At 45.0% G+C, this 224,899-nt stretch overlaps 4 protein-coding genes and 1 long non-coding RNA gene across 14 annotated transcripts; 3 read left to right on the top strand and 2 right to left on the bottom strand.

The window, feature by feature from the left end:
* Window positions 1-57,394: 57,394 nt before the first annotated feature.
* Window positions 57,395-102,715, top strand: LOC143835896 (chemokine-like protein TAFA-5). Of its 2 annotated transcripts, XR_013230394.1 has the most exons (5): window positions 57,395-58,862; window positions 70,766-70,918; window positions 73,425-73,552; window positions 90,130-90,253; window positions 93,061-102,715. XR_013230394.1 is itself a non-coding variant. In XM_077334317.1 (4 exons), the coding sequence occupies exons 1-4, from the start codon at window positions 58,766-58,768 to the stop codon at window positions 93,067-93,069; spliced, it is 387 nt and encodes a 128-aa protein (XP_077190432.1). In that variant the 5' UTR covers window positions 57,400-58,765; the 3' UTR covers window positions 93,070-102,715. The 2 variants fall into 2 exon arrangements, 1 of the variants encoding a protein (XP_077190432.1); XM_077334317.1 differs by lacking the exon at window positions 90,130-90,253 and having other exon boundaries at window positions 57,400-58,862.
* Window positions 64,490-171,526, bottom strand: LOC143835897 (uncharacterized). 4 transcript variants are annotated; one of them, XR_013230395.1, is made up of 7 exons: window positions 171,429-171,526; window positions 129,520-129,608; window positions 127,949-128,162; window positions 123,893-124,069; window positions 96,234-96,348; window positions 64,985-65,159; window positions 64,490-64,864 (listed from the first exon to the last, which is right to left on the bottom strand). It is a non-coding gene; the product is annotated as an uncharacterized LOC143835897 (long non-coding RNA). The 4 variants fall into 4 exon arrangements; XR_013230397.1 differs by having other exon boundaries at window positions 123,893-123,990; XR_013230398.1 differs by lacking the exon at window positions 123,893-124,069.
* LOC143835893 (uncharacterized) lies at window positions 152,114-156,097 on the top strand. Its single transcript, XM_077334309.1, has 4 exons — window positions 152,114-154,034; window positions 154,584-154,667; window positions 154,847-154,930; window positions 155,210-156,097. Exons 1-4 carry the CDS (start codon window positions 153,413-153,415, stop codon window positions 155,737-155,739), a joined length of 1,320 nt encoding a protein of 439 aa, XP_077190424.1. The 5' UTR covers window positions 152,114-153,412; the 3' UTR covers window positions 155,740-156,097.
* A 38-nt stretch (window positions 171,527-171,564) lies between the features above and the next one.
* Window positions 171,565-181,170, top strand: ARMC12 (armadillo repeat containing 12). 2 transcript variants are annotated; one of them, XM_077334316.1, is made up of 6 exons: window positions 171,565-171,765; window positions 172,699-172,853; window positions 174,005-174,139; window positions 178,979-179,152; window positions 179,268-179,339; window positions 180,782-181,170. In XM_077334316.1, the coding sequence occupies exons 1-6, from the start codon at window positions 171,627-171,629 to the stop codon at window positions 181,121-181,123; spliced, it is 1,017 nt and encodes a 338-aa protein (XP_077190431.1). In that variant the 5' UTR covers window positions 171,565-171,626; the 3' UTR covers window positions 181,124-181,170. The 2 variants fall into 2 exon arrangements, with proteins under 2 accessions (XP_077190431.1, XP_077190430.1); XM_077334315.1 differs by having other exon boundaries at window positions 180,743-181,170.
* Window positions 181,171-182,590: 1,420 nt separating this feature from the next.
* Window positions 182,591-223,258, bottom strand: BRPF3 (bromodomain and PHD finger containing 3). Of its 5 annotated transcripts, none has more exons than XM_077334310.1 (13): window positions 222,977-223,258; window positions 212,590-213,956; window positions 211,633-211,789; window positions 210,579-210,710; window positions 209,933-210,061; window positions 209,251-209,563; window positions 208,577-208,846; window positions 199,489-199,992; window positions 192,288-192,381; window positions 191,330-191,427; window positions 190,658-190,755; window positions 187,217-187,371; window positions 182,591-185,044 (listed from the first exon to the last, which is right to left on the bottom strand). In XM_077334310.1, exons 2-13 carry the CDS (start codon window positions 213,936-213,938, stop codon window positions 184,861-184,863), a joined length of 3,483 nt encoding a protein of 1,160 aa, XP_077190425.1. In that variant the 5' UTR covers window positions 213,939-213,956; window positions 222,977-223,258; the 3' UTR covers window positions 182,591-184,860. The 5 variants fall into 5 exon arrangements, with proteins under 5 accessions (XP_077190425.1, XP_077190427.1, XP_077190428.1 ...); XM_077334312.1 differs by having other exon boundaries at window positions 192,288-192,378; XM_077334313.1 differs by having other exon boundaries at window positions 199,576-199,992.
* Between the last annotated feature and the right edge of the window lie 1,641 nt (window positions 223,259-224,899).

Below are 224,899 nucleotides of genomic sequence, written 5' to 3'. Positions count from 1 at the left end.
AGACAATACTGAGCTTAATGGTTCAGTAAAAGGCAGCTTCATATGTGTTCATATTGGCCCAAACTATATCACTCTACAAAAGAACTTGGACTGTGATTTATCTGATGCCTAATGAAGTGTGCACATTTAAATGCATGTATAAATACTAGGGGCCAAGCCCATTGCATTTAGTAATACAACGGGTGCTAGATTGAGGGTGTGTGTGGAAGAACTCTGCGGACGGCCTCTCACTCCCCCCAGGACCTAGAAAGGCTGCAGGCAGCTGTTAAGGAACTCACTGGCAGGGACAGCTCTTACATGACAGGAATCTGCAGCCTCTGAGCCTCAGAGGAAGGAGAAGGGGGGTGGTCAGGGGTGGGGGACGGAAGGCGATTGGCTGGCTACTGGACAGACAGGCAAGCTGGTTGGAGGAGGTACTCGGGTGGGACAGCTGCCCTGGGTGGGTGTAAAGTGCTGAGTGGCACTTAAGCCATGAGACATGCTCCTCCTCCAAGCCCTTACCAGAAATATATTATGTGGAACAGATATGTGACCCAGTCACGACCATTCTCTCTTTCTCACTCCTTTGTGGTAGCTGTTCAGCTGTTCTAAACAATTTTCTTCTGCATACATTGCTGAAGTTAACATAGATTTCCAGAAGGTTTTTTGATGGACCAAATCCAGATACTGAGTGGGACTTGCTTTCTTCCATGTCAAGGAGTAACTAACAAATTACTTCGCATAGAGCTGCCTAAATGGAACAGCTACCTCTTTCTCTAGGATTCCTTCCAACCTCAGATGAGAAGAACCATTCACAGAAGGTCAAGTTCTTTTTGGATTGAAATCTGTGACTAAGATATGCTAAAAGCAGGGCTTAAATAGGGGTCCTTGTAACTTCATGGAAGTCAAAGATCTCTAGTCTGGTAACTGGAGAATAAGCAAAAAATAGAAATGCAACCTTTCTGGTATCTTGTCAGAATGATTTGAAAAGGGTGGTTTCTTTAGGGAACTAGCATATAGCTTTTTGTAGCTCAGCATGGAAAGTGGCAACAAGGTATGGGCTTGAGTAACAGATCCTACTGCCTGGGGCTTCCAAGGAGCATCCACCTGGCCAGGCTACATGGCCTTGTCAGACCATCTTGGACCCAAGCCATATTGGCAATGTGTAAGAGCAAAAGACCAAGAAGCTCCTTAGGCAGACATGAGAAATGGGTACAACATATCAGTGTTTTGGCCTTGACAGGTCTGCATTCATGGCTGGATCTGACCAGCCACAATATGTGCAACAAGTCATTGCTCCCAGGCAAATCCTTCTAGTATAGCCCCTTTTAAAAATAAGATTCATTTGGGATGCCCCACTTTCATCCACAAGGTAGGATTTAGAAGAAGAAGAAATACAAAAGAGCCAACAACTAAAACTGGACATCCTTCCATTTTTCATGCAGACTGGGCTGAGCACAGCAGGTCACTCAAACTTTTTTCTCCCCACCCTAAGTTAATTACTATTAAAATAAAAAGTTCAGCGGAGTGGAACAAACATAATTACTTTTCGGGAGCCTAATTATCTGCATTTATTGCCAGTGCTTTGTTGTAATTGATTGCTAATGGCCTGCTTCGCTCTGGAATTATCTAATTAATGCCCCCACAGAAGAAACCAGACTCCACTCTCAAATGGTGGCATTTCTGCCATCCTGATTGCAATTGTCTACATTCCGGTGCCTCTGTTGGGCTTTCTTTGTTTATACCAGGATGAATCCTTGGAGTGTGTTGAGTTCCAAAGGCTGGCTACTTTGCCAGGCTCATGTTCATCATGCTCTATTTGCTCAGGCAAACTAGAGCATTCGTACTGCACAGGGCAACTCTTGAAGATGCTTTTGATCATGGTGGGGCAACTTTGGCCCACTTCACCCTCTGGCTTCCCTCAGTCCGTCAGCTTTCATCTGTGCTCCCCTTGACTGCCTCTCTAGGCTGTGTTGCCAAGGCCATTTTGTTCCATGTTACAGCCAGTCTTCCAAAGCATACCACTTTTCTGATAGAAGTTAGGAAGGGGAAACAGAAGAATGTGCTTTGATATTAATCCTGCTCAATTTTTGAATCCCCTCCCCCCCCAGTTTTGGTTTTGACAACTCAGAATGGCAAGAAGACAGGATTTTATCCACTGCAGGGGTTGTCTTTGCACAGCCTCATTTCTATCCTATTCCCATATGGTGTGTATAAAATTAGATAATTCTCTAAAGATCACCTTTTAGGTGAGCAAGAGTCCTTGTGTCGATAGTTTAGTGAGCAAACTGGGAGACTGATCCACATTAGCGAATTGGTAAAAAGGGAGTGCAAGTGGCATAGATCTAGGCAGGAAGAGTCATGTGATTCTTGTGGCACACCTGTGTTTGGATCTAGCTCATGAGTCATCACACAGGCTGGCAGTCTCTCTACAAAAAGAGGTATTGTGAAATAACAGCTGTCTTCAGCTTATTAGATTTTAGCGTTTCTCCCAAAGAAACCAGAGAAGTCCAAAACACACAGTTACAGCTTTGTTTTGTAATGCGACTCAGAAAGGGCCAAAGCTTAATAGGACAGGATCCATTTTATACACCAAAGGTCCCAGATTCAATGTCTTGCACCTCCTAAAAATATCAGGTGAAAGATCTCATGAGACCCTCCTCTGCATGTTCAATTATACTGACAATAGATCAAGAATCTGACATGTTATAAGGCAACTTTGTGTGAAGAGCATTTTCATAAATACAGATTTCATACAAGGTTCCACATGGTGAGAAGCCTCCAGTTGACTAGTGATTCCAACAATTGCTTCAGTCACATGGGATGACCCCCCTCTTATCTTCTCACTGGTGAGGTGGTCAATCTCTACACATCCCAGCTTCTGTTTCGCTCAGTATTCTCTGCTAAGCTGATTTAAAAACAGCATCAGGGATCTCCCAGACATCTTTGTTTTTAACACATAGGTAGCCCTTGAAGTTTCTTAGGATTGTGCTCCTGTATCCCATGAAGCAATCAGACAATCACTTCACCACATGCTAAATCGTCTTTAAATCCATGCAATGTGAATGTTCAGCACACCAATCAGCTTCTGTGATTTGACTGTCACGTTGCTTACTGCCAAGGCAAAGGAAGAAATCCAGCCTGCTAGGACAGCAGAACATTTTGTCAGTGAAGTAATTGATCCATGTCTTCCAAAAGGTGCCAACAGGTACAGCCTTGCCAATAGTATACCTTCCTGCCATCTCCTTGAGCTTGCCCTGCCATTCATTATCATAAAGGGGGGAGGGAAGGCACATTAATGCAAGAGATATATTTAAACACCAAGTAGTTATGAACCTTCATCTGGAATAAACAAACAAAACAGATTCAGGGCAAGTAGCTATCATCCTCCAGGCCAGGTAAATATAAATGTAAATCACGCATTCCAAGCAGCTGTCAGCGAGAATTGCCAGGAGGTTGTGTAGTCACCCTTTCAACAGTGTCTCCCTCAGCTCGCCTGCCCACTAGGTATGATATTAATCTCTGCACCTGCTGCCCGACCGTGGCTCTAACTCTTGATGCTCTCTGTCTTTGCTTAAGTAAGACTGAGGTTTCAGGTCAGATAATCTGTCCCTGTTACAATTGAGGTCAAACAAGTTACTCTCCTGCATCATCGAAGCTATTTTCATATCAAAAGTAAGATGACCTTATACGATCAACCATGGATGGATGGGATATTTGTCCTGGGATGCTAATTAGTTCCCATTATTTATATCCTATTATTGTATAATTTTTCAGTCATGCTAGTCGCTTTGCCAGGCCCAAATGGCTGATAGAACCACCACTTGGGGGGGTCTGCCTTAAGAGGAAGCAGACAGTAATAGAGCAAGGAAGCAAAATGGGAGTCTTGACAGATTCAGGAAGATGTTATGGCAGAAGGAGAAGAGAGAATGGTCTTCATATAAAGGGCCTAATGCAAGACCACCACTCAAACCACAGATGTGATTCATTAGACGGGAGCTTTTTAAGACCAACACTGGCAGCTGTGTAAAGAAGCTGCAACAAATCCCAGTTGAAGGACACCCAACAATTATATTTTATAACCGTACTAGAAAGAAAGCCCATTGCAAGCAGGAATGAAATGGGCACTAGGACCCAGGGGACACCGGGAGGGGCAGATTTCTCTGTGTCTCTCACTCTCCCTCATGCTGCCTGTGTGCCTCACAGCAGGAGGAAGAGCAGGTAATTAGGGCTCATTCTTAGGAGGGAAGCAGGGCTGGTGTGCAGTTTGGGGCAACCCTTTCTGTCTGTTGCAGCAGGGGTGGCTCTCTCTGCGTCTCTGTCCGCAGCATGGGACAGCTCCCTCTGTGTCTCTCTGCCTCCCTCACAGGAGGAGTGATAGGACGGAATGAGGGCTCATGTTCGGTCTGGCAGGGCTCTATGTGTATCTCTCTGTCTCCAGTGCGTCTGAGAGGAACATGGCTAGCATCCACGGAGGGAGGGAACTGGAGGGGCAGGGCCAATCAGGGTGCAGCCAACGTTGCTGGCTTGCTCCCTGATTGGCCCTATTCCAACTTGGACAGCCGGACATGTCTCCCCCCTCCCCCCAGGCTGTTTCACAAATATATAGAGGAATCATGGATGGATGGATAAGGATAAAAAGATTTAAAGGGAGGCAGTGTACAAAGATACTGTATTATTTTTATTCCTGATAATCTATGCAAATAACAGTAGTGGCTTTTCAGTTTACATAATTAGAGAAAATTTCAAACAAGATGAAATATTTTTCCCTTTCACATGTGACTACATTGAGGTGTGCATGTACCCACATTAATGAGCTGAGTGTAAGCCTTACAACTTTCCTTTGTTCTGCGTGCTCCACATCAATGATATCAGTTCCATAAGAAAGAGTTTCATCTAGTATACTTCTTCCCATGGCTTCTTTGTTCCCTTATGAAACTCTGATTTCAAAGACAGTCTAAGATATTACCTAATGTACGTGTACTTTTGTGAAGGGGAATCTATGGAATTCTGGTTAACTGAGACAGATACCAGTAAAGTAATGTATGAATGTCATGGAATTCAGTCATATATAGATTAGTGGTTGTAAATAATTCACATTATTTCATCATAATGTACAATTTGGTTTGTGGATTTTTCATTGGTATTTGCTGTCCATACCTCCAGAAGACAAAGACGTTCCTTTTGTAATATGCTTGAAATATTAATAGACTAAAATTTAAGCCCGTGTAGCCAAAACAGGCGCTAGCAGGCAGTGGGTACGTGCGGGAAGCCCCTCCACCAGCCTGGGCTCCCCCTCCCCCCAGCCCCCTGAGGCCCACGCAGAAGCTTGCCCTGGCCACCCCCATCCGCTCCCCTCCCCCCCCCGAGTTTGGGACGTCTGGGATGGGCCAAGGGGCCAATCGGGAACCACGCACTGCTGACACTCAGAGGGGCCAACCGATTAGCCCCTTTGAGTTTTTATCCTGGACTCACCCCACCCCTTTCTCCTCCCACTTACCCCTTACTGCTTTATTTTTACCGCTCCCGCAGAGCATTTTACAGATAAGGTTTTGAGAGGAGAAAATCTGATCTGTACTTGTTGAAAACAACTCATGTGATTAGTAGGCTCAGGTGGGTAGCTGTATTGGTTTGAAGCAGCAGAACAAAAATTTGAGTCCAGAGACACCTTTACGACCAACAAAGTTTTATTCAAGGTATAAGCTTTTGTGTGCACGCACATTTGACCAGATGTGTATCTGCTAAAGTTGCATGCACATGAAAGTTTATACCTTGAATAAAACGTTGTTGGTCTTAAAGGTGCCTAGACTCAAACTTTGTCGTAATGTGATTGGTGTCTGTGTGAGCTGTCTGAAAAGTAAGTGGCAGTGGGCTGGATACTACTGTTCTCCTACCCCTCGACTGAGAAAAGTCTGAAACCTTCCTCCATCCTAAGGAGCCTTCCTCCACCTTCAATGGCTCACCAGCTGGAGGAAGATCCTCTTAAGCTGCAGGAAGTTTTCTTAGGATGGATAAAGGCTCCTTGAAGGATGGTTGATTTTTCCTTGGAAAAATTATTGTATAAGTACCCTTCCCAATCACTTCCTTTTGTGGATAGAATGATGCCTAGAGAGCTTGGCTCAATAAGCCACTGGCACCCACTTGATTATAAATATATATATATTAAATTGCTTTTCATTGCTTACTCTGCTGCTTTTGCTCTCAAGGCCAGCAGGACATTTCAGGACCTAAATTTTGCTTTCATGTGAATGTTAGACAAGTCTGCTGATGAGATTCTCTCCAGTACAGCTTAAACCTCTCTGTACGTATGTGTTTATTTGAATTTCCATTCCACCCTATCACAATGTCTCAGCAGGTGTCACAGCCCTTGAGACATATCAGGCTCCTCCACACATTCCCTGCATGACATAACTGGCCATGAATTTGCCAACAGCTCCTCTGTAGCTGGAACAAGCCAGCCATCTCTCTGATAAATTCCCTTGCCAGAAAGATTCCCTTGCTTGCATATGAAAAAGCAAATACTTTGCCAGCTTCTGAGACAGATAGTGATGGATATCCCACTGCCAAGGGGAGAAAGACAAACTGAGCTACTTTGGGTAGGCCATGGCAGCAAAATCAGATAATAGACACCAACTTGCAATGCAAGCCCATGGAAGGGGTGGGAAGAACTCAGAAGTTTTGGGGTAAAGGCATGACCTTAGATTAGACTGGCTTTCATCTCACAATAGGACCAGGATGGGTACTTCAGGTCATGATCACCTATGGTTGTGTTAGAATGCACAAGAAGTCATCTTGGTATATACTTGTAAAGTAGTATGAGCATGGGTATTAAAGGGATAGAATGTTCTTGAAAACAGGAAGCATGGAGATAACACCATTTTACTGGACTTTTGGTCACAGAGACTGAAAGATATAAAATGGAAACTGAGCTGACGTACATGCAAGCACACTGGTCTCTTGCATGTCCTCAGGTACCTTGAGATGCTCAGAGTTACAGTGGCAGAGGAGCATGGAATACTGTAGACTTATTGTATTGCTGCATGTCCTATTGAGAGGCTGCAATTGCAAGTGGCTTCTCAGTAGTGCATGCATTTCAGGTGTCCATGCAATAATGATCTTATCTCTGATTGGAACACATGGAAATGTAGGTATAGATGTTTGTTTCTTATGCAGAAGCGCTTTATATATGGAAAATCAGGCATATGTCTGAGAACCCTGGGGTATATTACTATTATCTTGAGCTATCCATCCCGTTTATCTACAGGACTTGCAAGCTCTGCAGGGCAGACCTAGCCATTTAGTTTTAAAAGTTGCTTGGATTGAATCAAGAATAAACAATTCAGGAGAAGCCTATTCATTTCAAATGAAATGTTGAGCCCTGGGAGAGCTATCCTAGAGTGGTTGGAATTGCAGCCTATTTACATGACACAAACATATTAGTATAGCCAAAGCCTACTGTGGGAGTGAATGCTCAACTTCGGGGTTGCAGAGATGAATCCATTCTGGAGTCTGCAGGTGTCTGGAGTTTTATTCTCCATTCCTGCAGCATCACATTGTCATTTCAGTATGCATCTACCCTGTCTGCACTTAGTCAAGCAGACCTGATGTCTTTTGACATGTGAAAAATGTCAGCATTCATTGCTCTCTATTAAAGGTCAGATCCTGATGGGTGGATTTCCAAATGCCATCGTTTCCATCATATGCCCATGTTTTCAGGAAGTGATGCAACATTCGTAGGATCATCAGGATGCTAACGGGTTGGGTGAGAGGGTGATTCTCACTCCCTAAAAAGCACAGCAGGGAAGCATGATGATGATGTTATCTATTCAGTTGTGTCCGACCCTCAGCAATTCTATAGGAAAGTTTTTGCCATGCGCTTCTGTCAATGACTGCTTCTTTTAGTCGGTTCATGGTCATCCCTGTATCAGCTTTGATCATGTCTAGCCAGCAGATCCTTTGGCGATCACGTTTCCTTTTGCTGCTGACCATGCCAAGCATTAATGATTTTTCTAGCGAGTTTGATCGCATGATGTGTCCAAAGCAAGTGAGCTTTCACCGTAATATCTTGCCTTCTAATGTCATAGTTGGTTTGCTCCTCTCTAAAACTATCTTGTTGGTAACTTTGGCTGTCCATGGTATTCGCAGCATTTGTCTCCAACACCATAATTCAAAAGCATCTATTCTCCTCCTGTCTTCCTTCTTCAGGGTCCAGCTTTCACACCCATAGGTTGTTATGGGGAAGACAACGGTGTTGACTAGCTGGCACTTTGTATTAAGGCTGATATCCTTACTCTTCCATATTTGGTTCATGTCTAACATTGCGTTCCGGCCCAGTGTTATTCGCCGTCTGATTTCATGGCAGCATCCACCACTTTGATTGATCATAGAGCCAAGAAAGATGAACATCAATACATTCAATGTTCTCATTGTCAATTGTGACTTTGGTGCTATTGCCAGTAATTCTCATGGTCTTTTTGATATTTAGGTATAGTCCCATCTTTTCACTTCCTTCTTTTAGTCTCTTTATCAGGGTCTTCAAATCACGCTCTGATTCAGCAAGGAGTTAATATAATCTGCACAGCGGAGATTATTGATGTTACGACCTCCAATTTTGACTCCGATCATAGATTCTTCCAGATTAAGATTCACCCTTATCTCACTCCTTGGCTGGCCTTGAACCAATCAGTGTCTCCATATATTGTTCGTACTGTGGCCTCCTGATTGATGTACAATGAACTGATGAGGTGGGTTAAGTGGGGCGACACTCCCAATTCATTTAAGGCATCCCATAGTTTCTTGTGATCAACACAGTCAAATGCTTTAGAATAATCGATAAAGTATAGATAGATGGCCTTTTAATTTTAACGGGTTTTTTCAAGAATTCAGAACAAATTTGCAATGTGGTCGAAAACCAGCCTGGACATCTGGTAGCTGAATATCAATGGTTACTTTGAGATCGTTCTGGATGATCTTCAAAAAGATTTTACTTGCGTGGGAGATCAGGGCTATAGTTCGATACACTCCTCTTCCGGTTGCTTGCATCATTGCTTCCAATACGCTTCCTTATCTTGTCTGGCAGCACGTTGAAAATCTGCATTTAGCATATATACTTTTAATTCTGCTCACACCTGCCTATACCCATACTCCCAGTGGTCGACACTCACTGGGTTCTTTTTCAGTGTCCTTCTTTGCATATTTATTTATTTGTTTGTTTGTTTGTTTATTTATTTATTTATTTATTATCCATCTCTCTCACTAAGAGTCAAGGAAGATTATACAATTAAATTAAGTTACTTAGAATAGTGTACATACAATGGGGCTACAGATATAGAGCAGCGCACTTGACAGTTATAAAAATATAGCCAACAATGAAACAGTACAGGATTACAAAATGAAAGAAAGAGTAGATCAGCATGGTGTATACAATGAACAAAGCAATGAAATCTAGCTAACATTTCACAGATGTTACTCATGACCCTCCTGAGCAATGAAAGAAACAGCAACTGTAGAATATATAAATTAAAGAAAACAGAGAACTACCTGAAATGCCTGTCTTGAATTGTGGCTACTTTTTTTTTAGTATGGAGAGTAGTGTTGGAAAAAAACAGTACAAATGTAATGATGAGGACAAGCATCTTTTAAATTCCAGATCTATGCGTTGCCTTGGCTGTAGCCCAATCTTGCCAAAGTTAAACACATTGATTTTATTGGGAAAGTTAAGTATTTGCTCTCCCTTGGAGAGGACATGCGTGGTTTCCTTGTCCAAAACCCAGTTCTTGTACCACCCACTCCATAGTGCCCCAGGACAATCACACCGCTGTACACTGAAGCCAAGCTGCACCCAAAAACAATTTTTGGACCACCCCAAACAACACATCCCCAAACTCAGGAGACTGTCCCCTGCAAGCAGACATAAGGTAGTGCCTAGTCCAAACATTGGTTCTGATGCTGGAGCACTTTTTCAGACCCCCTCCAAGAGGTCTGTATTAAAAGGGAGCTTTGAATAAGAAAATGCCTTCTGCACCCCAAAAGAGGCTTGGACCACCACATGTCATGCACCCCCACACTCAGGGAGCTTCTCCCTTCAAGAGGATTGTTTGTGTAATGATTTCCCAGATAAGAATGAATAAGGAATAGGGAATAAGGAATAAGTAACCAACTTCAACCTCCTCCCTGTGAGCAACCTGGGCCCATGGCTCTCAGCCATAACTCTGGCTGGTGAGAGGGCACTATCCTAAATAGATCAGAAGCCTTAAAAATCATAGTATTTTCTGGATAACAACCATCCTCTTCTCCACATCTTTCCCCCTTCCAGCTCACAGGCTGTGCTATAACAGTTTCCTATTAAGGTTTGATGTAGGTTCATGTGCTGGAATTCCTAGGTGTACATAAACCTGACTAGGGTCAAGACTGCTGTGCACAGAGACCTCCTCTTGTGGTTGCCAGCTTCCAAGTGAGGCACTAAACCCACACCAAACCATGAGCTAGTGCCCGTTGTACTACAGAATGCAATGGGCCTTACTACTGGTAATATATATAGAAAACATCTTAGTCATTGGCCATTTCTGGGCTTGTCTATGAGAAACCATTGACAATGGTGTGCATATATGTGTGTGTCATGATTGGCAAAACTAGTAGTGTTGCCATGGGAACCCCATGGGTGTTTACATCTCCCCACTCTGCAACTTCTTCAGGGCAATGGCAAGCCATTCAATCCCTATGGGCAGGGGGGTCAGATGGCTTCATTAGTTCTTGTGCCACCATGTTAAGTGGTGCCAAAGGTACTGAGAAGCAGGGAGGATTTTGTGGGGAGCCAAGTCCAGTCAATTATTCCTGAAAGAGACAGGCTGAGAAAATAACTGTTCACACCTATTAATCCCCTCTCCCACCCCTCTGCGCAGAGTCCGACCCTGTCAAGTAGGGGATCGAGCTCTAGCCTGGGAGCTGTGCCAATGTGTGTTTTACAGTCACTGCATCAGAGTCAGGCTGTGTTATGCTCGAAGCAGCACTGCAGATTAAGTGTTTGGTCAGCACAAATTAGTGTAACGGCACAGAGCTGGGTGGTGTGCCTGCCGCAGAGAGCTCCCAGACTGGTGGCTGCAGCTTGTTAATGAGAGAAGGGGGCAGGATTGACATTCATACCTTAATTTTTTGTAAGATGTTCTTAGTCATTTCCTGCCCTTGTGAGAATATTTTACCTCATTGACTTCCTGAAGGCCATTGTGTCTCCAGGTTCCCTTTTCTCTTGCTAGCAGCCGGAATGATCGAGTGTGTAGTATGTGAGAGAGATCCATCTGGCAACAGGGTGACGCGTGTAATCCTTTTCACGTCTCTATTTTGGGTGCAAGCAGCGATCCACGGTTGTTCTTTCTTCGCTGGGACTGTAAACAAATGATAACTTTTGTTGCCCCAGAATGTTGGATGTACTTCAAAAGAGAGTTTTTCTGCTGATGAATACAATCATCTCCCTCCCACACAGACCCCTTTTTAAAACCTGTTTAATCAGAGACTGTAGGATAGTGGGACAAATGAGAAATGTGTATAAACGAGGGAAAACAATAATTCCTGTGAACCATTTCAGCTCTTCTGAAAACTTAGTAAATGAATTTATACATTTAGAGGTGTCATTCCAAAATGTGTGTTCATTTTGGCTGTATTATTTATCACACTCATTTTCTTTTCCATTGGCTTTAATAGACATGTTCCCAGCTGTAACTTCTTTGCTTGCCACTAATTTTCTGCTGAAATTCTCTAAACTCATACCCTTTGCTAACAAGATAATATCTGCCAAGTCTCTGAAAGGTAATTTTAAGTCTCTTGTTGCTAAACGATTAGAGAGAGAGATTTGGCACCCTAAGAATGCAGGCAAGGTTAAGCAGTGGGCAGTGTCTTGAATTTGGCACCTGAAGAAAGCCAGACAGAGATTTACAGTTGGCAGAGTTCGTATTTTTACCCCGAAGCAGCTAGGCCAAATTACAGAATGTGCAAAGATTTTTTTTACTTGCACCGGAGGAAGGCAGTAATACAACAGGGCAGGCAAAGCTGACATTTGGCACTCCTGGAGATATCAATGATTTATTCTGGAATTCTAGCCAAATGTTGTTAAAGCTGATCCTGTTGCATATCTCCTCCTCTGCAGTTGACTTTTTTGTTATAGGACACGGGTACTCCTATAGGTAATAAGGCAATGCCCTGCAGCTTTGAACTCACTTTGATTCACCTCACATCCCCTTCACAAAGGGCCCAGTGGAGAAAAAACAACAACAACCCAGAGAACTCAATGGGGCTTAAGATAGCCCTAACTATCTTGGCCCATTGATTTCAACAGATATTAAAGATGACCAACTTTCCGTAGACAGGGGTCAGAAGGTGCTGGGGACCGCCACCATCTGAGTGTGAAGGCGGAAATAGTTGGTTTGTGCATGACAGATGCCACATTCAGGCAAGACTGACCCAGCCTGCAAGAGCCATTCCATCTAGTGTATTACCTGTGATAGGTTTTCCCCACACCTTTTGACTGCCCGCTTATCTATGTAAATTCCAGCTGACAAACTAACACAATGACGAGGCATTTTGTTCAAATGCATCCCTTCCCCCAAATCTGTTGTTCTTAGTCCTGTTCATGATGGTCACCATGGGAATTAAGATGACTAGATCTTAATTATAATGTATCTTAGATGGCAAAGGACTGTATCTAATTCTACCTAAACGGGAGATGTACTTGTTTGATCTTCAACTCACGTTACAGGGAGAAGAGTGATAATATGAAGGTCACAGAACTGACAAATCTCATGGAAGGCTGATTGACCTACAACAGAAATCTTCATGAATTCTAACAACATGGTTGACAGCATCTCCTATCCACCTTGTAAATCAGGTGGACCCCCATATGCATCCGTTTGTTTGTTTGTTTGTTTGTTTGTTTGTTTGTTTGTTTGTTCATTCACTCACTTATTTGAGTGGGGCATTTGATTCACTCTCTCATGCTACTCCCCTTATCTATTGTCACTCTCATCTGGTAGCAATTTTATTTTGTTTTATGGTCATCTGACACAATTCTTGCCTGAGTTGTCATGGAAACTAACTTGTTTGCTTTGTTATATTCTGAAGGAAACTTAACTAACTCTGACACAGTCACTAAGATAGATACAGGTGGGGTAGCCCTGTTGGTCTGAAGCAGCAGAACATAGTTTGAGTCCAGGGGCACCTTTAAGAGCAACAAAGTTTTATTCAAGAGGTGAGCTTTCAGTGTGTGGCCCCCTTGGATAGGAAATGTTCTGCTGGCCACTTTTGCTCTGCTGTTGGGCATGCCACAGGGCTTCACTGCAAGCAAAAGCATTGACTGCTGAAGGCATCACTAAATTTCCACTGGCTCCAGGGCTTTTGGAGAAGGCATAGATCCAAGGACTATGGCTGCTTATTCTGATAGGCCCCCAATAAAGAATAGGAAGTGCTGTGAATTTTACCTTCCACCTAACAGCTGGTGGTGGTTCTGAATATTGTCATCAGAAGTGCTTCAGAGTATTCCAGTCCTCTTCCTCACTGACATTTCCTAAACAATACATGCTTCACTCTTCCCCAAATGGTGGGAAGTTTCAAGGGCAACACTTGGGTTGCAGAGTGCTGGTTCCTTTGTAACATTTGCTTTATTACTGAATATGCCCAGAGAACCTAGTAAAGGCCTAGTAAAGGCCTAGTAAAGGCCTAGTAAACATGTCTGTAGTAATGACAACAAAACCCACATTAGATACCCAGATCATAAGTTGTCTGCACACACACACCTCTCAGTCTGCACTTTTGTTTTTAGCTAACCTTAGGTAGAGAACTCTTGGTTTCCTTTATCAGTTTCCTTCAACCCAGATTCAAACACCAAAAATGCTGTTACTTTTCTCTCAAATATGTCTGCTAAGCACTTCTTAGAGACCCCATCCCTGCAGAAGAGTTGCATGTTCAGGGAACAATCTATATCGAGTCATTAGGAAATAGTAACATTCTTTTAACAATAAAATCAGAGTCTAGTTGCACCTTTAAGACCAACAAATATTTATTTAAGGCATGAGCTTTCGAGTGCAAGCACCAAGTGCTTGCATTCGAAAGCTCACGCCCTGAATAAATCTTTGTTGGTCTTAAAGGTGCAATTGGACTCTGATTTTATTGTGCTACTTCAGACCAACACAGCTATCCATTTGAATCTATTCTTTTATCAAGTCCTTTATCATTCATTCAGAGGGATCAAGCCAGCCAAACTCAAAACAATACTAGGGGCAGTTAAGATCTATAAAATAAAATTAAACCTATCACATCTTCCCAGATACTTTATGCTTACACTTCCCAGCCTTTTCACAGAGGCTCCCAAGCTGGTCATACAGCAGATGGGCAAAGTAAGAAAGTCTGGGTCAAAAGTTTCCCCATAGTCCATAAAAGGTTAGGGATTCCCATAAAATAGTCTGTGTCTATATACTTGTGTTTTGGTGTTTGCATGGTTGTTTATGTTTTGCTTGTTTTATATGTGTGCATTTTACAATTCGTTAATCTATTGACTAGAGGACCCAGGGGAACTGAACTGGATGGAAAGGCAGCATTAAAATGTTTTAAATGAATGAATAAAATAAGTGGCATGGGCATAGGTCAGATCTGAACATGCCAAAATGACAGCTTCCAAGAGAAGTCATAGATGGGTTGACAGAGAGCTGGAGTCTGGAATGTTGCTTAAGACAAATTATGGCACAATGTGTGGATAAACACAGAACTGCAACAAGTAAAAGGAAAGAACTGTCCACCTGAAGTCTAAAAATCTGAGCAAAGATTTACTTCTCATAGACGTTCCAGGGTTCATAGCTGCATCATTAGTATAACATGCCTCTAGGGAGGAAGAAGCATGATGCTCCAGCATTTGACCCACTGGTGTGGAGGGAAGAAGCAGATGGATTCACAACAGGGAGCAGGTGTATGTCTCACACACATACTGCAAAACTGAGGTTTTGCTTCAGTATAAGAAACTGTACAGAATTTTATAAATATGCATCTATACACATGCCCTTAGGGGCACTCCATGTGTGACTTTTTGTATGAAAACTTTTAAATGTAGGAATTAAACTGTGTACTTCATCATATGTGAACCTAATCTGGGAAGCTGATATTGGCTGCACTATCCTAACCTGTGTAGAAATAATTCCCACACCTTATAATGTCCATGTTGCTTTCAGATGTGCTCTTACATGGACTATTTTGCAATGTGAGAAGAAGCTTGGGAGAGTCGTGCCACTGGGTTAATTGGTGCTAGGGGCTTAGTTTGTGCCCCAGATATGCCCTGATCTGTAAACAGAAGGTAATGAGGCTGACCTCCTTACACTGAATGGATCATTGACTACAACGTGCTGTGGGAAGAAAGATGAAAAGTTACAGAAATGTTGTATCTAGTTGGGTTTTAAATAGAGGCACCAGTACCCACAAGTGTCTGGGTCAAGCATTCTGCTTAGCAGGCAAAATCAGTGAGATCTTGCTATTCAGTGAACATCTCAATTCCAGCCCCTGCTTTGATTCCTTTTGATTCATGTAAAGGTTAATTATTGCCATGTGCCACTGCATCTGCTTCAGAAGCTGCATCCATATGGTCTCGCAGGACCTCAAACATCTTTTTTCCTTTGCCTGATCTTTCTGCAAGACTCTCAGATATAACATTACCTAGCTACAAAGGAAAGGCTATTAGATGAAAGGAGGATGTGACCTCCTTTCAATGGAATTGCACTGCTATTGTTCCCACCATTTAACCTGGGGCCAGATAATAACAATACATTGACCATAATCCCTGACCAGCCTCTCTTTCCAAAGCCACATGGCAGTGGCAAGGAGCTCAGTTCCCCAAGGGCCACAGAGCCCAATTCAAAGTAAGATCAAGGGGCCAAGGAAGAGGGTGGGCTCCAGATTGTTTCCCTGCTGTCTCGCCAAGTAGAAACAGCCCCAGGGATGTACTTTTTATATTACAATCAAGGGCATGAAATTCACAAGATCTTCTTTTCTTTCTGTCCATGGAGGAACATGGTGCAATGCTGGAGGGAAAAGATGAGCAGCACGTGCAAAATGTAGTAAGAGTCTGCCGTAAGCGTTTTCTTTGTTTCTTCTTAATATATGTTACTGACCTTTTCAAAACACACACACACATACAAATGAGACTCTGGGGAAGAAGAGGGAAAGCAGCAGTGCATGTAAAAGGAAGAAAGAGACTGATTTGGAGTTGGGCTATATGCTGATTTAAAAACGTGTGTTAGAGTCTTTCGTATCAGGGATAAACCTGCTTCATAGGGAATCTGTCTGATAATCCTTTCCACTGGTTGTCATTAGAAGAATGTTTCCAAGTGTAGAGGGAAGAAGGCACATCTTCTGACCCCAGTGGGGCTGGAATTCTCAGAACTCCCACTCATCCCCTTGGGTCACCCCTGGTCCTGCCTGCCCACAGCTTCTGTGTCTCAGCCGCCATGCCCCACATCTGCCCTGCCACTCTGCTACCAGGTACCAGCAAAGCACATACTCTGTTCCAGATAATGGAATCACTCAGGCAACATGAACATGCTTATGCAGAATGAAAAGTAGAAACCATGAGCACAAAAAGGCCAGTGGGGACAATCCTGTTCCTGATTCCCCTGTTAGATAATATTCCTGATGCGATGCAGTCTCTCTTTGCTGACCTTCCCACACCCCACTGCCTGGAAAAATGAACACAGAAAGCAAGAAGACAGAATAAGCCCTCAGCTTCTGACTGCTTCCATATAGCAGAAAGGTCATACATGATTTCCTCAGATGAAGAAGAGCTTTTTTGAATACTCCACTTTTCAGTACCCTAAGGGGTCTCAAAGCAGCATCTCTACCCACAACAAACACCCTGTGAGGTAGGTGAGGCCAAGAGAACTCTGAGAAAACTGATTGGTCCAAGATCACGCAGCTGGCTGCATGTGGAGGAGGAGTGGGAGATCAAGCCCAGTTCAACCGATTAGCATTTGCCACTCTTAGCCCCTACACTAGGCTGGCTCTCTCAGATAAGAGGATTGCCAGTATAGACAAATGGATGTTGTTTGGTTCAGATCTCCTTCCCCTTCCCCAGGTCAGCTTTCACGCACTCGGTCTTGCCGACAAGCCAGCCCCTGCTGTCTCCAGCCTCCCAGACAACACCCACCTCCTGCATCCATGTCCCATCTGCTCACTTCCCCTTTCTTCCTCTGCTCCCTACCTCCCGACTGGCTTCCTGCATGAGGCAAGAGAGCGTGCCTGGCAATGGTGTGAGTCTTTCAGCCTCTGCTCCAGCCGCCCTGTACAAGGCAAGAATGGGGCCACAGGAGTCCATCACTCATCCCTGGACCCCATCATACAGAAAGCGGCAAGCTTTGTGGTGAACACATTAGGCAAGGGATCGCACAGTGCTTGATGGATCACGAGCTGAGGCTCGGAGCCTCTTGCCTTTCCACTCTCCAACCCGCACAGAAGCTAAACAGCTTTGCAGTTGTGATAGTGGCATTTCATTTCATTCTGCCTTGCACACCCTTTTGCTTCAGTGGAATCAATTGATTCTCCCCAGGATGGATAGGACAGGTAAAAAAGAGCTGGTGGTAGGGGGTGGCAAGAACTCTGATAAGCCTGTATGAAAATGCGAGGGCATGAAATAACTTTGCTGACTGAAATGAGCGCAAAATGGAAAGCCTTTTTCGAAACCAATATTGCTTATTCTATCCATTGGCTGACGGCCGGGTTTGCTCATTGTCTTTGGCACCATTGGCTGCTGGTGGGTGTGCAGCAATGACCGCTTTGCAGATGCAGGGGGAAAGGGGGTCTCTCACTGTGCTGTGTCAAACCCCACATGCATGAAATGCTGCTGGCGGAGCTGTGCTGTTTTAATAGGCAAAAAGTAACCTGATGAACAGGCTTAAGCTGCTTATAAACAGCTGAATACCCTGCCAAAAAGCCAGCTCCCTGTTCATGACTTCCAAACAGAATGTGAGCCCAACTTGGGGGTATTCAAGCAGCTGCTTGTGGGTGCTACTCAAAAGGACCCCCCCCCCATGTCAACCCCATGAACCTGCTTTCTGCTGAGTCAGAACTTTGGTCCCCTTATTTTATTTATTTATTTATTAGCTCAGCACGGGCTGCTCTGAGTGCCAGTGGCCCTTCAAGAGCTCAGGCAGAAGAAGAAGAAGAAGAAGAAGAGTTGGCTTTTATATGCCCCACTTTTCACTGCCCAAAGGAGTCCCAAAGAGGCTTACAAAAACCTTTCTCTTCCACAACAGACACCCTGTGAGGGAGGTGGGACAGAGCTCAGAGAAAAGTGCTCTGTGAGAACAGCTCTAAGAGAACTGTGACTGGCCCAAGGTAACCCAGCTGGCTGCCTGTGGAGGAGTGGGGGCATCAACCCCGGCTCTCCAGATTAGAGGCTGCTGCGCGTAACCAGGACACCCCCTTGGCTCTCAGAGGCAGGGAGAGTTCTTTCTCAACACATGCATCCTTTTGGCTAGAGATGCCTAGTGCTGGGGTCTTGCTGATGTGGCCCATAATGCTTGCACCAGCACATTCCCCACAGCACTCACTGTTTGCAACTGAGACATATTGTGGTTGAAAGCTGGGGGGAAAGCAGTTTCCCCCCAAAGCATAGCCTAGAGCAAATTCCCAGCAATCACCTTTGGACAATACTGCAAATGTGGTGTTCAAAAGCACCTGGAAGTGCCCCTAGGCAACAAAGACAGCTCGCCATCTTTTTAGGTGAGTCTACAGAAACTGCTCTTCATGCTGAACAGGTCTTTGCAGTGTTGATTTATTTCAGGCAATAACCAATGCTTTGCTGCCTTGAGAGATGTGAAAACCTGCTGCATTGTTGCTCTTGTCCATGTGTCTCTTATGCCAGTTGGAAAAGGTCAGCCCTAAAGCCTCCAAGATTCACCTGTCAATAAGCAAGCAACTGAAGGAAGGTGTGTGCTGGTGTGCGCATGTGTATGTGCCTGCGTGTTCAAGACTAGAAACAGAGAGTTCTTTGGTGCAGGAAAATGTCAGCCTGTCCTCACAAATGGAGATAAGAAAAGAGAGGCTGTTGCTCAATTTCCTGGAAAAGAAGCAGCAAGACTTTGGGGCAGCTACAGTAATCTAACGGCAGCTCATAGGCTGTCCGGGGATACCTGTGAGGCAGCTGTGCAAGGGCATGTCAATCACTTATTTCATTGTGAGGAACAAAAGGAAGAGTATGTTTGATTCCACAACTCTGGTTAGCACAAAAAGGAGGTGTAACATTTAAAAGAGACAATTATCAGTAGCATCACAGGGTCTGCTTTCCTTGCACATCCCCTGGCATCTGGGCACTAATTGCCTACAGTCTCACCTTATTTAAATGTCAAATCTGCCCTATCATGAGGGATAGGAGCAATAATATCTCTCTATCTCTCCATCCATCATCTGTCTGTCTGTCTGATCACTTCTGCATGATAATTTATTTAAATCTTTGTACCATTTAGATTACCCATTGTATTAACAAAGGAAATCCACTTCTCCCCAAATACAGAAAAAATCTAATTATGAAGAAAATTAGAAATCAATGAGATGATAACTCTCTTATTCTCTACCACACATGCTTTTAATTTTTTCATAGAGGATTCAGTTAACTCATATTAAAAGGACCTCACATGGCATCTGTAGAGGCAGGAAGGCCACAATGTGTCCATGCAGTTAAGAGGCCCTTCATCAGCAGTCTTAGGAAAAATACAGGAAAAATTTAGTTTTTAAACTGGTCTGATCAATTTCCTAATTCTTCTGTTTGGGTCTGAGTATACTGGTCTAATGGGTCAAATGTGCCTCCTGGACTTAGGAACAGTAATAGCCTATCCAGGTTTCTAGGTGGCACCAAATTCTGGGGTAACTGTCACCATGTGCGCGTGTATTTAACATCCCTAAATAGAGACTCAAACTAGTAAGATCTAGCTATTTATTTTCTTATTTAATACTGTGTATTTCCAAATTCATTCCTAAAAATAAATATATCACATGATCTAGAATCAAAGCAGAAGAGTCTTACGTGTGCTTAACTAAATTCCCAACCAAATGCCTAAATAGACTTGGACAAGGAAGCTTTAGTTAAGGAAACAGAAGAAAGCCTTTAAAATTGGCATTGAAGAAAATAAATGTGAAATGAAATGCTAAATAAACTCCCAATAAGTTTTTTAATGGTTCTTTCTTTCCAAGAAGGTTTGCAAGCACTAATGGCTCTTTTGGACCACCAAAGATGGGTGGCAATTTTGAAACAGTTGGGAACTCATCTATGTTGATTTTTCAGGCTACTTCCGCTGCCTGTGGCTTAGCGCAACCATCTCTTCTTGCTTTGTGCTCAGGGAGTGAAGACAGCAGTGAGCAAACAGCTGCTGAATTCCCCTTTCCTTAAAAAAAAACATCCTCATTCAACATGCCTGGGAAGTGGCAGGTTGAAGTATGAATCTGAAATCAGAGACAGGAATAAAAAAGAATCTCCCAATCACAACTGACAGCCCAACTTCCCAAAGTAATGACTATAGCATGTCTTTCCCTTTAGACTGTCCCTTATCCCTTTGGCTTGATTTAAAGCAGACACGTCCAACATAAGGCCTGGGGATGACAATCAGCCTCTCCAGGACTCTTATTCAGCAACTGGAGGGCAGCCAGCCCGAAGGTGGACTGGAAGGGTATATGAGGTCCCTCCCTTCTCCAAAAGTGGGCCCTCTCCATGGCCTTCCCTCAAATCTCCAGGGATTGTTCAGTCTATAGACTGTTCCATGTATTGTTTATAAGTTTAATGTAAACCGCCCTGAGCCTCCGGGGAGGGCGGTATAGAAATATAATTAATAAATAAATAAATAAATAAATAAATAAATAAATAAATAAATAGTTGGCAACCATAAGGGGCAAGGAGGGCTGGTTTGACCTCGAATGTGCACAACTAGTTTCCTTGGGGCCTGCCCACTGCCTCTGGCGGGGGAACTGAGCTGGGTGTGCTGCCTTCCACCTCCACCTCCTCCTTTGGCCAGAGCACATTGGGCTCCTTCCTGTGCTCCCTGTACTGCTGAAAAGATGACTGGCTCTTCATGCGTAGCAGGCAGAATCTCTTTGGCTCCATCTCCCGCAGTGCAGCTGAGTGGCTTCCCACTTGCAGGTAGCACAGAGAAGGTGCCTGAAGGCACAGACACCTGTGGAAAGCTGCTGGCTAATTTGACAAACGTACCTGCCTATGTAAGGGTGTGAATGAAGCCACTGGCTGAGCTGGGCACACCAGACACCAGGCCTGGGTGAGAGAGAAAAGGCCTGCCAAAGTGGGTGAGCCAGAGCCTGCTAACTTACTGACCAAGACTCTGTGCTCCTCTCCTGCCTCCCTCCCTTGGCTGTGCAGGGAGGATTAAATAACGGGTGAAGGCCAAATGCATGTATGCTACCTGAGCTCCCTGTGTACAAGATTTGTCTTATGTGACAGTCTGAATGGAAGGAGGCACGGGAAGGCCAGGGCCAGCAGCAGGCATTCAGAAAAGCTTGCTGGGTTTGCACATGGCTGTTCCCAGAATGCCCTCATAGAATCATAGGGCCATTTCCCACGGCGATCTTTGTTGCAAATTGTTTGCGGAATGAAAAATCGCCATTTAAAATAGTGGAATTCGTCGTTTTGCACACCTGGCTTTGTAGTGGAATCAGTTGCGTTTTTTAGCGTTTCCCACAGGCTTCCGGTCTCGGCAGAAATCGCTAGAAAGGAAGCGCTATTGCCAAGCTTGTCCCGCCCCTGGCCGTCAAGCAGCCAATGGGCAGCCGTTAGCATGCTCCCAAACAGCCCCTTTCCCTTTAAGAAAGCTTTTTTAAAAAAAAAAACAGACCCATAGCAACGAATCTACGTAGATTCCTTGCACTGGAGAGACCCATCCAGCTGCCTAATGTGATCTATCGTTTGATTGTATGATCGTTGGCACGCTGGCTCGAGTGATAAAAAAAAATTCCCCCCCCCCTTCTCACGGGCTCGATTTTCGGCTGAATTTATGTGTAAAAAATAAAGGGACTTTATTTCAGCAAACGGGCTTTTATGTGGTTTGTGCTTAGTGACTAAAGGTGAAGGACTGAAGCCAGGGAAGCCTCTAAACAGAAAGAGGCTCGCCGGTGCGTTTATCCCCGCTCGCTCCGAGAAAAAAAAATGGCGATCGCTTCGCCGGAAGTTTGGAGGAGAGATCCAGGGGGAGGGACTTTGAAGAACCAGCTACAATGGTAACGCACAGGTCTTTAGCGCTACTGTTGCAGATTGGTTGCAGGAGTGTATCGCTATCCGGAGGGTGAATCCAGTTTTCTGGATTCCCCTGAAAGCGCCACAACGAAGCGCTTATTGCTGATCGGTTTCAGGATTGTTGCAGATTGTTGACGACGTCGTGCGTTATGGCAAATTAGTAGCGTTTTCAATCGGCAACCATTGTGCTATTTTTAAGCCGTGGGAAATGCCCCATAGAGTTGGAAGGGGCCATACAGGCCATCTAGTCCAACCCCCTGCTCAACGCAGGATCAGCCCTAACCATCCTAAAGCATCCAAGAAAAGTGTGTATCCAGTCTTTGCTTGAAGACTGCCACCCTCCTCCTGGGTGTCTTTTTTTCATGGAGTGGGGTGTGTGCAAAACCAGCTTCTGTTTCATGGTAGGGCAGAAGCTCAGCTACTTAGTGCATTGTACAAATATAACTTCCAAATATTAGAATATTCAGATTGAATAGGCATACACCAATCTATATAGTTAATTTCCATGTGTGCCTCCTGTCAGCAGATATCTAAATCTACAGATAAGGGGCACATTTGCCCTAAACAGATTTTTCCACAAACCTGGGGGATTCCCTTGGTTTGCAGAAACATCTAACAATTTTAAAAATAACACATGGGGAGGGGTAAAAATCTCCCCCAAAACAAGCACTGTGTGTGCATATGCAGACAATGTACTTATTTTAACAGTCCTGGCAGCTTCTGCCGGAAACTGTGCCAGGTGATCCCCCAAATGGAAAGGAGGGCCCTTGGTGAGCCCCTTGGAGTAGGTGAGCTGCCAAGAGAGGTTGGGGCAAGACTCCTGGCTTGCCTGGAGCTGCTCAGGGTAAGCCACTGAAAGGCAGAGGAGAGGGAAAAGCCTGTTGGGGAGAGGAGAAGAAACAGAGGGGGAAATGCCCCCTCCCTGCAATACAGTCAGGAGGGCAGGATTCTGCCAGCCAAGCATATGTGTTTGGAAGATATCATTAGATGCGAAATAGGTGACCTATGTGATCAGAGGCATGGTGAGCTATTTTAAATTTTGTTTTAAATGCTTTATTGTAGCAAATCTGAAATATGCTAAATAAAAATAGTTGGCTATAGAAACACAACAATTGAACAAATGTATTTCCATTGTAGAGAGCTTCTTGTGGCACAGAGTGGTAAGGCAGCAGACATGCAGTCTCAAAGCTCTGCCCATGAGACTGGGAGTTCGATCCCAGCAGCGGGCTCAAGGTCGACTCAGCCTTCCATCCTTCCGAGGTCGGTAAAATGAGTACCCAGTTTGCTGGGGGGTAAACGGTTATGACTGGGGAAGGCACTGGCAAACCACCCCGTATTGAGTCTCCCATGAAAACGCTAGAGGGTGTCACCCCAAGAGTCAGACATGACTTGGTGTTTGCACAGGGGATAACTTTACCTTTACCTTTATTTCCATTGTATTCCTTGAGAAAAAAATATGGATAGTCAATTTTATAATATTGGATGGGATTATTCTGCTAGCAGAGTGGTCCATTGCATAGAGCAATCCCCAATGTGGCACCCGTAGTGCTGCCAATGTATTTTCTTCACCACAGCATCTCTTCCTCAAATCCAAGAGCCAATCCTGCACTTCCTTTGAAGAAGCAACAGACATCATAGCAGGAGGACATTTGTTTTGCAACTTTTCTACATGTTGTGATTTACCCCAGTTATGCCTAGCCGCCATTTTCTGTCCAGACCTGACCTTCAATGGCAGTCATTTTATGGTGGGGCTCATTCCTTGTTTTCAAAATTCTAAAAGTGCCCACAAGCTCAAGAAGACTGGAAACCTCTGGGTTAGGATTATTGTTCAAGGACTGAGACTACTGAGATGGATTCCCCGCTCTGCCGTGGATGTCTCCTGGATTACCTTGGACCCATCAAAATCTCTCAGCCTAATTTTCCTCACAAGGTCATTGCTCTAAGGAAAGGTGGAGGAGGAAAGATCAGGGAGAAAAGCAGGTTATAAATAAAAAGCATAAAAATAAGCATAAAAGCACTTCCCCTGATAGAGAAGGGGAGTTTTGCCTTCCACATTCTCACTGAAGACCAACTCTGTACCTGATCCAGTCCTTTCCCAGAGACTCCCCTCAATCCCACAGGTAGCAGTGGAAAGCAGGAGGCAGGAACCTCTTCTCGAAGTGCTTGGGACCATCCCCTTGACATCAACAATTTAAGTTGCAATTTATTTATATTCAGATCATTTACAATTTGTCCTATGCAAAATTATGTATCGCCATAATTTCCCCCGTCCTAGATGTGATTGTGGCTGTTAGTTTACTCATTACAATCACATTCCACGTTTTTCTCAATCAATGCTTTCAATTTTCAGCTATTAACTGTTCAGCAGCTGATCATAAATTGTCAGCCAATCTCTTGTATTTCTTAAAAGCAGTTTCTTAGACCTTTTAATAACATTACCTGAACAATAAACGTAAGTGCATCACTGGTAATTTCTTGAACAGGGTTCCCATGCATGCAGATGAACTTATATGCATGTAGAGAGAGAATGTATATTAGTTGGAACATGGCCTGCCATTGAGGTTCCCCACATATGCATATGTATGTTCAGTCTTATCTAGGCTGAACTGCAAACGGTGGTGATTTATATGAACTGGGCATCTGTAGATTAACAATATCAACTTCAACCTGGCATAGAAATATATTTTTTCTTTATTCTTGTTGGAACGTAGGACCACTAAAACAGCACCTTATACATCTTCTCCATCATCACAACATTGTGTTACAAAGCAAGGTCCCATCACACATATGTCTCCACTGTTCTGTACTTGTCTCGTTTAATACATCATGTTCCCACTGCAGGCAATATGTATCATCCCTGAAAACTATTGCCATCAAAATGTAATGCATTTTTGAAAGCAATCCCTTTCATATGTTTACATTCAACAAGAGTTGCTGCTCACAATGAGTTAGATTTCTAAGTCCTCTGCTTTTTGGCAACCAGATTTCTTATCTTTATATAATGAAGCAACCTTGGCAAGTGCTCCTGCATTTCATTTCTTATCTCATTACATGTCAAAAACAGATGTTTACGTTTTCTAGATATAAAAGAAGCATGGTTGCAAGGTTTGGATTACACATTCTTGCCTTGGAGACAAGAACCACAGTCTTCTAATATTTTGGCCTGCACACATCTGCTCTCTACAGTACTGCATCTCAGGCATTACATTTTCTCCATCTCTCCATGGCTGTAAGTCCCAAGAGAACAATAATGTCTTTTGCAGGCTCCAGCTGTCCCTGATATCTCAGTGCAAGCTCCTTTGTGATGCACTTTAAATACGAGAATAGTCAGCCTATGACTACAATGCTGCCCATAAGGACTGTCCGTTTCCAGATGTTAAGGCAGAGTGTGATGCACACTTTTTGTGACACATGGGGTTGCTTGCCAGAGATTTGTCTATTGTACTGTGAACGTGAAGCCAAGGAGCTTCCTTTTCCCCAAAGGTGCTGTCCTCCAGTAGATGCATTTGGAAAGCTAATTATTTGGGGGAGGGTCCCATGCCAGTCTCCAGAAGATGCAACCAAAAATCCTCAGTCAATAGAAGGTTTCCTGCCCAGCAGTTTCTGTGTTTGTTGTGAGGAAGTGGCTGCTTAAGCCTTCAATTTTCTCTGCTGCTTTATTTACAACAGTGTGGTGCAAGAGAAAAATCCCACGGGAAGTGTGCCATATGTTCCTATCCAAAACGTGCCCTCCCCAGATGTAGCTGCATATCGAGAGAGAGCTCTGCTGTCAGAACCGAATGTGAATATTTATTAGCACCTTTAGACCTTTTCTCTAAATAACTTCATGGCTGCCTATTGCCATTCAAATGTGCTATAAAGCAAATATGAATTTCACCCAGTGTGGCCTGACTTTAGCAGCTAAAGCTCATTTTCACAAGAAATACTTGTTTTTTAAATTTTCCTCAGTGTGTTGTATGACATAAAACTGAACCACAGTATGCGAGTTTAAATAGTGGCATTTTGTCTTCTTAGATATGCCTACTCCTGGCCAGAACCCACTGCATGGACAGCTGTGTCCCAAAATGAACGCTCAGATGCCATATTTCTCTGAGGCAAAGATGCCCTTTCAGACCACATTCAAAGCTCATGAATGAAATAAGTATATTTCTAGAAAATCCCACTGAAAGCCAGCATGGTGTAGAGAGGTTTGAGTGTTGAACTGCAGCTTTGAGAATCCAGGTTTAAGCTCCATTCAGTTATGAAACTCAGTGGTCCCCAATCTTTTTATCACCGGGGACCGGTCAACGCTTGACAATTTTACTGAGGCCCAGGGGGGGGGGTAGACTTTTGACGAGGGATTTCGCCGCTGCCTGAGCCCCTGCTCCATTTGCTTTCCCACTGGCATCCCTGACTTCCTGCCGCCCACTGGGGGCGCTGCTAGAGAACATGAAAGGTGAGCCAGCGGCAGAGTGTCAGGGCAGCCCCCGAGGCAGCAGCTAGGGAGGAGGACGAGGAGGAGCCGCAGCCCAGTACTGACTGATACATGGACCGGTACCTGTCTCCGGACCGGCGTTTGGGGATCACTGATGAAACTCACTGTACCTATCACCTTCTGTTAGCCTAATGGGCAGGATTCTTTTGTGCGGGCATAATGGAGGGGGGAAAGAGCCATGGATACCATCCTGAGGAAGGGTAGGGAAAATGCAACAGGTAGATTTCAGTTTAGAACATCTCCTCTTCACATATATCAAGGAGACTCAAAGGTCTCTATAGCATTATTTGTGAAAGTGATGTTGGGCTACTGTAAAAGGAAAGCGGGTTAGTGTGAAGAACAGCATGGACAGGGCTATAATGGAGGGGGGAAAGAGCCATGGATACCATCCTGAGGAAGGGTAGGGAAAATGCAACAGGTAGATTTCAGTTTAGAACATCTCCTCTTCACATATATCAAGGAGACTCAAAGGTCTCTATAGCATTATTTGTGAAAGTGATGTTGGGCTACTGTAAAAGGAAAGCGGGTTAGTGTGAAGAACAGCATGGACAGGGCTATGAATCCCTTGTGTTTGCCATTAGAATTTGCTAGCAGCATGGAAAACAACACGAGCCACATGGAACTATGTTGTTTATGACACAGAAACACCAAACATGTACCTATACACTCATCTCCCTCTGAGCCTCAGTCTGGCAGACCATTAGGTACCCTGGAATTGATGACTGTCCTTCTCAGGAAATGGCTCCTTTCATGGATGCTGATGCTGATGAAAAATTCTGTGATAGTCAAACATTAACTGAGTAGGAGTAACAAATCATTCCTGCTTTCCCTAGCTTGACATAACCTCAATTTCAGGAGGCGATAGAACGACAAGGGTGGTTGCGCATACTTAGTGTAGGATATACACCTGGATGAACTGTACCTTTTCCATTGGTTACATTTCTTCTGAAGCTGTGTTTTCAAGAGACGCATGTCTTTGATTATTTATTTATCTGGTAATGGTCTCATGAGATGCCCCAGCATAGCTCTGCTGTGGATAAACAGTGCTCCATGTGTTGCCTACCAGACATCTCCAGGTCTCATTGGCCTATTACTTCTCTGTGCAGACTTATTAGGAGGCCGAGGCTTCGGAGTAGGGTTGTGCACTTTGGCCACCAAAGCAGCCGTTCCAGCCTGAAGCAGCTAGAGCCACGGCGGGGGGGGGGGGGAGAGAAGCAATGCTGGTGCGTCAGTCAGTGCATGCAGGAGCCACCCCTCCCCCCCTGCACCGTGGCGCTGGCTGTTTGGGCTGGAATGGCTGTTTCGGGGGCCAAAGCACACAATCCTACTTGGGAGCCTCACAGAACTGATTTGGGAGCAGTGTTGTATTTTATAAAGAGCAATATTTCTTCCTTGCAATGGCTGAGCATATAAACATGTGCTGGAACGTATTGTTATTATTTATTAAAGCATTTATATACCTCCTTTCCCCAGGGCTCAAAGTGGCTTACAAGATATTGTTAAAAACATCTAAGTAACAGGAACACCCCAATTCATGTCCAGCCTAATAATTTGTCTGCAGCCTACAGTCCACTCAAAGCTTATAGTGCTTCCTGAAAGTGCACAACATTCACAGATCCACTGAAAATTTTTCACAGTCAGAGTAGTTCAGCAGTGGAATAGGCTGCCTAAGGAGGTGGTGAGCTCCCCCTCACTGGCAGTCTTCAAGCAAAGGTTGGATACACACTTTTCTTGGATGCTCTAGGATGCTTTGGGCTGATCCTGCATTGAGCAGGGGGTTGGACTAGATGGCCTGTATGGCCCATTCCAACTCTATGATTCTATGATTCTATGAATTAGGAGGAACTGGCAGAGGCTGCTGTTCCCACCCCCCACCCCTTGCCTGCTTCTCCACCTCCCCAGCCGCCCCAAGGAGTCAGAACACTTAAGGCTTCTTCCTTCTGCACAGGAAGTGATGGTGGGGGTGAGACCAGACAGTGGCAGTTGCTGCTCCTCAAAAATCTGTCTCCAGAGGCTGCAGACTCCCTTGCCTGGTTGTAGTGCCATCCAGGGATATTCAAGCTCACTTGTAAATTAAGTCATTTCTCGTTGTCGAGGCTCATTCACATGACCCTAAGGTTAGGAGGGTGTCAATGACAACAGCATCGTGTGTTTCTGAAGCAGACTGCTCCATGGGCAGTTCTTTTTGATCAGTCCTCATTCAAGTATGCTCACGCAAACACCAGCTGCCTGACTACTCTGTCGCAGACACAGCTGCAGATGGTAGGCTGAGTGGAGCACCCTACACGAGAGGGACTGAAATGGACTTGCTGGCAGGAGTTGCCTCCTAGTTTACAATCCGTGCCCATGAAGACTGCATTTGAATCGAGCCTGGTGGGAAAAGGTCAGTGAAGTAAAACATATGCAAGAGGTCATGCATCAGGGTGCTGTCACCAGAACTGCTGCATAGGCATCCATTCACTGGAATCTCAGAGTCTTCAAAAGGCATTTGTTTCCTGGGAAGCAGGGGAGTTGTCCAGTGAGAATCAGATTTTTCTTCAAATATTCCCAATGTGTTTTGTCTGAGCCAAGAACAGATGCTCAGCATCCTCTCTCCCAGTCCTTCCTTAGTAGCTACTTAGGATAGCACTCCGTGGATGCACATGGCATCGCTGCCTGCCTTTCCTCAGCCTGCTTAGCTGAGGCAAACAGAAGCATTATTGTGCCATCAGCGACTACAAAATCAGGTGAGTTTTCTTTTTTAGTTTGTTGCCACTTTTTCTCTTCTCTGATGTGCTTTTTGCCATCATATTGCAGTAAAATCCACAGAGAGGGAAGTTTGGTGAAAATATCCTACACGCAGCAAGTTCCCATGGTACATCTGGCAAAACTCAAGAATGGTCCATGTGGATAAATGATATCTGAGGAGGTCAATATCACACTACAAACTTTTAAGCTGGTCACTTCAGCAGTCCTTTCATATCAGTTCAATCTGCAAAAAATCAGCTTCCCCTAGATATTTTAGTGACCAAATTTTAATTGATTCTAGATCAGCAAATATTCTTTTGTTAGCTTTTTCAGACCATGAGAGTATGGGCAGGCTGTAACGAGGCATCTTATCTAATATGGTACTGCCTGTCCTTGAGGATAATAGTAATAGTAATAGTAATAGTAATAGTAATAGTAATAGTAATAGTAATAGTAATAGTAATAGTAATAGTAATAGTAATAGTAATAATATATTTTTAGTCCACCCTTCCATGTTGCTCAGGGTGGGTAACAACACTGTAAAACATCATACAAGCTAAACAAATGCCCCCAACTAAAGTTCCAGACAGGGGAGTTTGGGTGTCAGAAACTGGTATTTCCATCTCTCCCCTCCTCCCCAGTGGTGGGGCCAGCATCTTTGGTGAATGTTATTTTGGGACCCCGACAATATAGGCCTTGCGGAATAGCTCTGTCTTGCAGGCCCTGTGGAACTGGCCAGGGCTCTGATCTCCCTCAGGAGTGCATTCTACCCTGGTCCACTGGTCAAGGCCAGTTTCACCTCTTTTAGCCAGGGATCCTGAGCAGATATTGGTTTGGAGATCTTAATGCTCTTGCGGGAATATAAGGGAAAAGACGGTCCTACAGATATGCCAGTCCCAGACCATTTATGGCCATAAAGATTAGTGCCAACACTTTGAACCTGATTCAGTCTCTAATCTGGAGCGACTGCAGTTTGAAGAGCACTGGTGTTATATGTACCTTTCATTGAGTCCCAGTCAGGACTCAAGCTGCTGCATTTTGGACCAGTTGGAGTTTCTATGGCAGTCTCAAGAGTAGCCTTGTGTAGAGTGAATTGCAGAAGTCTAGTCTAGAACTGACTGTTGAATGGATCTTTATACTTCATGCTCTGTCACTTCCAACTGGCTTGTGATGCCTGGCTCCAAGGAAGCACACTTAGAACTTTCTCTGTCCTGGCCTCCACCTGGTAGAATGAGCTCCCAAAAGAGATCAGGGCCCTGCCAGGGTCTGCAAAATGGAGCTCTTCTGCCAGGCATTTGGTTGAGGTCAACCGAATCAACACCATCTACTGGGCCCCCCAGACTTCCCCACACCCCCTGAACTCAATCCTGAACTGACCAACCTTATATTAGTTATGTCAGTTATGAATTATTATGCAACCACTGTTACTACTGTTATTCATTTGATGTTCTGAATTATAATGTATTATTATCTTCATGTTTTCCTATGTTCTACGTAAACCACCCTGAGCCACAAGGAGTATATAAATATAATAAATAAATAATAAATAAATCACTCTGGCTATGTCTGGCTTTGAGAGGTAAGGTGTCAGCTGCCTTGCCTGGTGCAGATGGAATAATGCCAGGCAGGCTGTCTTCAAGATTTGGGCCTCCATTGATAAGGAGGGATCCAGAATCATGCCCAAACTCTTGATGGAAGGCCATGAGCTCTAATTCTTCTTTTCTGCCACCTATTACTAATTGGAATTGATTAACACTATGCAAGACCTGTAGGTTGGAGGAGTAGACAAAGAAAGATTCATGCCATAAGAAGCACTAACTACTCATTCCCCTTCCCCAAAACTATGTTACAGGACACGACCCCCCCCCCCGTCCAGTAGGCAATCTCAACATCTGTTACACCCATACACAAGGGCTGGTCAGATAAGATTTGTCGTCAATAGGTGACTTCAAAAATTGCTTCATGGACTGAAAACAGCAGACTCTTAAAAACCGTTATGGCATAACTGAAATCCTACGCAGGAAACAGAAGAAATGCTTGTGTGGATCTGACCAATGCTGTGCTTTGGTACTTTGCTGCTGCAACAATTTGTAAATGCTGCACTTGAAAACCATATGGCTTCACATAATGGATTTGCATGAGACCTAGCCAGTGATGTTCCTGCAAGGGCCTGTTTCAGTTATGCAAGAACTCAATCACATTCATGGGATTTGGGGGGTTTGTGATGCCCCTTCTGTGCTCAGGAGCTCCTAGCAGGGCTCCCCATAGCTCTCAGAACTTGAAGGGGAGACTGTGGTACATCATTTGATTCCAGCTTTTCTGGGATAGCAGTTGTCAGCAACCTGGAAATATCTGATCTCCATCTTCCTTGGTCTGGGTACTCGCCCCACCACCCACTGCCAGCTCTGGGTTGGGAACTACCTGGAGACTTTGTGGGTGGAGCCAGGAGTGGTTAAGATTTGTAGCAGGGAAGGCCCTCAGTGTTGTATAATGCAATAGAATCCACCCTCCAAAGCAGTCATTTTCTCCAGGGGAACTGATCTCTTTAGTCTAGAGATGACCTGTAATTCTAGGGGATCCTCCAGTCTCACTTGAGAACTGGCATACCTATGCCCACATCTTCTCAATGCATGGTCCCAGAATCCTCTGGCCAATGAGATACAATCCCCTCCCATTCCTGGGGCTCAGTCTCCTCCTCCCTGTTCCCCAGCCCCTCAGGGCCTTGTGGAAAGTTCTTCTATTGATCCAACCTTCCTTGGTCCTGCCAGCTGGATATACTGTTGATAATCAGCTGGTGGCTGTGTGGAGTCCCTGTTGTCAGTCCTCTGTCAGCTGAGTCAGCCATTGTTTGCTGGATCAGGCCTAAGTGGGCCAGATATCCGTGAGGCTGGTGCCTCCAGAATCAGCTTGGAAAACAAGGAACAGCAAGAAAATCGTCTAGGGCTTCCGGGGTTAGACAGGGGAAGGTTAGATAATTGGCACTTCCTCAAAAACAGTACAAAGGTCCTTGGTTCAGCTCTAGTTCTTGACCTGGACAATGCTGTTTTAGTTGCATTGGTACAAGCCTACTGTTGCTACACTATTGTACACGAGGAGGCTCAAAGTTGAAATAGGGCATAGGGTGAAAAATGAATATAATTCTAAGTAGAAACTTATTGAGATGGTCTTACAACCATGCAGGGAGCTGGTCATGTACAGGCCCTTACAGTAAGAAAAACCTAAAGGTAAAGGTAAAGGTATCCCCTGTGTAAGCACCAGGTCATGTCTGACCCTTGGGGTGACGCCCTCTAGCGTTTTCATGGCAGACTCAATATGGGGTGGTTTGCCAGTGCCTTCCCCAGTCATTACTGTTTACCCCCCAGCAAGCTGGGGTACTCATTTTACCGACCTTGGAAGGATGGAAGGCTGAGTCAACCTTGAGGCGGTTGCTGGGATCGAACTCCCAGCCTCATGGGCAGAGCTTTCAGACTGCATGTCTGCTGCCTTTCCACTTTGCACCACAAGAGGCTCAAGAAAAGCCTACAAGGTAAGAAAAACCTTAAGAAAAAATATGTTCATGGTCCGCCTCTAAAGAGATCATACTGGCCTCAACCAGAGCCAGGGCTTTTCCCCTTGCCCTGGCCTGGTGGGATGTTCTGCCAGATGAAATCAGAGCCCTGGGGACCTTCAACAGTTCCACAGGGCCCAGAAGACAGAGCAGTTCTGCCAGGCTGATGGTGGAGTCCAGAAGTAACATCTAAAACTGTTGGCCTCTCTGTCTGTCTTCACCAGGCTGAAACCCGTACGGTAGTTTCTGAATGACATCCCCTCCCCATGCCCAAGAGAGAAAACACCACAGCCAGTTTTAATATTTAATATTTGAATGTAATACAGAAATTTGGCATTTGGCATTTGGCATAGTTGATCTTAAATTTGTATACAGGGATTCTATTTGCATTGTACAATTTTGTAATCCACCCTGAGTTTCAGAAGAGTGGGCAGAATATAAATCCCTAAATAAATTAATATGTGCCTCAAGCACTTCTATTTTACCTGTTTTCTGACTGACTGGGTATTAATGTGTGGCAAATTCTCCTAGTTGCCTAGATGGATGCTCCAAAAGGATTGCATTCCCTTAGGGCCATGTGTTGGCACCTTGGAACATTATTACTTGGTAAGAGGTTGTCTGTTTTCCGCCATAATCCCAAGGATAATAGATTCAGGATTTAAACCCCTCTCTTTATCTCATTTCTTTGTTGTATCCAGAGCTCAAAGGTCTGCTGAAAACAGCATTACTCTCTCTCACAATTCAAGAGAGTTTATGAAGAGTTTATAACACCCAGCGCTTCATCTGAGTCTAGAGCTTTGAAGAGGATGCAGGTTCACATCAGGGCAGGGTTCCAGCCAGGCCACTTCACTCTTTCCAACTGCCCCTTCAGTCATTTAAAGCTCATGCTAGCAAGTTCAGCTCAATCATTCTCATCAAGGGCACTTCACAATACTCCCCCCCCCTCCCAAGCTACCCACAATTATTTTTAATGGCTTCCCATGCAGTCTTCTAGAAAGTGCTTATGAACGCTAATGGTGTTGGAGAATTCTCAGGCTGCCCCTTAGCCCTGCTGTTGTTGAATCAAGTCTTATGTTTCAAAGAATGGCTGGAGTTCTATGAGTGTCTGTTTTGCAATAGTGCCATTATAATCTTATCACTGTAACTATGCTTAGGATGACGCTGTAAAATCTTTCCAAGTGAAGTTGTTTGGGTCATTATTTTGGCTTTGGCTGCTGGACTGCTTTGTCCTGTATACCTGCAGTAATTGCTTGATAACAAAGCAACAAAACATTTTTTTGGAAAACAAGGTTTCTTTTATTTGTTATTGATCCCTCATATTTTAGAAGTAAACATTCATATGCATGAATATGTATATGTATACTTACATGATTTAAAAATTACCATTCATGCACAATTAAAATTTTTGTTCTGGATACACATTAAAGGTAAAGGTAAAGGTATCCCCTGTGCAAGCACCGAGTCATGTCTGACCCTTGGGGTGACGCCCTCTAGCGTTTTCATGGCAGACTCAATATGGGGTGGTTTGCCAGTGCCTTCCCCAGTCATTACTGTTTACCCCCCAGCAAGCTGGGTACTCATTTTACCGACCTCGGAAGGATAGAAGGCTGAGTCAACCTTGAGGCAGCTGCTGGGATTGAACTCCCAGCCTCATGGGCAGACAGCTTCAGACAGCATATCACTGCCTTACCACTCTGCGCCACAAGAGGCTCTTTGGATACACATTAGTGTATCCACAATTAAGAGACACATCAGATTACATCTAGCAGCGAGAAACACATTAAAGACAACCTGCAGAAACCAATAAAGAGCGACAACAATTCAGATAAGGAATAAGAGCAACCACACAGATGTAAAAATCCAGCCTCAAAACTTATTAACTAAAAAGTTAGCTGGAAGACAATTTTTAAAACTGTCCACTTAAAAATCATTAGGGGATGGAGGAGGACATCGGTCATAGGAGAGGAAATCCACAGTCTCAGTTCTGCCTTCAACAAAGCCCTGTGGAATGTAGCAAACTACTGCAAGTTTACAGAATCTGGAGTAGAAAGTCTGGAAGAGAGAATTGCAAATTGTTCCCCCTTCCCATAAATCATCATAGGCTCACAAACTGATTTTTTTAAAAATGTGTGTCAGAAAAGGAGATGGAGAGCTGTTGTTTTATGCCCTGCCTCTCACTACCTGAAGGAGGCCCCAAGAGGCTTACAAACATCTTTTCTTTCCTCTCTCCACAACAGATGTCCTGTGAGGTAGGTGAGGCTGAGAGAGCTCTGAAAGAACTGCTCTGTGAGGACAACCCTTAGAGCTGTGACTAGCCTAAGGCCACCCAGCTGGCTGCATGTGGAGGAGCAGAGAATCAAACCCAGATTACTCCAGATTGCTTGCTGATTGCTTTAACCACTGCACCACCCCAGCTTTAGCTCATCTGTTCCACTATTTATTTCTGGTAAGGCTTGGAGGCGGAGCTGGTCTCATGGCTTAAGTGCCACTCAGCACTTAACACCCACTCAGGGCAGCTGCCTGCCTTCTCCTCCTCCTCCAACCGGCTTGCCTGTTTGCCTAGCAGTCAGCCAATTGTGAGCCTGTGATCATTTATGGGAAAGGGGAACAATTTGCAATTCTCCCTTCCAGACTTTCTACTCCAGATTCTGTAAACTTGCAAGTAGGCTACAAAATATCCCTCCTTTTATTTGTTTGTTTGTTTATATACCGCCCTCCCTGGAGGCTCAGGGCAGTTTACATAAGAACAAAGAACAATACATAAAACTGGCTTTCAGCTTTAGGTTTATTTACAATATGGAACAAACAGGAATGTATTCAGTCGTTTCTCAGACAAATCAGTTATGGTTGTCTCCTGCCACTCTGCAGAGTTAAGGACCAGACAGTGTATTAGCACAAGGCACATTCAGTTGTGCAAAAGAGATCTCATGTGTCAATGGAGCATGCTGTACTTCACTGAGTAGGGTAGTAGTAGGTAAGCCACTAAGTTTGGCCTGAACCTTCATGTTGAAGCAAAAACATTTATAAAGTTTCTCAGGGCAGTCCATATAATTTTTATCCATTATATCAAATTATTTTTCTTGCCTATGTATAGATAATGTGTTTTATATATGATTTTAAATAGAAGTATGTTTGTATATATTATGCTGTTTGAAGCTTTCTGCCCATGAGGCTGGGAATTCAATCCCAGCAGCCGGCTTAAGGTGGACTCAGCCTTCCATCCTTCCGAGGTCGGTAAAATGAGTACCCAGCTTGCTGGGGGGTAAAACGGTAAGACTGGGGAAGGCACTGGCAAGGCCACCCTATATTGAGTATACACACACACACACACTCACAAACACACACGACTTTCCTTGTGATTATGCTAACCAGTACTATGTACTGGCACCTTTTTCCAGGGCCAACAAATCAACAGTAGAAAAGTTTAATTCACATCTGGAAAGGTGAGTAGAAGTGAAATCAGAATGGTTTTCAGATCCATTCTCACCACTGTTTCAAACTCAGAGGTGGCCTCTGGCTAGGCAAGCAGGAGCATTTCAGTCTCAGACCACTGTTGTGACCCTGGAGATAACACTACTGATCTGCCTTAGGGGGTCGCTGTAAGGATTACTGAATAATGGCCTGGATTCAACCATACCATTAAGAAAAAGAAGTACCCTTTTCTTAAGAGAAGGCAGGAACCATGCCGCAGCTCACTGAGCCCTCTGAAATGTTGTTCCTGTTGGTTAATGGACCATCATAAACAGAAGGAGGGGGAAACTGGTGAAAATTGATACAAGCTCATATATGAGTACTGGAAAATTTTAAACATAAAAGCATTGTGCTTTGTGGGAAAGGGAGAGACATAGAGAGAGTCCACAGGGGGGGAATCCAGGAAATGGAATCTTGGGCTACTTAAGTCACACAGGATAAATCATTCCAGCCCCTGAGGAAAGATACCTTCTCACCCAGGAGCTTCTTCTCAGCTAGGGGTTAAATGTCAGCATGTTCACCTGGAAACAGAACTGTGGCTCATCTGAAATGGAATTATTGTGCTTTGATAGGAATTGTGATGGAACACTGAAGATTGTGCACTGTTCCTTTTGAAGAAGAGGAGGATCCAAGGTGCTATTAATTCTTTCCCTGTAGAGCTAAGGTCTGGGGGTGGATGGAAAAGAGTTGGCCAAAAGACAGAACAGCTGTAGAGCAAAGCCTGCAAATGACATAAAGGCACAGCATCTGCACCAGTCCTCCCTACTGCACCCATGGCTTCCAATTCAGTCAGTTGCAGGGATAGATATGAATGGGGAAAATATGGTTCATTTCTTGGTTCATTGCATGTCTGGAGCACAAAGCACCATGAACCATTAAGAACCAAAAGAACTGGTTTGGCTTGTGAAAGTTGTGGCACAGTATAACAGCTCCCATGATGTGCTAGACATACATTGCAGGCAGTCTCTAGCTGACTATCCTCTAGATGCCCTTCAAGTATGGTGAGGATTTGATTTATGGGGTCCAAGTTATGGCTCCCCAAACAAGGTACCCCCAAGAAAGTGGTTTCTGAGGAAATGACAGCTGACAGATCATCATTTTAACAGGTGCACATTCAGGAAGTTTTCTACATGCCCTCCAGGTTTGGTGGGGATTGAATCTACAGGGTCCAAGTTTCAGTCCTCTCAAAGAAGGGTCTCCATCCTCCATTGTTTCCAATGGAGGGGGGAAACCAGCAAATAAGCAAAAGCAATAGAAGCCCAGCAGAACAGAATCAAAGTCCCAGATTATCTCCACAATAGAAACTGAAGGTGGGCACTTTTTGCGAACCCAGCAGAACAATAAAATGTACTAGTGCCCAGCAGAATCCAGTGTCAATGTGACAATGCCAATTAAATCACAATCCAAGTAAGAAAAGTCATTTTACAGCTCCAGCAAAACCAGTACAATGTACATATTGCCCAGCAGTACCTGTGCAATCACAGACTGCCCAGCAGAACCACTAGCTTTACAAGCTTAAAAGAACTCTTATCCAAGCAAAAGAAGTGGGATTTTGAAAGCTGTGCAAAAAATGGGAAGAAAATACAAAGGAAGGTCCAGCAAGGGAGGGAACCTCTTAAAACCGACATGAGTAGTTTGAAACTGACAACAGGGTCTCCAAGGTTGGAGAATTCTGCAGGCTGTGTGGCTTTGAAGTTTGGCAAGCATTTTGTTTGAATGGAGATTGTCTGGAAGTGTATCCATTCAAAACTCACACAAAGCTCCATGAACTGCTTGAAAGCTTGTGGAAAATTCATGCTAGTTTACCTGCCATGAGTGTCACTTTACAAACCACAAACTGGCCAAAATTCAACACAAATTTTTATTTGTGAGCTTGGTTTGTGCCTATCCCAGTCAGCTGATCAGTGATCAGGAGACTTTCCCCTCCTATTGTTTGTGATGAGGACACCCGAACAAGAAACATCTCTCCTCAGGGATTGGAATAATTTGTCCTTTATGATTTCCTTGAGATTGTATAAGTGGTTTTGTTTCAGCATGAAAGTTTTGGACAGATGGTTGACAACTTAGTATTCAGCACAACTAAAGACATTATGGCCCACTGGCATAACATATATTCCAATGATGTATACAGATATATTTTCACTGTATTTTGGAAGTGATTTATTATGGACATTATGAAATCATTTTATACATTTGTAATGTTTATGTTTTCATGTGGTAGTACCATTTTTTGTTGTGGTTTCTATGGAGGGAACCTTTTTTGTACAACAACAGCTGAGGTGCCTGGGAGCAGCAAAAAAAACATTCTGCTTGCGGACTGGTAACTGGAATTCTGGCAGCAGTACCCTCAAAGGTCCACCATCAGCCACTGCCCATAAGGAAAAGTCTATGGCTGATCTCACTGAGGTCATCAACCTATGTCCAGATTGTGTCACTTCCGATTAGGGATGCCACAAATTTTTCAGCAATCACGATCAACAGTCAAACATATCCTTAATGGCTGTGAGTCGAATATCAGATCTGTTCACATGTCCACCAACCACCTTGAATAATGGTTTAACAGCTTTGCACAGCAGCTGTCATGGTTGGGCTTTATAACCCCACAGTCATAAAATTTCAGTTCCTTGACTTTCAGAGGCTCTTGCATCTATACAATAGGTAAAATTGCTTCTGCCATTCTCTGGTCCCTGCTCTCAACTGATGGTCAACTTGACCTGTTTTGAACACCTCTAGAAGTAGTGGATGAGCCAACACACATTGTTGGTGCTGCTGACTTGGTCTGAGCTAAGTGGTCCTGCAGCATTGCCAGAGCTACTGGGTCCTGAATCTGCTTGTTCCTGCCTGCATGTGACTCTCCAGGGCTGATGTACTCCAGGAACTTTCCTTGTAAGTTAGATGACCTGGCTCACCTGTCTGAAGGCTCCTACAGGTACAAAAAATCCCCCCCCCACTTACAAAATGATTGTCAGGGAGAAGGATTTTAGCCTTTCACCCCCACAATCTATCTTTTCCATGTGGAACAATTTTGCTGTTGCTTGGAAGAACATTCAATCAAGGAATCTCCTCCTTGCAGACTAAATTGAATTCAGGCAAGCCACCTCAGTGAGAGCTATGCCTTGGTGCAACTCATGTTTTATACTTTTAAATGAGGATGACATTCTGTCACAGGAGTGGGATTCTGCTCTATGTTTAGAAATGATTAGTGGCTGGGGATTCTGAAGATGGGAACAGCAATTTATTTAGGTTCCAACTTGCAATGTCAGGAAGGCCCCACATGGTTCTGTAAACAACAAAAAGCTATTCAGAAGAAGCCTTTTTGAAGGATAGACAGGCATCCTGAGGGCTACACTGGTTGATCAAGAAAGATGTTTGACTGATTATGCATATCTATGTGTATATCCTGGCTCTCTTTCTTTCTTTTGCTTTTGTCTGGTTTATTTTGATTTGCATTTGTGATTCCCAACATGCAGCCATTGGTGCCACAGTGCCTCCAGATGCATTTGCCTACTTCCTTCTTCTCCAAAGCAAAGATCCAGTCCTGGCTTCCTCGTTGGGTTAGGGAGCACTAAAGAAGAGCCCACAAGGCATAATTTGTAAAGAGCTTAATGCAGAATTTCCCAGTATTATATCTCCCTGCAGCATTTGTTTCGCGGTTCACTATGCCTATGGCAGCATTTCTGTGGTGTTCACAGCATTTCAGAAGTGTCTCCACACTCAACAGGGTTGGAGACTAGGGCTACCTGGTGGCCTGGTAACCAGCAGAAGACAAGGGAGTGGGGGGGCACAGGAGGGCAGCTGTCATCCAGAAGTGACATCACATCTTCTTAGGAATTGCTTACAGTTGCTTAACTAAAATTAAATAAGATATTCAGTAGATCTCATTCTCTGAATGCCTTCCACATAGACAGCTGATTTGACATGATCCCAGAAGGAAGGTAAGCCTCTGTTCCATCTGCGAGCAGAGCAAATGAATAAAACCTGAAGATTTCTCCCTATCTACCTGCAATGAGCACAGTCCCAGATAACAAGAGCACAGTCAAATACAAGCCTTTGAGAAATCTGATTCTGAGGCTGATTCTGTGAAAGCTTAAGGAGGTGGCAGGTTACAGTGGATGAGCGATAGGGTTGTGGGTGTCCTGCATAGTGCAGGGGTTGGACTAGATGACACAGGAGGTCCCTTCCAACTATTCTATGATTCTATGAGATGGGGAAGAAATGGAGGTAGTGACAGATTTTATTTTCCTGGGCTCCAAGATCACTGCAGATGGGGACCGCAGCAAAGAAATTAAAAGATGCTTGTTCCTGGGGAGGAAAGCTATGGCAAATCAGCATCCTAAAAAAGCAGAGACATTACCCTGCCAACAAAAGTGCATCTAGTCAAGGCTATGGTCTTCCCAGTTGCAATGTACGGCTGTGAAAGCTGGACCATAAGGAAGGCTGAGTGTCAAAGAATTGAGGCTTTTGAACTCTGGTGCTGGAGAAGACTCTTGCGAGTCCCTTGGACTGCAAGGCGAACAAACCAGTCAGTCCTAGAGGAGATCAGCCCTGACTGCTCCTTAGAAGGCCAGATCCTGAAGATGAAACTCAAATACTTTGGCCATCTCATGAGAAGGAAGGACTGCCTGGAGAAGAGCTTAATGCTGGGAGCGGGCAAAAGAAGAAGGGGATGACGGAGAATGAGGTGGCTGGATGGAGTCACTGAAGCAGTCAGTGTGAACTTAAACGGACACCGGGGAATGGTAGAGGGCAGGAAGGCCTGGAGGACCACAATTAACGACAACAACATCTAGTTAAATCTAGAAGGATTTTCTCTACCTTGCTTTCTGAAATTCTTTACCTGGAGAATAGTTTCAGTGATGAAAACGCTGGAGGGCGTCACCCCAAGGGTCAGACATGACTCGGTGCTTGCACAGGGGATACCTTTACCTTTACCTTTAGTTTCAGTGAATAGCCATATTGGTCTGCTGTAGAAAAGCTAGATTCTGATCTAGTATTACCTGAGAGACCAACACGATGATCTCTAAAGTGCTACTGGGCTGGATTCTAGCTGTTTAGCTGAAGAAGCAAATGCAAAATATATACCCTGTCAGCTTGGTGTAGTAGTTAAGAGCAGCAGCCTCTGATCTGGGGAACCAGGTTTGATACCCTGCTCTCCCTCATGCAGCTAGCATGAGGTGGCTGGATGGAGTCACTGAAGTAGTCGGTGCAAACTTAAATGGAATCTGAGGAATGGTAGAGGACAGGAAAGCCTGGAGGATCATTGTCCATGGGGTCGCGATGGGTCGGACACGACTTCGCACCTAACAACAACAACAACAACAACAACAACAACATGAAATCCCCTAAGTCACCAATAACTGGGGGAAAGGCTTGATGTGCACAGCACTGTCAATCAGGATAATCCCACTTGGTCAAAATATGGCTAAATATCCTGGTTGGGTGAGTTACTTGACAAGCACATATCTGCTGAGTCATTCTGTCCCCATCACCACCCTGAGGAAATAGAATGGACAGAGAAGTACTGCATTAAAATGTGGCCCGTTTGGAGCCTTAGCAATAGTCAGAATTACCTTTGTTCAGTTTAGTTACTCTTCCAGAGTTAATGAACAAAGCATGTTCTGATCAGATTTTGATTAGCCAAGTTCAGGGGGCACATCTCTTCTTACCATAAGACTTAGTCCAGCATCCAAGGTTTCTATTACTTGTGGTTAGAATAAAATGGCCCACTTCCAAAATTTAAGTGCAAAGCCTGAACCCAAAAAGTGCTGATGATATTCTACGCATAGTGCCAGGATCTGAGGCTCTTCTGCAGCATGGATCAGAACTACAAAGGCATTTCAGTAAGAGTCCCTTTTATGTCATTAACAGCAAAGCAGCCGCAGTGTTGGACCCTGCTGCTGATTAGAGCCAATGGGTTAACAGGGATCAATTTAATCCTTCCCCTCAGCACATGACTGTAATTGTTGATCTATTAGAAACTTAATTGTACTGGGCGAGTGCCAGCCTTAAGAAAGCAATTCATGTTATCAGCCAGATTTGAAAAGGAAGAGAACATCTTTGCCCCCGCTACACATATCATTACATCTGACTGTAGAGTGTGAACACAGAACCTCTAGAAAAGAACAAAAGCTCTGTGGTCTCTGGCACTGGCTGCTTTTAGATACTCTCCTTCTAATTAAGTAGAAATACAGTAGAGTACAATATAAATAGGTGTGTGGAGAGAAACGAGATCTTTGGCCAATTCTTTTGAAACAGGAACAAACAAGCAACTCCATTCTCCTGGACTGACCTCGTGGAGCGGAGATCCTCATAGTGCTGACAGATGTCACGTTTTTTTCTTTAGTAACAATGAAACTTATTTAGTGTCTTGTTGTTCTCACCTGCCAGGGTTGAAGCAAGATAATCCATTATTTCAGTTCATTTGTTAATTTTTCCTGCATTAGCAATTATGTTATTGATTGTATTTATTAACTCCTTTTTGTTGCTTTTAGAAAAGCTACAGGCATTTTGGGGGTACTATTTGTTTATAATGTTTATAGCATGATACTGATACCACTTGTTATGTGCGTATTATTACTTTATATGTGTTTTATGTATATACAAAATAGAATTTCTAAGTGTCAAAGTTTCTAAGTGTTTCTAATATCAAAAGCCATGGACCACTGTAGCAATAGGGGGTCTGCCTTAGATACCTTTCCCAGAATTCTTCTATCACCTGCACACAGGTCCTCACTGTGTTGTTTTTCTCACCTGCTAAGGCTGAAGCAAAAGAATCCTTTCTTTCAGTTCAGACAGTACAGAGACCCAAAGGTAGCAGCTTTCGTTTGCATAGAAATGTGATAGGCACTTTGAATTCCACAGACTGTTGGTTGTGCTATTCACAAGCCTGGTCCACATTGTTTTGTACACACACACATGCATTCACATGTATATATTTCATACCAGTTGAAATGAACATCATGCATCTGAGAAACTGGGCTCTATTCCACCAAAGCATTAACGTGTCATCCCCGGGCTTTGACCTGAATCCAACCAGACATTCTGAAGATTTAAGAATTGAAAACTGAAAGACAGCATTTTCCATCAGTTCTGCCTACTTCCCCCTCGACTGATCCTTATCATCTGCTGGCCTCCAGTAACAACATGCCAGTGGTCCCAATGGTCTCCAGCATGAGAGTGAATTAACAGAATCCACCTTCTCCTCCTTCAAAAACGTAAGGATCCTTAAATCTTTGGAATGACATGGTTAGATCCAGGTCTCTGTACAAGCACAGCTGTATCCTTCACCTCCCAGTCTGACATATTCATCTTATGATCTCCCTCAGGGACTGTTGTATTCCCCAGATAAAAAGACTACCTAGCAGATGGTTGGTTATGTTGTTTGTGTGAAGTTCTATTGTCAGGACAACACTGTTCCTTAGCTTTGCATTTTTCAATAAAATTAAACATCCTATGTACAATTCTAATAATATCCAAGAACACTTGCTAGTCACCGCCACCAGGCTAATGAGTATTGTGCCCAATAGTTACATTGCAAGCTTCTGAAGCTGAGCTCTGATCTCTTTGCAAGGACAGCAGCTGCCCCATTCTTAGGGTAATCTGCAACGTTCTTGTTTCTTGCAGCAGGGGGCAGTAGTACACATGACCAAATTAATAATATATGGTTAATCAGGTATGTTTACTATCTTTGCCTTTATATCTTCTCATCACTCTACTGATTTACAAATGAAAAACTGACCTGGCTGCCAAATGAATACTAGTCTTCATTTAGACATGGACACTACACTTCTAGGTCTAAGACTCTGTTCATTTTGGGTGGGATAAGCAAGTCCACTGCAGTGATAATAAACAGGAATCTTGTGGTACCTTAATGACTAGTAAGTTTTGCAGGTTAGAACTCCTTTTGTCAGCTGAAGTGGGCTCTAGTCTGTAAAAACATATGTTAGAATAAAATCCATTTAGTCTTCAAGGTGTCACAAGACTCCTCTTTGATCAGTAACCCGTGGCTTTTTGGGGTCAGGACTTGGAGCAGAACTCTGGTGTCACATTTGTTCCTTTCTGAATGCTGTTTTTCCATGAAGAGAAAAATGAGAAATAGCCTTACCAGGACTGCACATGGCAGTGGAAGTGTTCACAGACCGCTCTCCATTTTGACTTTGTAATTTTTGTCAATATAAAGTTTTATTTTTTCGAAAGTGTTTCTAATACAAGTGTTGCAATACAAAAGTGTTCCAATACATGCTTGCAAACACTGGTGTAGCATGGTTGGTAAGGGACAGGACAGTGGTCTATGAAGTCTCTAGTTTAAGTTTCTGTCTGCCATGAACTCATGAAGCTGTCTCAGGCAAATATCTTTCTCAGTCCCTCCTCCCCATTGATACACTGAAAGAATAAGGTAAAGGTAAAGGTATCCCCTGTGCAAGCACCGGGTCATGTCTGACCCTTGGGGTGACACCCTCTAGCATTTTCATGGCAGGCTCAATACGGGGTGGTTTGCCAGTGCCTTCCCCATTGAAAGAATACTACTGGCCAAACTATTGTAATTTTACATGATAATCATTGTATCCTCATGTAATCATTGTATCATTGTTCTAATCATTGTATCCTCAGTATCGCAGGTGGGAAAATTGGGGCTGGGAAGACACAAACAGTGCCACCTTTGAAATCCATAGAAGTATATAACTCTGTTTAGGATTGTTTTGCTGTTGGAGTTCCTGAGGCCACGATACACTCTTTGCACTGGTAAGATTTGAATCAGGGATCTGGCAGCTCAGACATCCAACTACTATGCTCCTTGAGTAGATGGAAACTGAATTTCCGGCCATATTTGCTGGCAAAGAGATACTTGGGAACTGAGTAGCCTGGAGCACCATTCTCTTGGAGTAGTGATTTTCTAAGATCCAACTCGCACTGCTTGATTGATAGATTGCCTTGCCTGCTAGTCTTCTGGGCAGTAAAATCCTAGTAAGAAACAATTCCATGCCTTTTGACAAGTCACTAAGCTGCCACAAAATGATCATTCATGCCATTGCAGACTTTTTCTAGAATGGTCAACTGTGATGGACTGCACTTTTAATAGCTTAGAAATACTGTACAAACAGGTAAAGGACTGTGACAAGTTGGTTCTTCACAAAGTCAGGGAGCTTTGAGTGACAGGCTGTTCCAAGAGATCTGATTGGGAGCATCAGCTGAGTAAAGAAAGGCTTTAGAACTGAATTCTGAGGAGGAGAATTCAGTCTGATTTCATCCCTAGCTAAGAAGAGTCAAGAACTGACATTTTTGGAATTCAGCCCTGACTGACAGCAATTTAACATAGGAGAGCTGGGGAAAGCTGGCAAGAAGGAGTGAGTAGTTAGACAGAGACTCCATTTGGGCCAAAGAATTGGGATAGATTATTTGTTTTCTAGTGAGAGAAGAATTTCCCAGTTAGCTCTAAAGAGGGCAGAGATCACCTCTGAAATTTTCAGCCCAGTTTTATCCAACCTTTCAACCCTATGTTAAATAAAATATTTTGTTATTTTTGAATTTCAAAACCCCTTGAATGCCATTTAAGTTGTTTAAGTTACAGGGGGTTTCCAATCCTTCCCTCAAGTTCCTGGGCTGAGCCAATAGGCAGGATATCATACTACAACAGTGTGGGACAGCCAGAGTTCTTCAGCAAAGAAGAGTGGCTTAGTCAGTAAAGGGAAAGAGAAACAGAGGAAAAATCTTGCCTCTGAGGGATGGAAATTTATGAGGACAATCATAACAAATGAATGAAAACCAGTTATTTTTAGATAGTGGCAGGTGCCTTTTCTAATTCTGAGACCTTCTGACTGGTAAGGAAATTTTTATGCCTTAGCTATATGGCCAGTCTGTATAGGCTAGGGCTAAAAATGTGAATAACTATCTGCCAAGGGGGAGTACATGCAAACCACAGAAAGAGACAGGGATCACTGAGGGGAAGACTAGTGTCAGGGAGCTCACTGAGTAAGCAATATACCCTAGAGGTGTATCATACCTGTAAGTGTCCATAATGTGGACACATTACTTGTGCTGCAAAACAGATGAGAATCAAACCAGTCCACTTGGCCACAGTCCATTTCTATTTCAGAGTAGTTGTAGACAGCTCGAGGATGATGGATCCAGGATCCATCTCTCTGATAGGTTATGTGCTAGTAGAATAGCTCTGTCAATGAAAATAGGATAGCCTTCTTAGGCTGAAATAACACACACACTATGAAGTATTGAGAAGTTGGAATATCAGCCTTCTGGGATGACCATCAATCAGCTCTGAAACTTGATACAAGCACATTAGGTTTTTCAAATGGGCACACCACCTGCAAGAGAGAGATAGGGAAGTGTTCTAAGTAGGCTGTCTAAATGTAAGCTTCATCTTGGTTATAACATAAAATTGTTCATTTAAGCTGAAGAGGCTGAGGAAGACAATTCACACTGAATGACAAATGTATCTTCCATTTTTCATGTACCCAAAGAGGAGCTCACGATATGTGAGGGGCAGGAGGAAAGGAGGAGACCAAGAAAAAGTGACAAAGTTGACAAGGATATTGAGAATGCACAAAGGTCAGTAGAGTAGTGCCATCTGCTCGGCCTAGGGCACTCTCTTCAAGCAACCAGCAATTGGCCCTGACCCTGCCAAAACATGACTCATCCTATTGTGTATGCAGGCACGTGGGCGTTCCTACAGAGCAGTGGTCCCCAACCCCTGGTCCGGTCACTGATACTGGTCCATGGATCAGTCGGTACTGGGCCGCAGCTCCTCCTTGTCTTCCTCCCCGGCTGCTGCCTCAGGGGCTGCCCTGCCACTCTGCTGCCAGCTCACCTTTGGTGCTCTCCAGCGGCTGCCATGGCTGGGGCTCCCCCTCGGAGTGGCACTGCGCAGCTGCTGCTAGCAGTGCCCCCAGTGGGCACCGGGAAGTCAGGGGTGCCGGCGGGAAAGCAAGTGGAGCAGGGGCCCAGGTGGCGGCGACATCCCTCGGCAAAAGACTACCCCCCCCCGGGCCTCAGTAAAATTGTCAAACGTTGACCGGTCCCCAGTGATAAAAAGGTTGGGGACCATTGCTACAGAGGACCGAGCACATGGTCCATGGTAGGATCAAGTAGACCTGGACTCTGACTGTTGCAATCACCATGACAGCCAATCAAGTTTAAATTAATCTAGGAGTCTGAGCCAATAGCTTGCTGCCATGGCCAACCCCATTGTTCTCTGTATGTTGGGGTTTTCAGGGGGGAGGGGGTTAACAGAGTGAAGTCTTGGTACTTTCTGTATCACGTACTCTCACGAGTAAAGAGGGGCAATGATCCCAGTGTCATGTAGTTCTTGAATCCATATATCCAACACATCCAGACCAAAGGAAAGTCTGTGTTTCCTCAACGACTAACAATGACAGTCTCTATGGTTTTCTAACAGGATCAGTATATCAGCCTATTACCATTTTAACCCTTTTTTTTTCTCCAAGGAGCTCAAGATGGCATATATGAGTTCCTCCTCCCATCATATCCTCAGAGCAGCCCTGTGAGGGAATTCAGAGGCTAAGAAAATGGGATAGATCCAATGGCATCTAGTGAGGTTCATGGCAAAATGGAAATTTGAACCAGGATCTCCTGTTCCTGGTAGCTGATAGTAGCTTCATAGTAGCTAGTAGTTCCTAGTAGTTCCATGGCAGTTCTCCAGAACAAGTAAAAACAGTGTTAAAAAATCAACCCATCCAGCAGTGACCTTAACAAAAGTCAGAGAAGGTACATAAATACCTAGTGCTAAAGGACATAAGATTTGCATCATACAAATCTTTTACATTTATTTATTGCCTTGCTTCATTTCTTGTCCACTTTTCTTTTTGAGATGGCAGTTGACAGTTATAAAAACAATGCGATAATGGTTTTTATTTGACCAAAAAGAGAATGATTGATTTTTATCAATCAAAAATACAGTTACTGGCTAGTATGTTTCAACAGGAAAAACAGGGCTTAAATTATATATTCCCACTGTCATGTAAGAAGATCACAGTCTGATGAAGAGTGCTTGCACTCGAAAGCTCACGCCTTGAATAAATCTTTGTTGGTCTTAAAGGTGCTCCTGGACTCTGATTTTATTGTAGTACTTAGGCTGCCAGCCTGGTTATAGCCAAACTGCCTCCTCGCAGACCCTTCATTCCTGCCAGGTGGGGAGACACCTGAGGGGGAGGTAGTCTGTGATCTGGCCCTAAAGGCAGAAAGCTGACTGCACTGCAGCCTGGCACGTTATCAACATTGGCCTTCAGGGATGGGTCCTTTGAGTGAGGCCTTGGGGTGCAGGGGCTCTGTGTCTGGAAGAGGCTCAGTCTGCTGGGAGGTCCAGGGATGTGCCCTGGGGCGTCTGGTCTTTCCCCAGGGAAGTTTCCCTCTTGTCCTGGTCATCCTCTGAGGAACCTGTTCCTGAGTTGAAGTAATCCGGCAGATGTTTTGGCTCTGTTAACTAGAAGTTGCATATGTAACCAGCTTCTACAATTACAGGCCAAATAAAATGGATGGGATGAGAAGATCAATAACTGGGCAGCTGGAAGGAAAAGAAGGAAGAAAAGGGTGAAAAGGCTGGTGAAAACGCAATTTGGTTGAAGCATTGTCTGGTTACTACAGTAGACTCCACTGGAATAGCTGAGTTAGTTTGTCACAGCAGAAAGGAAGGAAGCACCTTTAAGATGGATACATTTATTGAAGCATAAGCTTAAGCTTCTGTGTGCTGGAGTCCACTTCATCAAATGCAGTGAAGGGAATCCTTGGTCAGTGAGAACTCTATACAAACAGAGAAGAAAAGGGGTGAGGGAAGAATTAAACACTGGGTTAAATGGCCTTGTTAGTGACCTCCTGCACAAAACTAAAAAGTATATACAGGTAAGAAGAGCAACTGCTGTTGGTGATAATGCTGACCATTTATTTACACTAAGGCAATTTTAATGTAGGAAATGGTAAAAATCTGTAGGTTTGTTGGGCTGTTGCCCACTGCCAAAATCCCCTGACAATTCTAATTCAATAGTTAAGACATGCTCCTGGATCTATCACAAAAGACACAGAATAGACTCTCAACAGCTGGAGTTTTAGCATGGAGGGGAAATCAGTACTTTTACTCGGGTGTTAACTCCTTTTGACCATGAATTTCATCAGGTACTTTGGAAAAGAAAAACAATGAAGTCAGTTTTATTTCTGTTAGTATTCATACAGCACTTATGACTGGGGTGATGGACAAGGGAGTTCAAATGTGGACCCAGGAAGGTATAGATCGCTCTCGTTCCCCATCTTCACAGACACAGATAACTCCCAAGTTTCCTATCAGAAGAAATCAGGCTGTCCTGTGAGATGGGCATATCTGCCAAGCACCCAATATAATCAAAAGGTCTATTGTGAAAAGAAAAACAAATTGGTCACAGATAGAAGACCTTTACAACTTTTGGGGGGCTACTTTAAGCAGTACTTACAAACAAATCACAGATCACATGGTCAAATCGCAGAGACATCACCCTGTCAACAAAAGTGCAGCTAGTCACGGCTATGGTCTTCCCAGTTGCAATGTACGGCTGTGAAAGTTGGACCATAAGGAAGGCCGAGCATCAAAGAATTGAGGCTTTTGAACTCTGGTGCTGGAGAAGACTCTTGCGAGTCCCTTGGACTGCAAGGCAAACAAACCGGTCAGTCCTAGAGGAGATCAGCCCTGACTGCTCCTTAGAAGGCCAGATCCTGAAGATGAAACTCAAATACTTTGGCCACCTCATGAGAAGGAAGGACTCCCTGGAGAAGAGCCTAATGCTGGGAGTGATCGAGGGCAAAAGAAGAAGGGGATGACAGAGAATGAGGTGGCTGGATGGAGTCACTAAAGCAGTCGGTGCAAACTGAAATGGACTCCGAGGAATGGTAGAGGACAGAAAGGCCTGGAGGATCATTGTCCATGGGGTCGCGATGGGTCGGACGACTTCACACCTAACAACAACAAACAAATAGGAAAACAAAGGCAGAGGTGCATCATGCCAGATCCAGGCAACTTCATGAGGCTGTCTGCTTACAGCCATCTTCTGCATCACAAGCTAGTCCCATCATAGAATCATGGAGTTGGAAGGGACCTCTAGGATCATCTAATTAAACCCCCTGTACAATACAGCAACTCACAACTATCTGCCCATCCACAATGACCCCAATTTCATGCCCAAGTGATCCCCCCCCACCAAAAATCTCCAGAAACAAGCCTGGCCTGGAGGGAATTCACCTGCCATTCCACAGTGGTGATCAGCAATTCCCTGGGTATGCAAGGAAGGGACACAAGAGACAAACACTGATACATTCCTTCCTGCCCACCCACTCACAATCTGCCTAAGTTCATAACATCGGCATCTCTGTCAGATGACTAGGCTCTGTTTTAAAACTTCCAAAGGAGAACCCACCACCTCCTGAGGAAACCTGTTCCACTGAGGAACCGCTCTGTCAGGAACTTCTTTTGGAGGTTTAGCCGAAAATTATTTTAAATTTCAAACTCATTGGTTCTGGGACAACAGAAAACAACTCTGCTCCATCTTCTATATCAGCGGTCCACAACCTTTCCGTGGCTGCAGACCGCTGCCACAGGGTGGGGGGAGAGGGTGGCCCGGGGCCCCGTGCATGCGTGGCAGCCCCGGCACAAATGCACATGCACGAATTTGCAGCGCATGCGCGCTTGCATCCAGCAGGGCGCAAATGCACATGCGCGCGGTGCTGCGCATGTGCAAAACTGCCACAGATGCAAATGCACATGCGCGGCAAGTCCACGCATGCAGGTTTGCGCTGCCGGCATGTGGGCAGCCGCAGCTCCCTCTTCCCCCCCTCCCGAAGCAAGAAGCTTGCCGGGCCGCAAGCTAAACGGCCACTTCGGTGGCCAATTTGCTCGTGGCCTGGTGAGCTTCTCGCTGCGGAGGGGGGGGTTGGGAGAGGGAGCCACGGCCCAGCACTGAGGCCTTCGTGTCCTGGCACCGGGCCGCGGCCCGGGGGTTGGGGACCACTGTTCTATATGACAGGCCTTCAAGTATTTGAAGATGATTATCATATCACCTCTTTGTTGTCTTCTCTCCAGGCTAAACAGACCAAGCTCCCTCAGCCTTTCCTCATACAGACGTTTTATGGGTCTTTTATGGTATTAGGTGACTTGTGATTGATTTCATGGGGGTTTTAATCTATTCCCATGTAACCCACCATGAGTCTATGTGGTGGGAAATAAATAAATAAATAAATAAATAAATAAATAAATAAATAAATAAATAAATAAATAATAAAGGGTCTCCAAACCCCTCACCACCTTCATAGCCCTCCTCTGGACACACTCCAGTTTCGCTACATCTTTCTTCAGAAACATGATGACGATGATCGAAAGAAGCCCAAAGCCCTTTCAGTGTCAGTTCTAATTGGAAAGACTTAACTTCCCAGGTTCTGTGATTATGATAACCTGACCAAGGCCCAGAGAGAGGCATTCTCTGCCTATCATGGAATGTAGAAGACACAACACAGGGAGAGACACGCCTGAGGGAATCGTACAAGAAGCAAGCTGTACTTGGACCCTGTGGATGCAGGATCAGGCAAGGGGGGGAAATCCACATTTAACGATCTTTGACGATTCAGTGGCGTACAGGGACAATGAGTATCTGACCAATCACAAGGCCCTTACACTGTGCCATCTTCCCTAGCAACTGGCTTACCTCCATGCACACATCATCTGTACTAGACCTGCTTATCATCTGTCTCTGAAATCTGCATGTTCTTCAAATGAGTACTCTTCATGCTATGAGAGGTACTCTTTACGAGGAGGTTAGGAGCTGCTACATTAAAGCAGCCATTAGTTGAAAATATAGCATAAAATCTCCCCCTGATGGATCCTGGTATCGTATAATTTATCTCTTTTCAGCACTTTTATTTCTTTAGATAGCAACACAGAATTATTGAACATCCCAGCATAGTAAACTCTTATTTTTAAGATGGACAGAAAACTGGCTGTGACTATTTATACAGCTCACTAATTCATACACACAAACACCACTCATTGAAGCTAAAAATCCAACATTAATTTTTTTCTAAATAAAAAAGCAAAATAAGCAAACAGCAGTACAGCCTTGGTCACTTGCTCACCATTTCATTCATTTGCTTTATTAAGGAAATGTGATGTGATTACTCTGTAGTTATTCTGGGATTATACATACAACAGAATATCACAACTCAAATGTGTATAGTATTTACACTTCTCCAGCTATCTACTCCTTTAACTGCAAATGTCCATGTTTACACAGCAGTGTGTGTGTGTGTGTGTGTGAATGAGAGCATTATACAACTAAAAGAAGCACTGAAGGAACAAAAAAGAATGGTGACAATTGACCTACGGGATCACCAAAGCGTTTGACATGACTGAATGGCTAATATCATCATCAAGTACCCTCAAGTTGTGACCCCAAGGAGCTTTCAAGGCAAGTGTCAAGCAGAGGGGATTGACCATTACTTTCCTCTGCAGTCTTCCTTAGTGGTCTATCTTCTAAGAATGGCCCCTGCTTAGTGTACGAGGTTGGATGGAATCAATTTATGGCACCTTTCTCCCTATGACATATCCTAGGAATATATTTTTCAAAAAACAACAATCTGCAGGTCTTCTTTCTCCCTCACAGTGGAATGAAATTGGCCCAGAGTCCTCCCCACCTCTGCATAGTGTGATTTCTATATGGCTCCACTCATCATAACAATGTCAGCAGGGAAATACACTGTAGAAGGCTCAAAAAGGTCACCAACCTTTTTTAGCCTGTGAGCTCAGCACTGATACAGAGTGGTGGGCACAACTATAAAATGGCTGCTGCAGGGACACATACAAAGAAAGAACATCTAAGTGCAGAGGGCAAAGGGGCAAGTGGATAATTTGAAAAATACACTGGGAAAGAGACATGAAAGAAAATAAAACTAACACTATGATGGTAACTTCCGAGCAATAGATTAGATAGATGATGATAGATAAGATTTAATACACTATCTGAAGCACATTGTTTTAAAACCATGGAGAATACAATATGCATGAATACTGACAGTAACAATTTCAAAGAAATACGCGTGCTTATTAATTCCAGACAAATACCTAGAGTCTTGAACATCCCAAAATATTAACAGATTTATGGTGGTACACTTCATCAAATTTATGATGTATATATTCAGTTGGTATATACCTCCATATGCAAGTACAGTAGGATAAAAAGGCAATGAAATACACAAAGTCATGGCATTTTTAGATAATGCTCCAATATATATAAGCAGTAATGGGAGACAACCCAGTCATTGTAGCTTTGATAGCCTACTTTAGCAAAACTCCTTATAGTGGGTATGAAAACGTGGTCTTGACTGAGTCCTAAATAAATTCAATAAAACATCATAGTTCAGCGTTTTATATGTAGAAGCTGCTAGGCTGAGTCTGTCATAATCCACCAGAGGACACAGGAGTATGAGGTTAAAGGACTCCTTCCTTCTCTCATCTTTCCCCTTTCTCTTTTCTTGCTACAGTTTTCTAATTCGGAAAGAGAATGAGTCTTTTTGCTTTGCTTTTCTACTAGGAGATGAAACAACAAAGTCCCAACACATTCTATTTCACCTATTTCACATCAGCTAGAAAGCCAGCTAGCACTTCACCTTCATTCTCTCCCTTCCTCCCTGTGAAGCACAGTAGCTTGGTGTGCTAAGGTCAAAGTGAGAGACTGGGGTCAGGCAGCAGGTTTCTCAGAAAGAGACGGTCACTGGAGATGCCATTAATAACAGCAGTCCATAAAGTTAAACTCTTCTGTACCAGTTTCAGATTACTTCTGAATTACAAAAGGGAGGAGTAGAAGAATGAAGGTCCCTTCGAGACAAGCAGCTCAAAGCACTGGGAAAAGAGTGATTTCTTCTCTTTGATCTCTCCTCCACTAGTTCCTTGAGCAGGGTTCATTCATTTCCCCTCGTGCCTCTTCTGCCCTAATTTCCTCCCACTTTTAATTTGTCCCTATTGACTTTAATTAGGATCTCATTAGTAACTTTCACTAGCCTGGTAAGCACTTCTATACCACAAGACCCCTCCCTCATTCCCAGTACTCACTCTTTGGTGCCCAGTTTCCCCCCCCCCCCCCCCAGGCCCAAGGGACAAGTCCCTGCAGTTTCTCACAGAAGGCAAGGCAGAGACATGAACCAAGCACCTTACTGGAAAACTCCAAGAGATCACTGCCAGTCTCTTTAAAAGATTCCAAATCAGTTCTCTGCAATGAACCATATTTTAAACACTCAAGAACTCGTGTTCTTTTAATGTATCACATGCCTATAAGTTTGCACCCGTTCAATACTAGTTTGGAAGTGTGATTACATGAACTGCAGCCAGCCTTGGATCACCAGTAAGGGAGAAAATGTGCCCCTGTCACTGGGTGGCCTGGTTCTCATGGAAAGGAATCCCATGGAGCGTGTGTATGCAAGCACATGGAAAACATCTATGTGCAGAACTCAAGAGGTGTCCCTATATCCCCCAGTGGCCCTTGCATTGTACAAAATTTCCTTCACTCTCTCTACCTCATACTGATGGGTATGTTGCTAATTATTGTTGCCATTCCCCTCCTAGAATACATGGGTAAAATATTGTCTGAGATTAAGCAAGGAGTCTCTTGATGCAGGCACTGTTGATATCACATTGCATAAGCAGATGGGAGACATTAGAGCCCCGTCATCACCCGTGCGCTTGTGTTGTGGGCCCAGTCCTGTAAAGTTCTGGACATCCTTAGTGGCTGACAAAAAATCAATAGCACTCTAATGGCTCTTGGTGCATTGCCCCTCAAAAACAATGCCTGCCCCGACAGCCCTCAACAATTACTCTCTAAGCAGGACTAATAATGCTGACTTGTGCTCCAGCTCTTTTTCAATGCCGATATGGTTCCCTTCCTTATTAATATTATCAGGTGCTTTATGAAGACAGACTCTCCCAGCTTTCTGGCGCTAATAATAGCCCCAGCTCCACTGGACAAGAGAGTCAATAATGGTAAGCTGGAGAGCTTATCTGAGGTGCACTCCCCTGCATACAAATCTCATTTAAAGAACGCCCAGTGTCAGTAAACAGTTTTATTACTGACTATTTATATTGGTTTCCCTTTATCCCCACAGATCTGATGGTAAATTACCCACCCGAGCACTATTCATTCAGGGTCCCTCATAGTTAACAAACCAGTCACAGGCACTGCTGTGGTGGAACACATGTATTGATTTCCCCCAAATCAAAAGAGAGGGCTGAGAGAGAATGCAAGGGCTTTTCATTATTGTGGGAGCCGCCAATGGAGAGGGAGAGGTTCTTTTTGCTGCATTTGAATGAAAGGAATAGGATCTTTTGCCCAAATCTCTAGAGATTTGCAGCCAGCAGAGACTCCAAAGTGGGTAACTGGTAGGTCTGAAAGAGCAATGGGGCAGTAGCTCTGTCTAACGTTGGAGGTTGTATAGGAAGGGCAATATGGGAACTGTGCTGGATACGCCCCCCCCCTACCCCGTGGTGGTGACCCAAAGTCAACATTTATGACTTGTACAGTCCTCCTTCCTTTCATCATGAAACTCAGGTGCAGTTCCTAAGTACGGTGCCTCTTGCTAACCAGGCACTGCTCATCTCCAGAGCTTTCCAGTCATACTCTGGGATGCGGCCACTTAACTATGGAGAAAATGGCCTGATGCCTGGAAGTCAACAGCCTGATAATCTCAGCTTTCTTCTCCAAGTTCATTAACAAAAAAAAGTAGCCTCATAAATATATGCTTGAAAATATGTGGGCAACAGCTGGTGAAAACTAGAAGCTGGGGAAATGTCCATTCCTTTCTGCTCAATCCATGGGCACAAGCAGGAGGAGAATAAACTGTCCAAAACAGCAAACCTGCCAATTTGCATAAGTTACCCTCTCTCTCTCTGCTAGTGTACGTATCCAGAGCTCAGTAATAAACCAATAGCCCTTCCCATCCTGGCATGGGCCCAGACACCCAAGACCCAAGGCATAATGAGAACCTGCTAGATCAGACCAAGGCCAGCATTCTGTTCTCCACTGTGGCCAGCCAGATGGTCCTGGGCCCTCTAGACCCACTAGAGTGAAGTGTTTTTGAGTTCCCTCCAAAGATGGGGAGCACTGCAGAAGCGCTGCAGAAGCCAGACAACAGCAGCAACCCAGAAGAGGCCACTCAAAGCAAGCAGCAGCCAAGGGCAGACCGGGCAACACCTAACCACAGAAGGGGGCAAGCAGGGGCCAAGGGGGCAGGTCGCAGCAGGAGGGCCTTGTTTCTCAGCAGGGATCATTTAAAGGGGCGTCCAGTGCCCGGTGGCTCTCTCTTGCTGTCTCAGGCATCGCCTCGGCCAGGGCGCTCCAGGACGGGGGGGGGGGGGTCCTCAGGGCTCCCCCCGATCCCACGCTAGACCCCCCTCCCCCCTTCCCCCTCCCCACGGAGCAGGCTCTGCTCAGCCTTCCGAAGCCCCGCTCTGCGTGCCCTTGGAGACATCCTATGTGGTGTCGCCTTCCGCAGCCGCTCCCTGAGGCGCACAAGGCGGCAATGGCAGCCCGGTGCGGCGACGGCAGCAGGGCATCCCGGCTGCTCATCCTCCCAGCGGATGCCGAGTCGCCTGGCCGCTTAACCAGCGAGCCACGGTCGGAAGAAGCGCCCAGGCTGCTGCACTGCCGGCCCGGCCCGGCCCGCCCAGGCCCTGCGGCTTCCACCTCTGCGGAGCGGGAGCGGGAGCGGGGGCGCATCCCCTTCCAGCAGGACTCTCTTCCGGCGAGGGGGGGCAGGAGGGAAGAGGGTCGGCGGCGCGCGGGAATGCGGCAGCGGGCGGCTCGGAGGGGGCGGGCGGGCCGGCGGCTCCTGGGCGCGCGGCGCGGGAGGGGTTAAGCATCGGGCGCCGCTCCGCCAAGGGGCCTTCCCGGCAGGTGGCCTCGGCCAGGGCGGGCGGAGGGGGGCGGAGGGGCGGGCGCTGCTCGCGGGCCCGGCGGCGGAGCGGAGACAGAAACTTTCGGCGGAGCTTTGCTCCAGCACGAGGCGGAGGCGGGAGGCGCAGCAGGCGCCCAAGCGCCGCCGGCCGGGGGAGACGCCGCAGCGGCCGCAGGGGAGCGATTCTCGCCCGGCTCGCCGGTCCCCTCGGGGTGGCGCCGCGCCGGAGACGCCCCCGCCCTGTGCCTGGCCAGGCGGTCCTGCGGCGCACTTCTCGCCCAGCGGCTCTTCCGCAGTCCGGCGATCACGAGGGAAGCGGCGGCCGCCGCCTTGCGACTCTGTGCCGGGCCCGGACGTGCCGCCCCCTCCCGCTGCGGAGAGCGGGAAATCCCGGGGGAGGGAGGCCGCCTTGCGCCGAGGAGGAGGAGGAGGAGGAGGATGGGAGCCGGAGCCTGAGCAGCCGCCGCGCTCGCCAGGCCCTGAAACTTGCCCGTGGCTCCGGGTCCCTCGGATCGAAGACCCCCCCCCGCCCCCAGCGCCCGCTGCCACAGGTAGCCGCCGTGCCGCCACAGCCTCCGGCACACACAGGCGGCGCGCGCGGGGGGCGCTCGGGAGATCACGCGCGGCGCCCCCAGGTGCCCGGAGGCGTCCTCCCGCAGCCCCCGCCTCGGCCGTCGCAGCCCAGGATGAGTCCTGCCCCTCGCGTCCGGGGGAGGCCGGCCGAGCGGGCGGCCGCGCCGGCGGGGGGGCGCGCTGTTGGGGGGTTTCTCGGAGGCGGGAGCGTTGCAGCAGAGCGGGCTGTGCTGGGCAAGCTGCGCCCCACGGCGAAGGGAAACGGCTGCTGAATTGCCAAGGAGCCCACGCGCGCCCGGACGGGACTTGGGCCGGCTCCCGAGGAAGGGGCGGGGTGCCTCCGACGTAGCCCCGTTGATACTTCTACAGGACATTAGCTGGTGCAAATCGGGTTTGGGAGCCCCCCCCCCCCCGGCGTTCCTCCTGTAAGACGTGGATGCCCAGGAAGGCTGGAGTTTCGGCTAGCATGTAAGAAGTGGGCCAGGGCACCTGGGAGAGGCAGACTCCTGGCCCCCCTGGACTCAGGATGAGCAGTGCCAATCCCTAAAGGAGCCTCTGAGGGCCGCAGAAGTTGCAGCCCTGGCCCTGGGCTGGAGGAGCACATCCTTCTGGAAGCCTGATGCTGCTGCCCAGCACCCTCCTCTGCTCTGAAGGGAATGCAGCTGTGCTCTGGTCGCAGCTGGAGCCCCTCCGTGCCCAGCAGACACCTCCCTGGTAGCTGGATTTAGAGAAGAGCCGCTGGACTTCTTGGCAGAGGGAGGGGGGAACCACCCTCTTTGGCCCAGCTGGAGGCCGGTCTGGGGAGACCTCCATAAGGATGCTGGCCGGATGGAGAGAGCTGTCTACAGGGATCAGCGCTATACTTTGTTGCCTCCTGTTCCTCTGGCTCCTGTACTCTCATCCACCCAAGGAAGGTGAGTGCTTATCTCTTTTGTACTCTGTCCTGGCATAACAAGAAGGGAGCCTCTTCCCCTCATATTACCTTCCAGCCTATGTACTGTGGGCTAACAAATCTGAACAGACCCACCCGGTGATGAGAGAGAGCTGACTGAGTCAGTGGAATTCTCTCCGCCCTCCCTTCGGGCTCTTAACCTGCCCACCTGCCCACGCTTCTGGGTATTTTGCCATGACCAGCTGTTCTGCTTTTAGCACAGCCAGGAGTTCATGCAGGGGAATGGATTAAATCTGTCTCAGGGAGCTCTCCTCTCCCCTGTGTTATCCTTACAGCACCCCTGTGAGGTGGATGAGACTGGGGGAGAGAGGCTGGCCCAAGATTGCCCAGGGAGCTTCATGGCTGGGTGGAGATGTGAAGTTGGACCTTCCTCCATGCTAATCTGACACACTAATAACACCACTCTTCTGTCCAGAAAAGCAGGTAACACCAAGCTAGCCAAACTGTTAAAACTTTAGCTCCTTGGAAACCAGGACTATTTCACTCCTCAGACCACCTCTAGAAGAGCCAAACAGATCCAAGGGTGTTTTCAGGCTTAAGGGGCATTTTGATCTCCCAGGCAAAAATGTCAGAAATACTTTTTATTTAATAGAGGAAACAGAAATGTAGAAACTAGGTAAAATATTGAAACTTTTGGCATAGAAACTGGCCAAGGCTTGGGTTACTTTCAGCAGAATACAGTTTCCAAGTTAACATGGAAATGAAGGCTAAGCTTAGCTAAGATGGCTTCTGTGTGAGTCCAGGAACACAGCAGGGATGCATTTGGTCAGTGACATTCCAGCCCAGCCACAGATTTTTAAAAAATGAGCCAATTTTCCCTTTCATAAAATACAGCAAAGGCAAAGGTGAGAGTCTGGTGACATCACCTCCAACCAATCCCTGTCCTTCTTTCCCAGGTCTCCTGGAATCAATTAAATATTTAAATTTCAAAGGCATAAGAGATCATTTCATTTTCTCCATATTATCACACAGGTAACAGAATTTTATAGAAAGGCTGAGCCAAAACATTAAGGTGATAATTCCATGCAGATGTATATGGCACTGAGCCCCACTGAGCACAGTGGGACTTCTTCCAAGTAAATGTGTATAAGACCATGCTGTGGCAAGACATTTAAGTAACAGATTTGCCATACCTGAGCTTTTGAACCTAGTAGTCCATTGAGGGGTGGGGTAGGGTAAAGAATGTTTCCGTATTCCTGAAAGAACCATTTATACTTGGCAAGTATGCAAGAACCAAAGGGAAGCTTTCACAAAAGGCGAACACTGGACTGGATTCAGAGTTTATGTTCCACTGCATCAAGCTGATTTTCCTTGCCACCTTGTTTGAACTGGGCATTTCCTGGCTGCAGTGGTGTTTGCAATGTACTGAGCGACCATATCCCTGTCATTCTGACAATACATACAAACTAAGGATTTCTCCTCCACAGCCTTTCTGATGGACTAAGCCATTTTACCAAATCTCATAATGTTTGAAAGGCAAACTTTCCTAATAGGATCCCTGCAGACAAGAATAACAGATTGTTTCATTAGTAGCTAGTGGTTGAGACCCATATTTAGTTAGTTCCTTCATTTTTTTCTGACAAAGGGAGCATTGGCTCTCAGAAGCTCCTACCCTGCACATCTTGGTCTTACAGGTGTTACTGGACTCATAGTTAGCTGTTCATTTATATCCTGGCTTTCTCCTCAGTGGGAACCCAAGGGGGCTTCCATCAGTCTTCTCCATTTTATCCTGTTTGTGAAGTATTGTTAACGCTTGTGAGTTTTAAAATTAGAATGTTGATTCTTATAGCTGGAATGTTTTCACATTTTATACTTTTTAAATTATCAATGATTCTTTTATGTACTTTGTAAATGCCAGATGTTTTTATGTACTTTGTAATTTGATTACTGCTCTAGCACCATAATAATAATAAAGAATGTGAAGTATTGTTAAACTGAAGGTATGTGGCTGCCCCAACGTCACCCAGCAAGATTCTCTGGCAGAGTGAGGATTTGAACCCAGCTCTCACAAAACCTAGTCTGGCATTGTAGCCACTACACTATGCTGGGCTGAGTTTTACTTTGAGGATGATTGACATAAAGGGTGAGAGGCATGTCCATGTTTATTACACGAGAGCTTGGGCCTGAAACCTGAAGTTCACTTGCAGAATTTAGTCTAAAACCTAGGCCTGGGCTTGCTGCATGGTAGAAAAGTAACTCAGTCTAGTGCAGAGTTTCTCTGTGGTTGATTTCCACACAAAGTGTTGCCTGCTGCCAAGGTTCCTTTTTTCCTTCATTACACCTGTAAATCAGTTGTTTGGTATATTTTAGTCCTGATGTTCCTCCAAGGAGCTCAGAGCAGAGTCCCTTCCTCATGTTGTCCTCACAATAGCACTGTGAGGTAGGTCAGGCTGAGAGAGCAAGAGAATAATTGGGCCAGAGTCATCCAGCACACTGTGAGCTGTGAGGAAGAAAGGAGCATCTGAATGAAAATATTAACAAAAAAACAGTGACCACATTGTGGCATAAACATATTTATTTATTTATTTACATTTATATACTCCCCTAAGGCTCAGGGCAGTTCACACGAAACATAGCAGAAGTGGAAACAATACAGAGAAATCAATGACTATAAATAGCAGTAATAACGGTAAATAGTAAATAACAATAGAACAGTAGAACAATAGAATAATAGTGAGAACACTAATTCATAATGTCAGCATACTGATGGACCCATGGTCGGTCAGATAAATTGTTGAGTTCCGGGGACGGAGGCTTGGGGGCCCAGTGGAAGGTGTTGGTTCTGGTCGACCTCAACCAAATGCCTGGTGGAAGAGCTCCCTTTTGCAGGGCCTGTGGAATTGTTCTAGTTTTGTTAGGACCCTGATCTCCTCTGGGAGCTTATTCCAGCAGGTGAAGGCCAGGATGGAGAAAGCTGTGGCCCTGGTAGAGGTCAAGCAAGTTTCCTTGGGGCCAGGGACCACTAGCCAGTTGGAGGTAGCGGAGCGTAAAGCTCTTCGAGGTTTATGAAGATGCCTTCAGAATATTTGGCTTCTCTTTGAGAACTGTCTCTAACTGGCAGTGGGTCTCCAGGGTTTCAGGTACAGATAGGCTTTCTTAGAATCTGCTATTTAAGATCTGGTACCTAGACTTGACAGAGATTGAAACTGGGACCTTCTGCATGTAAAGAATGTACTCTACCACCAAGCCACAAGCCTTTCTGTCAGTTTAAGATATGGACTTGTATCTATTTATGTTTTTTTTTTAATTTCTAGCCCACCACTTTCTACTGACTTGAGGCGGGTTACCATACATGTAAAACCCATTAAAAAACCCATTACCCTTTAAGACCAAACATAAAACATAAGCTTAAGATGATACAGACACAGGTGTCGGTTAGTGGTTAAAGAATTGAAGGAAGGGGTGAAAGATCAGCTTCTCTTCCTTTGCTGGGTCCCTCTTTGAAACCTGAATATAGTTTGAAGTGTCAGATAACCGAGGCCTGACCTACAGGGAGCAGAATGCAGGTAGGGGTAAATATGAGGATAGATTGGATTGCACCATTCCAAATTGTAGGTGGGAATACTATTTCAAGTGCTTCTGGGGATCACTTCACATCTCACACATTGGTATTGACAGAAGCTCTGTTCATCTATTACAGTGAACCCATGTACATGTGTTTATCTGTCCCTAAAGGACAACCAATGTGCAGTAAACTTCAGCACCTGCGGTTTGAGTCACCTGTTCAATTCTACATGCGTTGAATGTAACAAGGGAATTACTCGGCATATGTATAATGAAAACTAAGCATACACTGTATGTAGAATGTACATGTGTTCATTGTAACAAGTGAACAGGGCAGCAGTCACTGTATACACTTTGGTGAGAACCTTTTAATGGGGGTGTTTTAATGGGTTTTTAAGACCATGTTACCCGCCACAAGCCCATTGGGGAGTGACGGGATACAAATTGAAGAAATAAATAAATAACCCTGCAACTTTGGTGGCTATCCTACTTCACGTTAGGTTTTAAAATTAAAAAGACCCTCTGTACTCTGTACACACTGCCACCCCCATTCCCTTATATGTTTGTTGTTTGGTGTGTTTTGTTGTGGTTCCATGTCTTCTGGTTCATTGACTCCCCCTTTCAGATGCCGGCTCCCAGCAGGAACTTCTCTGTCACAAGAAGAATTCAATTTGTCTGTTTCCCTCATAACTGAAAAAAATGGTGATTCTTTTTATGGGTGAAACACTCTTTGTAAAGCTCCTCTGAAGGACAATGTGCTACAGTAACGGAGATACAGAGAATTCCACATGTAGCATGATGGCTCTCCTATCTTTCTTTCTCATAGCTCACCCTGTATAAAAACACTGTCTATCCAGAAACTGCAGAAGAAATCCTGTGCTGATGTTCACTCACCCAGAAACATAAAAAGCACTGTCAGCTTAAGTGTTCCACTGAGAGCTCCCAAGACAGGCCTCTTGCAAACAAGGATGTGAAGGGAGCACTTTGCAGATCCATGTGGATCCATCCATAATGTCGCAATTAGCAACTGTTAACAAAATGCTCATGCAGTCATTCCAGTGCCTTAGCCAGTCAAAGAGCAACTCAGTGCAGTCCTCAGCAGACGAGGTTTTGCCCAGTTCTCAGCTGCTTTGCAAGGGCCTTGGGGGACTGTGAGGCACAAGGCCAATTGACTTTACTGGGCAGGGGGTAAAGAAGCCAAGGTGGGAATTACTCATTTATTCATTTGCTTTTTATACCCCACCTTTCTCAACAGTGGGGACCCAAAGTGGCATAACATTATCCTCCTCATCTCTGTTTTATTCTCATAACAGCCCTGTGAGGTAGGTTAGGCTGGCAGTACATAACTGGCCCAAGGTCACCCAGCAAGCTTCTATGGCAGAGAGGGGATTCAAACTGAGACATCACAGTAAGGGGCAATATCTAAATTGAATGAATGAATGAATGAATGAATGATGTGATACAGAACTCTGTAATAAAATAACATCTTATTGCATCTTGGGGCTCTCCCAAGCATCTGGTAAAATAGAAAATAGCACCTCCATGGGAGGGAGGCTGCTTTGGGTCAGGGTTGCAGTGCTTCAGCAGGGACATTTAATCCTATTCCCTTTATTATTTCCCTGATTTTCAAGTGTCTTTCCCTCCTCTCCTGCCATCCCCCCAGTTTTCTCTGTTGGAGGCAAGCATACAGGTTGCTGGTATATTTCCTGTATGTTTTCCTCAGTGGGGCAATTTCAGATTCCTAAGGGGGAAGATTTTAAGGTATGGAAAGAGGGGAAAGGGTTAAGTTCTCCTGTCCTAATTCTTCATTCGCAGTCTGAGTCTACACCCCAAAACTGCTGTTTACCAATGAGAAATACTTGAGAGATCCATTGGCATGGCTTTGAACATCTCACCCGGGTTGTCCCTCAGTGTGTTGCTTAGCTTTTCAGGTTTAATTAATTAAATCCAGGTTGGCCTTTAAATTACCACAGGATTTCTATCCCCCCCCCCCGACTGTTGCTGCTACTTTCCCCAGTACCTGCATTAAACAAAAAAATGTGCGTTTCCCACAGTAACAAGACGTTGGCCCAGTAAAAGCTCACATCTGTTTGTTTTGTATCTCTGCTTCCCTATAAGATAAGCCCATGCCATGGTCCCAGTGTTGCTGCTGGGCAGCTGGAGATGAGAGTTAGTTGCATGCCTTGGTTCATCTAAGGGGCTTGTGGCTCACGCAAAATGTGCAGCGGGATCTTTGTGATTCACACTCTTAGCCACAACACAGAAGCAGTACTAAGCTGGCCTTGGACTTGTGCCGGCATTGCAGAGGCATCTTGTCTTCTCCTGCTGTGTGTTTCCACCAGAGTTTATGATCTGTTAACCCACCGCTCATTTCCTGTGTGGTGTGGTTCAGGGTTGGTGCATTGACGTTGCTGTTGGAGAACAGATGGCACTAGATGGTTCTCAGATCCCTTCCAATCCCTGAAAACAAAGAATCTTGTAGAATGACGTTCAGAGGGGCACGGGGGGGGGAGTGGTACCTACATACTTTGAGTTTCCTGTGTTCGTATTAATTTATTAATTAAAGTACTTGTATCCTACCTTTCCTTGCATCTGAAGACAGCTTCCAAATCAGAGTGAAAACATTTTAAAATCAGTAGTATGAAGCCTGCCATTTATAACTCATTAAAAGCTCTGGCAGATAAAATAGCCTTGGAGTGTCTCATGAAGATTTCTGAGGCTCTTGAGATGAAAAATTGTCACCATTTCTCTGATACTAAGAAAACAAGAAGGAAAGATTGTTATCTCTTAGTGTGCCCAGGAAACGAGGATTGTGTTTTGCAGAGAAGCAATTTTTATTCCAGGAGAATTAGTCTGGAATAAATTGCACAGGCTGTTTTTACTCTTGCAATCACTGACACAGATTATAATTGTCTTTTCCTACATTTGGGGACATATTTCTGAGATCACAGAACGTGGCAGCCATCCCCTTAACACGCTGTAATTGCCTCTCTGCTCACACAACTAAAGCAGTTGAAGTCTTTCCCACTTTTCTCTCAGTCAATATTTTTAGGATTTGTAGTTCAATTTCTTTTTGTTTCATTTGTGCGTTGTCCCTTGTCACTCGTTGTTCTTTGTTTCTGTGCAGTAATTTTTCATGCTTGTAACGTGCGACAGGGATATAAACACTGATGGAAAGGGCCGATTGCACCCCCTACTCCTACTTCCAGGTTGGTAGGCCAAGGGATACATTCATAAGTCAATTTACATTTAGGTCAGTGGCTACAGTCACTTTTTCAGGCAGGAGATTTGAAGTACCTTTGTTTACTACATGGTACAGACATTGTGCAGACAAGTTAGTAACTCTGTTATGAGGCACAAAACTCCAGAGATGAAATACCTGAGTAACTCCCGGATGGAAACAGTTCTGTAGTAAGACCAGTCATGTACTGATCTGCAAAGGTAGTTCGTCCTTCTTCCATGAGGCATTTTTCACAAGTCTTCCTGTTTACTGCTCCCCCATAGATAGGATTGCCAATCTCCATGTAGCGGCTGGAGACCTTCCAATATTACAATAGATCTCGAAGTGACAGCCATCAGTTCACCTAGAGAAAATGGCCACTTTGTGGAATTATACCCCATTGAAGTCCCTCCCCTTTCCAAACTTGTTCTTTTTAGGCTCCACCCCCAAAGTAGAAGAAGAGTTGGTTCTTATATGCTGCTTTTCTCTACCCGAAGGAGGCTCAAAGCGGCTTACAGTCACCTTCCCTTTACTCTCCCCACAACAGACATGCTGTGAGGTAGGTGAGGCTGAGAGAGCTCTGATATTCCAGCTCAGTCAGAACAGTTTTATCAGTGCCGTGGCGAGCCCAAGGTCACCCAGCTGGCTGCGTGTTGGGGAGCGCGGAATCAAACCCAGCTTGCCAGATTAGAAGTCCACACTCCTAACCACTACAATAAGCTGGCTCTCCAAGTATCCAAGTATTTCCCAGCCTGGAGCTGGTAGCCCTACCCAAGGAACTGCCCTTTATGAGGGACACAGGGCAGACTATACTCAGGTGTTTTATTGTGTTCTAGAACACTTCCAGAAATCTGGTCTCTGTGGTGCGCACCCTAATAACCTCCCAACAAGACAACTCTACAGGGTTCTCTGAAAGGGTGTCTCAGAAAGTTGTGGAGAAGCTGCAGCTGGAGCATGACATTGAGTGGTGGGGGCCATTAGTCACAGAGAATATAGACCACTCACCCTTCTAATCAGCAAGGGGCCTATGGCACTTCCATGAGCCTGAGTCCTAGTCTTTGTCAGACCAATGAAGATGACAGATATGTGTGTCTGTATATACATGCATACACATATGCATACAGGGTACAAACAGAAGGAAGCCAGATTGTCTGGTATTCCAAGACTCAGGTGTGCTACATTCCTTTTCAGAGCATAAAGCAAAACAAGATCAGACTATCCAGTCAGATTCTACACATGCAATGTATGGTAAATAGTCTACATATACATTTTTGCCCTTATTGAGCACAGGTGTGATAGTGTCATATCATACCCGAGCACCACTGCTTAGTATTTTGTTTTTAGTGCTTACTTTTAAATCTAATTATGGTTTGCCCTTTGGATACTTTAGGGCAGTGGTCCCCAACCTTTTTATCACCGGGGACCACTCAACGCTTGACAATTTTACTGAGGCCCGGTCGGGGGGGGTAGTTTACTCCTCTACTCTCAACCACTGCCCTAACGCTCTCTGATTGCTATGGTAATGTTTAAACATCCCTTCAAAATAAGATACAGACATGCCACAACAATGAACATAAGGAACATTTTATTTTCATGGAAATTTTAACTCATGACAATGACAAATCAATGGGAACCCTGAGTTTGTTTCTCTGCATTGAGATAGTCTCATCTGGGAGTGATGGGAGACTATGACACCCGAAGTGTGTTGTAAAGGGCCGGGGGGGGGGGATAAGGCGTCCTTTGTGGCCCACCTCCAATTAGTCGACGGACCACATGTGGTCTGCGGCCCACAGGTTGGGGATTGCTACTTTAGGGAACATCTTCTCTCATATGTATCTTTCTACCTTAAGAGCCAGCCCAGATACTCGATAGTTCTGCCTTACATTCAGTTAGTGACCACCATGTAAATGATTTTTCTGGTGGCCATCCAGTTATGAAGTAAGATTTTCAGGCTGCCAGATCTGTGAACTTGGCACAGATCAGGGGGCTTTAATACGGAAGCATTTTTATAGTCAATATGTCTATTTGGTTTTGTTGCTTGCTGTTCCCACCCCCTTCTCTGGACAGTTTTAGTTTTTATTACATTCTAGCCTTTTTTCTGTCTTCAGTGTTGTAGAAAAAGGTAGACCATATATTTTGTAAATAATTTTTTTAAAGTAAAAACAGAGGTACCATCTTTGCCAGAAAGGATGTAAGACAAACTTCCCTCCCCCAATAAATCATATACACAAAAAGTTTTAAAGTACCGAACATACCTGTGACATGTATGTGCATTTAAGACGACCACCTGTCTTTTTTGATGGTACTCCTGGGGAAAAACCTAGGCTGCCTTCAAGTAAATTAGGTACCTTACTGATTGCTTGGCCAGAGCAAGATAAAACGGTATACAAACCATCTGTTGAAATATAGTGTCTCACGGCTGTGGTTTGTAAGGTCGGTTTCTACAATATTCCCATAGAAACCATCCACAGGTAAAAGCAGACTGAAACACAGACTTCCCTTGTTCCTGTTCATCCCATCTTGTTGTACTTTTGAAATCTGCATCATAACACTGCTTCTAATTCAAATCCTTCACTGTAAGTCATTTAATTTACAGTACAATCCTATACAAAGTTACACTCTTCTAAGACCAGTAAAGTCAGTGGGCTTAGAAGAATGTAACTTGTTTCAGGATTGGTCTGTAAATGGGTCATCTGGCTGGCTGTGTAGAAAGTCTACTTTCACATAGTTCTCAGTTTCTATATTAGCCACAATTTCCTGGTGGGAAATTCCCAAGACATTCAGCATCTATTATAAGAGCTCCCTTGTAATAATCATGTTTGCTATGCTAGATGTGTACCTCTAAACACTTTGGTACTTATGTGCAGGGTTAGGACAGGGATGGCTAAGTTCTACCACCTTCTGTCTGTGAGTTGAGATGGGTAGTGACTAGAGAAGGTTTCAGGGGATTTCTGTGGTGACATATGGCCTTAGGAATGCCCTTTCCCTTGAGGCTCACATGACACCTACCTTACTGTCTTTCAAATGTGAATCTTAACATTTCTTTTTTATTCTGGCTTTTAATTAGGGATTTTATCTCTCCAGCTGTTTCATGGCCTGCTTCTGGTCTGAGGCTTGTTTTGATGGCTTGTTTCTTTTTATATTGATAATTTATTATTTTAGTTGAAAGTTCTCTGGAGAGGTGACATAAAAATCTCCTAGGTAAATAAATAAATGTTGTAATAATAAAAATAAACACTTAGATGTATTCATTTGATTTATATATTTATATATTTGTTTGGATTACTCTATGGCAATATTAATGATACCCATGTAGGCTTACATTATCAAAATGCAAGCACAACAGAGCAAATACTTTATGATAACATTTTAAAAGTACGCATAATATATCTACAGAAATCTAAAGCATCAAACAGCAGCAGCTAAAATATAAGCATTAATAAAACTAATAGGGGGCAATCAGCAGCAACAGTTAAAATAGCAGTCGTAAAATTAGCAATAATATCAGTAATCACTGGTTAAAAAAACTACTGGTACTGACTAGAACACCATTGTTTCAGGTCAAACGTTAACACTTCTGCTGTTAAAAATTAACAACTAATTTTTGAAAGTCAGGAGTGAGGAGCTACTTGGGGCAAGAAATTCCAAATTTGGGGGGGCCATAGCTGAAAAAGTCCTGACCTGTTTACTCCTTTGCCTCATGATATTCAACATAGGAATTCAGAGCAGAGTGCCAAAAGGTACTCTCAGCACCCAGGTATGGGCCACGCATCTGCTTAAAGATTTATGATTACTCTTTTTTTGTTTTGGGCAGTGGAGAGTCATGCATAATGTGTGTAGCTGTGCTAAGCACAACTATCACGCAAAAGAACTCTGTCAGCAAAGTCTTGTCACTAAAGCAGTCCCACATGTATGAGTTGTAACACTTCCTGGTACACCAGAGTGTGGGGTTATAGGCACAGGAGCTATGTAAAGACAAGCTATTGTCTAGCGAGGTCAGTAGCACTGAGCAGTCATACAGCATCAGGTCCCAGGGCATTGAAAGCAGGGAAGGTGATAAAGGCGCATGCAGAGAGGTAAATCTTACACAGCAAATGCACTTCTAATGGAAACATCTTAGCCTCTCACATCTACTTATTCAGATAACAAATAACACCGTGGGAAAGAGAGCGGCAGATTGAATGTATATATTATAGTTCAAATAAATATGAAAAGGCTGCTGCATGTGCTGATATAAATCCCAGCAATCTCACATGTTTTCATCACATGAATGTTACTGAAGAAATGAGGAAATGAGAAGTTCCTGCTACTCAACTAATAGGGAACCAGGCAAACTGATGTGTTTATGAACTTGCTTTTAATATGCATCCCAGGTATCTATCACAATGGAATGGCTAAGCCTTAAAGGGGATTTAGATGAACAGAGGGATTTGGGTCCTGCTAGAGATATTCCTGCAGAGCAGTTCTCTCATTGCTCTCCTAGCTTCACATACCCAACATGGTATCTCATAGGGAGAGGAAAGGAAGATGATTGTAAGCTACTTTGAGACTCCTTTGGGTAATGAAAAGCAGGGTATAAATAACAACTCTTTTTCTTCTAAATATTAGGGGTTGTCTGCCAACCAACCATACCGGTTCATCCTATTTTTTAGCATTTTGAGTGACTGCTAGAATTGTAGGATGCAAAAAAATTCACCAGAGTAATTTTTGGAAGTGCAAAAATTATCGTCAGGGGACTTAAGTATTATACAAAGAGTGGTTGGATTTCTGAGATAATTCCTGTGAATGTAAATATCTGTGCACTGTGCCTGTATAGTAAGGTTTTTTCAGGCACAGTTGGAAAGCCTTTTAGACTTTGTTCTGCTACTTCAACCCAGAATAGCTACCTACTGGAAAGACTGCATGCATATGTGTTGATCTCCTAGCCAGAAGTGTGGTGACCAGCCAGCCCAGAACATAGACCGCTTTGCCTCTCCCACTCAGGTGAATGAATGCCTGATATCTTGCCTTAGGGCATATTTCTCTGTAGCTGGTGCCACTTTCTGCTGTATCTTTAACCCGGAAGATCTGGCTCCAAGTGTCCTGTTCTGGTGGATAAGCTGCATGCTGGTGTTCTTTCATGTTCCAATGTCTTGTTACAGGAAAGGAGCTGGAGGTTGGGACGTGTGAAATCACAGCCTTGGACAGAGATATGAGCCATCCCAAGAGGATGATTGCCAGGCAGACAGCACGTTGTGCTTGTAGAAGGGGCCAAGTTGCTGGAACCACGAAAGCAAAACCTGCCTGTGTGGATGGTAAGAGAGCAAGGCTTTCTTCTCTCTCCATTGCATGTTCCAACAGTCCATGCATCAGGGCCAACAAAGAAGGAGTCTTTCTTGGAATTTGCTGAGCACTTATGCACATGGAAATTATGATCTCTGCAAACTTCTAATGATTGTAGAGGCTCATATGCTGACCTTTCTGCTTCAAACATATAGATACCCCTTCCAGATGAGCTAAAGGGCCCTGCACATTTTCAGTATAAAGAAATCAAAAGGAGCTAGGCTGATTCTGCAGTTACTTTGTTTATTCCATTGTGAATCCTGCTGAATTCAGATCGATTTGAACTCAGGTCTTCCTCTATCCCCCCCCCCATTAAAACAGAAAGTGTTCTGCATGTGATTAGGGAAGCTCATATCTTATTCTGCACCTTGGAATAAGCCAAACAAAAATCCAGAGAGAAAACAGGTCAAATGGAAGAGAGACTCCAGGATAGCAAAGGTGACAGTAAAAAAAAGGGAGGGGGTGTTGCTGTCCCTGATTTCCAGAGCCAAAAGTGAGTATAGGAGAAACGCTTTCTGTCTTCTGCACTTCATTTCTTAATGAAAGATCTTCAAAAACCTGTTACACTAACTTCTGAAAGAAGAGCAGCTTCTCAGAGATGCACGCAGCATGGTGGGTAGCACTGGGACCAGATTCTGTTTGTGCTATTAGGCAATGTTTTGAAATATGACCATGTTAAGGTAGGAATTAATTGGAGAATTAAGAGTAAATCCTTGAACTGAGTGAGCATGGAAAATAACTGGCTCTCCTCAGAACCGTAGAACAATCCTACAAAGCTAATTAAAACAGAAAATTCATTCAGGGCTGGACTGGTGCAAGTTGCTGCTCTACTTGTGCCCTTAAGAGTTCCCTTTCACCCCGAGCAAAAATGTATTCTCTTCTAAGAATCTGTCCTCAGTAGTCCCCAAACTAGTGAAATTATGCATGTCTTACTCGCAAGCTGCTCATCTGGAGAAGACGCCTGTCTTTTTGAAAGCTGTGCCACTCTGAGAGAGCATGTAGCAGTTATGCCCCTTCCTATCCTGCTCTTTGATTGGTTCATTCCATCTGTTGATGGAATTTTGAGTCGTGTACATTTTGAGTCATGTACAAAAGAGATTGAAAGAAAAGACCAGCAGAGCCCCAGTGCCAAAGTTGCAAAAACTGCATGACATTGCTTAATACTGAATGAGACCCTTGGTCAATCAAGGTCAGTACAAGAGTAGACAGTAATGCCCATGATAGGCCAAGGGTCTCATTCAGTATAAAACAGCTACTCTCCAGGGTCTGTGGTCTTTCACATCAACTTCTATCTTTTCCTGTTAACTGGAGATGCTGAGAATTGAACTTAGGATCTTCTTCATGCAACAGAGATGCTCTGCTCCTGAGTCATTGTCCTTCCCCAGATGTAATCTCTGGGGAAGACCTGGACATCATATCATGACTGGAATACTAGAAGGCAGAAGTTTAGAAGCAAACCAGAGTTCCCAGTAGCCAACTAGGTCTTATTGGATAGGACCTGGGGCTATGCAGCTGTCCCTCACATAGTGGCAGCAGTCTGTTTTGGCATATCTAGAGGGCTTTGACATGGTCTATATCAGGGGTAGTCAAACTGCGGCCCTCCAGATGTCCATGGACGCTGGCAGGGGCTCATTGGAATTGTAGTCCATGGACATCTGGAGGGCTGCAGTTTGACTACCCTTGGTCTATATGGAAAGGAAGAAAGCCTCTGCAGGTATTAAGCTCTGCGGTAATCTGGTCCTCAGCTACACAAAAGTCATTTGTCCTCACAAAACAAAGCCTTTCCAATCCAGGAAGCCATTTGATCACAGTTGGGGAGCTGCTGAGGAGAAGAGAAGAGGGGAGGAATCCATGACAAATGAGCTGAGTGCCTCCTTGAACCTGTAGGACTTGCAGGAAGCGTTCCTGGGGCCTCAGTATGTGGGCACGAGGTCTTGTGTTGCTATGTGCTGTGACGGTGCCACAGTAACATGCTACCTAATGTTGCTACGTGGGGGAATCTGTCCCTTGCCTGTGGGTGGGTGTTGGATACATGTGGTGAGTGTGAGGCTATTCAGAGCTTGCAGGTGGCTGTTGTCTCATGTTTGGATGCATGAAGCATCTAAGATTTGATTCATTCTCCCTTATTTTCACCCTTAGTTTTTTCTCCTCTCTTAACCCATCACTTCAAAGGGCCTTTCCCAATTAAAAACATTGATTCCATCTTATACCAGCCCTGTTTTTCATTCCCATGAAATGGAAGTGGGTGGATGTGTTGCAGGAGATGGGGACAGTCTTGACTGGGGAAATACCTTGTCTGTGCTTTAAATCCAGGAAAAAGAACCCAAAGTTTTGAGTTTTATTGATTATTCTGGTGAAACATATACCTAATTTTTGTTCCTTTCCGTTTCTCTCTCTCTCCCTCTGTGTGTGTGTGTGTGTCTTCCTCCTGCCACACTTCCCTTCTTCTTCCCTGACCCCTCTGTCTGTGTCTGGCAGCACACATCATTGTCAACAAACAGTGGTGCGGGATGGAGCCCTGTGATGATGGGGAGCAGTGCTCTCTGCTCATCAATCGGTCAGGCTGGAGCTGCACTAGGCAACTGGGACGAATAAAAACAGTCACGGTAAGTAAGAAACTGCCTGGCCTTCTTTCGGCCCCCCAACCCAAGCTGAGACAGAAGGGCGGGCAAGACACCGGCTGTTTCTGGGTATGCTGAGCTGAGGGAAAGAGGAAAGTGGTACATGGGAGCTGGGGGCAGGGGATGGTTGTCCCTGGAGTGGGATGGGAAGACTGTGTCTTTCAGTGTGAGTTAGAAACTCCTACTGAGGCCATCATGGGTTTAAGACAGCTGTAGGAATCCTTGTTTGCCTAGAGGGTTTCTGGAGGTATCAACTGGGAGGAAAGATCAGAGGAGGAGGCACAAGACCAAACACCAAGCCTGTTTGTATGCATGAAGAACCAAGTTCGTTCTCAACTTGGCAAAGGTTTTACAAACATGGACAATGGCTGCCAGCCATTTAGATGCAGCTCATCACTACAAAGTTTCCCCAGTGTGTAGTGTGTGTGTGTGTGAGGGGGGGGGGATAGAGCATCTGTGTCATGTACAGCTCCTTGTTCTTCTGCCTCCACCTGTTAAAAGATACAAGACGCTTCTGGAGGCAGTGGGGCCATCTAACCAAGCATTGTTTGCTCTGACATGTAGAGGCTGACCAGGGGAAAACGTTCTGCTCCCTAATGTTGTTTTTAGACACAGATGCCAGAGAGGGAGGCTGAGACCTTCTGCCTGCAAAACACGTGCCCTGTCACTTAGCTATGGGTTCTGAGGGGGGCCTGAGCAGGCTTTCCCATCCCGGCTTTGGACTTTGTGTGTGCCAAGCAAACCTTCCACCAGGATGAGGACAAGACCTCGTCAACTATCTCTTTTCATCTCCCCATTACATATTTTAAAAGTATTAAAATAAGGCCTAGGTAAGCAACATTGAGGTCTCTTGAGAAACCTATATGCAGGTCAAGAAGCAACAGTGAGAACTGGGCATGGAATCACTGATTGGTTCAAAATTGAGAAAGGAGTTCGGCAAGGCTGTATACTGTCGCCTTGCCTATTTAATTTGTATGCGAAGCACATCATGAGAAAGGCGGGGTTAGATGAGTCACAAATTGGGATCAAGATTGCAGGGAGAAATATCAACAACCTCAGATATGCAGATGATACCACTCTAATGGCAGAAAGCAAAGAGGAACTAAAGTGCCTTTTGATGCGGGTGAAGGAGGAGAGTACAAAAGTTGGCTTGAAACTCACCCTCAAGAAAACAAAGATCATAGCCTCCGGCCCTCTCAATTTCTGGCAAATAGATGGGGAAGAAATGGAGGTAGTGACAGATTTAATTTTCCTGGGCTCCAAGATCACTGCAGATGGGGACTGCAGCAAAGAAATTAAAAGATGCTTGCTCCTGGGGAGGAAAGCTATGGACAATCTAGATAGCATCCTAAAAAGCAGAGACATCACCCTGACAACGATAGTGCATCTAGTCAAGGCTATGGTCTTCCCAGTTGCAATGTATGGCTGTGAAAGTTGGACCATAAGGAAGGCCAAGCGTCAAAGAATTGAGGCTTTTGAACTCTGGTGCTGAAGAAGACTCTTGTGAGTCCCTTGGACTGCAAGGCGAACAAACCGGTCAGTCCTAGAGGAGATCAGCCCTGCCTGCTCCTTAGAAGGCCAGATCCTGAAGATGAAACTCAAATACTTTGGCCACCTCATGAGAAGGAAGAACTCCCTGGAGAAGAGCCTAATTCTGGGCGTGATCGAGGGCAAAAGAAGAAGGGGACGACAGAGAATGTGGTTGCTGGATGGAGTCACTGAAGCCGTAGGTGCAAACTTAAATGGACTCCGGGGAATGGTAGAGGACAGGAAGGCCTGGAGGATCATTGTCCATGGGGTCGCGATGTGTCGGACATGACTTTGCACCTAACAACAACAACAGAACAACATTTGCCAAGTTTATTGACCCTTCCCTCCCCCACCCCCTACAGCCCCTTTCTGAGCTAGAGAAAGTTGTGTGAAAGTAATGTTGACTCACTAGTATTCAACTCTATGTCCTCAGAAGAAACTGCCCTTCTGCTGGGAATAGAGCTTTGCCACAGTCTCTGACAAAATGGAGAGGCATCCCACTTTAAGGCAGACTAGTAATATAATTCCCAGCTTTCATCCTTCTGTTTGGAAGAGGAGAAAACGGTGGTTTCTCACCATTTTTTTATTTCAAATTTAATACGAGAGATCACAATAGGATTCCCTAAGACATGTCCCCTGTGATCGTTCCATAGGAAGACCGTGTTAAAGAGTTACTGTAAGAAGATTCAGCAATTGGTCTCACCAGCCAACTAATACACTAACAAGCATGTTAGCCCCCGCCCCCGGCCAGGTATTTCTTCTTGAATTCCGTTCACTGTGTATTATTGTATTGGCAAGGTAAGCTAGCCATGCAGCCAACACAGCATGTTTGTGGGCTGAGGACCTGAAATATTTTGTCATTTCTTTCCACTTGCATTCTCATGAAGAGTTGCTTCTTCAGCAGACTAAATTTGTAAACAAGAGAGGTGCCAGGGGTCCAGTTTGCCTGGGAGCCATGCTCCTGTATCCTGGAATGAGAGATGGACTGCTGAGACAAGAGCAGCTTGCCAGGTAGTTTTCCAGACACCCGTGCAGTATAGTGGGTAGAACACCAGACTACAGCCAGGGAGAGCTGCGTGAAAATCACCACACAACCGTAATTTCCTCTGGGTGACCTTGGGCCAGTCATTCGGTCAAACCTACTTCACAGGGCAGTTGTCAGGAATAAATAGAGGTGAAAGAATTGTTTATGCCACCCTGGGTCGCTTGGATGGGATACATCTGCAATGGAGATAGAGATTCAAATATACAGAAGCAGCAATGGGGGGGGGGGCAATTTCAGATTTTATTTCTAAATAAATAAATAAAGCTCTAATTCTGCTTTGTGTTAATACCAAAGTTCAAAGGCATCAGCTTAGAAATATGGAATTGTTCCATTTGTCATGCTTGGATCTGTTATCAATTTATGTAATCTCCCCCAAAAGTTCCTGTCTAACTTGGAACCAAAAGCAAGGTTCTGCACATGTATAGTCAGCATTCAAACAGGTACATGTGCAAAAGTATATTTCCTGATCATGCAGTCTCACTGAACAGCTAAGTGAACAGCACAAAATAAGAAGCATTTTTCTTCCTTTAGTCCAAGCTTATTCTTTTTCATTCAGGCCTTTAATGCTAAACTCAGAGTTGTGCAAAAGCCCCTAAAAGACTGATTTTCAAAGGTGAGCTTTCCCCCCAGTTCTGAATAATGATGTGCAATTTGGTTTAGCTGAGTCAAAAGAAACCCTGAATCAGTTCTGACTAGGGGGCAGGGGGTTGGTACCAAACCATGATTCTCTCATTTGATTCGGGAGACGAATTACTAAACCCTGAATCCATTCATCTTTCAATTTGGGTGACTTGGGTTTCCCAATCAATGCTCTGCCATTCCAGCAATCCTTTTTGCTTCCTTCCCTTTGGAAGGTGTGGGAAGCGAAAGGAACCTTGAAATGGCTGCAGTCATTTAGAAGAAGAAAAAGAGTTGGTTCATATTTCCTGCTTTTCTCTACCCGAAGGAGTCTCAAAGCGGCTTACAATCACCTTCCCTTTCTTCTCCCCACAACAGACACCTTGTGAGGGAGGTGAGGCTGAGAGAGCCCTGATATCACTGCTTGTTCAGAACAGCTTTATCAGTGCTGTGGCAAGCCCGAGGTCACCCAGATGGTTGCATGTGTAGGAGCACGGAATCAAATCCAGCTCGCCAGATTAAAAGCCACTGCTCTTAACAACTACACCAAGCTGGCTCTCTTTTAAACCCTCTCTTTAGCTTCCTCCCTCTTCCAAAGGGAGCAAACTGAAGGGGAGTGCTGGCTGCTAGCTAGCAGGTTCTGCAGGTGGCGTTCAAACCGTCCTGGCTGCACTGCTCAAGTCAATCCCAGAGAGAGGCTCCTCTCCACAGATCAGCTATTTGTTGGGCTATGTGAGGCGGGCTCGTTCAAACGGACCCTCCTAGCACAGCCCAAGCTGATCCTGTAGAGAGACCTCTTTTTTAGCAGCATCAATTGTTTGTCAGGATCTGAAAGCATTTACATGGACCTTGGTCCCTTCAAATGCCTCGGAGCCGGAAAATTCAGCTTTCCTGAACCTAAATCCCTATACCAATACTGATTTGGGATAGCCTGTATGAGAATCCAAAAGAAGCTGAATTTGTGTGTGTGTGTGCATGCGCATGCGCATGCGCATGCATCCCTAGTTCTGAATTGAGCTGAGGATAATTTTTTGGTTCTTCATTTATGTTCTGCTATTCTCTTTCTCCCAAGGACAAATATTTTAAATTATCAAACTGTGTATGAGCTTGCAAATAATGTGACTAGAGGTGGGATTGGAGGGAAATGTATCTGGAAAATATCAGACTGTATCTGGCACCCAGAGTTCTTTTGGGGGAGGGGTGTCGCTTCATGAGTTGTTAGGGTTGGAAAAAAATTGCTGGGCGAGTAAAGCAAGCCTGAGGCTGTGCTGAGCTTTGGCTGAAATTGTAGTGCAGTTATTTCTTCCAGTTTATCCTGTGAGTGCAGGGAGGCATCGCCTGCCCCTGCTGCCTGGGGGAATCAGCCCTGCTAATAGAGTTTGCACACGGGCCACGCACGAGGGCTTTGCTAGCTATTAATATAACTCACTTGCGGGGCTGTGCATCAGGCAATTTGTTCTGTGGAGTTCACCACAGGCACACCAGGGATCACTCTCTCTATGGCCCTCTTAAAGCAGCAGCAGTCTCGGCAGGTAGAGATGGATGTGGATGTGTCTTAAACAAAGCTCTTCAGCACAACGCAGAAATAACAAGGCCTGCAGAGAAACCTGGCCAAGTCTGGTGCCCAGACCTGCATTTTCAATGCAAGGAATCAACAGCACAGTTAGGGCCTGGATTACTGCCACCGAACAGAGCATCACTTTCGGGGAATCCGCGCATCAAGGATATTGCACTGGTATTGTATCAGAGCCCTCATTTGCACCTGGGTTTTCCTGTATGGACAAGATAGTCTAGCAGCAAATGGTTGCTATGATGCAGTGACAATGCAGTCTCCAGTGATGGTTTGTTTCTAAAAATCCTTTGTAAAATCACTGTTGATACTATTCATCTCCCAGGCGAGCAGTAATCGCAGCTTTCAGGGCAAGGACTAGTACATTTTTCTCCCTAAAGATAGCCACAAGCATTGCCCTGACCTGGATAGCCCAGGCAAACCTGATCTCGTCAGATCTTGGAAACGAAGCAGGGGGGGGGGGGGGGGGCTTGGTCAGTATTTGGATGGGAGAGCTCCAAGGAAATCTGGGGTCATAATGCAGAGGCAAGGAATGGCAAGCCACCTTCAAATGTCTCTTGAATGGTTGCCAGGCAATCCCTACAGTTGTAGGAACTCCTAGTACCACAACCGTTCATCTTCTACTTGGGTTCGTAGGTTTTAATCCAAAGACTGTGCCTGTGCTTTAACTGCTCGGAGTCTGTAAGACTTGCAGTTGATGCAACACCCCATCACCATTTTGTTACCCCACTGGTCTCTCTCCCTAACTTCTTTTCCTAATTCCTTTTGAAAGGGGCTTGTAAAGGTGCAAGGCAGGAAGGGTGACCACTACGTCTCTCCTTCTGCCTTAGAGGGAGTCTTTCAGACGTAGGCACATTTTGGGGGGTAACATCTGATTTACTCTATATCTCAGGCATGACAGTGGTAACCCTGAGGTCTAATCCAACTTTTAATTAATTAATTAACACCAGCTCCCCCCCCCCCCCCCACGGAGATCCAGGGCATCTTATATCATTCTTGCTTCCTCCATTTTATTTGTTTATTTGTTTTACTTACAGGCCAGAATCAGGCCTGCAGACTCACAACAGTTAACAGATAAAATGCAATAGAAGTAAAATACATAAAACACAATTCCTCAACCCCAACAAGCTAGTCATAAACCAACCTTCCTCCCCCTCCCCCCTCTGCCAGATTTCCAGGTATGATGTTACCAAAGGACCTAATGCTTACCCTCTTAGCACCGGGGACCCATCAGATCTTCCTTGCCACTCCAACCTCAATCATAAATTTAGCGGAAGAGCTCTATTTTGCAGCCCAAAAGCTCCCACCAAAACCTCCCACAGGGCCTGCAACTCTTCCGGGAGCTAATTCCACCAGGTGAGGGCCAGGACCAAAACGGGCCTGGCTCTGGTTGAGGCCACGCATGCCTCCCTGGGGCTGGGCATGACCAATAGATTGGTACCCACAGAGCACAAAGCCCTGTGGGAGGCATAGGGTGAAAGGCGGTCCCTCAGATATGTGGGACCTAGACTATGGAGGGCCTTGAAGGTCAGAACCAAAACGTTGAACCGGATCCGGGTGGCAACTGGCAACCAAAGCAGCTGCCTCAGCACAGGCTGGATATGGGCCCTCCAAGATGTCCCCGTGAAGACCCTAGCATCTGCATTCTGCATCAGCTGCAATTTCCGGATCAAGGTCAAGGGAAGGCCTGCATAGAGTGAATTACAGAAATCTATTCTGGAGGTGACTGTTGCATGGATCACTGTGGCCAGGTGTTCAGAGGATAAGTAGGGCACTGGTAGCCATGTCTGGTGGAGATGGAAAAATGCCTGGCGAGCTACCTTCTTGACCTGTGCCTCTAAGGCTAGTGAGGCATCAAATGGTCAATCCTAAGTTCCTGGCCGGGGGTGGTGGTGGTGGTTGTAACTTGTGTTCCAGACAGGGTGGGTAGGAGCACTTCCTGACCCACCCCTCTACCACCCAGCCACAGGACCTCTGTCTTGGAGGGGTTGAGTTTCAGGCGACTTTGCTTTAACCATTCAGCAATGGCTTCCAAACATCTGGTGAATGGTTCCAGGGGGGAGTCCGGATGGACATCCATGAGGAGATAGAGCTGGGTGTCATCAGCATATTGATGACAGCCCAGCCCAAATCTCCGTACCTGCTATACCAGAGGACGCATAAAGATGTTAAAGAGCGTGGGGGAGAGAACTGCGCCCTGAGGGACCCTGCAAGGGAGTCGATAAAGGTGCGACAGCTCATATAATGTACATATTACTTATGCTGGTTTTATTTAATGCCTGACCAGTGATAAAGATGGTAACACGTCTGGTCGGTGGATTCATTCATATGTATGTATGTGTTAATTTTTATTGAGGCTATGCTAAAAGCCTTGGGTTTTTTAACTGATTAATAAATACTAGTATTACATTTTTTAAAAAAATTGTGTTCTACCCTGTATAGGCTTAAGTTCAATTCCCTTATGCTGACCTTTTTAGGTTCCTGATTTGGGGCTCCATATACCTGCATTTGAAAAAAACAAAAATATGCCAGGAGCTCATTGACAGTGCTCCCAGCATCTTGTGTTGTCTGGCCCTGGTGCTTCTTACTCAGAATTCCTCAGAGTGTACTTCTCCTTGTTGGGGAATTGCCTCAGTGTCAGTTCCTGTGCTCACCCATCAGAAGGAATTTTGGGCATTGAACCTGAAAAGAAATGAATCCCCAGGTGAGCACCTCTCTGCAGCCTCTCAGAAATCAGGCAAAATGTGTGTGTGTGTGTGTGTGTGTAAGAGACAGAATCAGATACTGCAGATGACCACTTCCCACAGAGATGCAGCCATAATAGTGGGATGAGCTTTTCAACAGCTACCAGGTGAGCTGTCAGTGCCCTGAATCCACCCCTGCACATCTGATAGAGAAGGGGGTGCTCCCTCTGATTCTGTTGCTTCCTCCTTTTCTGGAGTTGCCAGAGTGGGGCAGTCCCGCTATAGCAAAGTGAGACTTCTGCTGACACCTAGTAGAATATTCATTGTAAAGTCTGTCATGTTATTTGAAATCCTCTTATCAGAGTGCCGATCTCAGGCCTCTGTTTAACCTGTTATGGAGCAATGCTGCCTCCTGGTCTGGCTTCTGGGTGCCTCCTAAGATTTGGGAGCTTGCCTCTGGGATCTGTCTCTTTCAAAATGTGCCAGCATGCTGGCTGCAGAGCGGAGTGGGTTGGCTGTGAGCCACCAGAGGTAGGTGGAGACGGAGAGGTCAGGAGTGCACAAAGGAGTCCATGGAGGAAGAGGGAGGAAGCGCCAGTTAATTTCTTATTCCAAAGGCATTGGAGTCGAACGGCTCCTCTAGCAACATCCCCCCAGATGAGCGCTTGTGATCCAGGAGCAGCTGCCAGGCAGCTCAGCGTGTGAGGCCCAAAAGTCTGTGCTGCAGTCAGCTCAGCAAGTGAATGACAATGAATGGGGAACTGGAAGTTGCTGGCGGGAGCCTCCAAAGTGCACCAGGATCTTTTATTAATGCCAGAGAGTCTGGAGGTGTAAAGGAGGATGAATTCTATTCCCCACAGAGGAACACAGATGGGCAATGTCAAGCCAAAGCTGTTTGCCTCCCAGTCATGCCTCCATGTAAAATGGGAAGCTCTGGGCATTTGTAAGGTTGCCAAGACTAGTCCCTGAGGAGGCTCCTGTGTCGTTCAGCGTTGCCTCCAAGAAAATTCCCCCCAGTTGGAGCTTCTTTAATCAGTACAGTTTTCCTTACCTCTTACATGTAAAAAGTGGTGCCGTCTGATGCAAAGTGACTATTGGGGTAGCTCACAATGTGCTCAGACTGGAATAACCATAGGATTGTCAAGCTGGACATTGGCTGCTCTTTTTGGATTCCACTCCCAGCTCCTGTTCCCCTCTTTCAAATCCAGGGGCATTTATGTACTGTATTTATAGAATCATAGAGTTGGAAGGTACCTCCAGGGTCATTTAGTCCAACCCCCTATACAATGCAGGACACTCACCATGACCTGCCCACCCACAGTGACCCCAATTTCATGCTCACCACCAAAAATCTTCAGAATCCAGCCTGCCATGCTCACTGAGACTCAAAGTGGAATACATTCTGTAAGTTGATGATAGTCTATGTGAAGAGACAGCTAATACACGCAGTGTATGTGTATACAATCTATATGAGGAGACGATGACATGTACTGAGGTGAAAATTCTTAATGGGCAAAACCTATAAGGCATGATAGAGAGGGTGGACTTGGGATGGGCATGAACTGGCTCACAAGCCAAAATTCATCATAAGGTGCCTCCCCTGAATGTGTCCTGGACTTTTGTCTAGTTCTGTTTGGCCATTTAAATATAGCAGTTGAGCAGGGCAATCTGCATGCCAAGTATTAAATTTGAAAAACTATGAGACATTTAAATCATTTTGCTCCCAGGAATTAAAACAGACTGCTTAAACGGTTGGCATCCATTTTAACCATCCCTTTCACTCCCTCCTCTGCTGCAAAGAGGGAGGGAGCAAAATCGATCTGTGAAATGGCTGCCAGCCATTTAAACCCAACAGCTTGGCAGGTCCACCCATCCACTGTTAGGTTTAAATGACTAGGAGCCATTTTGCTTCCTCTTGTTCTAAGTAGGGAGATGCAAAATGGACCAGCCATTTTGTTTCATGAACACCTCAAACCAGAATTTCCCAGTCCGTGCCCATCCCTTCCCTAGTTTGGATATAATGAAGGCAAATGGTATTCTGTCAGTAGAAAACAGTGAAGCAGCAATAGAGTAATGAGTGCAGCAAGGTAATAATGCATCTTACACCCAGTTGTATAACCCACAGCTTTTATGCAAAGCATTTTCCTGAACTATTGTTTTATAGTATAGTCCTGTTCCCTTCACACATATATTTAATTGGCCCATTTTTGTCCTGCCTTTTCTCTAAGGAGTTCAGGGTGACATATGGTGTTTTGCGCTAGTCAACCTTACCCTCACAATAACCCTGTGAGGGAGGCTAAGAGTGTGTGGCTGGCCTAGAGCTACTCAGTGAGGTTCTATAGCAGAGTGGAAATTCAAATCCAATTCTCCTAGATCCCAGTCCAACACTAAACACCACACCAAGCTGGCTGTATCCATAGTGTCCCTACCTCTGCCGGTATGGCAACTGGTGTTGTGAAAGGGACACAGAAGCCCAGCATGATGCTACTGCAATGTGGGTAGGCTTGTCTAAACATTATTTGGGGAAGGGATAGCGCTGCTGTTTTTGGTTGCAGTCCCACGTGGAGAATAATACCTGGATCTGCTCTCAAAGGCAAACCTTTGCCGTTTCTCTGAGGGGTACTTTTATTGAGACTGAAGGATCGGGAACTTTCCAGAAGTCTGATCTTCCATGTACAGAAGGGAGGCCTTGTCCTGGCCTGCCCCACCTTTACTGGCTTGTGTTCTGTTTGATTAAGGGTTGTTTTTCTTGGCAGAGGCTCTTTGCCTTTAACAATTTTAACAACATGCAGAAATTAAATAGGCAACGCTTTCCCTCGCATGGGAACACAGCGATTCAAAGGTTATTAATCTTTAATCCACAACAAGCACACAACAGTATCATTGAATGCCCTCGTTATTTATTAATTTATCACAATATTTATATGCCTTCTTTCTCAACAACCACAGCTATGCAATGTTCCCTCATAACAGTCCCTTCCTTGCCATAATAACTGTGTAATGACCCCCTAAAAGAATGGCCTCACATTTCTTAAGAAGGTGATCAAGTTAAGTGCCTTCCACACTTCCTTGGATAGGGCAATCCATGTGCTGGAGCTACCACTGAAAAAGGGCACGTCTGTGCTGTGGCCAAACAGACAGCTCACAGGGCACTCAAGATCTGAGATGCTGAACAGGCTGCATAACAAGCTCATGAGTTAAAACCAGGATATAAAAACAATACTAGACAAAGCAGCATTGTTTATGGTATATGCAGACAGTGCACAGAGCTCAGGTATCCAGCCACACCCTTATGCCTGACCCCCATTAGACAATCTTTAATACTGAGTTTGATTCTTTATTTGTTGGGTACCACTTTTTCAAGGGCTTGGGACAGAAATGGAGTATCTGGAATTGTATCAAAGTGAGCAGCAAAAAACCAGGAGAAGGAGCTGCCTAAAATCCCATATTTCCTCCATTCCCCCCATAACATGAATTTGTCCATGATTAGTAGATTACCACTGGGAGGAGGGATCTCTGTATCCATTTAATCATGCCCTGCAAAATCTCAATCAAATACCCTCCCAGGTAAGTTTTCTGATTTCCAAATCCCAAATGATTTAGCTGTCCTTGAAACGAAGGGACTCATGTGGATTGTCCTTTTACATATATTTCCCAGCTCCACAGCATCCCTAGGTGGAGTCACCAGACCTGTACACAGTGTCTCATACTGCAGCTGCACCATAGATTTATTTAAAGGCATACCTAGTGCCTGTTTTTTTGCCTGTTCCATTTATTTGTTTGTTTGTTTGTTTACTTATTTATTTATTTTACATACTACCCTCCCCGAAGGCTCAGGGTGGTTCACATAAAACAGAACAGAAATAATACAGATAACATAGATTAACAATAGTGAATGAAGTGAAACAAGGAACATGGAACAGTAGAAAAATTAAACATTGAAGTAACTCCTACTGATAGCCCAGTGGCTTGGGTGGAATTATGGTGGGTGCCATAGGAGCGAGGCTCAGGGGGAGGGCCCTTGGGAAATGGTGGTTCAGGTTGACCTCAACCAAATGCCTGGCGGAGGAGCTCCCTTTTGCAGGCCCTGGAGAACTGTTCAAGTTCCGTCAGGGCCCTGATCTCCTCTGGGAGTTCGTTCCACCAGGTGGGGGCAGGATGGAGAAAGCTCTGGCCCTGGTTGAGGCCAAGCGAACTTCCCTGGGGCCAGGGATCAGCAGGCAGTTGGAATTGCTAGAGTGCAAGGCTCTTTGAGGGGTGTGAGCAGAAAGGCAATCCCTCAGGTGCACTGGGCCCAAACCATGTATGGCCTTGAAGGTGATAACCAAAACCTTAAGTCTGATCCATAATTCAACCAGAAGCCAGCTCAACTGCTGGAGGATGGGCTGAATGTGGGACCTCTGAGGTGTTGCTGTGAGGACCATGGTGGCTGTGTTCTGGACTAGTTGCAGTTTCTGGATCAAAGTCAAGGGCAGGCCTGCATAGAGCGAGTTGCAGAAGTCCAGCCTAGACGTGACCGTCACATGGCTCACTGTGGCTAGGTGTTCTGGAGCCAAGTAGGGTGCTAGTAGTTTGGCTTGGCGACAGTGGTAGAATGCCAGCCGTGCTACCATTGCGACCCGAGCCTCCATTGAGAGAGAGGCATCAAGAATCATGCCCAAGTTCCTGGTGGAGTGGAAGCAGGGGCAAATGAACAGTTTCCTGTTTCCCCTCCTGTACTCCAGACCACCTTAAAAATCGGCATCGCATTAGCCACATTCAGTCCTTTTGTAAGAACACTGATTTTAGTGATGTTGCATATTTTTGTCAGAAGATCAAAATTTTCATATATGAGTTCTCTAAGATTTCTTGGTACATGACACTGGGACCAGAGGACTTATTAATTTTTCATTAATTTAACGTTAGCACTTCCTGTCTTCTACCTTCTATATGACTTAGTTCTTCAGATACTGTCTCCCCAAAGCCGTTTTCAATGAAGACCCGTGCAAATAATTCTGCTTCTTGGCAGCCTTTGTTATCTAAAGATCTGACCACCTCCTGGCTAGTTTCCCACTTCTGATATATTTTAAGAAAGTGTCATCTTTTGTCTTGATGTTTTTAGCCGTACTATCCTTAAAATCTTTTTTTCCTTTTTCTTATTGTCAGTTTATAAAACTTGTTTTAAGAGAATTAGTGTTCTTTCCTACCCACATTTGAGTAAGAACACTGCTTCTCAAAGGAGTCTTCTTGCCTTTTGCAAATGATTTGCTTGTCCCCATTTTAAAAAGCCCTGGCATCCTCTTAGACTTGCTTATACTTTCCAGTTCCTGTGGTATATATTCCATCTGAGCCTCTGTGATAATGGTTTACATACATTCTGAAAAGATGTACCCCTCTTGACTCTTATTTTTAATTAGTCAGCTCATTTTTTGAGAAGTTTTGTCTTTTGAGATTGAATGTGAGCCCAGCTCCAGTAGACTTCCTGAGCAATTTCCACCTATTTCTGTTGAATCTGATATTTTGATGGTCATTATTTCCATTCAGGTGAAGGAAATTGCACCCCACACCATGTTTTAGGCCATCCTTTTATCAACTCTTTTACCACTGAGAACCCCCCGAAACATTCTTCAGGCTTCAAGAAACCTCAGAAGTGGCACAATTATGCAGAATATGGTTGGGAAACATAGCTGTGTACACGCCCACCTGGGGACCCTGTCCTTTCCACCCACTTCAGGCCCATCACTGGCCATTTTGGAAGGGGGGGGAATGGGTCAACATGTTCATATATGGCAATATCACTCAATAAACATTTAACTATATATATATATACTAGCAAAAAAGCCCTTTGCAAGCAGGAATGAAATGGGTGCTAGGACCCAGAGGACACCAGGTGGTGCAGATTTCTCTCTGTGTCCCTCTCGCTGCGTGTCTCGGTGTGCCTTGCAGCAGGAGGCATAGCAGGCTGGTGTGCAGCGTGGGGCAGCTCTGTCTGTCTCTGCCTCTGTTGCAGCAGGGGCGGCTCTCTCTGTTTCGCTGTCAGCAGCTTGGGGCAGCTCTCTCTGTGTCTCTCTCTCTGCCTCCCTTGCAACAGGAGCAATAGGGGGGAATGAGAGCTCGTGTTCGGTCTGGCAGGGCTCTGATTGTCTCTCTCTATTTCTGCCGTGTCTGAGAGGAACGTGGCTAGTGTCCAGTGAGGGAGGGCAGGAGCTGTAGGGGCAGAGCCAATTAGGTTGCTGGCTGCACCCTGATTGGCCCTATTCCAATTTGGACAGCTGGACACGTCCCACCCCCCAGGCTGTTTCACAAATATATAGAGGAACCATGTATATATATATATGTGTGTGTGTGTGTGTGTGTGTGTGTATGTATATATGTGTATATATATGTATATATGTGTGTATATATGTGTGTGTATATGCGTGTGTATATATATGTATGTATGTATATATATATATGTATATGTATATGTGTGTGTATGTGTATATATATATATATATATATATATATATATATATATATATATATAGTTAAATCTTTTTTGAGTGATACACACACACACACATGTATTAAAATAATTAACCCCCACCCATTCATGAAGCCCTTCTAGGGTCATCAAGAAACCCCAGTTGAAAAAGCCTGTTCTAGACACTACTCAGGTAAGAGTGGCCTCTTTCCTGATTTGTTACGATAGGGGTGAACAGTTATCATATCTAGAAATTTTATCACATCTACCTACTCATTATGAAGATAGTTAATATCTAATATCAATAATCTAATATTATTGAAATGCTTACTCCTTGTGCTGTATACCTGATTTCTTTCTCCATATCACTCATACCTTCACTATTTCATTTAGAAGGATAATGATTGTTATGCTATAATATAAACATCCATATGTTGTGTCTCTCTACCAGTGGGCTTTTTCTGTGCATTTGCTTGAACAACACTTTGTTTTCCTTAAACAATTGTAATTTCTTTCTTGTGGCTTGCTATGAAGCATGCAGGTAGCATTTGTGTAGCTCAACATATGCTTTTCATGTTGAAGATGAAATCTTGGTTCTCCAGTTAAAGAATCTCAAGTAGACACTGTGAAATGCTTTTCTTTGTCCAAGCCCCAGAGAGATACTGCCAGTGAAGGGAGACAGTTCTGAGCTATAGGACCGGTTGTCCGACTCAGCATGAAGTGTACTCTAGCCCAACTTTGATGACCTGGAACATTTCTGCTATCATCCCAGAGTTACGAGTCATCTGAGACCTTCTGCAGCTCCTATTAGCTTTCCCCCAGAAACTGGTCTCAAAGCTGAATTGTGACCTTTTGGATATCAAACATCAGCAGTCTGGTTCCATAGGGGCTCAGGTGGAGTCCATCTCTCTTCTCCAGATTTCTAATGCCCCAAATGTTTTCCCATTTCTGACATCACTGTCTCATCCATGTATCTGAGATGTACATGATTTTTCAGGCTGTTAAGGGAATATTAATCGACTCTGAACTTTGAGGACCAGGGCAGGGATAAGAAAAGGAGAGTCTCATCCATATTTATCAGGCACAACTGCCAATTTGGCATGTCCTGTCTGATCATCCCAGCTCTGTTTTGCATTATTAAATATTCATGCCAACTGGTCGCCAACATGGAGTTTGCACATTTTTGCTACTGAATCATTTATGTACAGTCAAGGGAGACACAGAACGCTATTCATGTTCCGATAAAGGAAACCTCATTGATTTGGCTGCAGCCACTTGTGAGAAGTTTTAAGACAGGGCAACATGTCTTTGTAGCCCATGTGCTTCTGGCATGGGAACTGCTCAGCTGGCATTTGCATTGGCCTTTGGATTATGAGCCTCTTGTGGCGCAGAGTGGTAAGGCAGCAGACATGCAGTCTGAAAGCTCTGCCCATGAGGCTGGGAGTTCGATCCCAGCAGCCGGCTCAAGGTTGACTCAGCCTTCCATCCTTCCAAGGTCGGTAAAATGAGTACCCAGCTTGCTACTGGGGGGTAAATGGTAATGACTGGGAAACCACCCCGTGTTGAGTCTGCCATGAAAACGCTAGAGGGCGTCACCCCAAGGGTCAGACATGACCCGGTGCTTGCACAGGGGATACCTTTACCTTTACCTTGGATTATGAGAAATCACTCTAAAAATTATATTGATGAACATGAAATGTTAGTAACATTTCAGAAGTGTACTTGAATCATCCAATAAAGAGGAATCTTTCCCATAGCAAAATGTTATCTATTTTGTACTAAACTCTTTGAATAAGTGGCTTGTACCTTTTGGCTGTGCTTGCATTCACACTGATCAGATCCTATGGTGCGAGACAATACCGTGGCTCATGTATGGCCTGCAGAAGATCCCAGCATCTCTAATAAGAATCAGATGACGTGAAGGACCTCAGTTTGAGACCCTGGAGAGACCCTGTCAGTCAGAGTGGGCAATATTGACTTTGAGGGACCAGTAGTCTGATTTAGTATAAAGCAACTTCATGCATTCACGTGTCCCTCTGACACAGCCAAGGCTTCTAAACACGTCTATTTCACTCTCCAGTCCAAGGAAAAATCTGGGACTGAGATAAAAGAAGGAAATTCAGAATGCATGTACTTAAAGCTGTTATGATCTGCCACCAGCCAACACGATACATGTAGGTGGGCTGAACAGGATTCTGGCAAACTGATTAGGTACAGGACACTGAGTATACATGTTGCCATCTCCCACCTTCATCTCTCTACAAAGGGACAAAATTCTAGCCCATTGTACAGCACTGAATTTCTTATCATGGTGTCAGTTTTTGAGATGGCTGCTAAAACTCTGACACTTTTTGCTGTACATCCGGAACATTATATAAATATGTCACCTTAGGATTTGTGCTTCTTGTGTTTCTGATCTTTTCTCCCAGGCAACACAACGTAAACTCCTGGCATTGTTGCATCAGATGGACATAAGAAAGGAGTTAACCAGATTTCCCAACATATTCTAATTAGAAAACTTGTATTTTTATTTAGTAGAATGTTAGGTCCATCAAAATTCAACAAAGAGTTAAAACAGAACTTCCTGCCATTGGAGCTCTGAATTGTAGGATGGATTTGTATTAAAAGATTTGTATTACAATGACAATGAGGGAAGGTGGCTATTCTTGTCAGATCTCAGAAGCTAAGCAGGTCAATACTTGGACAAAGACCACCTAGGAAGATTCTGCAGACGAAAGTGATGGCAAACCACCTCAGTTTCTCACCTGCCTTGGAAGCAAAACCCTTCATGCCATGGGTAGGTTGTGACTTGACATCATTATGCACTTACTAGAAATTAAGCCCGCTGTATAAAAAATACAGTGGCGCTAGTGGGCAGTGGGTGGGTGCAGGAGATTCCCCCCCTCGGGCTCCTCCCCCCCGCTGGGAGGGAGGAAGAGAAGGAAGGAAGGAAGGCAGGCAGCCAAGCAGGCTGGCGTAGAGAAAGTGAGAGAGACAGAGAGAAGGGGAGAAAGGAGAGTAAGCCATGGGAGAAAGAATGGGAGAAAGAAAGACAGAAGATAAATGGATGGATGGGAGCGAGAAAGGAAATTAAGGGGTAGGTGGATGGATGGAGGCAAGGGGCCAATTGTTGCCTCCCCCCATCCCGGACCGAGCCCTCCCCCACACCCCTTACTGTTTTGTTTATACCGCTCCCACGGAGCGGTGTAAAGATGTATTATGATAGTTAGATTCTTTGGCCATTTTCTTCACTCACTTTGCTCCAGCCACAGCATAGATCTATTTCTTTGCCACTAGTATTTCCCTTTCTACAAGACCCTTGGTTTTTAAGAACCATACACAAACAGAAGTGCTAGCAGCCAAGAAAGCGAGCCACACTTTGACTAGAATGAAGTACATGTGAATTGCAGTGATAAGATCCAAGCCGTAATATTTGAATGTTCTCATTTAGTCTGTGAATCACCCTGTTGGTTTTGTGGCTGTGTACTAGAGACCCCTCTTTGTTTCTTGAGGGTGCTGAAGCTCTAAAAACTTTGCAGATGGACCCCTTAACTGGCCAAGGTAAAAAGAAATGCATATATTGTAATGTGAAAGAGAGGGGGCAGGGGAGATACCCAAGGTTATCAGCTGGGGATTTGCATGCTGAAAAAACGGAGGCCTTTGTAGATGTGGACAGACAAATGAAAGAGAAGTAGCATATGAGTGCTTGAGCTTGACTTCACATGCTGCATATGTAGTAGTAGTCATAGCATCATTTATTTGTATATAGCTGTTGGCCATTACAAAGTATAAAAGGCAAGTTTACTAGAAATAAAACCATCAAAGACATAAAATTTACAACGATAGAATTGTAAAATAGCATACAAAATACAAAGGTGTTAAAAGCCTGTCTTAAGAATGGCAGCATTGGTCCTTATTTTTCTTGCAGCCAAAGTGAATAATGAGGTTTTATATGTCACTTTGACAACACAGTGTAAACTAACTTTTCAGCAACAGAATGAAGGTTAGAACCGCATAAGATCTCATCAAGGAATCTGATTGAGCATAAAGCAGAAAGTCGAATATGTAGTGGGGTAGATCCTCTGGTGCTTGTGCACCACACATGCTGCATATGTTACCTATAGACTTTTCCTTTTTGACAAGAGTAAGGGACTAAAATAGGACTGTTTTAGAAATGTCAGTATGAAAAATCAGTGGTTTTGCTGTCAGTATACTCAGTTGGCAATGTGATTGGAACAGATGAAATGGCATGATGTCTATAGCTAGAAGATAATTTGTGAGCAGGATCTTAGAGGGGTGCTGGGGCATCAGTGAGAGAGCTTATACTCAGACTTTACTCCCAAACTAGCAAATTCCATTTCTCATTTTGAAACAACTGCTGCCATACAGGACAGGTGTTGAACTTTGTGGCTATACTGGTTTCAAGCTTGCCTTTCCACTTCTCAGGCATGACCTGGGCCCATCTTGGCATCCTTGCACCCCTGGTTTGGGGAAGTAGCAAGGGAGTTGCTGAGCCAAACAGATTAATCTAATTTGGCTTATCTGCATGCAGCAACATGCGTGCCAGTGGTTGCCTGCCACTGCTGTACATGTTTAGAGCAGGGGTGGCCACACTGTGGTTCTCCAGATGTCCATGGTCTACAAGACCCTGCTGGCAGGGGATCATGGGCATTGTAGTCCTAGTTTAGAGACTGTATGGGAGAGACAAGTATCTATGAGTGAGAAATGATTGTTCTGTCTACCCTGTGCTAACCCATCATGGGTTTCTAAGGCACTTCAAGACATTGCTAATATTATCAGGAGAAGAAGTCAAAGGATGTGCTGCACTAAGCTGTTTTCTGTTGTGATGGATTAGAGCTCCTATCACTGGCTTGGCATGGCGTTCGCTTTTCCTGCATATCTGTTCCATTAATTTGTCTTGGCTCATCACACAATGGTCTCTTCCTTTCCAAATTCCAGAGCAAAGAGTGACCAGTGCTCTGATTCAAAGGAGTGCTCAGTTTTCTGAACCACCCAAAATGTTAAACAGTACATGTCCATTATTCCAGTGCCTATTTACCAGTTAGAGTGTTAAAACGTTCCTCTATTTAAAATACACTTTTCAAGAGACTTGGCTACTAGTTCTTGTTTCATGCCCACAGTCCTTGCTCTGTGATTAAATTATTGCCACATTTCCCCCCTCTTCCCTTCTGTAGAACAGGAGATCAGTGTGTCCTCATGAATGTGGGCATGCCTCTCATCTCCTTCCTCACCATAGCTGAAGTTGAGGCTCACAGAAGATCAATGGTGGCTTGGATCCTGTGGTCCCATCCCACTGGCACAGTAGAAGTTCCTCTGACAGAATGGCTTTTCTTTTTGGGGAGGAGGGAAGGCTATTTTTCCTAATTCTCACCTTCTGCTGCAGTCTCCCAGTTGCCACATACTCTGTCCTTAGGACCCCCTGATTTTGGGAGACAAAGGAGACTGTAGGGGGGAGGCAAGGAAGTTGTCTTTCTCTATTAGTGTAACTCCAGTTGTGTTGCTTAGGACACAAATCAGTATCTGCCACGTGTCTTTCAAGAGGCAAGATGGATCTTCACTCTTTTTTAATGGTTTGTTTTCCAGGTCTCCTGACAGCAGTTGTGCACCTGCCTGTGAGAACAACATCTTCACTCCCTGTGTACTGAAGCTGCAGTTCAGAGGTCATCTCATCTTGAGGGGAAAAGAGCAATCTAATTCTTCAGTGTGGGCTCATTCTCATGAATTATGGTCCTACCCACTCAAGCTTCTTCTTGTGTCTGCACAGGTGCCACATAGGTTACAGAATCAACATACTGGGGTTGTGTGTGTGATTTTTCTTCTTTCCCCCCTGCCTCCCCATATCTATTTATGGCTTATTTTGTGGATTTCTAAATCTGAGGTGCAGTTTTCTGTAGACCTTTTTCTCTCATGACAACAGAGGAATTTTCCACGGTACCCAAGATTTCAACAGGCCTCTTAGTCTTAGGGCATGTCTGCCTCCTTGAGACATATGGTTATGACAGACTCTGACTGAGGCAATTGCTAAGAATCTGGGATGTTCTCCAGTTGTTGTGAAGAAAATGTTCTCTTTTTCTTGTGCCTCTTCCTTTCACTCATTTCCACCAAGCCAAGGGAGGTGAGAAGATGCTGAAGAAACATGTCAAGTTTGCCTCTCCGGTCCATCATCTGCTCTGCATATAGAGGGAAACAGTTTGCCAATGACTGAAAATGGCAAAAGATCATCATGAAATTGCTGTTACAGCAAAGTGAAGAACCTGGACCAAAACATGTATTTAATGCGTTTCTCCTCCTCTTCACAGTTTTTAATCTATCCCAGTTTTTTCCTAGCACTTACCCAAAATAATGGTCAACATTTTGAGCAGAATGTATACATTTGGTTGCCTGCCGTGTATTCGGATTGCAGAAGATAGCCTTCAGATTGGAGCTTTCATGAAGAAGAGTTGGTTTTTATATCCCGCTTCTCACTACCTGAAGGAGTCTCAAAGTGGCTTACAATCAACTTCCCTTCCTCACCCTACAACACCCTGAGAGGTAGGTGGAGCTGAGAGAACTCTGATATTGCTGCTCAGTCAGAACAGCACTATCACAACTGTCTTGAGCCCAAGGTCACCCAGTTGGCTGCATGTGGAAGAGTGGGGAATGTAACACGGTTCACCAGATTAGAAGTTGACCACCACGCTGGCTCTCATGACACATATACATTCATTTCTTTTACCTTTTGATTCAGGCAAGCGTTCACTACTTTTGCTGGCTTCTGCCAGTGTTCCTGCTCAGAATGTTCCATGTTTAATATGAAGGAATAGAAGCATTTGTGTTCTAGAGGAAGGATGTTTGCTCAGCTCAGCTCCTAAGAGCAGTGAGGGGGGGGGGGGACACACCATTGTTTATACAATTGGATGAAACCTGGAGAGGAAGGTGTAGCTTTAGAAAGCAGAAACACCCTCTGAATTTGGGCTGACTTGGAAATATAGGAAGAGGTTACTTTGGTGGGACACAGAATACAGCAAAGCTTTCCAGTTAGATTCTTCTTGGATGGCTGCATTATTAAGTGGAATGCCTACACCCAAAGGTATGTTCTATAGAGACTAAAGCTTCATCCCAGTAGCAGTTCCTTCTCATGGCTGTTCTGGTGCTGTGGTCTTCAACCAACAGTGAAATAAAAAATACCAGAAACTTGAAGTACAGATTGAAACAGGGATTGGGTACTGTTTGCTGTTCTGAGCGGTGCCATAACTAAGTCAATCCTGTAAGCCAGCATGTCATTTAGACATGAGACTGGCATAGTCCATGATCCACAGGGCTCAGGAACAGAGGAGATAGCAGTGATCATCTTTTCTCCAAAACCTATCTGTCCATCATAGTTTTATTCCAACTGTTCCCTGAGGAATTCAGCGCAGCATAGATGGTTCTCCTGTCCCTGTTTTGTCCTCACAGCAATCCTGTGAGGTGGATTCGACTGAGTGTGTGTAACCGGCCCAAAGTCAGTTGGTGTGCTTTATGGTCATGTGGGTGTTTAAATCCTGGTCGCCCAGATCTGAATTCCATACTGTAGCCAGAACACTACACTGATTCCTCTGTCTAGTGCTCAGTCCTGCAGGTGCTAGTAACAGAGCGCAGGGTGTCCCATTATCACTCCCGCTACAGCCTTTGTGTCTCCTAATTTCTAGGAATACCTCCATACGTTAGGCATGCGTGGTAAACCATGTGCTTTTTTCATCCTTTTAAATTTACGCTCATCATCACAAGTGTCTTGGACAGTCAGTCAAATCTCACAAGAAATATAGCAGAGAATCTCCTGTTTGGAGCACTGAAATTCTCAAACTTACACAATGAACTTCACTGATAGGTTTTTGCTTTTGCTCACAATCTGCTCTGGTTGAGTTCAACTCTTCCCCTGACCTAGAAATGAAATGCTTTTTCATTGTCTCCGTGACCCACTTCTGATGACAAAACATTAAGATGCCAAGACTGGCTGGTTGGCACCGATCAATGATTTGATAACTCCTCTAGCAAGTCCTCTCCTGTAAATATCAAAGATCCCCAGGTTCTCTTCTAGCCCATCACCCTTTTTTCTCATTGTGAATTGGACTCTTTGTTTTAAGGGCCTTTTCCACTGTAATAAATTTCCAAGGTTTGTGATGTCAAAAAATGTAAGGAAATAAAATTCTAACTTTTATTAGTCAAAGAAGAACCCACTTCTTCCTGTATCTATAGCAATAGCAGCGTTCCTTTTGCGTATATGCTCAGCAGCAAGCACTATTCATAGCACCCCTGCAGTGGGAAATGTGTGGGTGCCATTGTGTGCATTCAGCATTCCAAGTCAGAGCCATGGATCCAATCGAGCCTTTCCATGGATGGAACAATTTCTGCCAGCAGAGCGCAACTTTCTCACCTTCCCCTTCTTGCAGCAGCTCAAAATGCCCCCCAGTGTTGCTCCTGGGAGGTAGGATATCAAGGACAGAATTTGGGGGGCATTCAGGCTGCAGCAGGAAGGGGGAGGTGAGAAAACTGTGCTCTGTGGGGAGAAATGGAGCCATCTGTAGAAATGCTCAATTGGATCCAAGCCTCAAATCACAATTCTAGAAGGAGGAAACTGCCAAATATAGAAAACAGGCAATGGTTTGTTCTGAGATACAGACAACAAGGAAGTTCAAGCAATATAGGAAATTGGTCTTATTGCTAAGGAGGAATTGCGTCTAAAGAGGAATTGTGTAGAAACATCTGTAGATTGCTATAATACACAGGAGATGGCATACCCTCTCTCCATTGGTGGGGAGCATCAGCTACTCTGCTTTCATGTCTGTGAACTCACTGGCACGAGGAGGCTGATGCTGTCGGCAGGATGGTGGAAATGCACTTGGAATAGATATGCTGCAAGAAGAGAAGGGTCAATAATCAGGAAAAGGCGAGGGTTTGATATATTTGATGTATTTATTGTATTCATTTATACCTGCTTTTGTCCTTAATGGGAACCCAAAGCAGCTTACATTTTTTCTCATTTCTCCTATTTTGTCTTCAAAACAACTCTTTGAGGTGGTTTGGCTCAGGTTTTGTGAAAGGTCCAAAGTCACCCAGTGAGCTTCCATGGCAGACTGGGGATTTGAACCTGGGTCTCTTAACTGCTATACAATCCTGGCTGTCAGACTGTTGCTGCAGTTTCTCAAGTACTTCCGTAGTCCTGACAGTGGACAGAAAGGATCCTTTCCTCTGCCTCTGAGTACTTTAGAAAAGCAAAACTACAATTTCTCCTTTGTCACTTTGAAAGAAGATGGCTTTAAAGCTGGGCATTCTCTCCTCTCCACTAACTGTAAGTAAGATGGGGTGAATCCTGTTTTCCTCAGGGAAAGCAGAATTTTCCAGTTAGAAGAATCCTATTTTCCTGATGAGATTGCTGGAGACAGGGAGCCCCAGAAGGGTCACCAAGCAAGAATTAATGGATTATCAACTGCTAAAAGTGAAGGAAACATAGCAGGACAAATGACTGGTGGGAAGATTGGAAACGTTCATGCAAACTTTCATAGTGCTAAGGGTTATCAGGAAGAGATCACTGCCTCTTTTATAAGGCATTAAATGTACCCTGAAGCATCCCAAGAAAGAACCACTAATTAGCAATAGTTCATGGGGTATGATGCATGTAACATGGACATTTAGTGGAACAGATAGAATGATTATTGGTCCATGAAGAAAAAACCCATAAACCTGGCACTCCAAGCACATATTCACATACGTTAAAAGCTGTTATGGAGAAAGACTGTGTTACCTACAGAGACAAAAATGTTCATATGGATATCCTAGTGTTTAACGTTATATTTGTCTGGGGACCAAGACTAAGACCTTGATGTCAAGGGCTGGTGGCATGGTTAGATGATGGTTAGGAAAGGTCCCTCCAAACATGCCCTATTGGCCATTGTGGTGTTCATGGGTGAAGTTGCTTCCAAATCAGTCTTTGATACTTCAAAAGTTGGCCATCCTCAGCCTATATAGTTCTAACTCAAAGCTAAATAGCTGCTAAAATAGCCTACATTCTACCGTCTTCCCTTTGGATTTCCAAATATAAGCTTTGGGGGAAAAACAGTTCAAGAAAAGGTGAGTGCTTGTTGGCCCTTATACATGGCAGGAAAAGAAAGAATTAGAAGAAGAAGAATTGGTTCTTATATGCTGTTTTTATGTACCTGAAGGAGTTTCAAAGTGGCATACATTTGCCTTTCCTTTCCTCTCTCCACAACACACCCAGTGAGGCTGAGAGCCCTGATATTACTGCTCCTTCAGAACAGCTTTATCAGGGCTGTGGCAAGCCCAAAGTCACCCAGCTGGCTGCATGTGGAAGAGGAGCGGGGAATCAAACCTGGCTTGCCAGATGATAAATCCACACTCCTAACTACTACACCAAGCTGGCTCTCTAGCAAGCCAGATTGGATCCCTGTGTCTTATTTCCAGTGCCCCCAAATCCTCTCTGTCTACAGCACAGAATTCTCACTGCCTCTGTGTCGATGAAAGGCATGGTAGACATGGCTGTCTTCAGAAAAATGATTTGCACGTATACCAGCAAACATTAGCATCCAGCAGATTGGAAAAAAGCAGCTCAGTGGCAAGGTTAGAGCAGTCTGCATCTGCCAGGCAATGTAATGAAAAAAACACAACAACATATTTTTCTTGATCTGGGCAAACTTCCAAATAAGCCAAATATGTATGCAGCAGCCAGCCAGCAATAGTTAAAATACCTGCCCATTTTGTTCTCCCACCTCAGTGCAATCAGAGTGCAAAGAGAGACCAAGTCTCCAAGGCACTAATTCATGTCTCAGCCTAATTACCATTGATTGGATTTCCACATACAACAATCTCCCTCATTATCACAACACTGTTTGAAGATGTTCTACGTGAGGGCCTCTTAAAGGACCCATTTTAAACAGAGAGAGAGAGAGAGAGAGAGAGAGAGAGAAAGGCTGCTTGGTGTCTGCATACGCAGGATCCTAGCCAAAGTCCCATCATTTATAAGAATAGTATGGCAAGAATAGTAGCATAGAAACATTCCTCGCCTCCATTAGGGCATCTAGCAGTCTCTATGGGGTATAGAGGTTCTGACCCAAAGTCAATGGTTGCCTTTCCATCAACTTCAGCTGTCTTATTATTATTAATAAGAATAATAATTACATTTGTTGTCTGCCCTATTTCTGTGGACTCGGCAGAATTACATCAAGATAAAATACATACAAAAATAGACTACAGATACAATTAAATAGTTAATAAATAACTTAAAACTATTAAAAACATATTTGAACAACCAATTGCCCAATTCTGTTGGCAGGAGAGGATGGAAGAGGAGGTGCAAGGGTCATATGTATGCTATATGACATACGTTAGGAGCATTTTTGACAGGGAGGCCAGTACAATTCAGATGTTGTTGGTTTAGGCTCCAACCATAGACCTGGAAGAACAGTTATCATAGTTTAGTTGGCTCTTATGGCTTCAAGGAGTCCTACAAGTGGGTGGGGGAATCTTTCAATGATCTTGCACCGACCAATTATTCACCAATCTCAGCACTGTGTTCTGAAAGGTATTGGTGTAACAATAATAACCTCATCACATTTGGCTCCCTTTCCTTTTAAGAAAATCTCTTACATTTTAATTTGCAACATTTATTGGTGAGAATGACAAATGAGACATCCACTCTGCAAAGCTTAATTGGAAAGACTTGGGTGTGGATGTATTTCTGCATAACTAAATGTGCACAGAACCTCTGTCTTGGAGGGGTTGAGCTTTAGCCAACTTTGCTTGATTCAAATGGTCACTACTTCCAGACAACCAGCAAATCAATCTGGGGGGAAACCGCAGTGGCTGTCCATCGAGAGAGAACTGGGTGTCATCAGTGTACTGATGACACCCCAACCCAAAACTCCAAATCAGCTAGACCAGAGAGAGCTGTTCTTCCATCTTCATGCCAGGTTGTTTGCTGCCTGTTTAATGCCTTCCACTGTCAGATCTGTCATCATCTTGGGGACAGAAATTTGGGTGATAATAAAGCCATCCATTATGTATCTGGAGGCAAGCAACAAGACCACCACCAGTCTTCTATAGGATGGGCACAATGTCTCCAAGCCTAAGCAAAGGACTTTGGACTGGGCAATAAGTAAAAATGGCTGCTGAGGCCAAAAAAGCAGCCTTAAAGAGCAATGAGCATTAGAAAACATTCCAAGTGCTTTTGTTTACTTGTGAAAATTCATCCCTAACCCAAGAAGTGATTCTCTCCCACAAAGTTAGATCCCTGCACATGCTCAAATGTTAAGCTCCAGTTTCTAGGAGCAGGGAAGTGAATATTATCAGTGATCACAATAATGATGCTTAACATTTATACAGCACGGTTGGAGCATTCAAGGAATTTCATGGGTTCAGTGATCCTTTCAACAGCTTCAGGTCACAACACAGTCATGAGCAGTATCATGATTGGATATCCAGGTCTACAACTGCCCAAATTAAAAAAGAGTATGTAATATTTGTAGCTGTAAATTGTGCAGACTGGGCTCAAGTAACACAGCTATTATAGCAATGCACTTCTTTAAAACAGCAATAACATGGCTGGCCTGGGTTCTTAGAACTGCTTCTTTCAATGCGAAAACTAAGCAAATATCTAAGTTGCTGCCCTAGTTGAAAATTATTGCAGGTTTCCAAGACTGCAGCTTGTTCTGTGCTCTGGGGAAAACTGAGGAGATGTTAATGATTACCCTTAGAAGATGTGTCTGCTGGGGGCAAGGGGCAGCTTCATTTCCCCTGATTTGAGTAAACAACATATAAATGTCTTTTTTCTGCAGTTGGAGTGTACTGTACTATAAATATACCAAATTTGATGGTACTAGGCATTTTGAAAGAGTGTATGTGCATGTGTATTAAAAAACAAAAAACAGAAGAGCTCTTCTGGGTCACACCAATGGTCCCTCTAGACCTGCATCGTGTCTCACACAATGGCCAACCAGTTCCTAAGAGAAGAAGAGGAAGAGCTGCTTTTTTTTTCATATCCTGCTTTTCACTATATAAACAAGTCCCAAAGCAGCTTTCAAACACCTTTCCCTTCCTCCCCCCACAAGAGACACCCTGTGAGTTAGGTGAGGCTCTAAGAGAACTGTGACTAGCTTGAGGTCACCCAGCTGGCTGCAAGTGGGGAAGTGGGCAATCAAACCCAGTTCTCTACATTAGAGTCTGCTGTTCTTTAACCATTACACCAAGCTACCTTTCAACAACAACAGGTCATGGAGGGCCAACAATAGGTTCTAGAGGACATGGTTCTCCCTTGATGTTGCCTTCCAAGGGTTCAGAATTTGACTGCCGCAGAACATGGAGGCCACCATGGCTAGTAGCTACTGACACACACACATGTGCACACACATAGGACAAGTTACGGCATCCTCTCATGCAAAGCTTCCTGTTAGATTTCAATAAGACTTAGTCATTGATGGTGGGCAACAATGGGAGGCTTTGTGCCTGAAGTCACAACAGAATATAACTTGACCCACACCTCACTGGAAACTGGAGGTCATCTTGTTCAGATATTTGTACAGAGCAAAGTGAATGTGTGTGTGCAGCCAGTGTGGCGTAGTGAGTGTTGGACCCACCCTGTTTACTGGCTGACTCTGAACTAAGTCACACACTCTCAGCCGAGCCATCCTTCAGGTGGGATGGGGTGATTTCCCAGAATTACAACTCATCTCCAAACTACAGAAATCAGCTGCCTTGGAGGAAACAGCCGTTTTGTGGCATTTTACCCTGCTGAGGTTCCTCCCCTGCCCACCCCAGCCACCCCAAATATCCAGGAATTTCTTATCCTGGATTTGACAACCCTCCTTACCTCACAACAAACTGGTGAGGATGGAGGGAAGGAGGCCTGTGTAACCCACTTGGGTTCCTACTGGGGAGAAAGGCAAGGTGCACAATATGCAAGAAGAATATTGAGTCAGCTTCTCTGTTTAGTTTAGAAGTGATTTTGGATGTTCACTTGTTGATGAAGTTGCTTAGGACTCCTTTGTAGGGACCGAGTGTGATTTTCAAGAATACTACTGCTAGTCCTTCTGTAATGCCCACTTGACCTGCATAAATTTCACATGTGTACACTGCTAGTATTCTGTGCTCCCCCAGTCAGCTTTTCCTTCCTCCCTCCAAATGGCTCAGGCTCCAACTTTATTCTCCCTCCCTTGCTGTTCCACACTTGCCCATTCTTGGCTCTGGCCCCAGCTGAGCTTCCATCTCCCCTTAATCTATACCTTATCTTCATTTTTATTGGTGTTAGACACCTGCCATGACAGGTGTCATTTTGAGATATTCTCAACACAAGGGTAGGGGGCTGTGATATCTGGGCATGTTCATTACTATAACTATTTCTGATTTTTTGCCCAACTCCAGAACTGGACACAGTATGAACAAAAATCCTTGTTTGTTGCCTATAAGCATGAATATGGCCTAAAAGGATTGGAGTCAAGAAGGCCCTATAATAAGACCATGTACTGTTTCTTAATTACTGTGGAGGCTCCCTCATTGGGGAAGAAGTGTTAGAAGAGGGTCAGCTGATAGGAGAAGAGAGGAGGTTCCCAACTGAAGGGAGGGAGCAGAGGTGCAGGTACTCAGCATGAAACTAAGGGCATTTCTGCACATCAATAAAAATAGCATTATGTCAGCTGAGTGGTGTAACTCTACATATAATCGCATCTCCTGGCTCCCCCTCACCTTTTTTGCTGTCTCACTGTTCTCTGCCACCATTTCACGCTTCTCCCCTTCCACAAGTGCTGCTGGAAATGGCGGAAGAGAGTAACACGATTTATACACAACTCTCTTCTACCTGTAAATCAAGCCAGGCAGCCAATCCCCTTTCTCCATGCTTTAAAGGGCCCATGGTGCCTGCTAATATTTTTTTATCTCCTAAGGGAGCTCCTAAGGGAACCAGCCCATGATGCACTGTCCCTAGAACTTCTTATTGTTCACATGTATGAGGAGCAGTCTTTTAAAAGCTGAGTGGGTGGCAGCAGCAGGTCAAAGGACAGAAATGTTGTGGGGGAGGGGCTGTGGGGAGGAGAGAAGGGTGTCAGACAATGAATTGTAATTTAAATCTTCTTGGAAGGCACAAAAAACAATAATTTACTTTGTGCTAACCAAGAATGAGAAATGAAAGTTCATGCTTCGCTGGACGCATCTGCCTGTGAAAATTTATTTTATTTAGCAATTCTAATGGGTCAATTAAAATATATTAGCATGACAATTTCATTTCTTTTGCGATCAGTTACAAAGTAAACAGGCAAATTTAAACCTTCAAGCTGTGAAACAACCTTCAAGACACCCCAAAAATAATTTCAAGAGGGAACTTGATCATCTTTGAAGCCACCACACATCTCACACAACACCCTCAGTCTCAAGCATTAGAAAGACCTGACAAAACAGAGACCAGCACAGCCCACAGGGATGTTTCTCAAGTTTCCCGGGAAGGTCTCCGGCACCCACTTCCGTAAATGTGAGCTGCATAAAAGATCATCCTTGTAGATAGTGCCCTTTCTTTAGCAACCCTTCTTGTCTCCTTGACAGCTACCGTTTCTGTTTTTCTGTCTGTCATATTCAGCGGCACAACTTCTGTCCTTTGGGGAAATGGCACTTTTAAAAAACAGACACTGCTGAACATTCAATGCTGAAATGAGCAGGGGAGTTTATATGTGTGTACATTTATTCCAGAGTCAGTACACAGCAGAAAGCAGAGGAAAACCACCTCGATTGAAAACTCTGTGGGGTTGCCAGAAGTTGGCTGTGACATGCACATACACGTAAAGTTTTCATGGATGTTCTTCCCCTCCCCTTTCAGTTCAATAGACCTGGAAGAGTAACTGGAAAATCTTAGTGTATCCTACTCATCTGCTGAGGGATCTACCCCACATAATTAAGAATAATGGACCTTTATCAACTGTGTTTTTTGAAGGTCTCAGTGAAATAGGTGCTCATCTTCTACTAAATTGTGAGTGCTGATTATTTAGCACACCTACTGAGAAGCAATCAATAGATTGGCATCGAAGCTATTTTCTTCATTCCTTGCCATAGCAGAAATTTTGTATTGATGACTAATGGATAAATGAAGTCTATTAATCTGAGCTGCAAAGTCGTGGTAACTGGAATGAATAGCAGCCAGAGAATGCAGATGGTCAGTCAGAGTTAGTACTACTATACTAGTGCAAAGTAGTGGTTAAATTGTCACACTAGGGTCTGAGAAACCCAAGTCTGAATCCCCACTCTATCAGGGAAGCTTGCAGGGTGATCTTGGGCCAGCTACACACTCTCAGCTTAGCCTGCTTCACAAAGTTGTTGTGAGGATAACATGGAAAAGAGGAGACTAACGTAAGCCATTTGGTGTTTCCACTGGGGAGAAAGTCTGAGTATAAATGAATAATAAATGTACAATGTCCTTAATGGGGAAAGTGGGGTACACCCAACGGGTGGACTCATATCTTCTCAAAGTTCTAAATAAATGGTAATGGATACAAAATTAAGGGATTTGCTGGACTTGGGCTTTAAGAGGGCATTCATAGAAGACAGGCCTGTCAAAGGCTATTATACGTGACAGCTAAATTATTATTTGTATTCCACACACTCAGCCAGATCAAGCATCAGAGGCGGCTCCCAACAAAAGGTTAAAAGTATAACACACATGCATAAATTACATCATTAATATTAGAAAACCTGCAAGACCCTCTCACCAGCAGCAAAGTCAGTAGCATCAGATAACTAATAATAACTACTAAATCATTATCAGCAGAACAGTGTCCAGGGACATGGTGGGGACCCCTTGGAATCAGAGCTCATCTCCAGATTACAGAGATCAGTTCCCTTGGAAAAAATGAATGCACTGGAGGATGGGCTTTCTGGCATTGACCCATAGTGTTATACAGCCCTGAGGCCAATCCCTATATTTCCCAACCCAGAGCTGGCCACCATATTCCTCTTCCCAGGCTCTTTCCCCAAATCTCCTGGAGTTTTCCCAGTGGGATCTGGCAATCCTCCATCACACATCAGTGGCCAAGGGAGATCTGGCATCCCTAAGCAGAACTGTAGGGAACAAACCCTCAAGACAAATAGCAGGACCTAAAACTCTTACAAGAACACTGTGCTGAAAAACAAATTAAAAGAAACACACCAATATGAGGCCCGAGATAAAGAGGCCCAAACCGGGCATTAGACACTGAAGAGGTGTGGCAGTTAAACAAATGAGGGGGCGCATTTCTGTAATAGCGTGCCACAACAGTATCACCGGGGACTGGTGAACACTTGACAATTTTACTGAGGCCCGGGGGGGGGTAGTCTTTTGTCGAGGGACATTGCTGCTGCCACCTGAGCCCCTGCTCCACTTGCACAGTGCCACACTGAGGGGGAACCCCAGCCATGGCAGCCACTGGAGAGCACCAAAGGTGAGCCGGTGGCAGGGCAGTCCCCGAGGCAGCAGCCGAGGAGGAGGACGAGGAGGAGCTGCGGCCTGATACCGACTGATCCACGGACCGGTACCAGTCCCCAGACTGGGGGTTGGGGACCACTGCTTTCGAAGATAGGAGCACATGAAGCAGAGCCTCCAAAGATGCCTTTAAATGCCAGGCAGGTTCATCTGGCAACAGGAAGGCCTTTGAGTACTCCATTCCCAAAGAGTCCAAATTTTTAAAACTGTTAATTGAAAGAATAGGAGGAGGAAGAAGAAGAGGGTTTTTTGTAGGCTGCTCTTTACTAACCGAAAGAGTCTTAAACTGGCTTGCAATCATCTTCCCTTCTTCTCTCCACAAGACACCCTGTGAGGCAGGTGAGGCTAAAAGAGCTCTGAGGGAACTGTGACTGGCCCAAGGTCACCCAGCAGTGGAGGAGTGGGGAATCAAACCTAGTACTTCAGATTAGAGGCCGCCGCTCTTAACCACTACACCAAGCTGGCACTCAAAAGAGGATTGATGATCTGTGCAGTTCTTTCAATACTGGCAAGACTTGCCGTTTTATAGCTAACATCAGTCAGCAAGCTTGCTGCCATCTTCTGCACGAACTGAAGTTTCTGAAACCTGGATATTAACACAACATAGAGAACTATGGCCAACTGCTCCACAAGAAGGAGCTTCAGCTGATTAAAGTTACTATATCATGGGCTGGATGCTGCAAAGCACAATCACAAGGACATTCCCCCAGTCTCAGCAGTCTCCTGAGACATCCAAAATGCTGTCCCAGGAACTCATGGGATACACATGGTCAAGAAGCCGTGATGTTATCAGAGAAGGACTCCAATGAAATCTGTTGTTCACCTGTTCTCACCACTGCCCATAGGCTGCATGCCCTCTTTTTTATAGAAATCTCCAGCATCAGCTTATCAGAGAGGTCTCTGGGAGAAGGGAGAGGACAGAAATCTGAGTCCATGAGTGCCCTTGTGCCCCCACTTCATAAGATACAACATCCATCCAAACAGCAAATAATGAGGGGCAAGGCAGGGAGGAAGACTGCACTTTTCAAGCCTTTTTTGTAGACTTCCCAGAAGCCTCTGGCTGGACATTGTGGGCAACTGAGTGCAAGACTTGATGGACCCTTTGTTTGATCCAGTGAAGTCTTTTTAAAATAATAATAATAGTAGTAGTAACAACAACAACAATAATAGATTATTAATAATCCACCCACCCTTCTCCGAAGGCCCAGGGCAGGTAACAACATACGCAATAACAATAAAGTAATAGAATACTTGTTATAATTATAACAATAAAACATATATTAAAACCACTCATTCTATCTTCAGGGACAGTAATGTAAACACAGATTTACAGTATAGTTTGGCTGATGTTTTAAGTAGGGAAGCCAGATTTTCAATTTGTTTCTGGCCTATAAACCAGTTATAAAGAAAATGAAAATTGTTGGCACAAATGAAGATGATTATGCTTAGCCAGAACACCTCCAACTAAAATGGATGCCCTATTCTTTAACTATTTAATTCAGTGCCATTCCAGATCACTGCTTAAAACTAGAGAAAATATAATGATAGGGTTTGGTTTTCCTGTGAAACATGAGGACGAGGCTGTAAAAAGGCCATGTGTATGTGTACAGTAGGTGTAATATTTCCATGCATTTTTACAGTCATGCCAGAGGTTTGGAGCAGAAATGGGATATAGTTTGGTATGATAAACCTTTTCATTCCATGTTGGGGAAAAACTGGATGAATAGCCCTATTTTAAATAAAACATATAATCCAAATCTAAACAACTGTGGACAAATTAAGCATTAAATAATTTGAATGACTTGGAATTAAGAAGAATGTGGTACTAAAGAGGAACTGGCCTCAAGAAGTGAATGTGCTTGTTGCAAGTGGGACCAAAATGCATGGTTTGAGAGTAGACCTGTTCTGTTCCAATATATTCAAATCAGTCCATTTGGAAATTAAATTGAAGAATATGCAATTAAGAATTAACACAATTTGAATATTGCATACAATCAGTTGTTTCAGCACAGAGGGATCATTTCCAGTTGATACGAATGTCAATGGGTCTTACAAATGCATATAAATCCCAGATGCCCTTTTTAAAAATAAAGACAGACAGATTTCTCTATCTCTGGGAGGCAATTTGAAGAAGATTGAGTAACAAGCAGTATCTGTCAAAACTGCATCTTCCACACAACTGTTAATGATTCAGGGGCCTTGCCATGTTTAGTGTTCAGCCAACCACCCTATTTAACAGATAGGAGACGTATCCTGGACTAGCACAAAGCAAAACTCTCTTAGGGCTAGATGTCATTGCTTGAGAGCACTTCTTTATACACTTTCCAAATTTAGATGCAGTTGTAGCTTTATTGTTCTCGATTTTTCAGGAGTCCACTGAGATCTCAAGGGGAACAGTGATGGAAAACTTCAGTATAGTGGATTTTCTTGCTGGAAAATACCAGTTTTGTCTCTGGGAATTCATATAGCTTCATATCTTTTAGCAAAGTTTAGCAACGTAAATCAGTTGACACAGGTGACTTAAATCCTTTGCTCCCCAAAACTCCATGGGCAAATTCATACCTTACGACGTTTCAAGGGTAGATATGTTTGCCAAGTTTATATCACTGTTGGTAGGGATTAACATGGTATAATGTGAAAAAGGCCACACAGGACTGCAAACACTGGTGTGGCATACCCCAGGTAACCTCAAACCCATCCATGGCTCTGCAGCACCCCCATATGTTTACAGTGGCATATCCAGTGCCCAAGCTCTGTTTCTCTGTGTTGGATACAAATCTGTGCCATACAGCACAACCACCCTCAATACAGCCAGTCTCATGAACCATGAAATAATTCCTCCCCCCCTGAAATGTCATTATAGACAATAACATGATGTATTGGAACAGCCCTAATGACCTGCAAGCGTGGTTCCATCTTGCCCTCTGCAGCATCTGACATCTGGACATCAGCAGCTGTCCAAGTCTCTGTTTGGCATTTGCCACTCTCCTGGCTTTTTTGGCCCCTGGAGGTACAAATGCATTTCTCCACACCTAGTAATGGACATGCAGTCAACATTGGAACTTTCCACACCCTTGGACTCCTTTGAAGTGTATCAATAGTCCCACCATGCTTGGCCTCCACAAATCTTTCTTTTTTGCACCTCACATACACACCTTATAATCTATGAATAGGTCCTCAATTGGATTAGCACTGGTCCGAGCATGTTACCTGTGTTCCAAGAGACGCACTTCTAGTATTTATTTTGAAAGGTGAGCTGGTCTAATAAAAAGTATCATTTTATTCCCTTTATACATGTCTAAATTACAACTTGAAACCAATTTAACTGGCCACACGGAGAAGTGTAATGAAGACCAGGAAGAGGCATGCTGGGATGTTAAACGTCTGGCCCACAGGCCAGAACTAACCCCAGCAAGGCTTGTATCTGGCCCCCAGGCTTCCTGCTCTGGGTCTGCTGCTGCTGCTGCTGTTGCATCACAGCTCACTTTCACCCAAGCTGCCAACTCAGAGCTGTGTGCTCCGTGCCGCCATGGCTCAGCTGGGGCTGGCAAATGTCTTCTCCACTCCAAGTTGGCAAGTCTCCAGGCTTGGCATGAATTGGTGCCATGGCACTGACAGTGTCTTGGTCCCTTTAAAGGCCTTGGAGTCAAAACATTTCAGCATTCCTGAATATTTTCTGAATCTCAATACCATGCCAGTATTATGATTTAGGAATATCAGGAAATACCAATATCTTGGGGATTTAATATGTCTCAACCTAAAAAATACTGGGGGAGGGGGAGTTGGAAATGCTTAATTAACTATTAAGATTCAGATGAGGAGGAGACAGGGAGAATTCTGTTCCTTTTAGCATATCTTTTAAACTGTATTACATAATATATAGCAATCTTTAATTTGATGTGTATATTTTTTCCTTTTCTGTTTGTCTATTATTCTTTCTAAAAAAATTGTGAGAATCTGATCGTTGAAGATTATGTGGAGACACATTCTATCCTCCTGCTGTCTTGGGGGTGCCTGTGCCATTGTCCTGGAGCCATTGGGGTCACCAGAAGGGTAGAGTGGGGCAGGTGCATAGTGGGGACCTGTTTCTTGCTGCCTGGGCCAGAATGTTACATAAGATGTATGTGAAAATATTCAACATTGAAACTCTGTATGTTTTTTAATATCCACACTGGATTGCATGCAGTGTAAGCCTCAATGTTAATGCAGAAGCTGCTGAAATGGAATAGATGTATAGGCTCTTTTGGACCTTGAGACCCCTGTATTCCTTTCAGCCCCTAGGAAAACAGAAGATGGAGGTGGCTAGGTTAGCGTTTCACCAGGACTCCATTTACTGAAGTTGGGGGAGGATGTATGGCATGGCAAGGGAGGCTCAGTACCACCCCTGGCCAGATGTTGCTTGTCTCCCAGGACCAGGGCCACCACCTGGAGCATGGTCTGTGGAGAGATGGGCATGGAGGCTGGTGGGCTGCAGTGCTGAGCCTCCCTCACCATGCCGCTGCTTCTGCCTCCTTTGCTTGTCTTTCACAGCCAGCCCTGCACTCTTGATGGTGGGGACTGCCCTGGAAGACAAGCAAGGAAGGCTCAGTACTGTGCCCCACCAGCTGCCACCTTTGACACCCATCTTCCAGCCATGGCAGCTGGCAGGGTGCAGCACTGAGCCTCACTCGCTCTGCCGCCACCACTACCACTGCCTCTGGTCACAGTTGCTCATTTTCTTTGCCATTGCCTGCCTCCCTGCCTGTGTCCCTTCATCATCAGGCCTCAAGGCCTGTCACCGTTGCTTTGGTTGCCCTCGCCTGCCTTCCCTCACCTTCTGCTGTGCTCTGTGGGGAGTGGGCAGGACATACAGCGTCACATCCGTATTCATATCCATTTTTAGACTGCACTAGAAGATGTGTTTCCACATCAATAAAAGAAATACTAATTAAAAGGAAGTTTTGCATCATGCATTTTAGGCATTTGTCTAAGCAGGTGTCTTCCAACAGAAGGATAGGCATAGTGCTCCCAGTTATCTCTTCCTTCTCCCAGGATTTGAGGTTTCACTCTGTTCATGCATGGCACTCACCTTCATATTTAGGTGGGCCTGGGGAGAGGGAACTGCTGTTTGTCTGTTCAGTCCAGTCCTTCCTTGCTTTCTAGCCAGTCTTACTGACACTTGCCTTCCCAGAGATCTTGATTCATGCTCAGGCTACAGAAAGACATGGCTATCTACATTCAAAACATCCGAACACAGAGGTGTAGGGCTCTCTGGCAAAGAATACTCAGCACCCTCACAAAACTGATTCAAGAGTTCCTTTAGGAGATAAAAGAGGGTAGTTTGCAGCTCCAGATCCAACAAAATATAGTTGCTTTTCATGGGCCTGCTTTCCATGGTAAGGTATCGTTCAGTCCTTGGCTGCAGCCTTCCTCTTATGGCAGAGGTCGCTGCGCATGATGGATGGCCACACTGTTCTCAGGCAGCGTGCCACATGGACAGTGTTGAATCTGTTATGATCATGAAACTTGATCTATGAGGAGTGACAGCTGACTGATTGGAGGACATTTCTGGCTGGCTATGCGAAACCAAGTTGGGGCTGTATGCTATAATGAGTATTAGGAATGTATTAAGAGGTAATGCCGGCAGAACAGAACCATGTCTCATGTTAATGTCCCCTCGCAAGCCACATAAATTCCAGGCAGCACCAAGACATTTCCTCTCTTACCGATCATAGTGACAACGCGCCATCACAATGCCACTATTTCAGTTACACCAAATGATAGATAATCCTCATTTCTGGCAGATGCCAGTGCCGCAAAATGACAGCTGCTCGCTGCCCTTTTATTAAGGGGCTGCTTTCAGGCTACCTACAGAATGACTGCTGGGATTCAGTCCACCAAGTCAGGAATATATATATATTGTGTGTGTGTGTCCCAATACGTGTGGTGTGTGTCCCAATACGTAGGAAGGAGCGGACCCAGGCCTTTAGAGAGAATTAGATTCAAAACGAATGCATATCTGCTTTTGGTTTAAATGCTTGTCTCTCAGGAGGGGCAGGCTAGGTGATATAGATACTGGGGTAATATAGAAGCCTGTATGGAAAATCCAGAATGAAATCCCAGTAGCTCTTAGGGATGCCAGCCTGCAGGTGTGACCTGGGTGTCCCCTGGGAGTACAGCCTATCTGCAGGCTACAGAGATCAGTTCCTCTGGAAAAAATGGGTGCTTTACAGCAGTGGTCCGCAACCTTTTCTAGGGGGGAGGGCTGTCCAGCACCTGAACTGCTTATGCTTTTGAACCTCTGCTATCCACATCAGATTGATATTTTGCACATATATGACAGGTAGATAATTCATCAAATACATTAAAACCAAAAACCAGGCTATCAAGGGAAAGTTTTTAGTAGGGCAGTATCTTGTACATTGTTAAGATACTGATAAATCTATGCATGCAGCATAGGCTAGAATAGATGCTTCCTAGGTCAATAAATAGGATGGAAGATGTTCTATGGAAACCTCATGGGTTGGTGATTCTAGCAATCAAAGCATTGATATATTGAGATAGTTAGCATGTGAGCAGAAGTTTCATCTTTTAATTTAACTAATATCTTTTATGGAGTATTTGAGAAAAAGAAAGGCTTCTCTTTCTTCTTGCCCCTACCCATAACATAGAGTTAATTCTGTCTTGAAGCTGGCAGTGGTACAGAGGAATTGAACATATCTCACCTTGTAGAACCTAGTTATCCACTCAGTATCCTAGAAATTAAGAGCCCCCCCCTAGGAAATTGATTTCAGTTCTCTAGCTCTCATTGTCTCCTGGAGAGCAGCCAAAACTAGAAAACATGACCTGATTCTTCAATGACAAAAGGATGTTGGCCCATAGAGCACATAGTTCTTGGGTCCCAGACTCTTTGTACCCACTATTTATACGTACTTCTCTAGCACAACAAAGTTCTATCCATACTGTTTATATGCCCTAATATGAGGAAACTCACATTTGAACCCTCCCTCCCATAGCTATGAATCCCATTTATGAGTTTGATGGTCTAATAGTTGGACTACAAAAATCTGCTTTGTAGATTTCATACGTGGATACAGAGCAAAAAGGAAGGGGTGGCTATTGTTAAAGGGGTCATAAGCTGACAAGTCATTGCTTCAAGAATGAGCAGATTTGCTGGTGTGTTTGCAACTTATTAAAGGGTTAGAGGGACACATCTTGACAGGCACAGCACATAGTGGGAGCACTCAGTCTAACAAACCCCTGTTAACCGCCCTGAGCCTTCGGGGAGGGCGGTATATAAATCTAAATAAATAAATAAATAAATAATAAAACAATATTTTAAGATATTAATTGATTTTATATATTAAAATAATTGTAGAAATGAGCCACAGAGGGGGTGGGAAAGTGGGCAACTCACCTTGCTGAAGAAAAGCCCTGTCCAAATTTGCCAGATTACAATTTACTCGTGATTTGCTGAACTTTTTAATTCTCCAGCATGGGACACATAAAATAGCTGTTGCCCCTCCTTCCCCTTCTGTTATCTGTCTCCTCTCTGCCTGCTGAGATCTGTTGTGTACATGATTCAGAAACATATTCCCTGCAGGGTGCACCGGAAGAGAGATATTTATCATACTTGGTATAGAAACTTCCTGATTTTTTCAAATTATCTCCTCCAGGGCTCTGGAACCATTCTGCACACACTGGATAATGTACTTTCAATGCATTTTAGAAATAGATTGTCCTGTTCTGCACAAGAAAATCCATCTACAAAAGCATATTGAAATTGCATTATCTAATGTGTGCAGAATCGGCTCTGATTGGCTTTTTGGAGACTTCCTGCTTCTTTGAGCTCACTTCCTCCCTGTTTTCCTCAACAACAGACTGAATCAACAGACAGACAGGACTCCTTGGAAGAAGAAGAGTTGGTTCTTATATGCCGCTTTTCTCTAACAGGAGTCTCAAAGTGGCTTACATCTGCCTTCCCTTTCCTCTCCCCACAACAGACACCTGTGAGTTAGGGGAGGCTGAGAGAGCCCTGATATTACTGCTCGGTCAGAACAGCTTTATCAGTGCTGTGGTGAGCCCAAGGTCACCCGGCTGGCTGCATGTGGAGGAGCGGGGAATCAAACTCGGCTTACCAGATTAGACGTCCACACTCCTAACCACTACACCAAGCTGGCTCACTGGCTTACAAAGTTGTTTCTCTTCTAAATAAAACAATTTTATTCTTTTAAGAAGCTTGGTTCTGTACTCCTCTTTGCATATTTAAACTCTGTCAATATGGTGCACCTGGAGTCTCTAATTACAGCAAGTGGACAGATGTAATAGAAGGGGAGGGGTGTCTGGAGAAATCACACCAGAGAATTTATAGTTCAGGGCAGTGGTCCACAACCTTCCAGTTGCCGCGGATCGCTACTTCAGAGTGGCGGGAGAGGGCGGCCCGGGGCCCCGTGCACATGCGGCAGCCCCAGCGCAAATGTGCATGCGCAGACTGCCATGCATGCACGTTTGCACCCAGCAGGGGCGCAAATGCGCGTGCGTGGCAGTCCGTACATGCGCGTTTGCGCCGCCACCATGCTGGCGGCCGCGGCTCCCTCTCCCGGCCCCTCCGGGCCGCCAGCAAATCGGCCGCCAAAGCGGCGGATTAGCTTGCGACTCGGCAAGCTTCTCTTCCCCCCCCCCTCCCGAAACAAGAAGCTGGCTGGGCCGCGAGCTAATCGGCTGCTTCAGCGGCCAATTTGCTCGCGGCCTAGCGAGCTTCTCGCTTCGGGGGGGCGGGAAGAGGGAGCTGCAGCCCGGCGCCAAGGCCTTTGCAGCCCGGCACCGGGCCGCAGCCCGTGGGTTGGGGACCACTGGTTCAGGGGACCTCTAGGAATTTGGCAACCATAGCACTACTTAATAGGAATCACTAGCATCTGTATAAGTAGCCATGTTCCACACAAGAGCCACAATCAGAACAAAAATATTAGCGAGGTGGATATGGAGAGTCCCCAGTGACAAAACCATGCAGTGTGATTACTGGAAATATTCAGTACCTGTGACAAAGAAGTGTTCCCTGGAGCAGGGGTAGTCAACCTGTGGTCCTCCAGATGGTTGGTCTTCCAGACCACAGGTTGACTGCCCATGCCCTGGAGGACAGACTCCCTGGACTCTCCCTAGGGCAGGGGTAGTCAACCTGTGGTCCTCCAGATGTCCATGGACTACAATTCCCATGGGAATTGTAGTCCATGGACATCTGGAGGACCACAGATTGACTACCCCTGCCCTAGAGGATAGACATCTGTTCCAGTTACCACAGTAACAAATATCTTATGACAAGTCTCCTAATTGTTATGGTACAAATTACAATGACTCTGACTTCAATCACACTCAAGGCCAAGTCTGTCTCCTTTTCTCCCAAAACTCTTTCCATCTTGATTGACTGTCCCTTTCCATCCAACCGGAACCAATGAAAGAACTCACATGGGGCAGAGCCATCAAGAGAACTTAGAGCACGCTATCCTTCTTTCGTCTGTTTTCCTGGGGAATGGAGACAATATGAAGCTCAGTTTACTGAGTCTGGTCTTCAGCCTAGTCCCCTTCTGCTCAGCTCAAGGCTGCTGGCTCTGACTTCCATCCAAATGCTGCAACTCTAATCGAGGCGTCCATCCTGTTGAAGAGTCGCGCTTCCTTGGGCCTTCAAGGTCACTCTAATTGCTCCCTTGTGCCTCAGACAGCCTCTGTTTCAGCCCATTTTTACAAGAATGATAGAATTTCTCAGTTCACTGATTCAGATAATCCCTCTAGTCTCAGAAACAAACAGCAGTAATAAGGGACTGTAATGCCCTGGAAACTTATTTCAGATGTCTCAAACTTTCAGCAGGTTTCTCATCTCACGAAGCAGAAATGAGAAACAAACTAACCTTGAAGAGCATTCTTTCTGCATAATCCCTCCTGTGTTTTGTTACCAAGGAACAATCAGCAAGGGAGGAAGCAGATTCCAACTTGCCTCCTGGCCAGAGCTGAGCTGGCAAAAGGTGGGCTAAAATTCTCCTCCATTTGGGTCAAAAGTCAGTCAACTTCGGCCTCTGTTGAGCAAAATAGGTTAATTGGACCAGCACTGAGTGAGCAGAGGTGACTGAAGCAGCAAGCAATAAAGACAGAAGACACCTGAAGCTTTTCACTTGGCTCTGAGTCAATTCCCAGCAACTATAAATCAACCTAATAATGAAATGAAGTCCACTGTTTTACACCCTCTAAGGTAGCTGGAACATAGGACCAGACAATTGTGACAGTTTCTCAGCAACAAGTTCTTGTTTTAATAGTTCAGTTTCTGTTTAAGGAACTAGAGGTTAGTCTCCTTGTTACTACAGCCAAAAAACAATAACAACCCACCTCTAAGGTATCCTCCCTCCCCCCTCTACTATAAAACATTTATTTAAAATTAGGGACAAATAGGAATACAACAGGCGCTAGAGCTTGGTGGTTGGAACAGGAAGCGGAGGAGTTGTCCAGTCTGTAAGGGCATGGGGTTGAATGTGTGTGTTGTGTGGGAGGTTGTGGTGGCATGGTGGCAAATGAGGGTGTGGGTGTGGAGATATGGATGTCAAGAACCTGTGGTTTGGAATGTTCGTTGAGTGTGGGAGATGACTGACCTTTGGGGATTGTGACATAGTGGTTACAGATGAGCTTTCCAGGGCCATGTCCTCAGATATGTGAAGGGAAAATCAGACTGGAGACTCTTCTTAGGGGGAGATTACATGGCAACCAATTCCCTCCAGTTCTGCGTCATTTCCCTTCTTGTGTGAATTAGGCCACAGACACCAAAATGTCCCTCTGTCCTAATATATATGGGTTAGTCACATTACACAGGTGTCCACCATGCTCCTTCTGTCTCCATTTTTTTCCTGTGAGGGAGATGGGGTAGAAAGCCTCACTTCAAAGATGGCAAACCTAAGAGGAGGTCTCTCTGTGCACAGTCTTGATCTTAGTGATGCATATCTAGGTAGTGTGGAATTCCAGAATATGTACCTACACCAATCTGGCAACCTTACCTCCTCTCTACAATGTTTAATTGACCTGAAATAGGTCAAGGGGGTGTTAAATGGCTGCAGGGGCATTACATACTTTTGAGGCCCCACTTCCAGGCTTCAAGGAATATGTTTAGACCAGGGACAGCCAACCTTCAGGTGGGGCCTGGAGATCTCCTGGAATTGCTGCTTATCTCCAAACTATAAAGATCAGGTCCCTAGGCAAAAATGGCTGCTTTGGAGGTATGACTGTGTAGCATTGTATCCCACTGAGGCTTAGGGATGCCAGCCTCCGGGTGAGGTCTGAGAATCCCCTGGAAGTAGAACTCATCTCCAGGAAGTTAGGCTGAAGGGAAAGCTCTCTCACCTCACATGTATCCCTTCAAAAGGAATGCAGGTGGCCCCAGACTCCCCTTGGTTGCTTGGCTGGTGATATCTGCCCTTCTGAAGCCTGAGGCCTACTGCTGGCAACTGTTTTTGTCTGCAAGGCCAAGCTGTTGCTTAATAAAAGTAGATCACCTAGTTTCACCCAGAGTCTCACTGTCTACTTTCCTGTAAATCTAACTCCACTTGATATTCTGGGCCAACTTATGCCTCTGAGTTCATAGGACCTTCCTGGCAAATACTGTTTTTTACCAGGCCAAGCTTGAGAGAAGTCACTTCAGTTCCCATGTCTCTCCAACCATTTACTTGTTCACTATTTACAGTTTCAGGCTGTAAATATTCTTTATTTAGATCTTCCTGCACTTTCCAGAATCACAGGACTGATGCTGGTCTGTCTGTCTGTCTGTGCCCCAAAATACAAACAGTTGCTGGTAAGGGCTGGCCATAGCCCAGGAGGGAAACACCCGCACCACTCCCCCCCCCCAAATCGCAGTCTGCAAGCCTCTATGATTAGATCACTGCTCATCTCTAGGTTATAATAATCAGCTCTGCAGGCAAAATGGCTACTTTGGAGGCCAGACTCTGAGGCATTGTACGATTTTGAAGTCCCACCTCCAAACCTCCAGGAATATTTCCAGCCCAGGGGTAACCAATCTCCACGTGGGGTCTAGAGAGCTCCTGGAATTACAACTCATCTTCAGACTATAAAGATCAGCTCCCCAGGTAGAAAGGGCTGCTTGGGAGGTTGGACAGAGTTGTTGTGCAGAAGAACCACTTAAGGCCTCTCACGCAGGTTGTTGTGGAGTTGAAACACTTGAGGCCTACTGCACAGGGTTGTTCTGCAGATGAAGCAGGAGACAAAAGAACCTCCACAACAGCATCCAGTTTCGTCTGCACAACAACCCTGTGCAGTTGTTGTACCCATGACTTGGCTGTTTCTTCCCTCCAGTAGTGAGGCTGGCCAGAGCAGTATTTTAAGTGAGAAGGGGCTTTTCTGTCAGCCAACTGCTCTCCACCTTAAAGGAAAGCACAAGTATGCCCTCAGGCTCACCTGCATTGCTCTTGGAAGGAAACGCCTCCCTCCCCTCAGGGGATCTTAGAGGGAGGGAGTGCACTCACCATCCACCTGCCAGCTCCATCAGGGGTCTGAGGCAAAGTGATAGAAATTGTTGGACATGACAGTTAGGACAGCCCTGGGGTGAAAAGGGCTGGCGTGGCCTGTCCAAGCCTCTGTTCTCACCCCCTTCAGGAGCCCTACCAACCTCCTCTCCCTGCTGGTCAGGGGCTGTGTTGCCTCCCTATTGGTCCTAAGTCTGGGGGGACAGGGTCTGGAGGGACAGGGTCTTTGGACCAGTTGGAAGGCCCCACCCAATCTCCGCCCACCTATGCCTTATCTTTTTAAATTATACAGCGAAGCTGTTCCAGATTATACCCCACCTTATCTCCACAGACACAGAATGGTTAACAATGCAACAACAGGTTGCAAGGACACACATGTTCATTTAGAACCACTGTTTGGTTATTGTTGATGTTATCTCTATGTTATATGCTTAGGTCATTCCATGTATCACCCAGCAATGTTACATGTAAACTGCCCTGAGCCATATGGGAGGGTGATATAAAAATCTAAGAAATAAATAATAATAAAAAACAGGAAATAGAAATATCACTAATGTTATTAATCAATACTACCACTTGCTGCATTTTACTGCCATCTTTGGGAAAGTATGACCTGGCTACTATTTTCTTTGCAGACTTCACTGAGGCTACTTTTGGAGAGTGTCTGGGAAATCAGGTGGTGCAGCATAAGAGGACTGATTTCTGACTGGGGTGATAATGGGTCAATTTCATTGGCTGCCCAGGGATTTCCAGGCACAGCTGACAACAAAGGCATAATCCTTTTGTCAGACTCCAGTTGTTTCTGCCATTATGTATTGACGTTTATGTAGTTAGGTATATAAAATTTAGCCTTGTAGAAATTAGGGGGCAGCCTGTCTGCCTAGTTTATAGCCCCGCCCCTCCCTTTCACCATTCACCCCCCCCCCATGCCTTAGAGCTAAGACTCTTATCTAAGTGTTTTGGCTATGTAAAGGTCCCCTGTTTTTTGGGGTTCCATGGGATGGGGGAGGGGAATATATGTGAAAATCTGTATACTGGGCCCCAGTTTCCACAATGTTTGGATGAGTGTACTTTCCTGGTCAATAAACGAAATCCTTGTTTTAAAGTCAAGTGTTTGTTTTTCTGGGTGATTGAAGATCCTCACACCTTTCAAATCCCACTTGGTTTTCGGGTGCCCATTTCCAAAGATGAAGGGGTAGGACATTTTCTTTTTGGCTAAGTAACCATTGCAGTGGCATAGTTTTGGAATCTGTTCCCAAGGAGAATTTGCCCTATCAATTGGTTTTCTGCCCAAGAAGGAAGATGGAATTTTTGCCAGGTATTTTGCAGGATATGCTGCTGCCTAATTGGTTAGGGGTGTATTGACTGAAGACTGAATTGGTTGCTAGTTTTAATTCATGTTGGTGAGTTGATGAATGCTTCTAATTGATGATGATGATTTTAATTTGATGTTGGCTTTAATGCTGTCAGCAGAAGATTAATGGAATATTGAACACCTGAAGCTGCCTTGCACTGCAACAGATCCCTGGTCCAACAAAGGCCTACTGTCTACTCACAGGCTGAGGTCTTTTGCATCACCTACCACTAGATCAGGGGTAGTCAAACTGCGGCCCTCCAGATGTCCATGGACTACAATTCCCAGAAGCCCCTGCCAGCAAATGCTAGCAGGGGCTTCTGGGAATTGTAGTCCATGGACATCTGGAGGGCCGCAGTTTGACTACCCCTGCACTAGATCTTTTTAAAAGGAGATACCTGGGATCGAAACGGGAATCTTCTGCCTCCCAGGTAGAGGTCCTACCACTGAGCCACCCCCTCCCCTTATCAGGTGATGTTATTTCTCTTCATACAATGAACAATTCCAGCTTCCTATTATCATGTGTTAAGAAAAAGTATAAATGATAAGTAAATAAAAAATGTATATAGCTCAAGTAGCATGCAGCTGATCTGTGACAGCTGCTATCCCTTTGACAAAGCTTTGATGTGACAGAGTTATCATTGTGATAGGATATGTGAACCAACCAGCCAATGTACGACTGCCCTTAAATCTTCACCTGAAGAATACTTTTTGAAGAAGTTTGTTGACTTTATTTCCTTTCCTGGTCAAAGAACCTTTACTCAAAAGGGTCTGTTGTCTTTGTTTGCTCTTCTGATTTTCCTCCACACCAGACCAGACACCGTGGCTGATCTTCCCGATGCAAAATGAATATCACTAGGCTTTGTGAAAAGGCTGTAGTGCCACAGCAGAAGTCCCTCTCTTCTTTCATTGGGGGAGGGAGCTTGGTGGGGGGGGGCAGAATCACCCCCGCTGAAGAAGGTGAGAAGACTGTGTCTTCCATGAGCATGTCTCCTCAGCAAGGCTGCCAAAAAGAGATTTATGATTTTGTGAAATGAGACTCCTTTTCCACCTGTCTGCAGTGACACCTGGGTGAAACTCCAGCTGGTGCTGCTGACAAGCTTGGGAGCTGGTGCAGAACAAGAGGGAGACTCCCTCCACCTCCAGCCTGCTGGGCCAGACCCTTCTCCTACACAGCGAAAGCAACCAAGGGCTGCTGCTTTGCACATGATAGATTTTGTGTGATAGGTTTCTTGTGGGAGTTTGCTTCTGTGTAGGAAATCAAGTGCAGCCACGTGAGTCTGAATTTCCTGTCAAGTATCTTACAAGTGAAAGGGTCCATGTAATTCCCTGTACAGAAGTGCTATCAGTGAGGGAATTCATCGTATGTTTTAATTAAAGCTGCATTTTAGTTGATTAATTGGCAAAAGAAATTTTTTAAATGTAGTTATTAATTGGTGACAGCAAGTTAGGAGCACATGCTAGTATTTTGAGTGTTTAGATTCTATAATGTCTTCAAAATGCTGTGAAAGGAAATAAAAAAGGAACTACAGTTATGGATTGGGCTTGTCCCTCCTTGTTAAACCATAAGCTATTTCCAGGAGGGAAGCCATGTTGGTCTGAAGCAGCAGAACAAAGTTTGAGTCAGTGGCAAGGAAGTTTTTTTCAAGGTATGAACTTTTTTGTGCATGCCCAACTTTGTTCTGCTGCTTCAGACCAACACTGCTTCCCTTGAATAAAACTTTGTTGGTCTTAAAGGTGCCACAAGACTCAAACTTTGTTTGTGACCTTCAGTATCTCAAAAGCCTCTGGCACGATGCAAATATGTCTAAGTGCAATTAATTAATGGGTTGCTAAGGTAAAAGGCTATCAGTCAACAAAAACAATTTCCAGTTTAAGATGATTTGTATTTGCAACAAAGATTTGTACTGTGGGAAACAAGGCAGCTGGCATTCTTGTAGTTTTTAAATATGTGAATCTATTTGGAAGTATGCACCTATAAAAGAGCCTAATATTTGAAGCTTGCCTGTCAAAAGTCTCAGGGCTCTTCATATGAAATAAGAAGAGTTCAAACTTAGATGCAGGGCTGTATTTGTCAGTATTCATCCACTTGCAGAGCCAGGGCTCAGCCTTGGGATATACTGAGTAATAACTGAGATTATGACATTTCTGAGCATAGGCAGAGTGTTTCCCCTTGCCACTGAGTGACAGAGGGCCAAAAGGGATGTCAGTCTGTCACTAGTAAATTGTGCATGTGTGCAGCCTTGATCTGAATGAAAGCTATGTTGGGGAGGGAGACGCAATCTAAACTTCCAATTACTGTACATTCCAAGAACATTATAAATAGGTGACACAACTAAAATATTAATGAGGTTTAGGGATTCAACGAGCTATCAGCAGTATCAAATATTCTGCAGCCTGCAGTCATTTATTGTTCTTTGTCACTTAGCAACCACAAAACATTTGCCTCCACAGAAACAATATTCTTTCCAAAGGAAATATCAATTCATTTGTTACATCTGAAAACCAAAGGCATAAAAGAAGAATATAATCAATCGTATATATTTTTTCTAATCCACAGGCACATAATCTATCAGAGAGTGCTATATCAAAGTACCTTCCTGTTATAATTGCTGAAGGAAAAGCCAGCATAAAATCTCTTCTGCATTTTAGTACAAAGTCCAATAATACTTGGGGACTTTGGTGGGTTGGGGAGCATATTTCAAAGCAAGAGATGGACAAACCTATATGAAATCTTATAATAGTACTGCTACCATATAGCACTCTCAAAAGTCTTTTGCTCTCCCTAATGTGTTTAAAACACATTGGCAGTAACATTGTGACATATCCATTTATCTTCCATAGCCTGTCCTAGTCAGATGTAAAATGATCACTCTTAATTAAACTTAAAAGTCCCAGCAGCAAATCAGATCTCAAGATCTTTAACCACAAAGATCTTAGCCAGGCCTGCATCTCAAAAGACAGTTCTCTTACTTCAGCGTGCAACACCAATTCCATGTCAGCTATGTACTTTGGAGCACTCAAAATACTACAAAGAAAGTAGAAATGTAGTTGGTCTAATATCAGTGAGTACTTGATTGTCTTCATTAAAGCCAGGTATCCTGTGGTGCGTTTAGCATGTAAAGAGGAGGAAAGATGTGTCTTTAAACAAAATATATTCCCCACGGTCTCTAAAATGCTAATAAAAGAGTGAAAGGCATTTGAGGGCTTACATCCCCCCCCCCCCCCAACCACCACCATTTCTGCAAGGTCCCAATAAGAAGTGCAACCACAAGGATATGCAATTTTATTTTTTGCAAGTTGACAGAGATGCATGCTTTTTGCCATACATATCTGTCTTACACCTTAGTAACCACAGAAAACTCTGCTCAGACCAGAGATTAGAAGAAGAGTTGGGTTTTTTAAATTATTTTTAAATTATTTTTATTATAATTAATAAATAACAGACAATTGGGTTTTTTATACCCCATTTTTACTACCCAAATCGTCTCAAAGCAGTTTACAATCTCCTTCCCTTCCTCTCCCCACAACAGGCAGCCTATGAGATAGGTGACACTGAGAGAGCTCTGAGGGAACTGTGACTGATCCAAGGTCACTCAGTTGGCTGCCTATGAAGGAGGGGAGAATCAAACCTGGTTCTTCATATGAGAGGCTGCTGCTCTTAAACATGACACCATGCTTAGGCCTACCAAGAGCCACGGTGGACCCTTAGACAAAGATCCTCTATTGAGTTCCCTTCATCCCACCTAGATCGATCTCCCAAATCATATGAAAACAAACCACATGACTTACTGTTAGCATGAATATACTAATACAGAGTTGCCTATTTGCAAACCATACAAAATTTGCATGTCTTACCCTGATTGTCCTGTTACCCTGGTATACTAGGCTGAAAGTGATTTACTCGGGGCTGAAGGTCCTCTTCCCTCCCCCTGGATATAAGGGCTGCTGAATGAATAGCCCCACAGCAGAGACACCTGACTTAGGCTCCCAACGTAACCAGGGAACCTGGCATTTTGTCCCCTTTGTCACCCAATCTCAGGGACCCTTTCTGGCTTTTTCTCCTGTGTGACCATTTACGTGCAGGAGCACAAATGGGGGCAGATGAGGCACACCGGGCCAAATGCTCCCCTGTGTGGGAGCAGGAAGAGGTGGGGCAACCTGCCACAACTAAAACTCCAGCCTGCAGCCGGGCATGAAACCTCCAGTGTGTAAACAGTCTGTGTGACTTTCACTGCCCAGAGGGAAAATGTTATACAAACCAGGTCAGTGTGTGTGAGTGTGTGTGTGTTTGTGAAAGAACCTCCTGCCAGTCAGGTAACAAAACCTTCCATTACTATGTTTAAGTTACCTTCTCTAAACTAATTCCCAGGCACAATACCCCCTGCCAACTCCCAGCTGGCATCACCTGAGAGGCAATCCATAAACCTGCTGCCTAGTAGTGGTGGTCATTTATAATGTAGGGAAAAATAGCCTTGCCATTGACAGCGCCTCTTAAAGAACCCAGCAAATATCTAGAAATCTGCACATATGCATACTCAAAAATGTCTGTGTGCATTTTGTGTAAATCTGGCTGTAGCATACAGGCAGACAACTTGGGGACAATTTAAGCCCTTGGGTCCAGAGCTGCCCTTATGGCTTCAGTTCAGAAAGTTTGCTAGAAAGTTTTTGGGGGGAGGGGGGAGGAGGAGGAGGGAACAGTTGTATTATAAATGTTCAATTGCTACTTGAAGAAAATTCAGTGCAGCACTGCTGTTGCAAAGAAATTCTACTGGCAACCTCACCCCACCCCCCCTTACCATGACTAATATGACAGGTCATGCTCTGACAATGCCAGTGTTGCAGGCATCCACCTGCCTGTTCACCTCACTGGTGAGAAGCAACACAACTCTCTCTGCTTCCTCCTGTGCCATGCCTTTATCGTAGCATAAGGAAGGCTTATGACTGTTTAGTCAGCCAAAATTAACTACTGGATGGATTCAAGAGTCCACCTAGACATGACCGTGGGGGGTGGCTCCACCTTTAAGAAGAGTTCTGGCACTGGCCGGATCCGGAAGAGAGTAATGGCACAGAAGATGAAACTCCTCCTCTCATCGAGTAGTTTACCTTTGCTCAGTCATCGCCATCACCACTGCAATTTGTCAGGGAGGGGGAACACAGGGGAGGTCCCCATCCAGTGTCCGTATGCAGGGCGACCAGCAGCTCTAGAGATGGCATGGAGGGAAAGGATTAAGTCTCTCCTCCTCACACCAAGATCCGGATCCACCTCACCCTCCTCTGTGGCTGCCGGTAAACACAAATATACAAAGATGTAGTCACAGACCTCCTTGTGGGATGGCTAGTGTCTCCATTAGAAGATCCCCCTTGGAAGCGGAAGAGACAACCCTTCGGTAGTCTTTTGGAAATGAAAAGGTCTAGGCACCAGCAAGGCTTATCTTCTCCTTCCCAGACACCTCTCAGTGTTTTGAGAACATGCCTCACCTTTTTAACAGTGATGTGGTCCTCCTCGCCATTATGTCCATGTCCCTTGTTTGCACTAGGCTGTTCTTTGCACTAGACAGCCCAGCTGCAGACACCACGCAAAGGCAGCCATGGGAGGGAAGGAAAATGGCATTAAGGGGGAAATACTCTCTTATATGGAAAGGCCCTAAAATTCTTGGCAGTCCATGTCAGAGGCCCCTTTATACTGACTGTCTCCTTTATATTTCAGGGATGGATTTGCTTCCTCTGCCCCATGCTGATCATATGCCTTAGTTACTTATAAGTCACAGCCACTGAAAAATACTCTGCAACCAGAAATGGAACCCTCAAGGGGAAGTATGAGGTATTTTAATGTTTATTAAATATATTAGGAAGAAGGTGGGTAACCAATGTTTATGTGGTTTTTTCCCCCAGGTGGAAACTCTCTTAAATAAAGATAGCAACTTAACTTGCACTTAATATTTATTTTGGGAAAATATTGGGGTGCACTCAAAATACACACAAGAGCAAAACATACAAGTTCCTAAGAAATAAAACAGAGAAAAATTGGAGATTCAGAATAGGGTTGTGTGATATTTGCCTATTCCAGAAGAGTTGAGGATCAGGGGGGACTGTCATGTGACCAGCAGCACACCAGTGCAGGGAGGCCATGTGGAGCCAGGAAGCTGAACACACAAAATGGGGATAAAAGGCTATTTTTATAGCAGAAATGTAGCCTAAGGCCATGCGCTGCGTGTTGGAAGCCCAACTGATGATGGGTTAACTTCCTGAGAACTAGAAGTTTCCCAAGAGAAGACAATACATACTGTTAGATATTTCCAAATAATTAAGAAAGGGTGTGGCTTAATGCTGGCATATGCTGTTGCCCCCAAGATCCCCCAAGGGGCATGAGGGAGATGCTGGCAGTAAGGAGTGCTATCCTGATGGCCCATTCATGCAGATGTACTGACAGCCTTGTGACACCCTAGTGTCAGGATGAAACTGCTTGTTCCAGCATGTCCCATCTTTGTTTCATTCAGACTCCATTTGCAGACCATAGAGATGCCAGATTGCAAGGTAGGTTTTTTAAAATTATTTCTAGGGGGTTACAAGAGATGCCTCTGGGGCCCAAACGAGGTTGTCCTTTAACTATTAAAAGAAGGGTTGGCAGGATGGTAGCCACCCTATTAAAAATAATTCTGGACATCCATCCCAACTTGGTAAAACAATTGAAGAAGCTTAGTCACTTTCCAATTCTTCTCATCCCTTTGCAGTACAATTGCTGTAAATGTAGAGTCTTAATTACTTGACAATATCTGCCTAGAATTAAATCAATGCATCCATTTAGTCAGAGGCTGTGGTCTTGGTGGAGAGCTTTAAAAGGCACACTTGTAAGAGCCACTTGAAGGCAGGACCGCTCAAAGGCAAAGCAGGAACAGAAGACGGGCCCTGGTGAGTCAGACCAACTAGACCATTTAGTCCAGCATCCTGCTCCATACAGTTACCCTTCTTTCTTCTACTTTTATCCTTTAGCTGGCTGTCCTCTCAGCCAATATGCTGCTGTGGGTGCTGCTGGATTTTTTGCCTTGTGTGTAACATGTTTCCACCCTTGGCGATTGGTGGCAGTCATAAATTTAATGTTTCGGCCACTAGTCTACGTCTCACCAGGATCCGGTAGCATTATTGATTTTATTTATTTGAATTTCCATGTGGTTTCTTGCCTGATTTCTCAGTTCTGGTCAGAGTGACCACCCTCCTCCTTTTGTATCCGGGCTTGGGACCTTAAAGGTCAACAAACATAGAAGGGCTGGAATTCTGCTGCAGGAACTAGATCTTGAGCTGGAAGGCAGCTGGAATACATGGTTGCCTTATGCTGAACTGGATCATTGGTCTGTCAAGATCAGTATCCTCTATTTTGAATGGTGGCAGCTGTCCGCGGTCTCAGGTAAAGGTCTTTCACATGCTCTATGACTTGATCCTTAAGTAAAGATGCTGGGGACTGAACCTGGGGCCTTCTACATTCATTTATTCATTTACTAGCTTCAAAGCCTGTTTCTAAGAACAGGCCTTGAAAGGGTCCCTTGGCCCCCAGCCAGGCAGCTTAAGGTGGCTTTGGGCTGCAGCTTGCAGCTGGATCAAGTGGGGCGAGGGCTGGCCAGCTTGTGAGCAGGCCTGGGACAGAGCTCCTTAGCAAGCATTCAGCAGGCCGGGAGGCCCTCATTAACAGGCCCAGCCTACCAGGCCAAGAGATCCTCGTTAGCAGGCCCTCCATCACCACTCTTTGCCCAGCTCCTTCTCCCCTTACCTGCTGCCAGCTACAGGCACTGAGGTGCATCTGAGAGCAAAGAGTCTAGAGTCCAGGGACAGAAGGCAAGAGCTGCAGGGGCTGGGCCAATCAGGGCTGCATCCTGATTGGCCGTATTCCAACATGGACAGCCAAACACGTTCCACCACCCCCCCCCCCAGGCTGTTTCACAAATATATAGAGGATAATATAGAGAGGATATATAGAGGACTAGTAATCAAGCCCGCTGTAATCAAAATACAGCGGGCGCTAGGCAAGGGAGCCCCCGGCAGCTGTGCTGCGCCCGACTGCCGGAGGCTCCCTTGCCGGTGGGCTGATGCGGTGAGAGGCGCGAAGCGCCTCTCGCCGCATCAGGCCGCCAGCCAGGGAGCAATTGCGAGCCGCACTATGTGCGGCTCGCAGTTGCTCCCTTTTCGCCAGGGCGGGAATCGGCGAGGCCAATTGGCAGGCGCTTTGCGCCTGCTGATTGGCCCCGCCAATGTTCTGTCCAGAGGAAGGGGCCAATTGGCACCCTTCCTCATCCCGGACAGAGCCCGCCCTAACTCCTCCCCCTAAGCCCTTACGGCTTTATTTAGTCCGCGGTGCCCGTGGCGCCGCGGGCTGCGTTAAGATGATAGATATATAGATAAGGAAATATATAAAGGATAAGGATAATCCTATTTGTTGACCACCACTCCTGGCCTAGCTGGCTTGTGGCAGTTTACATGCCAAGCAGATGCCTCATCCCCTCCCCAAACTCCTTAATCAGACATTACATGTGTTTGTACTTGTACATCTTCCCCAGCTTTAATGAAGTACATGTGAAGAAGCACCATGTCGTAAAGGGAGGGACAGGGGAGAATTACTGGGGACCAAACTCCCATGAAGAGGACTTCTGTTAGTTTGCTGTCTTCTCTTTTGTCCTTAATAAAAGATGACTATGTAGCAAAAATAAACAGGAGTTTTGTGGCACCCTAAAGACTAACATGTTTTTATGGCCTAAAGTCCACTTCTTCAGATGCCATCTGATCCATTACTTGCAACTGGAGATCTAGTGCATAAAAGGTGCTGGAGTGAGATGTTAGCTTTTTAATGTGCCAGAAGTCTGGTGTCTGATGTTTCTGCTTGTTGCCTTGCAGCAAGACAGCTGTCACTTTGCTTTCCCCTGATCTTTGAAGTCACACTGATTCAGGATTGACTGCCTCCTCCTGTTTGTGTTTTTATCTGACCTGGAAAGGGGGGGGGGGATTCAGCATAGTCTCCTCACTTCCTACCCAGTAGCGCTCCAAAGGGCACTGATAATCATAATCTGAGAGTGCTAAATATAATTGGAAATACAAAAGCAGCCAGCAACTCTAGCTGTCTACTTGCAAAGATCACAACTGGAAACTGGAGCGAAATGTGCAGAAAGAATTTACCTCTCATCGAACCCCTGCAAAGAGCTCTTCTGAAAATAAATGACTTGCAGGCTGATCTTTAACCATATTTACAAGTAATCCATAGCTCATGGGCCTTTGCTGCGCAGTCATACAAAGCTCCCACCAGTTGTATCCTTGCCTTTTTGCAAGCTTCCCATAAGGCTCATTCAGGTCCCTTGGGGGAAATTGGCAAGCATAACCTTTTCTTGCTGCCCTGAAAAGGAAGATCATCAATTTTGTTATCCCTGCAGTGAAATGGACAAAGCTCTTTTCCCACTGACTGTCCCAGAAGAGGTGCACTACACTAGAAAGTCACAGTGTATATCCTTAACACTGGTGCAGATGGCAGCCTTCTTTGTGTGTTCAGTGTTTGTTTAATGACTAGATGAGCATGCCAGCCTTTGACTAATACAGCAGAAGAGTTCTCAGCATCTAAATGTAGCTTTTAGGGAAGAACTTAGATGGCATATAAAAGACTCTGGCCATGTGGCAAGAGTTTCGCTAAGAGTTTCATAGGCATCACTCAGTGGAAGATGATTTCAGCACTGATGAAGGGCTTGTTTATAGAAATATGATTCTCATTATGTGAAGAGGTGAAGTGCATTATCAAAGATCTGCCTGATATGTATTGAAGATTTCATTATATGTAGAGGTGCATTATCAAAGATCTGCTGAAATAGACAGAACACCCATGGAGCCCACTAGCCCAGGAGTGGTGAGCTGCATGGGTGTTCTGTCTCTTTCAGCAAAACAGCAAAATAGCGACTTCATGGATATTGGTGAGTGGCTGTGGGTGTGTATGCACTGTTTGATTGCGGCTTGTCAGATTAACAGTGTCTATCCATCTGCTGAGAACTTCTATGTGCCTGGAGACTAGAACTGAAGGCTTTCAGCTGATTGTACACTGGGAATATTGATCACTACTTGATGAATCTGCCCTGTCCCACTGAGTAATTACAGGCCATTTTGCAGTGTAGCATCATCCATCAAGATCCTGGTAACACTAAAGGGAAAAAATCACTTTTGGAAAGAGTTTCCCCTTTCTTTCCTGCATACTTCTTCTGTCTACATCCTTTCAGAAAAACTTCATTCTATCATCCTAAATCCACTTCCGGTTTGGTCATTTTATTTATATCAATAATCACATATAAGTAGTTTCTTGGTTAAAAACCAAAAGAGGGAAAATTGCAGTTGTTTCAGCATCCTATCCACCAATGGCAGCCAGACAAGACCACTAGGAATCCTTTGCAATGCCAGGAGGGAACCCCTGCTGTTACTCTACCTCATCTGGTGGCCAGAAACATACTGTGTCTAAATACAGAGCTGCTGCTTAGACTACTGCTTGCAGCCCCCAATGGCTCTATTTCTCTAATCCCTATTTCTGCAAGATCTTTGCAATGGTAGCCAAATCTTCCACAAAGACTCTCATACCAGACCAAACTGGGAACTGGGAACTACCTGTTTTTACTAAGACAGTTTCAACATAACAAACAACTGAGTGAAACATGACTGCAGATTCACTTAGACACATTAAAATATTGAACACCTTCATGTAACAAATGAATACTTGCCGTCTTCTGCTCTATTTCTGCTCTATTTCTGCTGTGCCTGCGTGTAGTCTTGTAGTTGTAGCGTTCACAGCAGCAGCAAACAGGTGTGTCTGGGGGCAATTGACATGCTAGGTTAGGAATTGGGGATAGAGGGAAACTAGGGTTGCTAGGTGTCGTCGTCCCCCCCCCCCAGCCACTGGGTTACCAGATCCAGGTTGGAAAGCTGGAAGTTTGGGGATTTAGCCTGGGTAGGACAGGGGCCATCAAGCATCCATTGTCTCCAGGGAAACAGATCTCTGTAGTCTGGAGGTGAGGTGTAATTCCAGGGGAATCTCCCTAAGGGAAACAGTGGCAAGCTGGGTGCTCTTGGTAGAAAGGTTAGGGCCAAACTACGTGTTGGAATTTTTAGCATGCAGTGTCCAGGTTTCCCTTAACTTGACTTTGACTCAGACTGTCAGATATCAGGGATGAGGGAACTTGTTTCCCAAGTACATGGGATTCTATTCTGACCCAGATCACAGGATGGAGGGGGGAAAGAGCTTTGGCTGTCCTTCTGTGCTATTACCCCAGCCTTAAATGGCCCTGGAAGGAACTCTAGGCTTGCTGTGGGAGACAGATGAGGGCATGACTTACCCAAATGGTGATCTTCTGCTGCCGCCTCTTTTGGCCATGCAATCATAAGTAACATCACATTATTGCAGGACACTCTAGGATTCACCCAAAACTCTATGGGTGAATCCCAGAGCATCCTATGATATGGTAATGTCACTTCTGGTTACATAGCCCAAAGTGACATTGCAGCACTGGAAGGTTGCTATTTTGCACCTTCAGAGTGCTCCAGAGGATGGGGAAGTGTCAGTGTGGGTTTCCCCCACCATCACCAGCAGCAGGCAAATGGTAACCCTATTCCAGGGTGGCTGCATATAGACCTGACTACCTCACTCTGCATATAATATAGTTCAACTCTTGTGGATGGATGGATGGATGGATGTTACAGGGATCTGCCAACGCAGAGCTGGCAACCGTATGCAGAGAGGCCACCCTCTGAAGCTGCCATTTCCTCCAGAGGAACCAGGATTGCCAGCTCTGGGTTAGGCAGTGCCTGGAGTTTAGTGAAGGCCCCCTTTGGGGGAGTGAGGGGTCTCAGCTAGATCAAATGCTATAGTCTCTACCCTTGAAATGCTATAGTCTCTACCCTTTTCCTTCAGGGGATCTGATCTTTGTTGTTTAGCAAGCAATTATAATTGTGAGAGAACTCCAAGGCCCACCAGAAGGTTGGCAACCTTAACATTTAGGGATGCCAGCCTCCAGATGGGGCCTGGGGATCAGAATTACAGATCATCTCCAGATTACAGAGATAATTTTCCCTGGAGAAAAGAGCTTTGAGATGAGGAGGGGGTGGACTCCATGGCATTGTCGCCCACCGAGGTCCCTGCCCTTCCCAAGCTTCACTCCCAAATCTCCAGGGGTTTCCCCAACTTGATTTGGTATTCCTACCCCACCCCCCCAAAAAATCTCCTGCTAGTGGCTGGCCACCCTATTAACATTGGTATTGAAGCCAAATGAGATTTCCTCCAATTTTCCCATCCACCCCTTTCCCACAGTGGTGATTTGGTCCCTGCATGCCTGACAGGCACACCAGCAGACTATTTGTGCTGCACAGTTTCATCTCTGACTGGTATTCCTTGACCCAACATTCCCCCCAAATCCAATTGCTGGGTTTTAGGCTTGGCTTGAAAGAGGGCTCTCATTATGAGCAACCCTGCCTGGCGGCTTTGTAGTTATCGGTCAGGTCAGGAGATTCACACAGGGCAGGTTCTCCTTCTAAGCTCGCCAGGCAGTTTTGGGGAACAATGCAATGAGGAAGCTGTGCTCACGCTCCACCAGCAGTGACACAGGAAGAGCAAAAGCTCTGTGCCTGTTGCTGTCTCCTAGATCTTCCCCAGCAGCGGCTGGGCTGAGCCAGGCTCCAGCAGTGCTGAGTGGTGCACAGGAGAAGATGGGGGTAAGCAATGCCCTCTCACACTGACAGCTAGGGCCGGACTGTCCACAAGTTGCTCCACCGAGTCTAATGTGGGGAAGCATTTAATTTTCTTCTCCTCAGTGGAAGGCAGAATGCATGGAAATTAAGGCAGGGACTGGGGGAAGGGGACACAAATGGGCTCATGTGAGGCACCCCTCATCCCTTCTTTTTAAAAACAGGCTTCTTCTCCTCCCTCTGGACCAAGGGAGGGAGGGAAGCACCCTGGAGCCTATATGGGACCATTCTGTAAGGCAGAATTTTTATGGCCTGCGAAATGACAAGGCCTTCTTTATTCTGTTTTAAATGGGGGGCAATCCCTTAGCAAAGGGGTGTAACCCTTGATAATTTCATTCAAACTGTGCAGGTGGGATGGATGACAGTAATTATAGGAAGGAATGAGTTTCATATTGCAAACAACTATCGAATTGATTAAGCATCTCTAAATATGTGCAATAAAAACATTAAAGTCTCCATAACTGTCACTGAACAAATCATGACAAAATTGGATTAAAAATGTCTACGCTCGTCCTTATTATAAGTCTCTTTATTCTGGGTAAAAAGCATCTTTTAAAGACATACAATGAACACTCACTGACAATACATTTCAAGACTGATTTCTATACTTTTCAAAAACTTGGTCCAGCAAGTGGTTAATTTTTCATTATTTCATTATAGTCCACGAGACCTATTGAGATATGTATTTGAATATCTGGGTGGCTGGAGTGTGCATGTGAGGAAAGCACAGAGCATTCCTAGGGGGTGGAATTGCAGAGAGGGGAGATGGGTTCCTGTAGAGTAGCGATCCCCAACCTATGGGCCGCGGATCACATGTGATCCATCAACTAATTGGAGGTGGGCCGCGTAGGACGCCTCCCCCCCCCCCGGCCCTTTACAACACACTTCGGGTGTCATTGTCTCCCATCCCTCCCAGATGGGACTATCTCGTTGCAGAGAAACAAGCTCAGGGTTCCCATTGATTTGTCATTGTCATGAGTTAAAATTTCCATGAAAATAAAATGTTCCTTATGTTCATTGTTGTGGCGTGTCTGTATCTTATTTTGAAGAGATATTTGAACATTACCATAGTGATCAGAGAGCATTAGGGCAGTGGTTGAGAGTAGAGGAGTAAGCTACCCCCCCCCCACTGGGTCTCAGTAAAATTGTCAAGCGTTGAGTGGTCCCCAGTGATAAAAAGGTTGGGGACCACTGCTGTAGAGCATTCGCTGGCAGTGGCTCATGGGAATTGTAGTCCATGGACATTTGGAGGGCCGCAGTTTGACTACCCCTGCTGTAGAGGAAAGGTTTGTGCAGGAAGGAGGAGACAGCCTGTGGAACATCTCCTGACCAGAGAGATTATTTCCAGTCCCCAGACTGATCCATGCTAGCCCAGATTGGAGCAGCACAACTAGCCCTTGTTGCACAGCAACTGTTTTTCCATCACAACCGCAAGCTCTGCACTTCTGTGCTCACGGCTGTCTTCTTCTTGCCTTCCCTCTTCCAGCTTGGCTAAGACCAGATTCAGGAAACACCTGATGTCAAACAGGCCACTTGTAAAGCAGGAGAGGAAAGGGAGAAAATGCACCTGGCATTAAATGATTGCCATGTGGATACCAACAGGAGTGGGGCCTCACATCTTCACCCAATACCTTTTGCTTTGTTACAACTTGTATTTCTACAAATGCCTCCTCTTTAATAAGACATGCTTTATGAATGATCCATGTACCCAGGCTTTGTCCTCTGCTTGTACCAAAGAGGGATGCCAGCCTCCAGGTGGGACTGGGGAATCCCCTGGTTTTTCAGCTCATCTCCAGGTGACAGAGATCAGTTCCCCTGGAGAAAATGGCTGCTTTGGAGGGTGGACTCCCTAGCATTATACTCCACTGAGGTCCCTCCTCACCCCAAATCCAATTCTACCCCCAAAGTCTCCAGGAATTTCCCAACCCAGAGCTGGCAACCCTAGTTCCAAAGCCTCCCCCCCCCCACTGGGATAGGCTGACTGTTCCCCATGGCACATGTAGGATTATAAACAGCTTTGCCTCTTTTGTGAAGGGAATCCCTGTATAATCCCATTTGTGGTTTCTATATCAGAGGGAGAGAACAACACAGCTGACTTCACAGGTGACAAACAGGATTACAGGAGCTATGGAGGGAAAGTGGCGGGTTCTCCCAGGTAGCTGTCTTTCATCAGTCTCAGAAAGGGTACAAAAGCTGTTAATCTGATGGAACACTTGAGGTACTGCATCTGTCAATAAAATGAATCCAATTACACAAATTTTGCACCTTATCAAATGCAACAGGAATTTCCCCTCCGTGTATTAAACGCATATTACGATTTCAGTTTGCAACAGCTTTTGAAGAAGAGCTTTTTTTTTGTACCCCACTTTTTATTACATGAAGGTGTCTCGAAGCAGTTTACAATTGCCTGCCCCTCCCCTCCCCACAATAGATACCCTGTGAGACTGAGAGAGCTCTGAGAGAAGGGTGACTGGCCCAAGGTCACCCGGCTGGCTGCATGTGGAGGAGGAGTGGAGAATCAAACCCGGTTCTCCAGCTTAGAGGCTGCCACTGTGACACCAAGCTGGCTTTGAGAGGCAACCACAGCAAGGTGAGTTTATCTCGTGGCTTCCTGACTCTCAGCTGTCCTAATCACAACTGGCCCTTCAGTCTGTTCAGTGCCCTCTCGGCTTCATTACAAGCCAGGTGTGCCACTCCACAGGACCAAGGGGACAGTGGCCTGGGGGTCCTTGGGCAAGAACACGCCACTCGGCCAAGGAAAAAAGCAAAAGCAGACATCCACCCAACACTGTTTATCCCCCTCGGGAAATGATTACTCTCAGAGGAAGCAGCTTTTAATACATTTCTAAAACTTAAAATTACACGATGAATGTTTTATATGACTGTGTTAAGGTAAATTAGTATGGACTGTTTTAAAAACTTGTGACCTGCCCTGAGCCATCTAGGGAAGGGCAAGTTGTAAAATTGAGGAGATTTGGCAAAGACATTTGTGATCCAGCATTGTGGGGAGAAGGGGAGTGTCTGCTGCTGAAAAAAAAGCAAAAATGAACCAACTCACAGGACATGCCAAAGCCACAAGACTTGATTGATTGATTGATTGGCTGAAATGTTTAGGCCCTGCCTTCCCTCTGGACTTAAGGGATGCTTAAAGCAGACCTCGGAATCTCAGCCCACGCACATTGCCTGCAACATCCACCCCTGTATTCCCACACCACATTGTTCTCACTAGCTAGCCAAGGATTGTACCTGTTTCCCTAAATTAGCCTGTACCATGCCTGGATCCTGCTCCCCCCTTCCTGTGCAGTTCAGCCGTACTGTTTGGCTTTCAGTGACCATCTGTGTGGCAATTCAGCTGCACTGGCTCTGAAATGGACTGCCCCCCCCCCTCCTGGCAGGAGTCCCGCAAATTAATTGTGCAGTCTTAATTAAAATTAAGTAATTTTTCATTGGTGCCCGAGCCGGTGCTTTCCTGATGATTTATTAAAGTGAGCTATGGGTAAATTAGTCACACGCTGACTGTCGTTGCTGTATGACAGATGAGCTGGAAAGCAGGGAGCGCAGCAAAGAGGAGAGGAAGAAAGCAGCAAACGGCACGGCTGGCCTTTCCCCTTCAAGGCAACCTCTCCCCCCCTCCTCCTCCACTTCTGGGATTAGGGATCCCCACTTTGAAAGGTGTGCCCTGTAGCTTGCAACCCTGAGCATCAGGCACTTGATCCACATTCAGCTGCTCTGCACAGATGCCAATGACTTCTCTCCCTTGCAAAGGGCTGGCGTATTTCATGCTGAACCAAGGAGAAGTGTAACTGCAAGAAGGGATAATGTGGTGTGGGGAGAGTGTGAATACTCTCTGCCGTACAATTACAGCAACCATCAAGGTGGCCCAGCATGGAGATCCCTGGCTCAGCAGCTCAAACTCATAAGCAGAGTCACACCCTTCTACGCTCACTGGTTTGATTTCAATGGACTAAGAAGGGTAGGTTGTATTATGCTGCTTTGGACTCTTCTGTCAAAGCAGTTGGCAATGAAGCCCAAAAGCAAGGCAGCCCTGAAGGAGGTGAAACACCTATCTGGGCATCCATCTAGCCCCAGCAAGCCTTCGGGGAGGGCGGTATATAAATGTAAATAATAATAATAATAATAATAATATAATAATAATAATAATAATAACATGCATGGAGGCAGCAGCCTACTCTGGGTCACTCAGCTTTCCTCCTGTGATAGCTAGACCAGTGCTGGCAGGGGTCTGCTAGGGATGCCAGACTCCAGGTGAGACCAGGGGATCCCCCAGAATGGCAGCTCATCTTCAGGCAAAAGAGATCATAGAATCATAGAGCTAGAAGGGACCTACAGGGTCATCTAATCCAATCCCCTACACAATGCAGGGACTTACAACTACCACAATGACCCCAATTTCATGCCCAAGTGATCCCTCCACCCAAAATCTCCAGAATCCAGCCTGGCCTGGAGGGAATTCACCTGCCTTCACACAGTCCCTCTGGGGAAAATGGCCATTTAGAAGGTGGACTGATTGGCATTGTATCTTGCTGAAGTCCCTCCCCTCCCCAAACCCTGCCCTCTACAGGCTCCACCTCCAAAGCCTCCAGATTTCTCCCAAGCAGGAGCTGGCAACCCCAGGATCTGCACATTCAGATGTCTTTGTTCTCTTTTCCAGGAGAGTCTTTGTCCACTTCCCACACTCCTGGTTTTACACTAACACAATGAAATGGCAGTGTGGATAGCTTCTGGGCAGGTGCATACTAAGGTCATTTTCAGATGGAAGGTTTCTACCATTAAAAAAAAACACTCTTAAATTATTCTGATGAATCAATAGACACCTACATTGGCTAGAATATGCAGTTTGAAAACGTCTCTCTCCCAAGTCCTAGCCCACACTAACATGATGCAAAGGGACTTAAAGGAGAATGATGAAAGCAGTGCCTTTGGCCTCCATTTGGGAGCAGACACTGCTCTTCAAACAGCAAGAGAGATTAGACCTAGCAATGAAACACAAATGTACTATGGTGAGATTGCCTACGCCACCAAGGCATCATTTCTGACACCGCTTACCATTTTTGCTGAACAATGATCCAAGGTAGGGAGGCTGGCTTGTAAAGTGCAAGTCTCTGCAGGCCTTTGGGCAGGTGTTGTGATTCTTTCCCCCACTACAAACTGTATGTTTCCTTCATTTTGGGGCACCCCTGGCTGGTTCTTCTCCTCCACGGCTGTTGCCCGGTTGTGGCGCCACCAACGAAGAGATCACTCATGTGTTTCCCCCGTGATCCCACAGAGTAGAGGCCTGTGCACTGGCAGCAGAGCTTCCATGGAGGGGACTTTCCTGCACACTTTGTCTGTCCGCTGCCTTTTTACTGACACACATGCTCTGCAGTGATGACTCATTGCCCCTTTTATTCTCTTTTTCATGCACCAGCTAGAGCCAATTCTATTAAAATATCTATTACAATGATTCTATTAAAATTTGAGACAGATTATTGTAGTGCTATTAGTGTTGTAACTCTATAGAAATTACCAGTTTTTTTTTAAACATCTCTGGTAGTGCAGTAAGAAAAAATGCTGGAAAAATGGTTCCCACAGGTGCAGACACCTGGAGAAATGGCATCACATTGGCAAAGCGGGAAAATATGCACCATTCCTTCCAGAATTTGTGATAACACATTTGGACTTCATTATTTCCAAAAATATCAGAACAAGGCACATTTGGGAACAAAGTTTTTGAGCGTATGGAAAGCCTAGAAACATGACAATGACTGCTACAGCACACTGTTGTATGGAAACTCCAAAAAAGAGCTCCAGTTTAGAGGTCAAGGTAGAGTAAAGTCTTTCTGTGGAAGCAGCCCCCTTCTTAAGAGACTGGGAGTGTACACTATTTCTCTGTGAGCTTTTGGTCCCTTGCTTAGTTTACCACTTGGCGCCATTACTGGGTGAGGTTTCTGAAGAACATTCCCACTGAACTTCTTTCACCCCTTCCATAGCTCTGATGCTCCTTTCCCCATATTCTGCCTGCTTCTCTCACTCCACCTTCACCAACAAATGCTTTACAGTTACAGGGAATATACTTTGTAACATCCTGCTGTGGCACTGGAGAACGCTCTGTCAGATAAAGTACTCTGGAGTTTTGGGTAGGGAGATTGGGTAGGGTAGAAGATTGGGTAGAGATTGGGTAGGGAGGCTGTGGGATTGGACACCTGAGAGCCAAACCTGCTGTGCAGCTGGAAGCCTCCCTCCCAGGAGGGATTCGGATTCAAGTGGCCGGTCCAGCCCCAAGCTCCTCTCCAGCCCCTTCCCCCTGCCCTTCACATGCCGCTGCTCAGTGGAGAAGTCTGCCATGCCTTCTCCCCACCTGCTTTGATTACAATTCTGCTACTGTAAGCAATGCTGATGAGAGGACGGGACTGTCAGCTGAGAAATATGGCATTATACAACTTAATGGCACAGAACTCCTGCAGCACTGAGGTTTGAGCAAACCCATTAGTTGACTGATAGAAACATAAGATTATAAAATAACTATTTACTCTCAGCCTGCTGACACTATAGCAGAGGTGCAGGCAGCAGGAGGGGAGGGCTCCCTCTGAGAGAGGCAGCAGTGCAGAAAGAAGTCAGGCAGCAGGGAAATCCTCTGAAGTGAAGTTCATTGCACACCCTTGCCAGCTCTAGGACGAATCATGCTACTGCAAACCCTGATGGAAGAAGAAGAAGAAGAGCTGTTTTTGTTCCTTGCTTTTTACTACCCAGTGAAGTCTCCAAACATCTTCCTTTCCCTACAACACACAGCCTGTGAGGTAAGGTGAAGCAGAGAGAGCTCCGTGTCTGACTCAAGATCACCCAGCAAGCTTCATGTGGAGGAGGAGTGGTCAATCAAACCCAGTTTTCCAGCTTAGAGGCTGCTGCTCTTAACCACTACACCAAGCTGGCTCTCTGTTGCAGATATGGCAATATGAGGCAATATACAGAGTGCTGCCTTAAAGCTATTACTCCCTGGCCTAGATTCAAGTGGGTAGCCATGTTGGTCTGAAGCAGCAGAAGAAATTTAGAGTTCAGCAGCACCTTTAAGACCAACAAAGTTTTATTCAAGGTATGAGCTTTCATGTGGAGGCATGTTTCCTCAGATACAATGTTCTGGCCTAGAGTCAATGTCATACTTGTTGGCTTATGTAGAAGAGTCACCAGTTTAGGTATGGTGGTCCTCAGGCTTCACTTTGAGCCCCAAATTCTTCCTGTCCTCCTGCTGTTGCTGTGACTCATCCTCTTCACTTGGGAACCTTAATGCCCATGCTCATCAGGGGAGAAAAATGATCAGGGATCCCTCTGTGCATGAAGCCAAGTAGGTAAACATAGCCATTTGCAAAACTTTCTCCAAGTGTTCTACAACACTCAGACTCACCCAGATCAATCAGTGCAGGGTATCAATTCTGGATGCAACTCTATCACATTTTTCTCTGCTCCCTCCATTTTGGTCTTTTGACATTCGATTGGGGTAAAATAATGTAAGGGAGAGAATGCAACTGGCCCAGAGTACCCAGTGAGCTTCATGGTTCAGTAATGACTATAACCCCTCACTAGCTCTGAACAAGGTTTTGTTTTTTATGTCTTGAGGTAGGGCTGTGGCTCAATGGCAGAGCCTCTGCTTTGTGTACAGAAGCTCAATCCTTAGCATCTCCAGCTCAAGGACCAGGTAGGGAGCAGTTTGGAAGACTTCTGGTGTCATGAACCCCAGTTCCTGACCCACGTTTCACCTGTGCTCTCCCAGAGACTCTCAGGCTGTTGGCCATAAACCCATAAAGCCATAAATCCCCTGTTGGTTCCTTTCCTCCCTTGCATTCCAAACCATCCCTCCACCAGAACCTCTTATCGCTTCCTGACCTTGCTAGGTGGTGTGAAGTCTCGACACTTTTAACTTTTTAGATCAAAGCAGGGGCCAGATGGCTCCCTTGAGGACCATTGTATTTTCCCGCCTTATGAATCCCTCATCCCTCCTCCTTTATTCAACCCCAGGTATAAAAACCCCTATGGGGGCCATTGATCCTTGTCTCTGCCAAAGAGTTTATTCATCGAACCTTTTCCTGTTGATGCTTTTTGTATTAGTTTGCTAAATAAATATTCCTAATGGATTCCACTGTAACAGTGGTGTTGGGGAATTGCTTCTTTGAGTGACTTTACTTAGGTGTCTTCTGCCTGGTTCCTGACATCTGGCCTGAGACTCTGGAGACAACATCAGGCTTGATTGACCAACGATCTGATTCAGTGGTAGGCAGTGTTATATGTCCAAACATGTTTCCTCAGTACAAAATTGTGTTTGAAATGTGCTTTAGGTCCAGGACATTTGAACCCCTATGGAATGAGTGTCATCCCCTAGAATCATAGAATCATGGAATCATAGAATTATGGAATCATAGAGTTTCTTTTGAATGGAATTTCTTTTGAATTAATTTCATCCCATTCATTCTGGTCTGTCCCTCTGGGGCAAGAGAGAACAATTCTGCTCCATCCTCCATATGGCACCCTTTAAAATACTTGAAGATGGTTATCATATCCCCTCTCAGTTGTCTCCTCTCTAGGCTAAACAGACCAAGCTCCCCCAGCCTTTCTTCATATGTCTTGGTCTCCAAACCCCTCACCATCTTTGTTGCCCTTTACGCTCCAGTTTGTCAACATCCCTCTTCAACTGGGGTTCCCAAAACTGAACACTGAACTCCAAGTGAGGCCGAACCAGAACAGAGTAATGCGGTCAGGGCACTAGTTTTGCCTAGGACACAGAGAAATACATTGAACTGAAGTTTGAGTATCCAGTTCCCTGCCTCAATTAGCTGAGATCCATCCTGATTTCCAGTGAGCTGAGCCCTTCCTTGTTCTTGTGGGGTGTTTGTGATGCCAGCTATGCGCCAGTCAGATCCTAAGGACTGACATTATACAGAGCAGCATCGCTTTTGCAGTGTCATCTGCAATCAGTTTCCACCTGATAGAGTTTTAAGTGACAATACATTTCAGAGCAGTACCAGGATAGTGTCACAGAAATCTCTTTTGTCCAGAGATAAGATTAAGAAAGGTGCACCATGCTTCCAGAAGCAAAAATGGAAAGACAGCAACAGCTTCAGACAAAGCAGTGTGGTGTAGCGGTTAAGACTGGTAGCCTCTAATCTGGAGAAGTGGGTTGGCTTCCCCAGTCCTCTTCCACATGCAGCCAGCTGGGTGACCTTGGGCCAGTCAAAGCTCTCAGAGCTCTCTCAGCCTCACCTACCTCACAAGATGTCTGTTGTGAGGAAAGGAAGGGTAAGGCACTTTGGGACTCCTTTGGGTAATAAGAAGTGGGGGTACAAAAACCAACTCTTCTTCTCCTAAGGAGAAATCTTTTTTCCTCACTAGTGAGCCACTGCTTGGTTTTAGCCCATCTGTGTATGTATTTTCTATCAAGTCATGACTTATGGAGACTCCAGAAAGGGTTTTCAAGGCTAACAAGAAGCAGAAGTCATTTGACTTTTCCTCTTTTTTGCTTTCCCCCCCATCCTAGCACCTATCTTGCTTAGCTTATGAGATCAAACTATATCATGCCACCTTCCCTCCTTTTACCCCATCTACTCAATTTTTCTACCCCACCTGTTTCATGGATAAGGCCTCTGGCATAGGGATCAATGCAGTCTATACAACTGAAGAAGACGGGGAGTTCAGGCTCCAAATGAGTGCCAAGCAAAGGTGCAAGTCATTGGGGTTGTGCTGTAGCTCATGTTGACAGTTCCAGGTTGGAAAACATCTGGAGATTTTGGGGATGGAGCCTGAAGAAGGCATAGTTTGGGGAAGAGAAGGACTTCAATGGGGTATGATACCATAGAAGCGGCCATTCTCTCACATGGAGACCACTTGTAATAGCAGGAAAGTCAGGGAGGTTGGCAACCCTAGCTGTAGCACATGGCTTTGCTTGCAGAAGGACCCAGGCTCAATCCATCAAGTTCCTTTGGTGGAAAGAACAGAGTGGAAATTATCCACACAAACAAGCAAAGAAATCCTGGAAAGTCCAGTTAAAGGATCTCGGATTGTAGGTCTTAAGAAAGCCCTTTATTTGCTGGAGACCTTTGAGATCCACTGCTGGTCAGAGTAAAAACTGAGCTTGGTAGACAAATGCTTTGAATTGGTACAAGATAGCCACACTTGCTGCTTCAGAGCAACCAAATGTCATATTTGATTTATTAATTTGTTGATTGATTTAGATTTTTATACTGCAATTTATGTCATTTATGTGCAGCTGGCTTTGTATGTGTTCTTGTTTATCTGAAATCCTTTTTGCTGCCTTTTCTGTCAAAAAGACCCACAAAGGGGCTTCCATAACAATAAAAAAAAACAATTTAAAATACATTTTAAGTATACAGCCAAATAACCAAGACAGCAGATACTAAGGGCCATTTCGCACGGCTTCAAAGTAGCAGAATGGTTGCTATTTGGAAACGCTACTAATTTGCCATAACCCACGACGTCGTAGACAATCTGCAACAATCCTGAAACCAATCAGCAAAAAGCGCTTCGTTGTGGCGCTTTCAGGGGAATCCAGAAAAGTGGATTCACCCTCCGGATAGCGATACACTCCTGCAACCAATCTGCAACAGTAGCGCTAAAGACCTGTGCGTTACCATTGTTGCTGTTTCTTCAAAGTCCCTCCCCCTGGCTCTCTCCTCCAAACTTCCGGCGAAGCGATCGCCATTTTTTTTTCTCCGAGCGAGCGGGGATAAACGCACCGGCGAGCCTCTTTCTGTTTAGAGGCTTCCCTGGCTTCAGTCCTTCACCTTTAGTCACTAAGCACAAACCACTGAAAAGCCCGTTTGCTGAAATAAAGTCCCTTTATTTTTTACAAATAAATTCAGCCGAAAATCGGGCCCGTGAGAGGGGGGGGGGATTTTTTTTTTATCACTCGAGGCAGCGTGCAAACGATCATACAATCAAACGACAGCTCACATTAGGCAGCTGGATGGGTCTCTCCGTAGCAATGAATCTACCTAGATTCGTTGCTATGGGTCGTTTTTTTTTTTTTAAAAACCTTTCTTAAAGGGAAAGGGGCTGTTTGGGAGCATGCTAACGGCTGCCCATTGGCTGCTTGACGGCCAGGGGCGGGACGAGCTTGGCAATAGCGCTTCCTTTCTAGCGATTTCTGCCGAGACCGGAAGCCTGTGGGAAACGCTAAAAAACGCAACTGATTCCACTACAAAGGCAGGTATGCATAACGACGAATTCCACTATTTTAAATGGCGATTTTTCATTCCGCAAACAATTTGCAACAAAGATCCCTGTGCGAAAAGGCCCTTTGTAAACCACCAACACAGGGCCAGTCAAGAAGACTAAAAATAAACCTAGCACTGGAGAATCAGCAGCTTGGCAATAATAATATTAATCAATGTATGACCACTTTCAGATCAGTCCAATGACTCTTCATCTCTTATGGGTTGTGTAACTCGTGCATGCTTGAATATTAGCATAACAATTAAGCTTTATTATATAATGACCTACAGAGAGCTACACCAGTTGTAAGACATTGTGGGACAGGAGCTAGATGAATATGTCAACACAGAGAAACTAAGCTAAAAACTGGATCTGGCAATCCACCAGCAGAAGGTGCCACAAATCTTTCTTGCTTTCCTCTCCCCCAAAGTGTCCTGTTCTAGCGCTAGATTGCAGGGCCCCAGTAGATTCAGAACCACATTGGTCTGAAGGGTTCATTGGGGGAAGGGAACATATTTGCCCACTGATGGAAGCAGGAGAAAGGAGCGACTTTGCCCCCTTTATTCTTCCCACTGTGTCCCCCCATTTCTGTGGCTATTAGGGCCAAACTAGATGTGACAGCGACTTTGTGGCCTCCATGAAGACATCACTGCTATTTTAAAGGGATTTAAAATTACTTTTTGAGGTGCTTTTGTCCCCCTCTATGCTTTATCAAGTGCCAAAGTAGCTCTGGGGGGTTGTGTGTGAAGCTGTGGGGAATGCCCCACATGTGCACTGAAAATTTAAAGTAGCAGGAAATTGGTATCTCTCCACTTTGCAAGGCCTCAACTTGTTTGATGAACTTGCTGGAACAAACTTCTCCACTAGTCTGGTAACTACAAGGAGCCAGGCTGTCTTGGTGTTGGGAGACCTGCATGTCCTTAGGAGTGAGGCAGTTTCTGGAGTCAGGGAGAATTAATCCTTAGCCCAAATGCATCATTAGGTTTTGTCACCTACCATCCATCTGCCTGTAAGGAGCTCATTCTACATTTGGCTGACTTCTTTCTTTGCAGGCAAATGACCCAAGGTCAGTCCGTCCGCATGGATCTTGGCTGGGGATCAGACTGTGGACTTCCCAGAGGCTGATGGTCCACAAGGACCTTCCATCTAGAAAAGCCTGAAGAATTTGGTCCATTAAATTAGTACTGTGTGTCAAAGGAGTAGCAGCCTTCTTACAGGCTGAGTGCCACAGGAATAACGATGAGTGATCTGCAGATGTGGCTGTCACTGGGGAGAAAGCACAATCATCTGTATTCTGCTCTTCCCAGATTGCCTCAATACACTGCTGGGCTAAGCCAGGGGCAAGGCTGTGACGCTAGTCGGAAAGAGGTGAGCCTTCTTTTCCCTAGCAGGCATACATCAGGACACACAAGCCTGATCCTACATGTTTGCCCAGAGACTTGCTCCCATGCCAGTGACTGTAGGATTCCAGTCTGAGCATGAGTATATGTGTGGATTCACATTGCTGATACACCTGCAGTTTATGATTGACTGAAATCCTGAGATCTTTTCAACACACAGAACTGCCAGGCCAAGTATTCTCCAAGCTACACATGTAGACTCTTTCTGCCTAAATGCAGAAGTTTGCATTTGCCTCAGTTGAATGACAGTTTCAGTCCAGCTTGCCAGACTTTAGAAGTTATTTTCAGTTGTAAGGTGTCTGCTATCCCTCCTAAATATTCTGTTATCTGCAAAGTAGATAAGGATTCTGTCTACCCTTAATCCAAGCCAATAACATAAATGTTGGAATTTAGCGTGCCCAGGACAGGATCCCGCCACACTAAAAATCTCCAGACAAATGAATTGCCTTGTCTGTCAGCTACAGTCATGAGACAGGGGCCAGTGCTGGGACAGACTTTTCTCTGCCTGACATGCTGGATAGCTGCTAGTGGTCAAAGAAGAAAATGTTCAGACCAAGGGCCTGACTTGGTATAAAGCATCTTCCTATATTTAGTCTTGTATGGGTGACCTTGGGCTCGCCACAACCCTGATAAAGCTGTTATGACTGAGCAGTGATATCAGGGCTCTCTCAGCCTCACCTACCTCACAGGGTGTCTATTGTGGGGAGAGGAACGGGAAGGCAATTGTAAGCCAGTTTGAGAATTCTTCTGGTAGAGAAAATGGGTATATAAAAACCAACTCTTCTTCTTCTCAGTGTCCTCTTCTCCAGGCTGAACATTCTCAAGTCCTTAAACCTTTCCTCACATGGCTTGGTTCCCAGGCCCTAGCTCATCTTGGTGTAGTGGTTAGGAGGGAGGACTTCTAATCTGGCGAGCCAGGTTTGATTCCCTGGTCTTACACATGCAGCCAACTGGATGACCTTGGGCTCGCCACAGAACTGAGAAAACTGCTCTGACCGAGCAGTGATATCAGAGCTCTCTCAGCCTCACCTACCTGTGGGAAGAAGAAAGGGAAGGCAAATGTAAGCCTCTTTGAGACTCCTTTGGGTACAGAAAGGGGCATATAAGAACCAACTCTTCTTGTATTGTCACAGATCATGTTGCTGTCCTTTAAGAGCAAAGGCATGAACACCTTTCGTATGCATCCCTAGAGCATAGGCCATTTAGAAAACAACCCTAATCAATCCAAAGCTTGTCCTTTGTCTGTGTAAAGCACCGCCAAGTTGCCACTGACTTATGGAGACCCAATAGGGTTCCAAGGCGAGAGTCTAAGAGAGGCCATTAGTGGCCACTGCCTTCCTCTGCACAGCACTCCTGGAATCCCTTGGTAGTTCTACTATCCATACTTCTACCATCCAAATACTAGCCAGGCATGACTCTGCTTAGCTTCTGAGATCAGGCTAGTCTGGGCCATCCAGGTCAGGACAAACAAGTTCTTAAATGACACCTATGTTCCCAGGAAAGCGTTCTTGCTATTGCAGTTACCATAGTATGGACAGTACAGTCCTGAGCACAGCACAAACCTCCTAAGCCCATTGACTTCAAATGAGTTAGACAACTCTGCTCAGGATGGCAGTTATAGAAGAATCGTAAGCAGGTCTACTCAGGAGACCCCAAAGTCTCCATTGGGAAATACTCCTGAGAAATTGACTTTAGGTTTGCAGCTTTAATCACTCATCTTTAACCCGCTCCTAGCGGAGCGGATTAAATAATCGGTTAAGGGCCCCAAGGGTGGGCCCTGTCCGTGATGAGGAAGAATTGTGGCTCGCAATTGGTCCCTTGCCACCAGACTGACTAATCAGGAGGCGTGAAGCACCTCCTGAACCGCCCCCCTTCCAGCTGGCCTACCTGCTGCCGCCCGCCACCATTTCCTCGCTGCCATGCGGCCCGGACGGTCGCTGCCTCGTGGCGCGCCCTCCGACCGCCAGCTGCTGTGGCCCTGCCGCTGCCTCCGCCAAGCCTGGCCCTCGCCCACACCGCTGGGAGCGCTCCCGTGACACCAGCTGCTGCACCGGCCACCACCCGCTGCTGCGCCTGCAGCCCTGGCCCCGGCCCCTGCCCCGCGGCCATGTGGCCCGCCCGGCCTCCCACCCTCCAGCGCTGCCCCCAAGCGCCTCGCCACCAACCCACCCACCCACACAACAGCTTGCCCATGACACGGTAGGCCGTGCCACCAGACCGCGCTGCCCAGCCCGAGCCGCCCCAGCCCCAGGGTGCCTCGCCAGCCCCGCAAGTGCCTGCTGCATTAAGCCTGCACCTAGCTTATTTACTAGTTGTAAATAAAAAGGGGACAGCCTTAAACTGTAAGTGCTCCTCAGAAATATCTGCAGGGTCTGAAGAATGTGTGTGTTGCGTGTGTAATAGAGGGGGAGGCCTGTCTCCCTCCTTCCCTAAACAGCACTCCTGTCCAGAAAGAGCCAGAAGATACTCCATGTGTTTGTGACATGGCCTTTTTACATACAAAACCATATTAGTGGAGCCACAACATTGTGCAGCTAACTGTAGTGCTTGGTAAAACAAGAGCTGATGCGCTGTATAATTATACAATGTTGATTTATTTATATACCCTAATTAGGCATACAAACATGAGTCTATGGACAATTAGATTCACTGCAATAAGATCTGGTTTTATATGTATTCATGTAATCAGCGCTCAAACTATAGCCAAATCTAGCTGCATCTGGGTGTATAATTATCAGTCTTGCTAGTCAGCAGCAGTGTAGTTTTAGGAACGCTCCTGTCCTTCTCCTAGAGGTGGGGTCCCTGACGAGGGAGACTAAGAGAGGAGAGAATGGCTTTAAACAATGGGTTTCAAACCTGCCAACCTTGAGGGCCTGCTTGAGTATGAAAAACCCAGGCAACATTCACTGACACCAGCAGTTCCTTCAGACTTCTGACTTTCAGAATCAGGTTTCCTTTGGGAAACAACCAAGAAATACTTCCAGATTGAACAAAAATGAAGTAGATTATCTGTTTTTTGGTCTAGTAGTGCAGTGGTCCCCAACCTTTTTATCACCGGGGACCAGTCAATGCTTGACAATTTTACTGTGGCTCGGAGGGGGGGGGGGGTAGACTTTTGCCAAGGGATGTCACCACCGCCGCCTGAGCCCCTGCTCCACTTGCTTTCCTGCCAGTGCTCCTGACTTCACGCCACCCGCTGGGGGGTTGCTGCCAGCAGCAGCTGTGCAGTGCCACACCGAGGGGGAGCCTCAGCCATGGCGGCTGCTGGAGAGCACCATAGGTGAGCCGGCAGCAGAGTGGCAGGGCAGCCCCCAAGGCAGCAGCCGGGGAGGACGACGAGGAGGAGCCGCGGCCCAGTACCGACTGATCCACGGACCGGTCCCGGTTTCTGGACCAGGGGTTGGAAACCACTGTAGTAGTGCATTAATAAAATGATATTGTTCAGTCATTTAAGTATATTATAAGCTACATATTTCCAACATCGCCTAACATTTCATACAGCATTTGATGCTCTGCTCTTTCCAGACCAGTAAGAAGTTGTATTACTTCATTCTGGGTGGGTCTTCTACAGAGCATGGCTTGTAAGCTCTAGCTGATGCAAAATCCTGCAGCCAGACTTCTCCTTAGTGTGAGCATCCAAATACTAACCAGGGATGACAGGGACTGCTCACATACCTCTCCTACTGAAATAGGTACACTGGCATCCAATCTGTTTCCAGGTCAAGTTCAAAGTACTGGCTTTAAAATCCTGGCTCTGGAAAAATCAACTGGCCTTCACTGGTTGAGCACACATCTTCAGCTAGTTCCTTGATACAAAAGCCTAGACGAAGGTAATCACTTCCCTTTGCAAAGCACAGCAGGATGTCCTGTAACTGTCTGTGCCTGCAGGCCTCACTACTTGCTGAGCTAGGGATTCCAAGATTGATCCAGACCAGCAAAGCCACTGCCAACTGCTCCTAGGCAGTAGAAAGGTTGGATTTCCTCACTAATGGTTATAGCAGTAATTGTTACGTCTTGAATTAGTATCCACGGTTGTTCAGTGGTTGTGTATGCATTAACGGCTGTCCAGTCGCTTCTGACTTATGATGACCCTATGAATGAATGGCCTCCTAAACATCCTATTGTTAACAATATTGCAAACCGAGAGCTGCAGCTTCCTTCACTGAGTCCATCCATCTCCTGTTGGGTCTTCCTCTTTTCCTGCTGCCTTCCACTTTCCCCAGCATTATTGTCTTTTCCAGTGACTCTTGTCTTCTCGTAATATGACCCAAGTATGATAGCTTTGGTTTGGTCATTTTAGCTTCTAGGGAGACTTCAGACTTAATCTAGAACCCACTTATTTGTCATTTTGGAGGTCCATGGCATCTGTAAAACTCTCTCCCAGCACCACAGTTCAAATTAATCATCTTTCGTCCTGTTAAACCCCCCCCCCCCTCATTCCATTGATGGCTCTCTCATAGTACTTAAAGCTTGCTTATAAAATCTTAAATAAATAAATAAATAAATAAATAATGCATTTGTTTCTAGTTACAAGGGAGGACTGCAGGAGGCATGGCAGGAATGCAACACCTAGGAGGGGGCAGTCCTGGGATGACAAATGCTACATTGTACATCTTCCTGGGAAGAGGGAAAATAATCCACAAGGGAACAGGCAGGAAAAAGTAATAAGTTCCATGGACACCTGGGGAATGAGGGCCATTTTGAGTGATTTCATATGGGGAGGAGCTCACACTCCTGGACTCCATTTTGAAGACAGTTATTTCCACATGGGGGCTAACAAATGGCCAGCAACCTGGACAAAAACACAAGATAACAGACATAGGACAGAAAGCTGTAAGAGTCAAGATCCTACCCTACAATAACAGCCGTCAGGATATGTTTGGCCAAAGGACAAAGGATTGCAGGAATGCACCATTACTTTGGAACCTAGCTCAACTGTTGCTGTGCAGGGTATGTGTGTGATATTGTCTTTTAAATTAATTATTACTTTAAATACTGGAAGATTTTTTCTCTGTGACTACAAAGCTGCACTCCAACACATTACTAAAAGGGTGCTAGGGTTGAGCAATAGATCACTAAATCCCTAGGACTCAGCAAGTGTGGCCAGCCTTTCCTGTGAAGGCTAGTCAGAGAGAAAACAGGTGATACACTCATGTGGCAGAGACTGTAAATTGTAATGCTAGTAAATTGTAATTCTCTAAGCCTGGAGACAAGGAGGTTGAGAGGGGACATTATAGTCCTCTTTAAGTATTTGAAAGGTTGTCACTTGGAGGAGGGCAGGATGCTGTTCTCATTGGCTGCAGAGGAAAGAAGGTGCAGTAATGGGTTTAAACTACAAGTACAACGATATAGGTTAGATATCAGGAAAAAAAATTTCACAGTCAGAGTAGTTCAGCAGTGGAATAGGCTGCCTAAGGAGGTGGTGAGCTCCCCCTCACTGGCAGTCTTCAAGCAAAGGTTGGATGCACACTTTTCTTGGATGCTTTAGGATGGTTAGGGCTAATCCTGCGTTGAGCAGGCGGTTGGACTAGATGGCCTGTATGGCCCCTTCCAACTCTATGATTCTATGATTCTAGGAGTGCACTGTCAGCCCTCTTAATGGGAAATGCTCTAACTGACCAGCTGGTGGCAGTGTGGAGATCCAGAGATAAGTGAGGAAGCCCTCCCAGGGTTGGTTGTTCTCAGATTTCTGTACTGCTGGGCAGGGCCTGGGGTGACTGATGAGAGTCATCACTTCCCGCAAGACCCAAAATGGAATGGCAGTTATGGGTCAGCAGCGCATTCTGTGAAAAGAACTAAAAACAAATGGAAAACCAAGTGCAACCAAGGGATTGGGGAGGGGGTGGGGCTTGCCAAACATAAACTTGTCTATGCAGGATACATGGAATTCACCTTGTCAGAATAATGCATCAGTCCTGCTCAAATCACAGGAAGTGGTAAAGAAAAAAAAGCAAGATTTACATTTCAGGGCAGAAGAAATCCCTAGAGAAAACATTTCTATGTGAAACCAGTTTCTGTTCTTCTACTGCTTTTCCCAGCTTCCTTGGGCTGTCTGTATGCCTTTGGCCTTTGCAGTGTAATTTTGTCCTGACATGAATTGACCAGAATCAACGGGATCCAGGACCAATGGGCTGAAATTGATTCAAAAGAATTTTCGGCTAAACATCCAGAAGTTCCTGCCAGTTAGAGCAGTTCATCAGTGGGACAGGCTTCCTCGGAAAGTGGTGTTTTTTCCTTCTTTGGAAATTTTAAAGCAGAGGCTAGATAGCCATGAGCCCCTGCCAGCATGCATGGGCTACAGTTACCATGAACTGTCAGGGACTCGTGTTAACTGTAGTCCATGGACTTCTGGAGAGCCCAGTTTGGCCATGCCTAGTCGAGATGATGGCATGCAATTAGTTCTTGTATGGTGGATTAAACTGGAAAAGCAAATGCCCGGCTTTAATGGCCAAACATGGTTGCAGCCTTGAATTCACTAGTAGGTCCCTCAGAGCACTGCTATATTGCAGAAGTAACTGATGTAAAATAATCACCTATATTCTTCAACAAAAGACATGTCAACAAGGGGATCATTGATCCAGCTGCCTAGAGAAAAGAAATGATACACTGCTCTGTTACAGGGTGGGCAGATGGAAAATTGATGAAATTTGAGCAAGGCTCACCAATTTTGATGGTGGGGCCTCAACCTCATAGCTACCACCAAGGGACAAGCTTATAATGATGGAGAACTCATGTTTGCTGTCACCATTTAAAAGTGATTTTAAAATGCTGTGAGGCCCAGTCCTGATGACGCCTGAAGCAAGCAACTCCCAGTTTTACAGGTCACCTCCAGGAGACAGAGACTGGTCCCCTGGGGGGAAATGGCTGCTTTGGAGGGTAGACTCTGTGGCATTGTACTCCATCGTCTCTCCCTGACCCAAATCCTGCCCGCTACAGATTCTACCCCCAAAGTCTCCAGATATATCTCAACTCAGAGCTGGCAGCCCTATACTGCACAGAACCATTTCTCCCTGTGCTATGCTCTTAGTATACATTGCACAGTATGAGAAAGACATGCATACACACATGGCATTGTCCATAGTGTCTAATACTGCTATAGATGCAGTAGCAGAGGGGCATGGATGTGGTCCTTGCCCATATGCAAAAGCCCCAAGCACTGTCTCTGTCCAATAGCCTGGTCTGATGCCAAATTGACATGGATCTTTTAAATGAGCCATCCAGTACATCCTGTGGTTGATTTGTCACTGTCCTTTCTGTTTTCTGGCTGGGGAAGGGCAGGTATAAACCCGCTGATATGCTGAGAATCTCCAGATCCATTTGGTAAATTCGAAATGTACCAATTTGAGCTTGGATGTGTATCATTTCCTGGCAAGAAACCAGAGAGGGCTTGATGAGAGTTTTCACTGGACAAGGCACAGCAGGCTGTATATCTCTTGACATTTCCCCATGATTAGCAGCAGAAAAATAAATTATGTAGCTAAGAAATTTGAGCCCACTTACATAATTGTATATAATGGAATTCTACTTTAGTTGGTGCTCATTTTGGGCCAAGCTGGTATAAAACTTGAATTCTCAAGTGCCCTGGCTATAGTTCACAATCTTCAGCCTCAAATATAAGAAACACAAGAAAAGTCCTATTAGATCAGACCAGTGGTCCATCTAGTCCAGCATCCTGTCTATCACGGGGCCAACCATTCCTCTGGAGGTCCAACAACAGAGCACAGAGGCTGAGTCCTCCTTCAGAGGCTGACTTCCTCTGAATGTGGAGCTTCCCTTTAGTTACCATGTCTAGTAGCCAATGACACCTGTCCTTTTTGAATGTATCAACCTCCTCCCGCCCTTTTCAAGCTGTCTATGCCTGTGGCCATCATCATGTCCTCTGGCAGTGAAATACACAGGGGCATTTCCCACGGCTTAAAAATAGCACAATGGTTGCTGATTGAAAACGCTACTAATTTGCCATAACGCACGACGTCGTTAACGATCTGCAACAATCCTGAAACCGACCCGCCAAAAGCGCTTCGTTGTAGCGCTTTTAGGGGAATCCAGAAAACTGGATTCACCCTCCGGATAGCGATACACTCCTGCAACCAATCTGCAACAGTAGCGCTAAAGACCTGTGCGTTACCATTGTTGCGGGTTCTTCAAAGTCCCTCCTCCCGAGCCTGTCCTCCAAACTTCCGGCGAACTGTTCGCCATTTTTTTTTTCTCCGAGCGAGCGGGGATCTACGAGGCAACGGGACAGCGACTGGCTTTCAAGCACGATTACTTTCGGAAATTCTGCCCGGACACCACAAGAGTTTTTCACAAGCACAGTGGCACACACCGTCACGTTCCCAAAATTTGCCCAAAGCTTAAAACCCCGTCTACCATCGGCCAGTCCTAGCGGAGTCAACGTACAGGGAGCATTTTAAAAAATTTTCCTCTGAGCGTGCCAACGAACATTCGCCGCTCGCAGTCTCCTGCTTAGCTTAGAGGGGTTCAATAGACATGATTCGTGGTGATATCATGAGGGGCGGCTTATGTGTAGTGGGTCTTTGTGTGGTTCCCGGTGCGTGCTTGTGCTTGGGTGCGGACAACCCCTTCCATTGGCGGCTAGACCTCCGGCAAGCGGAGTTGCCGTCCCCCGTTCATTTTAAAAAATTTTCCTCTGAGCGTGCCAACGAACGGTCGCCGCTCGCAGTCTCCTGCTTAGCTTACAGGGGTTCAATAGACATGATTCGAGGTGATATCATGAGGGGCGGCTTATGTGTAGTGGGTCTTTGTGTGGTTCCCGGTGCGTGCTTGTGCTTGGGTGCGGACAACCCCTTCCATTGGCAGCTATACCTCCGGCAAGCGGAGTCGCCGTCCCCCGTTCATTTTAAAAAACATTCCTCTGAGCGTGCCAACGAACGTACGCCAGTAACATGTCATGTTTGGTTGATTTATGCTGTGGCTGGTGAATATTATTGGGGAACTGCCGAGTACTGCCGCACTTGCTCTCGGTTGAACACCGGCATGCGTTTGTGTAATGGCGGACATTTTCCTAAAATGGCTCCCGCTGCATGTTCAAACTGCTCTTCTCTCGTGTAAACGAATCAGCGCATGCGTTAAGTCAAACAACAAGGGCGCCAATCTGGCCATTAGGAGCAGATCCTGTTCCCGCGCGAGGAGTTTTGAACGTGACATGTGACCTAATGTGGCCAATGCGCGTGTCCCCTACTGCCCTCTACCAATCAGGAGCCGGCTAGTCCCTTTGTCTTTGTGTGCGGGAAGGTATATGATCCGTTGCACCCTGCACCTTCCACCACCATTTTGCTCAGCTACTAGCGAAAGCAACATGGAATCGTCTTCTCAAGCCTCGTCCGTCCCTGCAACCGGCCGTGGCCCAACTTGGAGGGACGCGGAGATCAGGGACCTGATCGGGATTTTCTCGGAGGAGAAAATCCAGGACGCGTTCCAGTCCTCCCACAGGAATAGGGAGGTATTCGAACAAGTGGCCATTAAGATGCGCGCCCTGGGCCACAACAGGACCGGCCTTGAATGCCGGTCGAAGACCAAGACAATGAGGGCAGAGTATATGCGTGCCGTGAACCATAATAAGGGTTCCGGCAACGAGAAGGTTACCTGCCCCTACTTCGAGGAGCAGCGCCAGCTGTACGGAGACGGGGAAGGATCCGGCAGGCCGAAGCGCGTCGGCCGGAGCCTTAAGGTGGTTCGGAAGCCGGCTGCCCCGGTCGAGGAACCACCCGCTGAGGAGGATCCCGGCGAGGGCACCTCGTCCAGCTTTCGCCCTCCACCCCCCGTCCAGCAACGAGCCGCGGAATCGGTAACGCTGGACCTCATCGCCATCGTTCCTGGGGAGCCAGAGGAGGCTCCTGAGCAAACGCCCCTTGCCTCCGGTAAGTGATTTTCTTTTTATTTTATATTTCCTTTTGAGCAAATGTGTGTTCTGACGTTTGGGCATCGTTTTCTCGTCAGTTCGTTGCAACGCATAAGATGGTAGGCTGCTTGCTGTGTTTACTATTTGAAACGGTTTTAATTTTATAATTTAATTTTAATTTTTAAAAGATTTTAAAAGATGGTAGGCTGTGGAGTGCTTGCTGTGTTTACTATTTGAAACGGTTTTAATTTTATAATTTAATTTTAATTTTTAAAAGATTTTAAAAGATGGTAGGCTGTGGAGTGCTTGCTGTGTTTACTATTTGAAACGGTTTTGATTTCATCATTTAATTTTAATTTTTAAAAGATTTTAAAAGATGGTTGGCTGTGGAGTGCTTGATGTGGTTAGTATTTGAAACGGTCATGTTTAACCAACAGCCCCAAAATATTTGCTGCATGCCTCGCCCATAGGCCTTCTGCAGTACTTTGGCTCACTACTTTGGGAGCTTGCTTTGTGGTTCATGGTGTATGCTTGCTCATTTTTCACTATTTTCTGCTCTTGTCCACAGAGACACAGTTGCCAGGGACGGGGCCCCTCGAGTCTCCAGCAGCACCTGACGTGGATAGTGATTCGGGGGCATCAACTAACATTGGTAAGTATTAGTTAAAATAGGGGGGGGGGCTGTTTTAACTGCTTTGTGCTTTTCTGTTTGTGCAGGGCAGCAGCACTGCTAAGAGAAAGAAGAGAGTCCCTCTGCGTTGCTGGTGTAGGCTTTGAAGCTGGCTTTGCCACCCTTTGGTCCTAGATCTGTTTTTTTTCCTTTTTTTGCAGATTTCATACCCGGAACACAGGAGGAGGAACAGCCTGGGGTGCTTGGACCTCCTGCCCGGCGCAGGCGGATACAGATTCAAGATGGTGAGCGTGCATGACCTGTTCCTTTCGAGCCATAGCTGCAGGACAATGTCGCTAGGCACTAACCATGTGCTCCCTTTTAATTGTTGAGAGTCCTGCTGTGAAAGTAGGCAAAAGTAAAAGCACACCATGGGCAAACAAACAATAGCCATGTGCTCGCCGGGGATTGTTTAAATTCTTGGCAGGAAAACACGGGGACAAAAAAGAACACCATGTCCACCATGGTGTGTTTTGACTTTATTGATGTTACTAACAGTTTTGTTTCTCATTTTTTGCCAACAGAGGTTCTTTCAGATGAGGAGGAGGAACCACCCCTGGCTCCAGGCAGCCCACCACCTAGAGGTGCGCTCCCAGCAGAGGAGAGGCTTACGAGGGAACGCGGCAGGCTGAGGCGCGTCTCCGTCTTGACAAGCGTGGGAGAGAGGCTCCTTGAGCACTGCTATGAGGAGTCACGGCGTGCCGCTGCCGCTGACCAAGCCATGCTCACACTCATTGCCCAGGAGGGGAGAAAATTGAGGGCAGTCCTTAGAGAGACAAACCAAATCCTACGCGAAGGCGTGGAGGAGGTGCGACTGATAAGGAGACTCATGGAGAGGGCTGTAGTGGTCATGGAAAGGGCCTACCCTCCACAAATCGCCCCCGCCCCCCCACCACCACCCCCACCACCACCCCCACCACCACCCACACCAACACCACCACTTCCAGCACCCACCCCACCGACTCCCTCTCAGAATGCCTCCACCCAAACACGAAGGAGGACTATTCTCGGAAAGAGAAAAATAAAACCAGCAGACAAGTACTCCCCCTCCTAGTTTTGCCCACTTTTTCTATTTCATGTTATCTGTGTTTTGTTGTTTGTTGAATAAAGTTTATATTTTTGACTCTGTCTCTGTGTACCCTACTGTAGAATCTGCAAGGCCGAAAGCGGCCTCTCTAGTGATTGTCTATATTGTGGTACTGCTGTGTGGGTTGGAGGTTGGAGGGGTGTTAGTTCAAGGAGTTTTAGGAGTGTGGTGTGGGGTTAAATATGTGCGAGTTTAAGAAGTCACACTGGAGTCTTGTTATAAAATTTGCAATAACATTTTATTTTAAAAAACATTTTAACAGGGGAAAAACATTAGGGAATGAAACTTGGAGCCCCACCAGCACCACCACCCCCCACCCCCCTGGAAAACCTATTTTTTTTAACAAAAGTATACATTTAACAGGGGAAAAACATTAGGGAATGAAACTTGGAGCCCCCCCCCCCCAACCCCTACCCCAAAACACAAACAGGAAACAAAACTCAGGTCCCACTGCTCCCCTGCCCAGCCCCTTCCATCTCCCTCACTCTCCTGCTCAACCTTCCCACGGACCCCCGGACTTTGCGGCGGAAGAGGTCCTCATCCTCCTTCTTCTTAACTGTGTGGGGAGGGAGAAAAAGTACACATTAGTGCCACACATATTTTCAAATTTCTTTAGTTTACATGCATACACTTTTAAGTGGCCTTAGCCACAGTGTGAGAAGAGTTGGGCAGTGGGGAACATAACCTACGTTCTTCCGCCTCCCTCTGTTGCCTTTGCTGCTCAATCTCCCCTTTCAGCTCTGCCACTTGAGCCTCCAGGGAAGTAACTCTGGCCTCCATCGCACGCAGCCTTGCCTCCACAGTTTCAGCTATAGGAATCAAACAAAGAATTTGATCACACTCCAAAAGGAAGCATCACATCAGGCTCCCATATGGCTCCATGGGGGTACACACACATGGGTCTCCCTCACAGACATAAAACTCTCACCTGCAGCCTGTCCCGAGGTGAAAGGTCCCTCTTCCTCCCCCTCCTCACGCTCAGGTGCTGTTGCCAGCTTGGATGGTGATTGTGTGGCTGGGCAAAGAAAAAGACAAATCATAATTAAAAGCACACAAAACAGAGATGAAACACAGCTGGTGGACACACCACAGTTAGAGTCTAAGCGCATAACCAAAGTGGTTCTACAGTACTGGCTGGCTAAGTCTGAGGGGGTTGACAGCATCTAAATACTTTCTCGAATTTCATTGGGGACAGTAGGGGAAAGAGGCAGCTAGTCATTCCATGCATGTTTAAGGGTAAAACACCAAAGTGGTTCTACAGTACTGGAGGGCTAAGTCAGAGGGGGTTGACAGCATCTAAATACTTTCTCGAATTTCATTGGGGACAGTAGGGGAAAGAGGCAGCTAGTCATTCCATGCATGTTTAAGGGCAAAACACAACGAGGGCAGCACTCACCCATATGCCTCCTCATGTCCAGGGGGGGCTTCCCAGCCTTCTCCCATATTTTTACCATCTGGTCGTGGAAGACCGTCCTCCCACTTGGCTGCGGGATCCCCCCCCACTGTTCCAGACTGTTTAGGAAGTCCAGCTTAAGGCGCTTGAATTTTGTCCGGACCTGCTCCCAGGTCCGGACGTAGCCCCTCTCCCTCAGCTTTGAAGCCAACACCAGGTAAGCACCCTTGGTGTGGCAGTGGGTGCTGGCCATAAGGCGGCCAACACTTTTCGATTGGAGCACAAGCTCCAGAAGTGCCTCAGCCTCGGCGCGCTGCCAGAAGGAGCCCTTCCGTGGCTTCGGCATCTTCGGAATGACGGTTAGGGAACGAACGTGCGTTGCTCCGATAGACCACCCCGTTTTTTAAATGTATCAAAGCTGCCCACCAATAAAATTATTCATTGGAACATAAGTGGATTGATCCTCCGGTTTGACAGGGGTCGCCAATACTTCCTGGCTACCCGCCTCCCCGAACTTTCCCCATTCAGCGCTTCCGTATTGTGTTTGTCAATTTCAGTTGGGAGTTAGCATTTAGGGCTGTCAAAGTGCTTTTGGACCAGAGAATCCCCGTTTTTTTGCTGGCAAAGTACACAAACCGCACAAGACAAGGTTAAACAAATAACACAAAACTTTATTCACCAACAAGAGAGTGGGAAAAACAATTAAACACGCCTCCTGTTTCTGTAGATGTGGGTGGCTATGGCGTCCCGAACCTTGCACCCCTCTGCATAGATTCTTCTTCTCCTTGCTTCAGGGATGTCTTGTGTGTCCTCAAGGACAACAGGATCAGGTTCATCCACAGGGAAGGGGATGTTATGTCCCTTGTCCTCGCATATGTTGTGCAAAATGACACACGCGATGATCAGCGGAGTCACATTGTCTATATGCACGTGTAGTCGGGACATCAGGCAACGGAACCGGGACTTCAAACGTCCAAAGGCACGCTCCACTACATTCCTTGCCCGGGAGTGAGTGAGGTTGTAGTGGCTATGCACGTCTGTCCTTGGCCGCTTGTAGGGAGTCATGAGCCAGCGTCGTATTGGGTAGGCTCCGTCCCCGAGCACCAACGGCGGCACACGCACGCCCTCAATGGTGGCGGTGGGGTTTCCTGGAACAAAGACCCCTTCGTCCATGGCTTTCCTGAGGTTGGATTCCCTGAAAACAAGGGCATCATGCCTCCTGCCACTCCACCCCACCTCGGCATCGATAAACCGGCCGGAGAAGTCCACTGTTCCTTGCAGGAGAACAGAGCAAAAGTCCTTCCTGTTCCCGTACTCTTTTATGCTTCCCCCGGGGGCACGGATAGGGATGTGGCTTCCATCGACGGCCGCAAAACAATGCGGGAATCCAAGCCTGGCAAACCCGTCCATACTCTGGAATAAGGGAAAGAAAAGAATATAAGCCATTGCATGTCAGCGTGGGGTGTATCGCGTCTTCGTTGCTGACCTGTCAAACAAGAAAAAAAATTTAAAGGGCAAAGGGGATAGAATGACACTCACCGCTCCAAGCCGGTCTCCGAGGCACACGACTTTGCTGAACAATTCCGCCTCCATGGCTAGGCAGAACTCCTTAAGGATATCGCCAACCGTAGTGACTCCGAGTCCGAATTGCTGGGCTACTGTCCGGAAGTACTGAGGGGTGGCCAAGTACCACAATGCGGCAGCCACCCTTTTTTCAACTGGAACGGGGCGCCGCATGCCAGTGACTTGCCTCTCCATGCGTCCACGTAGAGCCTCCACGAGTTCAAAAAATGTCCCCCTCGACATCCTGAAGTTGGCAATCCAGTGGTCATCATCCCAGCGAGTCCACACAAAATTCTCCCACCAGTCAGAGGATCGTTCGTCCACCCAGAACTGTCTGGGGAACCGGACCTCTGCCAGAGCTTGCCAGCGTTTCTTGGCCGCCATGGTTACCCTTACAGAACGTCTTCTGCTGCTGGTCAGCGTTCCGGGCACCCGTTCTCGGTACTCCGCGATAGCAGACGTCCGACGCGACAAGGCGGTATTCATGCGCTGGAGCACCGCGAGCATGTGAGCCAGCAATTGAAAAATAAGCCTCTCCATTGCAACGTTGACCTGTGCTGCGGGCAGTAGGCTACGCAAACAAAAGAGTGAGGCCGACCGCGTGTCTGCCCAGGTGCATATAAGCAGGTAACCTGTGGGCGTGTACTGTGGGCGGGGATTAACCAATCAAACATGTCAATGCATCTGGTTCCTAGAAAACAATAGAAAACACGTTCCAAGGGCGCCAATGATCGGACGATAACGCGTTGCTACGGGGTTTCCTGGGTTTTTAAAAAAAAAAGGGAACCCCGACAAGTTCGGCTTTAGGGTCGAGGTCAAAGGTGTGCCTGCAGTTTGATTGACGGGCACGGGAGGCCAGAAGCGCTAAAAAGGGACCTCCTTTGTAGCGATAAGACGGAGAACCGGAAGCCTGTGGGTTACGAAAGTGGCGAGAAGTGAAAGTGCCAAATTCCGCAAAAACCGCAGCTGTGCGTTACGGGCACGGCTAGTTACATTTCGCTACTTGAAGTAGCGCTTTCACAAACGGCAACCAAATAGCAACTTTGAGCTCTGTGCGAAATGGCCCACATTTTAATCATTCAATGTGCAAAGAAGTATCTCCCTTAATCAGTCCTGAATCTACTGCCCATCAGTTTCATTGGATGCCCTTGAGTTCTAGCATTTTGGGAGATGGAGAAAAAATTTGCTTTGTTCACCACTCTTTCTGCCCATGCATAAATCTCTATTGTGTCCCCTCTTAGTCATCTCTTTTCTAAACGGAAAAATCCCAGACTCTTCAACCTTCCTCAAAGGTTAGGTGCTGCAACTCCCTGATCATCTTGATTGCCTTCCTCTGTACTTGTTCTAGCTCTGCAATGTCCTTTTTGAGAGATGGGGACCAGAATTGCATATAGACTTCCAATGAGGCCGCACCATAGATCTATACAGGGGCATCACAATAGCAGCTGTTTTATTTGCAATCCGCTTCCTGATAATCCCTGGCACAGAGTTCACCTTTTGGGCCACTGCAACACTTCCATTGAGCTGTCAACTATGACCTGAAGATCTTTTCCCATCTCAGCCCATTTTCACACCAGAGGTTTTGCACTGGGCTGTAGGGTGGAGTTTGAGGTGCAGCAGGTTGCCCCACCTCTTTCTGCTCCCTCATTGAGGAGCATTTGGCCCAGCGCACCTCACTCGCCCAAGATTTGTGCTTGTGCTCCCACACAGCAGCTGAGGCAGCAATGTTCCCAGTGTGGAAATGAACTCAGTCTTGAACTTAGGGTTTCTTGTACCAGTGTGCATTACCTTACAGCAGCCTAGCAACCTGGGAAATTGGTGGACATCTGGCAGATCTAGAATGCTATTAAAATACTTAAGCATCCACCCTAGAGCGGCACACATAACAAGTACAAGTATATGCAAAGGGGCTGGTTGCAAAATGTCCTATCACACATTTCATGACTATTCAATTGTGATGCCTTCTTGCACTCCATGTCTGGTGAAAGCTCTGCTTTGAAAGAGTGAATGATTTCAGCACTGGTATGTTTATATCAGCTATTATTTCAACAATGAGGCAGTTCTGAAATGAAAGGCCTGTGCTTGGAAGGGTGATTTCCTGTTTTTGTTGTTTTTTTGGGGGGAACCAGCCTCTTCAGCTTTGGCATTAATCAAGCCCCGCACAGAAAGAAACTCCCCTCAACCCAGCATCCCTTCCCTCCTTCCAAAGGTGAACTGAAAGAGCAATATATCCTGTTGACAAAAAGCTCTCATCACTGAGAGCGGAATCGATTCCTGCAACAGGCATTCTCCTCCCCCCCTCCCCCCATCGTGTCAAAACCAAAACCACCTGCAGGCACTTCAAAGGAGATGCAGCACCATCCAAAGTGGACAAGCCTCTTAGGGGAACTGGAATTTAATTACAGGTTCCTTGATCAGCAGGATGAGTTCAGGATTAAGAGAGACACAGCCGAAGCGACATCCAGGAAGGCAGACTGCCAGAAAGGGGGCCTTTCCACAAATCAGACTGATAGCTGTCAGAAGCCAAGGAAATATACTCCTTCTCCTAGGGCTGGAAATTTGTAGAAATAGCTGCTAACAACAACAACAAAAAATTGAGCTATTTCGGAGCTAGGATCTCAGAAGCAATCCTTGAGTAGCACCTCTCAGGGGGACCAAGAGCACTAGCTGCCTGACGAAGTTGTATAGATTAGGCTCATGTGAGCCCCAGAGCCTCACCTCACCATGCTTTCTCAAGCCTTGGCCACAGTATTATTTGTGATTAAATAAATGAAGACGCACACTACCTTCATACTTAGTTTTCAGGGCCTTGAGCATGACCCTCCTTGCAATGGCAGTGTGTGCATGCATGTATTGTGATACCATCATCTCTCTCTCTCTCTCTCTCTCTCTCTCTCAGCCTGCCTGCCTGCCTGCCTGCCTGCCTGCTTGCCTATCTATCTATCTATCTATCTATCTATCTATCTATCTATCTGTCTGTCTGTCTGTCTGTCTGTCTGTCTGTCTGTCTGTCTGTCTGTCTATATCTATCACCATTTTTCATGGCAAGTGTATCTCTCAAACACAGAGAATGAAATAAAACCACCAATAACCCCTCCCCCTAACACATACCTGCAGTTTATTGAATGTCCTGGCAAATTCAAGGGTCTCAAAATACTTCCTAAATATTCGTAGAGACAACCACCACCACCACCACCACCACCCTCCTGCTCCTCCTCAGGGAGCCCTTTGCACAAACTGGAAAGTGTCATAGAAAAGACACAGGATCTAACCGATGCCAGGTAGACTACCATGAGCAAGGGGTCAAGGGCCAGGTGGCAACTGGAGGACCACTCCTAGGCCGGTTAATACTGCATCCTGCTTCTCATTTCCTCTTTTGCCCACTCAGAATTTTGGCAAGGCCTATGCTCCTGGGTGCTGCAATGTCGATACTTCCTTACACCTTCTTTCAGGATGACATCACTGCACATATATGGGCAGAGGGGCAATCCATATTACAAAGGGGCCTCCCCACTCCGTTAGTTATCGAGTGGCACACCTGCTCATCTCACAGCACATTTGGGTGTCCCAGATGTCAACCCATTTATGGGATCCCAAGTATAACCAGTGAGGACATAGCTGCTCATGTTACTGCAAGAATAAATGGTCTGGCAGTAATTGGTGAGTGATTCTTTACATCCGTCTTTGCGAATGCAATTTCTTTCCCATAATTTCTAATGTAAATTTTGTCTGCACTGCACGTTTAGCACAGGACAATGAAGAGCTGAAGATAGCTCACAGCTAAATTCCGCCTTGCAGCATCAGGACTAGAGTACGTACCATTGTTCAAATGGCAGAGCCCTGAAGATGTACTAAGATTCTCACTGATATGTAACATGATAAATGTGTTACAAATACATAGTGACCAAGGATCCAAGCTATAACTGTATACATCCGAGAGCAATGTGACAGCCAAATGGATCTGTCCTTGCAGCTTTCCCCCTGCTACTTTTGCTCATTCTGCCTCCCCAACAAAACAATATGCATGCAGGGGAGACTGTTTTCAGCTCAGGTTGGATTCCTTTTCCTTCCATTTGGCGTTCATTGCACAAATGTCTGAAGTTGTGACAAATTTAGGGAGGTGATCTCTAGACAGAAGGCCTAAAGTATAAAACATTGATAATGGGTGACTTCAGCTACCTTCACATGCATGAATATGTATTCATGTCATGCCAAAAATACAAGGTTTTGGGATATCACAAATGCCTGAACATTGGCACTGTTGGTTATGGTGCCAACCAGAGGGATGGGTAGATGCAGATATTGGAACAGTGGGCACAATGCTATGAAATTTAGCAAAACAGAATACTGCCCCCAAAGCAGAAAACAATCATGTTTGATATCAAAAGAGGTGATCTCTACAAAAATGAGGTGCCTAGTCAGAAAATATGAGGAGAGGCCTTAGTGATTCCAGGGAACTTGGCCAAAAGTCCAAGATGGGGCTCCAGAATCACTGCTCACCCCACCCCTGCTGCTGGCTACCTGAGACCCTCATGAGCAGGTAATCACCTCCACCACCACAGCAAGCCTGGGGGCAGAGGCAAGCAGCCCTACCCAGCCCTTCAGGAGCCTGTTCTTCTCCCCCGCCCCCATCAGGATGGCAGGACTGTGGACAAACTGGGGGCATCTTTAACCTGACAAACTGAGGCATCTTCAAAGCTGGGACCAGTGAGAGCCAACTGTAGGGCTGCTGGGGGTCATGTCACCATATTGTCCCAGATGCTGCCCTGAAGCCACTGCCACATCTCCAGAGACAGCAGAGAAGCCGGCTTCAGTGGTGCCACGGCTGCTGGCTGGTCAAGGCCGCTCAGGGCTACCAGCACTGAGGCAGCTGCCCTAGTTGCCCAAAAGCTAATACCATCTCTGGCAGATTCCCTCATCAGAGACACTTTTTTCTGGAAGAGTGTCTGAAGAACTGAGTCAAATGAAGTTCTAGGACTTCCCACCAAATGAAAAAAGGCTTTCCCACATGCTTAAATTATTCCTCATTTCCTTGGATTCAGTTCAGGCATGTTCCTCCTCATAACTGCCCACTCTCTACATTTTCTTAGTTGTAGAATCAGTTTAATTTCTTCCTTATGCGCCTTAACTAATGCTGATTTTCAAGGGAAGGTGTTGTTCTCGTTGGTGATGTCATCAGTGAAAAGAATGACACAGAAATGTCTATATATCCCTGGAACATTGTAACAATAGGTTTAACAGGTTCTCTGAATTCCCAGGCTTCATTTTTTTAAAGTATAACTCCTTCCCTCACAGAAATATGCCTTTTTCCTTATATTTCTTCAAGGGAAGGCACTAGAGACTTACTTTTTAAAATGGAAGCTGGGAATTCAGAGAACCTGCTAAGCCTATTGTTACCTGCAGTGATGTATCAATAGTTTAGTGTGATTTTAAAAAAGAAAAGAAAAAGGAATCACTTGTCTTCAGAGTGGGGAGGGGGGAGGAGTGAAGAGGAAGTGGTTTGACCATGACAGCCTAATCATCAAAAAGTGGGCCAAGGATGAATATGGGTGGGTGGGACATAGAAAATTGATATAAACATTACAGACAAAACCCCCCCCCCTCAAAATCAGTTTTCAAAAAAACATGGCCTCAAAAGAACCAGAAAAACCCATGGCGGAGATGGATTCTTTGCATCTGAATACAGTATACTCAAGAAATCTGGAAGAACACAAATGTGAAATTTTTTACCTGTTAGCTTTTATATGTACATTGTCACCAACATCAGCCTCCCTACTACAAGGAACCCTACAGGAAAATAACAATTGTAGTGCTCATTTTTAAAAAGGGATCCAGGAATTATCCTAGAAATTACAGACCATTTAGTATAACATCTGTTTCAGGTAAACTACTAGGAACAATTATCACTGTGTGCTGAAGGAAAATGAGGTATAACTACATGAAGGTTAACAAGCATGTGCTTGTTACTTAGTCTTCCAGAAAGCCTATACAAGACCTCTCATCTAAGATGCCCAAGTAATCTTAGTAGTCATGGGATAAAAGAACAGCTCCTCTTAGATTCAAGTAGATAGCAATGTTTGTCTGAAGTAGCACAACAAAATTTTGAGGGCCATTCCGCACGACTTTAATATAGCACTAGTCTTACATTTTGTTTTCGCCACTAAAACTACATTCTGCATGACGTTGTGAGCAATCTGCAACACTCCTGCAACACCAGCACCAAAATCGCTTCATTGTAGCGATTTCTGGGGAATCGGGAAAAGTGGATTCACCCTCAGAAAATCGCTACACTCTTGCCAACAACCTGCAACACTTGCGAAAAAGATATGTGCATCCTCAATGTAGCGGTTGCAACAAAGTCCCTCCCCCTGGCTCTCTCCTCCGAACTTCCGGCGAAGCAATCGCCATTTTTTCCCCCTCGGAGCGGGGAAAGCAACGAACCAGAGAGGCTTCATTCACCCAGTGAAGCTTCTCCGGCTACAGTCCCTCCACAGAAGTGCTTTAAAGCTCCCCTAAGTCCTCAAGCACAACACAGCCCCCTGTTCACCAGTTCCCTTTAATTTTGGCCAAAAATCGCGCCCGTGCGGGGGGGGGATTTTTTTTTCCACTCGGGGGAGCGTGGTAATGATGAATCGCCAGCTCACACGCCAGCTAGATGGGTCTCTCCGTTGCAACGAATCAACACATATTCGTTGCAACGTTTGTGTGTGTGTGTGTGTGTGTTTTTTTAACTGTGCTTAAAGGGAAAGGGGCTTTTCGGGAGCATGATAACAACTGCCCACTGGCTGTTCCATTTGATTGATGGCCAGGGGTGGGAACAAACACAGAAAAAATCACTTCTTTTCTAGCAATTCCTGTGAGACCAGAAACCTGTGGGGAACGAATGAAATGCTACAAATGAAGGTATGCGGAATGCCGAGATTCCAGTATTTAAAATAGTGTTTCCGCTTTGTGAAAGCAATTGGCAACATTGGTCCTTGTGTGGAATGGCTCTAATGACACCTTTAAGACCAACAAAGATTTATTCAAGCTGTGAGCTTTTGTGTGCAGTCACACTTCCTCAGACAATGGAACAGGGATCATAAGAGCCCCTCTTAGAGATTAATTAAATGACAGGTAACTGAGAGCAAGGATAAACAAACACTTCTCAAAGTGGAGAGAAGAGAGCAGCAGCTTCTCTCAAGGTTTGATATTGGGACTGGTACAATTATTTGTTATTATCTATAACGGGGGTGGTGGTTAGAAACGTAGTGGTCAAGTTGGCATATGATCCTAAATTAGAGCAATTTAGAGTAATTTAAACCAAACATACTCTAAAGAGTTCCAAGAAGATCCCTCCAAATTGAATCTGTCATCAACAGCATGGAAAATGAAGATCCAAGGTTGTGGACAGAAAGGATTTATTTCTTGTTCCCCATCCCTCCTGCAGCTCAAAATGCCCCTGACTGGGGACACCCAGACACAGCATGAGAGAGGAGCTGTAAGTCTGCCACAGGAGGGGGAGAATCAGCGAAAATCCCCCCCCCGCCTTCTCTCCATGGAAATCCTCAGTGGGATCCAACCCAATGTAAATAGGTGCAAGATGATGCACAGTAAGTGAGTTGACTGTGATTGAAAAAGACCTTGGGATGCAGTGGGTAGCTCAGTAAAAACATCAACTCAGTTTGTGACATGGGTTAAAAAAAGCCATGCTGGGGATCATTAGGAAAGTGACTGAAAATAAACTGGGACAATATTTTAATGCTCTCATAGACCATTTACGCACTGGGAACTTCACTGCCCCAGATCCTGTGCCGGAACACAAATCGGGGGCGGATGAGGTGCACCAGTCCAAATGTTCCCCCATGTGGGCTCAGAAAGAGGTGGGGCAATCTGCCACGACTAAAACACCAGCCTGTAGCCTGGCATGAAACCTCCAGTGCATGAACGGTCATACATATCAACAGTGTGGCCAACTTTGAAATACTGTGTTCAGTTCTGATTACCATAGATAGATGGTTTAAGACGGTGTGTATGGAAAATGCATGGATGCATGGAAAATATCTTAAATCAGTGACTACAAGCAATGACTAAAGAGAAGCATACACATCCCAAAACGGTAAGCTCTGAATTACAGTGATAGGAGGCAATATTGTGGAACAGGACATGGAGGCAAGAATGCAGAAGCCAGGGCAACAAAAGCAAGCCTTATGGAATCTTTCAAGCTTCTGCAGGCTTATACAAAAAGCTGGGATCTCTCCCTTTCTGGTGAGATTAAGTCCAGGCTGCTATCAAGAACTCCTACACTTTATCTCTTTCCTGGGAGAGACTGAAGAGAGGAGCTGCTGATCACACGTTCTTTTATTGGGTCCCTGATTCTCCTGGTCCCTCCGTCGGCTGGTCCTTCTTTGGCTCTGATCCTGAGGGTTTTTTTTGGGGGGGGGGCAGTGGTCCTTTGTGGGAGCAGGGCCTTGGCAGTTCTCCTGCAGCAGCTCCAGGTCATCAAAAGCTGCCAGTGAGACTCAAGGCTTTCCAAGTGGTTTCTGGTCTGTTGGCTGGGAGTAGGGTCCACAACTGGTTGCCATGGCAGCATCATGGTCTCTGATAAGTAGTTCCCAACTCAGAATTAGCCACCCTACCAGATGGGCCTGTGCCTCAGAGATCTCAGAGCCCACGAGGGACTGCTTGTCATCTAAAATGTCTGCCCCCGTGGAACTGAGGCAAACCATGACAGCCACTTTATTTCTTGTATCCTTCCAGGAACAATTAAAGATGCCACTTTTGACAAATAAACTCCAGACAGCATATTCCAACGTAACTTAGAGATTCTCATTGACAAAGATGGAAAGTGAACGCCAGTCTTCGGTCTGCTATTTCTAAGACTAAACGAGAGTGCCCTCTTGAGGCTATTACCCTTGCACCAAATAAGAATAATTAGGGCATGCAGAGAAGCATTTTCAGTGGAACTCCTTGGAGATCTGCCAGACTTTCAGCATGTCTAGGTTTTGGGAGCCAAGCCAGTAAACAGTTTTGAGAGGCTGTAATATATTTAAGCCACTGTTACTCTTTAGCTGTTCTAATTGTACATCAACTGGAAATTTTATATTTATGTTGAGTAATGCCATGCTACCACCCTGTGACTTAGGAATTGTGCGAGGCTAGTTGTACAAATAAACAAAAGGATATCTTTGAGAATCTACCCACAATCCGCCATTCCCTAAATTGTGCTGTTCTTCAAACTATGCACAGGCTGTCTTTTATTGATGGGGGCAGGGGACACATTTGGCATCATCATTTGAATGCTCTGCAATGCTACAAATACTATTCTCTATGCAGTCATAATATAATACTTTTTTCATCTGAAAGTATTAAATTCTAATAGGCCTCCCAAAATTAAATGGATTTCTAAAGCATATATGTTCAGGAACAAAGAATGTGAGCCTTTGGTGGAGCTGTCCACCCATACAGTGCCAGGAAGGCAAGGAGGGGCCTGCACAACTGGGGCCAGTTCCAGTTACAAAGAGCAAACAGCATATTATTGGGTTGCTGTTGCCATCTGCTGGTAGGAGGTCCTTATACTTGCCTCTTCAGAGTCAAATGGAGTTCATAAGGTTTTCAGCCATATGTTCACTGAATCAGTGGTCCCCAACCTTTTTATCACCGGGGATCAGTCGATGCTTGACAGTTTTACTGAGGCCCGGGGGGGGGGGGGGGGAGTCTTTTGCCGAGAGACGTCGCCGCCACCACCTGAGCCCCTGCTCTGCTTGCTTTCCCACCAGCGCCCCTGATTTCCTGCCGCCCACTAGGGGCCACTGCCAGCAGCAGCTGCACAGTGCCACACCAAGGGGGAGCCCCAGCCATGGCGGCCCCTGGAGAGCACCAAAGGTGAGCTGGTGGCAGAGTGGCAGGCAGCCCCTGAGGCAGCAGCCGGGGAGGAGGATGAGGAGGAACTGCAGCCCAGTACCGACTGATCCACGGACCAGTATCGGTCCCCGGACCCGGGGTTGTGGACCACTGCACTGAATAGTTATACCAGTAAATGACTGCTTCACCCTGGATCACCTCCTAGACCTTCTTCCAGCTCTGATCTGATGACTCGTCTCCTGTTCCTGCCCAAGTACCAGATATTTTGTATTTCAAGAGTTGGGAGTCATATAAATGTATTGTCCAGGACTTCTCAACTCAGAGAGCATTGGTGGCCTGGTGGGTGATCTGGGCCTACCTCTGCTTCCATTGTGGGGTGGTGATGGCAGCAAGTCCACAACCCACTTTTCTGGCTTCAACTTTTTAGCCCAGCAGATACAGTTTCAGTGACCCCTGGAATGCCTAGTCTTCCAGAGGAAGGGCAATCCTGTAGAGTTTCTGCTGCAACTGGCACCACCACCACCGCATAGGTCAAGAGGGTGGGGAGGTGTGGGGTGGGTTCATGCTTTTCCATTCCTGCCCCATAACACCTCCATCAAGCAGCAGTGGAAGGTCAGCATCATCAAAAGACAGATGTAGAATCACAAGGAGTTAGGGCTGGAAGGGACCATGGAGAAAATATAGTCCAAATCTCTGCTCAGTGTAAGTCTCCCATCTGGGCACTGACCATGGTAATGCACTACATTATGTTTCTATGACTCATAAATACTCATTGTGCTTGGGGGGTGCACCCATACATTTCAGGAATCATGGAAGGTCTTTCATCATGAACTTGAAAAAAAAAAGACATGTTAATCCCCATGTGAATTAGAATCATAGAATCATAGAATAATAGAGTTGGAAGGGAACTCATGAGCCATCTAGTCCATCCCCCTGCACTACTGTAACCTGCCACCCCTTTGCCTTCACAGAATCAGCCTCTCCGTCCGATGGCTATCCAGCCTCTGTTTAAAAATTTCCAAAGATGGAGAACCCACCACTTCCCGAGGAAGCCTGTTCCACTGAGAAACAGCTCTAACTGTCAGGAACTTCTTCCGGATGTTTAGATGGAATTTCTTTTGAATTAATTTCATCTCATTTGTTCTGGTCTGTCCCTCCGGGGCAAGAGAGAACAATTCTGCTCCATCCTCCATATGGCACCCTTTTAAATACTTGAAGATGGTTATCAGGTCCCCTCTCAGTCATCTCCTTTCTAGGCTAAACAGACCAAGCTGCCCCAGCCTTTCTTCATATGTCTTGGTCTCCAAACCCCTCACCATCTTTGTTGCCCTCCTCTGGACACGTTCCAGTTTGTCAACATCCCTCTTCAATTTGGGTGCCCAAAACTGAACACAGTACTCAGTACTGAACACAGAGGCCAAACCAGAGCAGAGTTCTTGGGCATTTTAGATGAAGGCAAGGTTTGTTCCTACAGGACTCATGTTTCCAAGTCAAAAACAATTTTTTAGCAGTCATGGTACAAGAAGATGGATTCTTCTTGTGGATTCATCTTACAGATTAAAAATTTGTTGAATGAAAGGAAGCAAAGAATAGGAATAAATGGACAGTTCTCAAGCAGAGGAGTCCCACAAGAATTGGTAGTAGCAGCTGGACAGGTACTTATCCTGGATGCTTTAGGTGGATCCTACATTGAGCGGGAGGGGTTGGACTAGATGGCCTGTATGATCCCTTCGAACTCTATGATTCTATTCTATGATTCTAAACACCTTTCCTTGCACATGTCTGACTTGTTATGATTGGAGGGGGAGGGATTGATTCAGCAGTGGCCACAGCACAACAATCATCTTTGTGAAAGGCCATTATACTTATTCCAAGGGTAAGGGTGGGGATAAGGCTAGGAGACTAAATTCCTTCTTCCCATTCCCAAGTCTATTGATTCAGGTAGCTGCTCCAAGCAGGAAGGAGAACAAAATGGCCAGCATGTCTGAGAGCTGAATTGCCCATGTCAACATGCTGGCAGCCTCTTGTCCCTGTGCTGTCACAGCTTCCTGGGGACAAGAGGAGCCTGACTGGCTTGGGAAGGAGACAGTAAAGCCATTATCTCCCCAGCTCAGGCAGCTCCTCCTGAGCAACAATGCCCTGAGCAACAATGCCCTAGTTTGAAGGGAGAGTTGAGGAAAGCCTGTATTCAGCTCAAAGTCACCCAGCTGGCTGCAAGTGGAGGAGGAGTGGGCATTCAAACCTGGTCATCCAGATAAGAAGATGCTGCTCCACCACTACATTATTCTGGCTACACTGAAAAGGCAAGGAGACTAACTGATTTGAAGAGAGGGGGGAGAGGGAAATGTGTGGTTTTGTGGTTGGCTCTGCCTCTTCTGGCAGCCATTTTGTACCTGTGCCCACTTCATGTCACAATCCCAAAAGGGCCCACAGGCTCAAAAAAGGTGGGGTCACCTAGGAGCTAAGCCCTGTCATTGCAAGACCCCAGTGGGCATATTGTATATTGCAGTCCCTTATTCCCCCCCTATAGAATTCAGTAGAAACTGTGAAGTATCAAGCCACAGTTACTCTCCTGCATAACTCTGCTGGGAGTTATATTGAGGTATGACCAGCTTTTCGCATATTGTTATTTATTCAAAAGCTTTTAAGACTTCCTGTTCAGTGCAAATCATTAGAATGTACTTGCACACAAATGTTTTTTTCCAGTGCTTGTAAGATTTTTTTTATAAGAAGAGAGAGTTAATCCTGGGAGAGCTTATTCCCTATTCATCTACTGTGGTCCTTCCAGCCATTATCCTTTCATAGGAATGATCAGAACCTGTAGTCATTTTACAGAAAAGAAGAAAAGAAGGCTGACCTGCTGCACTGGTATCAACAGAACAAGAGAACCCAGAGGCCTTGACTTCCTGCCACCTTGCTTTCTGCAGCTGCTGGGCTGGTGTGCTCCAGATGTCATGATGGAATCTGGTGATGTCACAAACCAGGTAGTGAGCAGTCTCATGTTTCCATTGGAGGGCCTTCTTGAGCTCGATCCATGGGAGTTTAAGGCGAGCAGATGAAGTACTCAGGCGTGGTAACCCCCCAAAATGTGGTTACTATGGCTACAGCAGCTGGTGCTGCCTTCCTGGTGGCTAAGACTATCATAGCAGGGATCAAGAGTCCTCCCTACAACCCAGAGCCACTTCCCTTAGCCAGTGAGTATCAGTTCAACTTGTCAGCACCAAACCCAAAACTTGGGCACCTGCCTTCTGAATATGCCCCTGAATGACTACATAGTAATGTGTAAAGGTAAAGGTATCCCCTGTGCAAGCACCAAGTCATGTCTGACCCTTGGGGTGACGCCCTCTAGCGTTTTCATGGCAGACTCAATATGGGGTGGTTTGCCAGTGCCTTCCCTAGTCATTACCGTTTACCCCCCAGCAAGCTGGGTACTCATTTTACCGACCTCGGAAGGATGTAAGGCTGAGTCAACCTTGAGCCGGCTGCTGGGATCGAACTCCCAGCCTCATGGGCAAAGCTTTCAGACGGCTGCCTTACCACTCTGCACCACAAGAGGCTCTATATAGTAATGTGTATATTTGCTTAATTATGTGCCCCTGACACTGCTGCATGAAGCTATTTTATGAATTTGCTATAAATAGGCTTCCCAACAGCTTACAAAAGTTGATTCAGCTCTGATTGGGCACCTTTTCCCACCCAGATTGTTCCAGACTTTTTCATAGTCTTAGTTCTGTGAAAATGCAATCAAGGGATGGCCTTGTCCTTGTGTTTCCTCATAGTGGATCTGTTTTGGTCTCCTCTCTGCCCCTAGGCTTGCCGAGTGGCTTCTTTCAGGGCCTGCCTTATTGTCTTTTAATTCCTGCTCAGCATGTTCTCATAGACTCCCTTCTTTTTGTCCATATCTCTGCAGTGAGGCAATCTGCTTAATGAAATGTGAATGGCTATGAGTTAAATATCAGATATCCCCAAGTGGCTGATCCTGCAGCTGGCATTGTATCTTTTAAGAGCCAGAACTCCAAGAGAGCAATGTGTTGAAAGAGAAGAATGCATTAAAATATATTTCTTTTTACCCTCCTGCCACTTCCTTTCCCTTCCGCTTCCCCTTTCCCTCTTGCTTTTGTTGCCAGGACGTGCTGTAGAGCATCAGACTCCAAATATTTCTGTGAGGGACTCTGGGGAACTCAGAGGACTCCTGCTTTCCCTCCATCCAAGGCTAGATGTCTATTCCAAGAAAATGATTCTCCATGGCATCACACGGTGTGTTTACCTATTGGACCACGAGGTGAGAATCCAGAATGGCAACATACAGTCTAGAAGGGCCAGAAAGACACGCATAAAGTAGCTGGACTCAGCCTGTGGATCCTTCATGCTTGTTCCACAGGATTGAGACACAGAGGATGGCATCAGGCATGGGTCTTAAGCACAGGTCTGTCAATAAACACTCAAAGCTACCTTATGTTGAGTATAAGACCATTTGTTAATCCCGGTTACTGTTGCCTTCAGTGATTGGTAGCAGTTCCAACCACTTCCCCCCAAGTTTTGGTTCTCTTCCTCCCACAACCCCATCCTCAGCAACTTTTCTTCCCGTTGGGCTCACTGGATTGTCCTGTGGCAAATGAAAGACAGAGAACTGTGCTGGGCATGGGAAGGGTTCGTCACTCTCTCACTGCCAGGCCCCTTTTGTGCTTTAAGTCTCACCTCCAGCCTGCTTTTCACTTGATTTGGGAGGCTCATATTTTAAAAGCATGGGTCTGCTGGCATGAGTGACACACTGGAAAAAACTGCTGCAAAGCAACATGTGAACACCTCTCAGAAACAAATGTCTGATTTTGTCTAATAAAAAAACAAATGGGAGAAATATAATGTCTGAACAGCTAAAAGATTCTCACTTTATTGGTTATTTTCTTGTCCACTCCTTGTCCACAGGCAGTCATTGGTGGTGGAAAGTGCCACCAGGTGACAGCTCATAGGGTTTTTAAGGCAGGGGACATTCAGAGCTGGTTTGCCATTACATGCTCAGTGTAATGTCTCTGGGTGTCCTTGGTGGTCTCCCATCCAAGTAGGAGCCAGAACCAACCTTGCTTAGCTTTGGAGCTCTGAGATTGGGCTAGCCTGAGCTATGCAGGTCAGGGCACAGAAAGTTAATTAGAATAATAAAATCATGATCTGATCAATTTTCTGATCATTCAGTTGCTTTCTGGACTTCCATTTAAATTTGTTTTCAGGCTCCTAAATTCAGGAGGTGTAGAAAATTAAGGAATGGTCCATTCAAAGCTAACTACTCCCTAGATTAAGGAAGTTATTGAAATGAGTGGGATCAAGATGGATCTGATAGATGACAAGGTATTAATTTGGCAATGAAAAGTTGGGGTGGGTTGTACCTGGTGTTTCACTACAATCCCATCACTCTCTTTCTGTGGTCTGCTTCTCCAGGCATCTGCCTGTACCTATGATGACATCATACTTCTGGCCTCATTTCTGGATGATCAAGATATGGGTATCAAGATTCAGACGCTAAATGCCCTCAAGGCCTTTTCTGGCATTTGGAAGTTCGAAATCAAAATTCAGGTGATTCTTTGCAGCAAACATCATTTTTCTAGATTCTTCTGCAATTATTTTACAGTTTATAAGGGTTGATTAACACATGCTTGCACAGTTTGCCAAGGCAACTTTCTATGTCTTACCACTGGATGACTTAAAACTGAAAGTGTGAACTGGTCTTGTTGTAAAGCTTTGGCTCTAAGATGATGGGGAAAGGGTGTGGATGTCCCACTCAAGGGATTTGATTGGTGGTTGTTCTTTCAGAAAACCATTCAGGCACTGAGTGATGAAATGCATGTGTGCACTCAGTCTTGATGCCAAAGTAGATATGATATGATTAGGATCTTCTAGGGTGGTTGGTTTTGTTCTTTTTTTAAAATGCTGATTAGTAGAATCATGGAATCATAGAATCAGAAGGGGCCATACAGGCTATCTAGTCCAACCCCCTGCTTAATGCCGGATCAGCTGCAGGGGTGGCCAAACTATGGCTCTTCAGATATCCATGGACTACAATGCACATGCTGGCAGGGGATCATGGGAATTGTAGTCCATGGACATCTAGAGAGCCACAGATTGGCCACCCCGGGCCTAAAGCCAGATAAATATCTGTCCAGACACTACTTAAAGACTGCCAGTGAGAAGGAGCTCACCACCTCCTTAGGCTGGTGATTCCACTGCTGAACTACTCTGAAAAACCATGTGGCTATCTCCAACCCTTTCCTCCAGGGCTTTTTCTCTGGTTTGTCTCTACACTCACCATTTGCTCTGAGTGGGGTAAACAAATGTATGTCCTTGTGCCTGTCTTTTTCCTGTAGAGACTGATTTGAAATTCTGGATGGGGCATTTCGGAGACACAGGGGAGGAAAGGATTAAACACCGTCTCACCCGGTGACCCTTCCTCTATCTTCAAAGCTGTCTCCTCACACTGCTAATTAGTTTTTATAGAAGTCAAAGATTTGAATCACTATAGCTTTCACATCAAATCTGTTTAGAGTGTTAGAAGGAGAGACAGCACATCTGATTGTGGTTGCTGTGATCTCTCACAAAAGCCTGGCTCCTGCCCCGCTGATCCATAAGGAGAAAAAATGAAAATGTCTTTGTTTAATCTTAAACATTTATATCCTGGAATCACTCTTAGCCCTTCCAGGCTCACGAGGCAATTAACAGCCCTATCAAAGAGAAATTACAATAAAAAGAATCGCCCTCATGTTTCAGCAGACAGCAATGAAGTGGAGAGACTATGTGGGTGCAATCCTAAGCAATGGATTTGTCATCTCTTGAGGGCACAGTTCATTCACAACAACAACAACAACAACAAAGCCACAGTGCACTTGTGAACCTGCACACTGCCCCACAAGTGCCTCTTCTATGACAAAAGTGCCCTCTTCTGCCCATGCATACTAGATAAGAGGATGGGTTTGCTCTGATTGGGGCAGGCCAGGGAGAAGAAGCCAAACTTGCTGCAGTTCAGCACATTTTCTTGTTGAAATCTGCTTCTGTATTGTACAATAGGAGAGAGTGGTGCTGTCAAATAATTTCCTATAAAGCTCCCACAAAAAAAAAAGATTCATAAAATGGCACCATCATGGGTTGGGAGGTCACTACTTACGTCCTAAATAGCCATTATCAGCCTAGGATGTTCTTTCAGTCGCAATCGTGTTTCAAATCAGCATTGAATGGGGGAAGTATTTCATTTTCCGAGGTATGAAATATTGTACTTAAGCTTCTAGGAAATGACATATTCCCATTAGTGTGTGGGAAGATATATATTGGTCCTGCTTAGCAATTAGTAAAGGGGAAAGTATTTGTTATGTAAAAGAAAAAAGAGGTTCCTATAGAAAAGCCTTTACAAAGGTTCACATCATTACCTCTTGATCCCAGTTTAGAAGTATTTTACTAACACAAGGAATACACAAATGAGAGATGTTGCAATGGGTGCTGTTGGTGTAGGCATCTCATGGAACAAAACCATTTCTCTTGTGTGAGAAGGGAAGCCCATATGGGATAAATGTAGGAAATTGCCATATATTGCTTAGTCTCTATAGTGTATTCTGTTCACAGCCCTTGGGAGGGGAGGGGTTTCCACAAAATTTAGGCTATTTTGGGGTGGGATCAAAGGACCTTTTCCAATCCCGTGGCCACAGGATTGGAAAAGTTCAGTTTACATTCCAATTCCAAAGAAGAGCAATGCCAAAGAATGTTCAAACTACCGCATCATTACACTAATTTTTAATGCTAGCAAAGTTATGCTCAAAATCCTACAAGCTAGGCTCCAGCAATATGTGGACTGAGAACTTCCAGAAGTGAAGGGAGCATTTCAAAGAGGCAGAGGAACTTGAGATCAAATTGCCAATCATGGAGAAAGCTAGGGAGTTCCAGAAGAACATCTACATCTGCTTCATTGACTATGCTAAAGTCTTTGATTGTGTGGAGCATAGCGAATTGTGGCAAGTGCTTGAAGAGATGGGAATACCAGAGCATCTTCTCGTGAGAAACCTATATGCAGGTAAAGAAGCAACAGTGAGAACCAGGCATGGAATCACTGATTGGTTCAAAATTGAGAAAGGAGTTTGGCAAGGCTGTATACTGTCGCCTTGCCTATTTAATTTGTATGTGAAGCACATCATGAGAAAGGCGGGGTTAGATAGTCACAAATTGGGATCAAGATTGCAGGGAGAAATATCAACAACCTCAGATATGCAGATGATACCACTCTAATGGCAGAAAGCGAAGAGGAACTAAAGAGCCTGTTGATGCGGGTGAAGGAGGAGAGTGCAAAAGTTGGCTTGAAACTCAACCTCAAGAAAACAAAGATTGTGGCATCCAGCCCTCTCAACTCCTGGCAAATAGATGGGGAAGAAATGGAGGTAGTGACAGATTTAATTTTCCTGGGCTCCAAGATCACTGCAGATGGGGACCACAGCAAAGAAATTAAAAGACGCTTGCTCCTGGGGAGGAAAGCTATGGCAAATCTAGACAGCATCCTAAAAAGCAGAGACATCACCCTGCCAACAAAAGTGCATCTAGTCAAGGCTATGGTCTTCCCAGTTGCAATGTATGGCTGCGAAAGTTGGACCATAAGGAAGGCCGAGCATCAAAGAATTGAGGCTTTTGAACTCTGGTGCTGGAGTCCCTTGGACTGCAAGGCGAACAAACCGGTCAGTCCTAGAGATCAGTCCTGCCTGTTCCTTAGAAGGCCAGATCCTGAAGATGAAACTCAAATACTTTGGCCACCTCATGAGAAGAAAGGACTCCCTAGAGAAGAGACTAATGCTGGGAGCGATCGAGGGCAAAAGAAGAAGGGGACCACAGAGAATGAGGTGGCTGGATGAAGTCACTGAAGCAGTCAGTGCGAACCTAAATGGACTCCGGGGAATGGTAGAGGACAGGAAGGCCTGGAGCATCATTGTCCATGGGGTCACGATGGGTTGGACATGACTTTGCACCAAACCACAACAAATCTATGGAAGGCAAATGGTAACAGGAAGTACAGAGGCAGATGTCCCTCAATCCATGAAGGCATTTGCTTGATGACTGCAGTATCCTTGCTAGTGAACACTAGCAGTGTAATCTAAAGCACCTGTTTTGTATGCATGAAGGGGGCAATTCAAACCTGGAGATCCTGTCTTACCATTTGTACCCATCTTTTGACTGCACTACTGTTTCTAACTTTGAAACCATGGATGCAGTTTAGTGATGCCAGCCTCCAGGTGGGACCTGGGGGGCCTCCAGCATTGCAGTTAATCTCCAGGCAACAGAGATCAGTCCTGCTGGAGAAAAGGACCACATAGAAGGTAGACTGTTTGGCATCAGAACCCACTGAAGTTCCTCCCCTCCCCAAACCCTGCCCTCTGCAGGCTTCACTCCAAAGTCCAGAGCTGGCAGCCCTCCTGCAGTTTAAGGGCTACCATTCATTGATTTCCTCTCCTCTCCACCCACCAGTCCTATTTATTTAGAAACTTTTCAGTGTTGCATCTTATCTATTTGCTGTCCTAAACAGTCTGCTGGGAGCCCCAGCACAGTAATTGCACTGAGTTCAGGACGTGTGCATCTGCAAGCCACTTCCCCAGTTAATCAGGCCAGACTCTGAGGATAATTTCTCTTCATTTATTTATTAGTTTCATTTCTAGACCGCCACTCCTGGCCTGGTGGCTTGCTGTGGCTTACAACAAGTGATAAATCATGCTATACAATAAAAATAATTAAATCCCCCAATCCCACCCTCACACCAGTTCTTCCTCCCAACCCACCCACCCCCACCCCGCCCCGACTGCCAGGACTGCAGGGGAGATGGTACAGTTAGTCACATTGGAGGAGGGGCTAGGTCTTCCTTGGTCCCTCTGGTCCCAACCAAATATCTGGTGGAAGAGCTCCGAATTGCAGGCCCTGCAGAACTTTATAAGCTCCTACAGGGCCCTCAGCTCTCCCGGGAGCTCATTCCATCAGGAAGGGGCCAGGGCCAGGTGAATATTGTGCAGACCAGGGATCTTCAATTTATTAGCAATTGCAGAACTATTTATTAAGATCACTTTAAGTTTTGCACAGCTTCTCTAAATGCATTCAATACATCGTGAGATTTGAGATTGATCATATTTGGCAAGTGTTTGGGTTCCCACCTTTTTTCAAAATTGTGATCCATGTCAGAATTCATAATGTGCATGAAACTTTGAGTAGAAATGCTCAACTGAAGGGTAAAATAAATAATGTGAGTGTCTGACCTCATAAACCACCAAAAAGAAAACATGGCCATTGAGATTTTCAGTAAGCAAAATTCTGTGCCAGATTGATTGCTGTATGCTTTCAGTGTGGATAATTCACACCACTCAGGAGCTGGATTAAACTATTAAATCCATCTTTGTTTTGCAGGAATTAGTTCCCAAAATTCTTGAAATGATCACCAGCTTCTGGGATAACGATGTGCACATTGCTGGGTTGAGGGTGCTGAACGGGCTGCATTTGCCAACTCAAACTCATCTGCAAGTGAAAAAGCTTCTGCCTTCCTTAATGGACATTCTGCAGTTGGGGAGCTGCGTGGCCCAGGTACTGAGGCTTGTGCCTTGCACTCAGCCAAGTTCTCCCGTGCTACTGGAAACCAAGACACATGCCCACTCGCTCGTACTGACAATATATTCTCATCTTCTGCTATCTTTATTAGGTGCAGGTTCTTAAGTTTCTTAGTATGCTAGCCCTGAAGGAAGATCTATTATATGACATCATGAACTGCCAGGTAAGAATTACACTCCTGCCTTTATTGAGGCCCTTAGGGAGGAGAGCACCAAGGGACAAAAAAGAGGGTGCCTAGATTTTAGAAATCTGCTGCACTAAAGAAGGCTTACTAATGACGACAAATGCAAATGTATGTTCTTGCCAGTGCATGAGATCTGTGGCAGCTTGCACTACAACACACACGCAAACACATACATGTGAAACTACTTTATACCAAGACCAGTGTGGTTTTGTGACTGGCAGTGGTGCTTCAGGGTCTCAGGCAGAGGTCTATGATGAGACCCTTTCGACTGGGGATGCTGGGGCCTGAGCTTGGGACCTTCTGCACACAAAGCAAATGCTTTACCACAGAGCTATGGTCATTCTTGGTTGGCCAGACATTGAACTATGCCATTTATTCTACCACAGGCTGACTCCCCATTGAGAGAGAAGCTGGGTAAAATTCTGTCTGATGTCCCTCCCCTGATCCTGCTTATAGCCCCTGAGACTTTGCCTGATGGGTGAATGGGCATGGCAAAAGGGAGGAAATACCAGCTGATGGACAACTGGCTTATTACACAAAGTCCTGACGTGTTTCGCCATGCCAGTTTCATCAGGGGGGGTCAGAACTAGAATTCTATGAGGCTCACTCCCAGGAACAATTCAATTGCTGTGGACTGGCATTACCCCCCCCCCCATTTTGTTTGATTAGCACATTGTTGGGTGCAGCCCATTTCTTCCTCTTTATGCTAGCACCACCACCACCAGCAGCAGCCACCAGCCTAAGCATGGGAGAGGAATAGAGGCAATGAGGATAGAGATGGGGGCGGAGCCAGGGTGCTGCCTACCGCTTTCCTTTGAGTAGTGACAAGTGCTGCTGCTTCGATCCCCAGCACTTGCTGGCCCACTTGTCTGTAAAGGAACGCTGGCCAATGAGCGACTGCCGGTGCCTCTTCAGTGAGGAGGGGGAGGGAGGAGTAGCTTCCGGCAGTGGCACAACGCAGTGCCGTGTTCACAGCAGAACAATTCCAGAGGCAGGAAGGAGCAGCTGCCACAACTTGCCCCTTCTTGCAGGCTTGGCCATGGTGGGTCTTCCCAGAAGAATCAGGCCCCCTCCTGTAAGTGAGCAGCAAGGGCAAATGGCAACCCACAGAAGGAAATGGGCTCCGCCATGGGGATAGTACAGAGGAGGAGGAAGAGGGATTGCCATTGAATCAAACAGTGTTGCGGACAAGGCAGGTCAAACAGTGCCCAGGCCTCCCTAGGGGACCAAATCCTGCTGCTGACACCTGGAGAAACAGAGCAAGCAGTTGTGACCCCTTCTGTCCTTTAGCCTTTCAGGGCACAGTAGTGGCTAGGGGGACTTTGGCAGCTGCCTGCTGATGTTGACTGGTGATACTGACTCTGATGCTGTCCTTTTCTAAGGTGAGTCCTGAATTCATGAACCTCTTCCACCCTTCCCAGCCTGGAAACCTCCTCTTTGAGTTGTTGGTGTTTGTGGAACGGCTATGCGAGGGACGTCTGACTTCCCATTACCAGTCAGTGAACTGGCAATACAATGAACTGTCCCTTCATGAGATCCTCTTTGGAGAAGACTCCCGTCTATCTGACTGCCTTCTCTCCCTCATCATTCACCCTGAGGAACAAGTGCAGATCCAGGCTTGCAGGGTCATCTTGAAACTCCAGCTAAGTGACGACACAGAAGGGGCAGCTGCCAGCCAAACTGATCCCAGCCTTGGGAGCATCGCCTATGACTCTTTTGGCAGCTCCGCCGTTCCTGAATCCAGAATGAGTTCTGAGTGTTGAATCCTTACAGAATTTAAGAGATAATTAAATCATTTCAATCTGAATAAGGCAAAGAAACTAATAAATTAGCCTGGGGAAGAAGTGATGTGGTATGGCTCCATCAGGAGAAATGGTCAGTTCTCACAAGGCATCCAAGATAAACCACAGCCCCCAGAATAATTGCCAGATTAGCCTATGGCACAAAAGACAAAATGCCTTTCATAGCCAATATAGTGCCCTCGGGATGATTTCTGCTCCCAGAAACCATACTTTGAAACCATACCAGTGAAAGCAGTGAAATGGATGGGAACGCATACAACAGACCTGTTAGCCATGATGGACAGACATGAACACATGAATCTGCCTTGTACTGAATCAGGCCCTGGGTCTATCTAAGTTAATATGGTCTGCTCAGACTGGCAGCAGCCCTCCATGGTCTCAGGCGGAGGTCTTTCACATCACCTCCCATCTGATCCTTCTAACAGGAGAAGCCAGGGATTGAACCTGCACACTTAGTGCACACTAAGATTAAAAACCATATCATGGTTTATGGTCATACCATGTGCATCCATTGAGACTGTATGTGCAATATTGCAGAGATTCTGATCTTTATATTTTAATGCTGTTTTTAACCTTAATGCCCACTAAATCATAAATATTTGTATTCTAATTTTAATACTTTTTGTTTAATCTTCAGGTTCCCGATTTGCTTACTCAAGTTGGGTTTTTGTTCCCTTTTTGTTTTGCACAGTCACAGCTGGCTATGACTTTAGCTACCAGGGCTCTTTTCAAATTGGGCAGCATCCAAAGAGAAATGCATAAGGAGGGCAGTTTGGCTTCCCTTTGAGTGCAGCCATGACTATACTTGTATCATTCCATTCTGGAAGAGGGAAATAGAACACTCGTCCTAAACCCAACTTTGCAGGTCAGTTCATCCAAATTCACATGGCATGCTGGGTATACGTCTTTAATGGAATCTTGCTACACTGAACACATATGAGAACAGTCAAGTGATTACCAATTTGTAATTCAATTAAAGAAAATTCTGAATGTCTTGGGGAAAGACCTGTAGGTGCCAATACACAGAATGTATAATATTCCTACCCTTATCTAAAGTTCAACAGCCTAGAGTGGCCTAAGTGTTCAGCCTACACCACATGAAACCTCTAGTTTTGTAAAAATACAAAAAACTCTGAGACAAATTTTCACCTTGTAGGATTTTCTAAGATCCCTTTCTTTTAAATTTCCCTATCCTGGCTCAGAAGTTTTGAGAAGTCTCTCTTGATTCTTCCTGCCAAACTTTCTGCATTTTGCCATGTCTGAAATTCAAATAAGATTAAAGAACAACTTTCATTTCAGACTGGAATCCAGCAAAGGCAATTTATGAAACCTGCTCAATCACTGTATGAGAGGTGTTAAAAAATGTAGGTTTCACAGCCCAAATATCAAGCAGAGGATCTCCTCAGAACAAGACAATTCAGTTCAGTGTTTTACATTAGAACATTTATTTCTCAGAGAGAAAATATAGTTTCAGACAGTCAGATTATCGTAGGTAAAATTAGCATTTTTTCTTTACAAGCATAGAATTTTATTACCTCATATACCATCTGATATAAACAGTTCTAGAAAGCAAATAAACTCACTTTCTACAATAAATAGAGCCATCTGTGCTTTACAGCAGATTGACAAGTCATGTTTAGGTCCCATAGCAACAGCAGGATAATAAGCCAATTCAAATCCTTAAAATGCAGTTTTAAAAAACATGAAATAAAAGTCAAATGCAAGATCTTAAAACAGGTATACACAGGTCACAAGTCCACAGCTGAGCTACAACCTGGGAAAAGTGTATGTTGCTTTAAATTAATTACACTGTGTGCATACAAAAGACTCAGCAACATAACTGAGGACTTTTAAGAATGGTAACAATCGGCCTGAATAATTTAGAACTGTATTTTACAACTATGTACATAAGTTCCTTCTGCAGCCACACTTTTTAGGCATTACTGACTTTTAAAAAAGATTCCTATTCCCTTTCTTTATATGTTACATTTATTTTCCATAAAGTATATAAGATGTATCCCAATATATAAGATGTGGTACTTTTTAAAAAAAGCAGACCACATAGAACTGGCAGTGATTTCCCCCCACCCCATTATTAATCTTTTGTTCCACAATCTTTTTAGTATGAAAAAATAATAAAAATTGAATCGAAAAGAAAAATTATGATTTATTCAAATTACAATCTTGCTCTGCGCCTTTGGTTCATAATGCTTAAAAAGAAAAAAAATCTAAGGTACATCAGAATTCAAACATGAAGTACTTTGTCAACTTGCAGACTCCTGCACTGTTTTTCCAGTACATGCAAAGTAAAAAATAATATTCTTTGAGGAGGTGTGCTCTGTTCTTAACGGATCTCCATAATGGAGGCTCACAGAGCGGGGATGTGGAGGATGAAGCACTTAAGGGAAAGTGAAGAAGGAAAGTGAAACATATTCAGGTGAGCAAGGAGACAGTGAACACCCCGATATCACCCAAAACAAGATGGCAGGTATTTTCCAAGTGAAGATAGGGATTTGATACAGATGTCCCTACCCAAGGCTGCATGCTTCACTGTACATATGGCACTCACAGGAAACAGGGACTGCATCATTCAGATCTGGAGGAAGTTCTCCACATGCCGTGAGGTGTGCAACAGGCCCCCAATCCCTCCATGAGCAATGGAAACAGGTCTGTTTATATGTGTATTATCTTCTCTGCCTGGAACAGAGGCTGAGCCTGTATCCAGCAACTGTCGACATTTATGTATTGGAGAGTCAGTCATGTGCACGGGGCAGCTGCCACCTTCGCGCTTGGGCTATGGATACAACCTGTTTTCCTCAACTGCTAACTGTATGATGGAGCTGTTGCAACAAACTAGATGCTTTCTGAGGGATGTTTTAAAATACTGTTTTGCCCATTTTTAATAGTGTGTTCACCAGAAGTTGAAGCTCCTGAATTATTGAACTGAAACGTAAAAAAAAAAAACCCTACATAAACTTACACAAGACACTTTAGAGTTTTCTTATTATTATTTGAATGTGCATGAGAGAAAGGGGGAACTCATCTAAAATGGTTACTTCGTATTTTTCTATTGGTTAGATTGAACATAAAAAACATATATTTAAATCCAGGCATAAGAGCTGAAAGGCAAGGCTGTAGATGTATAGTTGCAGTGAGACAAATCAGAGCTTAAAAATGACATGCAAAAAGTATGACGGATATTTCTGTAAATTTGGCACATATATGTCTTCTAATTTGGGGCTGTTTACACTGCTGGTAGACTCCAGAAAGTACTTCCGGACTCACTGAAAACCCAAGAGACCGGGGGGGGGCTTCCGTTCCAGCCAGCCAATGAGTACAGCTTTCCCTTCCCATATAACCTGATCTAAGATTCTGCCAGAGCCAAGGCATTACAGTGCAGCTGCTCCTGACATCCTCTTGCTGGTCAGACCATTCCTTCACTGCCTCTCCTGCTCGCTCTTCATTGAGGAGCATACAGAAAGAGACCAGGCAGACTTTTGGCACATATCAGGGACTTGACAGGAGCTTTCCCTATGGCTAGGCATAGTGCATCTCTCCTATGAACACCAAAAAAAATTAATCCACAGCACGGAAGAATCCTACTGATCCTACCGATCAGTGCACACCTGCCACAGTTCCTACGGAGGCAGACATCATTATTGGGGGGAAAGGAAGGGCAGAGTAGGTTCTTGCAGTCGCTACAGATAATTTGGCGTGACAAAAGGATGGTCTCCCCGGACTCGACTCATATGGATCATGGCCCGGTCAAAAGCCACCTGGACAGATTTACGGATGCTGGTTTTTCGTCCTTCCATCATCTTTAGTTTATCCACTGTGTCATCTACTCCAAGGGAGGTAACTTTGTCCCGTGGAAGCCACTGCCTGCAATTTAAGAACAGATGTAAGACATTATTGAGTGTTTAGGACAGACTTTTTCAAACTTTTGACAGTAGAGCAGTCGTTCTCAACCTTCCTAATGCTGCGACCCTTGGATACAGTTCCTCATGTTGTGGTGACCCCTAACCATTAAATTATGCAAGTGTTCTTTCACCAAAATTAAACCAAAATTGACCAATGGCGTGAAGATCCATTGTTCATTATTGTATATTAATTGGTTTCTTTCCAGAGTTTCTCAGTTCAGTTCTGTCCCACCTCGATCTGCCCCACAAGACTATTGTGTGGATGGCAGCCCGCCCAGCCAAGCTGCTTGCCCTGCTGTGACCCCTGTGAAAGGGTCATTCGACCCCCAGGTTGAGAACCACTGCAGTAAAGGAACCCATAAAATATTTTTAAGGTTTCAAGGAAGCAATGACATGCTCCTTCAGAGAACTGGGAACAGGAGCAAGCCAATCAATCAATTGACATTTACCATTTCTATTGGGGACAAAGAGGCTAGGCCTGTAGAGCAACAGGGGAAGTGGGTTCCACTGACATTTAGAGATGTCAGCAACCATCTGAACTTCTGGGAAAGGCTGTGTAACCCCCAGAGAGCTCTAGCGTAACCCCAGGGTTCCCCAGAACCCTGGTCAGGAATCCCTGGTTTAGGGAATACTTTTTCCATTACCCTGAACCTAAGACTGGATTCAGACATTGCTATAAACTACAGTTAAAACAGTCTATGCAACAAACTCTGGTCATGTCTACCACAGGATCATAGAATAATAGAGTTGGAAGGGACCTCCTGGGTAATCTAATCCAGTGGTCCCCAACCTTTTTATCACCGGGGACCGGTCAATGCTTGACAATTTTACTGAGGCCCGGCGGGGTTGTAGTCTTTTGCCAAGGGACGTCGCTGCCACCGCCTGAGCCCCTGCTCCACTTGCTTTCCCACTGTGCCCCTGACTTCCCGCTGCCCGCTGGGGGGCACTGCCAGCAGTAGCTGTGCAGTGCCGCGCCGAGAGGGAGCCCCACCCATTGCGGCCTCTGGAGAGCACCAAAGGTGAGCCAGCAGTAGAGTGGCAGGGCAGCCCCTGAGGCAGCAGCCGGGGAGGAGGACAAGGAGGAGCCACGGACCGGTACTGACTGATCCACGGATTGGCACCGGTCCCCGGACCGGGGGTTGGGGTCCACTGATCTAATCCAACCCCTGCACTATGCAGGACACTCACATCCCTATCGCTCATCCACTGTGACCTGCCACCCCCTTGAGCCTTTACAGAATCAGCCTCCCTGTCAGATGGCTATCTAGCCTCTGTTTAAAGATGGAGAACCCACCACCTCCCAAGGAAGCCTATTCCACTGAGAAACAACTCTAACTGTCAGGAACTTCTTCCGGATGTTTAGATGGAATTTCTTTTGAATTAATTTCATCCCATTGGTTCTGGTATGTCCCTCTGGGGCAAGAGAGAACAACTCTGCTCCATCCTCTATATGGCACCCTTTTACCATATGTAAGTGACAAATTACATATGGTAAAAGGGTGCCATATAGAGGGAATTGTACTTTATCTGTTTTTTGCTTCCTCTTGGCTAGAAGGTCAAAACATCTTCCATATTCCATAGTTTCCATGGCCAGGCAGTTACATGAGGTGATTACTAGGGATGGACAAGAACCAGACCACAAAGCACAATTCATCATGAATGTTGCCCTGTTTGTGGTATGGGAACAGAAATCCTTGATGGTTCTACGACCAAAAACGTACACAAATTTTTACAGCTGTTTATGGATGGAACAGAAAGCAAGGATTTAAAGTGACTCCCGAGGCCCATAAAGTTTAAAAGGATTGCAAAACTATAGGAAAAACAGCGGCATGGCAGGGAAGTGCTGTTTATTTACTTAGATATTCTTCAATTTGTACCACGCCCCTCCTGGTGTGCAGGTTTCTAACTGTCTTCTGCAGTATCTTCAAAGTTTAAAGGGATAGCAGAAGATAGCATGAAAAATAGCTGAGGGGATAATCAGAGATATCCTGTAGGAGAGGGGAATTGGCAAAAATCACCCTCCTCTTGCACCTGCAGGAATTCGAGGCAGGATGAAAGCCTACATGTTCTTCAGTAGGTTAACTTTCTGACACGCTATAGGACCAAAAAACGTTTTCCCCTTTCATTCACTCACCATGTCCTCTTGTTATCAAAGAAAAGGACAAGGAAAAGCTTTTCTCCAGCTTCTGCCTGTTTCTGCTCCCCTAGTTTCAATACCTCCAGAGGTGGAACAGGGATTGGGACTCCATTGTGAAGGAGACCCTCTCGGGGCATCTCAGGATCAATTATCTGTAAATACAGACAAGCAATAGCAATAAGATTCTGGAGACTCACAAATAACCACAGAGCTTAAAAACTCAGTCTAAGAACACAGCCCTATTTTGTAGTGCCTGAGGACATTGGGCCTGGGGAGGGGAGGGGAATAAGCATTTAATCTATGGTGCTGAAATGGGATTTCTTGATTTAAAATGCAATTAAACTAACACGTCTGAGCATTTTCACAAAGCATCCAAGCATCTGCACTGGATGTAGTAGAGAGCCAAGAGAATTGTGGAAAGGAATGAGTTAGTGGGAGCACAGCAAAACATTACTAATTACTGAATACGCACAGCAAGGCAGAGCCCAGAGTTGTTAAGACTAGAAGCCTTTCAAGCAAAAAGCTTTAGTGAAAGCTTTGAGTAACTGTGCAGTGATCACAGCTTATTAGTACACTGCATTTTAATTTGCCCGAGGTACTAATTTCAAATAACATATAAGGAAGATGATGAATGGCCTTTCACACAAGACAAAGGTATTCACTATATGACCCTTCACTACCACCTCTTCCTAACCTTTACCTGTTCAAAGAAAATCTGATATCGCTTTCTCCATTTTCCAGTACTGATCACACAACAGGTCAAATGAGAGGAAAATGTGTGCTATTTTTGTCAAATCAGAATTTAATCCAGCTAATATTTTATGCAAATGACATCACCCCTTGTACAAGGGTAGGAACAGTACCATCCAGCTGGCCCAATTTTATCTCATGCTAAACAGTTTTATTCAGGTGCAAGTTACTAATTTCCAATTTATATTTACTGGATCAAAATTAGTCTTGGTGTGTTTGAAATGCTGCCAGACTAGTGCCAGTTTTGTGGCACAACAGATTTTTGCAGGCATAATGGGTCACAACCATTTCTCCACCAAACAGATAAGCCATTAGTCATCATTTAAAATAAGGAACAAACAATGTACATGAGACGGCAACACTTGAAACAACTACTAGCATCCACATTTCCAACCATGGAAGGATAAACTCTGATAACTGTAACATACTGTACATTATGGCTGCAATTCTGAGCACATGTTCCTGTGAGTGACCCTCGTAGAATAAAATGAGACTTGTTGTTGTTGAACACATCTTCTAGCATGCCCCCATGGGACAGAAATGGGAGCACACCAGAAGCAGGGAGGCGGCTGGTGGAGGAAGCTGAAGCGGCAGCCGTAGCACTGCCAGGGGCTGAGGTGGAGGTGGCCATGGCACCAGAGGGGGCTGAGGTGGTGGCCATGGAGCTGCTGGAGGCTGAGGTGGTGGTGGCCACAGCGTTGAAGGGGGCTGAGCTTGCGGCGGTGCTGGGGGCTGTGGAGGAACCGGCAGAGGCCCAAAGGACTCCACAGAAGAGGGCAGCCCTCCTGCTGCAAGAGGTAAGGAGGGAGAGGAGCAAGGAGTGTTTGTGTGCATGTGTGTGTCTGAGAGAGAGGGAGGAGGGAGGGACCAGGGAGGAGGTCGGGGAGCAAGAGGGAAGGAGGGAGAGGGGAGGGGGAAGTGTCTGTATGTGCATTTGTGTGAGTGTCTGTGAGAGAGAGGGAGGGGGCTGGGACAAACAAGCCCCAAAGCAGGCATGTGTTCCACATGCCTGTGAGAGTCAGACTGTCATTACTTTTTTTTCTAAGTAGACTTAATTAGAATTGTTTCCTGTGATTATTATTCTGAAAAGAAATGCCTTTAGAAAGGCTGGCATGAAACCTTGTCACCTCTGTACAAGAAAATTACAGGCAGGAATTCTTATCTGAGATAATGCAGCCCCCATCATCACCAGACGCAATGACCTGTACATACTTCTGTCTGAGAAGAAATTGTTCCTGCATTCATGCTTTTCATATACAAGTACTAAATTATAGAATAAGAGTCAGAAGATATTCCGAAGACCCTGGCTTAGCTCCTACAAACTATGGACAGAAGGTGCTTGCTGACAACATTTTCCCCCTCAGCAGTCCTCTATAATGCTTGAAAAACTAATGCTGAGAGAGCATCATAAGCAAAATGTTTTCAGACTCTCAGAAGGGGCTGCAGTAAGCAGGGGAAATGAGGCCAAAGCACCTCTCCTTTATCTGCATGTATTTTCATAATTACTCCACCAGCAGAAGGCGGGGCTGATTTCACCCAACTCTCCCATCCTTGCTTCAGCCCCACAAGCCTGATCTGCAGAACCATCTTTTCATGGCTACTAAGGAACTGCTAGAGGGAGGCAGAAAAGATCTGTGAGCAAGAGCAGAAGTGAGCAAGCAAAAAGAAGGATCTAGGCCATAATTACAGCTAGGAACAACAGTTGGCTAAACATCAACACTCATTCAGGAAATCACTTTCAACCTGACTTTTGATCATATTTGTTCAAATTTAGAATGGAGCATTTACTGACATTGGCCCTAAGTAACTGATGGGACTGTGGCATGGCTAATCTGAACTGACACATGTCCATAGAAAAACTAATCGCTTCCAAGTTCCACCCAAGCCTACTTCCCATGCAGACACGGGGCATACTGCAAGCATACCACAAGGAAGCTGCATTTTTATCAAAGGAAGTAACAGGGAAGGATTTCACCATACGTAACTTACATTGCTTACAATGTCCTATGTATATGCAATAAATGGTGTAAGCAAAACTGCTAAGCTATAGGGAAGTACAAAAGTAACGTACACAAAAGAATTTAATGAATAGTTGCGTTGTTAGACCCACAACATAATTTTAAATTGATGTTTTTAGCTTGTCAATTGAATGTTTTTATGTCATGTCAATATTGTGAACTGCTGTGAGCTGGCAGTGCTGGGAGCGATGGTATAAAAGTATAATAAATAATAAAATATTAATAATAAGAGAAAGCCTGCTGTAGACATTGCCTTCATGTTCTTTGTTCTCAGCACAATAGATCCGGTCATGATCATTTAAAATCTTGCAATGTTGTAAGGGTTATGTTAAAGATCTATTCTGGATTTCATTCTGGATCCTCTTTCATTTTATTTACTCAATTTTAGTTTGTCTTTCTTGCTGAAGCTCCCTAGAGGAATTGACTAAGATACTTAATGAGTGTTATAATATCATAAGACGAACCTTGCTTGATTAGAGCAGTGGTCCATTCAGTCCAGCATCCTCTTTCACACGATCACTAATGTGTTACTCTGGAGGGATATGATTATGTGCTATTTCTTCCAAGAATGTCTTCTTCTCCCCAGGCTAAATGAACATAAGCACTAGATGCTAGGCCACCAGTATGCCCCTCATGAAAAGAACGAAGCATGCAAAGCAAGTATACATACCAATGCTGGGTAAGAAGGATAGCCACGACACTTTGCCCATACCAACTCCAGTGGTTCTAGTTCAGTTTGCTCCTCAAAGGGCATCAGTAAATTTCTACCTAGAAATTATAATACAAGTTGACTCAGAATCTTCCTTGAAAGGGCCTGCAAATTTAATGCTTGAGTATGGTGAGTATGAAGGCAAGGACCATCCTGTCCAATATATCACTTCTGCTTTGAATCTCAAATAATGAACAAAACAGGAATTTCACAAGTGATTATGAAGGAAAGATATACAGTTAGGAAACTCAATCTCCCAACCCTCAAGATACTTATAAGGTCTTATGGGCCGAGAAGGCCAATTTCCCACATTCCTTTCTATTTTGTCTCCCCCTGTTTAGCAGACTCACCTGCTCTCAATATCCCAAGACCATGCCCAGTCACTTGTGGTGAAGGGTCTTCTACATTTTTTAATTGCAAATTACTATTTGTCTGTATTCCAAGGCAGCTCTCTGAGCAGGCAGAAACCTTGACACTGTCTGCACTGTCACTCTGCTTACTGCTAGTTCCATTTGCACATTTGCTCAAAAACAAGTTCCTTAGGATTTGCACAGTCAGTTGGAAAAAGAGCACCCATAAAAGAGACAGTCCCACTGCTGTACCTGAGTCACACACACACTATTGTCTTCTTACCTGAGCTGTTGTATTCCAAATCTCCATTTACACTATCCAAGAATGGGACCCGTGCAAGAGCTGGCTTTCCTCGGCTCCGTTTGTGAGGGTTCAGACCACTGTGATATAGAAACATAAACAGAAAGTCAGGAAATCAAGACAAGTGTTAGCTCTAACATATAATCTGAGCTCACCCTATGTTGTGCCTTAGAGGAAAGGAGGATGAAAAGGAGCAAATTGAGTTTTTGGAACTGATGATCACAGTACATCCCTGTGTCTGGTAATGGATACTCTGTGGCAAACATTATGCCTTGTGGGTGGCATGAGTGGCAACAAAAAATGCACTTACAAAACATTTGCTCTATGTCACAGGTAATCTAATCAAATGGGGAAGGGGAGTAATGATTGGCTTCCTAGAGGAGAAGAAGTGTAAATGCAGGGGTACCTGGAGACAAGGTGCAATGGGAAGGAAGAAAGCCAATTTTGGGCAATCCTGTCTCTGTGTGGGTTGTTCTAGTGTCATGCATTTACTTGCCTATTAGCAGAAGATGCAACAAGCATGGATGTTTACCCAGGCAGACAGACTAATGGTAGGAACTGTGTTTTAATGAAAGACTCGTTTTAAAAAAGAGAAGTGGGTCCAAGGCCTTCTCTCAGTGCCCTGGTTACCATGGGTTTGAAGATGGATTCTTTGAAGAAATGCAGGAAAAATACAAAATGAAGGAAAATGCAACAAATAAAGATGACAAGGACAAAAGTGTAACCTGAACATCAATGTTATAGTTGTAATTACTTTGCTACATTTTACTCATGATAGATGCATCAAAGAATCCAACCCCATCCTCACTTGAAAAAGTAACACCAGACTTGCAGCTGACTCAAGATCACGCTGCCAAAAATATATCAAGAAAGCTGCTGAAGGAAAGGACTAGAAAATTATTAGGGAAATAATAATTATTCTGAGTAACACCCTACTTACCTCAAAACATCACATGGGAGACCACGGCCAAGGCCAGAACTACACTCCGAGTCAGACCCACTCTCTCTATGCTTCCTGAAGCCATTGGTCACTGCTGCAGAGAAGAATGGACATGAGAATGAGTCTAGCTGAATGCACTGCTCTTACAAGGCTATTGCATATTTAGGAAGGGGAACACACAGAACATCACAATTCTATTGTGCACCAAATAAAGAAATCCTCCTCAGATCTCTGTTTTTCCCACCATCCAGTCCTGCTTAAAGTCCATTGGTCTTTATGAACTAAACATTGCCCTGTTTGCAAATCTAATGACTTGAATTATATGGGTTCTAAAAATGCATTCTGCTTCCATAAACCTTTAAGCATTTGAATTTGTGCTGGGCGTCCACTTCATACTCTGAAACTCATTTCCTATTCTAGAGACCTGATTCCTCCCTGCAGCGCACTGAATCCGGCCAGGTAAGGTTTCAGGAATGCTGTAAGTCATCATACCATTGGGTTTATATTGACAGTGCGGTGCGATGACATCACACTGTCATACAATATTCCTGAACCCTTCCTGTTCTGTGATACAGATCTTGACATTCTAGTAAGTTCCCTAGTCTTACTTAGGTGCATCTGTACTGAATTTATAAAGCATGTAAAAGCTCTGCAAAGCTCTAAGTCATTTGTTTGAAAGAGTACAGTGAAGTGAGAGAAGGAAATCAAATACATGCAGAATGTCATATTCCTGCTGTATCTAGCTCATGGCACTTTTCCCTGAAATAACACAAGTGCTGGATCAGACAAATGGTATTTCAAGTCCAGCATCCTATTCACACAAAGGTTGACTGGATGCCACAAAAGAGCTACAAGCGAAGTATGCACGTCAAATCCTCTCTATATCATTTTCCCTGGCAGTGATATTCAGAGGATTTCTGTCTCTTCACGTGGAGGTTCCATACCATAGGATTGAGTGTGGGTGACTAAATGCAAATGTCCATGCTCAGAAACCCTCTGAAAAACACTGCTCAGATGGGAATAGGGGGTAGCTTTACCTCCTATGTAGAGCTACACCACTCTAATGATTTTAGCGGGTATTGGCTGGAGTATTACATAAGGATAATGGTCATTGACGGACCTGTCCTCTATGAATTGCTCTACAATAAAGTCAAATTAGTGGCCAACAATATATCTCACAGCATTGAATTTCAGAAGCCAAACACTATTTGAATGAAGCTGAACATTTTTTGGTTCACCCTGAATCTACTGCCCATCAACTTCAGTCAATGTCAGTGAAGTAACAGGGGTAACGACACCCTGAGCTGTTTTACAAATGCATACAGTATTCCATTTTCTCCCTTCAAAACAAAAGCATAGTGTTGGTTTTAAAACAATAAAACGTTGAAAAATTCAACGTACTGGCTAGTACAAAAATGTAATCTTTTTTGTTTATAATTATTCCAAGTTATTCTGTAGATATTGCCTTCATATCTATGATGTACAAACATAAGCTTAGCAACTGGCAAACCCCAGTCCCAAAGGAGTGCATCTGGCCTCAACCAGGGCCAGGGCCTTTTCAGCCATGGCCCTCACCTGGTTGAATGAGCTCCCAGAAAACATCAGGGCCCTGATAGAACTGGTACAGTTTCACAGGACCTGTAAGATGCAGCTCTTCCACCAGGCATATGGTTCAGGCCAGAACACAAGGAAGAACTAAAACAGCACCTGGGCCTCTCCTACTGACTGACTGCCTCAGGCTCTCCTCCAATATTCCCTCTTTATGGAGGGACTGGATACTGACTTTGCTTGTTGTTGTGTTGCTAGCTGTCATATGTTTTAAATATATTTATATTAGCTTCAAAGCCCGTTCCTAAGGACGGGCCTTGAAAGGGTCCCCTCCCCTGGGCCCTAGCCAGGCAGCTTAAGGTGGCTTTGGGCCGCAGCTTGCACCCAGATCGAGTGGGACAGGCGGGAGCTGGCCATCTCATTAGCAGAGCCAGGACAGAACTCCTTAGCAGGCAGTCAGCAGGCCAGGAGGCCCTTGTTAGCAGAAGGAACACCACAGAATAATGGTAGACCCTATTTTCTTAGCAGCATACATGGTGTTCTACAAACATGACAGTCTGTATGTCTTCCTGGAAATGCAAGTGGCAATCTCAGCAACCCCGAGACACACCCTCCCCTCTCTGAATTATCTCCAATTGCAGAGAAGTCAGAAGTAGGGTGCTGACTCTATCTGTTAAATGAAAAAGATAAGTTCCTCCCTCCCCTGAGTCCTTTGGCATATACAGAGGACTTGGAAATTGACTGGTTTCTCACTCTGAACCAGATTTTGCAGCACTTGGAAGCAGCAAGAGAGATTCTTTTTTCTATTCCCTGCAAAACTAGGCACAAAGTAAAAAACCAGATAGCTTGGAAGAGAGGAGGGATTCAGGGCAACATTAAACAATGGCTATTGAACAAGACCAGTCAAAATTAGTGGACTGTCATACAAACATTAAATAAACTGGTTTAAAGTAAAATTCTTCTAGACACAGGAAGATGTTATCAATACATGTCTCTCCAGCAATGTCAAACATATCTGGAATGATAGCACATCTCACATGGCCAGAGACTTTGTTCCAGACAAAACCAGAAAGTATAAACAGTTCAACAGATTCTCTCATCCCCCTAAGCACAGTCTCTTCTATTAAATTCCTTCCCTTAGTCTCATTTCGACTACTTCCTGCCCTATTAAACTTCTGTCATGCCAGAAGTAGACCTAGGATACAGCACTGGCTTTACAGAATGAGTGACCACAATAGATGACGCAAGTCTATGGTGTGAAGCAACTTCACACAAAGCTACCACACTGCATTGGAGAATACGGAGAGAAGTTAACTTGCCTCCATCATCTCCTCAAGGCATTTCAACCACCAGCAAACCAGCCACTATCAGGAAACATGCAAGCCCTGATATGTGCTGTACCATTTCATTACTGAGAATTAGCACTGAAGTTTATGCACTGACTCCCTACAGAATTAAGGTCCACTTCAAGTTGATGTTTGACCTAGAACACTAGACTAGTTAGCCTATGAGTATGAAAGACGCAGAATATCCCATCAAAATATCCACTAAAGAATGCCTTCTTAGAAATGTCCTGTGTGCACCAAAGGTAGTCTTACAACTGGGAAATTCTTTCACCTGGCTGCCCATGGAATTCTTCAAGAAGTACTGGGCTTTTTTCCAGTGTTTTGATTCTATTGTGGGGAGAATTAAGCTTAGATTTGTCAATGCTTTATAGGTTTTATCTTGGACCTTATACTTTTAATTTATTTATGAGATTTTTAGGCCAACCCTCTCTTGTATGATATCAGGGTGGCTAACGTCATTTAAAAATGTATACAGATTTATCTAAAATTCAATAAAACCCACATGAATTACTTAAAAATTCCTAAACACATAAGACACAACTGCTCCATCATAAAGCTCCCCATGAACCCGGGGTGAAGTAAGTCCAGGTTTAAGATAATACTCCTCAAGGTTTAGATCAGTGGTTCTCAACCCGGGGGCCAGGACCCCTTTGGGGGTTGAAGGACACTTTCCCAGGGCAAGAAGCTTGGCCGGGGGGGGAAGGGGGCGCCACTGTTGCTGCTCTTCCTGCAGGTGCCCGCGCTTGGCTGCCAGCCACCAGCCCACATCCCTTTACTGATGTCTCCAAATCAATTTTGTCTGAGGAAGACAACTTGACTAAATCTTTGTTGTTTTAAAGGTGCCCATGGACTCAATTTTTGTTCTTCCAAATCATTGGTTTTCGTTACTCAGTTCGTACCCCACCCTTCTCCCCAAGAGGGTCCCAAAGTGGCCGACATCACTCCTCTTCCATTTCATCCACACAACAGCCTTGTGGGGTAGATTGAGACAGAGCGTTCGTCTGTCTGGAGCAGTGGGAAAGAGCGAGATTGGCATGGCAGGACAAGAGGCGGAACTGAACTGAGAAACCCCGGGGGGAAAAAAACAATTTATGTACAATCATGAACAATGGATCTTCACACCATTAGTCAGTTTCGGTTTAATTTCTGTGAAAGAACACTTGCATAATTTTATGGTTGGGGTCGTGGCATTAGGAAGGTTGAGAAGCACTGGTTTAGATGGAGGGGGTAAGGTACAGGCTATATCAGTTTTTGTTATAGGAAAAGAAAAACAGATACAGATAAATCATAAATAACAGAAGACAGAAGTGCACACCAGCATACATTCCTAAATGGAAGATTTTACTTACTAATCAACATACCTAGTGCCAACAAAGTGCTACTATACACTTCTGACAGATGCTATATGTATTCATGATGAGGCTACATACGGCAAGGGTGTGCAATTGAATATTGCTAGCCTAAAAAAACTGGATCGCATTGGCAATCTGATATTCTCAACAAATATGTGAAATATCTGGTATTGGATTGGAAAGCTGTTCACTGTTCACAACTTGTCCTTGGCATTGTTTTTGTTGTTACATGTGAAGTCGGGTCTGACCCATCGCGACCCCATGGACAATGATCTTCCAAGCTTTCCTGTCCTCTGCCATTCCCTGGAATCCATTTAAGTTTGCACCTACTGCTTCAGTGACTCCATCCAGCCACCTCATTCTCTGTCGTCCCCTTCTTCTTTTGCCCTCAATCGCTCCCAGCATTAGGCTCTTCTCCAGGGAGTCCTTCCTTCTCATGAAGTGGCCAAAGTATTTGAGTTTCATCTTCAGGATCTGGACTTCTAAGGAGCAGTCAGGGCTGATCTCCTCTAGGACTGACCAGTTTGTTCACCTTGCAGTCCAAGGGACTCCAGCACCAGAGTTCAAAAGCCTCAATTCTTTGACGCTCGGTCTTCCTTATGGTCCAACTTTCACAGCCATACATTGCAACTGGGAAGACCATAGCCTTAACTAGACGCACTTTTGTTGGCAGGGTGATGTCTCTGCTTTTTAGGATGCTGCCTAGATTTGCCATCGCTTTCCTCCCCAGGAACAAGCATCTTTTAATTTCTTTGCTGCAGTGATCTTGGAGCCCAGGAAAATTAAATCTGTCACTACCTCCATTTCTTCCCCATCTATTTGCCAGGAATGGAGAGGGCCGGATGCCATGATCTTTGTTTTCTTGATGTTGAGTTTCAAGCCAACTTTTGCACTCTCTTCCTTCACCCGCATCAACAGGCTCTTTAGTTCCTCTTCACCTTCTTCCATTAGAGTGGTATCATCTGCATATCTGAGGTTGTTGATATTTCTCCATACAATCTTGATCCCAATTTGTGAATCATTTAACCCCGCCTTTCTCATGATGTGCTCTGCATACAAGTTAAATAGGCAAGGCGACAGTATACAGCCTTGCCAAACTCCTTTCTCAATTTTGAACCAATCAGTGATTCCATACCCGGTTCTCACTGTTGCTTCTTGACCTGCATATAGATTTCTCAAGAGACAGATAAGATGCTCTGGTATTCCCATCTCTTTAAGAACTTGCCACAATTTCCAACTTTCTAATACAGAATTACAACACTAAGTTTGCAAGTGAACACCCTTAGTATAGAATTAAGAGTTTATTTCAGCTAAATTATTTTGTTTTATTCTCAGTGCCTCCTCTACAGATCCATAAGCTTTATCCTGCCAGATCACTTCAAAATATTCTGGGGGAGGGGAATACATCCTGTCTTTTAATACTTTATTTTGAAAGGGAAAATAGGTACAAGGTCAAATTTAGAAAGCAGTAAACCTCCTTCACTGCTTTCACTTTGTTTATGAAATAACTCCCTAAATAATGTCTTAGAATTGGTTCACATATCATTTTCAGCACTTAATGACATCAGCACAGATCAAACATCACATAGAGCTTTTACTGTCTCCTCAAATATTATACCAGAGCCAGTTTGGTGTAGTGGTTAGGAGTGCGGACTTCTAATCTGGCATGCCAGGTTCGATTCTGCGCTCCCCCACATGCAACCAGCTGGGTGACCTTGGGCTCGCCACAGCACTGATAAAACTGTTCTGACCGGGCAGTGATATCAGGGCTCTCTCAGCCTCACCCACCCCACAGGGTGTCTGTTGTGGGGAGAGGAATGGGAAGGCGACTGTAAGCCACTTTGAGCCTCCTTCAGGTAGGGAAAAGCGGCATATGAGAACCAACTCTTCTTCTCTTCTTCTATACTTGTTACTCTGTAATGCAGCATGATTTGTACTGATTGCATTTCATTAACAATTATTATTATTACTAAAGTTACTTTATACATTTACTTGTGAATCAGTGACTGATGAATATTCAAATAATATACAGGAATGTGTGAACCAGCGTGACGTAACAGCTGATGTTCAGATCAATGCTTATATTGTTTGCTATAAATATAAATATAGCCAAATAAAAATAAATGAATAAATAGGTGAAGCCCCCTAATATTGACTACCTGCTTCAATTCTCTGGATTTGTCAAACTGATATTATCTTTTTGCACCTGAATTTGTTTTGTTCTGGTGACATACCATCACAAGATCTATGATCAAGAGGTAGAGGACCACCCAATTTAAACGTGTCAAATGACTTAGTGCACTCAAGCAATATCAAGAGTGGTGTCAGAAGTAACTTCATGTCAAATAGATATAATAAATAGTTTACAAACCATCTCACAAAATTGTGAGAAACATTTATACTGTATAAGATTGTGCAGGAGGTTGGTGAAAGGTTGCAACATTTAACTAGATAAAGAAAAACCACACTCACCTCCTGCAATTCAAACTATCAAGTGTTACTTTAAGTACCATTTAGTGATCATCATGGAAGAAAAATCCCAAATTAGTTGCACACATAAAGGTAATTCACCTGACATCCTTTCCAACATGAAAACCAAAATCTGTAATGCCTTTTACTAAGACCAAACAAATGACAGAACACATTGTGTTGTCTTAATAATAACTGGTTTTAATAAAAGGCAATGCATTGATTTTGGGCTTTTGCAAGGGACCAACACAGCTAACCAAATTCTTTGTTCACCTCTTTCACTTCTAAGCCCTATAACTATCCCTTAACAGTAAAGCTAGACTTTTGTGTTGGGATTCATGTGAGAGATCTCAATTGCCAAAGGATTCAGGGAAATGGTTGCTGCTATGAATAAAATGGGAGACTTCTTACAACTATTAGACACTACTGCCCTGGGGATCTCTGACTTTCCAAGACACCAGAGGAATGAAAGCTCAGGGGAGTCACCTGTCGCTCCTGCCTGCCTGGGGGATTTCTCGCCATCGCTCTCGCTGCAGCTCCCACTCTGTGGCCGTTTCCGGGTTAGCCGCTCACCCCCTACGCTGGAGCGGGAGAGCTGCCCACTCTGGTTGTGGTCCTCTCCATTCTCAAGGGGGCAGTCCAGACCTCTTTGCAGTTTCACCCCATTCTTGGCTTTTTTAAAAAGGACAGATGTCCGCCTGCCCACTCCACTAAAGGGAGAGCTGACAGAAGTGCCCGTGGCCTGAAGGGCCAATCCGTTCAGGCCGTTGTCGCTGAGCAAGCGCTGGAAGGCGTGGCTCTCCCTCTGCAGTGTCTTCTTATCAAAGAGCTCGCCCTCGGACTTCAGCCGTTTATGTAGTCTGTTCAAGGACTTGCTTTCGCTAATGGGTTTGAGAGTTGGAGGGTCCTGCAGAGAGTCCAGCTCCGATATGGAGGGTGCAGGTCCTGTGGGCTCCAGGGTGGGGGGAAGTGGGGGCTTGGTGTCATCTGCTAAAGAGAAAAAGAATCTGCTTGAACATTTTAGAAAGTATGGATCACAGCTCTCTGCCCTTTTCTATGGTCAAAGGTGGGTCAGTATAACAACGAAATTTTGTCATACACACTTAAGAGAGACATTCAGAGGAAAAAAACCCTGTAATTATGACACACTGCAGAAAAAAGAAAATAATCTCATCCTCCCCTGAGCTAACTGACATACCTGTTGTTTAACCTATAAACCTATGTACATTTACTTGGGGATAAAGCACACTGAATTCAGTGGGACTTATTTCCACGTAAACAGACTTGGGACTGGGCTGCACTGTATTTATTTCCCCACAGTTTTAACATGGTTTTTCAGAACATCATACCTTTCTGGTAATTTCACCTCTACACATCTCTGAACAGCACAGAAAGGTTGGAAGCTACTAAAACAAGCAGAGAGGGCAGAATCAAGGGCACAAAAAGGTGCCTAGATCCCATTGCAAGTCACTGAGTAACAGTTTTGTTTTTAAAAATCTGCCTCTGACTCTTACACTAAGGTCAAAGATACCAGGGGCTCATCAAAGAAGCAAATCTAGGCCTGAGGAATCCCAAGTCTGTGTTTCTCCACACTGAGCCTTCTTCCTCTGTGTCTAAGTATCTCATTCCAGTTCATAAAGGAATGAGATGAGAAATTAACATGAATTCTTCCCTTTTGAGGTTCTGCTCCTGTTCAAGTGTCATTCGTGCAATGCTCGGCCAGTGCTGGAGAAGCAAATAATTTCCCAAGAGCCTGAACAACATCGATTGGCAACACCACAGGGAAGCCTGGCAACTAAATGGGCCACATTCCCTAAATTAAGGAAGTCACCAGTTAGGAATTTCCTAACAAAATCATAAAGAATAAAAGAGGCTCCTGTCTGCAAAGGAAGCACCAACATACTACAATCCTACTCAGGACAGATCCAACCTTGAAACTGGCAACAATTACTGATTAACCCAAATTTTAAAATAAGGCTATTATTCCATTCTGAAGCTCTTCCCAAATCTACATTCATAGGTGATAATCTTCAGTTTTTTAGTTTACCCTTCCCAGATTAAAACTGATTACAGGTGTGCCTTGTAGAAAGACTATGTCTGGACAGAAACCAAAAACTCCCCCAAGTATCACCCAAGTTATTGGATGATGACCTATACCAAATACTTGACCAAGGGACTGTGACCATCATACCCTACTGAGCTACCTGTTGGCGCTGGGACTAAGGGGCACTGTGTTATGTGTTCAAGTCCTAAGGAGGGGGGGGGTTGTCTCAGAAGGTGTTGTGGGGGGATTCTTGCTCTGCCCCATGGCCTTTGGCCCAAGGGACTTCACAGGGTTAAATCTTATCTCCCGTGCTATTTAATATCTATGTGAAGCTACTGGAAGGGGTTATCAGGAGCAGATGATACACATTTCTATCTAGCTTTCCCATTACATTCTAAGGATGCTTTTGATATTCTGAATAAGTGTCTTGAGTTAGTAATGGGCTGGATGAGGGTGACTAAACCGAAACTTAATCCTGAACAGACACATGTTTTATAGGTTAGAGAAAAAGCAGACCTGGGACCTCAGATCTCTTCTGTCCTGGATGGAGCTATATCCCCCTGAAAAGTTAGGTTCACAGCCTGGGAGTGCTACTCAACACTCTTGAGGTCAACGTAAAAACCCAGGTCACTGCAGTGGTTTGGAGTGCTTTTACCTAGTTTTGATAGGTGCTTTGACAAGTGCAGGGGGAATTAATCAAATATCTCCCCCTTGCATAGGAAGATCTTAAGCTCACAAAATTTGATCGATTTGCATGCAAGTCTTTGGGTCAGAGGGAAAGGAAGATAAAGGTAGTAAATATGCAGTCACTACTGCATATTTGTTCCATTCACTGAAGCTTTGGATTCAATCCAACATGCTAAAAGGTCAGAAAGAAGAATGGAAGTGGAAGGACGGAACTTTTTTGTTTTTGTTTTTTAATTATCCATGTGTGACTCTCAAGAGACATAGAGGGTGGGAATGCTACTGTTTGCCCCATCTGATCAGCCTTCCCCACTAGCAAGCACTAGCCTTTGCCTGTTCCCTCCCAGCATGACACCTGCGCACTTATTAGAGCTACTGGGTCTAATTCACCCCCAAATGAATCCATCCTAACACAGTAATGGACAGAAGTACTGGCATTCCTAGATAGAGGGTCCTCTTGCTCATGTATGCATACAGTTTCCCTTCTATTCTCACGATGATGATGGAAAGAATGAAGAAGGGGCAACATTTATTCAAGCAGCTTGGAAGCACATGGTCATACTGATCTCCAGCATTAGCAAAATGCTAATAGACAACAGCAGATACCAAGGAATACCTGTGACTACTTGAGAAATGAAGAAGCAGTTCCTGAAATCTAGCTAGGAAGGGGGAGATGGATTCTTACTACAATAGTCCAAAAATACTGCGGTATGCTGGTATGAACAGCAATTAAAAATTTTAATGCCAAAGTAATGTTCCAGCTCCTGTTTGGATGCCCCTTATGGGTTCCTGCCTTTAATAAATCTATTGAGGGTGTTCAATCTGCTTTCTATAGGCAAATTGCAGGGGTTCCCAATTGTGTCTCCTACCATGCCATTTGTGCAGAATTTGGCCAAATTAGGGTAGAGACAAGGGCCTGGATAGCTACTTTTAAATTTGGGGTCAGACTATTTTTTAGAATAGAAACTGGCAGCCTTTTAACTTGTCTAAACAGTGACCCTCTTAAATTTCGATGGTTCCAGGCTATTGAACAAAAATTAGTCTCCATTGGCATCGATCTGAACTCCCTACTACCACTGGAAGAAAAATGTATCTTCTGGATTATTAAACAGAGAATATTAGACCATGAGCAGCAGGAACTCATACCTACCCAGCCTCGAGTCTGCTCACCAGCATTCTTTGGCATCACTATGCAGAGAAATATTATGCCTATATATTTGCATCTTCTTGATGTCCTACCCCTGAGAAGAGCTTTTCTACTGGCACGAATGAATGCTTTCCCCTCAAAGGTCTTAGAGGGAAGATTCCACCGTATCCCATACCATGCAAGACTCTGTCCGTGTGGTTCTGGCTGCCCTGACTCTGTCTCACACATTTTGTTAGATTGCCCCTTATATGAGCAGTGTCAGGATGACAGCTTTGTTGTTTTGCTGGGAAACAAGCCTTCTGTAAGTAAATCTATGACCTTGCAATTTCTGCTCTCTGACAAAGACCCAGAGGTTGCCAGAGTTTTAACTAAGATGTTTTTATAATATGCTGCCTACCTTGTATTTTATCTTCTATAGTTTATTTAATCATCTTAAGATCTGTTTGGTTATGTAACCCCATGGCCTATTTTATTATTTTGTTGAATTTTTAAACCCTATTTTTATATGTCTTATACATATTTTATGCCAATGAAAGGTTACTGACTGACTGACTGCTGGTATGAACTGAAACAAGAAATATAACTATGGGCATATACCAGGCATCATAATGCAAGCTGGTGGGTATTTGAATGAACTTCAATATCTAGCACTTTCAATCCACAGTTGCAATATTGCTACAAGAAAAAAAATGCCAAGCAAATTGGTTTTTCAAATTTTCCTCAGTAAAGGTAGTTGGAAAAGACTGTTACCTTGTGCTCAACAGTCTGGTTCAGACATAAAGACACACTATGATTTGGCCTTGTGCTTCAAATTCAAATTTATTTAATACAGCACTGTGGCCAGATAAAATAGATAGTGAGAAAAAACATTTCAGAGTAGAAAATTGCAAAATCAGGGAGCCAGTACAAAATTTAAAATATATAAAATTGTATAATTGATGCGTACATTATAAAAAATGCATAGTAAAATACCTCTAAAAATCTTCACTTAAGCTTAAGTTGTCTTTCCCGTGTGCTAGGCACATGCACACAAAATTTGGCAAGCCTTGTGCTTGCATGCACCCTCTTCCCCTCTCTTCCTGGCTTGCAGTTGCATGCCAAACTTAACTTGCAAACCACCACTTAACATCTTATATCAGAACTAAGCTAATGTATCTTAATACTCTTTCTAAATCCTTTTTACTCTTTCATCTTACTGTGCTTTTTTTTTAAGGTAACAGGGTTGTTTTGAAAATGCAGTAAATTATTTTTGAGAATAGTATATTGCTGAGAACTGGAGACTCAAAAGGTATGTGTATCATACATAAATTCAAGAAATGTAGTTAGTATAAAATTCATATGGTGTGTCCATGCAAAACAAATGCTTATATAGTCAGGAAAACTAACTGCAGATTTCTGAGGACTATTTGGATACTTTGTACATTAAAAGTATAATGCAGCTCTTGGAGCATGATGCATTTCTCTGAACCAGTAATGAAATTTTATGTCTTTATTATTTCTATCAATCCAATCCAGTTACTGTTCTTTCAACCACTGTCATGAGCAGGAGTGTTATTGTTAGAAGAAGAAGAGTTGGTTCTTATATGCCGCTTTTCCCTACCCGAAGGAGGCTCAAAGCGGCTTACAGTCGCCTTCCCATTCCTCTCCCCACTCCCCAACAATGGCTTAACTACAGTAAATGGCCGCCTTTGGTTTGACAGAGAAGGGTTTCACACATGGACTAATCACTGTGGTGTCAGTGTAATAGATTATTTTACTGTGTCACCAGAGTGGTTGAATGTCATTGATATTTTATTTGTCATGATTTAGATGTTTGTACAGATCTCAGACTTCTTTTGCTGTGGTTATTTCTCATACCAAGGATACCCCTGGGGGCTGGGGTGAGGTGGGCTTCTAGTAGTGGATTATTTGAACATTAGAAATATAGAGAGTGGGGTCTGTGACAGGCATGAGAACGTTGAGGACATCACACACTGTCTAGATAGGTTAATAGTGTAGATGAGGTTTCAGTAATAATGGCTCATATTTGAACCAATGAAATTAGGAACTGTAGTTGTGTGATTCTGGAGGAAGAAATTAAAGGCCAGGACCCTCAAAGGCAGCTTTCTCAGAAGGGCTGCCTATTCCACACACATGGTCAGCTAGACAGCCTCAGATTAGGAGTCTCAATGTGTGGATGAGAGTGGTGCCAGGAGGAAGGGTTTACACATATTAAGTACTGGGGAACTTTGTGGGACAAGCCAAACCAGTATAAAAGAGATTCAAGTGGGTAGCCGTGTTGGTCTGAGGTAGCACAACAAATATAGAGACCCAAAAGGGAATCAGGCTGCTGGAGACTAATATCAAAAAAGTGGCAGTTTTTAAACTAATCCCAGGGGGGAAGCCGGCAGGAGCTGGGCAGGGTTCAGTTTGGGACATGTCAGTCCAAAGGAATGATTTGGTAAGCACTCAGGGTAATATTGATATTTTCTCTTTTGTATTCTCTTTTCTGTTTTGTATTCCTCATATTTCTATCATTTTTCTTAAAATAAAACCTTATTTTTAAAATGATGATCAGTAGGTTGAAGCACCTTCCTTATGGGGAAAGGATGAATAATCTTGGACTTTTTCCATTTAGAAAAGAGATAATTAAGGAGTGACATGATAGAAGTTTATAAATCTATACACTGGGTGAAAAGTTGACAAATAGAAAATGATCTCTCCCAAAATACTAGAACTTGATAACTGGATGTTCTCAAGTTCTAGTATTTTGGGAGAGGGAATCTGGGGGCAAATTCTAATTCAGCACACTTGAGATTTCATGTTCTCAAATTCTAGTATTTGGGGAAAGGGAGAATATTTTCTATTTGTCAACTCGAGAACATGTAATTCTCAAGTTCTAGTATTTTGGGAGAGGAAGAACATTTTATCTTTGTCAACTCTGAATGACTGTTTCATGCCATGCTGCAGGCTGGAGTTTTAGTCATGGCAGGTTGCCCCACCTCTTCCTGCACTTACAAGGGAGAGCATTTAGCCCAGTGCACCTCATCTGCCCCCAATTCGTGCTCCTGCATGGGAGCTGGGGCAGTGAAGTTCCCAGTGCATAAACGGTCAATGAAGCTGATGGGCAGTAGATTCAGGATGATTAAAGGAAATACTACTTTACACAGAGAGGTTTTGCAATTTTATGCCAATAAAGGTATTCTGAACTCTGAACAAAAAGAGTGATTAAAACGTGGATTTTGTCGACAGGATGTAGGGATGGCCACAAGCAGCTTTAAAAGGGGAATAGATAGAAGTATGGAAGGTAAATATATCAGTGGCTACTAGCCATAGTTACTGTTGGGACTCCATGTTAGAGGCACTAATCCTCTGAATCCCAGAGGCAGAAGATAACTTCAGGGGAAGGCCTTGGCCTCTGTGACCTGTTATTGGTCCTCCAGAGGAACTGGCTAGGCACTGTATGAGACAGAATGGTGAACTAGATGGACCACTGGTCTGATCCAGCAGAGCTCTTCTTATGTTCTTAATTACATCCTGGGTAAAGTGCTAACTGGCCCTCCCCTCAGGAAAAGCCAACCATGATAGTTTCGTGATCTAGATTTTGCACTTCCTTACTTCCCAAGGGTAGGCCAGTGGTTTCTCAGCTTGGGAATTGACAAAAGGCTACTCAGATAGTGCCAAAGTTTATCATTTTAGAAAAATAAAAAGGCATAGCACAGAACAGCCTCTGCACAAAAGCAACTGAACTCCAGAAGGCTGCAATTTATTTGTTCAGTATTCTGTGTGCCATTTTTGATCCACTGTAGGGCAAAGAGCAACAAACTCGAGAGCCCTTCCTCTAATCAACTGAGTAAGATTCTGGATCAGTCTGTCAGTCTCGTCAGTATTTCATGCTGCCATATTCACAAACAATTGTTCCTGACAGGAATGCGAAGGACCGGAAGTTGACAGCTTTCTCAACCGACAACCTCTTTTTGCTTATACTATGAAGGTCAATGAATGACTATCTCAGGTGCCTTTGAGCAGCACATTGTAACATTAGGAAGAGTTACACCATTCTAAATACACTGACTTCAATGACTTAGACAGGTATAACTGTGCTTAGGACTGTATTGGCAAACCAGCTCTAAAAAATGAAGTAAGATCATCACATTCTCTGTCTCCAAAAAATTTGATACTGATAATTTTGAGCAAATTCTAATTCAGCACACTCCAGATATCTGCATATATATCAGTATAAGCAGACTTCCAAAGACCGCCATAAAAATTCCAGATGGGCTGCATGAATTATTTGATTCCTTCACCCTGAACCATTTAGCCCATCTTTATCTTTAAACAGCTTTCGCTGTATAAATAAAAGGGTAAGGGCTAAGTGGGCAGAGAGTGGGTGGGGCCTGTCCAGACTTTGGGCCAATTGGGAGGCGCAGAGTACCTCCCAATTGGCCCACAGTCCAGACAGGGCCTGCCCCCCAGCCTGGCCAGGAGCAATTGCAGCCAGTTTCCCCATGGCCACTGACAGAGCCACAGGTAAGAGGACAAGGACCACATACGCCCTTTAATGGTGGGGAGAGGGGAGCACGGGGTGGGAGGGTGCAGTGCTATGCGCCTCACCTTGTAGCCACACGGCAGCCCCCAAGGTCCTCCATGGGGCCCTAAGACAAGAAGGGGGGAGTGCTCTGCGGCTCTCCCCGAAGCCCTCTGCAGGGCTCTGGGAGGGGCCAGTGAGGGAGGGTGAAGTGCTCCGCGCCTTGCTCCGAAGACCCACACCAGCCAGCTAGGCCCTCAGCAGGACTCCAGGGAGAGAAGAAGAAGAAGAGTTGGTTCTTATATGCCGCTTTTCCCTACCTGAAGGAGGCTCAAAGCAGCTTACAGTCACCTTCCCATTCTTCTCCCCACAACAGACACCCTGTGGGGTGGGTGAGGCTGAGAGAGCGCTGATATCACTGCCCGGTCAGAACAGTTTTATCAGTGCCGGGGCAAGCCCAAGGTCACCCAATTGGTTGCATGTGGGGGAGCGCAGAAGTCCGCACTCCTAACCACTAAACCAAACTGGGCGGAGTGCTGTGAGCCTCGCCATGATGCCCTGTGGTGGGCTCCAAGGCCATCCATGGGGCTCCAGATGGTATGTTTACCCCCTCCCCCCAAGCCCTGCGGCCACCTGCACACTCTCTGCACTGCCGGCCTTGCTCAGGAGGGGGGGCAGTAGAGCCCGCTGTATTTTGTCAACAGTGGGCTCAAACAGTGAAAGCCAGTTTGGTGTAGTGGTTAGGAGTGCGGACTTCTAATCTGGCATGCCAGGTTCGATTCTGCGCTCCCCCACATGCAACCAGCTGGATCACCTTGGGCTCGCCACGGCACTGATAAAACTGTTCTGACCGAGCAGGAATATCAGGGCTCTCTCAGCCTCACCCACCTCACAGGGTGTCTGTTGTGGGGAGAGGAAAGGGAAGGCAACTGTAAGCCGCTTTGAGCCTCCTTCGGGTAGGGAAAAGCGGCATATACGAACCAACTCTTCTTCTTCTTATGCTAGTGATGAATATAATTTCTTAATCTGTGGTTTAAAGAAGTTACTACATTGTGATCTCTTTGTAACAGATGACTATAGATTAATATGAACATATTACAGGAGATAAATTCATTTACCTAGTTTATCCCTGAGGACTTCCTTCCTGCACAGCTTGGACTGTTTCCCTCAGAGATCTGCAGAAACTGCTTACCTTTCCCCCCATCCTCATCCCAGTCTCCTTGTAGCATCTTGTCCAATCCCTCCTCCCAAGGAGCTGTGTCTCCATTTGGCATGATTTTGTTCTGTTGCTGGGCTAGCTTCTGCCGGATGGAGTTGATTTCACGTCTCAAGAGGCGAATGCGACGGGTACGAGCACCACTTGACCGCATGGTGCTCACCATGTCCAGCTTTTCCAACAGCTCTTTCAGTTGTACCTCCAAGGAAAGGTGAGCCCGGTTTTCTGGGAGTAGAATGTTATCCACTACAATGAGAAAAGCAGTGACATGAGTAACCAGCCACTGAGATTTTTGCAGCCATTAAGAAATTGGTTAACTGATCTATTCTGTGAATACAGCAATAAAAGCCACAACTATGCACAGTTCTGACAATATGCAGGACAGCTGCAAGAATTTCCAGGATGAGATTCCAAGACTGTTTAGAATATGCATCACTGACACAATGAGAAAGTGATAAAACATGTGGTCCCTGAGAAAAGTGAGCCTGAGGCCCAGATTAGTATTAGCAACATAAGATATTGTTGTAAAAAACAAAGCCTTCAAAGAGCTTTAGGAATTATTGTCTATCATTACATATACGGAATTTTTAACCTTTAAGTTTCTTCAATAGCCTTGCACTCTTAGGACAGAAACCCCAATGGAAACTCACCATCTTCCCAAGAAAAACGATAAAAATCATCTGTCTTCGGTGATTCAGGCAAGTGAATCCCCACTTCGGGATCAAAGCCAATATTGTCAGCTTGCCGCCGCGCATGGCGCAATATTGCCCCTCCAAGGTCTCTCAGTCGGACAGCTGCTCGATGGAAAATTGTGTCTTTAGAATTATACCTCATGCAGTTGGTAACAATAAGGTTAAAGTCTTCCTCAAACGCATCCAGTGTTCGGTACTGGTGGGACTCCAGCTTCCGCCTCATGGTAGAAAAATCCATTGGCTTGGAAATGAATTCCAGGTAATCTGGAACCTAAACATATAAAACCTGTACAATTACAAAAATCATTTACTAGCCAACAAGGGCATATCCACCACAAGCACTCTAAATGCCCTCTCAGTGGCACTGGGGTAGTGCACAAATGCACAGAAAACTCAGCCACAGGATGCCCAACAGCCATAAAATGCCCTTGCTAAGATGTAACAGCAGACTTCCCCCAAAGGGGGAAAATGTGTTCAGTTCACCAGAGACTTTCCTCCATTTATGGAACAGCAGGGAAAGCATAGCAGAAGCAGTCAAAACACTGTCCCCTTCTTGCAAGCTACAGAATGTAGGGGCTCCAGCTTCATGGGTACAGATGTTCAAGTCAACATGAACTACAGTTCTTGCTACAGTACTTGCCTCACTCAGGTTTACAGGCTCTGCAAAGATCTGGGCCGGATCCTTTTCCTGCAGCAGATCCAGCGTTGTGCGGAGCAGCACATTGAAAGGTGTGAGCTGTAACTCCATAGCAGCTTGCTGAATCTTTACCTAAAATAATTAGGAAAGCAATACCCCACAAAGATATCAAACCAAGATATATTCCCCATCAATATATCAAATATACAACATGGCCCGATATTTATATCTGTGAATTAGGGTCACAGAGAGAAGGGGGGGGGGGGAGGTTAAATCCATTTTCCAAAAAGAAGGCCGTTTTCTGTGCTAACACAGGCAACAATCACATAACAACAGTAAGGAAGGGAGGAGGCGACAGCCAAGCCAAGGTGCCCTGACAGTTTGGGTGCCAACTCAGGCACAATTGTCAACTGCCAACACCTGTGCTGCCACTACCACTACTCTTCCCTGCAGGCAGCTGTGTAGGTGGGAGGACCAGGAGCTGCGGCTGCACCCCCATCTCCAAGGCAGGGGTGCAAGGAAAAGTCTGTGCAGCTCAAGGGCACAAAATCCAAACAGCTGCGGATATATCTGGCTGTGCAGCTGTGAACTGAAATACACCTAGGCTTGAGGAACAATACCAGCAGTTCACCATCATGCTTCTACTTACCTGCTCACGTTTGAGTTTCTCCCGCTTCCGAATCAATTCAATGAGCAACCGTGCCCTTTCCAAGTCATGTCGCAGTTTCTGCCAATATTTCAGTTCTTCCTTTACTGCACTGTTCTTTTCATCCTGCTCTTTCTGTGAAGTGGAAATACGTTTTCTGTGTTGCCTGTTCTCACTTCAAATCTCTCCTGACACACCTCTCTCATCCTGTCTGATCATTTGCAACTCTAGTCTTTCTATACATAAATCTCCTTTGCAAGCACTAGCATCCAGTTCAAGAACTTTAAGAATATATTTGGTACTGACTGTCTAAAGAAATCCAACACACGTTTTAAGCATAGTTTGGAAAACGATCTAAACCAGTATTCACGGATCTTTCCGTAATTTTCCAAATATACAATGGTTTCATAGCTATATTTAACAGAAAACAATGTTCCATTGTTTTAGGTTTTTCCACCAATGATTATCCAACAATGAAAAATTACAGGGAATAATAAATACTGTGTACTAATTCCCCTCAATTCACTTTTGCTGATATATGAATACTGAAGTAGCAGTACTCATGAGTTAATAAATACATAAGGTAGATTTAAAAACTATGGAAAAGTGAAGATTATTTCTAATATAAAGATCAATGTAAAATTCTGCTCAGGAAGTAAAAACAAATTAAAAACAGGAAATGTAAGCAGAGCCCTGTGATTACTGAAACTAGAATATGACTTCAAAAAAAGGCTATCCTATGAGATGAAATTTTTCATGAGAGCCATATAAACTATTACTGTGTCTGCTTTGCTGTAATTACATAACAAAAATACACACTGCAAAATCCTTTATTATGATTAGAAGGAAACATAAAGCAATGAAAGACTCTACTAAAGAGTGTGCAAGTTCCATTTCTACTGCTCATTACAAATGTCCACAATTAATTATGAACCTACTTCCTCTAACAGGCAGTGGAAATTTCAGATTGAATTATTTCCATTCTAACCTTCCACAAGATCTCCCCATAATGCTTGTCTCATGTACCCCAGTACATTAAAAAAAGAAGTTGTTCTACCTGTTCTGCATTTCTCTGGGACTGTAAGTGAGAATGCAGCCGTCGTATCAATGGGACTCCATTTCTTGACTGGCGCTTTAACAGCCAGTAGTTGTGTAGCCTCTGCATAAATTGATTTTTTCTCTGAAAGGAGAGTCCACTGCATATTTTATTCAACCTAAGGAAGACAACAGAGACTTCATCATACATGTCAACTCCATTTTCATATTCTGTAAGAATACGGTGACACACAGGTACCCTCCCACTTCAGCAATGAGGTGCCCAGATTTGTAATGTCATGTCAGAGTGTACTACATGAATAGATCTCAGTATAAGTTCATCAGAGGCTTTTCAACTATGAAACTGCTGCTTCATTAGAGAACATTTCTACTGCTCCAATTAAGCAGCAGCAACAGCTAGATAGGGAGCATTCAGCAACCAGCTACATTCCAATTGGCCAAATTACTTCTCAGCATGATGTTCACAGGGTCATTTAAATTCATCATTAATGTGAGAACACTCAGCTATAGTCTAAGGCAATTCTGCAAGCAGTTATGCTGCTTAAATGATAGATCACACTGAAATCAATAGAGAGAGTATATACTCAGTCTATAATTAGAAAGTTACCACTATGTTTGCATGCTATTTTCTCACTTCATTCAAGAGATTATGTGTCATTGTTGTGCTAGATTCATCCTAACAGGAGAAATTTGCACACAGAGCAATTTTTTCAAAATATGTCCTTCCCCTTTCAAGATATAGCAGTTACAATGCTGTAAGTCTGAAGATCATACAATATAAAAATAGCTAATGAGTCTGGTAGTGGCAGAAAGTAACCAATGCATTTGCTGAAGTGGGCAAAGAACAGAAGAGGTGTCACTTAAATAGATAATAGGAAAGAAATGTTGGACTAGTTTAGGGAACAGCACAGAAGCTATGACCATGCTATTTAGCCCTTAGAGTACTTGCAGCACTCACCGGTAAGAAGGGATTTGTGTGACCAGCAGCAAAGGTGCAGAAGCACAGGTTTCCTTCTTTACCTTCTGCTTCAACTTCACTTTGCTCTTGTTCTTGGGAGAGCCCTCATCCTCTTTTTCATTCTTTGCAATCTCCTCCTCCCCTTCACGAACAGTAGCTGTACGCCCTTTCTTCACTGTGCCAGGAGGGGAATGCACTTCACAATAAGCAGTTTTGCGTACAGTGAATGTTGTGCCATTGAGGCTGGTCTCCCTCATGGGCTCAATCTTCATGAAGAGACCAGCCTTCTGGGCACAGGTAACATGGAAGGCAGTATAGCAATTCACCTTGTGACACTGGATAGCAGCTCCCATGCCCTTCTGTTTGCAGATGTAGCAAGTCAGCTTCCAGCGAGCTGGTGGGATATTGTCTATCCCCTCAATGGGCTCCAGAAACACAGTGTTCGCAAAACAGACTTCAGGGATCCAGATGGCACAAACAACATGGGCCCAGTGACCATCACTGGTCTGTTTGAAGGCTCCACCTTTGTTAGGGCACAAAACACAATCAACGGGGCGGGAAGGGGATTGTAGGCAGCAGCGGCAAAGCCATTGTCCCTCTGGGATATAGGGTACTCCATAGCATTCCTGGTGGACAGCCAAGTTGCAAATGTCACAAAACAAAATGACATTGCTGTTATGACACTCATCATCCATACAAACACAGCAGACGGCATCCTCGTCTATCAGAGTCTGCTGGGGCCCATTGTTTCGGCTCTCCAGATAGGATTCCTTCTCCAACTGGTCTACCAGTAATTCAAACGTTTCAGCAGAAACTGACCCATAGCCATCGCTCTTCCTCTTCTCATTGATCATATCAAGCCAAGCCAGATCCTCCTCGTCCATATCATACTCCACTGCAGCATCTGTGTCCTCGGGTGGCTTCTCCGTATACTGATAGTATGCTGTAGGCAGGGCTGGAGCATCTGGCTGGCTGAGGGAATCAATTATCCGAAAACTGGGCTGGGGTAGATGGAAAGATGTCCCAGGAGCATGTTTTGTGCTGGACTCCTTTTTTTTGCCTTTAGATTGAGTTTTCTTAGATTTGGAAGGAAACAGTGGCTGTTCACTGTTCTCTTTATTGCTGTTGCATTCTGTGATGTCCTGGGCAGTCAGCTCATCCTCTGTGATTATCTTTAGAGGATCATAGATGCTGATGCGATGGAGACGTCCATCGATATCAACTTCCACTATTCGCTGGGCCTGGGCATATGTCAAAGTCTCCCGAGTGGGTGAGCATTTCAAGGTATACGGTGAAGGAGAACGTCTCCCTTCTAGACCCTGCCGGGATCTCCTGCGAGGTTTCCTCATAGCAGCAACTCAGAAAGCCTATGGGATAATCCAAACAGAAAAACAGTTCTATAAGCAAATGTGAGCACTCAAGATTCCAGAATAATGTGAGGCCTAAAGTTTTAGTTGTTCCATTGACTAATCAATTTTTATCAGTGATGCTGAGAAGCAATGCCAACATTGGTTTATTTTGAGGAGTTCTGATAGTGGTAATTTAAGGAAAAAAATATGATAGGCCAAGCCAACAAGGTGCAGTGATCATTTCATAGAGACAGAACAACGCTAGAGTCCAGCAACACCTTTAAGACCAACAAAGTTTTATTTTGGGCATAAACTTTTGAGTGCATGAATAAGACTTTGTTGATCTTAAAGGCATTGCTGGACTCTAGCTTTGTTCTGTTGCTTTACAGCTATCCATAAGAATCTAACAGCCACAGAATCCACCTTGATTGGAACTGTGCACACTGTATTGTGAAAATACATCATGAGGCCTGTCCTATGAATTTCAAGCAATGCTTATTAGGGCCCGAACAGAAATGATGGTCATTTCTTTCCCAAAATAAATTGCAAACTGTAGGCAAGCATACAAGTTCAGAAAACAAGAAATGCTAGCTTGAACCTAGTAACAATGAAAAGTTACATTAGATGGCTTACTCTTATGTTCCAGCAGATTCATGCTATATCTTCAGTGATCTGTTATATAGTCCATTTGCACACAGCCAGATCATAGTTGAGGCCTTATTCCATCAAAATCCAAGCTAGCTGGCTAAACTCATTCCTAGGCCAGTTATTGACTCAACTGTCTAGAAGATTACCTCACCAATCTTGATTCCCCCCAATCAGGGGTCACAAGTTCTTACATAGAGTCAATTAGCCCATTCCATACTTTGGCACTGCCGAGCCCAGTTAGAAGGTCCTGCAAGATAGAACCTGTCAGTCAGTACATTCATTAATTCTAGTTCTTTGTGAGAGGAAGAATTAGGGAATACTTTGTCTCACACCCCTACTCAGACCTACAACCAGTTAGAGGCATGGAGTATCTGCTGAGTAACCATATTAGTAGTGAGAGATACAAGTCACACCAGAGGTGTACTATCCTGCTGGGTCCTAGTGCCAGGTTAGATAATCTTTTCCTGTTCTCCAAAGAAAACAAGGTAAGGAGAGGTTTCAAAAGCCTAATCTCAAGTCCAAAGTCAAGTCTCCAGAAATTACTCAAGGCAATGCCATCTAGTCCAAAGTCAGGCTGCTAGGATCCATCAAGGCAGTGTTGGCAACTCAGCATCTACAGTACTCACAGTGTCCACACCCTACAGCATCTCTTGGGAAACTCCAGCTTTTTAGACACAGTCCCACAAATAATCATCTTTGTTAGCAGTAAGGCGAAGGTGTCCAGCCAGGAGGCATGCACTTGGCTGCCTAGCTTAGTAATTCCATTCTCAGCCTTTTTCTGCATTGCTCTAAAGGTGAAGACAATGTTGAGGGACTGGGAATGGCCAACTGAGTCACCTGTCGGGTTATATCTGGAGGGTAGAGGTGATTCTGCACCAGTCTTGGCATGCTTGCACATCATTTTTCTGCTGGTTGACTTCCATTGACTCTAGGCTAGCTAGGGTCATTCCTCCTCAGAGGTGCACTCATTATCACTAACCCTGGCTGACCCATGACAAGAGGTAATGAAAGGTCCCATGGACCCTTTGTTATATACTCCTGTAGTAAGATAAGTATTGAGGACCTCTTATCTCCAAAAGTGTCAGAAAGAAGACTGAGTTCTTCTGCCAGGTACTTGGTTGGGGCCAATAACAAGAAACACCATTGAATTGGCCCACCCCTGGGATAAACAAACTACAGGCAATTACCTTAAATACTGGTGTGGTAACAGCATCAAATGAAGTATTTAAAATGTTTTTAGTAGTTTTAATTACTGATTGTTAATTGTTCCAATTTAATGTTGTTAACCATCACAAGCCAGCTTGCTGGGAGGGATGGTCACACAAACCCTCCAAGTAATAAAATGAATGAATGAATGAATGTCCTGGATGAATGAATGAATGAATGAATGAATGAATGAATGAATGAATGAATGAATGAATGAATGAATGAATGACTTTTTCCCTGTTAAGCAACAATTACAACCTACTGGCTTTGCCTTTTACTTTTGAATATGTCCCTCTTGCTCTCCTTTTGCTTTTAATATAACAGTGTTTTGAGTGCCCCTTTTGCAGAAAATGCAGCTTCAAAAATGTCTAAAATAAATATTATATAATAAACTGTACATATATGTTACTGAGATGTATAATGCAACATTCCTCAGTTATATTTTTAGTGCTTTAACAAAACACTAGGTTTCGTTTACTTTGAAACCTCTTATCAGGCCTGCAAACTCCTTTCATATAAGATTAAAAGTCCAGAAGTTCAGATATTTAAAAAAATGAATTGGCTTTGGATGTGAAGAAAAACTGATATTTCTGTGCCTGAACAATTTAGAATACAATCTTAACCAGAACATAATCATCTGGTTGTCCTGAAAATGAAGAAATGAAAGGGCAGTCAGCTCTTTGCACCAGAATGAGCTTAAAAAGAATTCTCAGACACCATTCTCAAACTAGTTCTAGACTTATATAATTCAAACCAGTAAGAGTATTTCAAAATAACCCATTCTAGAGCTGATACCAACCTATTAAATCTCAAACTGGGAAAATCCCAGGACATAAGTGCCCAGCTTCTAAAATACCCAAGCTATATACATTTTTCAGCTCTGGAGATGGACTCATTCCTAAAACTACTATGTTGGCATATAACAACTTTAAATATTTTAATAGTATCAACCAATTATCAGAAATCCTGTATGTAGGACTGTCAACCTCCAGGTAGGCTTCTGGAATTACCACTACAGTCCCCTGGAGAATATAGCTGCTTTCAAAAGGTATACTTTGTAGCATTATATTTTGCTGAGGTCCTTTCCCTCCTCAAACCACATGCTTCCCAGGCTTCACCCCCAATTTTTTTTTGGAATATCCCAACTCAGAGTTGGCAACTCTAACCATAAGGATATCCAATCTCCCTTTTCTTGATGAAATTTTCAATTATTACATCAATATAACAGAAATAATGAACAAGTGATAATTCTTTGATTACTGACCAAAACATTTCCTGCTAAATGACACGGAACCTACTTTCAAAGTAAGAACACACTGGAGCAGTGTTAATCAAATACAAATCCATAAACTTAAAGTATTTTATTTTTAAAGCTTTGTAGTCAAATTAAACTTGTAAAATATGCTGGTTTGTGTCTTGAGAGAACAGTGTACAAAGGGCTAAGTGCTTCTAACCACAGCCCCATTTCCTTTGCTGTTCAAGCCTACATGGTGCTGTGTGTCTTACCTCAAAGCTTGAGGACATTATCCTCCAGAAGTTTAATAATCTGCATACCAAACTGTATAACATGATTATGGCAGTCCATGAGCAGTAGAATTCTCCTGAACTCTTTTCGTCTTATTGTTGTTTCATAAATTTAGATTTTCAATTCGTTTTATTTGAATCTCTTTTTTTAAGGAGAAAAGAAATTTAAAAAGATTTGTGTATATTTAAAAAAATGAAAAAATAGCAGGGAACAGTACTTATTTTATTGCTATGCCGCCACTCCTAGGCCAGCTAATCCACGGCGGCTCACAACAAGCATAAAATAAAAATCAACAGCAGACAATAAAATCACACTGCCCAACCACCCTATCCCAATATCACCCCTTTACCAAGTCACCAATTTGCTGTTGTATGTGCCTAGATAAATGTCAATAGACAGGCACCAGGGGAGCTGAAGCATCAAACCACATCGGAGGAGGCACCAAATATTCCACATCCTGTCCTCAACCAAACGCCTGGCGGAAGAGCTCCATCTTGCAAGCCCTATGGAACTGAAGAAGTTCCAACAGGGCCCTCAGCTCCCCTGGGGGCTCATCCCACAAGGCATGAGGCCAGGTGAACCTCATGTGGGCCAGGCACCTCCAACCTATTGGTACCTGCATGGTGCAAGGCCCGATGGGAGGCACAGGAGGTTACACAGTCCTTCAGATACATTGGGCACAGACTGCAAATGGCCTTAAAGGTCAAAACCAAAACCTTGATCTGGTATTCAACTGGTAACCAATGCAGCTGCCTCAGCTGCATTTTGCATCAGCTGGAGTTTCCAGGTCAAGGACAAGGGAAGACCACATAAAGTGAATTACAGAAATCCAGTCTGGAGATGACCCCCCTCCCCACCTTTATCCCTGTGGCAACCTTATCCTTGTCTGCCCAAAAGGTAGATGTGTTTAGCCATGCAGTGTACTTGGTGAGGGTAGAAGCATGGACTGCTTGACTTCTTATCTTACTGGACAATCAGTGAAATAAATACATACACACTGTACTGACTACCAGATATCTGACCTATGGTCAATCATTCAAGGAATTTACATGTTTTGTTGGGTCTCCATTTCCGCACTGGGAACTTTGATGTCCCGGCTCCCATGCAGGAGCAAAAACCTGGGGCGGATGAGGCACACCGGGCCAAATGCTCCCCCATGCAGGATCAGGAAAAGATAGAGCAACTGCCCCGGCTCAAACTCCAGCCCACAGCCTGCGGGAAAGCCTCCCATGCAGAAACTGACAAAGAGCCTAATTTTTATATTTTCAGCTGGAGGCAGCCATTGTTCTTTTTTTCTTCCCAGAATGCCACAGGTACAATTTGATATTACCTCTATCCAGTACTACTTTATCTATTTAAATCTGCAAATAATGACAATGCAATAATAGGTTTGTGAATTGTGAATAATCTTCATAGTTCTTCAGTAGCAAAATAATTCCAGAAAATTCTGAGGTAAGATCTGGAATTGGGTAGGATTATCTAAACATCAAAAAGCAAGGGAATGAAAAAAGCAATACCTATCCAATGCAGCCAGCAAGACTTTAGTCCTATCACCCAGTGACAGGAAAGGGGTTGCTGATGAGGCAAAGCAAAATCCCAAAATGAAAGATACCAATTAAATAACACAAAAGAACATGTAAACCTTTGTTTTATCCAAAACTCTGTTAGGCTGGATGTTAAAAAAGGGTAGAGGGGAGAAGAAAAAAAAATGTTGCAGAGCCTGGTCTTCTCTTACTGGATGGTTCAGGGGCATGAAACTGGGGTCAATGTGGGTGGGCAGGTAGTTGTAAGCGGGTTGAACAAGATGATCCTGGAGGTCCCTTCCAACTCCCTGATTCTATGATTCTTCCTTTCTTCCAAAAGAATGCTTTGTTCAGCAAATTCCAATCTGCTGACAATCCCTGGCCCTAAAGAGGTATGTCTGCTCAACCAGAGCCAGGACTTTTTTGGCCCTGGTTCCAGCCTGGTGGGATGAGTTGCTGGTGGAAACACAACCCTTCACGGAGCTTCCAAAATTCCAGAGGGCCTGCAAGATGGTGCTTTTTCACCAGGCATTTGGTTGAGTTCCTCAGTTGCACCTCTAACATCTAAATGGGCCCCCTGCGTACCCCACACCTGGGGTTACCACACAGTTGTGAGTCTCCATCTTGAGCCAGGCCACACAGTAGGTCTTTATAGTTGACATGCCTGGCTCATTAGGTAGTTTATGGGAACAGAGCAATTACGGTAATAACTTTAGTATTGTTTTAGCCTACAGTTTGTTTTATTTGAATTTGTGTTTGACATGTTCTTATACCCTGATGGAAGCCATCCCAAGACTATTTTTGGAGAGGGGAAGCCTCACAATCTCATAATCATAAATAAATTAAGTTAAACTGATCAGACTCCATGGATTGTCTATCTTCCCCTGTGACAGTATAGCACTCTTTCCATAGTGTCTCCAAACTTTACCTTTCCAATAAATGGCCTCACCTTTCCTTCATTCTAGATCTAAAACATCTATTGCCAATTTGTGTCATCAATTATCATCAAACCAAACTTTTTTAGCCTGTCAAGATGTCACTCTGCTACCATCTCCAAATGACACACGACCGCAAATAGCTTATCTCCACTGAAACTAGCTACTTCTACTTATTTCCAAGCTAGTCTTTTCTCATTCAGGAAATAACTGTTGCCTTTCTATGCTTCCATTCAAGGTCATGAATTATATACAGTACTATCATGTATACATTAAGTTCTCACATCTGTTTGTTAAGTCTTGTATTTGTATATTAATTTGCTGCTATTAATGAGTCTTACAAACTGCTTTAATCCAATCTCAGCTATACTTATTGCCCAGTTGCTTATGTATCTTGACTCTAACTAGCAACTAACCTCCAAACTCTTCTCTCTACTTCTATATAAGGCTTGAGGAATACTGTTTCAATGTCTCTGAAGAAGGAGAAGAGTTGGTTTTTATGCTCCACTTTTCACTGCCCAAAGGAGTCTCAAAGCAGCTTACAACTGCCTTTTCTTCTCCCCACAACAGATACCCTGTGAGGTAGGTGAGGCTACTAGTAGGGCTGTGACGAGGCTAAGACCACCCAGTTGCCTGCATGTGGAGGAGCAGGAATCAAACCAGGCTCCCTAGATTAGAAGCCTCTGCTCTTATATCAAGAATTAAATTCTAACTAACAAGATATTTCACAGATTACACTACTACATTATGGTGGCAGTGAAACCTCTGACAGTGATTGCCAGAACTGAAGTGATGAAAAGGTATTCAACTCGTAAAAGGAAAGGGAATGTTGTTAGTTTGTCTGGGATTAAGGCCTCACAAAAGGGCAGGCTTAGGAACAGAAGAAAAAAATTAGGACATAAACTAGCTAGAGGAAAAGTTCATAAGGAAGGAGGCTGAAAGAAGGGTGCAGAGACAAGAAAAGAGGACTTGAAGAAGGAATAGGAGGAGAATAAGGTTTGAATACAGCAGAAGAGAAAGATAATTGAGAAAAGGGCTGAAGAGTTTCACGGGGATACTTCACAGTACTTAAAGTGAGGCTGTATGCTCTGAGGGGGAAAGTATGCACAAATATGTCAACTAAAGAAAACTGAATAAATTGTGGCATCGAAAGCAGGAATCTAGAGGAAACAATAGGTAATGGATACATGGAACTGAAGAAAAGGTGCAGCCATTAAAAATGTCAAGCTGGGACCCAAGCCTAGAGATAGAAAGGGCTGTGCATTTTTGTTTAGAATAAAATATGTAGGCTGGGAGAGAGCTAAATCAGCATAGGGTTGCTAGGCCTAGAACCAGAACCTGACAAGAATTGCTAGTGGTGGCTTTTACTGTCATAGTACTACTGTGATCCAGCAATCCTAAAGGGGCCACAACAAGAAGCCACCAATTCTTTGGCTACAAGCTTTTCATGGGGATGTAATAAGCCAGACATTCAAGGACCAATCTACTGCAGACAAAAACAAAATATTACAAGTGCACATCTATTTAAAAGGTTTCATTTCTATATTTTGAAGAAACGCAAGCATTGAAAAAATATGCTAGAGAAGAAAAGTTCTTGCCTTAGAATGAGAATACTCTGTCCTGAGAGGAAGATATGCTCAATTAATGAAATAACCCTGTTGCCACTATGGCTTGAGGCATGAAAAGACACTTTGCTTGCTCAGGAACTGTCAGACCTACTTTTTTTAAAAAGTAGCAGTCTATAATTCACCTTAACCAAGGTCCAGATATCTGAGTCCCACAGAAGGGGTGGGAGACGCTACAATAAATTGTGTTATGAAGAAAAGCCAGCTTGGTGTAGTAGTTAGGAGTGTGGATTTCTATTCTGGCAATCCGGGTTTGATTTCCCGCTCCTCCCCCACAAGCAGCCAACTGGGTGACCTTGGGCTCGCTACAGCACTGATAAAGCTGTTCTGGCCAGCAGTAATGTCTGGGCTCTCTCAGCCTCCCCCACCTCACAGGCTGTCTGTTGTGGGGATAGGAAAGGGAAGGCAAATATAAACAGCTTTGAGACTCCTTTAGATAGAGAAAAGCGGCATATAAGAACCAACTCTTCTTCTAAAAGGTGACTCCCTGATACAATTTATTGTTGTTGGTGTTACTTAGGTTTATTAGCCACCCCTCTCTAGAAATAGATATACACATAAACACATGCAAAAGTTATCTACACTTTTATTCCTGTTATTTGTGCATGGATGGGCTCAGATATTATTTTATGTCTGCAACTTGTTGCTTTATAAGCAGTTTTGAATCTAAGGCCATAACACAGGATATAAATATATACATTTTAAATACATGGAGTGTATTTTTTCTATTACAGTCCAGTAGTCATGCAAATAAGGTATCTCTGAACTGAAAGGGAATCATCTTCACGTTTCTCAGAAGAGTCCCGCCTACATTGATCTATGCTTGGGTTGTAATGGTGGCCCTTCATGGGCAGGCGCCTATATATGTGGTGGTAAGGCTCAAGCGTCAAGATGACACTAGGGTACACACTGGAGAGAAACCAAGGAGATCAGTTTTTGCAAGTGAAACCCTTTCCTAAGAGAACAGCACTTAGAGTAGGCTGTGTCAGAATTCAGGCCCTTTTCACGTGACAGCACACGCACCAATCTTGATCTACCAATGCAAATAGCCCCACTGCTATTCCAGAGGACGGGAAGGAGGAGGGAGCGGTTGAATATAAACCTGCAAACATCTACAAACCCCTCCGAGGGGGAAATCCCTCGACTAATTACACAGCAAGGAAAGGAAACAGCTCCCTCCACGCTTCCATTGGATACTCGCACTGTCGATTTTCCTCGAACGTGGCCAATAGCAGCAGACGACTCCTGGGCGGGCGCGAAGTGCCGCCGGCTTGGCCAATGGAACAGGGGAAGGGAGGTGTGGCCAGCGAGGTCCCGGTTATGAGGGCGAACAAGATGGCGGGGGTCGGTTTCCCTGTCCCCCCCGTTTTTTCACTCTCTCCCTCTCCCCGCTGGTCCTCGGTCTAGTCGCTGTGGAGAGAGCCCCGCCTCGCAGCTCGGAAGGCGCCAGGCCTCCGCAGCTCGGCCACCCCCTGGGGTCCAGCCCGGTCACCTTCCCGCGACCCTGGGGGCACAGCGGAGGGCGGGAGCGGGAGGAGAAGGGGGAGGTAGGCGGACGGGGTCTGGCTTCACTTGCCTGGGCCGCCTCCTTGCCTCCTCTTCCGTGGCGGCGCCGGGTCTTCTGCTGGGCGGGCTTGCGGAGTCGGGCTTGCGGGGGGGACAAGATGTGGGCTCCGTCCGGGTCTTCTCAGCGCCGCCCCCTCATGCCCGCGGCTCCCAGCCCGCTCGGCCCCGCTGCCACTCGCTCCCAGCACCTCCGCCGCGGCTTCGGCTCCTGTTGCGGGGGGGGGGGGGGAGCGAGGGAAGGCAAGATGGAGGCGGCAGCGGCGGCAGGAGCGCAGCCCGGCCAAACGATTGAGAGAGGGAAGGGGGGGAGGAGGCGGCGAGGGAGGGAGGGAGGGAGGGAGGGGGCTGCCACCGCTCTCCTCTCTCTTTCGCTCCCCCCCGGATAGGGACCGCCCCCCCCCTGCCTTTTCCTCTCTGGACACAAAGCTGGAGGGCCGGGGGCAGCAGTCGCGGCGGGGGGACGGAGACGGGCTCATGAGCTCTGCCGTGTGGCGGGGAGACCTGTGGGGCCGGTGCGCTCGGACGGTGTGTGTGGGGGGGGGAGCCTTGAGACTGGTTCTCCTGAGGGGCATTGGGTGGAGGGGGTGGTGATCTGAGTGTAGAGTGTAGTGGGGAACGTGCCCTCTTGTGAAAAACATGCTGTTTGGGACTGTCTTGGAGTAGTTCCTACACGAGGAAATTCTGCCAGGAAGTCCCTTCGGTTCAGGAAGGTCTGTGAACCCTGCATGCAGATGGCTTTATTGTAAAGAATCATCACGTATGCTTTAACATGCTTGGAGAAGCTGGATACAGTTAAAGACATGTATAGGAATAAAAAGAAATGGTCAGTGGTGTTTCCAAAAGAAGAATCCAAAACTTAAGAACACAATCTGAATAATTCCTTTTATTAGGTCATCTAAACGATACATGATCATGTGGGCATTCAAGTTTTCCAGAACTCCTCTTCAGGCATGACATTACAAAAAAAAAAAAGGAAAGGAAAGGAAAATGCTTCCAGACACAGTGTTAAGTCCTAATTAAGTCTGTGTTAGATTTTAAGTGCAGTGCTGTTTCAAATGGAAAACACCCATCTTCTTCAGGAAAGAAGCAATGAAATGATTACAGCCCTTAGGGGGGGAAAAACCCAAAGTATTAAAGTCATTTTTTTGATTACACGTATCACACCTTTGGTAGACAGCTTACCCCTACACACCCCAAATTCAATTCACTACCAATAAAGTAGTCACCAGATTTTGCATGTTATTCCCAAATTCTCAAACATGCACATGTATAATATAGCCAGAAGATTCTAAAATTGTCTGGCCGCTAGGCAAGAGATCTTTACCATTGTCTACCCCTACATCACAACCCTAATATTCCTTGGAAGTTGCCCCTCCAAGTTTTAGCTGCTTAGCTGTTTTGATCTGACAGGATTGGGCTTGCCTGGTCTATCCAGATTCCTTTTTAAAAACAAGCCCATCAAGCTTTAAAAGCCCAGTGCAGATAACACTCAGGTTGAGCTACAAGAACTAGAGAAGTAATCCAATATGTGGTTAGAATTTGGGGGAAATTGAAATCTAACGGAATAAGTGTTAACTGAAATCTTATGTATATTAATAATAGCTTCTTGAGCAAGGGTTCCCAAACTGGCCTCTGTGTGGCTTCCTACCTGCCTGTTTACTATCACCCTCAAGGTTTTTTCACTCAGGCCAACACTTCTTTCTGACTCCCCAGACACCATCTTCTGTTGTTCTTCCTATCCCTTTCTTGCAACCCCCCCCCCATAGCAACACTGATTCTCCTGGTCTCCATGGTTCCTTCTGTCATCCCCCTCTTGGTCTTATCTTCTATACTAGTATTTTAGACATTCTAGGTGCTTAGCTTGCTGGCAAAGCTCAGGTACCTGTACCACTCAGCTTTCTCATTCCCTCTTCCTACATTGTCACATTGAAGG

This window comes from Paroedura picta, chromosome 4 (assembly GCF_049243985.1).
Source record: "Paroedura picta isolate Pp20150507F chromosome 4, Ppicta_v3.0, whole genome shotgun sequence".
Taxonomy (NCBI): Eukaryota; Metazoa; Chordata; class Lepidosauria; order Squamata; family Gekkonidae; genus Paroedura; species Paroedura picta.
Note: the sequence above shows the minus strand (reverse complement) of the source record. Positions and strands in the feature narration are given on the sequence as shown.

Coding starts and splice junctions, on each gene's coding strand:
- LOC143835896 (XM_077334317.1), top strand. CDS start 58,766: ATGCTGGCCGGATGGAGAGAGCTGTCTACAGGGATCAGCGCTATACTT. Junction 58,863..70,765: donor CTCTCATCCACCCAAGGAAG/GTGAGTGCTTAT, acceptor GTCTTGTTACAG/GAAAGGAGCTGGAGGTTGGG. Junction 70,919..73,424: donor AAAACCTGCCTGTGTGGATG/GTAAGAGAGCAA, acceptor TGTGTCTGGCAG/CACACATCATTGTCAACAAA.
- LOC143835893 (XM_077334309.1), top strand. CDS start 153,413: ATGATCCGTTGCACCCTGCACCTTCCACCACCATTTTGCTCAGCTACT. Junction 154,035..154,583: donor GCAAACGCCCCTTGCCTCCG/GTAAGTGATTTT, acceptor TCTTGTCCACAG/AGACACAGTTGCCAGGGACG. Junction 154,931..155,209: donor GCGGATACAGATTCAAGATG/GTGAGCGTGCAT, acceptor TTTTGCCAACAG/AGGTTCTTTCAGATGAGGAG.
- ARMC12 (XM_077334315.1), top strand. CDS start 171,627: ATGAAGTACTCAGGCGTGGTAACCCCCCAAAATGTGGTTACTATGGCT. Junction 171,766..172,698: donor AGAGCCACTTCCCTTAGCCA/GTGAGTATCAGT, acceptor TTTTGTTGCCAG/GACGTGCTGTAGAGCATCAG. Junction 174,140..178,978: donor AGTTCGAAATCAAAATTCAG/GTGATTCTTTGC, acceptor TTTGTTTTGCAG/GAATTAGTTCCCAAAATTCT.
- BRPF3 (XM_077334310.1), bottom strand. CDS start 213,938: ATGAGGAAACCTCGCAGGAGATCCCGGCAGGGTCTAGAAGGGAGACGT. Junction 210,711..211,632: donor CCCAGAGAAATGCAGAACAG/GTAGAACAACTT, acceptor TCCACTTCACAG/AAAGAGCAGGATGAAAAGAA. Junction 185,045..187,216: donor TTTGATAACAAGAGGACATG/GTGAGTGAATGA, acceptor CTTAAATTGCAG/GCAGTGGCTTCCACGGGACA.